This window comes from Cydia pomonella, chromosome 3 (assembly GCF_033807575.1).
Source record: "Cydia pomonella isolate Wapato2018A chromosome 3, ilCydPomo1, whole genome shotgun sequence".
In the NCBI taxonomy this organism is placed as follows: Eukaryota; Metazoa; Arthropoda; class Insecta; order Lepidoptera; family Tortricidae; genus Cydia; species Cydia pomonella.
In genome coordinates, this window is record NC_084705.1 from 29011723 (window position 1) to 29258466 (window position 246744).

The 246744-nt window shown below is 37.6% G+C and overlaps 3 protein-coding genes across 3 annotated transcripts; 2 read left to right on the forward strand and 1 right to left on the reverse strand.

The window, feature by feature from the left end:
- The first annotated feature begins 91940 nt into the window (after positions 1-91940).
- LOC133516497 (uncharacterized) lies at positions 91941-234108 on the forward strand. The gene is made up of 8 exons (XM_061849484.1): positions 91941-92556; positions 174002-174313; positions 177650-178098; positions 181719-181820; positions 201238-201346; positions 202254-202400; positions 219416-219550; positions 232797-234108. The coding sequence occupies exons 2-8, from the start codon at positions 174100-174102 to the stop codon at positions 232928-232930; spliced, it is 1290 nt and encodes a 429-aa protein (XP_061705468.1). The 5' UTR covers positions 91941-92556; positions 174002-174099; the 3' UTR covers positions 232931-234108.
- On the forward strand, positions 112477-121641 carry LOC133515984 (uncharacterized). The gene is made up of 2 exons (XM_061848636.1): positions 112477-117457; positions 121628-121641. Exons 1-2 carry the CDS (start codon positions 112477-112479, stop codon positions 121639-121641), a joined length of 4995 nt encoding a protein of 1664 aa, XP_061704620.1.
- LOC133516495 (uncharacterized) lies at positions 192799-197038 on the reverse strand. The gene has a single exon (XM_061849483.1). It carries the CDS (start codon positions 196890-196892, stop codon positions 192852-192854), a length of 4041 nt encoding a protein of 1346 aa, XP_061705467.1. The 5' UTR covers positions 196893-197038; the 3' UTR covers positions 192799-192851.
- Positions 234109-246744: the final 12636 nt, after the last annotated feature.

Below are 246744 nucleotides of genomic sequence, written 5' to 3' on the forward strand. Positions count from 1 at the left end.
CAGGTGTACATAGGCTACGGAGACTGCTTACCATCAGGCAGGCCGTATGCTTGTTTGCCACCGACGTAGTATAAAAAAAAAATCCTGAAAAACCAACATACATACAGATTGCACAAATTAGTTAACCAATTCGCCCATAGATGGCGCTGTACACAATTATACTAATAGTAAACGAACTCGCACTTGACCGGTTTTTTTTTATTTATAAGACCTTTACTTTATTTTCAAGATTATTTATAATTTACTGTTTAATTCTGTGAAATCTCGTAGAAATAAATGAACGTTTTCTCATTATTGGTTAGTACCTATTTCAAAGAATTGTTTGAAATGGTGCGGTTTAAGAGGAATTTCCTCCCGCGGACGCTCCGGCTGTGGAATGAGCTCCCTGCCGAGGTTTTCCCGAGGGTATACAGTATGGGGTTCTTCAAAAAAGGAGTGTACAGGTTTTTAAAGGGTCGGCAACGCGCTTGTAACATCTCTGGAGTTGCAGGAGTCCATAGGCTACGGTGATTGCCTACCATCAGGCGGGCCGTATTGCTTGTTTGCCACCGACGTGCTATTAAAAAAAGTAGGTTTGTAACAAACTAAACTTTGTACCAAGTTTCATCTTCATAACAATAAGTGGTTTATGATAACAATCGTAAAATGAGTCATTTACATCCCTTTACTACTTTAACACAACATTTACCAAGCAATTGTCAACGCAACAAATTGGTAATATTGCACCCTCGCACTGGTAACAATATTAAGCTACCCCACGCTTCAATAATGCAAGGAACACACCCTACGACACCCATAGCTAAAGAAAGCAGTAATATCTGTGTGTGGAGGTGTCATTTCTGGTGACGTATTCTTGTAAGCTTGGACTTTGAGATATTTGGGATATATTAAAAATATTTTTTTGGCAAAAACTTCATTTTTGGTACAAGCTTTTATTGCCGACTGTACTTTTCTTCACAGGCAACTATTACTTATCGAGGCAATTGTAACGATCCCAATCAACAATTAGTTTGCGTTGTTTCAATCACAGAACCCCCATGACCACCTCCTGTTTCCATCATCAGGTCAGCTCCATGTCATCACAACATTGCTTTGTCATCTGATTCACATATATGTGTATAAAATTTCAGCTCAATAGAAAATCGGAAAGTGGTTCAAATTTAGCTTCCAAGCTTTGACACACACTAACATACTAACAGTAGGGCTAAGATGGTCAACACTTTATCATTTGTCACCATACCTGTCACGTTCTAACAAGTACATACATACCAAGCGCGAAAGTAACGGGCATAGTGACAGGTGATAAAAATGGAACCATGCTGCCAGTGCAGAGCAAGTTAAATAAATGCTTGTAATGTTATAATTAATTGCCTACTATACCAAACATTACGTAACTAGCTTAATAGAACAGTGATTATTATTATAAATCATTATTTGGATGATGATCAGTCAATATTGAAGATATTAAAGGACAGGCCACTCATTAAAACTCGCAACCCAAGTTTTTACTCCAAAAAACTTGGGCTGTTAAGGAAGAACAAATAAGTCCAAATAGGGTTCTTAAGAGGGTAGTATACCACGTACTCGGCCATACAAAAAGAGAAAATGTTTTTCCACTTCTAAATATTTTCCATTCTCCAGGATTTTATTATGTTATCGACACAATGAAAAACTACGTTTATAGATTTTTTTAAAATTTGCACAACAAAGACAAATATATATAAATTTTTAAACGAATCCTATAAGCCTAGAATATATTATGCTGAAGCGATCGGCATCAAAATAAAAGTTATTTAGTAAGATTTAGTTAAAGGAAACCGTTTTCTCCCGAAATGGAATTTCATAGAAAAAGTACCGTTATTTCGTTAGGATCGCAAAGCTATTCTTCCTTCTTAACACTTTGAACTAATGCACGAAGTTTGTTATCGAGTTGTAACCGCGCACGTCAGTTGACTTCCTTAGCAGTCAAAGGGTTATTTTTTTAAATAAATATGTACAAATTGCTAAAGGAATTTGTCCTAGTTATTGTAACATTCACCTTTTTTGGATGGACCATATTTATCACACGAAGGTGCCTTGCCAAGATGACAATCGTTTGCTTGGTAGCAAAGGATACGCTAATGTCTCTCAGTCGCATTAATATGGAAGATGATAGATAAAGACACCGTTTCCTTCGCAACGGAGCGACCGATTAGCAACTTGACTATCACCCTGATGTTTACTTCCTTATTGTGAAAGTAGGCGCCTAAAATATTGTAAGCTAAGCTGTTAGTTAGCAGGAACCTTTTTCTAAAAATTTTTTTTATGTATGGGAAAAATCTTGCTAGTTAAATTTGACCCACTTCCCGGTTTCCGACGAAGCTGAAAATTTGCATACATATGTAAGTCGGGTGACAATGCAATATTATGGTACCATCAAGCTGATCTGATGATGGAGACAGGAGGAAGCCATATGAACTCTGTGATAAAACAATGCAATCTAATTGTGTTTGGGGTTTTTAGAATTGTCTCGATGAGTATTAGTTGCCTGTGGAAAAAAAGTGCAGTCAGCAATAAAAGATTGAACCAAAAGTGTTTTTTTTTTGCCGAAAACTTATCTCCTTGATGGTATTTTATTTATATTTATTTATTATTAACCTATATAATAAGAGTGTCCCACTGCTAGGCAAAGACCTCCCCTGATTCCCCCCATTTGGTCCTATCCAACACACAATCTCCCGCCAATTTATACAAAATGTACCAAGGCTGTCCCGCCATCTCAGTTTTGTTCTTCCATCAATCTGTCGCTAGTTTGGTCCAGCGCTTCGGGTGCATTCGGCAGGCGTGCCCTGCCCAGTCCCACACACACACAGTGTCAGTAGTAATGGTTTTTTTTTAATACTACGTCGGTGGCAAACAAGCATACGGCCTGCCTGATGGTAAGCAGTCTCTGTAGCCTATGTACGCCTGCAACTCCAGAGGATTAGTGAAAATGAGAATGTTACTTTCATTTATTTTGGTGTAATTTTAATATGCAACATAGAACCAACGTTTATTACATTCTTAGTTTCTTAAACCACTCTTAGAGATTACATTCTTTATCGCTTCTGAACTGCGCTTCATTTTATAAATGTAACCGCACCCCTCCATCACCCCAACTGTCAATATACGTTAACTCACCCTCTGTACGCACATTAGCCCCATAGTGATGCATCGAAAATATTCTGAGGTATATTTATGTAAGCGGGGGTGAAATCGGAATTAGGTTTGATGCGCCATATGGTAAGCACAATATTGCAAGATATATGGACTGTGTAATACAAAAAGGAGGGCTATTATCGAAATAAATTGGTTTAATATGAGATGAAATCTATAAAAAGTTCCTAGAACAAAAAAATAACAATCTGAAATTTTAGAGAACTTTGGAGTTCCAATCAGGAAAGGTTATTGCGTAGGAAGCAAATCCTACTTATATTTTATAATTATATATAAGTTCCGATATTTGGGTGTGTGGTATTTAATATATAAACAACTTATTGGAGTTGTATGAATGGGCATAAAGTTATCCTAGAATTATTTCTTTTATATGTAGGTTGATTTGAGGAAAGGAAGCATTAGGAGCAAAATGCGCGGCCAGCAAAATCTTATACTACCTTCCTTCCTGTGTTCATATATTTCGGGGATCTCGGAAACGGCTCAAACGATTTTGGTGAAATTTATTATATGGGGGTGTTTAGGGTCGAAACATGCTCTATCTAGTCTTTATCTCTGGGAAATTTTTGAGCTTTTATGTCTTCCGAGCAAACCTCGGGGTCGCAGTTATGTTTTATATATAGGTGATAAAGCAAATATCAAGGGAGTGATTATTGAATTTCCATCGCTCGATCTGTGGAAAACGGCGAAAAATGCAAAGTTTCGAAATACGAGCGATAGAAATTGGGATTGTAGTGGTATTGAATTTTTTTTCGTTTTTAATTTCATTAGTAGAATTTGAACGTTCAGTAATGGAGATAGTAATGGAGGTTACACGAAATTGAGCGCTAACGAAATTAAATAATGGGTCCAACTGGTCGCATTAAATTTACATTATAAAACATCTGTCTCCCACTTATTCCATCGCTATTCATATAAAAAAAATAACGCAATTCCATTTAAACAAAGTCAAAGTTAAACATTCCACATTGTATAAAACTCAAACGAGTCCAATTTGGGAACAATAATATCCAAAAGAAAACTAATGTTCACAGCGCGGACGCTCGGCTTTTGTTCGAGTTTTTGTCGCCAAAATATCTCATATCTCACAGATATGAAAATGATGAATGACTGAGCGACTACTGTTGTGAGTGTACGGACTTTGGACATGATTGTTGTTTTTTCCAGATTTTGTTTTAGATTTTAGAAAGGATAAAACTTTTCCACACATTTCAGGTGCCCACGCAACGGTTTCGAAGGAATTTCACGAATACTTTGAGTGTTGTATACTTGGAGGGGCTTATGACCCGATTCAGACTTTATGATACGTCAAATATTAGATCTAAGTACGATATGGATCTGGTATGTGTCGAAAGTGACGTTTTTGTTTGAAGAAACGTCATTTTTCACGCTGATATATCCAATCCATATCCAATCCATACCTCATATTTGATGTATCTTAAAGTTCGAATCAAGCCTGTAGGAATATACAGGTATTAATAGAACTGTAAGCTGACATACCTGAAAGAGCTTGTTATTTAAATACTTGAAACAGAATTTTGGACCGAAAATAAACAGGTAGAATGCGTTTGTGTTTCAATTCTTTTTAAGTACCGATCTTCTCTTCGATTGCAAACCGTTTTCTACAAAGATTTGCTGAGTGACGAGGAATATAATATGTAAGTAGGTAAGTTTTTTTCTAACGGGACACGCTCAAGGAAGGCAAAGGTACAACAATACATACTTACTACTGGTAAGCTTATTGGAATATGTTATGTGTATCAAAAACAAATAGATCCATCTCATATTGGTCTAGCTAGAGCACAGCATGCACACAATAATATACCTATATAAATATTGAAAACTTAAATTTTACCTCCTGAGTTTTTTTCATTCAGGTATTGGACGAGTGGAGCATGGGACGGGTGCTAGTTTGGGATGCAACGTGTGTAGAAACGCTGGCTCCGTCACATCTTCATCGAACCTCCGTGAGGGCAGCGGCAGCGGCAGTGAAGAAATACAGCGATCTCGACGCCAAGTACAATAAAATTGTATTCCATTCAGCGTCAAGCCCCTGGGTCCGTGGGGCCTCGGCGCTCTGAGTCTCTTCAAAGACCTGTCGAAGAGATTCAGAGACGCCACAGGAGACCGAAGAGCTGGCAGCTTCCTCGCTCAGCGTATTAGCCTAACAATCCAGCGAGGAAATGCTGCCAGCGTTTTCGGTACTATCCCGCAGGGGCCTTTTCTAGAATTATTATAGGTTTATTTTAGATTTATTTAGTTTTTTTTTTAGTTTAATTTGTAATTATGGTTTTAATCATAATGTTATTCTATATATATAATTTCTTATAATCGGTGCATTCAATAAAGTGATTCAGATATAAGGTACAAATATTACTAATAGCTATAAGAACTACCCACACTTCGCCCTTGTTTACCAAATGCGTACGGCCACCAGTTTCAGTTGTTTCGTCATAAATCCGTTTGCACATATGCGACAGTGCTACTCAGCTCTGATGGATCGGCATAATATGCCACAAAGGGAACACCTTAATGCTACGGCCACATATTTATAGCAGAGTGGCTATATTTGTAGCAGATTATTTTATTAATTCGTGTGGTGTCGAGTTAAGAATTTCACCACCCCCTTTCCACCCGTGAGTGTTGTAGAAGATGAGTGCGGGATATGGTTTCAAGTGTGTTGTGGGCGATAGGCTAGCAACCTGTTACATTTTGCAATATCACGATTTCGTTATTTTTGGAAACCCCTTAATTGCTAGAAGTGGCACTGAAACTGGTGGTTTTATGTGCTCTGCCTACCCCTTTTCGGAATACAGGCGTGAGTTTATGTGTAGGTGTGTATTTATCAATTTTGATATCATCCTATCAACTAAACAGCATTTGGTTATTGATAAAACAAACAGAGCAACGCAACTTGAGCTGTTCTGAATAACTGATTAGTTCTTAGGGTATCATTATTAATTAGACGATACGAATACGAATCAGTTGGACGACTAAATATGCATTTTCTTATTCGTTTGTCTAAGCTGAATGGAAAATAAAATGACCTTAACCTTTTGAAAGCCAAAAACACTAAAGGCGTCGTTATTAGTCGTGCCCACAGCGCCAAGGACAACTATAGGTGTTATGACAGACGCTGTCAAAGTAACCTTCACACTCACTCACTCGCTTTCGCGTAAGGTTTACATCCTAACTCCCTTGCGCCCGGGAGATTGGCATTTGAGTGATGTTTGTGTTTATGACATAAAGAATAGAATAGAATCTTGTTTTATTCATAAACACACACACAGTAAATATACTTACATAAAAGAGAACATAGTGTGAATAAAGTGTCACGAAATGGCCTTATCTTAGCATGTTGCGTGCGACTTCCAGCGCTAATGTTCCGATGCGACCATCGAGTGAGAAATAATCACGGAAGGTAACGGACAAAACGGAAGGAACGTAAATTAAACCAAAATAAATTACGCACAGTATATAATATCATACATACTTAACACTAAGTTAAAATAAAATTGCACGGACGAACCGAACGTACCTGTACCGTTCTGGTCGGATCATATCGTGGTGGTAAAGCGTTCAAAGGGTTAAGGATTACTCACTCCGGGTCCTGACCTCAGCAGATGGCAGTCGTTTCCGTAAAAACTAGTGCCTATGCCAATTCATGAAATTATTTTCCAAACGGACCCCAGGCTCTCATGAGCTGTGGCAAAAAGACAGGACAATAGAAAATTATGAGCTTGGGTAAAATCTTCACTACCATGCTTTACTATTACATTGAAATAATCTACTGGACTTAATAATAGGACTATTTTAAAAAAAGAGTGCAGGTTTACAAGGAATTTGAATCCCTAAATCTAAGGCGGAAAGTCTATAATTGTATGAATTTACATTCTCAATAAAATATTTATCTGTAAACAATGATGCTTTTATACCATTTGATGAAACAATTAAAACAAATCATCCATCGCACGAAACAAAACAGCTAACGATCATACGAAGTCGTCGCTCTTTTGTTCTTCACATAAACAATGACTACGGTTTATGGAATGTAATTCATCAGGAACTCGATTCAGATTTAACAACTTGTCATGGTTCTGAACTAGTTTTGATACGAGCTTAACGATCGTCTTGGTGGTTGACGTGCATCAATCCTCTACACTGTCGGCGATGATTGTTGATCGTCTATCCTTCTTCTTTCTTCTCAGCATATTCGCGTCCACTTTTGAACACTTTCATGGATTTCCATGTTGTTCTGTATTCGGCGGTTCAATGCCAGGTCGGTCCTGCCGTCTTTCTAATGGCGTACGAACATCTGGCTTGTGGTTTTCCTTCGGATTCTCAATTGAGGTATCCAGAACAGGTGATCGTCTCTAATTGGCAAGATCATGATGCCAGTATCCACGGTCGTCTGTAGTAGTTTGTCAAACGCCAAGCGTCATGATGGACGTGGAATATGTTGTTGCTGCAACTATTTATAATAGGAGTAGGTATACGGTTTTATACCTACAAATTGTCACCATTGTTGTTGCCATTGTCATAAATGGTTATTTATGACAATGTGGTTCAAAGAAAAAAAATCATCACCGATTTTTATTAGTTTTCGCACGCGCGTGCAACGCTTCACTGTCTGACGACGAATGAATGATCGGCCATCGCGTTGCCACCTCAACGCAACCATTCCGTGATTCCATGTGATGTGTGCCCAAAAAACAAATCATAGGTAGCAGACGATCATAGACGATGATCGGCGAGTTTAGCCGAGTACGACTTCTACATGATCGTACTTATTTACTGCTGTGGTGGAGCGACCCGAAGTGGATCTTGGCCTCCGACACCAAAGACTGCCATGCTTCTCTGTCCAAAACCGTTTCTGTCCAGTCGACGGCGCCGAGTTCGCTAAGGTCTTTTAGCACTTCGTCTCTCCAGCACAGACCACACTCCGACCAGCAGCAGCCAGACTCAGATGGGTCGTGCAGTCTGGAGGGCGTACTCTGGAGTTCCAAATGGCCGAAGACCATCTGGACGCCCTAAGTACATGATCGTGCTCACCCGTAATCGTCTGTAATCGCCAATAGCGAAGAGGACCCACGCACGTATTCCAATTAATTTGTCATGCACCAATTCTAGTGCGTGAGCAGTCTTCTAGTATCAAAATAAGATCAAACCCGTAACAAGTTTTTAAATCTGAATCGGGCTCTTGAATTTCTGTGCGGGTTGAACAATGCATCTCAATCTAAGACTGCTTTGTGTCATATTGTTGAGATTTGTTTAATAGCAAGCGACAAGTCTTTTACGGTTGAGTTATCAATGAAAGCTTAACAAATGTAGCGTGTTTAAAGAAAACAGGTCGAAATTGAGTGATTATTATGGCGTTAACAAATGACAAACGTTTTTTACAAAAGTATTTAAGTACAACAAAAGTCTTTTCATATTTATTTGCATTTTTCTGGTTATTCATATTAACGCGCACCGGAGCCCGTTCTTCTTTTTGTTTTGAATCTTAACTTCTAGCCCGATTCAAACTTTAAGGTACGTCAAAAAATTTCTAGAGATACGATATGGATTGGATATGTCAGTGTCAAAAGTGACGTTTTTGTTTGCAGAAACGTCAGTTTTGACATTGACATAGCTATGCCATATCGTATCTTTAGCAAATGTGTGGCGTATCCTAAAGATCCAATCGAACCATTCGTCTTATGTAAAAGCTCTTCAAGCGTCAAAATAAAACGTAAATGAAAGAAATCAAAATGATATAGAAATAGAAATAGTTTATTTGGTGTACATGAAACTTAACCTATAATACATCTTATTCTAGAACAATCTTACACCAAAATGGATGCCGCTCAGCATATGCCGATGACTAAGATCCTTAGCCATAGCGCGCTCAGGGCAACCAGAGAGAAAAAAAAGACAGAAAAACACAATAAAATAAAACATAACTAAACTAAGCTAGAGTGTGGGAGAAAGTGAGTTTGAACTAAATGACACGTACGTAATTTTTTAAAGTATTTGTTTTATGTTTACAATACTGCAGAATATAAAAGGACAACAAAAAGTCGGCACGAATTTAGCACGCTTCTAGTTACGTGTTCGTCAAGAACCGGATTTTTTTTTCCATATGGCCAGCGTAGGTAATTGTCAGTCAAATATAACTAAACTAAAGTTTAATATAAACGGTTGCTCTCCTGTGTGACTGGCATTCATATTCAAACATGATGTAATAAAAGTAAAAATAGCAGGTGAAGTAAAAATAGACTCCAAGCTGTATTCGCTGCCGTGTGTTTTGCTTAAAAACACAAGATAACAATTATTCCAACAACAAAGTTTTGTTAGTCCAATGATAAGAATAATAACCTTTTTCAAAAATAGGTATATACCTATATACTTACCTACGTATAAGTACAAGGGGCCGATTTTTGAATTTCGAGTTCTCGATTTCGTGTAATTCCCTTCAATTTATCTCCACTACTAGGCATTTAATTCATACTAATATAATTGAAAACGAGCGAGCAATACCACTAGATTCCCAACTTCTATTGCTCGTATTTTAAAAATATCAATTCGCCGTTTTCCACAGATTTCCGAGTGACGAATTAGAGCGCTCGAAATTCAAAACTCAGCCCCCAGTTCTTATATTCTCTTTCTCTTCTCTACCTCAGCGAGTATGCGTCCAATATTGGACACATGCCTCTCCAAATCTTCTCCAAGCAGTCCGATTTGTTGCTTCTCTCCTTCAGAGTTGGCCTGGTATATTCTTGATATCATCCTCCCATCTAGTTGGAGGTCTGTGATCTGGTTTTATTATTATAGAATTAGGGCACAGAAGTTAGCCACTAATTTATATAATAGAGTTTCCTTATTGGGAAAAGGTAAGCATTTGACCACAATCTCACGTGATGGCAAATGCCGATGCAGTCTAGGATGGAACATGCTTACCTTAAAGATGTCTATTTACCCTCGATTTAAAAAGATCTAGGTTATAGTGAATAGAATAAATCCTTTAAATTTTGCTGGAAGTGAATTGCACTGCTTAGCCGTTAAATTAATAGTAGAATAGAATAGGATATGAAAAGCGACCAACAATTTAGCACAGGTAGTCACGTGTCTGTCCTCGGGGAACAATACGACGGAGATTATCATGCACATTAGTCATGCGTAATCGCCATTCGAAATAATGGAGTCATATTAAACCAGCGGAATTCAGAATTTAAGGTGTAGTAGGTTCAGCCAGTAGAGTTTTAGAAAAATCAAAGCACTTTTTTTAATCATAATATGGTTGCCAAAATATATGAATAGCAATCTTAAGAAAGGCCTCAAGTAACTTCGTCAATTCGAAACCTGATCTCTTACCTTCCTTTTGATAGAAAAAAATCACGAAAATAGGTCTAAAACGCACCATAAAAAGTTGTATCAATTTTTGCACAAACACTAAGAATATAAAAATTGCTTCTAAAATCCGTAATTTTATATTACCTTACTAAAAATAACAATTCAAAAACATGATATATCCGCGATCCCAGCCACGTACATCGTCTCGCTCACGCTTTTACATTCAGTGGAAGTGAGAGTAGAAGCTAAACCCAAGAGGCCTTAATAATCAAGATTCAAGGCTCGGAACCGGTTTAAAAAATAGCGGTAAATAGAAATACCAGTTTATTTCGGTTTTACTCAGAAGTTTCATAAGAACGAGAACGTTTTGTTTTAAGAACTTTATTGTAACCTAAATAAACCGGTTTATTCGACGAGCGACCGGAAGGAAGAAACCGGTTTATATTGTTCAAAACCGGTTAATCTGACAAGAACTTTATGGAAATGTTCTCTTAAAAAGCGGTTTAAAAATAACGGCTTTACGAACGAAACCGAAACTAAAAGGTTTTACGCCAAGTACATGATAACGGTTTGGAAATTTAACCGGTTTCTGAGCCTTGGTGTTATTAGAATAATTCTCGTCTATGCATTGCACTTGCAGTCAATTATTAAGCAGGATAAACTAATAGCTCTATGAGCCGTAAGCCTTATAACTCCGTCATTAAGAAAAAAATCCAAAAACTGAATCGGCAAAAACTCTATTTAATTATCGACTAGTTCAAAACAATTCACAAGAATTTGTTAAGAAATGCGGCCCGTGGAGGAGAATATCCAAACTCACATAAGATAAATGTTTATGCAAGATGAAATCTTTGCTTTAATAAGAAAGAAATAATGAAATACATTTATTTATGACAAAACCATGTTGACAATACAATGAATAACACTTAGCGCAAAATGCCATAAACAGGTCACAACTCAGCATGAACTTATTTATAGATTATAATAAGAGATTATAAGAAACTTATTATAGAGATATAATAAGCGAGAACTTCTTTATAGAAATACACAGTATCATAATATATTTATTTATTATTTCACAAATAGATTTAAAGTACAATGTAGTTATTTAACATACTTCAAACTTAGACCAGGAGGCTAGAGGTTCATTAGTACGTAATGTTAACTTAATAACAGCAAATAGAAAATCAAATCCTGAGCCATACTTAAATTCTATTTACAAGTTTTCAGAGCAAAATAAAAAAAAAGATTTGTTTTGATTTGACACGTGATTTATTTTTACACATGTGAAACACAGGTGATAAAAAAACATTAGGACGAATAAGTAGGTACTTAAAGTTTTTTTTATGTATAGATAAAAATTGCAAGTTTACTTTAAAACTTCAATGTTTGTCAGTAGGTATATCTAAACTAAATGACATAGTGGCAGTGTCACAGCTAAAAACTAAGTTATAACAAAACAAAACTAAGTTAGAAAAAAACTAAGTGAAATAAATTTTCACAAAAATTTACATTATCTCTAAAACAAGACCGATTTAGGAAACTTTGTATGACATTTTAGTCCCTAAATGCGGTCAAGAATACCTTTGAAATCTTTCGGGTATAATTGGCCCACGTTGTATATATAATGAGTGTGTGAAATTATAAGGAGGATAAGTAGATGATTGATAAATAGGGTTAATATAAATTCAATAATGGAGTATTCAAATCTGAATATCTCCCCGGGCTTTTTACGGGCAGAATTACAGGAACATTTAATCCCAATTTTCGACCTATAGTTGAAATGCATTTTTTCATTACACTTGTTAGGCGTCGCGGTCTGTTAATCCTAAATTTCGAAATAGGGCTGTAATTTACGTCAGAAATTAGGCAAAAGTTTTTTTTTCCCCTTATGTTTTCCTCACAAGTGTGATGAAAAATATTGTGTGTGCTATGAGTGGTACAGGAATTATGAACTCATGTTAATTAGGCCCACGCCTTCGGCTTCGAGCTTCAATTCAAACTAGTTTGTGAATTCTTGTTTACCGCCTTGGATGCATAATGTACATTAGATTCAATAATCTGTCAATAATTACTTGATGGAATTTGCACAATTGAACTAATCGGCAAACTAATAAGCAGAATAATGTTTGATTTAGACAAGGACGTGCTTTATGTAATGGATAATTACGTAGTTCTGTGTAATGTAAGGGTCTTCCCAGCCGGGCTAGCACATGATTGGCGCGACAGTATTTCGTCTGCAAGATAGACTACATGTCCCTCTTTAATTAATACAGTTAGAAAAAGACAGGTAGCCTATCGCGCCATCATGTGTGGCCTACGAACGCGCAATCGGTAACAGCCGATAGACAGAAGGTGTATGTCTGCGCAATAAGAGCGGAAAAGACGTCGTTCGACTCGGATCGGCTCGACCGACGCCTGCCGATGCGTCGACGTGCTTTTCGCCCTTATTTCGTAGGTATAAAGCTTTTTTCTATCGGCTTTTGCAGATTCCACGACGATATATCTTCGAAAACCATAAGGTAAATAATCGATTGTTTCTTACAAGCCAATTTGCACCAATTGTATGTATAGGTTTTTGCCCTGTTACGAATCGTTAAAACATTCACTCGTTTCTTGAGTTACGTTAGTCAACTGGGAACCCTGATAGCTTCACCATGTCTGTCTGTCTGTCCGTCTGTACGTTGCTCCGTGATCGTTAGCGTGATAGGAAGCTGAAAGGCACGAACAATATGTTCACGGTATGTTATTTTATTCTATTCTAATATATAAATCAGTTAGGCTGAGTCGTAAAATAAAAACTAGAAAACTTTTTTAGGGTGCCATTTAACGGAATAGTTCTGGAAATATTCGCTCTGAAAATAAATGTCCCCCCCCCCCTCTAACTTTTGAACCATGGGTCCAAAAAGTATGAATAAAATCTTAAAAGTAAAGGTTAAGGTTAGTAAAGACTTTCAAGGAAAACTATAGAGAAACTGATCAGTTCAGCCGTTTTTGTGTTTTTGCTAAGTCTATTTTGACGGACGGGTAACTACGGAACCTTACACTTAGCATGGCCCGACATGCTCTTGGTTGCTTTTTTGATATTTCATTCGTTAGGTCAAATAATAAAATCTGTTATAAAAATATACTTCATAATTTTATATATCATGTAAATAATGTAACGATCACCCGGTAATTTTATGAGATACATTACAGTCCGTTTTCTCTCTCTTATCTTATCACACACACAGCCGGTGTGCTCTGGTCTTAGTAAGGTAAGTACGTATGGTGAGAACAATCAATATGTATGAAAAGAGTCTATCAAAAAACCTTACATAGTAGGTGGCGCCACAATACATCGCGAACAAAATTTTGAGTTTGATAAAAAAATCAAATCTCTAACAGCGCACTTCACTCCGTCAATAGCGTCTATGTTCATATCATGTCCTTGTGCTACCCTAGCGCCACCGGAATTTCGAACTATTATTTACAGCTGCCAGCTGGACACTTTAGCAACAGTTCTTCTCTAAGAGATTGTTCTCCTTACCTCTATTCTCTATATAAGTAACGATGCTGTTCATATTTGTTTTTTTATTTGACGAAAATAAGATGGCCGCTCAACTATCAACATTGTAAATACTAAAATACGTTTAATTTAATCCAATCCTGTTTACAACTGATACAAATTAGGTGTAAATATAGTCGTATATGTAAGAAATAAATCACGTCATCGAAATGACAAATGGCCGCCGAGTGCGGCTTGTTTTAGTTATTTAAAGGCTAATAATAAATTATGTTTTACCAACTGTCATAATCATATGTCCACGTTATTATAAATACAACTTTATGACCCGTTATTAAGATTCATTTTTGTAAAAAAATAAAAAGAGCGATAACAGTTTGTTGAACCAAGTTGTTCTTGAAATGTTTTGGTTTGTTTGAAGCTAGGCTGGTGAATTTTTAACCAATGCTGTCTCGTATTAATATTAAACACGTGGAGTATTCTGGTATTAGCAGGTTATAAATTTGATACGTTTTTGGTTGAATATCATACACTATACACTAGCAAATCATATTCGTAACAAATCCAGCTTAAATTCGTAACGTGTTATTACACGCTGATGTTATGTTTAAATTTGGGTAATTTTATGTAAGGTTGTACACTGCACTTTGTTTCAGATATGGGAAATTGTCTGTATGTTATTTTTCCTTAGAAACAGCTCTTTCGTTTCTGATAGGAAAACATTGTCCCAAGATTTTTATTACCTTTTTTAGGGTTCCGTGCCCAAAGGGTAAACCTTAACCTTAAGGGGACCTTATTACTAAGATACTAAGACTCCGTTGTCCGTCCGTCTATCTGTCTGTCTGTCACCGGGCTGTATCTAATGAACCGTGATAGTTAGATAGTTAAACTTTTCACAGATGATGTATTTCTGTTGCCGCTACAACAACAAATCTAAAAAACACAATAAAATAAATATTTAAGGGGGCTTCCATACAACAAATGTGATTTTTTGCCGTTTTTTGCGTAATGGTATGGAACTCTTTGTGCGCGAGTCCGACTCGAATGGAATGAAAGAAACAAAAAATGCCGCCCTACAGACCACAGAACACACACATACAAGGCTTAGAAGAAGAAAAAAGAGGAGGAAGAAACAAAAAATGTATGGAAATTTAAGAAAACTTTTTTCCGCGATTATATTCTAGAGAGCTCGTAATTCTAAGTAGAAATGACAATTAAAAAACCCAATGTAAAAAAATGTACAGTAAAATTTTATGTAAAACAACCCGTGTTTACTGTTGTAAGCTCTTAGATATATTTGAGAGGTTTTTTGGGATCCCACATTAAAACGTACTGTTAATATTTTTAATTAAGCATGTTTCAAAGCTTTTAACATGTTAAATTAGGCTTTTAGTGCGGCTTATATTTATTTTGTTACGGTTGAATCCTGTTGCTCTAATTTGTTTGAAACATTCGGCTTTAAACGCCTTTCTGAAATGGAATAATATTAGTATTTTACTAAACTTAAATTCGAACGTGCACCTAACATCAAACCGATATTTGAATCATGGGCGTAGGCAGGTACAGGCGCGGGTAGGGGGGAGGGGGGTCAGCTCGCCCTTTATTTGAATCATATCAGTTGTATACGCGCAGGCGTCTCGCTCGTACATGTACTTATGGCAAATCAGAGCAAATTAACGCGCGAAGGACATGAAAGTTAACTGACATGGTTATTTTTATAATTATAATAATTTTTAAGAAAAAAAAACCAACTTCATTGAGGGAGACCGGTGAAAGAACGATTATTGTTGATTTGAGATTTCATACAATGAAATTAAAAAGACAGCGTCCTACGCCTAATTATGTAGAAAAGGAGGTAACATGTTTTTTTTTTGCCACTGCACCCACCTTGACACATTTCAGATTTGCCCTATGGTTGACTGGTAAGATTATCTACCCGCAATAGGATATTCGACTGTATTTAAGATAAATTATTTCACACCATGCATGAAATAAAGCACCAGATAATTATTAAAAAAACTAAATAGGATAGAAATATAAAAAAGTGCCTTGAAAACCTAACTGCTTGGCAAAGAGAACAAATTGCCAAACGTGAACTATGCATCATTAAAGAGTTCCGTTCTGTTCATCATCAGCAATTCCACTTAATCAAATGTCACTTCTATAAATGTAAATACTTGATTTGTTAATGAAAATACTAATCACTATATATATGCCTTTAACATTTGAGGAGTTCCCTCGAGTCCTCATGGATCCCATCGTCAGAACTCGAATTTGACAAAAATTTGTCTTGAAAATCTAATTTGCTTAACAAACACAGCGAAGAGGACAAATCGCCAAACGTGTACTATGCGTCGTTGAAGAGTACCATTCTGATCATCATCAGCAGTTCCATTTCATCAAATGTCACTTTTTAAAATGTAAATGCTTGATTTGTTAAAGAAAATACAAAAATTACTATATGTATGCCTTTCAAATTTGAAGAGTTCCCTCGATTCCTCATGGATCCCATCGTCAGGACTCGAACTTGACAAAAATTCGTCTTGAAAATCTAATTTACTTAACAAACACAGCGAAGAAGAGAAATCTCCAAACATGTACTATGCGTCATTGAAGAGTTTCATTCTGATCATCATCAGCAGTTCCACTTCATCAAATGTCACTTTTTTGAATGTAAATGCTCGATTTGTTACAGAAAATACAAAAATCACTATATGTATGCCTTTCAAATTTGAAGAGTTCCCTCGATTCCTCATGGATCCCATCATCAGAACTGAGTTTTGACAAAAACGGGACCAATCTGTATATATATACATTCAAACAAAAAAATAATTTTTAAAATCGGTTCAGTAATAACGGAGTTATGGAGTAACAAACATAAAAAAAAAAAAACATACAACCGAATTGATAACCTCCTCTTTTGAAATCTTGAAGTCGGTTAAAAATATAATAAAATATGAAAAAAAATATATATTCCTATATATTTTGTTCATACACTTATACTTCGACGGGTTCGTGTGATTCTTAAATGCAAGGATTGCCTTTTCTTAAAACAGAGAAACTAATGAAAAGTATACAATTATTTCAATTAAGTATCTTGCCCACAGATCTACATTCTGTGATCTTGCCCATTACTTTCAACTAAAGCTTTACATACCCATCTCATTCAGAAAATATTAAACTTTTCTTTAATACGATCTTCCTCGCAGAGTGTGAGTGTGTGTGCGAGTGTGGTCCATCATTGGGACTTGTTGATTTTTGACGACTACTTGGTTTGTTTGGTCTTTGGTCTCGTGAAGCTCTGGTGAGTGGTGATAGTTCCACTCACGAGAAACCATGACGGTCTATAAAATTATATAATATAATAATAATTTTAGAAATTATCAACTCAATTTACTGTAGTATAAATAAACAACATTGCTGTATATAATACTTAAAATTCATCTGTGTTTAAATACAATAGTCTTTAAAAGCTACCATAATTCTAAATCGTATGGCAAAACAAATGAGATTAAGGCAACACAACTGTCACTTTTATTATTAATTCACGATGTAAAGGGTCATATCACAGATCACTATCGCTAGATATCAACATAGAGAAACAAATGTGACGTTATCTAAAATAGACGTTATTGTCGGTGGTGGTTCCGCAATTAAGAACGATACTCCGATACACACTTCACGACGCAGTGCGGCGTAAGCATCATCGACAATAAGGTTCCTTTTCATAGATAATGCCACAAACAAGCACTCCTAACATAGATAAAAACAGATTTATAATACGTTATAAGCGATCTTTCCGACTAGTTATGTAATTATGATACGATTTAAGCTTAGTATTAAGATCAAGGAAGTTTTAAACTTATTAATAATAAGTTTTACCGTATAAATAAATTATTATTAATAAGTAAAATCATTTATAGATTAAGCACTCTTAGCTTACTTATTACTCTATGATATTACATAGAATCCGTAGCGGGAAACTCTCTAGTAAGCTCTAATAGGATCATTTCATGAATGTATGAACAAACAAGAAAGGCTTGGAAATGTCGTTAATGAAATACAAGGATTTTTCAAATACTATTAAACTTTCGTTTGCTAATGTAAAATGTTGGCGTTTCATAACAAAAACTTAATATTGACATGCATAAGTTGAAAATAGGGATGCACTGATCATTGTTAAAGCCTATCAAAGTTTTATCAGTCTTTAGCTTTGTTTATATTTGTTTTCCCAAAACCCCACTTCGTCGCCCACTGGCAGAAAGCAAAATTATTAATGTCAATTTTTGGAATAGCCCAAAGTTATTAATTCTTCAATGTTAACTCAAGGCTACAATATTAAATACAAACTGATATCACCTACTGCGATCTGCGGTGGAAGCATGGTTGCATGTTTATCACCTGTCACTATGCTTGTCACTTTTGCACTTACTAAATTGTTAGAGCGTGACAGGCATGGTGAATAAAGCTATAAAAATGCGACTGTGCTTGACCCGCTGGGCAAAATTTTAACCTTTAGTTATTTTTTTATAGCCTGTTTTTTTTACATAGTTAGTTTTATTATGTTAGTTAATTTATCAGTTGTCAATGAACAAATAAATCTCACTAAGGTAAAAATACAGCAAAGTATTCACATTTTAGAATTTCGAATTGGTCTATTGAGATACATATACATAGTTTCATAACGAGGGCTCTAATGTGTAGAAGTTTGTGGGTTATAAGTAAATCGAACGGGGGATAAATTACTAGTTTCGTTCGTAGTTGATTACTAATATAAACACCCGTGTAAACTCAGGGGACAGCTAGGGGTTCCATGCAGTCGATACATAAAATATAATAATGTTTACAGTACATATGGTGCTACTATACCGCACTAGTGCGAAAATTAGCATATTACGTTACTGTGTCGAACATTTAAAGGGCCATATTGTAAGCATCACAATAGTTAATATCCTGTATGTGGCCTTATACTGATAATAACGTGTAGTATGCACCGGGCTTTATACTTTTTGGTTGTTGTGTTTATGGTCATTTTAGTTTTATATAGAGAACTGTCAGATTTTGGCGGAATGCCGTCGACCGATATTATGTACGATTAGATCTTAATTAATACGGTGTATCGATGTAATAAAAGAAATATTAACTGGATGCAGTGGTTTGTATGGTAAACCCCATTTACTGAGCTATAAATCAATGAACGTTTACATCTCAGAAAGCGGGATTATGAATTCAAATGCCCACATAGATATTGGATGTACTTAATTTATTTTCACTTGTATAGAGGTGCATAAAAATGTAAGTTGCTTGGTCTTTTAAATGTTTGTTTCATAGTCGAAACAGTTGAGTTGATAGTATATAAATGATACAAGATTTCATTAGCTTGTTTGTTTTGTTCGCTAAAGAGAACGATTGACAGTTCGTTTCGTTTGCATAAATCAAAAGTTTTGTTTTAAATTTTCAATGTACTGTACATAGTTACATACATTTGCTATGGTATTGACCTATTTATTAACCCGTGTTCTTGTCATTGTTTGTTTTCGGTTTTGTGAGATGAGACGGAATACAATGAGAGTAGATCTCGAAAATGCAAGCGCAAGCAATCAACCATCAACTTTCTGGTGAGACAAGAGCCATACTTAAGAGCCTGTGACATGGTTATGAGGAAGGCAACGCGGTAAGGATGGCATTGTGCAGTGCAAGTGCTCAGTGAATCTAGTTATTCACACTGAGTTGTATAATGACATTCTGTAAGTTGAATGTTGACTATTACTATTTTTGGATGGACTAATGACAATGAAAGGTTTTTTTTAATTATGCATGAGTATATAATACTTATATATGTTAAGAGATAACAAAAAAAAAGGTATTGGATTGGTATCCTAGAGGTTTTTGCTATGATGGAATGGTGGTATAACTAAGATGAGAGGAAGAACTTAAACTGACAGCGGGCTAGAATTGTAGGACAGTGGCCCATGATAGTTTTAAAGAAAAAGAGCCAAAGGAGGCCTTTAGCAAGCAGCACACTCATTAAAATATACTTCTATCTACTTTGGTCTCAATAGAATCTTAATAAAAATCATTTAAATCATTTTGGATAAAATATACAAATGAATTAGCTTATGATTTGATAACAAACAAATTATTTATTTATAAAAGTTATTTAGGTTTTAGGTACTCATATGGGAAAATTCAAAAGAAAAAAGTTTATTGAAGATATTGAATGATATAGGTACAAGCATTTACTTGCCTATCATTGCTAAGTATATTGAAAATTATCTATCTGGAAATTTAAAGAGAGGCAAATAGAAACAAAACCGAATGAATGGAATCACACACACTATATGATTTTTAAATATGAAATGATACTGATAGTTTCATGGCTTTTTCATAATATTGTTTTAAATGTAGCATCACAATAATCTAATTTTGTATATGAGAAATATTTACATAGGTACTTATACAATTTAAAGATGAAAATAAATGTGCTGAAGTTTTGGAAAGTTTAGATATCATTTGATGTATGGAAATTTTGCATATTGGACAGTAGGGATATTATTCCAGACTTGACATCTTCACTGCGGTAGGTGGTTGAAGGACCCCATACAAAGTATGGTTAATTACGAGTTACACTTAATGCTGCATCGAAGGTATTAACCCTCACACCTCACATACAAACCAAGGAAGTTAAATTAATATCATTAATGATATTAAGTACTATTTTATATTGTAAAACAGACTTGCACCAATTTACTGCTGTCATGTTCCTCTATGGTGCCAAAATATAAATTACAAATTCGAAGCATCATTATTATCATTCAGGGAACATGATGTTGATGTCTCGGGCCCGTTTTGGATTTTGACATTTCACATCATGCAAGTCTTTTTATTTAGAATTCTTGTACCTCTATTAATACTATATATAATACTCAATACCTTTACATAGTTGAGAAGCAGTATTTATCTATGTTTGTGTGTTTTTTATGCATTTTAGTAAGTGCAAACAGCATAGTGCAAATTCTGCCTATAAAAGCATTAGTTTAACAGGATTGAGTGAACAGATTACTTTTCTGTGCTGTCAGCACACATGGTCATATTGTTGAAAATATTAGTGTTGTCAAAGATTTCAAAAGTAAAGATATGCCCATTCATATAACCGAACATTCTCATTTGGTGTGCCTAGTTCGATTGCTACAATGCACATTGATGGTTGATGAGTTTGCATCAGTCGCATAGTTACTTTGGAGTGCACGCTTGGCTTGCATTCACTGACACCGCTGTGCTGGCACCATACTGGGTGCCCGTAAGTCCCATCTTTATGAAGAAATTTATAAGTCAATGAATGTTGTATTATTTTTCTTAAATTTACTAGGTATGAAAATTTAAATAATGCAGCTGTACAATCCAATAACAAATCACGAATGAAATCATGAATTGTTGCTATGAAATACAATTTATTAGTGACTTATAGTTTCATTTGCATTAAGGGTGAATCTGAAATAATTATTGTATGACAGGTTCAGGTTAATAAATTTAACAGTTAGTGGTATTCAATCATTAAATTCCAGGTTACTAAAAGGTAGGTAAAGGTATAAGTAATGGACACGACCAGAAAGTGTCTTACAAAGGTAAAAGCAGTTTACTTAGTTATATAAAAACATTGTAAAGATTGAGAAAATCAATTTATATAAAATTAATATGCTTACAAAATCAGTGCTCCTTTGAAAAGACAAGACTTACAGGATTGTCATTGAAAATTGACTTAAAATGTAAAATTGATGAATACAACAGGTAACACCAATTATTTACTAAGACATTTTAGTATGGTTTTGTGAAGAACTATGTGATTGACCTAAACAAAGGATATACACACCAGAGTGAGTTATATGAATGAAGTTAAAAGTAGATAACATTTTAATTTAATGAAGACTTATAAAGTAATTCATAAATTTTTGTATCATAAAAATTTTGCTTGATTAAGACACTCATGATTTTGTGACAGAAGGTACAGTGATGACAAGAAATAAGTGGGTGATATTAAAAATATTTAGGCAAAACAACCGTGTTTAATAAACACAAAATTAGTGATTGCATTTTCGCCATGAAGTGTGTTGTCATCACTAGTATAGGCAATAACCGGATGTAACAACGAACAAAAAAAAACAGGTTTTAAATGTAATTATTTTCAGTGTTGATGAATTGATTGAATATTTATGTCATTTTTAGGGTTCCGTAGCCAAATGGCAAAAAAACGGAACCCTTATAGATTCGTCATGTCCGTCTGTCTGTCCGATTCTGTCACAGCCACTTTTATTTAATTAATGTTGTGACATCTGATTACGATTTCAGCACCTATGAGTAAACCAGGTACCTAAGGAAAATCTTAGGCAACACAGTTCCGATAACGATGATGATGTATATGACTGAACATGTCGTCTACAGTGACGGTGTCAGCGACGGTGTTTGCCTCGATATCCATAACGGTCAATAACTGACCAAATCGATGATGATAACGGAGCTGGGTGATTTCGATGACAATGTCGGCGATAATGCTTGACTGAATGATGATGATCGACTTTGATGACGATATAGAATATAGATGATGATTAGGTATATTGTAGTAACGACTGATGTTGATAATGATGGACTGTGTCGATGATTATGGCTTATAAAATGTTCATTTTTAACGATGACTGTGACTAAAACGATCTTTGCTACTGCCAATAATTATAACATTTTTATTTGTTTTATGTTTCAACGCTGGTAACCTGGCTGGACGAATGAAGTTGATGATAAGCGAGGGTCTCGCAGCAAGAGCTGACTAAAGCATAGAAGGTTAAGCTATTACATGGTGCTGTCAGCAGTGGGGCAGGGTCCAAGCTGCCGATGGCCAGGGCCGCTGAGTGAGAAACCGGCGTACTATACACGCCGTGTCCAGGATATAGCAATCTGCATCTAACCAGCGAGAGTCTCTGAGTGTTGGGTTGGTTGGGTTGGTCAGTTTGGCAGACTGTCTAGTGCAGGCCGTAATGGCAGACTGTCTAGAGCAGGCCATGACTGTTTATTATGTTAGTTTATACTTTGGCTGACTATCTAGAGCAGGCCCTGATGGCAGACTGTCTAGAGGCCATAAGTAGGTATATATGCTGTTAAGGTACTTGTAATATGAGATACTTGTAATTTGTTTGAATTGATATTTGCGGTTAGTTGTATTTTATAATTGTTGATGTGTTTTTTTTTAAATTGTATGCAAATTCCATGTTGACGTGTAAAAGTGCCCTTGTGGCCTATTTGCTGAATAAATGTTGAAATTGAAGAAGTTGGCCTTGTTGCCTGATTCATTATATTCGTTTATACTTTGACAAACTGCCCAGAGTAGGCCTTGAAGGCAGACTGTCTAGAATAGGCTATGATAGCAGCCTGTCTTCTAGAGCAGGCCGTGATGGCAGACTGTCTAGACTAATCTAGTCTAGAGCAGGCCATAACAAATTAAATCAGTACAATGATTAGGTGTGAGGTTTGGCAGACTGTCTAGAACAGGCTATGATAGCAGCCTGTCTTCTAGAGCAGGCCGTGATGGCAGACTGTCTAGACGAATCTAGTCTAGAGCAGGCCATAACAAATTAAATCATTACAATGATTAGGTGTGAGGTTTGGCAGACTGTCTAGAACAGGCTATGATAGCAGCCTGTCTTCTAGAGCAGGCCGTTGTGGCAGACTGTCTAGACTAATCTAGTCTAGAGCAGGCCCTAACAAATTAAATCATTAAAATGATTAGGTGTGAGTTTTGGCAGACTGTCTAGAACAGGCTTTGATAGCAGCTTGTCTTTTAGAGCAGGCCGTGATGGCAGACTGTCTAGACCAGTCAAGTCTAGAGCAGGCTATAACAATTTATACTTTGGAATGATGTCTAGAGCAGGCCTTGAAGGCAGACTGTGATTGTTTGTGGTTATGTATTATATTTTGCCAAACTGTTTAGAGCAGGCCTTAAGTTAAGGGCAGACTGTGATTGCTTCTGATCATGTTATATACTTTTTCAAACTGTTTAGAGCAGGCCTTGAGGCAGACTGTGATTGTTTATGATCATGTATTTATACTTTGCCAGACTGTTTAGAGCAGGCCTTGAGTGCAGACTGTGATTGTTTATGATCATGTATTATACTTTGTCCAACTGTTTAGAGCAGGCCTTGAGTGCAGACTGTGATTGTTTATGATTATGTATTATACTTTGCCCAACTGTTTAGAGCAGGCCTTGAGTGCAGGCTGTGATTGTTTATGATCATATATTATACTTTACCAAACTGTTTAGAGCAGGCCTTGAGTGCAGACTGTGATTGTTTATGATCATGTAGTATACTTTGCCAAACTATTTAGAGCAGGCCTTGAGTGCAGACTGTGATTGTTTATGATCATATATTATACTTTGCCAAACTGTTTAGAGCAGGCCTTGAGTGCAGACTGTGATTGTTTATGATCATGTAGTATACTTTGCCAAATTGTTTAGATCAGGCCTTGAGGGCAGACTGTGATCGTTGAGGTTGGTTTATACTTTGGCAGACTGCCTAGAGCAGACCATGATTGTAAGTTAGTTCATATATTGAAAGACTATCTAAAGAAGGCTGTTAATGCTACCAGGTGTTGGTTATATTCAATGACTGTTTACATGATCTCAGATTCAAGCATGTTAAGCGTTAAGATTTATTTCTCAATAAGGCTAAAGGTTATTATTGGCTATGATTGATTCATGTAATTGTAAGCCCATACTGTGCATAAGAAGTGTACTGTGTAGAAGTTTACAAATACTGTTGTTGTGAATGTTTATCTTTGATATCGATAAAGGTGTTACGATATATTGCTGTTGTTATTAATGTTTATAATTACTTTTAGTGAGAGGGCTCACTTTTAAAAAAAAAGGATGGCCGAAGCTGTAAGCATCACAATAGTTAATATCCTGTATGTGGCCTTATACTGATAATAACGTGTAGTATGCACCGGGCTTTATACTTTTTGGTTGTTGTGTTTATGGTCATTTTAGTTTTATATAGAGAACTGTCAGATTTTGGCGGAATGCCGTCGACCGATATTATGTACGATTAGATCTTAATTAATACGGTGTATCGATGTAATAAAAGAAATATTAACTGGATGCAGTGGTTTGTATGGTAAACCCCATTTACTGAGCTATAAATCAATGAACGTTTACAATATGTACTGTAAAACCTTGTACGATACATGTGCGAATAGGTAATTCGCAACTCGTGTCGATTTAAAACACTCCCTTCGGTCGTGTTTTAATGTATCGCCACTCGTCTCGAATTTCCTATTTTTCGCACTTGTATCGTAATGTACTATTACAGTACATATGGTGCTACTTTACCGCACTAGTGCGATAATTTATGTCACTGTGAGATATTCATTAGTACTGTAAAACTTTGTACGATACATGTGCTAATAGGTTATTCGCAAATCAATTCGTGTTGATTTAAAACACTCCCATCGGTCATGTTTTAATGTATCGCTACTCGTTACGAAGCGGGCCCGCAAACGCCTCGTACACAACTGAAGGCGTAGTGTGGAGAACGAACTGCGAGCCTGCGAGCCGTAAGGGCCGGTACAGACGGACTGCAACTCGACTGCAACTTGTATGGGAACTACATGCCGACTGCACTCCAACTGCAACGTCGACGTGCAGTTCCCATACAAGTTGCAGTCCTTCTGTACCGGCCCTAAGACTGAGATAGAACGAGGCCAAGATTTTGAGCAACCCAAAATAGAAAGACGTGGAAGGATCTTGTGGAGGCCCTATGCACATCCGGGGTGTCCTAGGACCAATAACAACAACACTCGTTACGAATGTCCTTCGCACTGGTATCGTAATGTACTATTATTTAGTAGTTTATACAACAAACTTATGGAATAATTAGTAACACAAGTCACAGAATCAGAAGAAGAGTCTTACATCAATGACCTACCTACAGTAAAATGTTATTTGCACCAAAATTCGAAATTTGATTTCAATTTATTTTTATTTATTTCTTATATTAGTTAAAGCAAATCACTCGGTGGTGAGGGAAGTAGGCACATTTTATGGTCAGTATGCAATGCTGTGTTGTTTTTCTGGCAATCATAATAACGTAAATCAGAAAAAATCAATCCCCTCTTTCACACTCCGGAAAAAAAAATCTACAACTTCCTAACTGCTTTTAGCTTTAATGGCCGTTTTAAAAACCTAAGCCATATTTCAAACCATAGTTATACGACAATACTTTCAAATCCGAAAATACATTTTATTATTGTCAAAAATCTCATAACAATTTAATTAAGTACAAACTCTTATTTTTAGATTAGTAGAGATATCACCCACAGCGCAGGCTTAAAAAGATCAAAACTTTATGTTGACCTAAACTTAATGACATCAAATTTATTTTTTTAGTAGGTACTTGCTTTATATAAATAAAAAAGGTTTGATATTTTTTTCACTATAATAAATTTTAGGTATATACAATAACAGTATACATAATGGAATATACAGTGGTGTTACTCTAACTAGCTTAAATCTAAAATAGTTCTTTGAGGCGTTGTACAGTCAGCATCAAAAGTAGCGGATCAAACAAGGTTTCAAAAGTATGTACCATTGTTTAACAGTTTGACAAAAGTGGATGTTTCTATATGTAGGACAATTTAGACTGTAAAAGATATACTTTTGAAGGTGAATTTTAAAGATTTATATATATTTGGAAAAGTTATCCAGAATATCAGATACTTTTGGCGCGTTGTTTCATCCGCTACTATTGATGCTGACTATATGAAGGATGCTGGCGGCATTTCCTTGTTGTATCGCAATGCTGATACGTTGTGCGAGGAGACCGCCAGCTCTTCGTTCACCAGTTACGTCAACCAGACGCTTCGCGATTTCTGCAAACAAATAATCTTCCTTAAGTAAAATTTCAACTATTTAAAAAAAAAGTTAATATATCTATGTCATAACCCACCCTAACTATTCTCTAAGCAATTTATATCCACGCCTACCAAGCTAATTACAAGAAAAGGGTTATTACAGAAATTGCTTTTACGCTCCATAATTATAGGTTTGAACAAATCGACGTTGGAGTGTCGCCTCTGCCGGTTGTTGGTTATAATTAAAAAAGAAAATAGAATGCTAGAATGCTAAATACAATTAAGTACTTGTTGTTGTCATTATAAGTTATTTTTAAAACAATTTATGTCTTTAATTTAGAAAATAAAAACGTATTAAGCTAGTTTTCTGACGTCAATGAGAATTTAAAAATGTATTGTAGCTACAAAAATAGGTCTCGGTTAATGACGTTTAAATGACATAGCTCATGTCGAAAGTTTAGATTTTACTTTTCAGTTTTTTATCTGGATGAAGTTTTTTAATCTTTTAATTTAGCAAAATGCTTAATATACAAAATACCTACATACGAAAGAGCCTTGCCTAGCCTATTTTCCATCTTCTCTAGATAATATAAATAGGTACTATTTGTGATGTTCCATGCTTAAAGGGCCCTTATGCGCATGCAAGATAATGACCTTTTATTCATTTAGGCTTAAGTGCACATAAAAAATGAGTACAAATAGTAGACTTAAAGCCTAAAGGCATGCTCTACCAGTCAACTATTGGGCTAAAAAGAGGCATTTTAATTGAGAACCTTTAAGTTTTGTAAGCTTTTAGTCATTGAAAGCACCATTTTTTCTTAGAATTTTATCCCAAATTATAAAGCTAAAAAAGAATGCGTTTATTTTCAACAATTCACAGCGTCCTAGAACTATAAGTAGTTTTCTTGGCAAAATCAATAACATTACTAATTTACAGCCCATCCCGGATTTTAAACATAAATAACTGTGCACCCGTACTATTTTAATCAAATCACATCCCAAATACAGCCTTTAATCCTCTAGCATCTGGCATACCATGCATGTAATCATGTAACCATCATAACTTGACCCCTCCATTCCGCTAAACAAGGGCATAGAAGCGGCCATAAGTGATTCGTTAGCAAATTGGGAGTCGTAATTATAATGGCCGCGATCACCCTTGTCATTACTAAATTAGTTCTATGAATGGAGAGGTATTAAAATTTTAGCGGTGTTGGGTGATAGTGTGGGGATACCATGCGATGGGATTTTATGGGACAGTCCACGTGTGTATAATATCTGCCAAGCTACCGTCACATGGGCGTAAGGTGAAAAATTTAGTCACTGTTAATTACATTTCTGTTACACAATTGTTCTTGTAGTAATGAAACGCCTCATATTTTGACTAAGATGTACAGTTGGTAAAGTTAGGGCTTGTAGAGTTACGGCGTGTAGAGTTAGAAGCTTGGCTCCACATGAGATCTGATGACTCTCGTCTTGGCAATGTTTTACGTAAAAATATTCTTAGTGGGATTTATATATTTCACAGTTTACCCTAAACAATAAAATTTACATTCAAAGCTATTTAGTTAATATGACAAAGGTAAAATTTTGATACATATATTGAATCGCGTCAATGCCCCTGGGATTACACAAAAAACTAGGAATATTTTGGAATTAATATTTTTTATAGTCGTTTGTTATTGTCATTTGACGTCTTTGGCGATATAAAGTTTAATAAGGTACTTACTCAGTTTATTTGCGGTGATAGATTGCTCTACATTTTCTCGTGCAGCGGCTGATAGACTTACCATATAATTCGGTATTTTTTACAGGAAAATTTTAAAATCAAGTTTAATACGTCTGCTGCACCTAGCACCAATACGGTGACATTCGGATGTCAACTGCAGCTGCAAAATTACTGCAGTGGTATTGATGCCGCCGCTGTATCTGTAACTTTCTTCGGTACAACGATGAGTGACGGATTGAACGCCAATCGTGACAGTAATGCGTCATAAATTTTATCAAGGACCTCAGCGGCGGCGTTGATCTAGTTGCAGGTGTAGTTGACATCCAAATGACATCTATAGGGGCAACAGCGGTCGATACCTTACTTCCAATCTGCAAACCAGTTCAAACGACGACTCAACAAGCAAAGTTCTTGCAAACCGACATCATGGTCACCGCATTGTCGATATAAAGGCTGAGGGGATCTAGAATTATTCTCCACGAGATTTATCGCCTCTGTAATGTATTGGAACAAATGCTTTGTTCCGCAATTGAGTTTAATTAAATGTGGAATTTGATTTATCTGCATTGTTTTACCCGAATGGAAGTGGAACAAATTTTTGTTTGGTAGTATGCCATGAATTTTCAGAACGACAGTTTGTACTTGGATAATTTTAAAAAGATTTTCTTTGTAACTAGAATTAGCTACAACTTAGAGTGCTGGTGCGTTAAAAAAACATAAAAGGGGCATGTCATAAAAAATATAGTTGACGCTGCGACAAAACAACGCGACACTACGCATTGCGACGAAACAACGCGACGCGACGCAACACAACGCACCAGTGTGCCCTTTCTTTTAGGGAACAATTCAAAATATATTATTAAAATATTGTTATATGAAGTGCAAGCACGTACTGCTCGCCCTTATTATTGGTCAAATACGCATGCATAGTCTTTCAAAGATAGCATATACTCGAGAAACTGGTAACCACCGCCGTGGCCGAATAGCCTAGAGGTCCAGGGTGTTAGCCGGGTAAGCTGAAGCCGCCGGTTCGAATCCGGCCTCCGCCACTGAAGGAGAGAATTAGCTGTATATGTTATATGAGAATGGTGGTGGAAATAAAGCGTGACCTGTGACGTAACCTGGGGCCTAGCCTAGATGCCAATCGTTCGCAAAAAAACAAAACGGTACGCTATCTCTATCGCACTATTATGGAAGAGTGGGAAGTTTCGTTTCGTTTTCTGTGATCTTGGCTAGGCCCCAATTGTAACTTAAGATGATGATGACGTGTTATGGATATCCTAACGAGCGTAGCCAGCAAGCACAATAGAAAAGTGCATCTATCGGAATGACGTGATTATTTTCATGTATTTTTGAGATTTCGATTTGCAAGTACGATAAACGTTGGTCACCTTAGTTACGTCCACTGCAGAACTGTCTATTGTTAATAGGGTAACTAGAAAATTACACTAAAAATGTTTAATCTGCGCTATACTACCGACTGTGACTTGCCCTGTATTGATACCTAAAAGGAAAAATCCTTACACCAATTTACCATCCAGGCCCATGTTTCCAACGGTGACAATTATTACCTGACAGTGACAACAGTCACAATCCGCCATACATTGCTTCTACAACAAGTAAATATTGACACTAATAGGTACTAGAGTTAGGTGGGTACTTATCAGGGGTTGTCGTTGAGATTTAATATGGCAAAGACATCTCGAGAATATATTTTTTGTGTTTTATTGTTCATTAACTTTGTTTAAAGTGTAATATTGATAGTTTATTATGCAGTGAACTATCGTGGAAGTGTGCAGCTAATGAAAAACTAATCTTGAAACTCGTTTAACCATGTTTCAATCAACACCCGGCAATCCATCGTGGCTTTTAGTTAAGTCCAGTTATCTCTTTACTAAAAGCAACTAGAGAACAATTAACGTCATGCTCTACGAGCACACTTAAAATGTTACTACTGAACGATACTTGATATTGGCAAAATCATCATAAATTTGATAGAGGCCATATTTTAATAGAAGAAGAAGGTACTTATCAATCAGTCAATGGTCAGCTCGATGAAATAGTCCGATTTATATGTAACTTCATTGCAAAATAAATAGGTACCTAAAATTCCGGGAAACTTTACAACAAACATTACTCTGTTGTATATCTGTATACATTCATAACAAACCATAATTTATATTTCCTATTTGTAATAGTTTCAAATCTTTGGCATTTACTTTTGTAAGTGATGCACACGGCTGCAGACGTTGGCTTGATCATTGTATAGTGACGAAAGCCGCAGCGCCGTGTGTCACTGATGTCTATGTTATGTATGATGTCCTCTGGTCTGACCATTTTCCGCTCATAGTTAAGTGTAACTTGGATTTAATAACTAAGAAAAAAACTGTAAGTAATTTAGAGCTTAATAAAATAAAATGGGGCGAGAGAAACGATTACCAAGTAAGTGAGTACCTTAAAATTTGTACCTCTAAACTTAAAGAAATCGATTTCCCAGGCGAATGTCAAGTTTGTTGTGGGAGTTACTGTGGCAATGTGTCCCATAGGCAGTTAATCGACAAACTATATAAGGAAACCATCGGGGCCCTATGTCACGCTGCCGCAGTGACGCACATAGCGAACAAGAGTGCGGGGAGGCGCCGGTTGGCTGGCTGGAACAAGCACGTGAGCGAGGCTCACAGGTACGCGAAGCTTAAATTTGCAATCTGGGAGTGGCACGGGAAACCACAAACAGGCTCGGTTTTCTCCGAAATGATAGACGCTCGTAAAGTTTTTAAAGGAAGGCTAAAGTGGTGTCAGAACCACCAGGACCAAATTAAAATGGACCGGTTGGCGTCTCATCACGCTAGCGGTGACTTTGCGAGCTTCTGGAAAGCTACAAACAAACTAAACCCTAACAGCAGCGTACCTGTGAGTGTCGATGGTATTTCCAATCCCAGGGAAATAGCAGACTTGTTCAAGCGCAAATTTACAGTTAGTTCTCCCTTGGGGCCTGCGTGTAGGGCTGACGGTGCTGGGTCGCAGAAAGGTGAGTTGTCTGTTTTTATCTATGCTGAAGATATTTGTAAAGTGATTAAAAACATGACAAAAGGGAAGTCACCTGGACGCGACGGTTTATGCATCGAACACCTGAGGCACGCGGGCCCTCATCTACCGCGTGTGCTGTCTCTGCTGTTCAACCTGTGCCTGAGCCACTCTTATCTGCCGCCTGAGTTGTTGGAGACTCTGGTGGTGCCCATTATTAAAAACCGGACAGGTGATGCATCGGATGGGTCAAATTACAGGCCTATCTCCCTGGCTACAGTTGTGGCCAAGGTGTTTGACAGTGTGATTAACTCATATTTGAGAACCTATGTCAAACTTCACGACAATCAGTTCGGATTTCGACCTGGGCTGTCTACAGAAACTGCAATCCTTAGCTTAAAGCACACTGTCAAATACTACACAGATAGAAAGACGCCTATATACGCCTGTTTTTTGGACCTGTCTAAGGCATTCGATCTCGTCTCTTACGACATCTTATGGAAGAAATTACAGAAGTCGAGGCTACCATCAGAGTTCATTCACCTTCTTAGGTACTGGTATCTTAATCAAGAAAACCGTGTGAGATGGGCGGGTGAGGTTACGGAAACATATAGGCTCGAATGTGGCGTACGACAAGGTGGGTTAAGCTCACCAATATTATTCAACCTGTATGTGGACGCGCTGATTGAGCAGCTTAGCAGCACTCATGTCGGCTGCCATGTTGATGGCGTATGTCTAAACAACATCAGTTACGCAGACGACATGGTGCTGCTGGCGCCCTCGGTCGGCGCTCTCCGCAAGCTTGTAGCCATATGCGAGTCCTATGCCTCGTCACACGTTTTGATTTACAATGGTAAAAAGAGCGACGTAATGGTCTTTAAAGCCGGGAACAAATGCCCCTCGCATGTGCCCCCAGTTCGACTCAACGGGACCGGTCTCGTAAGAGTCAATAGGTTTAAATACTTAGGGCATATTGTTACCGACGACTTAAAGGACGATGAGGATATAGAGAGAGAACGGAGAGCGTTGTGTGTAAGGGCGAACATGCTGGCCCGAAGGTTTGCTAGATGTTCAAAAGGGGTAAAAGTAACTTTGTTTAAGGCGTTTTGTTCATCTTTTTACACAGGTAGCCTTTGGGTCAGCTATACCCAAAAATCGTATAATGCTCTGCGAGTGGTGTACAACAATGCCTTCAGGGTGCTGGTTGGGCTGCCTAGGTTCTGCAGCGCCTCCGCCATGTTTGCGGAGGCTCGAACCGACGGCTTCGCAGCAATTATACGCAAGAAAGCGGCCTCCTTACTACGTAGAACCAGGGATAGCACAAACAGCATTCTGAAGATGATTGCTGATCACGTTTGTTGTCCCATAATGATAAGTTTAATTAAAATAATTAAGTCTAATATAACTTTTAAGTATTAACATTAGTTTTTAAGTCATATCTTATGTAATACTAACAAAAAAAATGGGATCACTGTTATCTTGAAATAAAGAATTGATTGATTGATTGATTGATTTATCCAAACTCGAATGTTAATGGCGGTTCACGCAAAATGCTAAATACATCAAAATGTGACAAATGGGAGCGATCCGCTTGATATATTGTGTTAGCTGGGCGCTCTGCAGCAGTCATGCCTTACTTTGTATAACCATTTTTGTACACTTTAATTATTCATAATATCTTTATTTAATGATACGTAACGAGCAATGACAACAGTGATTTTTTTTAATGACTTGTCATCTAAATATATTACACCAGTTTCTAATACTTACATTCAAAACTTCTCTAAAAATCGATATCTAAAACTGTAATCTGGAAGAGCGATGTCTCCTGACACAGGTACTTCATACCTAATAGGAGGACTTGACCACTATGTTTTTACCAACTAAGATTGAAATGAAATAAATGATTATCTCATCTCGTCAGATCTCATCTCAACTCATTCCATCCCATCCCATCTCATCTCATATCATCTTATCTTATCTTAAAAGAGTGTTTTCACATTTTCCGATCCGATATCGGATGTAGGATCCTACATCCGCGTCGTCAGGCCGCAGGAGCGCCGTCTTTAGGGGTCACACAGACTACAACAAACATTATGCCTTACGCACCCAAACAGCTCCGACAGCTGTCGGGGGGCTCCGACATGGCTGAAATGATCGAATTTCGAAAGGCGCTTATGAGAAAAACAGCTACAGGAGAGTACCATATGGTGTCAAGTCTACCTTTCTTACATTATCTATAGCTGTAGTAATATGGATTTATTAAATGAATAAATACACAAAAGCACAATATGTCCCATTTAACTTCCATCCGACCTCTCCGATATCGGATCGGACAATGTGAAAACGCTCTATTAAGATAAGATAAGATGAGCTGAGATGAGATGAGATGAGATGGGATGGGATGGGATGAGTTGAGATGAGATGAGATGAGGTAATCATTTATTTCATTTCAAACGCATTGTTCAAATTTTAGCTGCCTACTTACCTCTTTGGAACACCAATTACCTAATCGGCTTAAAAGCCTCTCTACGTCTACCATTCAGCAGCAGCAGGATTAGTAATTATTGATCATTAGTAATTGTATTCGTGTCATCGACGATGACGCGCAGATTTGTCAAATCTAACCTTTAATAACGTGATAATACGAGTCAAGGCACGCGTCATCGTGAATGACACGATCTATGTGTAAACTAAGTTGTCAAGCGTTTAGAGTGTAAAACATCGTTTTCAAAATTCTAAATTATTTATAAACGGATAAAGTCGGGAGCGAAGGCTACTGTCCTCTAAACAGTGTTGCCAGGCGTACGATAATTATCGTACATGTACTATAATTTGGACTCCGGTACGATGTACGTTTCAAAGAGCATTATCGTACGCAAAAGCGCGATAATTTCAGCGCTTGGAAGATGCCACCCAAAAAGTGTAGTATTTGAAGCAAAATTTGACACTTCCTCACATAGGCTAAAATTAGCACCTTTTGGATATTCGGCTCCTTGGTGTAAGTCACAATTGTCCAAATTTTCTTTAAATCTTTCGGATCTGTGACAGACATACACAAGTATAAAACTTATTTTTGCGCAATTTAGACGAAAATTGTGTTTTCTTTGATTTTTGGAAATTTAAGCTTATTCTACAGACACTCAAATACAATAATTCTCTCACCTGGTAACACTGCCTCTAAATCTGGGCTATAACCGCGAAAATCGAAGTTCGTCAATTGCGGGCATTTTTCTCTGTCACTCTAATTACGTGTTAGTGAGAGTAAAAGAGAAAGATCCCCGCAATTTTTCGAATTTCAGCTTTCGCGGTAGGCCCCCTGAACACCAGACCATTTCGATCGATCCCCCTGGAAACAAACTCAATAGAACAGGTGTTAATGAATAATAGGACACATGAGCAGGACAGGAATAGGCGACAGTCAAGTACTTTATTAATATTAATTGCCGGAACTTACGTGTTCTTTTTTTTTTTTTTGCTTTCCTTGCTCGTGACAAGCTGTGTCATTATGACAATAAGAAACATAGAAACAGTGGGTTGACTTAAAACTACCTGAAACTACCTCAGCCTGCTTTTATACGTTTATTTATTTTAATATGTCATTATTAATTAAGCTTTATGCCATGCACGACTACGCTAAGGGTGAAACTGAAAATAAACCTTAATTTACTCAAATTTGAGTCCATTTTCGGAATTACTCGACAATTTTAAGTATTCTGACCCTACTACTTTATCCTCGTAAAGTCCAGCCATACAAATTAACAACACAAAATATTCTAGTTAAAATTTGAACCTACAGTGTAGGTAATAGAGTTGATTTGTTTTGTTTGAAAACTGAACGATACAAATGCAATTCTATTTACATTCAAAACGATTCAAATTTTATCGAACTGATTACTTAATATAATAGTACTTACTATTATAAAGATTAATGTAGAACCTTGAGCCTTAGGATATTTTTTTTTTTGAAAAATGATTTTACATTTTTCAAATTTGCATTTTCTTAAATAAAAATAGGTAAGTAGGTACATGGTTTTTTTATACTATGTCGGTGGCAAAGAAGCATATAGCCCGCCTGATTGCTGTAAGGAAATAACCCTTGTACAGATAATGCTCAATTATGGCTCACACACTCAAAAGAAAAACGGTTGTATTCTCATATTGCTAGCACATTTTATTTGCACTGTATTTTTACACCCTGCCGATAGAAAACAAGTACACAGCGTAACTGCTGCTTAGCATTAGCCACAAGTAAAACCCTAAGAGGTAAACCTTAGCTGGATTGTTCGAGTTCGGGCTAAGTATAAGTTTAAGATAAGTTAAGTTTTAGTGCCTTAGGACACGGAAGATATAAAAATCGGAATGACTTAACGTCGTCCAGAATTTTCAATATTATAGCGTCTATTTTGTATAGTTCCAAAATCACATAAATCAGGTCCTTGATTGCACTCACCGGCGCTCACCACAATCACGACTCGCAGGGTCGCCATGTGATGTGGAAGATGTGTAACGGAAACACAAGTTGTTGTCGGTGTGATGCTATTATTATAATACTGTCTAATTAAGTTGGGCACAAGCTTATAAATTATCGTAACGAACAGTGACAGGGGGACATACTCCATACTACAATAAAGATAAGCAGTGGATCGGCTGTTTCTTTTACTTGTGTTGTAGACGCCTATATAGCAAATTATATTTTCAGCACAAACTAAAACTAACAATGGTAATAAAGTTTTCCGATTATATCAGTATTATAAAAATCAGGATCATGTTTTGGTACAGATTCGTTTACCCAGGCAAATCAAATATTAATCTTCTAATGTACGCTATTTGATATTCTATTTGGGTTATAATTATAAGGGTTTTCTTTTATGCTTGCCCTGAGAAGTCCTATAATACTTTTAGACGTAAGTTGTAAAGATATTAAGTATCTTTGGAAGAAATAAAAAATAACAGTAAATATAAGCTTTAAATTTGTAAATTTTTAAAAAGCAGAAACGTCTGCGAACGATGCTATTAAGCTTAGAATAAATACCTATATAAAAGTAGAAAAAATATTTGAACTCACGGCCTCTGGATCGATACTCCAGCGCTCTGCCATCTGAGCCACCAAGACCTCAACCATGGCCAGCAAATTTTCCCACCATATGGGTCTAGGGGACCCTAGCGACATCTACCGTAAGAACATTACACTTCTTAGACGGCTACCGGAGTTCCAAGTCATATTAGAAATTCACCAATAACGATGTGCTATCCATACTAAATTAATTTTTAACAAGCAGAAACGTCTGCGAACGATGCTATTAAGCTTAAAATAATTATAAAAGTGAAAAAAAAAATACTGCCTTTGGTGAGACTTGAACTCACGGCCTCTGGATCGATACTCCAGCGCTCTGCCATCTGAGCCACCAAGACCTCATTCATAGCCAGCATTTGATAATTGCATAGCAAATTTATACATCAAAAGTTACCTAAATCCTCAAATTTTACCCAATTTTATAAAAAGGTCAACAAACATAACATAATGCAAAGTTTACATTTGTGTGTGTGGCTAGCTTAGGTATATTTTCGGAGTTTTGCTTTTTCTCCAAAAACTACAAAACTAAATTAACACGACCTTTTTAAAGACACTGGCTAATACAAGCAGCGTGTTTCATAATAAAATTAGTCTAGACATCTCTCGTTGACAATTCTCGTCTCAGATGGCGGGAACATGGTAAATGATTGCAAAATAAATGGAACTGCACCACTGCGGACACTGCTAGGGCTGAGTCAGATATTGAAAATTATAAAAATATAGTTGCATGAATTTCAACTAAATCGGGACTAAAATCCAGAAATAGACTATTTACGCTAGAAATATCCCACGTAGACATGAGCGAGGGTGAGTGAATACTGAGTATTTACTCAAAGTACCCGATAAATACCCGTATTTACTCATTTAGGTGGGTAAAAATAAAAACGATTGCCAATAAAATACTACAAAAACAAAGTATTAAGAACGAAATTGTTTTTTATTGAAGAGTGTTAACGTTTATTAACAATATTTGCATAATAGAAAGCATATGCCGCTTAGTTTTTGAAAAAAAAAGGTAATTATCAGTGAGAGGCACTTTCTGATAATGCAAAGTTAACAATTTTCTTTTAAATAAGAAGGTATTTACTTTAGAAAGGTGGGACTTAAGTCGTATTGATGTTCTAGATAACTGCATGTCGCGCAAAAGTGCCGAGTATTTACACAGTATTTACCCCTGAGTATTAACTTACTACTCGCCTCTAGTCCAGTCAAGTGTAAAAATATGGGTGTACACATCTTACTCAAAAATATGTCCCATAGCATCTTATTCCAGTGTAATAAGAGCGTAGTACCATATTTATGAGACGATTCTTTCGATACATATTTTTGCACTTGACTGTCCCACGACTCAATGCCTGTCACCTACGTGTAGTCTATCCCTCGTTTAATCCACAAAACAATAGGATGTCTTTAGTGTTGGTGAAGAGGCAACCTTAGCGTAAAAGTGAAACCCATGCAAATGTACTCGATTCTTTCCTCCGTGGTTAACTTGTTATAAACCCTAGAGCGATGATTTTTTAACACATTAATATTTTCAATATGAGTATCTAACTGCAACGTCATGCAATAACACTTAAATTAATAATAAAAAAATATAAATAAATCACATTAAATAAAAAGCTTTTATTTCAGGCAGTCAGTCAGTATAAATTGTACTTGTCTCAACGTGCCACTAATTGGTATGGCGATGAATTCCATGGAATTATTACACCAGGCACCGCTAAAAACGTTTTTTCTTATTTAAGTAATTTCTATAGGTACGCCGGCACGCACGTTATTCACTTCTGTTGACGAGCTAACCATGATGGTTGACAGCAGTGACCAAAGCGTTGGTCAATCTGAAAACTAGCCATACTGCCGTAACCTGGTTTTACCCCGTGTTCCAGTTTTGGACTAAAATCTCCCCTAATGTTAAAACGTAAGCTAATAAAACGATTATTCTCACATATTTTAGTCACTCGCGCGTCGCGTGACATGTTTCGGACCTTGATCTCCATTTTCAAGGCATTGGCATATATATAAGGACGGGCCTTACGGAAGTTACGGACAATAAGAATGGGGCCAGTACAGCGGTGTCACGCACACGAATTTGAGCCAATCGTGAAGTCTCGCCACAATGCGATCGGTTGACTAGTCCGCTTCACGCGCGCGATTGGTCGCAACTAGTTGCGTTAGACTGCACGATTTGCTCGAATTCGTGAGTGACACCACTGAACTAGTACTATTATTAGTGCCCGTAAGGCTCGTTCTTAGATATGTCAACGTATCAAGCACTAAGTAACAGTGCATGAGTAGCGTTCACGTAGCTACTAACTTATAGTATGACTCACGACAGTTCAAATTTGATGTCAAAATGTGTTTATTTCGCCGCCTTGCGTATTTTCTATCTATCACGGGCACACGCTCGTGTCAATTCTATAGTAGTCGCTTTTAGTCTCAATTAAACTTGATCGACTTCGAGCAACGCCGGGAAGGGAGACGGCATTCGTACTATTTCCTCTCGGCCGAAGCATAGGTACAACTGTACCTATGGCGGCGCATGTTGTGACTCGCCCATACACAAAAAGAGATCGAGGTGTGCAAGATAAGTCTTGGGTATTTTCTATGTATTTTTCGTTAGTCACCCGTTAACTTATAATTTCATTATACGCGATATAATCCGTTTCCATAGTTTTATTTCATGAGTACTATCGCGGTAACCGAAGACAATATACCATATTATAAAATCTAAACAAACAATCAATTACTGCTTTTAATGACTGAACTACGAACCATAATCCCAGCTTAGGCCGGCCGTACACGCTGACAATACGCCATTATTATTAAATCGCGCCATTGTCACCATTTTGTGTTTATACCGTCTCCCTCCACAGTAAGTACATTGTCTAGGGATTTGAAACTGAATGCATTTTCACATTAATAGGTTTAATGTTTTGCTGATTAAAGTTGGTAGTTGTGGTGCGTTATTATTGAGAATAAAGGACTTAGATGTGTACATTTATGCAACATATTGTAGCGGCAATTTTGACTCCAGTTATATCTAATCGCAGCCAAATAACATTAGACCCTCCTCATAGGGTTGTGTTCCTGCCGATGAGTAAGGTTGCCAGAGCTCAACGAAGAGAGGGAGGGTTGTTAGGGTCGGCAACGCGCATGTAACTCCTCTAGAGTTGAAGGCGTACATAGGCTGCGGAGACTGCTTATCATAAGGCGGGCCGTATGCTTGTTTGCTAGTGATGCAGTATAAAAAAAAATGTTTTTGTGGCCAATTTTATTTCAGAATAGATGTTTATAAGAAAAAAAAACTAATTTCAGTCTGATAAGAAAAAATACATGTACAGTGATAAGACTGTACACTCTCAGTTTAAATTTTAAAACGACTAATACTGTACACGCTCAGTTTAAATTTTATAACGACTAAGACTGCACACTCTTAGTTTAAATTTTAAAACCACTAAGACTGCACACTCTCAGTTTAAATTTTAAAACGACTAATACTGTACACTCTCAGTTTAAATTTTAAAACGACTAAGACTGTACACTCTCAGTTTAAATTTTCAAACGACTAAGACTGCACGCTCTTAGTTTAAATTTTAAAACGACTAAGACTGCACACTCTCAGTTTAAATTTTAAAACGACTAAGACTGTACACTCTCAGTTTAAAGTTTAAAACGACTAAGACTACACACTCTTAGTTTACATTTTAAAACGACTAAGACTGCACACTCTCAGTTTAAATGTTAAAACGACTGAGACTGTACACTCTCAGTTTAAATTTTAAAACGACTAAGACTGCACACTCTCAGTTTAAATTTTAAAACGACTAAGACTGCACACTCTTAGTTTAAAACGACTCTAGATTGCTCTGAAACTACGTACTTACAAAAGGATAAGTTATATCTAGTCCTGCGGTGGCAGCATGGTTCCATTTTTATCACCTGTCACTATGTCTGTCACTTTCGCACTTACATACTTGTTAGAACGTGACAGCCATGGTGACAAATGATAAAGAGCCGACCATCTTAGGCCTACTGTAATTAGTTTATGTAGTTTCACATATAGTTAAAAAAATACAGCGAATTTAAATTCTTCACGCAAAACTTGTTTTTGCACGATGTCTTTTGTTTTATAAACTGGAGCTATATAAATTACTTACAGGACTAGTCCTGCAAATGTAGGTACCTATATCTAGATATATACTTAATGTCATTGTATGTGCAAAGAGTCATTACAATCCAACACGTATTTTTAAAATGAGAACGGAACTCCGTTTGTGTGGGAGGGTGAAATCCAGCCCAGCTTGTCTCTACAAGCAGTATACACATTTATCGACGACTTTGCATTTCAAAGCTAAAAAAAAGTCTTCCTATATTTTCTTGTTAGTTTAAGTGATTTAAGAAACCAAATAAATCTTATATTTGGCAGAAGAATCCAAAGTTACTTTATAGACAACAATGAAGATTCTATAAATTCTAACAAAATCCGCAAAATAAAGGGAATATTTCTCGGCAGACATGTTCCTCAAAACATTGGGGCCGAAACTTTATCATTTGAGATGAATGCTTAGAAGTTTGTACATCTCGATTCTCTTATTACTGGTGTAATCTAAAAAATAAGTTCAGTGCTTTGTCTAACTTTGGGTGTTAATGAATACAAAAAATTATTGAAATAAAAGTCTCAAGGTTGGTTGCGAAATCGCCAATCGAAAAACAAAAATGTATTGAGGAGGCTTAACCAAGATGAATCGTTCATCAACAAACGCCAAACTAAAAAATTGTTATGCTTGGATATAAAATAACATTATTCAAAGCTTATTGTCAGTCCATGTACACTTGCGCCCTGTGGACCAGATATACGCAGAAATCGTACAGTGCTCTCCGGGTCCAGTATAACAATGCCTTCAGGGTGCTGATGGGGCTGAAAAAATATTGTAGTACATCGGGAATGTTTGCGGATGCACGAACGGATTGTTTTTATACAATAATCCGTAAACGTGTTGCCTCCCTGATGCACAGGATATGGATCAGCACCAACAGCATCCTGAAAGCCATTGCCGAGAGATGGGACAATCCTATCTTATTTTTCTGGGTGAGAAAACGCATGCTGTCGAGTTTTATCACCCGGAAAATATTGTTATAGGATTATTTATGTTTTATTAATTTAAATTTGAATTTAAAAATTTAAATTTATTAATTTATTCATAGTCATCATTGTTTACTAACCATTTTTCTACATGTGTAACTACTAACAAAAATATGGATTTGAAAAAGTCTGAAATAAATAAATTCATTCATTCATTCATATGCCCGCAGAATGACAGTTGCAAGCAAAATTTCACGTGACCCTTTCCAATTATTATATGTTTCGATCTTGGACTAATAAATCGCACTTGTTTTTCTGTCTTTGCCAACTAAGTACGTGAATTCAAATGGTCTACTTTTTTATCGAACCGCGAGTTCTCAGTTCTAGTAGTTCTAGTTAACATTCAAGCCCAAGCTGTTTGTCCAAACAGCTTCGCAAATTCCAAAATCTCATTAGCTTCTCCAATCCTATCCTATTAACGAAACTCCCCGAAGCAATACTCATACTCATAGGGAAATGAGTTCCAAAGTACGTTGTGCATTTAAGAGCGACGCAACGGCACTAACAATGGCGATTTGCTGCAGCTTGCGATGTAAGTGGGATTACCATAGTTGTGCACACTGCAGTCGATTCCTATTTACAGACAAATATCATCAGCACAGCGACCTAAAATGAGTCTTGGCCTCCGACAGGGTGTCGAATGAAACCCACACACACTAGTACACGTCAGTTCGGTCCTGCGCCAGTTATTGACTTGGAGATCGCGCAAGTCCGCTTCAACAGCATCGCCCTAGCGATACCTGGGACGTCCGATAGGCCTTCGCCGTACTGAGCCCTTTTAGAATCACCCCATACTAGCGTCTTTTGAGCGTATGGAAAATGGCATCGCTGTGCAGTTGCGCCGACGGTGCGTCGAGCAGCTCCCATAGAGTTGAGTAGACAAATGTGCAGTGGTCCTTAGCGTCGCGATCCTCTTCCATTCTTAAAACGTGGCCCAGCCAGCGGAGCCGGTGGGTTTTTGTCTAATATCGCGCAACCATAAGATCCTCAATCTCGGCGTTTTTGCGGACTCTAAAACTACCATGTACTCTTCTCACAGGGCCCAGGATCTTTCTGAGTAATCTCCTTTCTGCTATCAGGAGTTGATTTTCTTCTTTAAGTGTTTGTGTCTAAGCAGGTAATCTAAGGAAAAAGTAGAAAATATTTGACAACTACGAAAACAAACATTATAGTACCCCTACTAGGTTACTTACTCGTGAATAAATATTATACTTGAGTAAAAAGATATAGATTAAGATGAAGAAATATTTAGAGTGCCTTTAACTAACAATAACCGTTTTTTATCATTTTCATTATAAAAAACGATTATTGTTAGTTAAAGGCAGTCTAAATATTTCTTCATATAAAACTAGGTCAACTGTTAAAAAGCAGGTAATTTGACCTATCAAACCAATATAAAATGACAAGGAAGCATTGTACAGACAGCGCCGGAAATAGGCGACGGCTGTACACGGCGCTCGCAAAATACGAGCCGTTGCAATAATATGCGGCTTCGCAACCATTTTCATTAGCGCTGCATTTCAAACTCCCTGTGCAAATTATCGCAATTATGTTAAAAACTAACTCGTTGCAGGATGTCACTTAGTCAAAATCAAATTATATAGCAACTATCATTTATTTTCAGGCAACTAAGGCCCATATACATACCTTACAAACTAACATATACAGGATATTTATTTAGTCACCTGCAATAATTTACGGGGTGAACATGTAGGTCTAACTGAACAACTTTTACTATGGGACCAACCCCGAAATTGCGAAAAAAATGGTTGTTTCATACGTTTTGGCTATCTGACCTTGAAATTTTCTATGAGGAATATTTTTCTTTCCGCGATTTCGGGGTTAGTCCCATAGTACAAGTTGCTCAGTATGACCCACATATTCAGCCCGTAAATTATTGCAGGTGACAAAAAAATCCTGTATACAATAAGAATCTTATAAGTAAAAAAAAAAAAAAAAAAAAAAAATATGTCGGCGACACAGTTTCCTGTTGCGACGTAGGTTTCGGCAGATTCCCACTGAACCGCCAAAATACCACACCCTTCGGCCAGAAGTCCGCGCCCTCGATGGTTTCTAGCTGCAGCCGCGGCACGCGCACCACGAACCAAAAAATGGGTGGGTAGGTTAATGGGTCATATACTCCTGACATTATACGAAATTGCATATCAAAAAATGGAGTTTGCAAACAACTCTAAACTATAGTCACATAAAAAAAAATTATGTTAAATGGCCGTTTAAATCTATAACTACTCACACATATGATAAATATTAATCACTCTATAATTTAAAAATCTCGGATAACATGTAATTATAAATGCGCTGTGTTGGCTTAAAACCTAGGTTTACTGAAAACCGCAACCAAATCCGTCAAACACTTGCAGAGATAATTCATTCATTCATTCAAGGGATCATTTCTTCGTATGAAGAAACACACAACACGTTAGACCGGGATGGGTCCGGGCCGGAGCTCCCGGCGCTCACTTTTCTATGACCGTTTTTTATTTTTATTGGAGAAACAACATAATAGGTTACATTGTAATCATCTGTATATATCCATTGTTAAACACCTTTTAGTTACTTAATGATGATTTGAAAACATTGTACATATTATATTACTGAGTTTAAAAAAATATATTTCTAATAAAAAGCCCATAAGATCAATATATCATTAAGTACACTGACAGTACCGATACTAGCAATAATGACGACCAGGGGTCGGACAAAAAGTGCGGATGACGTAAAAATGACGTAATCTTGCACACAGGATGATGTTTGAGTTTGTATTTAAACTTCCGTGTGACATGTAGTAACAAAGTAGTATTAATGAAGTAACAAAATAATCGTAAATAAATCCATGGAATTAATAATACAGGTGGTAGGGTGATGTAGTGAATAAAATAAATTTCACGAAACTTGTTACCATAACGTAAAAAATTATTTGAAATTAGAACAAGTCTGTGGGATTGCCACAATATTCAAGTAAAGATGACATTTTAGAGCGTTTTCTTATACATTAGTAAATATAAATTTTAGCTAAATATAATCCTGAAGATACAATAGCTAAACAATAACGAAGTCAATTTATTGTTCATCTGATTGACAATGTGTCAGTCAAAAACGTACTTACTCATTTCAAGTGGCGATAACGTTTAATAAAGAGGTTGATAAATGATAAGTGATAATTGTTTATGAAAATACAAAAATACTATTTGAAATCATCCTATAAGTGGTTTGACGTCATCCGCACTTTTTGTCCGACCCCTGATGACGACACACTACTGATGAACATTATGTTGGCCATTAAGAATATTGAGTATTTCATTACGGAATTTGGGCCTAGAGACATTGAATCAATGGAAGTAAATTCTTAAGTGTTACAAATACGACGTGGGGCTCGCAACCCGGCGTTACTAGAGGCGGTGGGAACCGAGAACAAAGCAGGGCTTCAACCGGGAAAATCGAAGTTCGTCAATTGCGGGCATTTTCTCTGTCACTCTAATTACGTCTTAGTGAGAGTAAAAGAGAAAGATTCCCGCAATTTGTGAAATTCGATTTTCGCGGTATGGCCACTGTTGACCGGTAATCACGTGATGCTTTCCATAGAAAACGAAGCGCCGGAAGCCCCGGCCCGGTCTAACGTGAGTTATTTACTCTAACCTCACGCTTAAAGCATAACATGTCCCTTCGGGAGTGAAAAGGAAGAAAGCAAATATCATAAATACATATAGTTCAGCCTACAAACTCAACTTCATATTTGCCTTAGATAAACATACAAACAAATACACTTGAAAAACGTTCCCCTTTCGTTTGTAGTTATAATTACAACAAAATAACAAAAACTCTTACCTACCCCATAATTAAAATCACGAAACAAAGTCACGTATTATGTACCTTAACGTCCCCCATACAAGCGGCTGTCAAAGTAATACATTAATCCTGAATTATTGGCTCACCCTGCAACACCCCATGCAACAGGGGTACAAAATGTCACGCGCTAACCGAAGCGGGCCTAACTGTGGGCAATAAATCAAAATTAAATGTGCAGACAGACAAAAATGGCGGATTCAAGTTACAAGCGAAAGAGAAAGCATAGGATTTTTCTTATTTATTTTTTAACTTAATTGCATTGGGTTAAGTTCACATTTGTACTTAGCTTTTCCTAATTTTCAGTTAATTCATTTTATTATGTGTTTTTGTACAATAAAGGGGAACAAAACCTGACTTAAATGTGTTTTGGCAATTCAAATACTGAAAAAAAAAAGTCTTCAACAATAAAATGCGCTAATCAATATATTCACGGTTACTTGTGTCTTTCCTAGCGTGTCAATATGTAACTTTAGATCCTCAATAGAAATAGAATCAATTAGCTTAAGAAATTACCTATTTAATTGACAATTTCGTTACTACATTGTACATTGTTTCCCAAATTGTATAAAATTCTATAAAATGGACATTCATTGATGAATAAAGGGTGATCTCTTTAACTGTATACGCGTAGCAGTACCGTTTCCTGCAGCAACCCTCACTAACCCTCTACCCTACATCCTCTGTCTCTTTTGATAGTTATGCGAATGTAGACATATTCCGCCAAAGCTTGTAACTCAGGACACCGCCCCTTCCTATGCCGTCTGGCACAGTGGAATTCCCGCGACTAATCTAAACTGTTGAGACACGTGCCTCGCCTCTCATCGAACACAAACTGCACCGCATTGATAATGCTCTTTGACTTTAACTCTACGAAATCCGATATCGATTTCCATCAAAATGTGTGATAGCAGACAGCAAATTGATCATGAGTCACAAAAGTACAATAAAACCACATTTAACATTTTCCCTTCATTTTGATTTATGATACTCGCGACTGAGATAGAATGGAACCTGTTTACCCCATTGGATATTGGTTCTCTGAGTAACTGCTTCACGACCTTGAAGCTTGGATTTACCCCACACTAGCGTCTCCCGAGCGTCGGCGTCTAGTCAACTCTATAGCTGCTGCTCGACGCATCGTTGGCGCAACTGCGCAGCTACGCCATTTTCCATAGCGCTGATTAGACGCCCGTGCCTAAAAGTCTAGAGTAGCTAATGTGGCCCTTAATCTGATTGTTAAAACTGGTTATGAATTCGATTTGGCTTTGAGCTGTTAACAGAAAAAATCTTCAACCAGGGTCACTTTTTAATTTAGTCGTTATGTTGCTGTGTAACTTTTTCTTGATGGTCACTCACTACTCACTTGATGGTCTCATCGGAAGATCAGCGCTGGAAGCCACCAGCAACATGCTGAGATGAGGCCATTTCGTGGCGCTATGTTTTTGTTATATTACGTAATTTGTCTCTATTCTGTTTACGAATAAAAATAATTATATTCTATTCTTTTGACAGCTGACAGACCATATAAAAAACGTAATATACATTTAAATTCATGACCAGTTATTGCAATCAGAAAAAGCCTCTTCGGGTCTCTGTTATGGTTTTTCTTCCTTTATCATTAATATATATACGAGTATCTTTGCTTTTCTAATACCTACTTTCTGCGATACCACATCACATGACAACATATCGACTTAAATGCCATGGTAAAATAAGCTGAAAATGATATGAATAAAACATTCGATGATTCATATAAATGTTCTGGTACACCGTATAACTAATGAGCTACATTGGGCAGAAATCTCACATAAATAATTCTACGCCATGCATTATGTATTGACAATAACAATATACATAATGGATATATACAGATGATTACTATAACTAGCTTATATCTAAAATAGGCCCTTGAGGCATTGTACCAAATGAATTATTATATTATGTATGTATTAGGCTTAGATATTATGTTTTACCAGGCTTGCTACAAGACTTTAGCTAGATGACTAACCTAATGCTTACTATTGAAATAAATGATCATCTGATTTATAAAAAACCGGCCAAATGCTAGTCGGACGTTCGCACGAAGGGGAAAAAATTACGTTTGTTGTATGGGAGCCCCCTTATATATTTATTTTATTCAGTTTTTTAGTATTTTTTATTATAGCGGCAACAAAAATACATCATTTGTGAAAATTGCAACTGTCTTACTATCACGGATCATGAGATATAGTCTGTTGACAGACGGACAGACGGACGAACGGACAGTCTGAGTAATAGGGTCCTGTTTTACCCTTTGGGCATGGAACCCTAAAAATGGATTCAGTAAAATAGAGTTAGACGCAACTCTGCGTGACATTGCAGTGACGTGTGGCATTGTCATAATGTATGTCAATTTTTGAATGAAAATGTGACATTTATAATGACACTCCCTCACTTTGTTCTGTTCAAGTCAGTGCAAAGTTAGTTTAGATGGACTCAATAGAGTCTGGGTGTCAGATACAAAATATCTACAAAAACTATTGGCATCTTTTTAACATTTTTTTTCCCGCTATTAGGATTTTATGGGCACACTTTTTTGTTCCGATACAGAATAACATATCGAATTCACAAAACGAGAAATTCAATTTCTCCCTTGGAAATGACATACATAAAACAAAAACATTACCTAATTCTTTTCTCCAATAAAAAATTTGGTCGCGTTGTATCTATAAATAAGAAACTTTTCCATTTCCTTTAATAATTTTGCACAAAAGAAGAAGCATATTATATTAATAAACATATAATTTTAACTATAATAGGAAGTCGAATATCTTTCGCCCGTCGTAACTCTTTACCTCTATTGCTGAAGCCGGATGGACCATTGTCATATTATAGAGCGAAAGAAAAGGCAAACTTGTTAGCCTCTCTAAACCTACGCTGTAAATCGCTTGTGGATGCTGGCGTCACTAACCTTTGGTACTTTAAAGTCTGAAGTAAAAATACACCAAAAGAAGGTATGGAAAGCACTGTGCTGCCTTGACGTGACAAAAGCTAGTGGACCTGATGGAGGTCCAGCGATTGTGTAGAAAATTTGTGCGTCTGAGTTATCTCCAGTACTAATACACCTGTATCGTCTTTCTCTGAGGTCAGGTTAAGTCCCCGATTCGTGGAAGCTTGCAAACGTACAGCCTGTACCTAAGACAGGTAGTCGTGCTGACCCGTAAAATTATCCTGTCGCGATCACCTCCATAATCTGTAAGGTTACGGAGCGTATATTTAACACCAATCTCCTGGCATATCTCGAAGGTAACGGTCTCCTCAGTGATCGGCAATACGGCTTTGGAAGGAACCAGTCTACTGGGGACCTTCTGATTTATGCCACTCACCTATGGGGCGAGGCCATCGAGGGTTAGGATGAGGCTATCGCCGTGTCCCTCGACATTTCCAAGGCCTTTGACAGGGTCTGGCATAACAGCCTAAGGATAAATGAATGCTGGGGTACCTCAGGGCTCAGTCCTCTCCGCGACCCTTTTCCTGGTGCACATCAACGATCTGCTCAAGCCCGGTATCTTGAGGTACACGGATAACAGCACGGTTACGGAGAGATAACTCTTTGATGCGAAGGGCAGTGAAGGTGACACCAAGTAGTGGCACGTGACACCAGGCGTGTTAGTTCACTTTGGGTCTCACTTTCGGAAATGATTCCCTTCCCGTGACCAACACTTCAGAGCTTCTTGATTTAAGGTTAGATCCAGGGTGAAAACTGCTGCTAAAAAAAACTTGGTTTGTCGGTATTTCACGCCGAATCAGCTTCTCACCTTATACCAAGCACAGATCCGCTCGTGTCGTGAGTCAAAATTATTTTCCTCTGAAAATTGAGCCAATCTAATAAGAAACTTTCCTCATTACTAACTCAGTACAAGTAAACTGAATGCAATGGACTTCAGTGTCCAGGAAACGGGCGCGTGTCGGCATTTTAGATTAGCTCCGGGAATTTCCGGGCACGCACGCGTGAAGACATTAGTTACAGGGCGGGATTAATTCTATCTACTGAGGATCACATTTTTTTTTATAATTACCCAGCAGAAATGTAAGTTTGTATGGGCAGTGTTTTGAGTATTCGTTGCAGTTTTGATATCACGTCTTACTCCCGCTTAAAAAGAAATATTAGTGGACATTTTTCGATAAAATCGTTGTCGTCATTTTCTTGGATTTTGGTCCTAGATGATTTTTTTTTATATGATTGCAACAATATTTTGATATACTCGTTTCTATACAAAATAGGTTACTTCAAACAGCCCTAAAAACGGCCAAAAAAATACGCTGTAAACAGACGCCTAGCTTCAAAATCGGCAAAAATCAAAACGGTCCAAGACAGATAATTTTTTTCTCATTTCGTTTCCAAAATCCATTACGATTGGTAAGTTTTGGAGGAAAATTTCGAGAACAAAACCTCGATTTCTGAGATTTTTTCGCAGGATTTTTCGCCTCAGCTCCAGTTGCCCTTTTCGAGCGAATTTTATGAGCCATTCAGTGCGACGAAGATATTTGCCTAAAATTCTCAAATCTGAGAAGGGGCTCGCTGGTATTTCCTCTTAACCCGCTGAACTGATTTAGATGAATTTTTTACGGACACAGTTTGAGGCCCGAGGAAGGACAAATGATAGTTTTTATTAACCATTATCATCATCATCCCACATAAACGAAGTCACAGGCAGAAGTCAGTAGCGTAAATTGGGCCGCTTATAATATTGTTAGTGTCCGACCTAAAATTCGGATTCGGTTTCGTTTCGACCAGTTTTGGGCAAAAAAATGTTTCGGCCGTAGTTTCGGTTTTAGCCAACAATAAGCCGAACCTTTCGACCAGGCTGATGCTTAAGAAATGGTACTTTGCACTATAAAACTAAACTATGTGACAAAGACCAAAAGTTGGGGGACATTGTTAACTGAAAGCAAAATCAGAAAGTCTTGACGCAATTCTTTGACAATGATTGGCAATTTAGTTATAACTTTATTTTCAGATCTTATTGTATTGCGACAATATCAAGTAACTTTTCGTCTATAAATTGTGTTTAAACTTAGCACGAGTAAAATAGGCAAGTCAATGTCTTGTAATACGGGCACGTGTCGGCATTCTAGATTAGTTGCGGGACTCTGACATACACGCCGTACACGCGTGACGCCATTAGTAACAGTGTTGTCTATAAACTATAGGACCACAAAGTTTAACCACTACCGTAAACTATGCCTACTTTGCTCCCCGCTGGGTATATGCTCTTACAGTTTTTATAAGTATATGAAAACTTATCACAACGTCATTTTAAGTGTTACAAATTATAGTACTGATGGTCTACCTACCTAATTTTAGAAAAAACTGAAGGAGGAGTAAAATTTAATGGGGAAATAATACCTAGTATTTATTAGATTTGCGGACGACATAGCAGCACTGGCCCTAAGTTCAACAGAATTAAAAAGAGTACTGGAACAGATGGATCTAATTTTTACACAATTAGGACTCAAAATTAACACTAATAAAACTAAAACACTAATTGCTTCAAAATTTCGCCCGGTTAGGGAACAAATTGTCATCAGAGGGACACATATAGAACAAGTAAAGTAATTTAGATATTTAGGCAGATTAATTACACAAGACTCCAGATGTACAGATGAAATAATATCAAGGATAGCAATGGCAACAACAGCTTTCAACGCCAAACAACATTTGCTAAAGGCTAAGATATCTAAGAATATAAAAAACGCCTAATTAAAATATCCATCAGGAGCATTGCTTTGTATGGGTGTGAGACGCGGACAATGAGGCAAAAGGATAGGAAACGCTTAGAGGCTTTTGAGATGTGGTTGTGGAGAAGAATGGACAGAATAAGTTGGACTGAGAAAAAAACGAACGAGGAAGTGCTGCGGATTGTTGGAGAGAGGAGAAACCTACTGAGGACCATTGAGAATAGACGAAGAAAAATGATAGGTCACTTGATAAGACACGACACTTTCTTTAAAACTATTTTGGAAGGCAAGATCGAAGGCAGAAGAGGAAGAGGAAAACCACGAGCAAGTTACACGCAGCAACTAAAAGGAAAAGCAAATGTCGTGTCTTACAGGGACCTAAAGAACTTGAAATTCATCAAATAATTATGGTAGTCGATTATACAAAATGATGTATAAAAACAGTTTTAGTAAATTTTGTAGAATTTTTAAGTATTATTATGTACAAAATTACGTTGAATTTAAATCGATTTTAGAAATTTTCTCTTGTTTTGAAGTAATTTCTGGAGAAAATTGATTTCGTCTGACTTTCATTTACACTACTTCATATTTAAAATAACAAAAATGTATTTAGTTTATTAAAGTTGAAGTACAGGATATGTGTAATACAAAATTACCACTTTTAGCAGTCCAAACTTTACGAAATTTACAAATAAGAGGTTTAAAATTAAAATTAATAGGTTTACGCGATAAGAAATTAATTTACAAATTTCGAAAATTTAAATGCACAAAAAACAGCTTTGCAAACAACTACGTAAAGAAGCACTTTTAGAGCACATATATAAAAAAATCTTATCTCTTACGGATTTGTAATTTCTATTAACCACGGGTGAAAAATCACATTAATTCACAAACTATTGGAACAAGTCTGACTTGCGAACATAAAAGGTTAAGCACAATAAGATAGTTTTGTAATGTTGACGAATGGTTTTGTTATTTCCTGTATTTTGCTGCCATTTTTACCAACACACAGGCCAATTCGAACGTACCCTGACATCAGATTGATGTCATTTAGTTATCGTACGTCTCGCCCGCACTAATACATGTTCGGACAAGTACGAGCGAAATGCACGATATCAATGTAGGTATCGTTGCCACTGTTTCCAAGGTCATATTTTAAAGTTATTGTGCCATGTGTATCGATTTTGCGTAACTTTTGAGTTATTGCCTATAATAACTATATAATGACAGTATAAAACCCTAATAAATAATCGAAGATAAGGACCAAATTAAATGTGATAGGTAATTAAAGTCAAAAATACATTTTCCCTAATTTATAGCTCCGACGTGGCCAGTTAACACAGTGGATACCGAAATACAGTAGGGCAATAATAGTAGGGAAATAAAGAAAAAAATGTATTAACGAGGAAGTTACGGAAACCGTGGAGAGCATAAGGAAATAGTTCTATAGGCTATAGCTATAGCTGTTATCTCGTATTCGACGCTGAACAGATTAGAAGGCATAGGGCAAACATAAAAGGTAATCTACCTATTATCTACTCAAGAATAAAAATGTGTATTTTTAGAAGCAATTTTGAAATTTTTAGCTTTTGTGTTAATTATTTTTAAGTGCATTTTAGACGACATGTTCGTGATGTTTTTTTTCTATCGAGCAAAAGTCAAAGCCTCAGGTTTGCTAATTAAATTTCTGGCAATCGTATTGATTTAAAAAAGCGATACCATTTTTCAAAAGCTCCGCTCTCTGTACCTAACGCAGCTTAACAGTAACAAGGTTATAGATCGTGTCATTCACGACGATGCATGCCTTGACATCTATTGTCATGTTATTAAAGGTTAGATTTCAGAAAACTGCGCGTCATCGTGGATGACACGAACTACTGAAAAGGGATACGGTCTATCTGCGGTGGGGAATGTAAACGCTCGAGGTAGATTTCTGATAATATATACGTATATTTTTTCTTCAAACAATAATAAATTCGCTTTCAGAATCAATCGCCTGCAGAGATTTATTCCTTCAGCATGGCGATATTTCTGAATTCAAATAATCGTTACCAATCTACCAAGAGACTGTGAAGGTTTCCAACCTTTACACTACACACCGCTCACCTACTGTATCCCAGGCTCTTCAGCAATCGATTAGTATAATTACATACTAGGATTCGAAACCCATTTCCCTGCGGAACGATTTTGTAAACCCTCCCTTGAACACTAAATGAATGCTTTTCAGCAATTACTACAAACTTTGACCTTTTTGTCCTTTGGTCAAGTTTCGGAAGTGACTTCAGCATTTGGGTAACGGAATTGGGCTGTAATTTGATTTCCTTTTGGTAACACCTAATCATGGTAAATAAACCGATTCAGGCTGAAACTACGTAATGATGGTTTAAGGATTGACGGTCTCCAATTAGTCTAAGCGGTAGTTACCCTGCCCAGGGTTCGAATCCTGGTAAGACCATTTATTTCTGCATTTATTACAAATTTTTTGTTCCTGACTTTTTGATGTTATCTATGTATATAAAAATTTATGTATGTTGGGAATCATGGGCGTATCATACTATGGGAAGCATATCAGTACCCACGATCGTGGATGACGACGACTTTCAATGAAATACGATATAAGTATTCAACCTACAGTCTTCTTCACTGGATTTGATTACAAATCATAGCACACGTAACATTTCTTATGTTAAGCAAATTAGTGGGTTTGACCACAGACGGCATCTTCTCCCGTTTGTTCTCATCTGAAGATTGATTGACAGCATAACTTCAATTGTTCTGATTTCATTTGTTTTGACAGAGCACTCTATGAAGCCTTGGCGGCATTGCGTCGAACACCACCCTAGTTTACTCTGTTTATCAAAGATGGCGTGATAAAACGCCTCTTGAAGGTGATAGATGGCATAATTCGGCCGTTCTCCTACATATAAATAATAGTATACTATGTACTATGTAGTATACTATGGGCGGCAACCCAAAGGATCACGGTCACCGACACTAAAGACCGCCATGCTTGTCTATCCAAAGCCGTTTTTGTCCAATCTACAGCGCCGAGTTTGCTAAAGGTATTTTTGCACTTCGTCTCTCAAGTAGTACAGGACGTCCGGATCGTGCAGTCTAGAGGGCGTTCTCTAGCTGCTGTAATAAATATTATTAAATATAAATATTTTGTGGGACAAACTTACACAGATTGACCTAGGTATCCCCAAACTAAGCAAAATTATGCTATGGCGATAGGCGACGATATGCATATTTATATAGATGAATACATACTTATATACATAGATAACATCCATAACTCAGAAACAAACATTCGAGATGAACACACAAATAAATGCTCTTTACCACCTGCTTCGTAGACAGGTTCACTAGCGACTAGCGACTAGGCTAGGAGGCCGTCAAAAGGTGGTTGTGTAAGAAAATTTATTTGATGATATTTATAGAATTTTTAAAGTAAACTTTTATCGAGTTGTATCTACATATTATATTTATCATTAAAAAAATAGAAGTATATTAACCACACTTTCAATTTTAAAGTTAAAATATGAATAACTTATTTGGAAAATATTTTACCTAATGTTTTTCGTGGGAAGGTGAACCACTGCTGACTATAACCTATAGTGTTTAATTAATGAACAAAACACCTTTGACGTCAAAGCAACAACTCAACTTTCAACTTCTAAAATATAAATAGCTCAATTATAAAAGTCACCTATCATCTGCGGGCACGGTAGTGTCCCCGCCAAGACGAGTAAAGCGAAGCTCAAGGGCACTACCTACCTTTTCTCGAAGCGCTTCTTGGTTTTTCTTAATCCTCATAACTTGGGTTTGGATTATACCAGATAAATAAAATTCTCGGGATATAATGTCAATAGTAGACTTATTAAGCATAAAAAATTTCAATTGCATAGCTCTCTTACTTTAGATTTTATTCATATCTAAAAAACCCTGATTTCGTCACTGACTCACTCACTCACGGTTGATCATCAAAACCCTTACGGTACTTCCTGAAGTCCTAGGAAACTGAAATTTGGTATGTAGAATAGTATTAGTACACAAACAACAAAAAAAATCTAAGGGGGAGAAAATGGGGTGGAATTTTATAAGGGGAATCAATAACCAATGAACCGATTTAGTTGAAATTTGGTATGTAGATAGTTTTTGTTATGGAAAAGGATATATAATATTCAACCCCAAAATCACCCTGTAAGTGTGAAAAGGGCGTTAGGGGGAAAAGGGCTGAAGAGGGAAAAGGGCGTTATGGTGAAAAGGAGTTGAAGTTTGTATAGGGTGTCAGTAAAAAACAGATTGTATAAAAGACGCTCACAGATATGTATTTCAGGATTTTTAATAGTAAATCACCCCCTTGGCCCCTTTTAAGTAAAGGATGGAAGATTGTCATAAGCGACTTACAAAAAGAAGTGAAATCTCATCAAAAACATTTTCATGTAAAATGTTGCCAAGACGAAACCATAAGGCTCGCACTGTCAAAAAGTTATCGGATCCAGAGGCCGTGAGTTCAAGTCTTACTCAAGACAGTATTTTTTTTCCTGTTAGTTCCTGTTGACCGATGGAATTCCGTTTCTTTTTTTATATTGGACATTCTTACAAAAAAATTCTAAGCTCCACAGTAAGCTCAAGAAGGCTCCGTGTGGGTACTCAGACAACGATATATAATATGTACTTATTAATATTTATATGTTACATAGAAAACACGCATGATTCACAGCAAATATCTGTGTTCATCACACAAATAAATGCATTTACCGGGATTCGTACGCAGGACCATCGGCTTCATAGGCAAGTACCCACTGGGCCAGTCCGGTCGTCAAAGGGTCTAGCAAGCTAAGCTAAGAAGATTGGCCCCCGCAAGGGATTTGGTTGTAATTTGAGGTGCAGTAGTGGCAGGTCCTAAGAACACTGTATGCGTAATATCAGCCTTCGATCTTCTTTTGTTTCAGACTTATCCACGAAAATGTCAAAAAATCAAGGTAATTTTTAAACTGTTATTGCAGCTAAACCAAGCAAGCGAGAGCAACCAAATAAATTCAGAATTAAGGAGCATAAAATGGGGTTCATAATGCATATTTTTACAGACATTCATTTCCTTGAACTTGGATGAAAAAAATTATGTAATTTTTTTCTGCTCCATTTTTTTGCCACTTTTCGCGGAGACACAACTATCAAAAAAATTACGTGATAAGCCACATTTGTTAACTACGTATCCATTTAAAAATATTTTGAAAAATCATGGTGCGTCATATTAAAAAAAAAAACAATTACGAACATAAGTTTACTACATCATATTATATCAATAGAGTAGTACCTACTACCTACCTAGTGGCAAATGAGTCTGTAGTATAACATCCTCTTTCGTTCATTATGAAATAATTAATAGTCATTGATCAATGACGTACATATGTCATACATTTACAACTACACATTTTCTAGCTATTTCTTAATTGTATTGTTCTGTTTGCTGTTCCGAGTTATTTGTTAATATGGAATGGTAATAAAAAATGTTTTTGTCAATGACTTTACATCCAATACCTTTATGTACCCACTTCGTTTCTTATTTGCATAAATTTAAAAAAAATTAAATAATACATAAAGCAATCAATTTTTGCAGCGTTCTTTATCACTTTTTTAGTTCCATTTGTTTTGCGTAAACATATATTACAACATTTACACCTTCTTTCAGACATTATTAAAATTGCATAAGTAATAGCTAGAAAATGTGTCAATTAATTATTTCATAATGAACGAAAGAGGAAGTTATACCACAGACACATTTGCCACTAGGTAGTTGGTACTACTCTATTGATATAATATGATATAGTAAACATATCTTCGTAATTGTTTTTTTTTTGACATGACGCACCATGATTTTTCAAAATGTTTTTAAATGGACACGTAGTTAACAATTGTGGCTTATCAAGTAATTTTTTTTGATAGTTGTGTCTCCGCGAGAAGTGGCAAAAAAATGGAGCAGAAAAAAATAACATTATTTTTTTCACCAAGTTCAAGGAAATGAATGTTTGTAAAAATATGCATTATGAACCCCATTTTATGCTCCTTAATTCTGAATTTATTTGGTTGCTTTCGCTTGCTTGGTTTAGCTGCAATAACAGTTTAAAAATTACCTTGATTTTTTGACATTTTCGTGGATAAGTCTGAAACAAAAGAAGATCGAAGGCTGATATTACGCATACAGTGTTCTTAGGACCTGCCACTACTGCACCTCAAATTACAACCAAATCCCTTGCGGGGGCCAATCTTCTTAGCTTAGCTTGCTAAACCCTTTGGCAAGTAATATCGACTTTCGATATAAGTACAGGCAAAATTATGAAAACTAAAAATATTGGTAAAATTTGTACGGAACCCTCAGTGGGCGACCTCCGACTCGCACTTGTCCGGTTTTTTTTACATTTTTACAATTGTTTGTAGGTTATAGTTTACTGGTTAGAGGAAATACCCACTTTATGGCAGTAATAACCTTGTAAGGCCACAATTATTTACTTTTAGAACCTATTAAATGTCGACCCAGTGTCCTAATAATAGTACATTTATTTTAAATTATCGGCGTTCAATACGTATCAGAATGGGACCGTATGGTCTAATTTTGTGGCTCGTTATAACTGGAGCTCGTTATCTGTCGTCGACAGATATCTCTCCAACACTCGGGCCACAAAAGAGGAGGTCCAATCTTGTCGACAGGCTATGGTAGACCGTCTGAATTTGACACTTAAGGCAGTATCCGATTGGGGCGACGCAAACCTGGTCAAATTCAACGCTACCAAGACGCAGGCATGTCTGCGAAACGGAGTCCTTTCGACCTGACTCCGACTTTCCGAAATGTATCTGTACCGATATCCAACCAACTTCAGCTACTTGGCACAAGTATCTCGTCTAACTTGAGCTATGGGGCTTATATTGAATCTCTGGCTGAATCTGCAGCTAGACGATTAGGCGTCCTTATTAAGGTCAAGCAGTACTTCACACCGGGGCAGCTTCTTCAGCTTTACATAGCTCAAGTCCGGTCGCGTATGGAGTATTGCAGCCACCATTGGGATGGATCCGCCAAGTATCAGCTAGTTGCTTTAAATTCAATAGACAAACGCGCTAGGAAGCTTATTGGAGATGCGAAATTGGTAGAGGCTAGACTGCAGAGCCTAGAAAACCGTAGAAAGGTAGCCTGTTTATCGGTATTCTACAGGATATATACCGGGGAGTGTGCCATGGGATTACATAATCTTATCTCCATTCTCCCCATCTCCGTTCTGCCACCGTGGGACTAGACGCGGACTTGCGTTTCACCCTTACGTCGTTACTCTACCGCTGTTTCGCACTAAACGCTACGCATCCAGCTTTATCATGCGAATGGCAAAGCAAATCTTGCAAATTTATCCCCAGTCCACTATAATTTGGATCTTTTTAAATCGAGAGTGAATAGACATCTTTTAGGCAAGCATGTTCCATCCTAGACTGCATCCGCACTTACCATCAGGTGAGATTATGGTCAAATGCTTACCGTTTCCTACAACAACAAAAAAAGAGGCGACTGGTATTATCAGGGATGATGGCAAGAGGCCTGATGGGGTGTTCTTAGTTCCTTGGAGCTTGGGATGGATGTTACTGTGGGATGCTCCATCCCACCTCCACCAACTAACTAATGTAAAAGCGGGCTCAGCGGCGGAAAGCGCCGAAATTTTGAAACGTAATAAATATAGAGCCTCGATAGAGAGTAACATTTTGTCAAATGGTACAAACTCTAGGTCCATGGGGTCCCAGCCCGCACAAGTTTTTTGGAGAAGTCGTGGCTGACGTAGCTGCTGGTGACCGAAGAGCTTGCGGCTTCCTCGCACAACGTATTAGTATTGCGATAAAACGAGAAAATGCCGCCAGCATCCTTGATACAATGCCTCAAGATGCGTATTTTAGATATAAGCTAGTTATAGTAATCCATTATGTATATTGTTATTGTAAATAAAGAATTTCACTAATAACTAAATTGTGTTGTCCTATAAATAGGAGAATAGGCTTCAGCGAGGTTTCGGTGGCAAAACTATCGTTATAATAATCTTCCTCCTGCCCTTATCCCACGTTATGTGGGGTCGGCACAACATGTTCTTCTCTTCCATTCTCCTCTATCTATCGTCACCTCAGCACTCACTCCTTTCTTTCTCATATCCTCTTTCACACAATCCATCCATCGTTTTTTGGGTCTACCATCCGCTCTCCGTCCATCAACATTCATTCCTAACATTCTTTTTCCTATATGGCATTCATCCCTCCTCATTAAATGCCCATACCACGCTAACCTACCACTCCTTATCTTCTCCGCTACCGGTGCTACTTTCAAACTTCCCCTTATATACTCATTCTTAATTCGATCCTTTCTCGTCACTCCACACATCCATCTCAACATTCTCATTTCCGCTGCGTGCACTCTTCTTTCATCCGTCACTTTCGTCGCCCAGCATTCTGATCCATACATTACAATATAATATCAAAAAAACAAACAATTATTATTAAAACAAAAACAATACAATTTTATATTTTTAGTTTTATTCAGTATTAGTTAATCGTTTAAATTAAGTTAGTTTAGTTTATATCTCATATCCATACTGTTCCTGTTATTCTTATTCATTATCGTAAAATAATGATGCAGATTCCTTTTTTTATTAAGGGAAATCTGGATCATAGCTCATCGTAAATATTCTTATGTAAATAATATGTTTTGTCATAAAATGTACCCATATGTATGAAACTCCCTCGCGATAGCTTGTCTCGTATCACGTTCAGTTCATAAGTTATGGATTCGCGATATAATCTCGATGATAAAGCTATTCAGCGTTACCGAGGCATATTTAGATTTAAAAATGTATGATATCCGTTTGATATTAATCTCAGTGAGTCTTGCTCATATTTATATTTAAGTGCGAAGGAGACGCCATGGGGAAAACAATGTAAAGTTTATCGGATAAGCGATAAAAATTTTTTTTATTCATTTTGAGAATGACTTAAACAGTTGTAAGTATTGGCGCCTCTTTTTAAGTAACAAATACATGTGTTAAGAGGCACCGGTCTTCCTTAATTGGTAATTGAACAACAATGTTTTTATTAAATTAAAATATAAATAAAATTAATACATCAGAAAATAACAAAGTAATTTCTAATAATTTAATTTAACCTAATGAGAAGATGGACTTGCAAGTACATAATGAGTGTATGTGTATGTGGTGTGTGTGTTTATATTTATAAAATGTTTTGAATTAATTAATTGATATGAAATTGTATTTAGTTACCTGTATATTTTATACATTTTGCTTCCATCATTCAGCTTTCCAATATTGGATCAGAAAATGTGAAAACGTTCTAACGATAGTATCTGGATCGCATAGAAAGTTGAGTCGAGTCTTTAACATGAGCCACCCAAAGATTTGAATTAATGAATGAAAAACATTTATTTCGAGTAACTATGGACTCAATTCAATTTGTTAGTAGACTTAAGTTCCTAATGTTAGTACCTAATTAATTACCCATCAACATTGACGTATATCTAAGGACAGGCCTTACGGGCAATAAGAATGGAGCTAGTACAGCGGTGTCACGCACACGAATTCGAGCCAATCGTGCAGTCTAGTTACGGCTAGAACCGTAGCCGAGGCAGACCAGTCCGACCAGTCCAGCAGTTCCAGAGCGGCCGTCGCTGACGTCCCTCAACTCGTCCGTCTCCCAACCCGCAGTGGCTCCGGCAGCTTCAGCGGAGTACTTGCGTGGTGAAACTGACGTCGGAGCAAAATCAGTGCCGGCCTAAAACGTACCCTACCCTACGACTCTAAATCGTATGCTTGCGGCGGAATTGCGGTAGAATAAATTTAGTTCTTTATTTAATTTCTCGTTTCATTTATTCTCACCGCCAACCGCAGCACCTGACACAGCGATAGCGCGTGATTGGTCGCAACTAGTTGCGTTGGACTGTACAATTGGTTCGAATTCGTGGGTGACACCACTGAATTAGCACCATTCTTAGTGCCCGTAAGGCCCGTCCTTATATATCCTATGTGGCCTTATATACCTTATATATCCTATGTGGTCTGTATATAATCCTCTGTGGCCCTGGTACATCTCTCCTACGATCGAGCCGTGACGCCGTACGTGAGTACTACGAGCTAGTGACTTTTTTTTATAAGTGGTTCTGCGAGCTCAATAATATGGAAACAAATAGAGCCGATAGTGCTGAGATGATTTGCAGTGCGTGTCACGATGAGCTTGAGGTAGGCGAGGAATACCTGCAATGCATGGTGACTACGTGCAGTAAGTTATATCATCACAAGTGCAACAACAGAACACTTACTGCGGAAGAGAAGGATACGTGGGTATGCCCTGAATGCGGTATTACTCTTAAAAAAGGCGGGCGTAACTGTGAAACCCCGGTTGGGACGCCGCTTACAGTTAAAAATATTGCATGCAGGAATAAGAGTGAAATGCCTTACTCTACACCACCACCTGCGGCCACCGGTCCGATATCACTGGCCCTGGAATTACAGCAAGTTCGGGACCAAATGAACATGCTGTCTAAACACCTGACGGACGCTGTCTGTGTTATCACAAAATACCAAGCCGCGCTTGCAATCAGTAACGAGAAGTTTGAAGCTGTTAAAGATCGGCTAATGCGTTTGGAAGCAGCAACAACACAGCCCTGCAAGTTTTGCGAAGTTGGGCCGCCATCATCAGATCCTAATAGCGCCGTGACAAAGGTAAAGCCAAAGCGGAAGCGCAGGGCTAGCCCTAAGGAACAGACGTCGGGCACTACAACAGAGCCCGAAGTAAATGGAAGTGCACAGGTTGAGGTGGTGCGGATGGACCCTGAGCCTCTAGCGTCGCCTGCTACACCGTCCAGTAACCGCAGCGTGGCACGAAATGATACCGACCATACTGAGGGCGAGGATGAACATGCCGGTGGAGTATACAGGGAAGTCCGATACGGAAAAAGGCGTTACACTTCTCTTCGTGGTACTGCCGGTCCAGATGTAACATCACTCAAGGCTGTTGAATATCGAAAATATATTCACCTTTGGAATATGATTTCGGGTGCAGATGAAGTTCAAGCGTATTTGCAAACTTTAGCTCCTGACAGCACTTGCACGGTAGAAGAACTTAAACCAAAGGGAGAGTATAAATCCTTTAAAATTGGGGTCCCGCCTGCTATTTATGATAAGTGTCTTTCTGCCGAGGTCTGGCCTGATAATGCTAGAGTTAAGATGTGGTTATTTCGGAGACCAAACCACCCTTCTCGCTCCTAATACCAAACCCAGGGCAAATTTTAAATCAATGCTAAATGTCACTTACCAGAATGTCAGGGGCCTAAAGACGAAGCTTAAGCATTTTAGATTAAACTTGCTTTCGTTAGATTGTGACGTCGTCGCTGTGACTGAATCCTTTCTAACCGATTCGGTTGATGATGCCGAACTCTCCTGCGGTGGGTGGAGCGTAATGCGTCGTGACCGTGCCACTGGTTCGCGTGGAGGTGGCGTGATGTTTGCCGCACGCCCTGGACTCATTATGAAGAGGCGTCGAGACCTCGAGACCCCCACTGGGGAGGACCTCTGGATTTCTGTGACTTTTGCTGGTGTCGTTTGTTACCTGTGTGTGGTTTACATTCCTCCTGGTGCTACAGACGATAAGTACATGTGCTGGTTCCAAACTGTAGAACAAATGTTTGACAAGCTAAATGGTGTGGTGATCATATTCGGAGACCTAAACTTAAATCCACTTTATACGTCGCAAAGTATTAAATGTTATTACTCGTATTTTTTAGCAACGTGTGGTTTGTATGAGATGAACGAAGTGATGAATGCGTATGGCGGAAAATTAGACGTTGTGCTGGTGTCAGAGCGTATCCGTAATGTTAGTGTCTCTGAAATTGCGGGCGGTGGATTGGTACCTAATCGGGATGCATATCACCCGCCATTGGAGATATTAGTCCCTTTAAGTGTAGTTACGCTGCGACCGACTTCGGAGCGTATTAATGCTAGTAATTTGGACTCCCGGCAAGACTGGGATTTTAAAAAAGGAAACTATGAATCGTTGTATGAATTAGTGTCTGCAGAAAGTTGGCAAGAAGTTCTTCAGGCTAAAGATGTTGATACTGCAGTAGAGGTCTTTTATGGGATAATTTATAGTTTTTTTGACATATGTATACCTAGAAAGGTTCGCGCAAACAAGACTGGTAGACGCTACCCAGTATGGTACACAGCTGACCTGATTGCTGACATAGCGCGGAAAGCCAGTGTACACCGGTCCTGGAAGGCTACCAATAATTTAGATATATATAACGAGTTTGCCCAGCTTAGGAAAGATATTAAACATAGAATTGCCTCGGCGTATGATAGCTACGTGGACCAAGTTCAGAGTAAGGTGACCCTCGCTCGTTCTGGCGGCATGTTAATACTCTTAAGTCCAGGGGTGGATTTGCTAATGAAGTCATGTTCGAGGAGCAACGATTTACTGGTGTTGAAGCAGCTGAAGCTTTCTCTAAGTTTTTTTCTAGCGTATTTTTGTCTGATTACCCTCGACTTGATGTAAACTCGCCTCAAAACTGTAGCCAGACCGGCTCAGCGCAATGTATTAATATTAGAAACATATCTATTCAGGAGGTGATTGCTGGTATAAAGAGGCTGAAAGCTAGTAGTTCAATTGGACCTGACAATATTCCAGCGTATATAGTCAAAGGATGCTTAGACCAGCTAAAAGTTCCTATCCATTTTATGTATAATTTAGCACTCTCGACTGGAACATATCCGAAGCTGTGGAAGACAACAAGGGTTACGCCTATCCCGAAGACTAGTGACATTGCCAGTGTTGACAATTATAGACCTATAGCTGTACTGTCAACATTGGCGAAGTTGTTTGAGTCTATCGTCCATAAAATATTAGCAGTTCAGTTAAAACCCTTTTTGTCCAACTCCCAGCACGGTTTCAGAGCAAATCGCTCTGTTAACACCAACCTCTTAATATTGACAGAAACTATCTCTGAGTATCTCGACAGGGGTAATCAGGTGGATGTCGTGTATTTCGATTTTAAGAAGGCTTTCGATCGCGTAGACAATGACGTGTTGATGAGCAAGCTAAATGCTTTGGGCTTCTCGCCAAAGTTATTGGTTTTTTTCGCCAGTTATCTACGCGATCGACAGCAGTACGTTCAACATGGGTGTTTTATTTCAGCTCCGTACCATACCAGATCCGGCGTAAGTCAGGGCTCGATACTGGGTCCCTTCTTATTTGGGATAATGATTAACGACTTGGAATCGGTCGTCAAGTATGCAAAATGTTTACTATATGCCGACGACCTGAAACTTATTTATGATGTTAAGAGTAGCGTAGACTGTGCCTCCTTACAAGACGATATTGCTTCGGTGGTCAACTGGAGTATTGCAAACAAGCTTCTTTTTAACACAGCGAAGTGTTGTGTGTGTACATACAGTCGTTCCTCTACCCCTCTTCTTGCTCAGTACACACTGGGGACCGAAACTATTGATAGAGTTTTCTCTGTCAAAGATCTTGGAGTGGTTTTTGATGAGCGCCTCACTTTTCATGAGCATATGCAGACACTCGCCAAAGATTGTTTTCGAAAACTAGGGTTCGTGATCCGCAATGTCAAGGATTTTCGTGACACTGGGGCTATTGCGATGGTTTTCAACGCCTTAGTGAGGAGCAAGCTTGAGGCCTCATCTATTATATGGAATCCGTACGAGTCTTCATACGCCTTACTTCTAGAGAGAATCCAAAAGGCCTTTTTGAGATTTCTGTACAAAAAAAGGTATGGGTACTTCCCATTCTTGTACCCAACAAAATTTTTATTAGGCTGCCTTGGATATAATTCTCTAGAGGTGAGGCGCAACAACATCTTGCTGACTACAGCTTGTCGCATATTGCGCGGTGACTCGGACTGCCCGGAACTGGTAGATCGAGTCTTGAGGTTGTACGTCCCGGATATTCCTCGAGTCTTCTTGAGGCCGCGAACGCGTCCACTGTTGGCCGTACCGGCGGCGCGCACAGTATCACGCAGGAACTCGCCACTCCTCCGCGCGTTATCGCTGCTCAATGCACTCTTGACATCAGCACCAGAGTGTGACTTGTTTGCGGGGAGATGGGCGAATGTGTGCCAGGAGTGTCTGAGGTTCTGTGAGATGATGGATGATAGGCTTTCCAGCACTTGCATGTGATTATTAATGAATATCTGTTTTTTATTTTATATATGTTTTGTATTTGTATAGTCTAATTATTCGGTGTATTGGCATATGCTGTAATGCCGTGTAAATATTTGAAAAATAAATAAATAAATAAATATGTCAATGCCCACCACTACCTTACTTGACCTTATACTAACACTACCAATGACAATACTTTTATATGGAGAAGCGTCCACTTTCCTCTTAATATATTATCTTTTATGGACACGTAAATGCTCGTTCAGCTATTTCAACAAAAACATACTGGAGTTTGTTTTGTTATCGTTCTACGACTCAACGTTTTCATAAATTGGCTCGGCGGTATTTTACTCAATATTTACCTACGTTCTTATGTTTGCTTTTTAAATTTGTGCATAATTTTCAAATAATTTTGAACTTAATTGGAACCTTCATTAGCTTAGCGTGCAAATAGATGTATTTGCGCATTCGGTATTCAATTTATTGATGCTTGTGGTTTATTATGGAAAGGGGATAAGAACCGCAATACACTTTGCATAAAACTTTCTCCAAATTTATATAATTCAAGCGCAACATGCTAAGGGGTTGTCCATTTATCACGTCATACTTTGGTTGGTGATTTTGTGACCCCTCTCCCCCTATGGTGATATTTGGTCATATTTTCAGGACCCCCTCCCCCCCTATCCAATATGACGTGTAATTTTTTTGTTCACTACTTATAACACGGTACTTACATAAAGTGCGTGAAATTAAAATATCTCATGACTTTAAAATCGATTTTCACATTTTTGCCACAACATATTGATTGTCAACGTTATATACCGCTAAATGAGTGTTTATTTACACTTTTAGGCTTGGCCCAATTCAAGAAAAAAAATAACAAAAGAACGTAATATTTCCTCAGACCACAACCCTCCCCCCCCACCCCCGCTTGGTCATCATTGGTGATTTTTTGCAGACCCCCGCCCCCCTTTCTTAGTATGACGTGATTAATGGACAGCCCCTACTGAGAAAGTCAACGTAGTGAATTCAAAACAGCAGCAAAAAAATAACAAAATGGCGATTAAGTACTCCACCGAAAAAAAAAATTCGTAAAATTGTAATGATGGTAATTTCCGTATCATGATATCCGCCTGGAAGTGAAAACATATGCGATCATGTTATAATTTTTTCGAATAAAAAGATTTTTTCCAGAATGGACATATGATATGCTTCAAAGTTAACCGTTACGTTTTAAAAGATAAGACACGTTAAAAGTTAGTATTACATCTTTACTTTAGCCTAACTTTAAGTTTAAGGAATAAAGAAGGTGAAATCAGATAGCGGGGTACACAGATGTCTATTTCACATTGTAGCTGTCACTGATTCGCTCTAAGAAATATTAAACATAAATTAAATGTATGCGATGCTACCTGTACAATAGGGAAACTACATGGTTAATATAAAATTATATCTGAAAATTGAAGTGACGAAATATAACTATATATTACGGCAACGGCACTCAAATAATATCTCCCTATTTCATCAAGTGTACTTAAATTATAAACATAATTTTCCCTAATAATTATACCCATAACACTGTAAAGCATGTTTATTATTTGGTATTAATTATAAAAGCATCAAACAATCTTACATATTCCGTTTCGGTACATGCCAAACATTGTCTCCCACATATATGTATAAGTAACTCAATTTATAGGCGTTATCGTAAAGGGACTCGAGATCACTTATATCATTTTAAAATTACGTGTGATATTTTTCGTGTATACCTAGTGGTATTGTTACTATTGCCAAGCGAGTACGGGAGGATAGGCCTTGGACCTTACAATAGGCAATTACCTAGACAATCCTTTGAGTCAAAAAAGATGTAGGCTATTCTTACACAAATTGCTAAGCTCGTAATGCGGGTACTTATATAGACATGGTTATAATTACGTCAGATGTGATAGGTCTGTTTTGAGACTTACTTTTTGTTAAAAAAAGATGATAAAGGAATATTATTTCTCAATTGCTTTAATTTTCATCCCCTACGCTTGTCTCATTCCCATGTCATTTATTTTCATCTTCATTAAAATGTTTTACAGTCCCTTGGATGTATAAACTAGTGTAAAAAAAGCGGCCAAGTGCCAGTATGACTCGTCCATGTTCCGTACCATTTATGACGTATTAAAAAAACTACTTACTAGATCTCATTCAAACCAATTTTCGGTGGAAGTTTGCATGGTAATATACATCATATCTTTTTTTTTTACCATTCTCTCATTTTAGAAGTTACAGAGGGGGGACATATTTTACCACTTTGGAAGTGGCTCTCGCGCAAACTATTCAGTTGAGAAAAAAATTATATTAGAAACCTCAGTATCATTTTTAAGACCATTTCATTTATAAATCTTATATATTATGTTAAGATTTATCCCACACGTATGGGTTTGATGAAGAAAAAATTTAGAGTTTCATTTCTAAGTATGGGGAACCCCCAAAATTCATTGTTTTTTTTTCTATTTTTGTGTGAAAATCTTAATGCGGTTCACAGAATACATCTACTTACCAAGTTTCAACAGTATAGTTCTTATAGTTTTGGAAAAAAGTGGCTGTGACATACGAACGGACAGACAGACAGACATAACGAATCCATACGGGTTCCGTTTTTTGCCATTTGGCTACGAAACCCTAAAAACGCGCCAAAAGTATCACTTTTGGCGCTATTCGATTGTTGGGCTTAAAATTAAATTAAATTTTATGTCTTATTTTCATTGGGTAAAATATTTTGAATTTAGAAGATTTATCGACATGTAACGTGTTATGTGACTTAAAATCCGTGAGTGACCCGTTTATATTTTCAATTAAAAATCGTCAGAGTAATGAGATTATAGGCCGATATTAAAGAACAAAGCTTAAACATTTTCAACTTTTTACCTCCTCGTTATTAAAAATAGTTTATTAGAATATTATACAACATAGTAGTAACAATTTTCAAGATCATGATACACTGTTTTTCGGAAGACCTCATCTCGCCCGCTTTCGTGCTCAATTTGAATATCCACACATGAAAGTACACGGAATATTCAGATTTACATGCGTCAGAACGTAACGTTGGCATCGAATTACCATATTGGGCGATATCAGAAGTTTTAGGAGCACGTTAAAATAATGATATTCTAGGGAAAAGTTTGATATCATTGTTATAACTTATACCACAGATGTGTCAATTTCGTATATGATATCGGAAATATTTTGTTGGACAGTCAGCAGCGGAAGACAAAAAGCTAAGCAGGTCAGAGGTGGTAGCATGGTTGCATTTTTATTACCTGTCACTTTCGCACTTACATACTTGTTAGAACGTGACAACGATAAAATGCTTCCATAATAAAGTTGGTTTCACGTGATTTTGCGTAATGACGGGAAAATAAATTGGTACAATTAGTCCTTTTTTTTTCAGTTTGTAGCTATTCTGGTTCACCTATTTTCATTTAACCTAGATAGCAGGGACACCCATAGCATGCCCTTCTTCCAGGATTAGCATGGAAACCCTAGAAAGTTCAAAGTTGGCTAGATAAACAAAAGTCCAGTTAACCGATTTGCAAGACCGAAGTGATCCCAAAATTATGAAAACTATTTTTTTTCCATTGTATACATTTATTCTGCATACCATCTCACCTCACCGAGGCGAGGGATCGGACGAGCAAATTATTAATTAGAAATAAAGTTCATAGTAATTGAGATAAAAGTTAAAAACCCGGGCGATGGCTACACCTTCCATCGTACAACAAGTAGTACAATCTGGGTCTCTTCAAGGCTAGGGTACATAAGTATCTCATAGGTAAGCGTGCTCCACCGTTGGCCGCATCATCACTTACCATCAGGTGAGATCGTGGTCAAACGCCTGCCTCCATAAAAAAAGGGTCGCGTGGCGCACCATATCTTTTGTTTACTTCCAATTTCCTGGTTGTACATGTAAAAAATATTTTACGCAAAAAACTCGAATACATATACCTTAAGCCCCATGTTCACGGTACACGGTATTGCAAAATGACATACATTAATTACACCAAAGCAAAAACACAACCGACAGTTCAGTGAGAACTACCAATAATAAATCAACGAAGGATTCATGTCTCCGAAACATATGGGGAAGAAAGCCTTATCCGTCATCATTACCTTGTCATTCGTTAGCTACCGCCCCACAAATTTATCAAGAAATGCCTCTAGCCCTTACCACTATGATATAGAGTCCATATTTGCTTGATTCTTGTATAACATTGGTTGACGTGAATGTAATGCATTATCATTTGAAAGCACGCGGTTTGCGCATTCATTTCCATAAGTTTTTATAACAATAATATTTGTGTAAGTAATTTGATGGATATTGAAGTATTTGTTTATTTACTTCTCATAGGTTTTGACCCAGATGCATGGGGCTATTTGGTACTTATAGCTTCTTAATTATCATATTGTACAAAGTACATCTTTATAGTTATACTTAACATATGGTGTATGTCCTTAATCTACGTGCAAAAGAGAGGTACGGGCACTGTGAATGAATGTCATCTCGCTTTGTGTGGCAGGGCACTGCACAGCGGATGTCATTCCAGATCTAGAGCAGAGACCAACTGGGGAAGTACCTTCACCTTATAGAAAACCGCAGCCAAATAACACTAGACCCTACTCATAGTTTTGTGTTCGTGCCGGTGAGTAAGGTTGCCAGAGCTCAACGAGGGTGCGGAGGGTAGGGTTGGCAACACGCATGTAACTTCTCTGGAGTTGAAGGCGTACATAGGCTACAGAGACTGCTTACAATCAGGCGGGCCGTATGCTTGTTGGCCATTGACGTAGTATATAAAAAAACAATCATGTATTTTTAACGAAACAAAACAATTGTTTTAAATGTTGCAATAATAAAAAATATTGTTTTATGGTTCACATAGTTTCAAAAAGTCCCGGGGTTCTAAATATAACTATAAAATATTAAATGCAATACACCGCATTCGATCTGTAAAGGCGGTGCAGTCGTTGCGTCTAGTCTAGTTCTTCACATAATAAAATAATTGATAGTACTATCGTACAAAAATGACACTTCCTAATACAAAACCGAAGTTTGACAACGATTCAGGGACGAATCAGCCTGTTCCTTTGTAATGTGTGGCACTATTCCCTTTCGGCTTTTTAGGGTTGTCAAAATTCAAGTCATTATATTATCTGTGATCGTACACGCATAGGGACTTCAAGTTGTGACAACCCTAATAATTGCTCGGAGCGATGCTGAGCCGAACGGAGCAGAGAATGACCGAAAGGAGTGTGCCTAGACGCAGATAGTCGAAAATTAAAACATGTCGAACGTTTTGCAAAATAATTTTAATTTGAGTCTCACGGGAGTTTACTTGTTAGAACTAAAATAATGATTTTGAAAATGGCTATGATTGTAAATTGTTCTACAATTTAGCGCATCAAAGTCAAAAATTGAAACATATTTATTCAGTTACACTCACATGGGCGCGTTTATATACCAATTTAAGGAAATTGAAATGAAATATTTTATAAAATAATTACAATTGAACATCGTCTTTGCTCGTCTGTGGTGGCAAGTGACTAAATAGGTACATTATATTTTTATGTCATTAAAACTTGCACAACGTTTAGTGTTTAGGTTTTCCCGAGGGTATACAGTATGGGGTTCTTCAAAAAAGGAGTGTACAGGTTTTTAAAGGGTCGGCAACGCGCATGTAATAGCTCTGGAGTTGCAGGCGTCCATAGGCCATCAGTATGCCATCAGGCCGTATGCTTGTTTGCCACCGACGTGGTACAAAAAAAAGTGTGAAAAGTATACAGTACCTACGTAGGTACGAATATGAAAGCTACGTACCTATACATGCAAAGCTTTATTCAGGAAAGACAGTAATTTGTTTTTAAATCTTTATCTAAGTCGCCGTATTCGTCTCAGTCAACTTGACGTATAGTTTAAATGTGGAACGTCGGGAAATATGTCGGAAAATGTAATAAAGGCGAAAGTTAGTCCCCCTTACATGCGCCTTCACACTCAATATGTGCGGAATCAAATCTAGTTGGTCTTTTTGTCTCGTAACCACGTATTGTGTTCTACTAAGGGTTGTCGAAATAAGTGAAAAAAAAAACAGTGTTTATTTAGTCACCTGCAATCATTTACGGGGTGAATATATAGGTCATACTGAGCAACTTTTACTATGGGACCAACCCCGAAATCGCGAAAAAAGAAATGGCTGTTTCATACATTGACTGTCTGACCTTGACATTTTCTATGAGAGTTTTTTTTTTTTTGCGATTTTGGGGTTGATTCCATAGTAAAAGTTGCTCAGTATGACCAACATATTCACCCCGTAAATTATTGCAGTGACTAAATAAACACCGTGTATACAATTTTTTTGTTGTTTTTGTATTTATATCAACAACTCAATCAATATTTGTCTTGATTAATATTTTTTATTGTAGCTTACTTCATATTAAAATATTTATTCGGTTTAACTGACGTACTAAGAAATAAAGCAAAAGACAGGGTAGGTGGTCAGGAAGTTAGCCGTGTAAGCTGAAGACGCGGGTTCGATTCCAGCCTCGGCCATCGGTGGACTTGGTCACTTTTTCTTTAACTTGGTCACTTTCTCTTTATTGTATTATCTATTTCAGTTTATAATTTATATATAGAAGTGTGTTTGAGATGAGATGTTTTGTAAAATAATTTTATTTATTCCCTAGTTGGATATATGACAGCACCATCTCTCTCGCTACGCCGTAATCCAGTAAAGGATTCGTATAGGAGGTGCAAGCACCACTGCTCGCCTTAGAATTTGCCAAAAGCGCCTAGCCTTTCAAAGATAGCATACACCAGAGAATTTGGGACAGGTACCGCCGTAGCCGTGTGGTGTAGTGGTCAGGACGCTAAACGGGTCCAATTCCGCCTCGGCCACACCGGTGGCCACTAAAGAAAAAGTGACCAAGTCCACCGGGACTTGGTCACTTTTTCTTTAGTGTATTGAATTCTAAAAATTTCAGTTAATCATAATAAATAAAAAGCGGAAAAACTCACTGTCCCCCCCCCCCTCCCTTCCTCCCGCTCTAACAACTGAGCTACCAAGATTTACCCATTGATAGACTTTGACAGTGAATACTTCGATCATTATACTTCATACATGCCTTATAATGTTATCCTTCTAGATTTTAAAAATTAATGATTTAAAGAAATTTAAAAAAATGTTGTATGATTTCTTAATAACTAAAGCGTACTACTCAATACAAGATTTTTTGTCAGACTCAGGAAATTTTATTACCCTTTAATATGTAGTGTTATATTGTATGTCATGTCTTCATTATTCACCATAGATTTAGTTTGTAAATGCGTGCTACATGTCCTCTGTAGCTATTTGTATGCCATGTGGCGTAGCATAGTGATACTTTATTATAAATTTAAGACCTACTGTTGTACATACCTATGTTTAACAAATAAATAATTTGGAATTTGGATTAGGTACTACGTCAACTTAATTGGATCATCCAGCCAAATTATACTTCATTATTTAAGTCAAGATTATTATAAGTCAAGGTAGCAAATCAAATGCATACTCCTTCAAGCTATCAGTCAAGCAAAAATTAAAGGTAATAACATTAACACTAACAAGATTGAGTGGAAAATCCAGACATAATTCTGTAATCCATTTAACTTAACTTTGATCCTATAAAGTATATTTCGAATGGTAAATACAGTATTTGTATTTACCAACTTCAATTCCAAGAAGGACCGATTACCGATTATTCCGAGACCCGTGAACCAATTTGAGCATTTTTTTATTTGAAAGGAATTACTAACTAAGGCTCGGCACCGACTTCAAACATTTCAGTTTGTAACTAACTTAAATAGAATAATATTTAAATTTATTCTTTTGAAGTCGGTTTGTTTTTTTAGTCCTGTCACGGTCGCCATGAGGTGAGGAGTAGAGGAGTAGTCAAGGTAAACACAGGCGCACTTTAGAATGGTCCGTTTACTATTGCCCATATAAACTGTCTCCTTTCTCACAGCCACATACTACATCTATAACTATACCCTCCTAAGACCCAAGGTCCTACTTATAGTTCTCCTTCAGTTCGAGGAAATTTAAATCATATTCAATTGGAACAGAGTCGCTTCTGCATAATTTCATTCAATTTTCAAACAAAGCAAAATCAACTCTGTTTCCTACATATTATAAGAGGTCTATACTAAACTACAAAAGTGTATAATGTCTAAACATTTACGGTTCCATATTTTAAAAATAATATTGTAGTTCTATGCCAAAGATGAATTTAATAATAAAACAAGAACAAAATAGATTTAAGTAGATATTGAACGATGATAATTACTTATTATATTGAACAAGTTTAAAGTAAACATTTTTTTTTTTAGTCTTACTCTAAACTACTCATGTTTAAGAGAGAACGAAGCGGAGGCTCAAAATTAAAAATATGTTTGAAATAGGATGTGAGCTCGATAAAATATACGTCTCTCATCTCTCATCTAATCCTGCGAAGTCACTTTGACTTGAGACTTTATTCCTACATTGTCCATTTTTTTATCATTCATATTGTCATACGATTCTCCTAGGAACTAGAATCCTAAACCCGTACCCTGTAAGATAAATATACCCTTACGAAACAAATTTCCTTCTGAAATACCTAATATACCTACGTCAATAATAAATACCCAATACGTAACAAAACAGTACTTTGCTTCTCGTATTTCTAAGTAGCCTTTCTAGACCCTCTTTATGAAACAACAAACCTCTCATTAATTTTCCCAATACATATTTAGAAGCCGTGAGTATTACAATAAATAACAAGGCAACCTGAATGTAATTTTACCGATACTAATACCTGATATTATTTACCATTACTAAAGGTACCATTCGGATTCAGACTGCACCAACATTATGGCTGCAGTATTGCTGCCGTCAATGTCAAAAATCTGGGACGCAACATCGAATTTAGCAGTAATGTCGCACCGCATATTTCAAAGTTCTGGGCAGGTTACCGATTTACAGTCGTATTACTGCCACAAATATCAAAATCGATGAGCAGTCTGGATTTTTGACATTTGCGGTAGCAACACAGTCAATAGCAATATCACGCTGCAATTATGTTGCGGTACCCTATTCGTTATTCGTTATTCGTATTCGCGGGCTGGGTTTCCGCAACTCGACGTCGCAATTCGCGCCTATTTTGCGTGATGGTGGGTTGACGGCACTACTCCTGCCAACCCAACTCTACCAGGAAGCCTAGCAGACCCTTGATGTTGCCGACGACTTCTGGGAGAGACCCCGGGGAACCGAGGTATTGTGCCCGGTATTCTGCCACCCCTGGGCATTCAAGAATGACGTGGGCGGCTGTCTCCTCCTCCTCCATGCACGCTCTGCAGAGGGGGCTATCTGTAACACGTAGGGTTAATAGGTGTTTGTTTAGTGGGGCGTGGCCGGTTATGGCCCCAGTCAAAAGCCGGAGCTGTGGCCTCTTCAGCTGTCTCAGCCTCCTCGACAAACCGGGGTCGATTGTCGGGAGGGCCTCCTTCGCCTGCCTGCACGTGCCTAGGTTAGACCAGTACTGTTGGTGTTTTACCTTGGTGTTGCGTCTCAGCATGTTCCGGAGCCAGGCATAAGGCAGAGGTATGATTGGCTCCGGTCCTGCCACCCTCAGTTCCGAGCCACCTCTCGCCAATATGTCGGCTGCATCGTTCCCTCGCGAGTTGCTGTGTCCCTTAATCCACTGCAGAGTTACGCTGGTGGTGGTGCTTACCTCTGACAGAGCCTTGTGGCATTCGTAGATTAGCCCTGAGGTCAAAGTATAACTTTGCAGAGCTTGCAGTACTGACCGACTGTCGGAGAGTATGCGGATGGGGTAGTCCTCTACTTTCCTTGAGACGATTGCGTGTGCTGCCATTATGATGCCCATACATTCCGCCTGGAAGACTGTGTTGTGGGCGCCTAGTGGTGTTGAGATATGTATGTTTAGGTCCTCTGAGAATACTCCCGCGCCAGTGCCTGACCTTGTCTTTGATCCATCCGTGAAGATTCTCAGCTCTCTCGGGTTAAGTCCTTCACGAGGTTCTTCGTGTAACTGTATCTTGTATTTCTTGTCGAAGATGTATTGCCTGGGTATCCTGTCAGTCACCGCTTCTATTAGCGGTTCCTTACCTATCGCCTCGTAGAGGATCTCGGTGTGTGGTACCCTGGGTGGTCTCCAGAGATTCGATTTTTTGAGACGTACCGCCGAAGCTAGCGCTTCCTGTTGTATAAAGAGGTGCAGCGGCGGCAGGCCCAGTAAAGCTTCCAGGGCCGCGGTTGGTGTTGTCCTCATGCAGCCCGTAGTCGCCAAACAGGCCAACCTCTGGAGTCGTTGTAGTTTAGCTTCAACTGTGGATAGTTTGGTGCGTGGCCACCAAACTATTGCACCGTAGCTTATTATTGGTCGTATGACTGCCTGGTAAAGCCATAGAGTGATCTTGGGGGTTAGCCCCCAGGTTCTACCCACCATTCTACGACATTGCCAGAATATGACCGTGGCTTTGTCAATTTTGCCGTTTAAGTGATTACTCCAATTCAATTTGCTGTCAAGTATTACCCCTAAATACTTTACCTCTGCAGATAGTTGGAGTTCAGTGTTGAACAGTTTGGGAAGGCAGAAGTTTCCCAAGTTGCGTTTGTTGGTGAACATAACCAGCTCAGTTTTGTTGGGATTGACTGAGAGTTCGTTGTTAATACACCAGCGCTCCACGATGGCTAGTGCAGAGCGGGTAACATCGCATACCGTACCTGAATGATTGCCGCTCGTCAGTATCACTATATCGTCAGCATAGCCGATTGTGTAATAGTGATTGTTGTTTAGTGTGGTGATCAGGTCATTCACCACCAGGTTCCATAGTAGTGGTGATAGGACTCCTCCTTGGGGGCATCCTTTTGCCACTAATGCTTGTTGTGTTTCGCCCGTCCCGAGTTTGATGGTTCGCTGGCTCAACATGTTGTTTATCCATTCTGTCATAACTGCATTCGCGCCATGTCTTACCAGTGCTGCTGTAATGCTGCTGAACCTGGTCCTGTCGAAAGCCCCTTCTATGTCTATGAAGGTTCCTAAGCACATGGATCTGTTCTTGATCGCCACCTCAATCTTACTTACCACTGCATGAAGTGCCGATTCTGTAGATTTGCCAGGGCTATAGGCATGTTGGTTTGGATGCAAGGGCACATTAATTAGCACCCTCTCCCTAAGGTACCTGTCACACAACCTCTCTAATGTTTTCAGCATGAAAGAGGTCAGACTGATGGGCCTGAAGGATTTGGGGTCCGAGTAGTCGCTTTTACCTGGTTTCGGTATGAAGATAACCTTGACCTCCCTCCATTGCTTCGGCACGTATCTGTGTGCCAGACAGGCGCGCAGAACGATGGTCAGCTTCAGAGTGAGATGCTTCCCGCCCCATTTAAGAAGCGCAGGGAAGATCCCATCCATACCTGGAGATTTGAAGGAGTCAAAGCTGTTTAGGGCCCACTGCGTGCGCTGCGGGCTGATTACCTCATATGTCTGTAGCCACTCGCCTTCCGTCGGGGTGGTTGTCTCCATCTCGTTCCAACTTACTGGGTGCGATATCACGCAGTCCGGGAAGTGCGTTTGCACTAGGACCCGTTCCGCCTCCTCCGGTGAGTTTGTGAGAGAGTTGTCTGGCTTACGCAGGGATCCTAAGGTTATGGTCGAGTTGGTAGAGAGGACCTTCCTTACCCTGTTGGCCTGCGTGGTGGTCTCGATGTCTGTACAGAATTTGCGCCAAGAGTTTGTGCTTCTGTACCTGAGACGTTTTTTGTACTTGGCCTTGGTGGACTTATAGTTGTCCCAGTCCTCGTCAGCGCCTGTGTTCATAGCTCTGTTCAGTTGCCTCCTCATCTTGCCCCTGAGTCTCTCCAGCTCAGGTCCCCACCAGTTGTTTTTCCCTCTGCTTCTGGTCGGTGGGGTCGATAAGGGGCATGCTTGATGGTAGCAATCCAGAATGGTGCTCGTGAGAATGCTTACCTGTTCCTCTATGCCCGCTGTGCCTTCTATTCTAGGGGGACCCTCCAGCTGTTTCAATGTTGTAGACAATCGCACCGTGTAAAGGTCACGATTCATCTTGCGTGGGTTCCGCCTGGGCACTGCTGCTTGTGTTTCTACCTGAATGTCAAATCGAATCCACTTGTGGTCTGAGCACGATACCTCCTTCGATACATGCCAGCCCGAGATTAGTCTCGATGCTTTTTCGGTTGCTAGGGTCAGGTCAATGATTGTCCTGCTGCGTCTGTTTACAAATGTCGGTTCTGAACCTGTGTTAAGGAGGTTGAGGTTTGTAGTGAATAGGTACTCGACGAGCTTCTTACCTCTCTCGTTACCTGCTTCCATCCCCCATAGGGGGTGATGCGCGTTCGAGTCGGTGGCCACGATGAGCTCGAGCCCTGCCTCTTCGCAGTAGTTGACCAGCCTTGCCATGTCGTGCGGTGGTGGTTCTTCAGCCTCCGGCATATACACAGAGGCTACTACCACCTCCTGCAGGCTGGAGTCTTGCGCCCCGTGCAGTTTTATAGCGCACAGGTCTCTGGAACAGAAGCTCGTTAGAGGTTGCGCATGTATGTTATTGGTTGTGTAGATGCAAGCCCGGGGGTTGTCCGGGCCCGAGTAGACTGTTAGCTTACCTCCTAAGTTGCGGAGTCCGCAGACAGAGCCCCTTCTGACCCACGGCTCCTGGATCAGAATTACGGCTGTTGTGTTGTCCTCCAACCACTTCCGGATCTGCGCCGTCGCCGTTTCGCTGTGGTGGAGGTTGGCTTGGAGGAATTTACCAATGGGCGAAGGGAGTTCCTTCACAAGGATCACCCTCCTCCGCCGACATCGGCTCCTCCTCCTCCTTGTCGATGGCCAACTTCCCTAGCCCCTGCGCGCATTCCCCCTCACTCTCCGAGGAGTCACGAAGAAGTTCTTCTTCGTTCTCCTCGGAGACGGAGGGAGGTTGCGCTGGAGCTTGCGACTCAGGCACCTGGACTTCGTCCATGGGTTCCTGCGTCGCCCCGGAAGTGTCCATGGGCTCGGACGGTGCAGCGGCTTCGCCACCAGTGGCGACAGTGCTAACAGGGGGCGGCTGCTCCCTGAATTTTCCTCGTGCCCCCTCGAACTTCACGTACACCGACCCCAGCATAAAGCCAAGTCGGCGCCCGCGGTCCACCAAGGGTTGCACCACTGTCTCCGGCACGCTGACGACAGCGAACGTTTCCGTTCCCTGCACCTCGCGCCGGTTGAGTAGCCAGCGGTCTATTTCCGCCCACGGGTTCTGGTACCGAAGGGCTCGGCCTACTTCGCCAAAGTCCTTCCAGACGCCCGGGAACAGGATGCCGCATCGTACTCGCTTTGGCACCTCGCTGAGGCGCCTGACCACCACCTTCTCCCCCTTATCGAGGGTGATGGTGGCCACGCTGCGCTTGAGCCATGCTAGCGTAGCCTGATCCTCGCACCACAATCTCAAGGAGCCATTAGCCCAGGTAGGCTTGCCCCTGAAGATCGGTCCCGCGGGAAGGCTTTCGGTCGGCTGCTTTGCCTCCTGTGAGAGCAGGGCTAGCAGTTGCCTCTGGACCTCCTCCGACTGTTGCGGGCTCAGGTGTCCCGAGGTGGCAGTGGTCACTGCCATCAGTAGGTCCGCCTTTGCAGCCTCCGCATAGTCGGCATGGGGGGTTTCACCTCGCGGTCCAGTCTTCTGCCTCTTAGGCTCGCCCCTGGGGGATATGGTCTCGTCAAGACGAGCCCTCTTGGCAGACGACCGGGCCCCTTGGTTACTCCCACCCTCGGCCCTGGTTCCTTTCGCCCCTTTCCCCTGGAGGGGGGCGCGGTTTGCTGCTGGTGGGCCAGCTGCTGCCCGCTCCCCATCCTTTCCAGGGGCGCCTTGTTGGGGCTCCGGGGCGGTGTTGTTCAGGGCCGCTTGGGCCCTTCTGTATCTCTGCCGTTGCTTCCTGTTACGCTTGTGCGGCTTAGCCGCGGCTGTAACAGGTGGAGGCGGGGGCACAGGAAGTTCAGCCCGTTTACCGGGCTTTCGCTTCCGCGCCTTCCTGGACTCGTGTACGGTCCAGCCAGCCTCCAGCTGGGCAGAGATAGGGTCCAACACCACCTGCACCGGTTCAATCACCGGGTCCTGCTCCGTAACAGGGGGTTTTCCCCCTGTTGGAACAGCACCCCTGGATGTCCCCGGTGCTGGAGGTAGGGGCCGGGTACGCTTTTCCGATACGGGGGGTTTCCCTCCCGTTGGAATGGTACCCGTGGATGTCCCCGGTTTTGGTAGTAGGGGCTGGGTGCGCTTTACCTTGGCGGGGGGTTTCCCTCCCTTCGGTATGGCACCCTTGGATGTCCCCGGTGTCGGTAGTGGAGGCGCAGTACTCTGGAGCACCGGGCCTGCTGCTTTGGGCGTCAACGCATCAGGTTTACGTGCCTTCGGTTTCCCGGCGGCTCTCCCACCTGGTGCGGACTGTCCCTTGCATGGCGGTACTGTCGAGACTGCGCCGCCACGGTGTGTGTGTGTTTTGTGTGGTGTGGTGTGTGGCGGAACTGTCGGAACAGCTCCACCATCGTGTGTGTTGTTGCCTGCCAGGGTTGCTTGTGCCTCCCTGTAGGCACGTGTTAAGGAGGGAGGAACTGTCGAAACAGCTCCTTGACCCTGTGGTGTGGTGTGTTGGGTGGAGGTTCCCGGTACAGCCGAAGCTGCTCCGTCTCCCTCCGGTGTTGGGGTTTGGGATCTTGGTTTATCCATTGTTCCTTTTGCTTGTTTTCACCTCTCGAGCTTCCCACCCTCCATGGAGCCCGCACCTTTGGGGATGTCACTTTGGACACCAGGAATACCCAAGAGGTATAGGTGTGTTGAGTTGGTTCTCCTGCGCGACATCGGGAGCTGCAGACACGTGGCTGGAAGAGACGATCCCATCTCCTCCAGTGGTTCCACGCGCCCTTGCCCCGTCAGCATGGCCGAGCCCCAGGCATCCTCCCAGAGGACGCCCCTCCCCACACCTCGCCTGCGGACCGTACCACCTCGACCGTACGGGACGCGTGTCCATTACCCTGCAGTGGCTAGTTGCAGGGCCACCGTTTCGCCGGAAATTCGGACCAAAAAGGGCATATTGGCCCACAGGGGATAACTAACCCCGACCCCCTGCGGGCCTCGGCCCCTAGGACTCCTGCATCCCCGCTGACGGCGCTCTACTGCGCAGGACAAACGCAGGTAGGTGAGTGTAGTCCGCCTAGGTCACCTACTCCCTAAGCGGAACCGGGAGATCCATAAAACATAGCTGCCAATTAGATCGAAACCAAATTGCCAGCCATGTTCTACAGGAAACTCCAGAGTGTGTCATACCCCCTTCGGGTTTTTAGGTCCTCGTGGGTTATGACGTCGCCTTCATACTCGGCTACTGGTGGTCCGGGGCAGATGGAACGTGCGACGCCCGACCGACCACCAGCATTACCAGGGTGTGCGACCCACCCCACAAGTGGGATGGGTTCGTCCATGGCCTGCGGCGGCAGAGCCATAGACGACGGGGACGCGTATGATAGACTTGAGGGAGTGAGCCCGCTGGCTCAGCGCCGCACACCTGAACCCGCGTGACTACTCCCCCCTACACCCCGGGTTGCGGTACCCTAATGCTTATGTAGCCTAAATCCGAACGACACCTTTACCCTTGCCAATTGCTGGTATTATTACCTAATGTAATTATTTTTAAAATCTAAAGGCCAAGGAAATAACGGATAATATAATTCCATTTTCAATTCGTCGATTTGCTCAAATATAATTTAATATCTCCGTTTGATCTCCGATTTTCTAAAGACCCTCAACTGATGGATTTCCTTTCGATAAAAAAATATGGCTGACTTTTTAAAAACCAATTCTGAATTATATTCGCGACTCATGTTTTGAGATTTAGGGGCGTATGAAAATCATCTAAGGGAATGAATTCTATAAGCCTAATTAGTAATTAAATAAATGGTAAGCGAGCATTTATATTTACACAAGGCTTAGTGTAGGTTTAAAGTTGCAAAAAACACAGCTGTAGGGCTATTATAGTCCGCTCTTTATCATTGGTCACCGTGCCTGTCACGTTCTAACAATTATGTAAGTGCGAAAGTGACGCATGGCATGACAGGTGATAAAAGTGCAACCGTGATACCGCTGCAGCACTGGCAGCATGGTTCTATTTTTATCGCTTGTCACTATACTCGTCACTTTCGCACTTACATACTTGTTAGAAGGTGACAGGCATGGCAGCCCTACAGTAGGGCTAAGATGGTTGGCGTTTTATCATTTGTCACCATGGGTCATTATTTGAAGAATGAGATATGTACGATAACGATAAGTTCAGTAGGGCTAAGATGGTCGGATCTTTATCATTTGTCACCATGCCTGTCACGTTCTAACAGGTATGTAAGCGCGAAAGTGACGGACATAGTGACAAGTGATAAAAATGGAACCATGCTGCCACTGCTGGTTTAGATAAGTTCTCATTTAGATATCGTTTGTATGTCGTATAAACAGAAGCAATTCGATTCGGGCAACCAATGTCACTTTGACGTTAGAAATATCGTAGATAGATCTTACTGGGATCACAGCAGAATCAAAATAAACGTCAATTTTGACATGTCGATTAGTTATCGATCTTTTAAAGATCTTAAATGTGTCTTAATCATTCTTTGAATTGGGCCGATAGAAAGCAAAAGGGCAAACAAATCGCCTTATGGTAAGCAATTATTGGACAACTGCAACACCAGAGGGGTTCCAAGTGTTGCTGGCTTTCAAGATGGCAGTACGCTCCTTTTTTGAAGCTTTGAAGTTCGTGTCGGTCCGGAAAGACCGCGAGCGACAGTTTATTCTATTGTTGTATACTATATGTTTATTATATGACGACTGGTTTGGCCTAGTGGGTAGTGACCCTGCCTACGAAGCTGATGGGCCCGGGTTCAAATCCTGGTAAGGGCATTTATTCGTGTGATGAGCATGGATATTTGTTCCTGAGTCATGGGCGTTTTCTATGTATTTAAGTATTTATAAATATTTATATATTATATATATCGTTGTCTAAGTACCCTCAACACAAGCCTTATTGAGCTTACTGTGGGACTTAGTCAATTTGTGTAATAATGTCCTATAATATTTATTTATTTATTCCACAGTTTAGCTATGCGAGGCATTAAGTTTCTGGAGAAGCACACAGTTGAGGATTGCCAACCATCTAAGTGGTGAAGTTAGAAATGTTTTCGTGTAGAGCGATAGCGGAAAGAAGTGGCAGGTATTTCATGGTGATTCTTAAAAATTTTGTTCCAGGTTTGATATATTAATGTTTACCTTTCAAAATCCCAAAAAAATCCTACTAATATTATAAATACCTCTGTCTGTCTATTATCGCTGAACCGGTTTAGATGAAATTTTGTACGACGATGGTTTGAGGCCTCTATCCCCAGGCCTCAGGCCATAGCATATTTTTTATCAATCATCATCATCATTTTACGCAAACGAAATCGCGAGCAGAAGCTAGTAGTAACATATATTGTAGCCTAATAAATAAAAAAATACATCAGTTTTTAACCCGCAATAACATGCATTAATCTTACCAAAATGAACAACCAGGTTTTATGATTCTTGGCTTCAAGATAAAAAATCAAATGCATCATTTATCACTACTTTACGACGACTCATGTTAGGGGACACTACACAGGGTGATTCGATTATCCGGGCTCCCATGCGACTAGGGGAATTTATTTGCTCTTTACATTTTCCCGAATTTGGATAGTGTGGATGGGATATTATTTTACGAAAGTTGTAGCATGGTTGGAATCAGTTTTGTGTGAAAAATTATTGGGGCTGATATTCGATTTCGAAATGTCTGCAGGTTATAGGTATATTTAGATTTTCTTTATTCGCACTTTCACTTCAAAAACATTATTGACGAATACCTACATTTTACGTAAACGGTTAGTTGAGTTGCATCAACATTGATAAAACAATTTATGAGTCTATTTATTGACAATAACAATATACATAATGGATATATACAGATGATTACTATAACTAGCTTATATCTAAAATTGGCCCTTGAGGCATTGTACCAAGGATGCTGGCGGCATTTCCTCGTTGTATCGCAATACTGATACGTTGTGCGAGGAAGCCGCCAGCTCTTCGGTCACCAGTTACGTCAAACAGACGTTTCGCGATTTCTCCAAAAAACTTGTGCGCGCTGGGACCCCATGGACCTAGAGTTTCAACGCCAAAACAATTGACGTGGTAGAATATAAATTGGCTTTGTGTGAAAAAATATTGGCGCCGATAATATTTAATTTCAGAATGGTAGAGAATGTCTTTGTAGAAGCCATATCAAGATCTTTATAGTTCAAACTTTTAGCTCGAAAATATAAATTGTGAATTAAGAAAGTATAATAGACGAACGGTCTGTATTAGTGGGTAGTGACTCTGCCTTTGAAGCCTTGTGTTCGTATCCCGGTTAGGGTATTTATTCGTGTGATGAGCACGGATATTTGTTCCCGAGACATGGGTGTTTTCTATGTATTTAAGTATTTATATATTACATTTAGCGTTGTCTGAGTACCCACAACACAAGCCTTCTTGAGCTTACTGTGGGGCTTAGTCAATTTGAGTAAGAATGTCCAATATTTATTTATTTATAACGTATACGCTAAAGAATAATTGTTTTACAATGCGTGTTGCAACTCCATTGAAACCACTTGTAATAAATTCTATTCTCTAAGACGCGGGTCGCAGTGCCTTTACGATCTTTTCACGGTCAAAAGAATAAATATAGATGCGTAATACCGCACTAACTTTTTACGACCCTAGGGGGGCAAATCCGGCAAACAACATTCGTTCGCGTAAATATTCGGTAATCTCTACGGATATAGCTTTTGGGTTGTTCACAGTATGGACAACGTCTTGTCGTTATTGGGGCGATAAATACTTGGCTTCTTGGCCAATTATGTGGAATCGAGCTTTAGATTATTACGGAAATCGGAGAGGAATTTTATTACAGAGTGGATGTTTACTATTTTCAGATTTGTTCGATATTACCCCTTTACATTTAAAGGTATGTAAAGATAAATTATGCAATAATTGGTGGTGCGCTTAAAACATTTCTCATTAAATAGACTGAAGAAGCAGCAAGTGAAGCTGGCTCACGACAAGGTGGGTCTGGTCAAGGTGGATGAAGGTCTTATATACAGCTCTTTGTGCTATTAAAACATGTATTATTTTGAAACGATGGCTTTATGCTCCGCTTGTACGTCTTTTGAAAAATTGATTTTGAATTAAGAAGAAGCGTCTTCAAACGTTATCAAAATAATAAATAAATATTATAAGGACATTCTTACACAGATTGACTAAGTCCCACGGTAAGCTCAAGAAGGGTTGTATTGTGGGTATTCAGACAACGATATATGTAATGTACAAATATTTGAATACATAGAAAACCCATGACTCAGAAACAAATATCTGTGCTCATCACACAAATTAATGCCCATACCGGGATTCGAACCCAGCACCATAGGTTTCATAGGCAGGGTCACTACCCACTATGCCAGACCGTCAAACAATATTTAGAAATAATGATAAAGAATGGGGTAAGGGCATCGTTACAGATGAATTTCCAATATGACTTAGAACTCTGACAGCCGTTTAAGAAGTGTAAAATCTTACGGTGGATATCGCTAGACGTCCCCCTAATGCACATATGAAGGAAATATTCGTTGTCAACGGGTAAGTCTCAGTGGCTCAATTGGTAGAACGGCGGGCTGGTAGTCACGGACACGGACCAAGGGCACTTCTACTTTTTTAAAGCATGTTTGTTATATTATTATGTACACGATTGTGTCTCAAAACAATTTGAAACTAGCTGACATGAAAATCAATACATCACTACCTGTTCCTATTTTCCGAAATTGCTTTTGATAAAATTCATTCGTCGATTTATTTTATAAGGTATCGAATAGGTGCTCCGGTATCAGCTTACGTGCGATTCTCGGTTTTGTGTATATAAAAGAAATTCCTGACATTGATATGGGTCGGCACTTGTTTCGGAAAACATTTTATATTTATTTATATTATATGGTAAGAAATTTTAGCGTGGTTTTTGATGTAATCGTTTTCGTTTGGGTTTCATGTGATGTAAATTTTAATATTTTGTAATTATACCGACTCACATTATTTTAAAACCAAATTATTTACCGGAAGGACCAAAATGACGAAAATCAAATTTCGTCTTATATGTATTAAGTTATTATAAGTCTTTTGCATATTTGTATTAGGTAGGCTATAACTTGTTACATTATTTTTGGGAAATATTAGGCTAGTCAACTAATTAATGTCAACTCATTTTATCATTATCATCATCATCATAAACTTTTGACTGTTGGACTGTTGTAAACAATTTTCCTCTCATTGTACAAGTTTGAACTATACCCTCAAGCTGACCCCAGATGACCTTTAGATGACTCATAGAAAAAGTATTGTATACAATACTGATAGAATCAAGCTTTTCAATCTCGTACCTTACTTAGGCAACTCAGCAAGCTTCGTTGCCTAAACACGGTACTCGACTGAAAAGCTCTCTATTATATCACGATTGTATAAAATACTATTTGGAACATTGGCTTATAAAGTAATCAACATTTCTTCATGAAGGATAAATTCGCCTTTGTACTTCTATTTGTGTACCTAAATTGTATGTGAACCTGTGTCGTGTACAATAAAATGATTACTACTATTTTTATTTTTTTTTATATACTACGTCGGTGGCAAACAAGCATACGACCTGCCTGATGGTAAGCAGTATCCGTAGCCTATGTACACCTGCAACTCCAGAGGAGTTACATGCGCGTTGCCAACCCTAACCCCACCCCCCTCGTTGAGCTCTGGCAACCTTACTCACCGGCAGGAACACAACACTATGAGTAGGGTCAAGTGTTATTTGGCTGCGGTTTTCTGTAAGGTGGAGGTACTTCCCCAGTTGGGCTCTGCTCTAGATCTGGAATGACATCTGCTGTGCTGTGCCCTACCACACAAGGCGAGATGACATTCACATTGCCCATACCTCTCTTTTGGACGTAGTTTAAGGACATACCCGGGTCCATACTAGGTACTATTACTAAAATGTTTGTGAAATCGACGTACGAGCCAGGGTTTTAAAGTTAAGGACTTCACAATAAAACTATGACATTTATGACGAATGATAATCTGACAATCATTAAATTAAGACTTTCAATAATTATGACCAATAAATGAATCCTTTTTAACCCACAACCTGCGGTTAAAAAAATCATCTCTTCTTTCTCTATTTAGATAAATGATGAATTGGCAGTAAATTTTCCAAACATCTATTATATTCCTCACCAAATTCTACTTGTAAATAACAATACTGATAAAAGTGATAAACAAAAACAAAAATACTGTAATTATATAGACACCCGGTGTCGGCCATATCTTCCAAGACCTCCCCTCGCATAATCAGTAGGTACTGATAAGCACCCCGTCGTCGCTTGAGGGTTCAACCCTACACGTAACAAGCTGTTATAACTGATTTCTTATAAAGCCGAAGTGTTGGGTTCGTTTCGGCTGTCAGTGTGAAATGATTAAAATGCCTTTGTATTTTACGCATTCGATAAGGTATTTCCCCGTTTAGCATAATAGCCGTAACAGTCATTGTTTTTTTAATTGTTTTTCTACTCCTCCACTGTTATCTGTCGATTCCTCATAACAGCACTTGTACTTTAAAATCACTCAAACGTTACTGCAATTAATGGCTAACAACCTAACAAAATCTAAATGAATACAGTTTTAAAACTAATCGCATTGCTGCCAACGCATTGCTCCCGTCTAGTGAACGTCAATCAAAAACAAAGTTCACCAAGGACAATTTTTATTTTAACGTTTTCCGTGCTTGTAAGTTTTTTTATTAATTATGCATTTTATGTATAAATCAATAGTCGTAGAAAAAGTATTGTACGCATCGTAGATCACGTTGCTACGGCTCACGTTGTAACCCACGCCACTCACCTTTTTTGAACCATCTTATACAACGGTTGCATAAAATACTATTATTGTTTTGTCGCATAATCTTATTAATATTTATGCAATTTCTGTTACGCCCACTATTTAAGGTGGATCACAGGTTTGACATATAATATTTGGGAGCTATTTTCTTTAAAACTGGACTTGGTTGATAATAATTTCATAAAAGTAATCATTTACCTAACCATTTTTTAAAGTTACTACATAGATGAACATTAACTAGTAAATTACCTACCTGCCAACCAAATATTAATATAAAACTGGAAAACTCAATAAAAAAAGGAAAATTGTGTACAATAGGGTTGTTTCCATCTACAAATCTCAGCGCAGAATTGCATCCCAATAAATTCTTTTGGATTATAAGAACATGTTAAACTACTTTTAGGGGACCTGTAATGACCATATTTTTGTAAATATTGAATTTAAAATATCTTTTGGCACACGTCACGTGACCAAACTCGAAACGTCATTGAAGATTCTGATGACGTTACAACTCTCGGATTGACACTGTTGACAGTTAGGCGATAAACAATAAATGACAAATGTCAGTTGACAGTTCGTATCTTTTACGTGTGTATGTAGTTATGTGTCAAACCGTAAACTGTGACGTCACACAATTTTCAAAGAGCGTTTTGGGCGCGAAAGCATCTGTCAAAATATATTTTGTTAATTTAACATATTTAAAGCCGTTCTTAGTATAAAAGTTGAATTTTAGGGCAACTTTTAGATAATATAGAAAGTAATACAAGCGTTTCAAAAAATTGGAAACAACCCTATTATGTCAATTTAGTATCTTGCCTATTATTTTCTCTCGCCGATTTACATCTATACCGATGGGTATAGATGTAAATCTTCGAGTGAAAGTCCTCCAGAAATAAGACGGTCCTCCACCATTCGGACTTTGTTGTTGAATTTTGACCGACTACTTGAGATCTATCTTTAGAAATTATTTAGGCACTCAAACTAATCTAGTAGAGAGTACTAAACTTCTATTACATTGCATACTGTAAGTAGTTTATTTGCTTTCTTACTTGTCATCAGAGTCTAGTCACTAGACTCATCTAACATGGCAAAGAAATCTCTTCTTAAACACAAAGTTTTAAGACTCGAAATCTGGTACCAACTATCCCTTAGTCTTTATTTGGACTTCTGCGTATACAAGGATCATTCGGACATAATCTGCGGCTGTCATCTCTTCCAACGAATCTAAGAATACCCTACCTTTGTAGATCACAAATATCAGATGTCATTCTAACAAGTTCAGTCAACTCGTAATTTACTGCATGCGTACGTGGTGGTGAACTAAACACAGCAACAACGCGCTTGAAAATAATGTGAACAACACTACACATTTTCATAATTATTTTTGCATCTCTCAAAAATAATGTTTTTCTCGTTATATAGGTATAACATAAAGAAATTTTACGTTTTAAACCTTGAATATGTTTTTCTTTATACAAAGTCGGTGGCAAACAAGCACACGGACCGCCTGATGGTAAGCAGTCTCCATAGCATATCATCATCATCATCATCATCATCATCATCATCATCATCATCATCATCATCATCATCTTGCTTCCCTCTTGGACTTCCATATGTACCGGTTGGAACTTGGAACCGACCCACATCCAGCGTCTTCCGGCGACCTTAATAAGGTCGTCTGTCCATCTTGTGTGTGGACGTCCTACGCTGCGCTTGCTAGTCCGTGGTCTCCACTCGAGCACTTTTCGACCCCATCGGCCATCTTCTCTGCGTGCAATTTGGCCTGCCCTAGCTTGCAAATCCGGTGAGCAATGAATGTCGGTGACTTTAGTTCGTCTATGGATCTCCTCATTTCTGATTCGATCACATAGAGAAGCCGACAGTGAAAGACCACGTTGCGGAGCCGTAAATCATTACTGGCAACACACATTGATTAAAGACTTTTGTCTTGAGGTAGAGCGGTTTCGCACTACGTCCGATCCGAATCCGATCCGAACCCGTGAAAATATGGTCCGTAGTAGCCGTAGAACTATTTCTACGGTAAGTTACGCACTAGATCCGAAAGAAATCGGATGACGGAGATCGGATCTAGTGCGTATTAACTTACCATAGAACTAGTTCTACGGCTACTTCGGACCATATTTTTATGGGTTCGGATCGGATTTGGATCGGACGTAGTGCGAAACCGCTCGTACTGAGGTATGTCAGACCCCATATGGAGTATTGCTGTCACCTTTGGGCAGGAGCACACCTGCATGCCAGCTTGGACCCTTTGACTCAGTCCAAAGGCGCGCTGTGCGAATCGTTGACGATCCCAAACTCACAAGCGGTATTGAACCTTTAAGTCTAAGGAGAGACTTTGCCTCCTTGTGTGTGTTCTACCGCTTGTACAATGGGCTGTGCTCTGAGGAATTGTTTGACATGATGCCAACGGCCACTTTCTATCACCGCACCGCTCGCCTCGTTGAGCTCTGGCAACCTTCCTCACCGGCAGGAACACAACACTATGAGTAGGGTCTAGTGTAATTTGGCTGCGGTTTTCTGTAAGGTGGAGGTACTTCCCCAGTTGGGCTCTGCTCTAGATCTGAAATGACTTTCGCTGTGCTGTGCCCTACCCCACGAGATTACGTTCACAGTGCCCATACCTCTCTTTTGGACGTAGTTTAAAGACATACCCGCGTCCCAAAAATTACCATGATTATTCAAAATGTTACCATAAAATTGCGGATTTCACAATTTTGAATTAATTTAGAGTGTTATAGGTATTTACTGATTAAACTATAAAAAATACTGTACATGCTTGTAGCCCAATCTACTCGTAGAGGCACAGACATATTCGGTGCGTATTGCTAAATTTACTAACCTTATATACGTGGGTAACGTTTTGTTAAAATAATGTAATTAATATTGGTAGGTAGTAACCAGATATCGGTCTTTTGATCTCATTCAGTCTCATAACGACTGGCGGGTGTCCATTTCTTAAGGGTACTTAATATAATGAATTTGGCCGATACGCGCACATGTTTTATACCTTACACGTGTGTTATTTGTTCCACGTGTAGGTATAATATATCGCACAAAAAAGAATATATATCAAAAGCAAAAATATTTTACCTGTTGCGTCAAACGATGCTCCATTAAGACGGTTTCAAGTATCTTTTGGTTGGGCTTAATTTAAATAAATAATACATTAAATATGCATATTTTACCGTTTCACATAAATATTTTAAGATGTACCACATATGGTTTCGAACTCTTAGACCAATTCGAACGTACACTGGCGTCAGGTGCATGAGATTGAAGCTAAGCGCCAAACAGAACTCGACGCTAAGCGTGACACCACTAACGTACGAATTTACAAGTGCGACAGAGAGCTCGATCGAGAGAAATGCTCAATCACTGAATGACACCAGTTACAAGTCATTCTGATATCAGTGTATGTTCGAATTGGCCTGCGTTATATCATTTAATATTTATCATTCACTTTTTAGCTAACGCGAGGTAACCGGTCTAAGTCCAGTAATGCTTAGTTTCCTCTGGGTCGAAAGGTCAAATGGCAACCGCTTTCCTAAAATTTAGTGTGCTAATTCTTAGGCTTAGGGTTGTCTAAAAGGACCCCGGAATCCTTTCTGATGTAACCCGGAAAGTACTATTTATTACAGTTTATTCTAACACATTCACTAGCTAGCTAGCTAGCCGGGTTCTCTGTTGGTGAGTGCTTTTCACTACATACGGTTTTTCCCATGTTATCGGCTACGCTCGTAGCGCGTAGCTCGCGCTAGCAGTGAATGTGTTAAACGATAGTAAATTCTTAACAAAGAGATGAAATGGTACCTTTCACCTGAGTTACTCGTAAACACTCTACTTTTCGTTTCGAGTACGAGGAAAGTAAAATACATGTGCATTTAAAAACACACGGCTAAGTTTAAACTTCAGTTGTATTTTTGAGGGTACTTTCAATTAACAATTTAGGTAAAAATATCGTTATATATGGAATTGGGAACTAATTATCAGAATGGAAATAAACTAAAAAAAGTACTTAGAAAGAAAAGTACTACAGTACTCTAGAGCAGAAACGTAAAATTTTCTGCATGCTTTTTAGAACAACAACGACCCACTGTAATAGCATGAGAAATGAAAAAATAAATGTAATGTTACCGTGTTATTAAAGAAAATTCCGTACTTAGTGTGAAACAAATAATACTCGTATACTTGTAAACAATTGCAAATACAATTGCCTACACATTGTCAGTGCTCAGTTTCATCCGTCCGAGTTTGCAAACGAAAAACATTTAAAACCCCAACAAACAATCACCCAAACGTAGCACTCCACCTTTCAGTAAAGCTAACCGTTGCATCTGACATTTGTCAGCTAGAAACAACAGGGAAAGCACTTTGTCAAAAAACTCATCAAACTTCATTGTCATCGAAACGCAAACGCTGACTCATTGACAAACATGCTCCACGTCGAACCGAATCGGCTCCCGTATTTCACGTATCTCTATAGATTTCGCGATCCGCCCTCTCTTTCTACCGCCCCGAACAAACACTAGTGCGTTTCCATTTCTCGACGCGGTCGGTCGTTTCGTTCCTCGGCGATGGAAGATCGCGATTTTTGAATTCCGAATGCGTGCGTGATTTTTTAAAGACATCGCGGGAAAACTTTTAGTGGTGTGGTTTGTGTTTTTTTTTTTGTTTTGAATAGTGTTTGACTTTTAACTGTGGATGATAAGTTAGTGATTTGTGGGATGTGTCGTGATTTTACTGAATCCAAGGTAGGTTTGATTTGTTATTTTATTGACAGTAAATAAAAATAATTAATTTAATGGTAGGTTTAATTTCAATATCTATTCAAGGGAAGATATTACAGCATTCGTTTTTTTTCTATAAAGACGCATTAAATAACTTCAACCTGTATTATTAATAAATTATTATAAAAAATATATTTATCATATTAATCGTCACATAATTATTTTTATATAACAAAAAAAACAGGTCCTAAAATATTGTATATATTTTTATTAGATTAAAGGAGGGCTTTTAGGACTGATCTTTCTTTTATTTAATTTTAATAAAAAATGTTAGTCCTACTTTAATAAAACATAGGTAGCAGATTAGGTACCTACTCGTATATATGATAATCCCTATTGTCATAATAATCGTAAATATTGACAGTAGTTAAAATAAATTATTTCACACCATGAACGAAATAAAGGACCAGAAAATTATCAGTAAAACCTAGACAGCAGTAATTTTTGACACAGTTTATATTTAATAAATTGAATAAAACTATAAAGAGTAGATAATTGGACGGAGACATGTTCTATTTTTCATACAAATTCCTAGTGGCTAATTATTTTGACAGTCCAAAAACGAAACTGATTTCACTAGGCAGGATTTTATATAATGATCACCGTTTTTACCCGACTACAACAGGGAGATCATTTTAGCAGTGTGTGTATGTGCGTGGGTATATTTGTGGTATGTATTTCACCATAGTATTAATACTAATGAACCAAGTTTCGTAAATCAGTTCGATTTGTTTTTTAATGCAAGTGACATAGACAAGACAATTCCTATGTTTAAAAAAAGTATCGCTCGCAGACGTACAAACGTGTTAATAAAGTTAGACTAGAAAAATTGTAGTAGGATGTTGTTTTTCAATCATCTTATTGAATCACTGTGTCTTTTAATTAGATTTTGTGATGACCCTGCGATGAATTTGGATATTTTATTTTTGTATAAATTAAGCAAGTTGACTGTCATCCGCATGAATTTGTGAAATTATATAAGGTACATAAATCCTAATTACCCTTATATGCCGAAAATACAGCAATATAAATAAGACTCATTATATTTGCTTGATGTTATCGTTAAGGCGTAATTTAGAAGTTATTTTTTAATTTACGGTTGGCAATTTGCTAAATTAAAATCTCCGAGAATATATAACACCCGAGTGGCTTTGAACTATGTAGCTCGTATTTTTGATATTTAAATAGGTAGATTTATATTTTTAGATATTTTTTATGATATGCTTGTTATTCAAAAATAAACTAAACAACCCTGACACTATCAGTAGTAAAGACATTGTTTTAAGTAGTAAATTTTATTATTTAATTTAAAGGGGACATAAAATGACAATATACAGTAAAATTATTAGTACTTACACCTATTCTAAAACTTAAAATAAACTTATAAATAAAAAATGCTCCCCAGTACCCCTAGTGTAAATTTATTCGATAGCGAAACGTGACGCACGCGTATGCGTTAAGTCTCATTTTGTATGGGATTTTGAGTTTCCAAAACGTTCCGCTTGGCGCGCGGTTTCTAAACTTAACGCAAACGCGTACCTCACGTTACGGTATAGAATAAATCTACACTATTAGGGGTACAGGTCACTATCATCTGTTATGGTACCCAGAAGACTGGCGGTAAATTATATTTCTATGTAAATTATTGTGATTGAAATGACATGAATGAAAATTGGAATAGGTTGAAGGAATGAGAATATTAGTAATGTAATTCTTACTAATAGTGAACCTTGTTTCAATCAAATTAGAGCCATACACCAAATAACATATGATTTGTTGCTTTCTCAAACAAAGTAATTTCGTCTCAATTTGTTATACGTCAAGGTCCAAATTGAAAATAGGTTTATTTGGATGCCGTGGGCCTTACGAGGTTATTCATAATTGGAGCACTGATTACATTTACTGAAGTTACATGTACGTTTTTAATGATACAGGCATGTTAACTGTATTTAACCTATGTTATTTTTTGCCTTCTCCATATAAAGGTAGTCCTCATTTCCCTCTTTGGTTATTGATTTATTGGAAAATATTTTTACTTAATTTGATGTATATTAACCATAGCTATGGCTACGTATGACTTTTTTTAGATATTTTGATTATTGTAAAAATTTGGAGCGTGAAACCGTTTTCATACAATTTTTTAAAAGCTCCTAACTTTTATAATAATAAAAAAAACGAAAAAATCAAACGTCCCCTACGTTTGATTTTTTCGTTTTTTTTTGTCAGTTCATAGTTGTGGTAGATTTACATCAAATTGTGTCAAAATATTTTCAATAATGTTAAGAGACCATCAATGTGCTCACTAACGCCACTGCTAAATAATTGTTATTTTTAAATTTAACGATAAATATTAAAAAAAGGGGGCCGCTATTTACTGTATTTTGTATTAAGGTACCTTTTGAATACATCATAATAGTTTTTACGTTGCTGGATTCGTCAATCTAGGCGTCCAAAGTTAAAACGGCCGTTTTTGTTTTGAGTTCATAGATCGACGAATCCAACAACATAGAAAATAGTTTGATGTATTCAAAAAGTACTTAAATACAAAATACAGTACATAGTGGCCCCATTTTACAATATCTATCGTTAAATTTAAACAATCACAATTATTTTTCAGTGGCGCTAGTGAGCACGTCGATGGGCTCTTAATATCCACAAAGAAATGAGAAATACGTTTGTGTGAAAAGGCGATTTCGCGGAGGCCCTCCTTTTTCGTCTTAAGGTGTCTCTTGGGGTAACAGATATGTATCGATCCTGATTTAACAATGTATTACTATTATGATCTTTTTTTCATAGTACTTTGGAGATAGTTTACGCTGATTGGTACGTGTAAAATCCCCCACACCCATATTACGCAAAAATACCAAAAATTAAAGAAAATAAATATTATCATTTATCGGAACATTAAAACCAAACTAGAGAAAGCGCTTTGTCACCTCCACGCTCGTTATATCCGTGTAAATACGTAGTAGCCTTATCTTATCTCTGTTACTATGAGGCAGCCGGTTCGGATTTGTTATTTCACTTACCCACCAAAAATGTTTTTATTTTATTTTATTGTTTAGTTTAACTTTTAGATTTTTAGTTTAAGTCATACATGTACCTACGTTTTTTGTTATAATAAGCGTGCGCTCACCGCTAAAATGTATTTTGCATGAAAAAAAAAAAGAAAAATTCTCATGTAAGTGAATATTTTTGTATTCTTATGAGAAATAAAGATCTTTAAACCTAAAATGCAATAAAATTCGTGCGGTCAAAACAAGATCAAAACAAATTAATTCAGAATTGACTTCCGTAAGTTCTCCATTTTTATACATACATAAAATAAAACGTCTTCAAGCAATTTAGGAACTTCCGTCCAAAGTTCAAAATTAATGGAGCATCGAAAGGGGCATCTGAACAATTTGTCCAACATGTCGGGTTACGGACGGCACATGATTACTCAATGTCCTTTGTAAATGACATACTTACAGATTGTACTGAAATAGGGTACCGGTCAATATCATTTTTTTCGACTTCCAAAAGGTAGGAAGGTTTATACGAAAAAGGAAACAGGGGGAATGGCGTTCACATGCCGATAATTTTGCCAGTTTATTACGAGAAAAGTAAAGGAAGCGCTGCTGGCCTAGCGGTAAGAGCGTGCGACTTTCAATCCGGAGATCGCGGGTTCAAACCCCGGCTCGTAGCAATGAGTTTCGGAACGTATGTACGAAATATCATTTGATATTTACCAGTCGTTTTTTGGCGAAGGACAACATCGGACTAATCCCAATAGGGCCTAGTTTACCCTCTGGGTTGGAAGGTCAGATGGCAGTCGCTTTCGTAAAAACTAACGCCTACGCCAATTCTTGGGATTAGTTGTCAAGCGTCAACCCCAGGCTCCCGTGAGCCATGGCAAAAATGCCGGGACAACGCAAGGAAGAAAAAGATTAAGAGAAAAGTAAATATATTATAAGTTTAATTGTTTATCTAATCATTAATTAGAAATTTAAACACAAACCATTGTATTTTTTTTATACGCAGGAATAAATTAATCGGAATCGGTATCTTACTTTAATTAAGAATGTTTCAGTTTAGCGAAATTAACAAGTTTTTGAAACCCGATAAATACCTAATATAAGAAAAAAGACAGGCAAATATCCAAGACACCCGTAACTTTTGGTGTTTGTCAATTCCAGCACGCTAAATACAATTATAGCTTCGAGAATTTAATTCTTTGACGTTAATAGTATATAGCGAGTAGAAAGGAGCACCTGGACACTAATTACACATTAGAATAGCGTGCCGACTGCCGGTCAATATCACTTTCCGAATTCGAGAATATGCTACATTTATTTCGACTTACAAAAATAGGAACGTTTATACGAACAATAATCGTAATGTGAATTCTAACTTGAATTATGTTTCAGTTTAGCGATTTTAAGTAGATTTGGAAGCTCGATAAACATACAATGTAATGTAAACAAAAAAAAATCACCCAAACCACGGGGCCCGCCGTGTACAACAACCTGCCTGACAGCATCACCGGCACCTCGAACTGGGGCAGTTTTAATTAAATGTCGCCTAAAACGCTGGCTTGTTGAGCACCCGTTTTATGAATACGAAGAGCATCTAAATTTACACAAAACGGATGTCAAGTAATTCTTTTTTTATTAATATTAAGAATTTTATATTTATTTCAAATTGATTTTGTTTATTTGTTAAGTGCCCACCAACGTGCTTACTAGCGCCACTGGAATATAATTGTAATTGTTTAAATTTATCGACAGATATTTAAAAAAGGGGGCAGCTGCGTACTTTATTTTGTACTTAAGTACCTTTTGAATACATCAAACTAGTTTTTATGTTGCTAGATTCGTCGATCTATGAACTCAAAACTAACTTAACTTTGGCCTAGATTGACGAATCCGTATAAACTATTATTATTTATTCAAAAGGTACTTAAATACAAAATACAGTACATAGCGGCCCCCTTTTATAGATAACCCCCTTCCCCCTTCGTTAAACTTAAATAATCACAATTATTGTTGTTTTGCACTGCCCAATAGTCTATTTCTTGCCACCGGTTAGCTATCTGAAGGTTGTCTGGAAGAGATCGCTTTATAGCGATAAGTCCGCCTGTTGTTACCTACTAATTTAAGTCCTGTCTTTGTTTGTAATATGAGCTTTTCTTTAGTAGTGCACAATAAAGAATTTTATTATTATTATTATTTGTATGTCTCTTACAAATTCTCGGGACCATGGGGTCCCGGGCATTTTGAAGGCGTGCGTGGGGCCGAAGCCAACACGTAGAGGCCCCTTGTAATAAGACAATTTACTCTAAAAGTAATGTGACACCAACTATTATTATTATTTAGCAGTAGCGCTAGTGAGCACGTTGGCGGGCTCTTAACGGCATAGTTAAATAAATTTCATTTTTATAACTTGAAAATTAGCTTTATAAATAAATTACTTAAGACTTAAATAAGACGGACAGACACCCAAAAAAAGTTAAACCCATAAATTTTGAGCCAACTACAGCACGGAACGGTAAATACCAATTACTTTTAGTAATATCTTTGACACAAATAATATAGCATATAAAGGAGCATCTGGACAATATGTTCAAGATGTCAGACTGCGGATGACATATGATCACTCAATGTCTTCTCCACAATGACATACTTACACATTACACTGGATTAGGGTACTGGTCAATATCAATTACCGACTTCAAGAATTTGGTACACTTTTACCGACTTCCAAAAAGTAGAAAGGTTTACAAGAATAGATGCTTGTAATAGATGTACTTAGAGACAATAGCTAAATGTAACATCTACTGATATGAAGCGAAAAAAATAGTAACTATTTAATATTAACGTAACACTGCATGCACTGTTAACTGTTAAGTGTTAAAGATTATTAATTCTTCATGAATTTATCAATGTCAATGCCTCCCGGAGCCTTAAGCTCCAGTGTTGTAAAACTTAAAAAAAAATGCTCTGAATAATCTAACTAATCGTACCTAATTAATAAGTGGTGAACGGTGTTGGTCACACATACTGTATACAGTGTTTAAAATACTTTATATTTAAACCTTTCTTGTAGTGACTGTTTGTTTACCTAAATAAATTAAAAAAAAAAGAAAAAAAAATGCTTTAATGGAGTTTTACGTTAAATAATTTAAATCTTTGCTCAGTAATAAATAAATAAATATATTATAGGACAGATCGAACTAGTTTCACAAAAAGCTGAGTATGGTATAGTACCCACAACACAAGCCTTATTAAGCTTACTGTGGGACCCCGACCGTTTGTGTGATATGTCTTATAATGTTTATTTGTTATTATTCATTTATTTATTTAAATACTTATATACGTCGAAAATATCCATAACTCAGGAACACATAGGTAGATCTGTGTAAAATTGTCCTAATTAATACATTGTTTATAAGTATTCTTATAAAAAGCTTACGTATATTTTATTCCACTGCAGTGACGAAGGTACGAAACAAATTTTGATGAATGAGGTGTCACTCGATCCATTTTATGTCACCGTGGTATTAGCTATTTATGTCTTCAATCGCGTTCCAAGAAATAAGATGTTTTATATAAAAAACTAATCCGTAGTAACGTTATTAGGACATTCTTAGGGGTTTTCTTAATTTAGCCAACTTAGTTATTTATTTATTAAAGTATTATTATGTTGAATTATATGTATATCGGCACTGTCCGTTCAATGTTGTAAGTTCATAGTTTCCTGCTACCAAAAGTTTGTCTGGAAGAGATCGCTTCTTAGCGATAAGACTGCCTGACCCAGCTTTTAAATGTTTTTTTATTTTATTTCCTGCCTATTTTTAACTTTATGGTGCAAAATAAATAATATTTACTTACGTACTTAGCTTGCGTAGGTAAGAATAATAATAAGAATAAGAATAAGAAATATTTATTAGCACAAAAGTTACAAAATTTAGATTAATATTTAATTATACTCACAGAAAATTGCGCTAAAAGGTCTTCACTCAGCTTGATGTCCCGAAGTTAGTCTTACGACACACTACGGGACGCTGGTTTTCAGTGAAGCCTGGTAAAACTAAAACTAATTATAAGACTAGAACTAAACCTAGAACTAGAACTAAAAAAAAAAAACTAGATGCTACCAATATCCAAAAAAATATACTTAACACAATAAATATACACAGCATTTGTAACAAAAACATAGAATTCGAATACTTACTAATCTTTTAATGAACATAAAGAACAAACACAAGAAATAAATAAAAATAAAAAATCAGAAGATTATTCTTAAATTAAGGTTCTTAATTTATATATATAAACCCATATCTTAATTAATATATATACTTGTTGTGTCTTTGTGTGTGCGTATGTGTGTGAGTGTATGTGCACGGTTGCCTAAGTACTACACTTTTGTTTATCCAGCAGAAAATTTCTAAGCTTAAGTTTAAAAGAAGCGATCGACAAACAATTCCGTACTGGTGGCGGTAAGTCGTTCCAGCACTTCGTGGCAGCAAAGCGAAAGCTGCCACGAAAGGCAGCCGTGCGGTGTATTGTGCGGTGTGTAAGACGTGTCGCTTGTCTAATAGCACGCCGGGAAAAGTTAATTTTATCGTAAAGGTAAGAGGGTTCTCTATTTTTTATAATTCCGAAAAGTAAAGTCGCAAAATGGAGACATCTACGGGAGGCCATGTTCATAAGATCATATCGATTTAAATAAGGAGTGATGTGAGCACGTCGAGGAATGGGAAAGCAGAAACGGGCACAAGCGTTTTGAATGCGTTGTAGCATTCTCTTAGTTCGCGCCATTAAGCGTCCGCAGAGTACTACATCCGCATAATTAAGTTTTGAAAGTATGAGTGCCTCGCACAACTTAATGCGCATGTCGACAGAGAGACACTCACGGATTTTGTAAAGCACCTTGAGACGATAAAAACAGTTGCGCATTGTTTCCGAGATATGTTTCTCAAATCTCAAAGAATCATCCATTAGCAGACCTAAATTACGAGCCTCTACAACTCTCTCTAGAAAAGATCCTTTTAATGTAACTTGAGGATTTTGTCTTGCTATCATTTCGACCTGTTTCTTTGTCCCTAGCAACATGAATTTTGACTTAGACGGGTTTAATTGTAAATTATTCTGGTCACACCAGTTTACTATATTGGATAAATCTTCGTTAAGTTTTTTTATAGCTACGCTGGTGTCACTTGCCTTAAAAGATATGTATAATTGAATGTCATCTGCGTACATTTGATAATTACAATTTTGTATATTAGCAACTAGATCTGCACTATACAAACTAAACAGGATGGGTCCCAGAATCGAGCCCTGTGGAACACCTCTAGTGACAGGTAATGTGTTTGAGATTAACTCTGTGCCATCCTCACGACAAACTTTGACATACTGCGTGCGATCGCTAAGGTAACTATAGAACCATCTCAGAGCCAAGCTGTCAAAAACATAGAAGGCTAATTTGGATAAAAGTAGGGTATTGTCAATCGTGTCAAATGCGCGAGAGAAGTCAAGTAACACCAGTATTGTTCCCTCACCAGCGTCTTGTGCAGCTAGGACATCATCAACTACATCTATCAGCGCCGTAGTAGTGCTGCGGCACTTTCTGAAACCAGACTGCTTTTTCGGCAGGATGTTATTTTCTTCAAGATACTCTGTCATTTGAACGCAAACAACTTTTTCCAATACTTTTGATACCACAGGAAGTATGCTAATTGGACGGAGTTCTTTGATGTCATTAGGATTTGGGGTTTTTGGAATAGGTTTAATAACCGCCACTTTCCACTCGTCAGGGAATATGCAAGTCTCTAGAGATTTGTTGACTATAGTGGTTATAGGTAGGTAGCGTACACGACTTTCTACAATTTTATGTACGACATGAATAGTGGTACATAAAATTGTAGAAATTCATCGAGGGCGCCACTGAGCTTCTACAGGCAACACATGATGCAAACATCCATCACCTTCTGTCACATAAGGGCGTCGTTTACTTTTGTTTGACATTTGGCATTTACATACGTATCGGATATTTTAATGTGACATCGAAACTTTACGAGTACAATAGATAAATTAGACCAAAGTACTAGGTACGTCTGCATTGATGTTTTGATTTATTAATAAAGATATTTATTAAGAGGTACTTATCCATCACTTGGATACTCAACTCATCTATTAGAGGTCGTCGCTTGAGCAGATCATTCATAAACATCTTTAAATCCGATCACAATCCGCTAACTTTACCTATTTTATGGCCAAGCGCCTTTAAAACACGTTTTATGTTATCGTCCGAGCTTAACTACGTTATTTTTATTAATTTTATGCTTATAACTAGTTTAACACAGAAATTTTAAAATAAAAATATTATTTAAAAAAATGTGTCATTAAAGTCATTGTTGTGATATGGTTCAGACAAATCAACTGGTGTTGCCACTATATATTTCGCCTTTCGTTTTATTTTATTTAAATTCTACAATTTTGAGTTGCACTACAAGACTGACACCGACAACCAATTTCTCTTCTTTACACTTACAAAATGTTCGTTAAGTAACTTAGAGATTTCCCAGAACTTAGCATTAATATTCCCGGAAAAAGAAGAATCGGGGACAATTTGGTCCCTAATGTCGGGCATCGGACGACAAGTGATTACTCAATGTCGGGTGTTCTATTAGTATGTCACCCTTATACCTATGACAATATGGTTCCGATCAAACATATACCATGTTCCACTTGGATTCAGATTCAGATTTTTTTTGTTTCTATTATAACATTAAAATATAAAATATGTGTACCACAAAACAAAATATTCGCCAAACTGCGAGACAGTTTGTTGGCGATACATTTGTTATTGATTGATTTGTTATGGTTTTATACTGGTTTTTACGACCATGAAGAACACATATCTGCTTAATCGTTTATAGGTATTCAGAGTCTCTTGGTATTTAATCGAGAACAGTTCAAAGTCAACTCTGAATTGTCATTTTTTTGACATTTTTTAATAATTTGTTAAACGAAATAGTGAAAATGTTATAGTGTGTTATATATTTATAATCTACTTGCAAATCCCTTTCATTTGATATCCCACACCATTCCCACACGGTATGTTTAAAAGAAAAAAAAACAACAGGTTGCACTCCGGGAGTGCCGGCAGAAGTGAAAACTTGAATATTAACGTTGTGCATTTTTGATATTTTGGAATGGTTAGGGAATAAATTTGCAGCACGAATTGCTTCAATTATCAGTATAAAAGTACTATCATTTATGTGGTTAAATACAATATTTTATTGCGCTATCGTACACAAACATGACAATTTATATTACATTAATAATTTAACTACTGGCTTCAATGACATTGTAACAGTTTATCGATCAGGCCACGTGTCCGTCTTACAAATTTTAAATCTGACGAATCTGTCGATCACGTGACCTGTCGCGAGTTTAACATTTATCTCCATCACAAAAAGTGCACATCGCTGCTAAAGAAGTTTTCAGTTCAAAAATCTTTGCACCGCTGAATTTATGACGTCATAGTTACAATCACCACCATTTTTTATGCTTTAATACTGAATCCATTCATACTATATATATATACCCACATCCGAAATGACGCACGGAAAATAACCTGAAACCTTATCTGCCAACCTACTATATTGAAGAATAAGGGAAGAGTGTGGACTGAACGAAGATGATGTAGTGACAAAAATTGAGAAAGGTATGTTGAGATGGTTTGGACACGTGGAAATAATGAGTGAAAGAAGGTTAACAAAGAGAGTGTATAAGGGAGAAGTAGAAGAGGGAGCTGGAAGGGGTAGACCTCGGCGGACTTTCTCTGATCGAATCGGGGAAATCCTGAAGAAAGGCCAGGTCAAGAACACCCTAAACCGACGAGCGTGTATGAGGAATGTCATGAAAGTGAAGGAAGCGAAAGAGGTATGTCAGGATCGTAGCAAGTGGAAATCCGTGGTCTCTGCCTACCCCTTCGGGAAATAGGCGTGATTATATGTATGTATGTATCTACTATATTAAATTAATTGCTACAGTGTAATTGATCTACATAGAGACATGCCTCTTATTTAATTGCTTGTTACAGAATGAGAAAATGAGTAGATACTGTTGACGTGTAGTCTAATCTGCTATGTTTGATGCTGTGTCAACACACAGGTATCATTAAGTATTTAATCATACTTTAATCTTGTTAATTAACACTTTGAAAGCGCAACTTGTATTACACATGTGAAAAGATTTTGTCAATTCTTCGCGCGTACTATTGCGAGATCAAAGGCGGGCGAAATTGCAATTCCTTACACGTCAATCACGTTAGGCAGAGATACGAGTACACATCCTTTCGGTAGGAGAAAATGCAATACCCGGGTTTTTCGTATTAGAGAGCGAATAAAATAGGCTGTTTTTTCGATTGGAAATTGAAATCGTTTAATTCGGACACAAATCCCATATAGTGTTAGTACAGTCAGCGTCAAATACTTTGTAGCAACCAAAGTAGCCAAATAGTTCGGTACACCATATATTTAGTATGGTGTACCGAACTATTTGGCCACTTTGACTGCTACAAAGTATTTGACGCTGACTGTACATACAAAAAATATTATTTGGTTATCTATACGAGGACTGATCCGAAAGTTGTTAGTTGCTTCGGCTCTACTCATGCGATTAAAATTTTATGTATACTATTGTGAGGGATTTTGAAGTACTTACTAGAGTGGTGTAAAAACATTTTTAGAAAACGCTTATTTTTGTTTTATTTTATTTCTACTTCGACGCGTCGAAGCCTAACCATCAGTCATAAAAATCAGTAATTGAGACTCCATATGTGCTGTCATTTTATAGACAGTTTTTGTAATGTTTTCATGTACCCTCAACTGGCTTAATGAGCCATTTGAGGGTAGATTTTGTTTACTTTTATTTAAATAACTAAATATACATAATAAAGTTCGTATAAATTGTAATACTTGGGTATTTTGTACTAGAGAGTGAATTAAATATGCATGTTTCAATTAGCTGCAAAAAATGTAATACTTTAGTGTTTTCTGGTTTAGTTAGTGGATAAAATATAATTTTCCTCGGAAAGGTATCATAAGGCGGTCGGCGCTTTGGCTATCATTAATAACGCTTCAATACTAAAGCAGTACCAAAGGTCCAAAGGTACTATAGGTACCTTCATTCGTGGAATTAGTGAAAGGAACCGTTTACTTAGCTGACTCTTTTATTTAAAAAAGTGCTTTGGTACATAAATTCTAAAGACAACTTTGGTCCGCTTTTTTACCTAAGTGACTAATTTGTTAGGAGGAAAGGAGACTACTGCTTCTCCATACAGATGTATGGAAGAACGTAGTGAAGTTGTATGGAAAAGCGGTCGACAACTATCGTCTTAACTTATTACTTACTATACTATCTAAATCTAAGGAGAGACTTTGCCTCATGGGTGTTCTACCGCTTGTACAATGGGCTGTGCTCTGAAGAATTGTTTGACATGATGCCCACGGCTACTGTTTATCACCGCACCGCCCGCCGTCGGCAGGGTGTTCCTCCTCACACCCTAGAACCCAAATGGTCGCGCATTGTGCGGCTTAAGAGGAAATTCCTCCTGCGGACGCTCCGGCTGTGGAATGAGCTCCCTGCCGGAATTTAACCGAGGGTCTATAGTATGAGGTTCTTCAAAATAGGAGTGTACAGATTTTTAAAGGGTCAGTAACGCACATGTAACACCTCTGGAGTCCATAGGCTACGGTGACTGCTTACCATCAGGCGGGCCGTATGGTAGTTGGCCACCGTCGTGGTTTAAAAAAATCCTCAATTTGCAAACGACATTTTACGATCGCATTTTTGTCGATTTTATCAATGAAAGCGTAAAGCCGCTGACTATATCCGATGCGATATCAAAGAGAACGGAATTGCAATTATTTTGTGTTACCCAAAGGGGAATACATTTGTCCTTGATTTTACTTACGAAGGACTTAAAAGATGGAGATCTGGTTTATATTGAAGTAAAAAAATGTAATGCATATTTATACCACGTCAATCAAGCACAAGTCACGGCCTGCCTGATACGTACTGATGATGTAAGCACACACGTTCATAAGAAGGTAGTAGTATTTTTTCTTATCTTCGAAGAAAATATGTTAAAATCAGAGTGCAGAACTGTTGGACAGAATACTAATTGTAGGTAATTTTAAAATCCTTTTAGTTACGAGTAGTGTAACGTCGAGCCCTGACCCAAATCTTCCAGATTGTTTTTTGGCGACAAACTTACCTTTTTTCGAGCAGTGGAGTGAGCATTATTAACTAGCACAAATGGGACTTAATCGCGTATTAAGTATTAAATTTACCTCCGACGTTTAAATCAGTGCAGCAGTTTTGAATGATTCACGGTTAGTTTCTCGTTTTATATCCCGGTCGATTTAAGTCTAGTTGAGAGAGGCGTAAACACCTGACGTAAATTTCATCCAAATCTTGCAATAATAAATTAAAATAATATAAGTTGCGTGCCAGCACTAGCACTGTCAGATGACCTAACAAAAACCTATTAAAAAAAAACTCTTTTAACGAAAATCTAGAAAGCGACAACATTTATTTTTATAAATTATGTGTGTTGATCAAAACCAGTTATAATTATTTCTCGCCTGGCTCGCTCTGGCCTATACAACAAGCATACTAATAATGTCCCTTCTTTGGATGTGTTTCACGACAGTGAAGCCTCATTTAAAAACAAATTATTATCTGTTGCCAACCTCAGCTATCTCGGCTAACTTAGTTACTTTTGTGTGGAAATTTTATTGTTAGTATTAAGTAGGTGTTTTGTTAATTAGTATTCACATTTATATTAAGCTCTTATTCTGAATCTTAACTTAAATAATGCATGCTGTGATTGCCTTTAAGTGGGAGATCAATTATAAATGTGCTCTTTTAGTATGTAAATTATAGTGTGTGAATTGTATCTTCTGTTGGTGATCCTAATAAACAAATAATTATATGATACTCGTATGACGCATTTCTACAATTATTTGTTTTATTTTCGTTACGTTCATAACTTTGTCGTCTTCTCAAAACTTATGAACACATGAGGTAAATATAATAGGAGTACAATATTTATAAATTAAAACACGACCGAAGGGAGTGTTTTAAATCGACACGAGTTGCTAATTACCTATACCTACAGTACATACGATTATGGCTAAAGTTTCGACATATGCACGGAAAGCATATGTACTGTAAATTAAATTCACACACGTGTATTGATTTCGTCACATGTAACGTGCCGGGAAGGAAACGGAATAGCAATTCCTTCACGTCACTCACACTGAGGGAGAGACGGTTCCTGTATCTAATCGGAAGGGAAAAAATAATGCTTGCTTTTGCGGTATTTTCTATTCATCCCTCCTCCATCTTATTCCATACTACTCTATCATTAGCTTTGGACATCCAGTCTCTGCCAGCTACTCTATTTATTTCATCTGTCCATCTCTTTCTTGGTCTTGCTCTTTTTCGTTTATGTTGTGGTCCTGGCCAAGTAGTCACTATATATGTCCATTTCTGTTTGCTCATGCGTGCTACATGACCAGCCCATCCGATCTCCATTTCTGTTGTTTGCAGTGTTCCAAAGCGTCTATTATATTGGGTGTTTTTCTGATATCCGCGTTTCGTTTCCTGTCTCTTCTTTTAATATTTAGGATACTCCGTTCCATAGCTCTTTGGCATACTTGTAACTTATTATTTATGTTATTGCTGAAAATCCAGGTTTGGCTGCCAAATAAAATATAAGGTTTATTTCAGTCACTGGTGCCACTACACGCTATATGAACATTTCATGAGTTTTTTTTTTTTTTTTTGAAGTGTGAAGCAGAGAGGCAAAAATTCAAAAACAAAACCACATTTTGAAGCCAATGGTCCCGGGTTAGAATCCCTGTTAGGTCATTTATTTGTGTGATGAACACAGATATTTGTTCCTGAGTCATGGGTGTTTGCTATATGATTATATACAGGATGATTCATGTGACGTGAGCAGGACCAAGCCTACACAATCAGTAAATGTTAAAAAGAATCTTTCTGAATTAAATAAGAACAAATGTTATTTTTTTTACTTTGATTATTATTAATAATTAATAGTCATCATCTGACTTTAAGAAACATCGTCGTAGTTGATTTAAATGTTATATAATGGAATATCGTATGAACATTTGGACAGCCTTTATGTAGGTTTGTTTAAAAGTGGTTTTTGACTGATATTTTATGAATAATTTATATTGTTTTGGTATTTTAATTAATCTAAGTATTAAATTCGTAAGATTTAACAAAAGGATTTGAGAGCATTTATGGATTTACAGCGAATTAATAGTGATATTTACTATGTTTTCATTAAAATTCGTATAATATATGGCCCAGTTGTAATTGTTCCACCTCACCTAAATAACGCTGAGAGATATAAAATCCATAGTAATATCGTTTAATTAATAAAATAAATGATGCCTAGAAAACAAAGGAATGGGGATTGGGATCGTAATAAATAAAATCGTCTAAAATCCAATGCGCATATAAAATTTAATCTATTTTATCCTAATATTGAGATAGAAACGGGCTATGTTATACAAGTGTTCGTTAACAAACAGACATTTAAAATATATACATTATTGTGGCCATGGAAATTAGATAAAAATTGTCGCCCTACACTTTTTTTATAGTTCTGTCGTAAATTTCTAGAAACTTCAGTGACTTGTCAAAGTCCTACCTATATTACCTGTTAGAAGACATATGACAGAACAAGAAAAGGGAAGTGCAGTACCAGTCAAGACTTCACGACCGTGTGACGGTGATCGGCTTTGATTTTTTTCGATAAGAATTTACTCTTGATCTCTGACAAAAATTAAACATAGATCACTAGTTACGTATTTACCACAAACAAGTTAATGGTTTACATGCTCAGTGATAGTAAATATCATCTACTTAGTTTAGAAAGTTCAGATTCGTTCAGTAAATGACTCGTTTCGATTTTGCGTTTATTGTTGCGGATTTTGTATGCTAGGCGTAAGTATATGTTTACGTCACATTATTTGGCTGTTTTTAGTGCTGTTTATAGTGACATAGTTTTATAAAATGCCAGTATATCAAAAAAAGCAAAACCTACAGACCCAGGCAACGGTAATATTGAACATATATACAAAAAAATATCAACTAGGGCCAAAATCCACAGAGGAAAATGTCGAGAACGTTTGTATGGAAACATTACCACAAATTGTTCCTCTCATAATCCTGTGCTTGTCCTATTCTTGAATTCATCAATAAAATCATAATGAAAGTTACATTGAAGGGTATAATTACAGGTTATGTCACAGCGTGTCCTTCAAACGATTTAATGAGACACCTGACAGTGTCATTATTCATTAATAGTGTCATTAGTAGTTTATAATTAGTTTGCCGTTGTGTTATATATCGGTTAAGCTATCTCAAATATCATAAATCGCCATTGTGTGGAGTGATCAAACATTATAGGGTGGAAATACGCCGACAGATATTCACTGTGCATATTGTTGATAATTTTAATAATAAAATTGTATCAAAGCCAAAAGAGATTTTTAATATGATTAGTACATTTTATTCCGGTAAAATGATTGCAGTTTTAATTTTAAATAACATTTTTAAGAGATGTCAGTTGATGAGATGTAATTTTTTTAAATGTTATTTTGGGGCACCCTGTAGGCAAATAGAAAGTTTGTTTTTTGATATTACATAAGATAATTATCAACTATTTGTCTCCAGCGGATCCTTAGTTACTTTGTACACGTAGCCAGATGAGAGCCGGACAAATTCAAAAAGCGCATTATAGTTAACATGGTGGATAGAGGACGGGGTAGTGGACATCCACCAACCCGCTGAGTGGACACAATAGAGAAGGCCTGCCAGGGATCTACACAGGAGCTTATTATTAGCAAGGCGGAAAATTGTGCAGAATGGGGAGCATTGGTGCACAAAAATAATGATCTCGTGCATGTGGTCGCGACTCTGTCATAAAGAAACGAGGAAGAAGAAGAACATAAGATAAGCGTCATAAGCCCCGTGTTTTAAGATAAGAATTTTTCTAACCTCAAAAGTAGCGGTAATTAACTTAATCTTCCGAAATGTTAGGGTTTCTATCTATGATATATAATATTGCAGTACAATATTATGTAAACGATACGACTGTAATTCAGTGTGAAGTTACTCTGATTTAATGCTGCAGGAAAAAGCTACTACTACTTTTGAGGTTATTAAGTTTCTAATCTGAAAAAATGGACTATTGTGCTCGACACGCCAATGCCCAATAGATGACACCTACAGTTACATTACTGTTGCGATATGACTGCTGCGACCTTGAAACGAGCGCTGGTTCGGTTAATTTTCGTGACGTTCGCCGCCGCATTATTGCCGCGATTATGACGTTTAATCTATCATCTATATTTATTGCCAGATACAGCGCCGATATTAACGCTGCAGCAGTAATTCAGTCGCAGTAACAATCTGAACATCACCTTGATGTTTAAAGATGGTATGTACTTGGGACAGTGACGATGACTTGGATGTCCACCTTATTATGTGTAAAAAGTGGTGCAAATCCGCTTCAACATGCAAAGATTCATAATGAAACTTTTGTCAAAAGCTATAAAGTTAACGATTTCAATAAGGACTATAACAAACCCAACTTTGGAGAACTTCGGTACTTTCAGATAATGTTTTGCTGTCAGTTCAGGGGCCGTAGGCAAGATGACAATCGTTTATCGCCAAATGACAATCCAAACGAAGAGTCACGTGTTCGTATGCGTACAACATTTGAATTTCGATAAGCTATCTTTAAGATTATCACTAAGCTAGATTCACATAAACAGCAGTTTGGCTACCACCAGTTTAATACTGATGTATTCGCTAGCGTGTGTGCGTAACTTTTCGATACATCTCGCTTGTACTCGCATATTTGTGCAAGCGAGATGTATAGAGAGTAAGTTACGCAGACGGTATAGCGAATATGTCAGTTTGATACTGCTAATGCAAGACCGTGGTAAGGCTGAAGGTGATTAGCGAATATTTACAAGAGTCAGAAATGATCATAGATAGACAATAAAACCTTCTTGTCATAGCAGTCAGCTCTCTGCCGTTCTTAAAAGATTACAAGAAAGACTACGACAATTATATAATGAACCATATGATAGTGCCCCCACCAAGGTGATCCAAGCGAAGCGCAAGGTCACTACATTCCTCCATCTCCATCACCAGAATAACCAGCAAACCGGTGCCTTATTTATTATTTAACCTTGTAATAACATCGGGAAAGTTATAATATTGCACTAGCAAGTTTGATGAACTTTACAGCATAATATAAATTGGCTCCGTATGAGTTGGACCTTGTTGAGAAGCTTGAAGCAACTGTTGCAAATTGTAACTTATTTTCGTCGATAAAGGTTCATTAGTAAGTTTTAACTATAATTGGCTCGAACAATAAGTAGGTTAACTGAACTGTCCCTTTCCTACCGTTGGAGATCAATACTGCGCAAGCTTGAAATTTGGTTTATATATTTGAATGCTTGTTTATGGAGCCTTAATTTTTTTTTAATCTCACAATAATCATTATGCATAAAATAAAATTTTATCTCGTTTACGACGTTAAAATCCTCGTCTATCATTTTATTAACAATTCTGTATGTATTGACTCAATTTTTGTCAATTAATTAATGTATTTCAACAACATACATTATCACCTGTTAAATAACATAACGTTTCCGATATCTGGTGATAGGCTAGATGACATTTTTTAAATAATGGTATCAATCATTCAGGTTCGTTTTTAGAATCAAATGTCTATATCGGATGGGTCCATTAAAGCAATACAAAAGTCAGAAATGATAGTCAAAGGCCGACAGTCGTACTTCACTCGCGAAACGCTTCCAACGATATGCAAACGTGACGTCCCGGTCACCAAGAGCTCATCTTAAAGTATGAAAAACATTAAAATTGCGATTTTGTCGGTGAAATATTGCGTTTATGTATATATTTGCCTTACAATATTTTTTTGGATTGGAAATCGAATGGTACCTGTTCGCGCCCTTTTTCATTCATTATCATTCATATTCATCCATCTCGCTCGCTTTTCTTTCATACTATCTACTCTATTCAACCTCATTTTTATTCTCATATCACCCGCCTTTTTGCCGACCTACTTAAACGCAAAACAAAGAAGCTAAAAATTTAAATACATGTCAATGGTTGGACAACGTCAATGAAGTGAAAAATGAATATACTTTTTTCCTGATAATATGAATAAAATAATACGATGAAATAATTATTATAAACGAGAGTGATAAACGTGAGTGTGAAGGAGTAAGGAGAGAGAAGAACGAACCAAAAATTAAATACGGCGGCCGCCGTTAACAAATCGGAATCTATACCCAGGTACGGTCGGCCTCATAATTAACATCTTTTTAATTTTATTCTCATTTTTAGTTTTCTCATAGCCATAGTCCCTCTGTATTTCTTGGACTGCGCTTTTCCTCTGGTCCTTCGGCATTCCTCGCGTTAACATTTCTGGTCCTTCGAACCGGATTCTCTTTTCTTTTCCCTCTTCTCTCCTCATACATTCATTGCTAATCGTTCTCCTCCCGCACCGCACCGCCCTTATAAATATTACCTAAATTATTCTATATTAATCGCTCCCGCAGTTTAGGTATTTATTTATATGAGTATTACTATTCGCCGCGCCGCCCTTATAAATTAATTACCTAAATATAATTTCTTAATCGCACCCGCAATTTAGGTATACGTTTATAAGAGTTAATCCTTATTCATAGGAACATAAATTGTTTTACCGCATAAATAAAATTAAACTACTTAACCCGTCTCCTGCATTATGGCGAAAGATACAAGAAATATCGAAAGCGTCGACAGCGCGTATTATGAAGACGAGCTGTCGATGCTTGAAGCAAAACGCAATATCTTCTTTGAACTCGTCCAGGGTATTTACAAAAAATCGCTAGTTGTCGATACCGATTTAGCCAGTCGCGAGAGTTTCCTTGATGCTGCTGACACTATTGACGAACTCCGATCAGAGTTCAAAGAGGTGGTTAATGAGTATAATCGTACGTTGCTAAGAGCTAGGGCGGCTGCTGTCCCTAATTATCAGCCGATTATAGCCTTCGAAGATTTGTACTGCCGCATCAGGAGAGTGGTTAAGCGGCTGCAACCAGCCGCACCGCCGGCCTCTTCGCTGCCTTCTATAGTGGAGAGAGCCAGACCTTCTTTGCCAACGATGGAACTGGTAGCGTTCGATGGAGATATACGTAACTGGCCGCTTTTCTACGCTAGTTTTAAATCCAGAGTGCACGAAAATCTGTCGCTTACTGATGAAGAGAAGCTCTTCTATCTTATTGGGAAATTGTCACCAAAAGCTCAAGCCGTCATCGCGGGTATAACTCCGAGCGCTGAAAACTATCAGCTTATCATCGATAGTCTAATTGACAGATTTCAAGACAAGCGCACTCTTGCCTCGACCTACATGGATCAAATGCTCAATTTAAAGATTAATGGTCCCGCTTCCTCGTCTAATTTTCAAACATTCATCGATAAGTTTGTCACAGCTGCGAATGCGCTTAAGTCGCTTAAGCTCGATGATTTATGCGATTTCATGCTCCTTCATATGGCATTAAAGAAGCTAGACCAGGAAACTCTTCGAGCATTTGAAATGTTACACCGAGATACGAAATTGCCTACCTTCCGCAATTTGACAGATTTTATGAAGAGTCAGTTTAGGATTTATCAAAATGTGCAACCAAGCACCGTCGTCGTCTCCGCCGCAGCAAATCCATCGCGCGAAAAAGGTGTTAAGTCGTCTCAGCCGCGTAGTGCCGCACCAAAACTACAAAGTTATGTTGCTTGCGCGAGCACTACTAAATGTATTTGTGACAATATTGTTCATGAACATTTATTTAAATGTCCGTCCCTCAACAGTTTAACGCCTTCCGAACGCTTCAAACGCGCTAAAGAGCTTAAGGCATGTGTTAACTGCCTAAGTATCAAACACCGCACCCGCGAGTGCAATTCCGAGGTGAAATGTCGAGTTTGTCATCAAAAGCATCATACTCTGTTGCATTTTGACAAAGACAAGGATGAAAGAGCTACGACGTCTGATGTGTCAAGTGTATCTGCGAGCGCCGTAGCTAAGTCGTCTTCACCGCCGCCGGAAAGCACATCTTGTAACACGTCTATCGTGACTCAAGCACTAGCGGCCTCTAACAATAAGATGTCAAAACAAAACTCAACATCTTCGTGTGATACGGTATTGCTGTCCACCGCAAAGGTTATCGTCCGCGATAATAAGGGTGGCACGCAAGTCGTCAAATGTTTACTTGACACCGCGTCACAAAGTAACTTCATTACTGAGGAGTGTTGTAAGCGCTTAGGTTTGAATTTTGATAAAAAGCCAAGCGCTGTATTTGGCATTGGAAAAACTAAAAAAAATTTTAAGGGTAACGCAGATATTAAAATATTTTCGCGATTCGACGAAAACGTCAACTTTGACGTTTCGAGTTTTGTGGTCGATCGCATCACCGACGATTTGCCATCAGTGCCGGTTGACATGTCAACCCTCACACATGTTCATGGCCTCCCTTTGGCTGACGACACGTTGGATACGCCCGTCGCAATTGATGTACTGGTGGGTGCAACTATATTTCCACATTTGTTACTGCCGCACATTGTTAAAAGCGATGTGGACTATCTGCCACCGGCTATTCAGACAGTATTGGGGTATATTTTAATGGGTTCGGTCCCTGCTTTACAGTCACCGCGTAAATATACTTCAGCATGTTGTACTTCTATTCAAGACTCCACAGACAACCTTCTCAAAAGGTTTTGGGAACTTGAGGAAATATCCGCTCCGCCCGCTCAAAGTCAAGATGACCTTGAATGCGAGGATTATTTTCGCGCCACCACTACGCGCGACGCTAATGGTAGATATACTGTCGCATTGCCTTTCCGAGATGACGTGTTCAAGCTCGGAGAGTCGCATTCTGCTGCTAAGAGGCGCTTTCTTTGCCTTGAAAGAAAGCTAGAGTCATCGAGTGTGTTACGTGCCGCCTATGACGATATCATTCGTGAATACGTCAGTAAGGGTTACATATCGGAGGTAACTATCTCCATGAAGGCCTCTCCAGCTGTCGCATACATAATTCCTCACCATGCTGTCATACGCGAGGACAAATCAACGACCAAAGTGCGCATGGTCCTGGATTCGAGTAGCAAGACAAGCACAGGTCTGTCGCTGAATGACGTTTTGCACTCAGGGCCCAATCTTCAAGGGGATTTGTTTTCAATCCTTCTGAACTTTCGCTTATTCAAAATAGCGCTTTCGGCCGATTGTCGCCAAATGTTTTTACAGATTGGTGTTCGCGAAGCGGAACGCAAGTTTCAACGAATCTTATATAGATTCCGCCCGGCAGATCCCATTACCACATACGAATTTAATCGCGTGTGTTTTGGTATGAAGTCGAGTCCCTATCACGCGCTCCGCGTCGTCCGTCAGCTAATTGCAGACGACGGGCATAAGTACCCAACGGCAGCGGCGATCGCGTCCTCTTGTACATACATGGATGACGTATGCTTTAGCATTATGTCAGATGACTCGCAGCAGCAGGATGAGTCTGTTGCTATCGCCGCGGCTAAGGAGCTGATTGATTTATTCAAATGCGGTCAATTTGATCTTGTGAAATGGACCTGCAATTCAGACGCCGTGCTACGCGAAATACCTGCTTCGCATCGGGCTTCCGTAGACATTGAAATCGACCCAGGGGTCTCCCAAAAGGTCCTTGGCTTATGTTGGAATAAATCTGGTGATTACTTTCATTTCAAGGTGACAGAGCCAGACTCAACGTGCACTAAAAGGACGATCTTGTCCGCAGTGGCACGTCTATGGGATAACGTGGGCTTAGTAGCTCCAGTTGTCTTATACGCAAAACTCCTCATCCAGGAGCTTTGGTTGATCAAATGCGACTGGGATGAGACTCCCCCACCCCATATTGTGGATTTATGGGAACGATTCTGTTCGGAGTTGCCAAAGCTCAATGGAATCCAAATACCGCGCCATCTTGGAGTAGCACAGGGTTGTACTATAAACCTTTTAGGCTTCGGTGATGCATCCGAGCGTGCATATGGAGGCGTCGTATACCTTCAGGTTCTAAAGGGAGACGAAGTGGCAGTTCGGCTGGTGTGTTCCAAGTCGAAGGTCTGTCCCCTTAAAACAGTCTCCGTCGCGAGATTGGAACTGTGTGCTGCGGTCCTCCTGGCAAAGCTCATGCGGAAGGTGCAAGATAACTTCGAACCTCGTTATAACATTAACGAGGTCTACGCGTTTACAGACTCGAAAGTTGCTCTCTGCTGGATTCAGTCATCCCCCCACCGCTGGCAAACGTTTGTTGCCAACCGGGTAGTTAAGATTATCGAAGCTATTCCGGCCAACTGCTTCCATCATGTGGCGGGCTTAGAAAATCCCGCGGATTGCTTGTCCCGTGGCCTGACGCCTTCTAAGCTCGTGGACCATCCTTTGTGGTTCACGGGACCGGCTTGGGCTTCCAAGCATCCATCGGAATGGCCTTTAAGGGAGCTCGATCGAGAGTCCATCGGTGAAGTGCCGGAGCTTAAGCCTCTTGCACACGCTGCAACTACGGATGTGTCAGAGTCACCACTTTATTCACTCGCTCAGCGAATATCGTCGTGGTCTCGATTATTGCGCATCGTGGTATACGTGTACCGCATTCTTAAACCGAAACCGCGCTTCTCAGCACTTTCCCGAAATGACCTAGAGTTCGCTGAGGGTAAAATTATTTCATCGTTGCAAAGTGAACACTTTAGCGACGACATTGATAAAATAAAGAGCAAAAGGTATTGCTCACCTGCCTTGCAAAAGCTTAAACCATTCTTAGATAAAGACGGGCTGATTCGTGTTGGAGGCAGGCTGTCAAATGATGACATGAAATATTCGCAGAAACACCCAATTGTGCTTCCACGACGTGATCATGTAGTCAATATGATCGTCGACTATTTCCACAGAAAGCATTTGCACGCTGGTCCTGAGTCATTAATGACTATACTTAGGCTTCAGTATTGGATACTGTCGGCTCGTCGTGTCATTCGCGACCGCGTTGCCAAATGCAACACGTGTTTCAGAGCGAATCCACAATCGTCTCTCCCGCTCATGGCAGACCTACCGAGCTGTCGCGTGAATCAAGTGAATAAACCGTTTACACATACGGGGTGTGATTATGCAGGTCCCTTGCAGTACACTCCTACTCGAGGCAGAGGAGTCAAGAGTCGCAAGGCTTGGTTATGCATTTTCACTTGCCTCACGACGCGCTGCCTTCATATCGAGATAGCGACGGAATTGAGTACCGCCAATTTTTTGGCTGCTTTAAAGCGCTTCTTGGCGCGGCGTGGCCCCGTACAATGCATATATTCGGACAATGGGACTAATTTTACCGGTGCCAACTCTTACATGCGTGACCTCTACAAGTTTTTAGACGGTCATCGTCCACATTTGGAGATGGAGCTCGCGGAGAACCGCATTGATTGGAAGTTCATTCCTCCCGCTTCTCCACACTTCGGAGGCGCATGGGAAAGCATGGTGAAAATAGTAAAAAATCACCTTTTCAAGGTAATCGGTACGCAAATACTGTCATATGAGGAGCTTCTGACTACGCTTGCGCAGATAGAGGCCCTTGTAAATTCGCGACCACTGACAGCTCTGAGTAGTGATCCCGCTGAGCCTTCAGCTCTCACCCCGGCTCATTTCCTCAACACTGCTCCGCTGTTGTCCTTACCTGCTCCATTGGTCGAGTCAGGTAATTTGCGTGACCGACATGCACTTCTGGATAAGATAGTGCAGTCCTTCTGGCAACGTTGGCGTGCAGAATATCTGCATCAGTTGCAGTCTCGAGCTAAATGGACCACGCCATCAGTTCCTATCGTAACTGGTACAGTGGTTGTCATAAAAGTAGATAATGCGCCGCCATTTTCATGGCCTTTAGGCGTCGTAGAGGCAGTACATCCTTCGAAGGACGGCTCAACCCGCGTTGTCACTGTCAGGACAAATAAAGGAAGTTTCGTCCGTCCTGTCGTGCGATTATGCCCTCTGCCTAACCAATAATTAATAGGAGTATACTTCGTTAGAATAATACTTTTTCTTTAGTTCATTATTTCGCTATATTATTGTGAATGTTCGTTTAATTTGATGATAAGGGTTATTATTTATTATATTTAGTTTTTCTTTCCTTTAAAGGAACCCTTTAAGGTCGGGGGGAAATGTTCGCGCCCTTTTTCATTCATTATCATTCATATTCATCCATCTCGCTCGCTTTTCTTTCATACTATCTACTCTATTCAACCTCATTTTTATTCTCATATCACCCGCCTTTTTGCCGACCTACTTAAACGCAAAACAAAGAAGCTAAAAATTTAAATACATGTCAATGGTTGGACAACGTCAATGAAGTGAAAAATGAATATACTTTTTTCCTGATAATATGAATAAAATAATACGATGAAATAATTATTATAAACGAGAGTGATAAACGTGAGTGTGAAGGAGTAAGGAGAGAGAAGAACGAACCAAAAATTAAATACGGCGGCCGCCGTTAACAAATCGGAATCTATACCCAGGTACGGTCGGCCTCATAATTAACATCTTTTTAATTTTATACTCATTTTTAGTTTTCTCATAGCCATAGTCCCTCTGTATTTCTTGGACTGCGCTTTTCCTCTGGTCCTTCGGCATTCCTCGCGTTAACAGTACCCTTACTTTATTCCTTTTTGGAAATGAAAAAAACCTTTAATTTTGAAACTTACAGGTCATATATTTTTTATCATTTCTTTCTTCAACCACATTATTGCGATAAACTGCTCATTTGCTATCTATTTTACTAGATTTTGTTATAAAATTCAACTTGTGTCATCATCCCTATTGTGCATTTTTCCATAATAGGTTTTTTTTTTGATATGTCGGAATATGCAAGTATACTGAACAAATTTACTATTGAGTCAATCTCGAAATCTAAAAAGAAAAATCTGCCGTTAATGATTTCATATATTTTGGCGTATAATTTTGTAAATGTTTTCTATGGAACTGGTATTTTCGCGATTTCTGGGTTGGCTCCATAGTAAAAGTAGTTCAGTATGACCTACTGTATATAATATGTACTCCTTAGACACAGCCTTAGAGTATGGTCAGGCAACAAAAACACCCTCTATAATAACTAAGGTGACTGATTATCCCAACGACCTTGATCGTATTATTATTCATTATTTTATGATGCATTACAATTTTATTTATCATCATCATCAAAAAATCTTCAATTCTTTGCACCTCAATAAACAACTCAAGACCCAAGTAAGCATTTCAGCGAGTAATGAAAAACAACAACAAAGGCAAAACATCGTAAAAACGGTAATTCCTTTAAATCGAGACAAAACGTCAAGCGAAACGTGTACCAACGAGCAAGCATTATCATGTTATAATGGAGTTACCCTAACTTTGATAGGCCCTCCGGCATTATTACGGAATAATGTGAAGGTGTTTCAAGGGAATCTTATTGTACAAAGATTCACGCTTCCCTTGATTTTTAGAATTAAATCTTTGGCAAAAGAGGCTGTTTCTTCTGCTTTTGTGTATATAATTATTACAATTAAAATAACAACGTACACGGCACATTCTGTTGTATTCTGCTACGGTTCTGTGTTTTGTTCGTTTTACGTGTCGATACTAGTCGATAGATACACTAAAATTCATTGTCACACTACACCAGTGTTGCCCGGTGCGCGGAAGAGATTAATCGTATTTGAGTGTCAAAATTATAGCACTGTTGAAAAAAATATCGTACGCGTAGCAAAGAGGCCTCCAATAAATTCTTGCAAAATAAGCTTAAATTTCCAATATATAAACAAAGAAGACACAAATTTGGTCAATATTATGCAAAAATTAGATTTTTGTGTATTTGTGTATGTTTGGGACATATTATCCAAACGGTTCACAGGAAATTTCGACATTTTTGATTTAGACCAAAGAACGGAACATCCAAAAGATGCTAATTTTAGCTTTCTGAGGGAAAGTTTTGCTTCAAATACTAGACTTTTTGCGTGGCATCGTCCAAGAGCTGAAATTATCGATACTGCTCTTTGGAGCGTTCATCGTATCGGAGTCCAAATTATCGTACGCCTGGCAACACTGCACTACACTACTCAGTACACGACACAGTTATGCTGAGTTTGTTTACTGGAACGACGTGCAGCACTGTAACTTCAAATTCACTTAGATTTAAGTCGTGTGCAGTGTTCCGAATAAATTTGTAATTCATTTATAATTGTTACGAAGATCAAAATCTTAAAGCCGTTAGGTCTTCTTCCTTGTCGTATCCTCATGGCAGGGACATGACGACTGCGGACACTCTTCACCAGTGCTCTCCAAGCCGCTCTATCTAGCCTAAAGCCGTTAGGTATCTAATTTATTTGTCACTTTGTCTAATTTATTTAACACGTACCTTGTGTTAAATCGGGATTCTAGTGGGCAAAAATAAGTTACGGACTTGAACCGGCAGAACAAAATCTATTGACATTTTCAGACTAACAAAATATATTTCCTTTTTTTAACGACAGTACGAAGTAGCACATAAATCAAATTCTACGATAGTACGCTCCGGGCCTAGATTTGAAAGTTAATCGAATATTTAATGGAATTAATTAAAGTATACATCAGCTTGTATTATTAGGGATGAAGCTTTTATGAAATGGGCCCACTCTGAGTGTTATTGTCATGTAGCGTGTGTCCATGAATAAAATACGTATATAATGTCACTCCTTTTAACATGTGTAGCTTGACTGTAAGTGTTAATTTAAGGAATATACACCGTGTTTTTTTTGATTTACGTTAATTTCGAGGGTGCATTCCTGAGCTTAAATTAAGTAACTTTCTCAAAGATACCGATATTCTAACTAACTCCATTTCGGAGATAATCAATCATAAATTTTTATATTATAAGGCCCTTACGAGCGTGTACACTTGCTTTAGGACCTGTTTACTTATTAGTTAGTGTTTAGTGCGAGTTCATACATTTGCTACTAAACGTACGTACTATCTCGGAAGATCGATGTTAGAAATGACATTGATATGTCACAGTTTTCAATTGTTTGGTTGAGTTAAATGTAATGCCCGTGTTACAACAACGCTATATGCAACATTTAGTTACTTTTTATAAAAATAAAAATAGTAAAAAAAAAAACAAAAAAAAAATATTTTTTTTTAAATTAACTATGCCATTTAGTTTCCTTAAACGTACTTACCGAAACCCCGGAGTTAACGCAATTCAATAAAAACACGGTGTATAAATAATTACTTACTTGCATACGTTAGACGATATCACCATTTACATATTAGGTAGATCAATGAATAAGTACATATTTTACTCGAGAGAGCTAAAAAAAACTTGCTTTTGTAATTAGATTTTTAAATAGCCCTGATTTATAAACATCAAAAAGACCTCTCGGAAATTTAAGAAGCAGATAAATTAATGGTATTATACTATCACAAAGAAAAATGTTCTATTAAGGAAAACAAAGCCGCTAAAAAAGCATTGGAAATGTAAAAGCAGCATTGACTGAATGAAAAATTTTCCAGTTTCAAAAATAGAACGAATATTGGAAAACTTGCTTCTGGGTCGAACTGCTAATAGTGCCGGGAGTTCATCAAACTTCTTTGTACAATGAGGAACGGTTAACGATCTTCTTTGAACATTGATTGGAAAACAAATAAAATTGTGATTGAAAAATTCAACGGTAATAAGATTGAAGGCGTACTTGTTATGATTTCTATGGTAAAGCGACGGCAAAACTAGAGTGTGATCGCATTTTTAAATAAGTTGTTTGATAATATGTAGGTAAGTTACATATTATGTCAAAATTGGTAACTGTGTTAGCTACCATCCTACTCATATTGTGAATTTAGTGTGAAAGTTTGTTTGTAGGTTTCGATGATTAATTTAATTAACAGATGGAAGTTCGCTTGTGATTTTTTTTATCATAAATTTCATTTTTGATACAATCCCTTCTCTATTTTAGCTGTATTGTTTACAGTCATGTATTTACTGATCATTCAAAACATTCTAACGAAACCAAACTGAATGTGAATTGCATGAGAGTACGATTAGCATCAAATACTACACGGATGATGTCGCGGGCCGTTTGTAACTGTAATATTACTTCTTATTTTACGTATTTAAATGCTTTTTGAAATATTGTCTGAGATTCATATAAATCAATTCATTTACTCCAACTAAATGCCAAAAATAATATAAAACAAAAAACCTCCAAATAAAACAAAAATATTACTTTACTAATCCACGAAAAAATAATGTGCAGTGCTAGTCAATCATCACTTTTGGTGGTGGTATGTTATATTTAATTGCGTATTTATTTTTGCGGTGGGAGAGTGGGAACATTAATTGCATATAAAAATACGCAAGTTAGTATAACGGGTTGGCACTAATTAACTAGCAGTTATCTTTTCGCGGATTAGCATAGTAATTATCATCATCAGTTTTGTTTTTTATTGGTATGGATTTCCGCAAAGTAACGCCTGATTCTATTCATTATTTAAAAAACCTTAACGCATTCGAAAATTCATTGGCTCTTCAAAATTTGGCCAATCATGTTGGATTGCTTTACAATTAAGAAATAACCGCAGACAAGTGAACTTTTCAAGTATTCGTTTCATTTTATTCGATTTCGTCCATACAAAAGAGACGAATCTGATGCGATTGAACGCCATAACTCAATTCAACCAAGTTCCCGAGAACTTTGTAAAACAATGTGTTTTGCATAAGAAGTCTTGATTATGAAAAGCTTTTTAAAAGTTTGCTTCGCTTTTGAACCTATTTGAGGCTGGAAGTGTGATGAACGGTGACCTTTTCAAAATACTTTTCAGCGTTAGTGAACTTTCAAATATTACATTAAACCTGTTAAGCATGACTCAGCGTCAAGATAAACAACGTTACAAAAAAGCATTATCTCGTGATGTGCGAGACCAACCTCCACTTTGCCAAATGAAGTTTTATATTATAGTAGTAGGTGTAGAACTATGGGTAATGTGTGAGACCCACTCCCACTTTGCCAAATGATTCAGTTGTAACAGATGCAAAAAATCGGAAACTAAACTTATCTAATTTAAGGCTTACTTACCATAATGAAAATCTGATTATCAAGGTATAATTGGGTTTAAACGTTCAGAAGACGGGCGTTTTTCCGTTATTTTTATACCACGACGGTCGCAAACAAGCATACGGCCCGCCTGATGGTAAGCAGTCACCGCAGCCTATGGACGCCTGCAACTCCAGAGGTGTTACATGCGCGTTGCCGAACCTTTAAAAACCTGTACACTCCTTTTTTGAAAAACCCCATACTGTAGACCCTAGGAAAAACCTCGGAAGGGAGCTCATTCCACAGCCGGAGCGTCCGCGGGAGGAAATTCCTCTTGAACCGCACATTCCGTTGAACAGTAGGTATTATAGTTAAAGAATTGTATACATTTTATTTTATGATGTTTACAGGATAGACGCATAACCTTACTTTTACTAAACAGTTTTTAACCCTACTGGCTGTGTAATTATGATGATATCAGTTTTGTTTAAACACTAACATTAAATTTCGGGCCTGAAGTTATTCATAAAAATTGAATTTATCAAAATCTAAAGTTTAAAATCCGTTTACAAGAGATCCAATACGCTCTAACACAAAGCTGTAGATGTTTTTATTTTTTCAAAAACTAAACGTAAAAGCCATACGCTCTCCGGTCCATACATGAAATAAAAATTCAAACGCTACCCACACGGCTGTATTTAAGCGGTCGAACGCAAAAAAACGACATAAAGGCAAAATTTCCCAACGTATAAATTGAAAAAGTCAGTGATCCGCGGCAGAACCACACTACGGTTCAGTAAACGACCATATCTCATTGAATATACGTTTTACAGCCTATTGTTGCCAATTCGCAGTTTGGGATGCGACTATCCAAAATGGCGAGCGCAAAGGTATTTTAATTATGGGTTCAGGAGCCCGATTTCGATTTGACTACTTGTAACGGTTTTGATCTCATTTTCTATTATTTCTTATCTTATTTTATAGATTTTGAAGCTTACGCTGATTGCGATTAGGCGCCTTTCATATATTACGTAAGACGATTTGGGGGAGAGGGGGTCTAATTCAATTCAACTCAATGTTTTATTTCGGGCGTGAAGCCCTTATTACGTTAGTGTTACTTGTAAATGTTGATAAATTAAATTCAATTAAATAAATAGCTCTGCATGTACACACCAAGTGCTTAATGCGCATGCAGCGCTATCCAGCGGGCCAGCATAGGGCTGTCCCAGCTACGCACCAACGCGTTCAGCATCCCATCTAAGATAGACGTCTTGTAACAAAAAATAGTCCTATTTTTTCTTACAAGAGGGTGGGAAGGGTTATTGATAGTTCTTGCGTAAGATCACAAACATGCGAAAATTCCAAAAATGTTTTTTTTTTTTTTAACTAAAACAGACCAAACGTGTAATTATTTTTCCTTTAGATTCTTATGTAATACAAGGGGAGGGGTCGGCCTATTCATATTTTTTCTTACATAGGGATAGGAGGCGGTCAAAAACTGACAAAAATAGTCTTATATAATTAATGAATGTTGCCTAAGTGCATTTTTTTTGTATACTACGTCGGTGGCAAACAAGCATACGGCCTGCCTGATGGTAAGCAGTCTCCGTAGCCTATGTACACCTGCAACTCCAGAGGAGTTACATGCGCGTTGCCGACCCTAACCCCACCCCCCTCGTTGAGCTCTGGCAACCTTACTCACCGGCAGGAACACAACACTATGAGTAGGGTCAAGTGTTATTTGGCTGCGGTTTTCTGTAAGGTGGAGGTACTTCCCCAGTTGGGCTCTGCTCTAAATCTGCAATGACATCTGCTGTGCTGTGCCCTACCACATAAGGCGAGATGACATTCACATTGCCCATACCTCTCTTTTGAACGTAGTTTAAGGACATACCCGGGTCCAAAAAAAAAAATGAAATGAATGGGCATGCTAAAAGAAGTGAAAATCATGCGTGAGATGCGCGCGCGAAGGTCGTGTCAAAACCATAAAAAGTTGTTAATCAAAATCGGGCACTAGGTCGATTTGCGCATGCAGACATGAGTGAAATAACTTAACAAATTATTTCTATCACTGTGAGTGAGTGCCGTTTTGTTATAAAAGCCAGATATGGGTGTGGTTCTTATTGCTTTTTCAATTGCTTTCACTTTCCTGTCAAATTTTTTGTGGACTCTTTATTTATTTATATATAAATTTTGGTTGATGAGAGATCACTGTATGCAGTGTGATGCAATAAGACATTCATGGTGTTAAATATATCGATGCCTAAGTACCCTCAATACAAGCCTTATTGAGCTTACTGTGGGACTTAGTCAATTTGTGTAATAATGTCCTATAATATTTATTTAATTATTTAAATATAATTTCTTAGGAATAGTATATGCTACTTTGCGAGGGCATTACAATGTCTTATTTCAATACTTACACCTTTGTTATATTTTGTCCAACTTATATTGACAGTACTAATATTTAATGGATTATGTTATTATACAAATTAATTACATACATTAAATAAAAATATAAATTATTAAATTTACTTCCAAGGTTTCGAAGATAGCGTTGTCCCCGTGGTCTCGGAGAAGACTGCCTAAAGTTAACATCAACATCTCCCACGAATCGCGCAGTTAAAAGATGTTGATGTCAACTTTAGCCAGTTGAAATAAAAATAATGAGAGTTTACCCGTACCAATTATATAAAAATGCACACTATTAAAACCTGTATAGGTTAAAAATGTGAACAGGAAAGTAAAAGCGGACCAAATACTTCAATAACTCTGAGGTAACCCCACTGGCGTCCTTTAAATAATTTGTTAACCTTCGATGATAGTCACTCAAAAGGCTCATACATCATTCAGTGGCATATTTAATGTACATTCAGATTTTAGTCAAAAATGCGAGCGAGAGAGTGCATTCAATATTTCGTATCTGATCTGCAGCTATTAACGTGTTCGAGAGCAGACTCACTGATAGAGTAAAATATAGGTCAGCCGTATTCACATGCCAGAAGTAAATTGTATTAATGGTCAAATTAGAGGTGAGGTGCCTTACCAATACTGCCTTAGCATTGTCAAACTAACATATTCCTTAACGTAAATAATGCATTTTCTTTATAGTTACTCTCGTACAAGTACGTTAGAAGTATAAGTCTGAAATTTATGACTAAATTGAAAACTTGATCAAAAATGAATTCAATAACATTTTTTGAGCTGCTAGCAGATTAATTGATCTGTCTAACTACTATATGTATACTCGTATATGTGTATTTTTAAACTTATTAGGGCCTGTTTCACAATGTCCAAGTAGTCCTGAAGTTGCCAATTATCTAACAAATAAAGTCATCGTTGGCGTTTCACAATCTTCAAAACAGCTTAACTGGTAGATAAAGTGCTAAGTTTTGTAGGAAATTTTATTGTATCTGGCAGTGAATTTATTTGTCAATTAGCTATTCGATACTTTACTTGGAATATATAAAATAAGCTCCTATAATTATAACCCTTAAATGTTAAATTACGAATGCGGCCAAGAGCCGTCACAGCAACTGTGGAGACCCACGTTGTCTTCTAACAGTTCTTAACCTACTTCTAAAAAACACTGTAATGTTATAAACCTCATCATGACTTGACGTACAAATTAAAATTCAGCGTTCTAAACGAAAGAAAACAGTCCTACGAAAACAATTACTTAACGAGTCAAGCTGTGTAAAAAACGTAAGATTTAAAGAAAACAACATATGTTACGTCTTTTTAAACAAAGAATGAAGACCGCTCTATCTTCGTCAGGGCAAATTGCTTCAACCGCCCCATTAGGCCTTCACCGCACGATTAGCATGCTACTCGACTCTTGACTATCTAACATGCTGATGGTGCAAGCGATCTAAAGCTATGTCCACATAGTATCCTTTTCCTCTTTAAGTTTCAACTTCTGAATACATTTTATCAAGTGCGTTCAACAGTTACGTGCGTCAAATCTCATGCAAAAAAACTGTTACCAGCTTCGATCAATACGTACCATCGGATGTTAACCAAAGCTGCATACTGACAATTTTACAAGCTTTTATTTAACTTGCCCTGTCAGTATGTAGGTATGTATGTACGAGTATGTTAGTGTGGGTCGATTCTTGGAAGCTAAACTACCCACTTCCCGATTTTCTATTGAGATGAAAATTTGCATAGATATATAAGTCGGGTGACAATGCTACATTATGGTACCATCGAGCAGATCTGACGATGGAAACAGGAGTTGGCCATAGGAACTCTGTGATGAAACGCAACCTACTTGTGTTCGGGGTTTTTAGAATAGGGCTGTTTCCATGTACAAATCTTAGGGCAGAATTGTATCCCAATAAATTCTTTTGGATTGTAAGAACATGTTAAACTACTTTTAGGGGACCTGTAATGACCATATTTTTGTAAATATTGAATTTAAAATATCTTTTGGCACACGTCACGTGACCAAACTCGAAACGTCATTGAAGATTCTGATGACGTCATAACTCTCAAATTGACACTGTTGACAGTTAGGCGATAAACAACAAATGACAAATGTCAGTTGACAGTTCGTATCTTCTACGTGTGTATGAAGTTATGTCATATGTGTCAAACCGTAAACTGTGACGTCACACAATTTTCAAAAAGCGTTTAGAGCGCGAAAGCATCTGTCAAAATATATTTTGTTAATTTAACATATTTAAAGCCGTTTTTAGTATAAAAGTTGAATTTTAGAGCAACTTTTAGTTAATATAGAACGTAATACAAGCGTTTCAAAAAATTGGAAACAACCCTATTGTCTCGATGATTATTGATTGGCTGTGGTAAGAAAAGTACAGAAAGCAATGAAATCTTGTACTAGACATGAAATATTTGCCTAAAATCTTATTCTTGATGATTTAAAGGGAGTGAGGGAACAAACGTCATCGCAACTTGAATGTAACTACGTAAATGCACTTGACATCCAAACTTCACCTTTTCAAACTACACTAGTATTTTTTTCGAATTAGGTATAAAGATTTATATTATAAATCTTACTTTTACTATTTCCAAAAATATAATACATTTACAAAATAGAAGATTTAGTACTCATATTTCATATTCGAATTTTATGGATACTGCCTTATTCAAAGGTAAGTAAATTGAATGAAATTGAAACCTATCATAAATATTAAGTTACGTGTTCGTCGGCGAACAACCAATATATTCTAGTGACACAAATCGCTATAGATTTCATCGATCTAGTCTTACCTAGAAATTGGGTCGGGATTATTGTTGGTTAAGACTCGAGTCCTTTTTTATATTATAGGACATTATTATGTACACAATTGACTAGGTCCCACGGTAAGCTCAATAAGGCTTGTGTTGCGGGTACTAGGACAACGATATTTATATAATATATATTTACTTAAATAAATAGAAAACACCCATGATTCAAGAATAAATATCTATGCTCATTACACAAATAAATGCCCTAACCAGAATTTGAACCCGGGACCATCGGCTTCATAGGCTCACTCATTACCCATTAGACCAGACAGGTCGTCAAGTCCTTCGAGTCCCCTGCTATGGGGAAAGGGAAAATTAAGTTTATGAAAAAATGCCCAAGGTAAAATAAGATAAAACGAAAAAAATCTATTGTAAAATATGGGAACGGAAAATTTGCCACCAAGAAAAAATGATTTTCGGAAATTATGGGCCACACTCTTTAATTCTCACTCACAATAAACTCATAGTACCTACCTGGGCGACCGAGCTTAGCTCGGTTATAACTATTTATTGTAATATGGTGGTGTATAGGTGATAATCTTAACTACATTTTTTTCTAAATTAAACTTGTCTAAAACAATAAAAAATAAAAAATTATATATACACTTGAACATACAAAAAAAAAGTTAGTCACCGGGCGGGATTCGAACCCGTAATACTCGTTTAGCAGTCCGCGTCTTAACCCGCTGGACCAGACGGACAGTGGCCGGCAATACGAAATTAGCGACCATATTCTGCGTCGAAAGAAAAACGCATGAAAACTCGAAAACACGCGTTTTCCCAAACATAAGACTAATCTAGATCGATTGTATACCCCCAAAAACCCCCATATACCAAATTTCAGCGAAATCGTTAGAGCCGTTTCCGAGATCACAGAAATATATATATATACAAGAATTGCTCGTTTAAAGGTATAAGATATACTCGTAAACGGAAAGTCTAGTTTTTTTTTCAAATTGTTGGAGACTCGAGTCTTTTGTAGAGACTTGAGTCCTTTTCAGAGAACTCTTTTATTAAATTTAAAATGCATTGTCTTAATGTACAATTCTGCTACTCATATTTATATTTAACCTACAAAATTGATCAAGGAGTTTTTATTCGGACGCTCGAGCCCTTAAACCAATTCTGGGATCTACGAGTTTAAATCACGAACCTAAACTATTTATAGACAACACGAGATTTTCATAAAACATAATGCTTATAAGCATCTACTTCTAAGAAAGCCATTACCCTACCCTAGCCCTACTGGGTATAGACCCTTTTAGGCTTTACTTTATGAACAAACTTTCTTTATAAATCGCTCCTCTGACCCAAGGTCACAGCAAAGTCCCGATATTATTTTTATTTCCATTCAAATAATGTATTGCTTTGTCCAGCCGTGTACTTATTTTAGCAGAGATAAATGGACCGAATTTTTAGGCTTGCGTACCCAAAGGGTAAAACGGGACCCTATTACTAAGATTCCGCTGTTCGTACGTCCGTCTGTCCGTCCGTTTGTCACCAGGCTGTAACTCATGAACCGTGATTTCATTTCTATTGCCGCTATAACAACAAATACTAAAAAGTAAGGAACCCTCGGTGGGCGAGTCCGACTCGCACTTGTCCGGTTTTTATTTTGTGGTCGTGTTTTTGTTTCGGATAAAATTTGGCGTATTTGAAGACCTCATTTCAAAGAACTCCTCATTTTAGGCGGGATGATTATAAAATCACAACTTGTCCCAAAAAAGAAGTCATTTTCGTTGAAATACGGGAACACCATAATTTTTCGTAACTCAGTGAAACATTTTTTTGGAAATACGATATGGTGAAATGTACTGAATAGGAACTTTATCCAAACCAAATTTTATCAGAATCTCACGGAAAAAAATCGTCAACAATAAAATTCGCCTAAAGGTTTTAACGTAGGTAAAGTTACTTAGTAGGCCTTGTTGAAACCACTTTTGATTTATCCTTAGCTACAGTAAAAGCAAACCTATAATAAGATATGTAGAACATGAACATCAAAGGATTCAAGCATACCTACTGTTTTTACGTTTCCCCGTGTTATTATAGAAAATACGGTGACAAGCATTATTTACATAAAGCTTTTAGGAAAAGTGACTTCAATCTATTCGAATATCAAAGTAAATAGGGCATGTGTGCGCATGGCTAAACTACTGTTTAATCGTGTGTGTGTAAGTGGATGATATTATATTAAGGGGTCGTCAAGCTCACCATACTTATTAACCTATCGAATGAGCTAATGGTTTTACGGATACTGGAAAGCGATATGTAAATGTACTACATACCTATACGAGGCCTGGATGTTAGTGAGATGACGATATGAGTTGTGCTGGTGTCCGACTTTATTACCTACATATAACATGAGTATCACATGATTATCCACCTGGTTTCTTGAGCTTAATAGTCGCCTCCAAACCTCCCCTTATAGCGACCCCTTTCCTCACACAAAGTTTACCTTAAGTTCATATTAGCCTCACTGGATCACTGTTCACTCTGAGTACTGATAACGTTGGTCACAATATACTAGAGACACATCATTATTCTAATAACACCATAAGAACGTTCTTGACTTGATCTAAAAGCAAATATCACTGCCGCGTCGATCTGTTCGCACACAACCTCCTTTTTCCTACTGTCGTTCTCATCTACCCTCTCACCTTCCCTCAAAAAATCCCAATAACCTCGAAGCGGTTACTTAAGTTAAACGTGACTACTAGCGCCATCTACTCCATGACGTTGGCAAATATTAGCGGGTTCGCAATACGTTGGCGACACTCCCGCCCAGAAAGAAAATGCTACTCTTAATTGAAATTAGATGTCTATAGGCAAACATATAAATAAATCAACAACTAGATAATAAGAACACTTGTGAATAACAATGTGTTTTCTCGAACCGCATGGTTCACCCTTTGCGTCGTGAATCGGCACGGCCTGAGACTTTGTGCAATTTCTGATGACGTTACAGAAATGTGCTGTGACACTGCGTTTCTGAGATCGATCCAATCGTGCATCTGGTCTGAGTTGAGTTGTGATTGTGAGTGATCTGTCTTGAGCTGATAAAGAACAGGATTCTGAGTCTGGTCTGAGCATTCATCAATGTTTGTGCTGAGCCAAATAATAACAGGATCCTAAGACTGATCTGAATACTGATCAATTTCCGTGCTAAACTGATTGAAAGCAGGATTCTGAAACTGGTGTGAGCGTCCATCGATGTCTGAGCTAAGCTGAGTGGGATCACGGCTGCGACCTGTCATATTTGGTCCATTACTGGTCTCTCCGTCAACCCATGACCAATGTTATTTCTTACACTCCAGCGCGTACGGTTCTCGATTGCTCCGAGCAGTCTCTAGTTGCAATTTAGGTCACGAGAAGAGACCGCGTCATGCGGCCCATGTGTCAGTGAGTCGCAATGCGATCTGATATCAAATATCGGTATTATTAAACAGCGAGAGCTCCGTTCGCGATAGGTTTATCCCATCTGTAACTACCATCTGTGATTCGCTCTGTCACTTTGTCACTTTGCTCTTTTGACATCGTTATTAACATAATAACCTATTTCACCACTTCAAGTGTCACAACTATTACTACAGCAGACGTAAACAACTGTAACTGTTTTGAACACTGCGACGACCGCGAGAACGAAAAGAACATACGTTTTTTATATGCAATGATAGTTACCACACAGACAAATGCGGCCATCTTATCCGAACGGGTGTATGTAACCTAAATTCCCACTACTTCTCTTTACTGAATATTACTCGCAGTAATCTACTATGTTAAGTATTCGCTTTAAATCTATTCGCTTATCCATTAAGGCCACTGTTGACATGTCCATCTCTGGGTGCACCCACTTCATGTCCGGCAGCCCTCCCCAGCCAAGGGAGAATCACGCTATTTTTATATAATCACAAATCAGAATGTAAAATAGAATCTATTTAAAACTCGACCACACTCCTTTTTTTATGCTAATTGGACATTCAACAGACTTGTCAAATCAGGCTCCCACTTCGAACCGTCAAATCCAAAACAAGTGATGTGATATTCAAGGCACCTTTTCTTACCGTTCATTTCGATTTATCAAGCAGATATTGAGTCAAAATGAACTCTGTTTTTTTTTGTTTGCAAAGTGGTTTTTATTCTTCTTATCATTCTCTGGTGCGTTTATATCGCGCCTGGTGTGAAATAATCTAGTTTAAATATGTTGGGACAGTCAAGTTGTCAGCAACAGTTTTAAAAGTATTATATCGCGTCCGTGATTTTATTCACGTCGATTTACGCATAAACATTTTTGCCACACTTTATTCTGTCTAAATTGAGCTACACTGATACCGCCTTTGGGGGGTGGATGCTGGCGAGTACCTCGGTATTAATTCAACGCATTCAAAATGCTTTTCTTTTCTGTTTCTTGCCGTTCTCACATCACACCATTTTTAAACCGTTATAACCTATTAAATATGTCTGCCAGACCTACCTTACACTTTGCATCATTGCTTTTTGGAGTCATTCGCGATTAACAGCCGTCTTATCTATTTGAAAAACTTAAGATTTCGAAGGGTCATATACGTGGTGTCCTCAGGCTTAACGGCACGCAACACAGTAAGTCCGCTTTTCGTGGCAGCTTTCGATATGTTTACTCTTTGATTACATCCCCGTGCACATGCATCAGTCCTGCTAAGGATGGTAGAAACAGCAATACATATACTGTACATCCGAGGTACCGATCCATCTTCCTCAATCCGATCAGATCTTAAATTAAGCAAAATATCGCCAGCCTTCCGCACCACAGTGTTTTAACTGCTGTGTCCATCAAATTGACCCAATCTGTTTCTTTTATTCACGAATAATCACTTCACAACTTTAACAACCATGCGAGACATATAGATGGGTACTCAGTAGCAAATTCTCAACGTGTGCCAATTAATAAAGAATACAGTGGGTGCGGCGTATACTCTTTAAGGCTTTGCGCTTTATTGACTTCGCATTCGCAAAGGCTTTTGATTTCTTTAACTGGAGTTAAATGTTCAGAGTTATGAGAAATGGGGATACCGTAACACGTAATCCTTTTATAGTTGAACGAGGAGTGCAACTGTTCACTGAGATCTGTGAATAGACAATGAGTATAGGAAGGTTGTGAGGGTGATGTCCAAGTTGGTGGCCAACTAATCAATAAACTCAGTTTTGCAGATGACATGACTATATTAGGTTAAGTGTCCGTGGAAAATGAATTTCGGTTCTGCTACAAAAGATTGGGTATGCCAGTAATGAGTCCATTTTCAGGATGCAGATCCATACCTTATGATCAATAGAAATGAGACGAAGATGATGCATGTCGATCTTCCTTGTAAAATTAAGAGAATCAATGAATTGCACGATCTTGAGGCAAGTTGTTGGTTTACTTGGTATTTTAAATAAGTGATGATGGCATCTGCGACTAAAAGGTGATCAGAAGAGCTCATGTGGCCAAAGCTGCGGTGAAACGACTCGCCAGGATATGCATATGGAATAACATAAAACAAGGATCAGACTAATGCGGGCGCCTTGGTTTCTCGATCATATTCTTTACATGTCCGAAACCTAGACCATTGAAACTGAAACCCATCATAGGACAGATGCATTTGAGATATGATGCTGGCGAAGAAAGCTTGAACGTTACTACGGTGCAACTGCTTCAACTCTTGACAAACTCGACATCACCGAGGTTATCCACTGTTAGTACCCATAGCGTTCTTAGTTTCTTCGGCTATCGAGGCCGAACCAAGAAAGGAAGAGCCAAGGAAGCGTAGGGATGGACGTATGGTCACACGTCGTTGGGCGAACAGAATAACATTAAAGATAAATCCACATTACAGGCTAGCATACACCGCCCAAGAAAGAGCGGCTTCGAGTGCACTGGTGAAGAACCACACAGGACAGGTGTCCACAGTGACTTATGACGATACGGCAACGAATAAGACTTTGATAAATCTGTCTTGTGACTATTGCTACTGTAGGAGTCGTACATAAAACAATTAAGGCTCCTCTTCCCGCAAAATACCGTAAAACTAAGTTATTCAGAACCATATTTTATATTAAACATTGATACTTTCTGAGCAGCAAAAAACATATAACAATCTACAAGATATGACCAACGATATATTTTTCTGGAAATCTATTTTAATTTACACAACTATATTTCTTTCAGTTAGATCGGTATTACTTCTGCAAAAATATGGAACTTTACAATCATTCTCACAAGACACTATAAAATGATTTGGTTTTCTTGCTTTTTGCAATTTCATAAAACTATGCCTCAATTTCTAAAAACAATAAGCCTAAATTCCGCCTAGATTCCTACCATTACCCCCCTCTGCGGAGGCAGTGCGAGGCAAGTCGTATTGCTAGACGGACCTGTGCTGCATTGCACGCGCGAGCAAGCGATATTCTATTTCGAACGCATAGCTCTGCGCGCTCGATCTTTTGCAGTGGGTGGTGCGGTGAGGGGTATAAAGCTCCGCCCACACGCGCGAGGTCATTGGCGTCGAGTGCAGCCTTAACACTACGATATTTCACGGCAATATTAAAATGAATCAAGAAAGATATCGAACTTCCTTATATGACATCTGATTCTAATTGTGATTATGATTCTTGGGATCATAGTGTAGCTCCAGTCTGCATTTCAATCCGATTAAATCTGATAAACAAGCTAACAAGCTGAGGTGTCCCGATCAATTATTATCAATAATTATTTGGCTTATGATTAATCTCTTCCTTTTAAATGTTTAATGGTCTGAGCTTTTGCATACTAAAATAATTAATAATAAAGTCCTTTTTATTGTTTCTAAAGATGATATTATACAAAATAGATGATATTATATCTGAATTACTTCTGTCATTACATTTATTAAAATAACACAATACTTGAGAAATTCTGATCTTATTCAGAAATGTATCCACCATGGTCTTCTACCGCCTTTGTAATTATTACTATGAGTATGAAGGTTGAAGGTACTTAATATGTACATCTACGACGAGTAGACTCGATTGAGTTGGCGACATCAATTAACATCTACTGCTCGATTCCACTTTCATTTAACAAAATTAAAATAGTTTTGCATGGCTAGTGACTATTCTTTAAATTATCTACCACTCCCTTACCTGTTTTTGTTGGAATAAAATACATAATAAAGAAACCACTAGCCCAATCAATTAGTATGCAATTCATTTGAAGTCTTCTCAATAATAATATATTTTAATATTTTTAACCCTAGGTTTGGGTCATCGCATGTACATGACATAGATACATACACAATTCAGAAGTTAAGTTAATATTTATCTAATTAGTTTATATCAAATCGCTAATCTGTGACTGTCCACACTATGAATCAATGGTTGAATAATAATAGGAAGTCCTTATACCTATAGGGTATGGCTTAGGTGCAAACATATATATTATAATAGCCTGGTGGCTTATAGTAAACAGTTTTGCGTTTGCAATTTACTGTTATACAAGTTGATATTTATTGATTCTCTGATGACAATCTCTAGATTGGAATGTTAATTGGGATTGAATCAAGATACTGTGCTGAGTTACATGAACAGAAAAAGTAAGTGAATATTATTTAAACATAATATTTATATTCGGCAGTTCTTTATTCGTTTACAATCCTTTTAACCGTTTATTTTTTAGGACAGCAATATCATGCATGCCAACTGTTAAATCTAGCGAGAGCCCCATATTGGCAGTTTGCTGGTGCCATTGGAGTGGCTGCGCGATTCTGATTGGGTCTCAATGATGGTCCTGGTCCTTTGAGTTTGGGTAGCCATGTACATATTATGACATCAAATTGTAATCTGATTTCAAGTGCCTCCTGCATTTTCATTAAGGCACGTTACAGGTTACTACATCTAAATGATACCTATAACTTCTAAGAAACCAACCCGTACCAATACCTTACAACTGTAACAACAAACAACAATGAGGCAAGACATTCCTTAACATCTCTTATGTTATGAGTGGTTCTAGTCCTTCAAACGAAGTGAAAGGGTTGATTTCGAATTTTGAATTACACGCAATGCGAATGCTTCTGATTTTAGCTTAGTGGGTGCACCATAGTTTGAGTTATGTGCTTAATCTGTATGTTATTTTCGTTTTTATATTGGTGAGCAACAAAGAATATTTGTACTGTATTATTTTATTAATCTTGATAAAATAAATTTTGTTTCATTCTAAGAGAATATTTATGGATCATATAAGTATATCGAACGAATGTTAAATCTGGTTCCTACCTAATACGTTAAACATGATACATTCGTTTTCTAAAAAGACACGCAGTATAAATTGTTTCCATCCACCACGCACACTTGCGCACACGACGAGTCAAATCAGGGCTGAGCTGATAATTTGTGATAAAGCGGATATTCTGCAAGCAATGCGTGTTATACAAAAGCATCATTCATAAGAGATTATGGTCCTTTTCACAAAATGTTATAAACACCAATATAACTAGATCCCGAAGTTACAGAAAATATACCAAATCGGGGGTCAGACCTAAACTGGTTTGTAAGCAACAACAGTCGGCAAGGCATTATATCACTATCCGCATGATAAATAAACTTTAAATTTGATACTATTAACTATAACAACTATTCCGCCAAACAGAACAATGAATGAGAGATTTTGATTCTTATTATTTTAATATTAAAATGTTAATTATTTTGTTAATGAATTGTTGATCAACAGTATGATTTGAATCTGTGATAAAGTCGCTGTTTGAAAGGATGTATCCTGGGTCACAACACAAATTGACCAGCAAATTTTAATTCAAAATGTCGTAAATGTTTATTAGTGCATGATTTTATTTAATTTATATCAAAGATTGGTCAGGCAACTAAATCTAAACACGTAGGTAAAGTACCTTGTCCCCTACATAATCAAATATAAATATCAAAATTAACATAACGTATAGGTACCTAAATATAGATTATAGTTAAACCTCTTGTTTAACTTAAACTTAGGTTTGAGCAGTTTGACCTGTTAGGTATGAGCAGGTATGGTAATGGCACCATTCATTAGACATTTAAGAGAACAATTGGATAATTGCTGACACTTCACCGATAATTGAAAAATTTCTACCGCTTTGGGCGTTAAAATTTGAGTTGAATGTCCTTTCACCTTTTATTATTTTCGACATGTTTAATGAAATATGTAGTTAGGTACTTGGTTTCAATATAATGAAATGTGAGACTTAAGAGTTCTAAGGCTCTTGTTGAAGGTAAAATGTTACTAAGTCAGTGTTTAAAAACTGATGATAAATACTTGTTTTATAGGATTTATAGTAAACACGAATTACGAATGTTTACTGAGACTTACCTGATTCATAAATGATTACTGATTACCTTTTATTATTCAGTAGAGATAACTATATTTTCTGATGTGACAATCTTTGCCACTCTCTCATTCTTTTAACATAGAAATGTTGAATCTGTTTAGTAACGTCACATATAATCATGAGCGTAAAAGTAAAATCTTGAGCGTTGCGAGTGTTTCAAGGCACGTGAGTTGAAAACAAACTTTGCTGCTCTGGTAAAACATAAACATTTTTATCACATCAATTATTGTCAAATACTGGTTCTAAAACATAAAAATTTAAATATTTATATCATTCAAAACCATAACATGAAATTCCATTCCATTCCACTGCTTATAGCTGCTATAGGGCTAATAAACACACTGTTTTCAAAGATTAAAGAGAGCTTTTTAATTCAGACTACCCTTTGTCGCAAAATATTAATAATCGTGAAAGTATGTATTTATATATCTGCTTTTTATAAACTATATTATGATACCTACTGACACTTGCAATCTCTTGTATATCAAAGAGCAAGAATGTTCAGTTAAAATGTATGTAGGTACTCACTCAATTGCCTATGTGCTCAGGTGAACCACTAACATTCGCCTGCTGAATACCTTTTTGGTAGAAATAATATAAATATGGGCTTCATGGTTGAAATAAAACATTAAATTGAATTAAATAAACCAAATATTGTAGCTCTTTAGTTGTACGCGCGTAAATAAATTGACTTTTCATATGTTAGAGATAAATATATGTTACTTTTGATGATGATAACAGTGCATGTGAATAAAAATTCCCAGCATGCTCCACCATGTCGTCAAGCTCACCATACTTATTAACCTATCGAATGAGCTAATGGTTTTACGGATACTGGAAAGCGATATGTAAATGTACTACATACCTATACGAGGCCTGGATGTTAGTGAGATGACGATATGAGTTGTGCTGGTGTCCGACTTTATTACCTACATATAACATGAGTATCACATGATTATCCACCTGGTTTCTTGAGCTTAATAGTCGCCTCCAAACCTCCCCTTATAGCGACCCCTTTCCTCACACAAAGTTTACCTTAAGTTCATATTAGCCTCACTGGATCACTGTTCACTCTGAGTACTGATAACGTTGGTCACAATATACTAGAGACACATCATTATTCTAATAACACCATAAGAACGTTCTTGACTTGATCTAAAAGCAAATATCACTGCCGCGTCGATCTGTTCGCACACAACCTCCTTTTTCCTACTGTCGTTCTCATCTACCCTCTCACCTTCCCTCAAAAAATCCCAATAACCTCGAAGCGGTTACTTAAGTTAAACGTGACTACTAGCGCCATCTACTCCATGACGTTGGCAAATATTAGCGGGTTCGCAATACGTTGGCGACACTCCCGCCCAGAAAGAAAATGCTACTCTTAATTGAAATTAGATGTCTATAGGCAAACATATAAATAAATCAACAACTAGATAATAAGAACACTTGTGAATAACAATGTGTTTTCTCGAACCGCATGGTTCACCCTTTGCGTCGTGAATCGGCACGGCCTGAGACTTTGTGCAATTTCTGATGACGTTACAGAAATGTGCTGTGACACTGCGTTTCTGAGATCGATCCAATCGTGCATCTGGTCTGAGTTGAGTTGTGATTGTGAGTGATCTGTCTTGAGCTGATAAAGAACAGGATTCTGAGTCTGGTCTGAGCATTCATCAATGTTTGTGCTGAGCCAAATAATAACAGGATCCTAAGACTGATCTGAATACTGATCAATTTCCGTGCTAAACTGATTGAAAGCAGGATTCTGAAACTGGTGTGAGCGTCCATCGATGTCTGAGCTAAGCTGAGTGGGATCACGGCTGCGACCTGTCATATTTGGTCCATTACTGGTCTCTCCGTCAACCCATGACCAATGTTATTTCTTACACTCCAGCGCGTACGGTTCTCGATTGCTCCGAGCAGTCTCTAGTTGCAATTTAGGTCACGAGAAGAGACCGCGTCATGCGGCCCATGTGTCAGTGAGTCGCAATGCGATCTGATATCAAATATCGGTATTATTAAACAGCGAGAGCTCCGTTCGCGATAGGTTTATCCCATCTGTAACTACCATCTGTGATTCGCTCTGTCACTTTGTCACTTTGCTCTTTTGACATCGTTATTAACATAATAACCTATTTCACCACTTCAAGTGTCACAACTATTACTACAGCAGACGTAAACAACTGTAACTGTTTTGAACACTGCGACGACCGCGAGAACGAAAAGAACATACGTTTTTTATATGCAATGATAGTTACCACACAGACAAATGCGGCCATCTTATCCGAACGGGTGTATGTAACCTAAATTCCCACTACTTCTCTTTACTGAATATTACTCGCAGTCGCACTGCCGCGTCGATCTGTTCGCACACAACCTCCTTTTTCCTACTGTCGTTCTCATCTACCCTCTCACCTTCCCTCAAAAAATCCCAATAACCTCGAAGCGGTTACTTAAGTTAAACGTGACTACTAGCGCCATCTACTCCATGACGTTGGCAAATATTAGCGGGTTCGCAATACGTTGGCGACAGGAAGTTATTCAAATATACTTATCGAGAACGGGCACTTTGAAATCATAGGCGGGCCATTAACGGATGGCACGTAGAACGGTCCGTGCCCCTACACTTCAGTTTTCTTTAGAAAGTATCACGTGATCACCAGTCACCTGTCATAGAAAGAAAACTTTTGGACGATTTTAGCGTGATTCATCCTTAAAATAGAGAAGAAAAACCTTCTTGTTGTTGTTTCGGTTTCAGTTTTAAGGTAGAGTTTGGTGAGACTACTAGAGTAGCAATTTTAGCTAAAATATGTAACCCAGTCTCCACATGCATTAATAAATTATTTCATTTCTTTATTTCATTTCATATCAAATCGCAGGTTTCACGGATAATGCTCTTATCTTTCCTGTCCGATGCCATTATTGGTTATTTGAGTTTTTTTTTTACTATTACACTTAAATATCTAAAACTAACAGGAAAATGTGAACAGGACAAGCGGTTAAACATGAGAACTACTCTCCATTAAACCAACTTTTTAACAAGCAGATACGTCTGCAAGCGATACTTTCAATTTTATATGGAAAAATGAATAAAGTTACGCTTCCGACAGGATTTGAACCCGCAATCTCAGCAATCCGGAAGCGTAACTTTTTCCATTTTTTCCTTTCTTAGGACAAATAACATTATTTTTATAATTCATTTTGTCATGTCATCGTTATTTAAATATAGCCATATAATGATTAAAAAATTGAACAATGTCAACAGCGATGCGTTATAAAATTTAGCAATATTTGTTCAAGCAAAATCAAACTCCGTTAGCAATCAAGCATAGTTAACGACATGCAAATTAAAGTTAATTCGGTTACTGCTCAAATCCAATTACGCTGTTCATTACGCTCAACTTCAATAACAAGTAAACATGTTAGTTGTAAAATCTCCTAATGAGATTACGCATGTCTCACGATTTACTACTAGTTAGGGTATTCAAAGGCGGTCCTTGAGGTTGGGCTTTAGTATCAGCGGTTTATCTTCATTTTCATTATCTTATTTTCTTTTGTATATAATAACGTGGAAAAGTGGAAGGCGGAAGACCGCAAAGCTCCCCACCAATTAGTTGGTCCGACCAAGTTAAGATGGCCACGTCGAGCAAACTCCATCAAGCGGCGAGGGTCACGGGAGATCGAGGCCGATGGAGACAAATCATAGAAGCTGCAAAACCAAGTACCTCAGTAATGAGGGACCGAAAAAGAAGATAATAACGTTATATTGCCGGTAAGCTACAAGAGAGACGACTGAGATGGTTTGAACACGTACAACGATTACATCGGGAATGTTGCTATAAGTCTGAGCATCGCTTGGTCCCGAGGAAGACGAAGTCCTAAGATGAGACGGGCAGAGACCATAGCAAAAGACATGAGTGCCTGCGACGTTCCGGTGGACCGTGCGGTCCAATCGCGTGAAGTGGAAAGAAAACATAAGGAAAGCAGACCCCATAATCAGATGGAAATAACAATGAAATAAAAATGAAATGAAATGAAAAAAATTATTTCAGGAAACTATGAGCCCATGGATAAATATCTTAAAACTAGCAAACATATTATAAATTATACATATTATAAAACACACACTATAACTGCGATGCATTTCGCAACCCCGTTGTGACTTTCCAGTGAGATTCCAGCTTCGCGATCCTCAGGGCGAATCCAGACTTGACTTGTACATACTTTACGTTGTCCTCGACCTTCGTAAGGTAGTGTAATCGGGACACATACAGCAGCGTCGACTGTCTTGCAGGGCGCAGCAAATGGTTGTGTCCAGTCGGTGCTGTACCGCACTTATTCTGACGAGCTGGCTTCTTTCTCTTCTTCACCTTTTTGAATCCATCTCCGTCGCATCGCGACTCCCTTAGAGTCAGCTGTTGGTCCTTAACAATGCTTCAGAGAGAGATATATAATTACTCTCAGTACATTTTTCGCTACTTACGGAAACGATTTATTCTTTATTAAGATACCAGGTAATATCGACACCATATGTTACAAATCAGTCTTCTTCTTTCCCTTTTCACATTAGGTGGGGCCGGCTCTTCTTATTCTTCGACGTCAAGACTTTCATGAGTTGTTGGGCTGGTAGTTACGCTTTTCCCAAAAGTTTGATTATACTCGTTCACCACGTCAGAGGGGCCGTGCCCCACATTTTTCCCTTCTGGCAGAGCTAGCGCTCACACATATTTTACAACAAGAAAAGATTAAACAAGAGTTGTCCATTCACAAGAAGGTTATAAAATTGAAGACTATATAAAGCTATAAATAAAACAAACTTCTCTCTATCACTTGGCCCACACCTTCCACCATTTATTTTTGTACATAAATTATTATAATACTCACCATGGTTGCATTATTACTGACATTTAATTTTTGGATCCATTTAATTATATACGGGTAATTTTAAATCCTTTGTAGTTTTGGTCACCTACTATAAAATAATTACATACTGGACTGTGCTTAATTTATTTCAGGAATCATAAAACCGTGGCTTTCAAATTTTATAGCTGTATTTTTAGGAGCGCTGGTGGCCTAGCGGTAAAAGCGTGCGACTTGCAATCCGGAGGTCACGGGTTCAAACCCCGGCTCGTACCAATGAGTTTTTCGGAACTTATGTACGAAATATCATTAGATATTTACCAGTCGCTTTTTGGTGAAGGAAAACATCGTGAGGAAACCGGCCTAATCCCAACAAGGCCAACTTTACCCTCTGGGTTGGAAGGTCAGATGGCAGTCGCTTTTGTAAAAACTAGTGCCTACGCCAAATCTTGGGATTAGTTGTCAAGCTGACCCCAGGCTCCCATGAGCCGTAGCAATATTCCGGGACAATGCGAGGAAGAAGAGAAGAGTGAACATCTAATTGAAGATTAAAACTTGTAATTAAAATTGAAGATAGATTTTTGACAACCTTTTGATTGGTACAAGGTGCCCTTTTAACCGCTAGGATCGTAAAGTTTTTAGAATTAATTAATTAAAATGTCTATAGGTATCGAATAACGTAGGTATATTTTATTCAATCAAATAACATTCAGTCACTTAACAAGCTCGTATTTCAAGTTATACATCAAAAAGAATCCGTGAATTAACGAAAACTTTCTATTTCTATACGCTAAAGATTTTGTTATATTTTTTGTATAAAATCTGGCTGAAAAGGATAGTCAAGACGGGAGCAGCATTGAGATTAAATCTCAAAATGATTTGTTATACGGCCTAAACATGACACGCATTGTCGCACTTATTGTTGAATACGAGATGGGAGATAGCAACAGTTTTCATAGGCAAAAAAATAAAATGTAAAAATAATATTAAATGTCATGTACAACATTGACGATTCTAACAGTGTTGTAAGGGGATATTAGTCTTCTTTTACTAGACTCTGGTATTATCAATAAGGAATCAAATTTAATTTTTGAAGTTATAATAGTCGGGTAAAGTGATTTCGAAACGCCTCGCTTTGACATATATTATGGACGAAGCAATTATTTCAACGGAAAGGCAACTGGTCCCTGGAATTGTTTATATGCATTTTCGATTTTATACAGCATGTTTATTTACTCGCCTTTATAAATACACCTTTATAACACCTGTATAAAATAAAACCAATGGCCGCACGCCATCGCGTTGGTTACTGCATCTGTCAATTTCAATTTGATTTTTGGAGTGTTAGGTTCGGCAACGCGCATGTAACTCTTTTGGATTTGATCAAGGCTACGGAAACTGCTTACCATCAGGCGGGCCATATGCTTGTTTGCCAAAAATCCTTAGTAAAGTGACGTTTGCCGCCGCACGGCCGCGAAATCGTTTTATCAAGGAAATCGACAGATACCGCGCCCGTGTCAAGGCCTCATCTGCAGTTGGCATCCAAACGAGGCCTTAAGGTAGTTCACAAATTGTTGCAAACAAAACCTGGTGAGGAGATTATATTCTGTACCTTACTTAAAGGCGGGATTTCACCCGTGTGCGGCACTGTGAGGCACGAGCCTTTTTGTACTGAATATGCTGGTGGAATCCCGCCTTAACATGTTTACCTACTTAATATTATTTTCATAAATACTAGAGTACTCGTAAATAAACGAGACGTACGTATCCTTACAGATGAAGTCGGTTGGGTCCCTCGAGGCCAAAAGGTCTATGTAAATGTGGTTTTTAAGGACAATATTATGGTAAGTTTAGTGGAGAAAGCTATTTATGCGACAGATAATGTAAAGATATGGTCGCGTGTTATAATGTCGTCCAAGGGACTTGGATTTAGTCGTATAAAGGATCTTATGCCTTAAGCAAAAGTTTGCCTTTTAACATGATTATCATACATTGTATTTTATTTCTGTTGTATTCTCTTTACTTACTAAATTGTTCCCAATTTAGGCGGAACTGAAAAACACGTTGGGTTAGGTTATTGTTTTTCAGTTCGACCTAAATTGGGAACAATTTGGCATAAATAAATAAATAATCATTATATGACAATTTTACACAAATCGACCAAGTCCCATAGTAAGCTCAATAAGGCTTGTGTTATGGGTTAGTACCCATGTCATCTAGTGATGACATTACATAACTCAGCAGTAAATATTTGTGATAATACTCTTACCGCCATTCGAACCTGCGAACTCCTGCTTTGTAGCCAGGGTCTCGACCAATTAGACTAGGAGGCTGTTTGAATAAGTTGCTACGTTACCAATCGTTTATTTTGAAATGTGACAGTTTCTTATATAGATTCTATGATAAACTAGTATTACTTAGTTTGCGTCTGGAACAGCGCCATCTACCAGGAAATTGGGACAACAAACTAAACATACTCCCGCCTTAAATGACGTGACGTCATTAGAAAATAATAAAATGAATCAATGTTCCAACCTGAACATAATTAAACAAAATAACAACTTATTACGGACGCAAACTACTTTTCTACATCACATAATAAAGGACATAATTTGGTTATTGAACGTTGCAATACTCCTGACGAGGTTCGTAGGTCATAAGTTCTGGTAAGTTGGTCTTTTCCCGGGTATTTTTTCATAATTCTTCCCATAGGCCAACGTCCAGGAGGAAGCCTCTGGTCTTTTATTAGCACTAAATCTCCTTCTTGGAATTCTCGAGTAGGCTGTCTCCATTTAGGCCTCTGTTGCATCCTACTTAAATACTCGGATTGCCATCTTCGCCAAAAATCTTGTACCATTCTGGTTGTTAATTGCCATTGATCGAGTCTATTTATCTTCACATCTATTAGATCTTCAGATGGTATGACATTAGTCGGTTCCCCGATAAGAAAATGACCAGGTGTTAAGGGGTTCAAATCGTCCGGATGATCGCTGATGGGCGAAATGGGTCTAGAATTTAGACATGCTTCAATTTCTGCCAGGACCGTGCTTAGTTGTTCAAATGTTAGCGTAGTATCTCCAACTATTCGTTTCAGGTGGTATTTGGTCAACTTGACACCTGCCTCCCATAATCCGCCAAAATTGGGAGCGCCTGGAGGAATATATTTCCATTTCGTCCCTTCTCTATCTAGCATGGAAATAAACTCATCTGGAACACTGGATTTTCCTTGACTCCACATTTCCAATAACTCTTTCTCAGCGCCAATGAATGAAGTTCCGTGATCACTCCACATTTCTACCACATGGCCTCGTCTTGACACAAATCTTTTAAATGCCGCTAGAAAGGCTTGTGTTGTCATGTCACTTACAACTTCAATATGTAGTGCCTTTGTGCACATACAAACGAACAAACATATGTAGGCCTTGTAAGACTTGGCACCTCTGCCTTTGCTCATTTTGACATTTATTGGACCCGCAAAATCCGTTCCGGTGATTAGGAATGGTCTGCATCGTCTGACTCTGGAATCGGGTAAATCTCCCATTTTTTGCTCTTTGTTCTTCGCATTCTGTCTTATACATGTAACACACTCCCGTGCAAAACGTTTAACGCTATTTGCTGCGTTTATCAGCCAATATTTGCCTTGTAAGTATGTAATCATCATTTGCGGAGGACCGTGTAGTGTTTTGGCATGAGCTTCTCTCAATATTAACGGAAGTAATACATTGTTTTTTGAAATAATTATCGGGTGTTTTCGTATGAATTCCATATCGGCATGCTTCAATCTACCGCCGACTCTTAGGATGCTCTTATCGTCAAGAAAAGGTGATAAAGCTAGGAGGTTGCTTTTAGATTTTAAGTTTCTGTCTCTTTTCAGGTCTTCTATCTCTTCCGAAAATTCTACTTCTTGTGACATCCTAATACATATAGTAAGTGCATCGTTTCTTTCTTCGTATGTCAGGTAAGAAGGTAAGTTACTTTTCTCTTTGTCTATAATTCTTAGCCAGCGTCTACAGTATGCAATAACACGTGTAAGTTTCTCCAGTGACGAAAACTTCTTCAATAAGGTAAGTTGTTCTTCATTCTCATTGGTTACTACCATAGTTACTATATTCTTTCTCTTTTCTATTGCTGTATCTAGTGGAGTTCCTTTTTCTAATCTTATTTCTTTCTCTTTCAGCATTGCAGATCCGTTCCACCATATCTCTGTGGACATTAGTTTGGAAGGCATCACTCCTCTTGAAGCAGGATCAGCAGGATTTTGCTTAGTGTTTACATAGAACCAGTGATTAGCATCGAGTATCTGCGTGATTTCTATGACTCTATTCTTTACAAAAGGCTTCCATTTCATTGGATCTCCGTGTATCCAAGCCAAAGTCACTTGACTATCTGAATAAGCGTATACGTTGTCAAGATGCACATGTAGTGACTCAGCTACTTGTTTCAAAAGTTTACTCAATAATGTAGCAGCCAGTAATTCCAAACGGGGTAAGGAAACTTTTCTAATCGGCGAGATTTTTGTTTTTGCTGTCACGAGGGATACTTTAATTTCTCCTTCTTCGTCTATAACTCTCGAGTATATAACTGCCGCATAAGCTAATGCTGAAGCGTCTGCATATCCATGCAGTTCAAGAGTTGATTTACTCGTAGTGTGCATCCATCGATCTAAGCTGACACCTTTCAAAGCTGGCAGTTCTCTCTTATACTGTGACCACTCTTTTTGTAGTTCTGCCGGAAGTTCTTCATCCCACGAAATGCCTTTTTTCCACAAAACTTGCATAAATATCTTTGCTAGTATGACACTTGGAGCGATCCATCCCATTGGGTCGAATATTGATGCTATCTCAGATAAAACGCTTCTTTTAGTCATAGGTGTGTCATGGGAATCTTTGATATGATTAGGTATGAACAACTTATCTTCCTTAACTTCCCATATTATACCTAATGTTTTCACGCTCTCTTTGCGTTTTATTTCGACTGTCTGCGTTTCTTCTCTCTTTTCTTGCTTGTCTAATGCTGTCATAAACCCTTCGCTATTCGAACACCACTTCTTTAGTGTGAATCCTCCAGAAATTAAAATTTGTGTAACTTGTTTTTGAATTTCTATAGCCTCTTTTTCTTCGTCTGTACCTGAGAGCAAATCATCCATATAGAAATCTCGTAATATCATCTTTTGAGCTTCTGGATAGTCCGATCCTTCATCCTTTGCTGTTTGCCTTAAAGTTTTTATTGCCAGATAAGGTGCACAGGATGTTCCGAATGTAACAGTTAAGAGTTTGAAGTCTTCAATGGGTCCCTTTGGATCTGGTCTCCATACAATTCTCTGGTAATTTGTGTGTTCATCTTTTACTCGTATCTGTCTATACATCTTCTCCACGTCGGCAACAAATGCTATCTTGTATGTTCTCCATCTAATGAGAATGGCTCGTAGATCTTCTAACAATGGGGGTCCGATTAATAACTCGTCATTCAAGGATACCCCGTTGCTTCCCTTGCATGAAGCATCATAGACTACCCTTAATTTGCTCGTTTCTCGCTCTAATTTAATCACAGCGTGATGGGGAAGCCACACGCCATTTTCTTCTTCATCATTGGTTTCTATTTTCTTCATGTGGTTTAGCGTCATGTACTCTTCTAGAACTTTGTTGTATTCTTCTAATAGGTGAGGTTTACTCTTAAGTCTGTTCTCTGTAGACTTCCAGCGTTTCAGTGCAATCTCTCGGCTGTTAGATGGTAGAACTGGTGGCTCGTGTTTCATTGGCAGATCTACTATGTAACGTCCGTCTTCGTCTCTAGTGGTAGTTTTCTCATATATTTCTTCTACTTTGATCTCTTCTGCAGTTAGCTTGTGTTTCTCTTCATCCATTGTCTCTAGCTCCCAGAATCTCTTTAGCATATAATTTAACTCGACATTTAAATGCATACTAATGAATGGTTTCTCTTCTCGCTCTCGTTCTATTCCGACTGTGACTTTTCCGGATATTATCCATCCCAAATGGGTTTGTAAAGCTATGGGAGAGCCTGGAACGCCTTTGATCAGACCAGGCTGTATCATCTCGTTGTAAACTTCTACTCCCAATAGAATATCTATAGAACTTGGTTGGTGGTAAGTCGGATCGGCTAGTTGTAAATCTCTTAGATGAACCCAGTTATCGATAGTAAGTTTCTCTGAAGGCATGATGTTTGTAACTCTCTTTACTATGTAAGTTGTTATACTCATTTTCTTTTCAGGATTAAGACGTGATGAAATCTCGATATCAGCAGCAAATCGGATGGGTGTGCTCATCTCATCAAGACCCGATACGTTTCCGTTCACGCGCTTTCTCTTAAGGCCCATAGTTTGAGCTGCAGACTCGTTCAGGAAAGACTCTTGAGAACATGGGTCTAACAAGGCTCTTAATACGAATTCTCTTCCTTGGTGGTTCGTCACGTTAATTTGGGCTGTAGATAACAATCCTGTCATGCTTCCTGTTGTTAGATGGGCAACTATCTCTCTCTTATTTCTCGTGTCTTGCTTGGGTTCTTGTTTAAAGTCTTTCTCTCGATTGCATTCTTTGTTTTCTCTCTCTTGTTTTGTTTCTTCTTTGTGCTCTTTCTCTTTGGATTGGTACGTATTGTTGTGCAACAGTGTGTGATGTCTTCTTCCGCACTTTTGACATGAGAACTTGCTTTTACAGAATCGGACAGCATGACCAGGGATTAGGCAGTTAAAGCAAAGTTGCTGGTTTTGAATGAACTCTGTTTTCTTTTCAAGTGTAAGCTCTTGGAACTCTTTGCATTGATTCAAGTAATGGTTCTGCTTACAAAATCCACACTTGATGGCTGGTGACACGTGAAATGACTTAGACTCGACAGTGAAGTTATTATCTCTCTGGGTGCTTCGGTAGGTACTCTTCATGTTCATGTTCGTTGTTTGGCTAGGTTGCATCATCTCTAAAACTCGGAATCTCTTTTCTAAGAACTTTTGGAACATGACCATGGTAGGTAACTCTGTGAGGTTCAGATTACTTGCTTCTTCTTCCCACTCTTTATGTGTTTCAGCGTCTAACTTCTCAACAATGATGTATATAATAAGTGTATCCCATGAACTTGTATTAATGTTTTGTACTTTCAACTTGTTAAGACACTCCATAGTTGTATCTAATATCTCTCGAATCGCTTTAGCAGTGCCCGCGTGAATTTTCTTTTGATTCATCAACTTGCTTAAGATTGAATTAATAATGACTCTCTTGTTGTTATACCTGTTCTGTAGCGTGAGCCATGCCAATTCATAGTTTGTTTCAGTGACAGCTAGATGATCCAACAGTTGGGCAGGTTCTCCAGACAAGTAGCTTTTTAAATAATGCAACTTTTGAACACTGCTCAAGTTCTGTTTGTTGTGAATGAGTGACGTAAACATATCGTAAAACGAAGTCCAATCTTGGTAGTTACCGGTAAACTTCGCTATATCTATTTTCGGTAGCTTCACGTCATCACTGTTGGTGCTTGGTGTTGGATTAGTGCTGCTCGTGCACGGCGTAGTACCCTCTAGCATGTCCGTCATCTCTGCTTTCAAATCAATGAACATTTCCTCGCACGCTGAATACACATCTTCTTTGAAATATTCGTATTTCGCTTTGTCTGAAGGTGTTGATATTTTTATCAAGGCTCGATTATTTGCTACGAACTGACTAAAATAATTTTCTATGGATTCTTTTCGTGTCTTGATGTACCCTCTTGTTAATCTCGCTTTTGGTGTTTTCTTGAAGTTCGCTTGCGCTTTGAGAATTAATTCACAAATATTTTCTTGCTCAGCTATTAATCCCGGTAATTCTTGAGACATTTTGAGATATTATTCTTGAAAATTCGTAAAATTCACAGCGAAATCTTGATTGTTTTGTTTGACGTGAAAAAATTTTGACGTGATTCTATTTCCGAAATCTTATTTTTCCAAATCCATAAAACCCAATCTAGTAAATATAACTGATTTAAAGCGGCGAATTTTCTGCGTTGACTCGTAGGCTTGTAAATATAACTTATTTATTTAATCTTCTCGAAATCTTGAATTTTAATTTTGTAATTTTGTTGACAATTTTGACATTTGGTTTCTGAAATTACTTCTAGGTGCCGTTTATCACTGACTCTTTACTTTGATTTTAGACTCTACACTACTGTACTTTAAGATCACTTTCGAATGCACTGTCTTTGTCACTTAAGTCACTTCGCTTCTACAGTTCGAAGGACCACTTTGTTTGAATAAGTTGCTACGTTACCAATCGTTTATTTTGAAATGTGACAGTTTCTTATATAGATTCTATGATAAACTAGTATTACTTAGTTTGCGTCTGGAACAGCGCCATCTACCAGGAAATTGGGACAACAAACTAAACAGAGGCTGTTAACATTTAAGTAACATTATATGTATACCTATGTGCGGTGTTTTCGTTGCTAGAAAATGTAATAAGAAGAAATTCAAGCCAGTCGAAGTTTTACAAACAAAACATCTACTTGTTCTTATTTATGCGAAGGTTCATGTAAATTCATTTGTAGGGATTGATTTTACCCAATCAGAATTAGCTAAGTGCTCTCTACTTGAAATAACTTGAAATTTAACTCATTTCTCCTGAAAATCTCAGACAATAACCAACACAAGCCCACGTAAGTAGAAAAAGATTTAACACTTCACATAAATTCCCTCTTATAACTCCCAGCTTAAGGAGACCCTTACAAATCCTTACTGTTCTGATAAAAACGAAAAGTGCCATTGACAAAATTGGAAAAATCTACCTCAAGTGCTGTGAAAACTAGGACAGTACCGATAAACTGCACCTGCCTGAAGTGCACTCTTGACTTACTTTACGACCGGTCTGGCCTAGTGGGTAGTGACCCTGCCTATGAAGCCGATGGTCCTGGTGCCCATTTGTCGAACGGTATTAGCCTAATATTATTACCCCCTTATTCATAAACGTGTACTAAACTTACGATGCCGCTGATAATGGTTTGTCCCTTTCCATCATACCAATACGTCGGAAATGGACAAACGATGATCAGCGGCATCGTAACTTTAGTACACGTTTATGAATAAGGGAGTAAGTGTGTTGCCATGGTAACCCATAGAACTTGATAGTTCGTGGACTAATAATATTAGTCTAATACCGAGAAAAAGGGCCCCTGGGTTCGAATCCCGGTAAGGGCATACTATTTGTGCGATGAGCATTTCTATCATATTTGTTCCTGAGTCATGAACTATGTATTTAAGTATTTGTATATTATTTATATCGTTGTCTGAGTACCCACTACACTTGGCTTACCGTGGGACTTGGTCAATTTGTGTAAGAATGTCTCTATAATATTTATTCGGTAGCTACATGGATTTTGACATTCGGGGTAGTAATACAGTCGGCAGTAATGTCGCGCTGTAATACTGCAGCAGTAATGCTGATCTAATCTGAATCGGAACGTATCCTTTAAATTCCTTAGTCTACTAGGTGGGTGGTATAAGGCGAAGTGAATTATTTATGCGCATTTATGAGATGGGTGAATCAACTTTTTTTGTTTTGTTATCCTGTCCCGTTGTCCAAGGGACAACAGTGGCACAGTTTGTTTGAAGAGACGTTGTATGCCGTTCTATTAACATGCTTAGTAGGGGGCCCATTATGGACATTGGTTATAACGATCACAAAAACGTTAGTTTAATACATTTAAGTACCATAAAATCAGTATTTCAATGAACTTTTGTCCCCTGGACAACTAGTCGTAACCATGGCAACGAGTGACGCTAAAAAGTTGATTCTCCCAGATACGCAGGGCGGTTTTCGAGGCATCGTTAAACGCGGTCCGCCGGGCTCTGGTATCAGCCAATATACCTTGTGTTTTAGAGCCTCCAGAATTGTCGCATACTGATGGCAAAAGGCCGGACGGTCTTACATTGGTTCCATGGTAGAAAGGTCGATGCCTTTTATGGGCCGCCATGTGTGTCAATACGTTTGCACCGTCCTACCTTAGCCTTACGCTGCTGGTTCAGCCGCTAAATATTTGGCCAAACTCAAGCACGCTAAGTACAATGCCCTGGAACCAATGTACGAGTTTGTCCCGATTGCTATGGAGACTGCAGGACCCTGGGAATCGGAGACTAATGCGTTTATTAAGGAACTTGGTCACCGGTTTAGGGATGGGGGTGCAATCTACGCCCCGGGTCGTACCTGGTGCAGGGGATTTCGTTGGCTATACAGTGTGGAAACGCTGCTAGTGTGATGGGAACCTTTGGGCTGGATGTGATTCGGGGCGGTCCTTTAAAATTACTATATTATAATAATTAACATAAGGGAAAATGACCAAGCCTGTTGTGGATAGCTTTATTGTTTGTGTGTAACGACGACGCCTGTTGTTGACAAAACCTACATTGTAGATTTGATTTTGTCAATTAGTTTGTATACATTATTATGTAACTTAACTATATGTATGTGCAAATATAGAAATAAAATGTATTGAAGTCTCATTATTTATACCACGGTTAACATATCACGTTGATAACATGATAATGAACAATCGTACTGTTCGCCTAACGGAAAGCAGTTACCGTAGTTTATAAGCGCTTACAACTCCAGGCAAGTCACACGCGCGTTCCCGGCCCTTTAAAAATATAGATACACCTATACTATACACTATTTTAAGTCTATGCTGTCGCCTCTCGAGAATTTCTTGAGCATTTAAGAAGGCTAAGTGAAAAGTGATGTAAAAGAATGTTTTCAATTATGGAAAACGGTGCTCAGCCACGAATGTCACAGTAAGCGGAACGTGCGCTTTCACGCGAAATGTAGGGATAAAAGGTTCAGGAAAAATGCGTAGTGACAATGTTTTATTTACACGCTGCGGGGTCATTGATTGTTCTGGAGTGTTTTATTTTTATAGCGATGAAATAAGAGGTTTCAATTCGATATGGTATTTTGGAGTAACTACGCACGCGAAATAATAAATAAATATTGGACATTCTTACACAAATTGACTAAACCCCACAGTAAGTTAAAGAAGGCTTTTGTTGTGGGTACTCAAACAACGAGAAATATAATATATAAATACATACAAAACACCCACGACTCAGGAACAAATATCCATGCTCATCACACGAATAAATACCCTTACCGGGATTCGAACCCATGGATCCTGACCATCGTTTCATAAGCAAGGTCACCCACTAGGCCAGTCTTCCCAGGGAAAAATAAATAAAATAAAATTTATAAAAATAAAACCAGAAAGACTTCATAAATTAGCAACACTTACGCTACTCCAACGCTTACGATGGCATCTTGATAGATAATATTTGTCAATCTAAAAATTACCCCGCGTTCGAAGTTATCCCAATGCACTTCAATATTATTAGCTTTTGTACGCCATTTTTCCCGCGCAGAAGTCGTTTATGGCTCTAAGTTACAAAATATGTTTGCATATGCAAAATGCGTATGACCTAATTAATCTACGTTAATGATTAGTTTATTTTTAATATTAATGTATTTCCTAACATTGTTTTTTTTTTAATTACTTCTTTTATTATATTATGTGCGTACAACTCTTTCGTTTCCTCTTGAAAATTAAGACTTATAAACTTAAAGAAATACGAGTATCATGATACTCAATGTTATCAATGGTGGCAATAGTGTATCATGATACTCGTATTTCTTTAAGTTTATAAGTCTTAATTTTCAAGAGGAAACGAAAGAGTTGTACGCACATAATATAATAAAAGAAGTAATTAAAAAAAAACAATGTTAGGAAATACATTAATATTAAAAATAAACTAAGCAAAAGGCAATTAAGGGCATGCCCTATTAATGATTAAGCGAAATTACCTTAAGTGAAGTTACATCTTAGTGACCCGAGTTGCTTCGTCAAACTGAAATCATTTATTAAAAAATAATATATAAACTAACTTATTAAAACACATAAAATACAAAAAAGAATATAACTAAAGTAAAGAAAAATATCTATATACATATATTTACAAATAAAAAATGGGGGCTAGCTCGTCGCCCGATGGTAGGGTGCCCCTGCCCAGAAGGCTGGTGGCAATTGGGAGCGTGCACGACTGTCACGCAACCTAGTGTCCGCAATTCTAGGGGAAAACGTCAATTCACTACATCTTATAAAACTACTCCAAAACTAAAAACTACTGAACGGATTTTCATACGACTTTCATCTATCAATAGAGTGATTTTTGAGGAAGGCTTAAGTATATAACTTGTTAAGGTTTTGTGTAAATTGTTTGAAATATAACGATGTTGTCGGAAAAAATCACGCTGGCTAGGAGCTTTATTCGAAAACGCTGCCTAATCTGTTTGAGCTATAACAACACAATGTATGGTGGGGTTGTTTCTCATTCATAGGTCTACAAAAAAGTCCGCGATGTAAAATGTCTATCTTTTAAGGATAACTTACTATATCCATTCTTAACTTCTAGAAAAAGATCACGTAATATGTGGCATTTGCAAAGCTATTTACATGGATACATTATTAACAATTATCAAAATAAATACGTTAGTAATATTAAGCATTTCATACAGATTACAATGGTCCCTTACACCATACAATTTAAATGAATATTTCAGGAGTAATCGTAAATGAAAGTTTCATTTCGAGCCATATAATTGTACGAAATGTTAAAGACGCTGTCCGCAGTTAGTTCAAATTTTTACCACCTTATGCGCTGGGATCGCTTTACTTACCCCCACCACGCACTTCGCACGGTCCCAATACCGCGCTGTATGGCAAATAGATTAGTAATAAACACAAAGTAATTATACCACACGCAGGAGTTTTTTCACACACGTTATGCATGGCCTGAAACACTAAATTTGAGAGACTAGAAAAAGTGAAACTACATTGTGTTTATAGAAATATTCCGTGGAAATGACGACCGGTTTGGCCTAGTGGGTAGTGTACCCTGCCTACGAAGCTGATGGTCCCGGGTTCAAATCCTGGTAAGGGCATTTATTCGTGTGATGAGCATGGATATTTGTTCCTGAGTCATGGGTGTTTTCTATGTATTTAAGTATTTATAAATATTTATATATTATATGTATATATCGTTGTTTAAGTACCCTCAACACAAGCCTTATTGAGCTTACTGTGGGACTTAGTCAATTTGTGGAATAATGTCCTATAATATAAAAAAAAAAAATATAAAAAAATATAGAAAACAAAGCAAAGAGGATAATGCAACGATAACATATTGAGCTACACGTGAAATTCTTTATTTATTATGTTTGAACAAAATTAATTTGATTACCTATTGATATTTAAATATAGTATTATCTTCTTAACCCCACCCACACTCCATATTTAAGACACATTTAATAACTCCGGGCCTTTTCTATTGTCCTCGTCTTTACATTGTTCAACTTCAATATAAGACTTGGGTATATTAGAAGTGTATAAGTCATATAACAAGGGCACGTAAAGTTTGCCCGAGAAAAATATGTTAGCCATTCTAAAATATGTCTCTACTCTTATTCAAATTTCATTAAGTTCAAATAGCTACTCGATTGCTAACTGAATATTTTTATAAGTTTTAGGACCATAATTATCCATCCACTCATTTTTGCTACTTTTACCTATAGAATTTTCGGCGTTGTCTCTACAACGTCGAAAATTACTTTTGACTGCACATAACTTTTGACCCTTCAAAAAGAATTAATTTTCTTACCAAAATCATTGCAACTATTGAGCACAGAGGAGGAGTGTTTTAGGTACGGAAGTATTTTGTGTCGGAAGTGGTTAATTGATAGCAAATTCTCCATAACGCCAGTTCTTAAATTATTGTTTAACATTTTAATACATCCGGCATCCTTCATACAAAATGTAAAAGCAATCATCATGCTATCATTATAGCATCGCTGATCCATAACAATAAAGAAAAACAGAAATCCTGTCTCCACCGTACTCAATAGGTACTAAGAACTATGAATACCAGGTATTGTAGCGAATCAATGTCCGTTTATTTATTTAGATTTCCGTCAAACATCCTACTTTAGAGAATTATATCCTGCCATGAGTTTATTCCCGAGAGTACTTCAAAGTCTTCGTTATGAAACTTTATACCAAGTGAAGGTAAAAAAAAGTTTAATAAGAATTAGAAAACAAAAGTTGATCTACACAACAGGAAAATATAATAATTTGGTCAAATATGAGTTAATCCGGTCCATATTAAATATCCATATTTCGTATCCATATTTTATATCCGGTCCATATTTTAGTTTTAATGGCACAAATTATTATTAACAAGTAATTATAACATGATTAAAGTAAAAGACCGAGGCTCGAAATATTTAATAGAGTTACAAAAACGCCAATAGCAGAGCTTCCTGTATGTTTTGGAGTGAAACTTGTTTTGAAAGGAGTACGGTATAATTACCACAGAAACAACTTCCACTAACAATAAGGAACTTTAACTCAATTCCCTAACAAACATCCCGAAATATTATTGAATATTCCCATACAAAAGTTCCCTTGTTATATTGGCGGACAAGTTAATCAAAGCCTCCCTACGGTCCTGACCTATCTCGCTCACCCATCTATAAGGGCACATGAAGGTTTCATAATACGCAAAAATATTTCAGAATGCCCGGTCCCATGTTGGGCGCCACTTTTTGGAATATATTTGAATATTGTGCAAAAATATGTAAAAATTGTTTACACACTGCTCTAAAAATTGTTTATTGACTAATTCAAAAAATACACGAACTTTGCTATGGCTTGGCAACTAGCCACTGGAGAGCTTCGTCACTTTTTCTTAAATATGTGACATCTATTTCAGTTTATAGACTTTAATGTATTAAAATATACCAATGCTTTGCAATGGACAAAAAAATATCAGTAACTATGTTTTTCATTTGTACTGAGAAATTTATCTATAACAAAATACTCGATCAACATCATAAAACGATAAATATTTTTCAAGCCCACGTTTGGGTGCCAATTTTTGATACGGTCAGCAAAACTGTTCCTTTAGCACCTACAAATATGTATGCAGAGGTGCTAAAGTAATAGTTTTGCCGACTGTATATTACAGAAACATTTCAGAAGACGAAGTAGACGAAACATTCTTAAAACCTTCACGGGTTTAAATACTACACACGAACTTACAGAAGCACGTGTTTTATTTAAATGTGTTAATGAAAAGTATATAGTACAGTATGAGCCAACATATAGGGACATGGAAGAGATTTAAACATTTTGCTAGTTTTTGACGTTAATGATATTGAATTAATTGTAGTATTTTTAGCTAAGTCCCGTTTTATAATTAATAATATGTAAAAGTAAAGTTTAAATCAGTATGTCACGTCATATGTGTTCGCGAGATATGGTTAACCGATACAGCAGCGGTAACGACGTGATATTTGAAAATCATAAGACGATACTCTAAATTCAAGGGATGTTGTCTGTACTTAAAATAAATTATTTCACACCATGCACACAATACAGCACCAGATAATTACTAGAAAAAAGTAGACAGCAGTTGTTTTTTGACAGAATTTCTATTGATTAAATCGAATAGAACTAAAAAAGTAGGTGTTAGTTCTTATATAAACTACATAGTGGCTATTCGTTTTAACAGTTTGAAAAAAAGTAACTGATTTGACTAGTAGAAGAATACCCTATTTAGTAAAATTAATAATGCAAAGCTATCACAGATCATATAATAATACATATTATATTCGTAGACCGTATGGGGAAAATTTCATCGAACCACTTCCAATGCTTTAGGTAGACGTAAATGAATTAACACCCAAACATGCCATTAACGAGCTAAGGCAATCCCAAGATTTACATTCTATACAGCAGTTTCCAAAGAAAACCAAGAAATTGGGTCACATATTGAATCGCACTACCCGTTGTAATGAAATAAACATAAACACAATCCAATATGCTCGCAGCCTTTCCATTTCCTGCTCCGATACAAAATATAAGTGACGGAATTTCAGACAATATGCGTCCCGATATTCACTGCAATTTTATGTCGAGTAATTGCTACTTTATTTAAAATGTATCTGTCTTTATTTCATCCATTTATTAAACGAAATGTTCTACATTATTTAAGCTTCATAGCTGTCTGTGATTATCGCTTATTTCGTGAAAACAGTAAATAATGGCTATTATAAAAAAATGGCGAACAAACTGTTCAGTGAATTAAATGCTATAACTTTCCGTACTTTACAGTACTAATTACTCCGTCAGAACACGGTTCTATCCCATTTATATATAAAAAGGTTGCACAATTTTTTGGCGACATTAAAAAAGTCTACGCTAAAAAAGTGCCTAAAATTCGTTATCCGATTTTTGCTGAGCTCATTCTAACATTTTCCCCTCAAGCGAGTTTAAAGCAGCAATTCCTATTCTCAGCATCTTTTTCGTTTCCTTTTTGTACGCCTGTCAAATATTGGCCGGCTCGCCAGAGGATTTTAGAGTTAGACTGAACTAGTGATGGTGAAAAAACGAGTCTTATAAGTCTAAATCTGATTTAGCCTTGATTTATAGAAATTGCGAAAACGAGTCTTTGTAGTTGTTAGTCGTTACGAATCTATTTTAGAAGTAACCTAAACAGACTCGAAACGTATAATCGGTTATAATTAATTCATTATCATTATTATCAAATATGTGTGTTGTAATTAAATTTAAGTTTAAAGTGTACCTTATCCTAGTTATATATGAATGTTGAGATCAAGTAATGTCTGCTCGCCAGAGGCTTTTAGAGCTAGATTGAACTAATGTTGGCGAGAAATTGAGCCTTATACTCTGAGTATGAGCTACTCATTTATTTATATTATTATTACATATTACACGTCACAATTTGATACCTACCTACTTACCTACTTTGTGGAAAACTGATTTTAAGACAAATTTCCTAGTAATTTAAGAGAGGTCTTATTAAAACATAAATCTTTAACAAAAGTGCGGACAAGGAAGTAAAAGCGTTCGGATCGCTGTATGAACTACCCCGAGTCTAAATAAACTGAGTCGAGTCTTTAACAACACTACATTGAACCAGGCAGGTCCAGTTTTCCCACCTTGATAATAGTACGTTTCGGTAATAAGCCCAATCACGTTCGGTGTGGGCTTGTACGTGCTTTCTCGTTAATACTGTGGGTGTGGTTAACCCACAAATGCATACTGATATATGACCATGATATTCTGGTGTTTTAGCTGCAAAGGACCAAATGGATAGTGTAAATGTAATGTAATGCGTGTAATGTAGTGTGAAATGTTATTTAATGCGATTTCTGTGTTTAGTCTGGTAACAACGTAATGTAGACTGTGCAGTCAAATATGTATGCGACAGTGTGGTATAGCTTTATAGAGAAAAGTCCTGTTTTATTCATTTTAATTTACTTATAAAGTTATATAAGGACAACTCTGTATTTATAAAGCAATACGAATTACGTGAAGCATGCAACAGAACCATTTGTAACTTTTAACCTTTTTGTATTTTTGCCAGTAAGAGTAATCTAATTTTCTGCGTCATTTCGATTTCCAAAGCAAACAACTGTCCAATAAAAGAATCTGAATCACTATACATTTTCTACTTCAAACACAACCTTTTTTTTACAAATATATTTTATTTTGCACTAGATAAAAAGGTTAGGTATTTTTCGGCATCAATTCACTACAGAAAAAAGTTGTATCGGGAAAAACTCAAACAATTTCACCCAATTGGACAACGAATCCCTGTAGAATGGAAATGGCAAGAATCATTACGCAATTCCATATATAATGTGAAAATCCAAACGAGCGTCGAATTCATCTTAAAATATTACAATCCATAGCGAATTCAGTACGAATGGAGAAAAGGAAATTTTTGCATCAACGACTATAGAGATTGAATTGGCGATTCTTTGAGAGCTTTTATTTTTTTCTGTCAGCTATTTCCGAGCTACCTATTCGAAGGTTATCAAACGGCATCAACCGATTCTAGATCTTTTTACAGCTGATCGAATGACGTTCCTCAGACCGGAATGTTTGAAACGTTAGTGCTGTACGAAGCAGAGGCAATCAGAAAAGGAAATGGCTAGATATTTCGACTGAATGGGTCCATCTTATACTTAGGAGTGGATATTTAAAATTGCGATTTTACGTGAGGTGATAGATAGAAAAATGCATTTAACCATTTTGCAAGACTGATGTAATTCCGTGAACAAAGTTTTGCTCAGAGCACTGAAAAATAGGCAGACTGCATCAAAGACGCACAGTATATTCGTTCAATCTCGCACCACAGGGCGCTGTGCTAAAATGAACGCTTATGACCTGCTTGTCCTACGCGGAGCTGAACTTCTGCATCGCATGGAAGCATCTCGCTCTGCTTTTGGCCATGACCGGGCCCATTGTTTTTCCTAGGTTGGTTCGTGTCTGATCTCTGCCTTCTTGCAGTTTGACCTTCTGCCTCATAAAGAGGTTAAAATAGATTGTTGAGCATCCTCCCCTCCTTACTCCCTTATCCCTGGTGTGCGAAATTTATTTGTTACATACCTATCTCCCACCATCAAGTAGCGCCATAGTAATCTAAACGTAAAAAAATACAAAAATATGTTCATTTTATGGTCTACAATTGTGTTGAAAATAAATGTGAGTATTATATATCACACGTACATAATTTATCAGCCGAAATAAGTTATGCAAATCACGCTCACATTACGAATCAGTTGCCAACTGATTTAAATCAGTGAGCTATATTCTGCAAGCTATTGGGGCAGTAATTACAACGCCTCAAAAGGCACTTGTTCTCCAATAGAAAGGAACAAAAGAAACGAACAAAACATTTGCGGAAATCAAACCAACCCTAAACGACGGTTTGACCCACAAAGCACGGGTATTCTCAACATTGCTTATAGGACTCAAGCGAGCATTCATATCAGTAGGACCAGTGTAAGTGAAAATAAAAACCAGAACCAGTGTATGTGTCCACTGTTAGGCACAAGCTTTTCCTCATAAGATGATTAGTAAGCTCTACTCCTCACGTCGGTCCTTTTCGGATATAACTTTACTTTATTGAAACTCTCAAAATTTCTTCACATATGACGCAGGTTTATTCACGATAATTTACTTTATTGAAGATAAACTCGTAAAAATTCTAATGATGTTGCACTGCCGCGCATCGAAATTGTGGCTGAATTAAGGATAACTCATGCTGGATGCATGGAACTGGAGGCTTCCGAAACTTGTTTTTGTTATGACGGGATTGACGGGTGATCGGTGATTACGTGATGATGACTATTAGAAAACTGAAGAGTCGGTCGCCTCGGCCTAAACGTGAGTCCTTTATTAGCACCAGAGTCAAATGAATTCTGGGCTTCCTTTCCCGGCCTTTGGATGAGGTGAACGCTTGTCTGCGTTGGAAAGCAATCGCGATGGGAATAACAAAACTAAAAGCGGTTTGAAGCGGCCACGTCCTACTCCCGGGATTAGATCTTAGCTTGATTAACTTTGATATTTGAATGCTGCTGGCATTGTTTGTGGACCCTACAACTTTGTGTTTGTCCAAGTAAAAACAAGCTCAACTAGAACAGGAACATTTATTAAAATGGGAAGATTGGGTCGTGTATAAATTTTGGTATTAAATTGTCTTTTCTCTTTGTTAAGGATTTAGTGAGGGACCACAGCTTTAGTGCTTACGACCGCAACGTTCGGACACCTATAATAAACAGGATGATGTTGTTACCTCTAACTATACTTCGAGAATTATTTGACCCAACAAACGTGAAAAAATTGTAATTTCAAACATTTCGGCTAATCATATGTGTTTTGCATGGAACAGCTGATTGTTTTTTGCCATTTCCTGATTTGCCTATATGATACTAAAAGTTGTTTAGTGTGATCAAAATATGGTTAGACATAACAAAATAACTCTGTATATACAGAAAGCCTTTAGAGACAATAAAATAATGCTTCAGCTTTAGATGTAGTTGTACCTATAGATGAACTGTCACACCTGATTAATATTCGATGAAATCAGGTATGTTGATACACGAAAGGCTTTTGACTATAAGTATACTAAACTTAATTGTGAACAGCGCCATCTATCGGTGAATTAGCTAACAAATTTGCGTGGCCTGTTTTTTGGGATATATTTTTATTATGTGAACCGATGTCAATAACTTATATATTTTATTTGAACGAACGTATTTTTGTTGTAATCTCATAGAATTTTTTAAACTTCTAATAGAAATAACAACAGACTTCAAATTGCAAATAACATTAGAAAATGTTTTTTGATAAAAAAAAAGCTATCAAGATAGAGCTGTGATTATGTTATTCCTGTAATATTATAATGTTATGTAAAAAATTATATTTTTTCGTTGGTAAACATCAGAGATTAGGGGGGGGGGGGGTTATATTTTTTTCACATTTACCTTTAAAAGTTTTTTTTTCACCATAAAAATTGTGTTGTTACGATCAATTTGAGTTTTTTCAAATGATACCCCACTTGATATATTAACTAGACTTCGAAAAATTTTGTTCCCGATACGATACTGATCTGTCAGTGTCAAAAGTGACATTTCTTAAACCAAAAACATAACTTTTGATACTGACAGATCAGTATGATATCCTAAAAGAAATCGAATAACTAAAACTACTTCCATCTTGCTAAAATTAGCGAGGAGTAAAAGCCATTTATGAAAAAAAAAACTAAAACTTGAATTGACCTATAATTTATATTTATTTATTTATTTAAACTTTATTGCACCATATAACAAATAAAGAACAAATGGCGGACTTAATGCCTAAAGGCATTCTCTACCAGTTAACCAAAAAAAAACAGAATAAGTAACTTAAAACAAGCAATATAGCGATAAATAATATATACTAACGGTAATAAACTAACATAAATATACTATAATTAAATATACATATATATATAAATTTATGTACCCAGTGCAAAAAATACTATGACTACGATGGACAATTAACCAGTGAGCTTGTCGAAAAAGTGCTTGCGTAACATGCGCTTAAACGTGAGCTTATAATTCTCTAGAACAGAATTTTCATCTTACTAGTACTTACCTTTAATCTTTTTCCTCTAGAGATACGTAATCTCTAAATATGTCTGCCTCTTCCAGTCTACAATCCTATTATGTACCTACGCCCCTCTCCTTGCACCGTCGCACCGGTCCAAAGCCTAAGTCCATTGAATTGCTTCGTGTACAACATACAATATATTGTAAAGGCAATTGTGTGTCGTATTCTGAGCGACCCGAAATACGAGTAGTTTTCAATGCATGTTCCTACATTTCGGATTTCGAGCTCTTAGACATTAATATGTACCTTCACTATTGTAATTCTATAATATTGACGTAAATTTTAGGGTATTAATATTATATTATTATTATTATTATTATATAATTATAGGCGAGCAGCTATTTAGCTGATGAGCCTATGTCACACAGTGTCCTGTATTATACAGTTCAAAGTTTGTAAAGTCGTATCACATCACTAAGTAACATCAGTCTAACTTATTGTTTAAAAGCCACTTGTCCAATCTGTTTTTAAAAACATTGACCGAGGATTTATTGATTGATTATCAATATTTATTTTTTGTGACTTGTTTGAAATAGTTGGTATTTAAAATATTTATTTATTGGGGACATAAAATGACAATATATTGTAAAATTTAAAATAAATAAGTAAAATAACTAATAAATGAAACTAAACTACACGAATTATAAAACTTAAAACAAACTTATAAATAAAAAATGCTTCTCGAGTGGTCGCTATCATGTGTACCTAATGGTGCGCAGAAGACTGGCATCTTGCACTTGAATGGCGACTTAGTCTCTGGCTAAAGTAGCTGCCAGCTCTGGTCACCAGAGGTCTACAAGGCGCTCGGAAATATTTTTGAAATGATAAAATATGTTTTATATTTATATTTAATTTTTGACACAAGTTTTTATCGCTGACTGTACTTTTCTGTCACCAGGCAGCTTATACTCATCAAGACAATTCGAGCACACCCAAAAACAATTAGGTTGCGTTATTTTATCAGAGTTTTTATGGCCACCTCCTGTCTCCATCATCAGATCAGTTTGATGGTACTATACTTTGGATGGCCACCCAATTTACACATACATAATATTATGCATGCAAAACTTCAGCTTCATCGAAAACCGGGAAGTGGATCAAATTTTACTTGCATAATGTTGTACATTGCTTGTTAAATAAAAGGAATCCGGCTTTAAGTTTCTGTTGGCGTAAAGAGTATTTTGTACGGTACAGTCACCTTAACCCATTCAGTAGGTACTATTCGCGATGCATTGTCGTTAAAATGCCTCTACGAAGTATCTACCCTGCATTCCGGGATAGCTATCAGTGGCGGCGTGCCTAAAATATTCTCAGCCAAACCGATGCTAATTCGGCTTTCTTCTTTAGGAGCAAAGCTGCTAGGAATTGAGTTTCTATGGATGCTTCGCCCCTGATCTGAGTAAAACTTTTCATTACTCTATGAATGGAAAATATTAAAAACTAAGCTGAAATAGATACCTCTAAATTAATACTTTAGTATCATCATAATCTTCGTTTCTTTTTTTCCCCTCCTCTTAAAATATATAACGATGAAAACTGTTAAATAAATTAATAATAAATATTATAGGACATTCTTACACAGATTGACTAAGTCGCACAGTAAAGCCGACCATTGCGGCCGCCGGACGATATCGGCCTGTCAGAACAAAAATTTGACAGTTCCGAACAACTGACCGGCCGATATTGTCCGGCGAACTTTTGTCAGTGGTCGGCTTAGGCACTGGTCCCACCGCGAGCGAGTAAGCTATGAACTATCGGCTATTTTCTAGCTCAAGAAACGAACAAAAGATAATCGCTTTCGTGTAAATAAAAGAGAGAGATATATATTTATAGTTCATAGCTGGCTTGTTCACACCGCCGGCGAAGACACTCTCCCACCGCCCGGCGAGTAAGCGATAATTCCATACAATGTTTACTAGCCGCCAGCTGATTGTCAACTGTTTCTAGTATATAATTTTACTAGTTGATAGCCGAGCTCGCTGATAGTTGGCGGTGGGACCACTGTTTTCTAGTTGACCGCCGCGATAAAAGCTATCGACTATAAAACTAGCTCAGCGGTACTCGCCGGTGCCTGCTTGGCGATCAGACCGATCATTTTACCTTATGAGGTGGATGCGAGTGCACGTATTTACAATGAATTTAAAACAATCATATGAACTATCTTTGTTGTCCAGTTCGGATGACGATGATGATGTATTTTATAAAAGCGTGTGTGTAGTGAAATATACCTAAATATACCTTGAGGATATCAAGATTTCATTCCTTAGGAGGCCGAGCATAAGCAAGTGCTTATACGAAAATGAAAAAATTCTATACTTTTTTTAGATTGATAGATTTTGACGTGTGCCATGTGCCAATTGAAAGAGATCGATTTATTTAACAAACATTTTGATTAGGATTTTCTTTTTTTTAACACCTTGGCTGCGGCAATTAAATATACCTTGTACATAGTTAACCATACTTTGCAAGTGGTCGATCGAACTTATTATATAAAGGAAAAAATTGCGGGTTAATCGCATCTACCTGTCTCTACCGCACTAATAAGGTACCTATTTTTGTAACACTCAATTGTAAATTTTTCTTCATAGTAAATGTACGAAAACATTTTTTTTTATTTCTGACTTTTTTGTACATTACCGAAAGCTGACCCACGGAAACTATTGATACTGGATAGGAATAGAATCGATAGACATAATAAAAAAGTTTGTCAAAAATTTTCTCGCACCCCGTATGTTTTTTCTAAAATCTTTAAACGCCAATCTTTATTAATTTGAAATAGAAGGAAGGTCTTCTAAGACCATTTTCGCTTAGCAGTACGGAATCTGGTGGCTGCACTCACTGACCCAAAATCTATTTCCACCCTGTATAGGTCATTGGCGAATAGGGCCCTCTTAAGTTTTTTACCTTTATGCTGGGCCACCCGGCTGAGCTAGTGGAGCGAGTAATCGCCCGTCGCACGCAAACACTCGCTTATAGCTCAGCGTCTAAACTAGTAAAACTATACTCGCTTCTCGCCGCTCGCCCACTAGTTTGTAGTTTATAGTTTCACTCGCTTATAGTTTGTAGCCGGCGGTGGGACCAGTGCCTTAAGCTCAAGAAGACTTATGTTGTGGGTACTCAGCCACCATACATATAATACTTATTACTTATAAATACATAAATATTTATGATCATCACACAAATAACTGTTCTTGCCAGGATTCGGGTTACCACCCACTCAAACTGTTGCGAGTTACATAAACTCTCTCTAAAAGTAGGAACAAATTGCGTAAACAATCCGAAATGTAAGTAAAACCGTACAAGTACGAGTTTTATAACCTTGTACATAAAAAATATCTATTTGCGCGTGTACCATTCGCAAAATGGCACGAACGCCGTCATTTTAGCCCCGTATGAATAAAACATTGGCATATTTCAGCATCGACGGTTTTTCGACCTTGGTTTACTGATTTAAGTTTTTTGCGTTATCCGGAACTTATGGGAGCGGAAAATTAAATCCTGACCAACGGGATTTATGGAGGAATCTGTCGTGTTATCTAGGGAAAACATTTAGATTATTAACTGAATTTGCTACTGTTATTGGTATATTTTTAAACCCCTCTTTTTTATTCATTCCTTTTTTGTCAGTTTAAGACTCGTAAAAATTAAGATGACATTTAATTTCGGAAGTTCTAAAATTAGTAAAAAATATTTTCTTCAAGTATTTTTCAGGCAGGAAATCAAAAGGCTTATGGAAATCGAAATTAAAATAGTAATAAAATTAACTAAAATAGTATTTATGCAGGTATCAACCCATTATATCACAATACTAATTACATGGCGAATATACAATTAAATTAATCTAAACTAAAATTAAAGTTATAATTAGAAACAAATTAATTAGGTGCAGCGGAAACCTTGTTCATACACTGGAGGCCTACCGCGAACCACGTTCGACGTGTTGCCTCTTTATCGCACTTGTACATTCGTACGTTAGCGTGATAGGGAGGTTCGCCGATTCGCTCACTCTCCCGACAAACGACCAATGCCTTTTACGCATTATACTTAAAAGTCATCTAATCTATGCTCGGCGAACATGCCACCACGGTAGCCGTAACATTGCACGAAACGTGTTGTTGTATAATACTAGACCCTACTCATAGTGTTGTGTTCCTACCGGTGAGTAAGGTTGACAGGGCTCAACGAGGGTGCGGAGTGTTAGGGTCGGCAACACGCATGTAACTTCGGAGTTGCAGGCGTACATAGGTTACGGAGACTGCCTACCATCAGGCGGGAAGTATACTTGTTTTCCACCGACGTAGTATAAAAAAGTATGTCTTTTCGTAGCATCTCTCATCCGATGTACGATTGTCATTTTGGTCCCCTGTATTCGAATTAATTCGGACACATGACGGAATACATTGTTTTACTTAATTATTCAGTACCTGGGCGACCGAGCTTTGCTCGGTTATAACTATTTATTGTAATATAGTGGTGTACAGGTGATAATCTTAACTACATTTTTTTACTAAATTAAACTTGTCTAAAACAATAAAAATTAAAAAATTATATATACACCTGAACATATAAAAAAAAAAGTTATTCACCGGGCGAGATTCGAACCCGTAACACTCGTTTAGCAGTCCGCGTCTTAACCCGCTGGACCAGACGGACAGTGGCCGGCTACACGAAATTAGCGACCATATTCTGCGTCGAAAGAAAAACGCATGAAAACTAGAAAACACGCGTTTTCCCAAACATATAAGACTAATCTAGATAGATTGTATACCCCCAAAAACCCCCATATACCAAATTTCAGTATAATCGTTAAAGCCGTATCCGAGATCACAGAAATATATATATATATATATATATATATATATATATATATATAATTATAAGAATTGCTCGTTTAAAGGTATAAGATATTATGTTATGTGGGGCAAAGTACAGTAGTTACAGAGTGGGTGCTCGAAAACTCGAATCGGGGATCTGGCAGACCTCACCGGCGATGGCGGGATGAACTGGACTCCTTCTTGAAGGAGTGGCCAGACACAGCACTGGACAGAGATCAGTGGAGAGATTGGGGGGATTTGTCACCATTCGCTGAGAATTTCCTACTTTCCGCACTTGTATCGTAAATAACTATTAGACACTTGCTTCTGCCCGCGACTTTGTCTGCGTAAAATGATAATGATAATTATTCAAAACTACCCTACGTCCTTCCCCGGATCACAAACTATCTCCATACCTAATATTATCTGAATCGGTTCATCGGTTAAATCGTGTAGAGATAATAACAAGACAGATTTATATACTTTCGCATTAATAATATTAGTAGGCATTTTCACATATACTTTTACTTTACCTGTACAACCTTCTAGGCTACCGTTCACTTTATACTTAGCCTAATCGTTCAGCCGTCCTTCAAATGAATAGTGTATCACTAAAGACGAGTATCGATTAGGTTACTCTAAAATAGACTTGCTTTGGGCGTTAATGTTGCATAGAACCTTGCCTTAAAATTAAAAAAAAGATAGAGAAAGAAAACATGGACCACCAAAAATGAGATGGGAAGACGAAATCGTAAAATTCGCTGGGAGGCACTGGACCAGACTGGCGAGACATAGAAGAAAATGGAAAAGGATGGAACAGGCCTTTGCCAAATGGCATGCAGACCAAACCGATGTTGTCTGAAATAGTAAATGTTATGTCAAACTACATATACGATATGAAATGTACAATTTAAACTTGAAAATGTAAAATTTGTCTGAATAAAAGGCTTATATTATTATATTATTAGAACCTTGCCTTATGTTGTTCAATTTGTCCTAATATTCTTACCCCCGGAGTTACACACAATGTTTTTCATCACACTTGCGAAGCTAAAAACTGAATTTTAAGCGAAATAATTCTTAAATACGGTGACATATCACACATTCGTCCGCCATTTTGTAATTTCTTGACAGGTTAGGCATCGAAGTCATACAGACCTACGGCCACCATTGAAAATTATATAAGTAAAAATATATTAAACGGCTGTTAAATTAATCAAACTAAATCATTTTAAACATAAACAAAAATATTTAAAAAAGTCAGTATTTGAAAAGTAAAACTCATTTATGCTACTTGGTTTGTATGAATAGTGACATAATTTAAAAAAGTTATAACTCCCTAGAGATTTCGTTATATAGCTTCTTTCACAATCCATAGCTCCCTCGGGAACAATATAGGCCTTTGTCTTTCAGTACATAAAATCTTTTTCGAGCAAGTGTGAAGAAAACAGATTATTCGCTACTATTGTTGACTGTGCAAGTAAAACAATCTATTCTCTAAGGATGAACAACAGATGGTTGTGTTCTCAGAGCATAAAATAGTAGTTGTGCTATTGCAAAATCATACATTGTCTCTTCAACGTGATTTGCACGCGTAGGCAGAATGAAGCATAGGCATGAAGTGTCACTTGAATTTCTTCTTTGACGCACAAACGAGATTCAGCATGTTCACTGGTAGAAAAAAGGGTTTAAAGGTTTTTATATATATTTGTATGCCTGTTACTGTTTCTCGTCTTGCTGCAGTTTTAATTGCCTAATCGATAGCGACAAACGTTCAATAATTTCACTTTTTTTAACAATTTGATAAAAAATCAAATGGTCGGAAAGATTTTCAAAACTATACGAAAATGTTTCTCGAAACATCAAATCATTCGCCTATGGAACTCTATTTTCAACTCCTTCTACTTATAATATTAATATTAGTTGTAGATTGTTGGGCACTTTGTCAGTCGCGGCACTCGTGAAATCTTGTGTCAGGTAGCGGTGCTGATAAATCCGCTACTTGACCTTAGATGTTAACTACGAAAACAATAAACGTTTTGGTAAGAAAACAATGTAATGAGTGAGCACTCTTCTTCTTAGTCGTATACTCTTCGCGTATACTCTTGTCAGAGTAGTCGTGGTCATTGCGGTCGTTTTTTTCGCTGTTTCCCGCCATGCTTCTATATTTATTGCCTACCGCGCGCATAGATTCAGAAGTCCATCGCATTGAGGGCCGCAATCTGGGTCTTGTGCCATCCACTCTGCCCTGAACAACCAGCCTCTCCATCACGTCGTCTTCCCGACGATGATCCAGGCATGACCGTAGTAGTTAAGGATGCGAGAGTGAACGATTGCCGAAAGACTTTGTGTAACTTTGAGCTCCTGGAGAATTGATATATTAGTGAGCACTCTATGTGTATTTATTTCTCTGTCCACGTATACGTATTGTGCCGCGAGCGACTTATTATTATTGGGCACAAACCCCAATAATAATAAGTCGCTCGCGGCCTTTGAGTGCCACATCGACCAGGTAGCCCTTTAAAGTTCATTACTGATGCCTGATGAATCCGGGAAATTCCAGATTCTCTGGGCCGTAATATTCTGTACCTCATAGGGTTGCAATACGTGCCGCCCTAAGCGGGTACTTCTTTTTGACATTAGTGGTCCACAGGAACAGAGAATGTGCATTGCAGTCTCCTCTGACTCCTTGCAGAACCTGCATGTCGCATCTTGTTTCTTCCCAATTTGAAACATGTGTTTGTTCAACTTACAGTGTCTAGTCAATATTCTGGTCACCACGTAGGTTTTGTTTCTTTTGAGCTCTAAAAGGTCCTTAGCAAATTTGTTGTTGAACCCTTTGATTAGAGCTTTCGAGTGTTCTTGTCCTTTGACGAACTTCCACCAATCGATTGCGAGCGACTTAACTGTACAGCGCACAGCTTGACAGTGTCAAATATTGTCCGCGCAAGAGGTTTAATGGAATTTTACTTTAGCCAATCATTACTTTTAGTGACCAGGCACAACTTTTGTTTTAATAGCGGGAAGTTGTGTATTGGGGATATTCAAAGCTGCGGGCGAAAATATTATGGAGAACGGATTAACTGACATGTGTCACATAAGTGTCATGCATATGAACCGTTTTTCCAAATTATAAATATATTGAGAGCTTCTCTTATATAAATTTCGTCGCTGCTTTGACCAATTATAGAGTTTTGTGAAAAGCTCAGTCGTTTATATAAGTCTAAATACTTACGACAATGTGCTGAAATTGCGTTCATAACTTTGCCGCAATTTTGGTACTTTTATATTCAACGTCTTTGTGTAGACTCTTATTATGAGTACTTTTATTTGTAGAAATAATTCAAAATAAAAATCCATTGACAAAATACGGTGCGGTGATATCTGCGGAAAAGGAACTGGGGGCCTAGCCAACATGACTGTCTTACATCGACACACGCAAATCGAAAATGTTTCCGAAAACGCTTTAATGATACTAGAAATATAAGAGCTTTAAAAGAGACACAAACAACACTAGACCCTACTCATAGTGTTGTGTTCCTGCCGGTAAGGTTGCCAGAGCTCAACGAGGGGCGGGAGGGGGTTAGGGTCGGCAACGCGCATGTAAATCCTCTGGAGTTGCAGGCGTACATAGGCTACGGATACTGCTTACCATCAGGCGGGCCGTATGCTTGTTTGCCACCGACGTAGTATAAAAAAAAGAGAGTTTACATCTATGGCGAAATTATTTAAAAAAATCATCTTATTATGGGACTGGGTCGGCCTGGTCTGCCGCATGCATTCCCAGAGGTGGGCCAAAATAGCCACAGAATGGGTGCTTTCCAGGAAAGCAGGGAGTCAATGGTCCGTTTCCGGGATCCCATATCTCCATAAACTTCTAAATATCCTGCAACAAAACTTTCATGAAAAATACAGATTCTAAAGCTTAAATATTACACTGTATTTGAGGAGCAAACGTAAAAAGAATATAAAAAGATGCAGTTTTGCGCAGACTGTCGGTCTTGGATCCATGCCGTCCTCATTCAGAACTTCCATTCCCACCACTATATGTACACGGGTGGGTACAATTTTCTGAATAACCAGTGTAAGTGAGAGCTTTGATAACGCTAAGTTATTACGGATAGCAAGGCCAAATTACCTTGGTTTAATAATAAACTCAACTAGCCGGCTCGTGCAATGAGAAGATATGGTGAAACTTGTGGCATACGTCCCACTTTCCAGAGTGTTTGTACGTTCATTAAAAATTTATGTATCACTTGATGTTTTAGCGCTGGCAACTTCACACTGTTTTTGACAGTTGCTGTCATGGCAATGGTTGTGAAAGCCGTTATATAACTTTTAATATGAAATAGAACTTGCACTGTATGTGTTTTCAGCTATAGATGTTACTTTTTCGAAAATGTAGTATCTTCCTTTGAATTCTTTGTGTTCAGTATTTTATCTTGATTTAGCCTTCTGCTCCTGCATATCTCAAAAGTAAATTCGCATTTCCGTCTCACCGCACTGGATTTATGACTAATTCTTTCGCCATCCAGGCTAGTCGTCTTTGGAATTCATTCCCTCTAAACATCAGACAAGCTCCAAGTAAGTTTTCTTTCAAGCGGATGTTACGTAAGCATTTGCTAAAACAAGAGTTCAAGTAATATTCATCAATATTATATTTATACCTAATGTATGTATGTGTGTCTTATATGTATTTATAGTGTGTATGTATGTTTGTATTTATGTAATATATATATATAGTTTATTAAGTATATTAGTTTCCTTTTCTTTTTAATTCATTGACTTTGTTTTTCTCTCTCTCACCAATTGTAAGTGTCTCTGTTTGGCGCTATGGTTGACTGGTAGAGAATGCCATTTGGCATTAAGTCCGCCATTTGTACATGGTTGTATATATTATATTTTGTGCAATAAAGTTTAAATAAAATAAAAATAAAAAATATTTTATATGTTTTTCAGAATACTTCTTACCGTCGGTCTTGTACCTATGAATTACTTTTTTTTCACTTGGAGCGATGTATAACACATATTTGCTGTTAAGAATATAATTATTGAGATGTGTAGGTTATTTGTAAGTATTACGATCAACATTCATACACTTTAGGTACATATCCCTAAAAGGACGTAAATTTATCTTATCAGACCTGTGGTGGACTATGTCAGTCTCGCATTGGTCTATTTAGCCACCAAAAACGATGTCTCTCCGGCGTTACCCCATAAATCGTCTGCCATAGACGCAAAGGCCCATGAATGATGAATGAAAAGGACGTAAATGTGCGTTTTGGTGGATAGTTATTACCCACATGGCATAAAAGAAACAGGAAACCGGCCTTAAATATGGTATGCGGGCTAAAAGCGAGTGAGCTAACAAGTGAGACGAAATTAATTGGTTTCCTGCACATAGTTATCAATAATCAACACGTTTACTACTTAATTATGAGTTACACTAATTACCGCAGCGAAGATATTAAACACCTCATGCATGTAATATATGTGGCGGGCCGTGTGCTTGTTTGCCACCGATGTGGTATACAAATGCCTGTATTTTCTGCTGTTGCAGAACAATTTCCTTCGAAATAAACCATAAATCCAATCCCTATTTTTTAAACTAAATATATAAATCTATTTATTTAAAAAAGCATAATTATGTAAATGGAACATCTTTAAAAACGATCCTTGATGAAAAATGCCAGATGTTCTGCAGAATAATGATAATTATAATATATAATTAAGATTTAAGACTTTAGAATTAAGATTTGAATAAAATATATATTATCCCAATGCTGTGATATTTCCTTATAGATTGTACGTATTTTATTTTTATTTTATGATAATTTTCGCCTAAGCATTTTCTCTTTCTTTCCAGAATGTTCGCACACGTTCGCACCAACAGATAACAGTAAAAATGACCATTAACCTGAGTGGGAAAAAACTGTGACATTTAAAATCAATCGTGCCAAAACAATGTTTTGCTGCAAAGAACTGAAACTACTCTACGCCACTATTGTTCTGTTACTCGAAGCTGAGTTGCTGGTGAACACGGATGCAATGGAGTCGAAGCGGTCTTCCTTGTTGGCGCAAAACGCTGATGAATTGAAATCTTTGGAGCTATGTATTAGTAGGAATCAACAGAGGCTGGGTAGTGTTTTTGGGAATTATACGAGGCATCACAAAAAGGGTAAGTAACGTTTATAAATAGTAAATATTTCATCTTAAAAAACTTAATCAAACTCAAAGGCAATCCACCACATGCTTCGTTATTACACAAATTTAATCGACACAAGCATCGTCGTCAATAAATACTTTTGTCACCGGAAATAATTGATAGGTACTCGTAGCTGACCAAATATATCCATTACAAATTATCAACAAATATTTACTATCTGAATAATATATTTATATAATTTAAACTATGAGCAAACAGAGTTATTATTACATTCTAATGGTCCTAGGTAATAGACATAAATTCAAATCATCATATAATTCGTTCTCGCACACACACACACACACACACACACACACACACACACACACACACAGAGAGACGAACAAACACCAAACACTCACACACAAAATTGACATAATATAACATAACACAGCCTATTATATTCTTAATGTTAAAAACGTCATACTAAAATAATTATTTCCCCTATACTCTGCGATTATTACATTGCAATGAACTGTTAACTTAATTGTAACTTTAGACAAATTATAATTTAATTCATTACTTGCTGTACCTTCATAATTAACGGGTTTATATATCCTTATATAACTTGCTGCTGGAGAGGGGGATCTCCTGCCACAAGTATTGATATACTTACTAGGAGGTCCCAACCCTTTCTCAATTTGTAACACAATGATTGTGGCCAATAAAGCATTTATATTTTTTTATTTTTTTTTTTATATAAAAAGCGTACTCAATTACACTGATTTAAACTTTCACAGTTTTAACACATTCGTGTATAAAGTTTTAAATTTACCTCCGACGTCAGAGGTAAATTTAAAAGTTAATACGCGATCAAGTCCCATTTCTATAATTTAATAACGTACTTAATTTAATTTAAATTTTTATTTAATAACGGGGTATAATGTGGGTACAGCCTTTACCCAAATTAATGTTCGCCCAATCGTATAAGCAATCACATTATGTAATTTATTATTAACGCACCGTATTCAGTCATCAAAACGAGCATTAAAATCAAGAATAAACATCAAACGAGCATTAATGCTGCAGTACAGCTAAACGTTTGATTACCTCCGTCTCTCGTAATACGCATTGCAGTACTTTTGTCGTTATGGCGTTTACAAGCTGCGGCGGAAATTGGTGTCTTTGTAGAATTTTATTGTAGGAAAAGATTTAATACCGGGAAGTTGTTCATTTTTAGCTTGGAGGGTAGGTATGTTTGTCCGGTGATAAATTCACGTAATGGGTCATAAAGGCAGTTCTAGCTTGTCATTTGTAGTTTTGATTACTAAAAGTCTAAGCTAACGTTGCATCGACTTGGATATAACAAAATGAGAGAGTGCTATTATAAACGTCATCATTTGAATGTAATAGAATAGTTTTTTTTTAACTATCAAGATAACACATTATAAAATTGTAAAACGGGATTTAATCGCGTATTCTTTTTAAGTTTCAAGATTTACCTCCGACGTTTCGAGGCGGTGGTTGGTGGTCTCGTGGTGGTAGTCAGTGGTGGTCTCGGAGACAATTTAATAATGTAGATTTTTTTTATTATTAAGCATACAGACAATCATTCAACATACAAGAATTAGAAAGTACAAAGTGCCGCGAAATCTCAGCATGTTGCTGGTGACTTCCATCGCTGATTTTCCGATAAGATATGAGAATAATCACGGAAGGTCTTTCTTTCTTCCTAGCGTTGTCAAGGGAGCCTGGGGTCCGCTTTGACAACTAATCCCAAGATTTGGCGTAGGCACTAGTTTTTACGAAAGCGACTGCCATCTGACCTTCCAACCCAGAGGGTAAAATTAGGCCTTGTTGGGATTAGTCCGGTTTCCTCACGATGTTTTCCTTCACCGAAAAGCGACTGGTAAATATCAAATAACATTTCGTACATAAGTTCCGAAAAACTCATTGGTACGAGCCGGGGTTTGAACCCGCGACCTCCGGATTGCAAGTCGCACGCTCTTACCGCTAGGCCACCAGCGCTTCTTAGAATAATCACGGAAGGTAACGGACAAAAAGAAAACAAGCATAAAATAAGCTAAAATAATTTACATACAGATAAAGAAGCTTATACAGAAAGGAGAACTTTTCGTAAAAATTGGACATTAAGGATATGGCCACACTTTGTTATTGCAAGGATTCTGGCCTCGAAGAGTTAGATGGATCCGACTCAATTTACATATTTACTATTCATACTGTGAAATTTTGCTTTTATTAAATATTTGATGATATAGTGGGTGTCATTGGCCCACAATGGTTCTCAAGAGAAGAGTTATAAAGTTACAATAATAACTAGTTCAATTTTTAATAAAGTTCTAACAGGAAATGATACACAATATGGAAAGATTTTTTTATTTATTTAAGTAGGTATTCTCCAATTTCGTGAAGTTCCTGGAGGGATCTAAGAACACTTCTTTTGATTGAAAGGATTCACAGAATTGAGACCTTTCTACTTCAAAATTTAGAAGTCGATCTAAACATGCTGTTCACTATATAAGTATTGTATTTTTAATGATAATGACGGAATTAACCGTATAAAAATGGAATCGATATGTTTTGATCATAAATTATTTATGCAATATAAATTTAATCCCGCAGATTATGAATTGAAATCAAATGTGACCACATCAAAGGAGTTAAATAGGCATAATTCCATTGTTTATTTTCGTCAAAGCGATTGTTATAGACCTACAAAAGCTATGAAAGCCGTATTACATTTCAAGTTCTGAAATAAAGCTCTGTTTATTCATTCATTTGCTGTAGGTATTATTTATCTGTCATACTCGGTCAAGTTTGAATATATTTATTGACCGAAAAGGAATTCTAAGAGGTATTCACTATTAGTTTTGTTTCTTCCTATTCTTTATTTAAAATAACTATATTCGTAAACAGAAAAAATGGTAAATTGACGGCAGTAGGTGTTTATTTTACCACATTGCTGCGTTGTCTCATATATCCACCTACTGATAGTGTTGTGTTCCTGCCGGTGAGTAAGGTTTCAAGAGCTCAACGAGGTTAGGGTAACGCGCATGTAACTACCTTGGAGTTGCAAGCGTACATAGGCTACGGAGACTGCTTACCATCAGGCGGGCCGTATGCTTGTTTGCCACCGACGTAGTATACAAAAAAAATGTATCTAATATTTTTATGGATTAAATTTACTTTCATTCATGTGGCTTCCTACTTTTTCAATCATATTTTGCCATACTAATTCGAAAATTATATATTACTTATATCATGATGGTTGAAAAAAGAAAATTCAGAGTTATCAAGACCCTGACACAAAATGAAAATAATTTTAACCTATTAAACCTTTTTCAACAGGTCACAGAAGAAGAACAACCACCACAACACAAACAACAGTCATCTACACGACGGCAGTCGACAATGAAGACGACCTAACCAACCCCTTCGCCACCAGCGAAACCCTCACAACCCCCCACCCAAAACTACCCAAACCCCAAAGGCTATCTTCATACAAAGACTACGATGTACATATAGATAAAAATGCAATTGAAGATGAAATAAGTGAGATTATAGAAGGTTATAAGCATCATGAGAAATATACAGAGCTAGATGAAGCATCATTAGCTAAATCGTTAAGTAAAGTTAAGAAAATGTACAGAGACTCAGCGGGATCGGCCGCTAATAAGTTAAGTGGGAAGGGCGGGAAGACGGGTATATTTTTGACTGACAATTGTACAACTGTTATAGCACAGATAGGAACTACAGCTGTTTTGCATTGTGAAGTTAGCGATATCACAGAGAACACGGTAAGCAATATTAATATGTATATTTTTAACTTACCTTACTTTTTGATACTTGTTATTTTATAACTACCATTAAGTGATCATTATGAGATATTGCATCTCCATTTTGGGTTTCACGGCCCTATAAACCCCGGTATTTTGATAGGCTTGCATGAGGTTATAGATCCAACACTTAAGAAGTCCACTTTTTTTTTTAATGGCTATCGCCACTAAGGCATTTGCCAGCATCACGCCAATATAGTTTTTTGCGAATTTAACACGAAAGTGTTGGTCAGATTAAGGAGCAGGGAATAGTTACAATTTTAAATTGTTAATTTTGATAAAATTTGAAAGGGTTCGAAATACAGAGGGATTAGGAGTTAAAAGAGAGGGCATATGCGTCGGAAGAGGGATTTTTTGAAAAATGAGACCAGAGTACAAATGGCAATTCAGACGGGGGCAATTCAGGAAAATATGGTTCAGGGTTCCATCATCCAGGCCACACTCACATAAGGATGTGTCCCGATAATGCATCTTAGATGGGTGAACTAGGGAGAGGCAGTGATTTAATCTCATTCGGATAATAGTTGAAGTTGCCTTTTCGCCCTATCAGTGAGAACAAAAAGTTGACAATTCTGAACAACTGACATTTCGATACCGTCCGGTGGACTGTTAATCAGTGGCACTCAGTGGGCCCCTTTAGAGGCACTTTTGAGAGCTTTAGTGTCATTTAGAACGCCGGCTGGGACCAGTTCTCAGGTACAACAATATAATGAATGAATGTATGACTATGAGACTGGGTTATTGCAAAAACGTCCGGACACCTGGCATAATAATGTTCTCACTAGTTATGAAATATTGTTACAATTAGAAACCAGAAGGGGTATATTCTGATTGATTTAGGGTGTATGCGTTCAACGGAAATAACACAGTAACTCGATTTGAATAACCGTCTTTTGTAGCCGTAGTTTTCAATAGTACCTAGTAATTAAACCATCTTAATTTGGAACTATCAAACTACATTTACTTACTATTTAATTACACCATTGGGATAGGGAACGATTTCGAGAATGATTATAGTTAAATATATTCCATTTCTCGTATAAAAATATTGTTTAGATAGTATAAATCATTATTAATAACAATAATTTAAAATGTAAATAACAATTAAATAGTAGACTTCAGGAAGTGCTGTTAATATATTAATTTATTGACAATAACAATATACATGATGGATATATACAGATGATTACTATAACTAGCTTATATCTAAAATAGGCCCTTGAGGCATTGTACCAAGGATGCTGGCGGCATTTCCTCGTTGTATCGCAATAGTGATACGTTGTGCGAGGAAGCCGTCAGCTCTTCGGTCACCAGTTACGTCAACCAGACGTTTCGCGATTTCTCCAAAAAACTTGTGCGCGCTGGGACCCCATGGACCTAGAGTTTCAACGCCAAAAGGTACAAAATGGTACTCTCTACCGAGGCTCTTATATTTATTACGTTTCAAAATTTCGGCGCTTTCCGCCGCTGCGCCCGCTTTTACATTAGTCCGTTGGAGGTGGGACGGTGCCAGTGTGTCTACGCAGGTAGCATCCCACACTAACATCCGTCCCAAGCTCCAAGGAACCAAGGACACCCCATCAGGCCTCTTGCCATCTTCCCTGATAATGCCAGTTGGCTCAAGAAGAGCAGGCACATTAATGGTGGCAAGAGATCGACGAATTATGTCATTAAGCGACGCATGTCTTGAAAAACGACCTGCACTTTTTTGACAAGATAATCCGTGGTGTCCCAGTCGGTCCACGTCCGTGCCACAAGAGCATATATGTGGCGTACATACCGAAACCCCGAGTCGCAAACCAGTCGCCAGTCTTAGGGAGGTCGGATCCAAGAAAGTACCAATATTAGGTGAAGGATGGGCATGTAGCCAGTAGCCGGCTTCCCGGGCTCCGACCGCCAAAAGTCTCGCGTGATCTGGACCTGTACAGTTGTTTAGAAGAGTATTGTAAGTTAAATCACAGTAAATATTATCCCAGCTCCTTTGTGATTTTGGGTTGTCTGGAAATTGTTTGCCCGGGCAAGCAATTTTATAAGAATTTTTTGCATCCTCAAAGCCCGTAATCTCATAGTTTGTGGGCAAAGCCCTTAAGATATTTCCTATGAGACCAGACGTGCTATTAATGGATGCCAAAAAGGCTGGGGAAGCCACACTGGAAATTTTGGAAGTGCTTATAAACATTGAGGTATAGTACTAGAGTCAACATCTCCAACAAAATGATTCCACACCTCATTGAAGTGCCGGCACTTCATTGCGTTTAGTACGTCCTCGACTATTGGCAAGACGTGTAACGAAAATTTAAAAAAATAATAAAAATTGAAAATGCATTTACGCGTTATGAAAATGTATTCTAATAATATCTAGAAATATAATAATATTAATATAATAACAATCCAGAGCGAAAAATGTTTTCTTTTAAGCTTATTTAGATTATTTTGAAACGTCACTTTAAACACTCGCGGTGTGTAATCTATGCGCCAAAGAAAATGGCGTATTCTTTGGCGCATAGATTACATTTCGCAGATGTAACACGGAGGTACTAATGATAATCTACCTTATTGTTTGTAGAATATATGCTCAAAAATGATATATTAATTGTTATCTTGTAATTTTTTGAAGTGTTTTTATTATATTTAAAGAATATATTATGTTATAAGCGAGATTTGATCAAAATTGCTACGAGTACGAGAGTCAAACACAATAGGTTTTAAGACTACTTTTATAAATTTTAATTTAGGCAGTGTCACAAAAGAAACAAAAATTATTACACTGGAAATAAATACATTTTATCTAGATTCTTTACAGTACGTATTTAGGCAGAAAATGAACAGTTGTCATAACAGTTTCGCCTCTGGCTAGCTATTATTCTTAAGCTTAGTGACAGACGTCAAACGCCGAAAATGGCGGACACAAGTTGTTCTCGATAGCGTGTCTAGTACGTAGTACATTTATGTCAATGGTTATAAATGAAGTAGACATAAATAATAGTGTGTTATTGATGTAGGTCTAGAGGGAATATACCGAGTGATCGTCCATCAAAAAGAGAAAACGTTTTTCCACTTTTAAATATTTTTAATTCCATGATTTTTTTTAAGTATTTTATTGGCACAATAAAAAACTAGGTATACAGGTTTTCCTTTTTTCAAAATTTGCAAAAAAAAAACGAAACCTATAAACCTAAAATATATTATGCTGAATCGATCGACATCAAAATCAAAGTGATTTGTTCAGATTTAGGTAGTGGAAAACGTTTTCTCCCGAAATGGAATTTCATAGAAAAAATACCGTTATTTCGCTAGGATCTTAAAGCTATTCCTCCCTCTTAAATACTTCTATATTTTATTCAACCTATTTTACCTTTGCGGTTCTAGAATTACATATTAATTGAAATTCAGTGCTAAAATCTCTCGCAATGCTCACGGGAATCGTGTATAACTGGGCCGTGCAAAAACTTCTGCCAGCTATTTTGGAATATTAATTGCATCTCCTTTTGAAAATGTATTTCCAAAATTGTTGCTGATCTCCTAAAATGTTCTTATAGATATTTTGTAACGTTAAGAATTTACTGAAATCCCTTTTACAGGTAACGTGGATAAGAAAAAAAGACTATTCCTTGTTATCAGTGGGGCTGGTTACATACAGCGCAGACAACCGATTCTTTTCTGCCCACGGCCGACATGTGAAGGTAAGCCCTGTTCACAGATCACTTAATACATACAGCAGAATACGCATAATGACACGTCATACTAAGCAGATTTCATATAAAGCAAAGATAATCATTTCCTATTTGTGTTAAGTTTTCCAAATTAATCTCAAATTCCATGAGTTTTAGTATCGTGCATCTATTATCAACTTATCACTGAGAATCAAAACTAAAACAACTTATACGTGCCATGCATGCACCCAACGTCCTCGCAGGGAAAGACGTGGGGAGGGCAAATCAGAAGGTCATCATTTCATGAAAATAGGATTAATGGGACATAGTAAGCGATATTTCACTATAAGCGAAGCCATGTTATCCGACTTTGTTACAAAGAATTTTATATGAGAACCAAATTTCACTCAGTAATTACGTCACAGTAAGCTGTTGGTCAATATAAGCAGTCATAAAAAATAATTCCACTATTTATTGTATAGTGGGTAGTTAGGTATACTTATGTATACCTACAACTTTGGGAAGATATCAAATTACATTATTAAATCTATTTCAGTTTTTAATTTTTATATAGTAGTGTGACTAAGAAAGCACATATTAAAATATGTAATGAAATAATTTGATCTGTTGCCAAAGTTGTATAGATGGCGGCACCATATCTCTCTGTATCGTAATCCTGTAAGAGATTTGTATAAGAGGTGCAAGCATGTACTGCTTGCCCTTAGAGTTAGTCAAGACCCCAAAGTCTTTCTAATATCGGGTACATAGGTATATTATACTCGAGAAATTGGAACCGGTACCGCCGTAACGGAGTAGCTTAGAGGTCCGGTGGAGTTAGTCGTGTAAGCTGATGACGTGACGCCGGCGTCGAATTCGGCCTCAGCTATTGGAGGGCTCAATCACTTTTTCTTCAGTATATAAATAAATAATAATAGGCATCTATTTCAGTTTATCACTTATATACGAGTATATTGTGGGGCCAAAACCAACCCGAAAGTAAAACAAAAAAATAAAGTGAGAAAGCTGCAACACGCATCGTTAGATACCGCGAGTGTGAGTGATACGACCAGCTTTATGATTTACGACTTTGCAAACACGTTGTTTTTGGCCCCAGAATACTAAATTAAACACATTAAAATCGATATTTTTTTAGTTTTTATCTTAATTTTATTTAATTATCTTAATTTAGAACGTTTGTTTCATTCTCTCCATATTTTTTAGACTTTCAAAGTGATTAATTACAGTATTCAGTTAATAAAAAAACTTAAAAAAATCTTAATGTTGACACATTGATATTTGCCGACTTTTTTTTCACTTTTAGGTCGAAAAACACGTATTTAAATGAAAAACTTTTTACATACGGACAGATAGACAGATGGGCATGACTAATGGGTTCCGTTTTTGATATTCTGTCTACGAAACTTTAAAAGAAGGCATGTATGGTAACCCCGAGTCTTCGAGTCTTCCTTCAGAATACGGAGTCTGTGTGCGAAGTAACCTACGTCCCTAACTTATTATTCCGACCACAAGCGAGCCTTGGGCATCAAACCAGTGTATCTATATTCCTTAAACCACTAACAATCATATGTATCCAGAGATCACAAAAAAGTGTTCCTCTTCGTAAACAAGAGAAATAACAGTCATGTAATGTGGGAAACAAAGATAAGTGAGGGATTCGGAAAATAAATGGTCCTAAGATACCCTGAGCACGCTGGTAATGACATTTGTTGTTTAAGGTATCGTTCGGTACTCAAATGTATTGCTAATGTATGCTGATAGAACGTGGACTGTGGAATTCAGATTGTATTTTCTTTTTTGTTGACGACTTATAAGATAGATAATCCGTTTATTTGTTTGCCGCAATACACACAGGAAATACAATTAATAAAATGACAAAAAAATAAACAAAAAACAGATAATACAAAATCATACGAGAGAAATACATATTTATAGAAAATAGAAGTAGACAGAAAAAAAAAATACTTACTTACTCCGTTGGCTCAGCGACCCAAAATGAGACTTGGCCTCCGACACAAGACAGCGCCACTTTTCTCGGTCCTGTGCGACCTCTCGCCAATTGTCGACTCGAAGCTCGCGCAGATCCGCCTCCACCATGTCGCTCCAGCGATACCTAGGGCGTCCGATAGGACGTCCTCCTGCTAGGCGACCCAGGTACGCTCTTTTTACGTTCCGATCTTCGTCCATTCTCTCAAGGTGGCCCAACCAACGGAGTCTGTGGGCTTTACTTTCTCCCATGATGTTAGATTCAGCCACTAGGTCTTCAATCTCACGGTTCTTAAGGACTGTCCAACTTCCATCCGGTCTTCGTTTGGGGCCCAGTATTTTACGGAGGATTTTCCTCTCGGCAACTAGCAGCATGTTTTCTTCCTTGAGTGTTAGTGTCCATGCTTCGCATCCGTAGGTTAGGATTGGGCGAATCACGGTCTTATAGAATAGATTCGGATCTTGGTGCGTCTGCTTAGAAGCTTGGACACTAACACCTTGTGAAGGGCTGCACTGCATCGCAATGTATTCTGGATCCTAATCTTTATGTCCTCGTCACGATTGTTGGTATCAGTAACGGTGCAGCCTTCGAGCAATGCCGGGAAGGGACGGCATTCCTACTATTTCCCCTCTGCCGAAGCATAGGTACAACTGTACTTATGCCGGTGCATGTTGTGACTCGTCCATACACCTGGCCCCTGGTTAGAGCCGGTGTAGCTTTATTTGACGTTCATAAGCGCATTGTAATATGCCTACATCAATAATAAAATATCTGTATCTTTATCTTTAAATTTCCTATACTACAAACTGTTAAAAGCTTACAGGTAAATTCGAATTTTAATTATTCAATTTCATTCAAATATGATACTGGTCTGATACTGATTTGTCAGTATCAAAAATGACGTTGTTGGTTGAAGAAATGTCATTTTTGACACCGACAGATAAGAATCAGATCAGTATCATATTGAACACTCGAATTGGCCTGATAAATTCCAATTCTTCTTACTTACCTATTTATTTTTTGTTTCGTTTACTATTACCTCAATTACAAGTATTGTACGAATATAAAAGATATCGTACAATGGAAATAAGATGAAAAGCGAAAACCTGACATGAAATATCTCGTCAACAGCCAAAATGAATATTGAATTTACCGCCTGTTGATTTCGTTTGTTATTCGTCTATTACCTTTGATTATTTGTTGCTCAATATTTCCAGATCAAATTAAGACGTTAGTCTGTTATTCGAGCCGCAATACCGCAGGCAAACTTCTAAGCTTTCTGGTTTGATTGAAATTAGGTTAGGTTACTCTTTGAATTCTGCCTTAACACGTGTAGCCATTTATTGACCGAGCGTTTACGTAACTTACTTTCTATGCATCACCCTGATACTCGCATATAAGTGCGAGCGAGATGTATAGAAAGTAAATTACGTTCTCGATAGCGTATACGTCAGTTTTGACACTGGGTAAAGGTGTCCCTTTCAGCTTGGGGAAAATACTTCGTATTGTCCGGATGTTCTCCTCTACAGGTCGCAATTCCCAACCGATGCTCGTGAAATTTTGTGAGCAGGTTTTATGAACAAATATTTTTTGGACGATTGGTGTTTGAATTTTGTTTCAAAATCACGGAGCCATACGTTTATTGACTTTTATAAGCTATGCTTGCGAGGTCTACAGCTCAGCTCACCATTAACAGCAGTTTATGTGACTGCTACATAATGAAAGGCATTAAAATAAGAGTGTGGGTTTATGAAATGAGCTAAAATCGAGTTTCATAAAAAAAACACACGGTGTTAAATGTCTAATTAAGAAGGTATATTTACATACACTGATTTATCAACCTTGTTACACGTATAGTAAAAAATCTCTATGATGTGTTAACGAACTACAAGTTATGACCGCCATTGCGGCATTAGATCACAAAGTTGGCATTTCATTTCGAATAAAATGCCATCCCACCTGATACTGATTTCAAATTGAACTCCTTTGTTTTTCACAGATGTTCGAAATTTGAACGTCATTATTGAATCGATTGACATTTATTATTACAAAATGATAACATTTTCACATATAAGAAATTTGTTCTAACGAAATAGTGTCTTTATACTGGCCATTTGCAGATTTTGAACGCATCATTTATGATATGTGTGTAGATAAACCTGTAAAATCTATTTGTATTTGGAATTTATTGTTCGAGAATAGGTAAACAATTGAAATGTTAACTTAAATCGACCGGGATATGAACCGTGATTACCTTTTGTATTGTTTTCGAGCTCCCGACATTTCGACGCAGTTACACGCATCTTGTTCACGGATAACGGATTAATATCGGAAGCTATAAAACAATACAAAAGGTAATCACGGTTCATATCCTGGTTGATTTAAGTCTAGTGAAACTAACCGTGAATCATTCAGAACTGTTTATTGAATTGTGGTTATCTAATGGCTGTTAGGGCTGTTATATGTGGCAGAATTGTAATTAGCAAAGCTCGTTATCAATGTTTCAATTAATTGAAAATCAGGGCTGGCAAAAGTATCTACGGGAACCCTAACTTTACCGTTGTTTCCCAACTTCGCCCAAGTAAAATAATAATTATATCTATTATAATTATGTTATTTATAGGTATAATGGTAATTGAATGGTAAGAATGATGGATGGACATTTTGGGAAAGTTTTTTCTTCTGTTATTTTTTGTTGTAAAGGTGTAACATAACACCACTTCCAATACGGGAAGTTTACCCAATTGTTCGCTAGATGGCGCTAGCGCCGAGTTAGATCGCGCAATCGTTAGTATTTCCCAGTTTCATCGCATGTATTAGCCATTATTATGCAAACCGTTCGCTAGATGGCTTTGGCGTCGAGATAGAACGCGCAAGCGTTTGTCTTCCATAGAATAATTAAGTTCTAAGTTTGATTCTTTTAATTTGATAGATTCAATAGGTGACACGATTATACTATTCAAAGTTTTCTGCTACTCTGTGTACTTTCTAACTAAGGTATGCTCGGATACTGATGTTAATGAGTGTGGTAGCTGGTGGATTAGTTCGAACGGTGATTGCTCCTGCACGCTCTTGTGAGTCTGCTCGTTTACGCGAATGGTGATACTTTTTTTAGCACTGTTTTAAAAAATAAACTACTTGTCGTCAACACTGTCTTTCGATGATTACTAAGAACGCCTCATAAATCCCGCCACTTACATAGGGACATTCGTACACAAATTGACAAAGTCCCACGGTAAGCCAAGAAAGCTTGTGTTGTATATACAAATACTTAAATACATCCATGACTCAGGAACAAATATCTGTGCTCATCACACAAATAAATGCCCTTACCCCCTCATGCCCCTGTTATGGTCGAAAGATCTCGTTATTCTGATTAGAAATAACATTCAAATACCTAAACCTAAGAAAAGTATAGTGTACAACTTTATATACAATTGCCAGTGTTGTGGGCAGAAATGTTGTTAGCAACAAAGGTAGTGTTCAGGACTAGAAACTTCGTACAATTTATAAACTAAGTTGTAAACAGTACGCCGATCAACGAGCTTTTGACCCCAATAGTTTACTAGTTACCAGTATAAGTATTTAGATACCAGTACCAGGATTTGTGATTTAGTTAAATGTTCATTAAAAATATAACTAGAAGGGAGACTCAAATTTAAAAATCTTTTATTTTTTGTTATTCTATTTACAATAACAATATACATAATGGATATATACAGAGATATTAGCTTAAATCTAAAATAGGCCCTTGAGGCATTGTACCAAGGATGCTGGCGGAATTTCCTCGTCGTACCGCAATGCTGATACGTAGTGCGAGGAAGCCGCACGCTCTTTGGTCACCATTTACGTCAACCAGATACTTTGCGATTTCTGCAAAAAACGTGTGCGCGCTGGAACCCCAAGGACCAGTGACCTTTGAGGCTTTGAATAGATGAGAGAGTGAGAAGAGGGTGACAAATGCAGCAGCATGTACAACAAGGTACCAGAAAGTAAAGCAAACATACATATAAAGGGTGTCCCGGAAGTAAAGAGACAACTTTCAAAGTCTTACTGGTTGAAAATTTTATTAAAACAAAATTAAAGTTTTGGTGTCATTGCTTCTATGGTTTCATTGTCTGTCATTTCAAGTGGGAATTTTGTTATTGCTTATTCGTTTTTTCAAATTTAAGCATCGGAATATGAAGCACTTGCTAATAGAGTTTTTCACAATTGCCTTTATTTTACGAGTCTCACATTAAAAAAGATATATTCAAACACTTTCTTCAAGGAACAGCTAGACAAACTAGTATATATTGAATAAAAAGACATTATGAAGAAACGGTTGAGATTAGTTTTAAGAAGGTTCTGGGAAGAAATAGGACAATCACGCTACCTCGAATCATTAACCGAGTTAAATCGATTTTTAATAAGACTCCGTTAACGTCCGTCAGAGTGGCAGCGGATAAATTAAAAGTATCAAAGCTGTCTGTCGCCAGAATGAAAAAGGAACGATCTAGGTTTAAAAACATATATGAACCAAATTACTTCCAGACATATAAAGGACCAAGAGAAACGTGCAAAAAGAGAGACGAAAAGTGAATAAAAGTTAACTTGAAAAAGTACTTAGCGTTTATTGACGTTTGTTGAACCAATGTTCCGGCGAACCCCAATGATGTTCATGAAGGCAATATTTCCATACAACTATTCATTAATTTCCATTCAGTCATATAGATGTGACATAGAACCAAAAAATTGTATCAAAAGCCAATTTTTTGACAAAACATTTTGTATGACCAAAGGCGTGGCTGCAAAATCGTGAAAAGCCGTAAGGTGCCGGGGCCGCGAACAATTTAAGAAAAACATATTTTTAAGAGATTGTGGGCGCAAAAGCGATATCAATCTAATAATTTAATTAATTTTCTTGCAACTTACAACCAAAATTATAACTTTTATCGTTTTCCTGATATTACATTTTATGGAAATAAATTTGTCTCTTTACTTCAGGGACATCCCATTATTACACAAAAAGTAATAAGGAAATTAAGCTAAACAGTAATGATAAAAGTGGAAAATAATTGGTAATTATACACTAGGAACACTAGAAAAGGAAAATTATTCAGCGGTCAGATAACCTAAGCTTCTTCAACCTAACCTTGAGCGACGCAACCGATTGTACTTGTCTGAGCGGAATAGGCAGCTCATTCCACACTTTGAATGCATGCACTGCGAAAAATTTGTCGTATCCACGATTTTTATGGTGAGGTATTGCAAGTGATCAATTCAAAAATTAAATTTTTCAGATAGATAAAGAGGAGAAGAAGTGAAAGAGTGTGAAAGATCTCTGCGGCGGCGGAGAGAAAGCCAATTAAGTTTCAATCAAGTTCATATATATACCTGCAAATGCGAGTAGCAAGTAGCAAATGTCTGAACTCGCATAGAAAACCCTACTCAATGTCTAAACAGGCCTCAATATGAAGGCCACACTTATCCCTATGCCACACTTATCTGTATTGACCTTATTCCGTAACCTCGTGTAAAATATTAACCTGCCAAAAAAGGAACAGCCTCGACTGGAAACTGTTAATTAAGTAGATAGTGTAAAGTGTATTAATTAAATGAATGTAAATTGGACATGAATACTTAATGAAAAAGTGGAAAACTGCGAATAAAAGATACAAAAGATACTTATTGTATTGTCGCCGCCACTGTTGACTGACGTGTCGTGAACCTAATGGCAATGATTATAAGGTCTACCGATGATCAGTTAAGATAAATACTGTTGTTAACTTCGTACATTGTTTTTTGTTATAAGGAGTCGTAAAGTCGGGAGTTTAGAAAGAAACAGAAGATATATGGTACCCCGTGCGAAACTTATGACAAAAGATACGACTTTCGTGCGAGTTTTTACAATCTTTTCTTTAACTTGCCCTGTTAGTTTGTGTGGGTCAAATCTAGGAAGTTTAAATTGATTCGCCTCCCTATTTCTGATTGGGTTAAAGTTTTGCTTACATGTGTATGTCGGGTGACAATGCAATATTGTGGAACCATTGAGCTGATCTTATGATGGAGCCAGGAGATGGCCATTGGAACTCTGTAGTGTAACAACGCAACCTAATTGTGTTTCGGGTTTAAAGAATTGTGTCGATATATGTACTTCATATAGGTCACTTGAATGACATCTGGAAAAATCATTTTTCTTTATTCATTGGATAAAGAGAATAATGGGTGATAGAGAGACCTATTTCAATCACATGTATCATTTTTATACTTTACATACGTAAATATAATTATCAAACACATTTTAGAATAAGGTCATTCTGTGTATAAAACAATAAAAGTTGAGTGCTGAAAAAATCGCCACGTGCAGTGGGTAAAATTAGCATTAAGTAGATTCTCTTAACTTTGTGATGTCTACAAAAAAGGCGGGGGACGAGTTAAGTATAATGTGTGTATTACCCATGTTTTTTAAATAATAATATGAAATATTCATGGCATTTGTACGATTAAAATGGTTTGAGACAGTCAAATAAATCACTCCTCCACAAAGACAAACGTAACAAAGGTCGCGAAGTCAAGTCAATATTTCAGGTAATTACATAAACTTTGGTTAAGTTTCTATTCTCGTCTCGTCAGGGAAGTTGTCATCCCTCTTGTCAATATTTTGAAGCAACTGGGAATAATGGTAGTAATTGGGAACCGGAAATTTCGCCATCTGGCCCGGTAATAATGGATTTTTTAAGTTGGTTGACAACTGCTAATTACCTTCAAATAAACAATTTATTGGACATTTATCATGTCAAATACATCTATAACTCCATTTAAAGAATAAAGTTGAAAAAAAAATGTGGCTTGAAACACCAAGAAAAAATGTGCTCAAGTAGATGGCGATATAACTTTGGCCTATGTAATTCTAAGAGTCCTGTAAGGCCTGTTTCAAAAGATGGCATTAAATTTAGTTGACTACAAAATTTACTTTGACAATACGCTTCTATACTAATTTCTCTTTGATAACATGAATAATCCCATAAATTATTACATAATATATACTATTAGTGATAACCGCTCCTTAGCGCATCCGGTGCAATAATTCGGATGGTAACTGCAGCTGTATTATGCTTGTTCCTTGATAAAATGACTGGTTGGTTATAATCGTGGCATTAATGTGGCGACCAACGTCGCCGGGGGCTAGTCCTGCCAGCCCAACTCTTAACGGCAGGTAGCGATAAAGCTAGCCCACACCAGAATAGATCGCACAGTCGTCCCCAAAACGACGGCAAATGACCGCCCCACACGGTGAGGCGCGAATGGACAGTCTCCAAAGCAGAGATGCGGAAGAGACCTCACACACCCTCACCCAAGGAAGGCTGTCGAATGAAACTCCTCAGCGAGGAATCCTATCAAACCTTTGATATTGAGTAGGACCTCTGGGAGGTCTCTCGGGGATCTGATATTTTGCCCTGTATGGGGCCACTCCGCTGCATTCCAGCACCACGTGGGAGGCTGTTTCTTCTGTCTCCAATTCTCCATGCATCCTCGGCATAGGGGACTGTCTATGACACCTGTTATAAAAAGATGTCATGACACTGGTTACCATAATTCAGTCAAAACTTTCTAGTTAAAGTTAGGCCCTTGTGAGTTTTATGTTGATGTAGGCATGGCTTGTTTTATGTATAGAGAGATGGTTAGAAAAGAAAACTTAAAAATAACACCAAGAGAAATTTTATATATTAATGTATCAAAAATCAAGGACAAAGATTTAGTAAAAGTTCGAATATATTTATGTCAAAATTTAGCTAATTATACTTTTCTTTAGACAGTCATCAACTTAAGACAATTGTAATATCCTTAAATTAATGAAGTTGCTTTTTTTATTACGCAGTTTCCTTGGCGACCTTCGATCTTTATCATCAGAATCCATTATCACAGAATTTGTGTAAAAAAACTCTTCTTGAATTACACTCAAGGTTGCCAGAGCTCGACGAGGGGAGGCGGGTTTAGGGTCGGCAACGCGCATGTAACTCCTCTGGAGTTGCAGGCGTACATAGGCTACGGAGACTGCTTACCATCAGGCGGGCCGTATGCTTGTTTGCCACCGACGTAGTATTAAAAAAAAACACTCAAATCAAGTTAAATTTTACTTTCATAGCCAGTAAAATCAAAATAAAACCAGAGGCCACAATTTTATTACTCCCCTCAACTCAAGCACTCACAACTTCATTTTTATATACTCCCATAACCGCGTACATAACAAGAGCTCCATTTCATGTAATACGCTTGCAAAAATCCATGGCAGAAACTGCCAACATTATTGGGAACATCACGTTCAAATCAAATGTGACTCTGTTAGGATGTTAATAAGGTGCGGAAACCTTTGCACGTTTAATATCTTTCCTTTATTGGACGAGCACGTATGCAAAGATCATTTCATATTTTAATAGTGGAGGCGATCGCATGAATACTGAATTTTCGGGTACGCTTGGGAATGGAGTGAACATAATAAATGGATCTGTCCCCTATGAGTATTATAAAACACAAAAAGTTAAATAATGCAAGTAATATGCAAATATGTAGCTGTAATCATTATAATTAAACGTCACGTGTCACTATTATTAATGTTGAAATTTGATCGTCGCATAAATTAACGCGTTTGTACGTACATATTCTGCGATATAAGTTAACAAACTTTATTTCATTTTTACAATAACAGTATAACATAATGGATGTATACAAATACATTGGTGTCACAAAATAGGCCTCAAGCGGTATTGTAGCAAGGATGCTGGCAAAATTTCCTCGTTTTATCCCAATACTGATTGTTGACGAAGGTTCGTAAATGATGAAGACGACACCAAACTGTACTTTAAAACCGTATATTGGTCTGAGCGATTAAATTACATAAAAAAATAGGTACGTGTATCGCGAGCACTGATTAGCGGTGTGCGCGCGCGCTCTGGTCGAGAGCGCTGGAGGAATGAATGCCGGCGAGCGATGAGGCGACGGGCCGGCGGTGGCGGCCCGCGGGGAGCGAGCGCGGGAGGCGGGGACCCGTTCAGCGAGTCCGCGAGTGGGGCGCGTTAACAAGCTGGCCCCCTTGGACCATCCTGGTCCAATGTCAGTGGGAGCGGGCAGAGCCTGTTGTAGGCCCTTCTCAGCGTCCCTGTGGTGGTGGTGACGTCAGCGACGCGGCTGACTCCGTCGTTGCCCGGGTAGACTGCGGTGACTCGCCCAAGCAGCCATCTGCTGGGGGGCAAGCGGTCGTCTTTGACGAGAACCATCTCGCCAAGCTTCAGCTGGCCTCCATCCCTGCGCCATTTGTTTCGGACCTGCAGCTCTGAAATGAATTCCTTATAATACCGATTCCAAAAATGCGCTTTTAGTGCTTCTGTTCTCTGATATCTCGTTAGGGTATGTATCGGCGAGTCTTGCACCAAGGGAGCAGGTATCATAGTGAGCGTTCGGCCTATCAAAAAATGCGCAGGGGTGAGAGAAGTAAGATCGGAGGGATCAGATGAAATAGGGGTTAAAGGCCTAGAATTAAGCAAAGCTTCAACTTGAACCAAAAATGTAACCATCTCTTCATAATCTAAGTGAGCCATTGAGGTAACTCGTTTTAAATGATGTTTTACCTGCTTAACTGCGCCCTCCGCCAAACCATTAAAATGTGGGCTATAAGCAGGACAAAATTTGAATTCTATTTCCTTTGTAGCTGAATATGACGTTATTTCTTCAGAATTATTTTTAAGGAACTTTGCTAATTCGTTACAAGCCCCTATGAAACAAGTACCATTATCTGACAAAATGGTGGCTGGTTTGCCTCTGCGGGCTATGAATCTATTTAAAGCGGCAATAAAGCCCATGGCTGTCAAATCAGTGACGAGCTCCAAGTGTACCGCCCTCACTGCCAAACAAACAAAAACAACTATATATGCTTTCTTCGTTTGACAACCACGACCCTTTCTGCTCGCTATCAGGATTGGCCCAGCGTAGTCACAGGATGTGTTAGCAAACACATATTCGGACTGTACCCTTTGCAGTGGCAAGTTGCCCATAATTGGCTGATGAGTTTTACCCGAGTATCTTAAACATGTAATGCAGCTTTGTGAAGTCTGTCTGCAAAGGTTACGGCCGTTAATTATCCAGTACCTGTGACGTAATGTTGCTAGCATCAGCTGTGGTCCAGTGTGCATCAACATTCGATGGTAATGGTGTACTAATATTTTAGTGATGTGATGCGATGCATGTAATAAAATAGGGTGTTTTGTGTTATAATCGTAATATGAACTTGCAAGTCTACCGCCTACTCGCATAATTCCGAAAGTATCTACAAATGGATTAAATTTCAACAGAGTATCTTTGTGAGAAAGTGGGCGCTTATTTAGCAAACGCGAGAGTTGCTCGCTAAATTTGTCAGTCTGCACTTGTTTGCACAACATTTGTAAAGACAGATTAAGCTCTGACACCTTTAATGGACCTGTATTCTTGTTTGTTATATTTTTACAGTTATGAACAAATCTATTCATGTATGCTATAATACGTTGCAATTTACAAAAGTTTGAGTATTTAGAGGTAAAATTATCCTCGCATTGTTTAGTTGAAACGAGACATTGTATTTTGACTTCAGGCAAATTTTCTAAAGGTAAGTTTTGTGGTTGAGTAGGCCATTGTATTTCCGTTTCATGAAGGAAGGGCGGTCCTTCCCACCACAAAAGTGAATTTTTGAGGTTTGATGCGCTCTGACCCCTACCACCTATGTCGGCAGGGTTCAAGGTTGTGGGTTTGGGTTTTAGATTTTCAGCTACAGAGAACAGCAGCTCATCAGATTGACATGACCAAAGTAAACCTAAGGTTTTCGAGTGATTTTCTGTGTCCAATTTAAATAGTTCATCGCTACTGTTTTCTGCAACTAAATTATCAAGTAATGATGGTGTATTTGAACGCCACTTTCTTAAGTGAAAATGAGCACTTTCTAGTGTTTTAATGACGCCTCTGCATGTTTCTAACAGAGTGGCTTTGTCATCATTTCCTGAGATGTAGTCATCTACATAGAAATCGTGTAAGATTGTTTCACTTACATTTTTTTCTGCGCATTCTTGACCCAACTGTACAAGACATCTGGTGCGCTTGAATTTATGCTCTAATGCTTGAAATCGAAGTAATGCTTGTGCTTTAGAATCGCCCAAACATTCAGGAGATTCTTTTAATGGTATTGTGACAACAAACTTACCATCTGGGTGGCGGGTTGTTGATTGTGTAAATATGCGTTCGCATTCACTCTCACCTTTAGTGTGGATTTGTTGAGTGGATGGAACTGATTCTAGTTCAAAAAACTTGTCTAGTTTTGCATCGAGCTCAATGTTGTTGATTAGATTGCAATGGACTGTATAGGGTTGCTTTTGTTTAGAATTTTGTGTATGTATAGAACCTGCAACAAGCCATCCGAGTGTTGTTTCAACTAGGACGGGTTTTTTCTTGCCCAGGGATATGTGATTATATGTTAGGCACTCCCAAAAGAGTTCTGCACCCAGCAGCATCTGCACCTCGGATGGCTCGTGAAAGTTCGGGTCCGCTAGGTGGATGTGAGGGGGAATAGTGAACGAATCACAATTTAGTTTGGTGAATGGAATCATATCAGTGATCTCTTGGACAACGAAGCAATTGACTTCTGCTGTGTAATCTTGCGTACGTGAAGTTATGGTTACATCACAATGTTCGGTGATGTTTGATCTTTTCTTTTCTAACCCTGTGACGGATATGCTAGTGGAATAAGTAGGTAATTTTAATTTTGCTTGAAGATCTTTGGTAATGAAACTAGATATACTTCCGTTGTCCAAGAGAACTCTAACTTGGTGTGTGTGGCCATCATAGTCGCTGACGTTGATGACAGCTGTAGATAACGGTACACGATGGCCACCGAACGTGGAGCATAAAGCAGCACTGTTTGTAATTTGTTGTGGAGCTTGTGTATGCTCTTTTAGAGTTGGTGATGCTACACAATCATTAGGTTTGGATGTGGAAGACTTAGGGTCTGCCTTTGCTTGATTGTTTATATGTAGCATGGTATTGTGTCTTTGTGTGCAAAGCCGGCATGAGCTCAGCCTGCAACGTTGTTCGTCATGTCCTGATCGCAAACAATTTGTGCAAAGATTCAATTGATTCACTTTATTAATGCGGGATTCAACTGGCATTGTTTTAAACTTAGTACATTGATAAATTGAGTGATTATTTTTGCAAACAGGACACTTATATTTATACTGAGTCTGATTTTGAGCATGGTTTACAAGAAATGATTTAGGACGATTGTGAGTAATGTCGCTGTGTCGACGTGGTTTATTTAGTGTTTGTGCCTCCTCCATGGTTTCTAGCAAATCTGCGCGGTTTCTTAAGAAAGTGGTAAATTCCGTTAATGTTGGTAGTTTTTTAATATTATTGCGCTCGGTTTCCCAATCGCGCAAAGTGGCTGAATCGAGTTTGCTAGTTACCATGTGGATTATGAGGATGTCCCAGTGCTCTGTGGGTAAATTAAGAGTCTTCAAAGCCCTGAGATTTTTATTGACTAAATCTATGGTATTTCGTAAGGCCCTTGAAGATTCTTGAAGCACGGGGTTTATGTTAAATAATGCATTTAAGTGATTATTTACCAATATTCTATCGTTTGTGTAACGTTCACAAAGCAAATCCCATGCGACCTTATAGTTATCAGACGAGAACTCTAGTGATTTAATTACGAGTGAAGCACCGTCTTTCAATGAACTTCGCAAATAATGAAATTTGTGGATAATTGGAATTGATTGATTATCGTGTATGAGAGATTTGTAGGTATCATGGTATTCTAACCAGTCCTGATAGCGCCCAGAAAAGGTAGGTAAATGAATTGTAGGTAATTTAATATTTGGCCCACCTGTGAGTGCAGTAACGACATTGGAACCCGTTACCAGATTGTCCTCAGGCGCCGCAGAAGCAGCACCAGCCGCGGTGTGCCTGCTGAGCAGTTCCTGCGCAGCAGCCAAGGCACCGAAGTAGCTTGTCTCGAAATTTTCCCGTTCTGTGTGTTCGTCACCTGGAATTTCCGTCAAATTTTCTATATCAGTTTGAACGGAATCAAAATCATTGTACATATCTTGGATTTTAATGAATCTGGTATTCAGCTCATGATTTTGCAAATTATTTAGCGTATGGCATGACAAAAGAGGCTCTAAATATGATTTAAATATGGTAAGCTTTGATTTGAAAGAGGCACGTGTTTTTTGAGATTTTTTAAATCCATTTTGGCAATGCGTGAAGTATTGAGAAATTCAAATTTTTAGAGAAAACAAAAGATTTGTGATAGAATGTGAAATTTAGTTAAAAGTTATAGAAATGGCGATAGAATTCAAATTTCCAGCTGCAATAGGAAAATGTGATTAGCAAGTGCTTAAATTAAAAAAAATGTGAAATAATATAGTGCGTGAAGCGATACGTAAATTTTGAAATTTTGCAAATAGCACGTGTGCGAGAGGCAATGGCGTGGCGTGGCGTGGCGGAGGCAGGCAGGCAAGCAAGCGCGAACACTGACGGAAGCAGGTGTACACGTGCACGTGCACGCTGTAGCTCCGGCCCCGGCACGGCTTGGTTACGTGTAGGTACAAATACGAACACGTGTAGATTTCTGAAATATTCCAAGTAAATATTAAAATATAGCAATGATGGCACACGGTTGGCACAAATGGTTGCAATACAATTAATTAGGCCTTGAAATGTGGTTACTAATTTTAAGCTAATTTTACGGAAACTGTAATAAAAATATCCAAAATATGAACGGGAATGTTAACCTTGATAAGAAAGCTTGTAAATTAAAAAGGAATATTAAAAAAATATTACGATTTAACTAAGATGTAGACTGATTAAGAGTTGGGTGACGTGAAACAGGAATGTGATTTTAGTAGCTAGAAGAGAATTAAATTGAAAATTAAAGAAATAAGTACCAAATAAAGGTGGTCAAATTATACCTGCGCAATAAGAAATAAAATAGGAACGACTCACAAATAAACACTGCAAACCCTTTTCCTGGTATGTGGAGCCGTTCTTGGTTTGTGGAACCCTTTTCTGGTTTTGAATGTCTCGTTTCTTTATTCTCGGGCAGGACGATGACTTCACAAATTTCGCTTTATTGTAGTAGTTGTAGCTTAGGTTGGCTCGCGGTGATTCACTCCGATGTTATAAAAATGGCGATTGTAGTCTCGGCCAGGCGCGCTATCTTCTTTGTGTTTGATGGACCTCGTCGAAACGGCGTCTTTAAAGTTGCTTTACGTCGGATCCGGCTCGAAACTTGTTGACGAAGGTTCGTAAATGATGAAGACGACACCAAACTGTACTTTAAAACCGTATATTGGTCTGAGCGATTAAATTACATAAAAAAATAGGTACGTGTATCGCGAGCACTGATTAGCGGTGTGCGCGCGCGCTCTGGTCGAGAGCGCTGGAGGAATGAATGCCGGCGAGCGATGAGGCGACGGGCCGGCGGTGGCGGCCCGCGGGGAGCGAGCGCGGGAGGCGGGGACCCGTTCAGCGAGTCCGCGAGTGGGGCGCGTTAACACTGATGAAAATGAAAAATGAAAATGAAAATGAAAAATATTTATTTTCCTTATAAAGTAAAGGTTTACAATTTGACATAAGTGGTTGGAGCTTCCTTTTAGGTGAATGAACCTGTATCAGGATGCCCCGCTCCTCCATAACATACAGTCTTTTTACTTAGTAGTAGGGAAATATTCCATAAGTACATGAAAGATTTATAGCTATATTTATTATATATATATATATGCTTTTTGATTTATGTTCTAGCCTAATTAATATATGAATATACGAATGTATATATATACCTATATATATATATATATACATTCGTATATTTGTGTGTGTGTGTGTGTGTGTGTGTGTGTGTGTGTGTGTGTGTGTGTGTGTGTGTGTGTGTGTGTGTGTGTGTGTGTGTGTGTGTGTGTGTGTGTGGATTAATGTACGTGTTCAGCCTATATATTACGTATAGTTAATAATTCACGTGGTACAATAATGACTCCGTATCATCATAACTTAGTTGTTTCAGCCATTTTGTGAGTTCTATCTTACACTTATACAACAGTAATGGATGGATATGAATTAGCTTATTTATATTATTGTAGATGTATGCCGATTGCGCTTTATATTGCCTTTTGGCAAACATAGATTTATAGCTTGATAAGGGGGCAACACTGTTTTGACGTCGACGAGTTTCAATAGTAGAGTTAAAATCTAGGGTTTTATGTAGCCTGAGCGTTGTATTCAAAACATACAGTTTCCTGATTGTTAATTGGTCACTAATTTCGTATAGTTCTTTTGTAGGAAACCTGTATGGTTTTGAGTACATCACCTTAAGCAGGCAGCGTTGCCCTCTCTCAACCTCCAAAAATTTTGTTTTGGCAGCGCCACCCCAGACAGTAATACAGTAGCTCATGACAGGTTGTGCTAATGTTATATAAAGTTGATTCAGTAGTTCCTTAGTAGTAATATATCTAAAAATCTTGAAAATCCAATTAAGTTTTCTTATTCTATTGTTTACATTTTCGAGTTGCATGTGCCATGACAGGCGTTGATCAAGTAGTACACCTAGATATTTAGTAAATTTAACTTTTTCCAGTTCAATGCATACACAGGGGGAAGGATCATCTTGGTTGCACATGTGTATTTTTAGTTTTAAGTTAACATTAGGTTGCGAACTGTCATATTTACTAAAACATATATAACTGATACATTGTGCGATATTAGAGGAAATATTAGTGGTCATTTTTTAGGGTTCCGTAGCCAAATGGCATAAAACGGAACCCTTATAGTTTCGCCATGTCCGTCTGTCTGTCTGTCTGTCTGTCTGTCTGTCTGTCCGAGGCTTTGCTCCGTGGTCGTTAGTGCTAGAAAGCTGAAATTTGGCATGGATATATAAATCAATAAAGCCGACAAAGTCGTACAATAAAATCTAAAAATTTTTTTTTTTAGGGTACCTCCCCTACACATAAAGTGGGGGTGATTTTTTTTTTTCGCTTTAACCCTAGAGTGTGGGGTATCGTTGGAAAGGTCTTTCAAAACTAATACGGGTTTTCAAGAAACATTTTTTGATAAAGTGAATATATTCGGAGATAATCGCTCCGAAAAAAAAAAATGTGTCCCCCCCCTCTAACTTTTGAACCATAGGTCCAAAAAATATGAAAAAAATCGTGGAAGTAGAGCTTAAGAAAGACATTAAATGAAAACTATAGCGGACATGATCAGTTAAGCTGTTTTTGAGTTATCGCAAAAAGTTTTCCCTTCATAGTAAAAAGACTTCTTTAATTAGGTACTGATTATGCAAATTTGTCTATTTGTTTAACTCGGGTGAAAGGTACCGTTTCATCCCTTGGTTAACAATTTACTATACTTTAAGCTCCAGTTTAGCTTATTGTGACGGAAGAGTAACTACGGAACCCTACACTGAGCGTGGCCCGACATGCTCTTGGCCGGTTTTTATTCATTCAAACGTTTGGCTCGATTTCATGAGTGACACCGCATGCACTAGCACATTTCTTAGTGCCCGTAAGGCCCGACCTTAGATATTATGTCAATAATTGCAGCGCGAAATTACAGCCGTCAGCATTGCTGCCGCAAATGCAAATATCCAAAATCGCAGCAGCAACATCGATTTTCACATTAATGCTGAAGTAAAATGCTGATGTACTCTGAATCTGAACAGTACAGTTCAGATGAATACAAGTTAAATTATAAATAGCTTGCTGCATTTATAATTTTAATCGGCCAAAAGCATGTCGGCCATACTCAGTGCAGGGGTTTGTAGTTACCATTCTGTCAGTATAGGCCAAATGGGGGCTATGTATAAGTAAGTATCATGTCGGTACATGCATATGGGAGTACCTTCGTACCTTCGCAGCGCTTTGTACGTCTTTTTACTAAGAAGAAAATACTTTTAGCAATAACTCAAAAACGGCTGGACCGATCATGTTCGCTATAGTTTTTATTGAAATTATTTATTAAGCTTTTGTTTTACGATTTTTTTCATATTTTTTGGATCATTTTTTGATTCATAAGTTAGCAAGTTTTGAAGCAATTATTACCGAAAATATTCACTTTATCAAAAAATTCTTATTGAAGACCCATATTCGCTTTAAAAAACCTATCCAATGATACCCTTCTATCAGGTTAAAGCGATTTTTTTAAACAAATACATTGTATATGGGAGGTACCGTAAAAAAAATCTTAATTTTTGTTTGAAAAATTTTAACGTTCTGTCGCCATTCATATTCATGTCTCTCTGCCAAATTGCAGCTTTCTAGCACTAATGATCACGGAACAAATCCGCGGATGGACGGACAGACGGACTTGGCGAAACTATAAGGGTTTCTAGGTGACTACGAAACGACTACTAAAACTTAGCCATGATGTTTTCAATGTCTTTTTTCTTCCCAGGACTGGGCCCTCCACATACGGTTCTCCACGTCCGCAGACGGTGGTTACTACGAGTGCCAAGTCCCAACGCACCCGCCTACGAGTATCTTCTTTAAGCTGGTTCTCGTTGGTAAGTTTTCCATTTATTTTTAAAAAGCCAACAGTCTTAAGCATATTTACATTTATTATGTAAGGGCCTGAGTTTGGGCAAAGGTCGTTACTCTTAATTTTCCAATTCACCCTACTGGGACATGCTAGAAATATAAAATAAATATTGTATAACGTTTCCTTTGAATTAATCACTTTTTTTAATTAATTATTTGCAAAGTTGTGAAGATTAGGTCCCTTGGGATTGTTTAGCCTTGCTTTAATACGGATTGATTAAGTTTTCCTTTTAAACGTCTAAAGCACATTCCAAGTATGATATAAGGGAATGTAAATCATTTAGGATGTTTAAATGTAAATTGAAAACGTACCTATTAAACAAAATTAAATTACCACCACAATAAGCTATAAGATGTACCGTACTTACTTATTAATTAACTAGGCAATAAGCTAACCCATCTGTATTTAAGGGAGTTCCCTCTGCCAACAAACTGTCTTACAGTTTGGCAGAAGAAAAAAAAATTGTAAAATCAAAAAAAAAAAAAAAAAAAATTGTAAAATCAAAAAAAAAAAAGTACACCATTCAGTGTTTCTGTTGATAACTTTGCATGTATTATATAAGTATATTTGTTTGTCTAGAGTAAGCGCCAATACCAACTATTACTGTGTAAAAATTGTTATATCAATATCTCTTCTTTTCCAGTAATTCTTAAAACAAAATTGCTCTTTTCATTTAACACAGAAATATAATATTTTGTATTATTGTCTGACCTGCTTTCCAAAATACTATCAACGATAAAAACCGTCCCTTGTTCATTACATGTACAGTTTTGAATTAGTATTTAATTTTCTGTATGCTTACAGATGATTTATGGTGCAATAAATAGTATTAACTTATTTTATCTAGTATTAACAAAATGTTAATTTAACAGCTGCCTACGCGGAAATAATGGGGGAATCAGAGAAAATCATCCACGAGGGTTCGATGCTGAGGCTAGTGTGTGTAGTGCGGCGCTCCACCGAGCCGCCGTCCTACGTCTTCTGGTACTTCGAGAACAGGATGATCAATTATGACCTGAGTAAGTTTTTATTATCTTATCTAACTTATATTTAAAAAAAACCGGCCAAGAGCATGTCGGGCCACGCTCAGTGTAGGGTTCCGTAGTTACTCTTCCGTCACAATAAGCTAAACTGGAGCTTAAAGTATAGTAAATTGTTAACCAAGGGATGAAACGATACCTTTCACCTGAGTTAAACAAATAGGCAAATTTGCATAATTAGTACCTAATTAAAATAAGTCTTTTTACTATGAAGGGAAAACTTTTTGCGATAACTCAAAAACATCTAAACTGATCATGTCCGCTATAGTTTTCATTTAATGTCTTTCTTAAGCTCTACTTCCACGATTTTTTTCATATTTTTTGGACCTATGGTTCAAAAGTTAGAGGGGGGGGGACACATTTTTTTTTTCTTTCGGAGCGATTATCTCCGAATATATTTACTTTATCAAAAAATGTTTCTAGAATTAGTTTTGAAAGACCTTTCCAACGATACCCCACACTCTAGGGTTGAAGCGAAAATAAAAATTCACCCCCACTTTACGTGTAGGGAAGGTACCCTAAGAAAAATTAAATTTTTAGATTTTATTGTACGACTTTGTCGGCTTTATTGATTTATATATCCATGCCAAATTTCATTTTTCTAGCACTAACGACCACGGAGCAAAGCCTCGGACAGACAGACAGACGGACATGGCGAAACTATAAGGGTTCCGTTTTATGCCATTTGGCTACGGAACCCTAAAAAGGCTAACGTGCGCAGTGCGGTCCACCAAGACTCCGTCCTAATTTTGTAAATTTCTTTGTTTATACATATTATTAACTTCAAGATCTGAAGGATGGACCCCATATTTATAAAATTCATTTCAGCTGAGACTACGCTAGGCCCGTAACTTTGTCTTGTAATAAAAAAATTCAGAAGCATTTTTACCCACTTAGGCGTGAAAAAAATAGTAGAGCTCTAAAACATTTGCAGAACATTTAATACTAAAGTTGTAATCTTTATGACTGGGAATGAAATACTAAAGGTGGTCGATCAAAACTTGTACCTTGGATATTCTATCATTTGAAAAAACACACCAGCAGAATGAGATACCCAGGAGAATCTAGCTTGGTCGGGCGACATTTAATAAACTAGCGGACAAGTTCACATTCCACAGTGCCTGAAACCAATGTGTCCTGCCCACCATGTCGTTCGGTGCCTAAACATGAATGCTCACTATTCCTTGGTCTGTGTATAAATTCCGTGTAGCACAGAGAGCCATGGAACGCGCCATGCTCGGCATCAAGCTTCAAGATCGAGTGAAGAACGTCGAGATCCGACGCTGCACTAACATGCAAGACGTAGGTTACATCATTAATAAACATGGAATCGGGAGGGACATGTTGCTAGGCAGTGAGGGAAAGTGTACCAAAATGGTAACGGAATGTTGGGAGCCGCTTTCGGATGAAAGAAGCGCCTAGCGTCCCTTGGCTCGTTGGGTGGGCGACATTCGGAAGGTTGTGGGTCACTTCTGGATGAGAAAGTTCAGGACCGGGACAAGTGGCGTACTAGAAGAGAGACCTATGTTCAGCAGTGGGCGATAAAGGGCTGATATGATGATGATGAATTTAGATAACGATTTTAGCTGTGTGTACAGTATATGTACCTACTTATATTGTGATTTTTTCAATGGAAAGTAAAAATAAATTACGAAAGATCCAATGCCCATAAATCATCTAAAAGTTACGAAGGATCTATAAATTCCATTAAGTAAGTAGTTGGGAAGATAAGAGGGAATGAAAATACTCGCTCAACTCAATCAATCATACTTAAGAACATAATTCAAAATCTAGATCTAGGCAAATACAGTTCTTTTATAAGTAATCATTTAAAACTAGGTTCGTATTTTTTAGCTCGGCTTCATAATTTCGAGGCCAGTATTGGAGACTGTCTTTTCTCTGGCTAATTTGCTATAAAAAAGTAGTTAAGTAAGTAAGTAAATATTATTGAGTACACCAACAATTATACATTTTACATACATGTAAAACTACAAATAACTTTTAAAGAAAAATAGAACCAGGTAACAACAGGCGGTCTTATCGCTAAAAAGCGATCTCTTCCAGGCATCATTTAGGTAGCAGGAAATGTAGAACTCATACAGGTAGTGTAAGGAGCTAAATATGGAGACTAACACAAACACACATACTACATACCTACTACTTATATACTTAAGTATTAAAACGATACCTGATACACTAATAAATATACAATAGAATATAATATATATTTATTCTTACATATATAATATAATATAATATATTGTACAATATATTAAATGGCAACTTAAGGCAGAGATAGAAAGTATAGTTTCAGCTAATTTTTTAAAATGGGAAGTGATTTAGCTAATCGAACAGCCCGAAAGGTAAAACAGATATTATAACATTTTGAAGTAGTTGAGGGGGGAGCGAGAGATACTTGAAGCGCTCTTTGAGATAAGGTGATGTAGCGGGGTTAAAGAGAATGCCATAAAGGATGGCGAGAACATGAGAGTCACGGCGAAGAAGAATAGGAAGCCACTTGAGCTGAGAACTAATAATTAGTAGCGGATTGTTAATTATTAACAATCAGTTCTAAAAAAAAAGACCGTCATTTCATTAAAGTTGTCGTCCTTCTTTTTTTAAGTACTTAATAATATATTATCCTATCGAAATAATATACATCAAAGACATCAAAGTCCTTTATCATAAACTATTATTATAATTATAGGTATAATATTCGAAAGCGTAATTCCAAATTAATTACAACTGAATGAAACACACGAGGTCGCAAATCTTATGTATAAGATGCACAGTTAATTAAATTATTTAGTACAGGTAAATCAATTCAATCTCAGTTTCCCGGTATTAATTAATGCCGAAACTGAGGGCCGGCCGCGAATACCGAAGTTTGCAAATTTCCAGCATCTTTCTCTTTTACTCTAATTAAGGCATAATGAGACTGACAGAGATAGAAGCCCCGAATTCACAAACTTCGATTTTCGCGGTAATAGTGTGTCAACCCAGATAATTACCATAATTATCGAAGTTGTACTAAATGAAGTATCATATTAAATGGTAAATTATAGTTGATATTTTCATTTGTGAGGATCTTGATTACTTTAGTAATGAAAAGTGTGAACCTATGGACATAAATCTAAATTAACACGTAAGGGTCACTCCACATGAGCGTGTTTTGTGCATCGGCGTCTAAATTATGTATCTTTATATATTTCAATAAAAGTAAACAAACAATTTTCGGGTTGTTATAACATTTATTGGTTAATCGACCAAATACAAAACCACCGGATCAGCCACTGAACGAAGTGACTTTAACCTACATCATCTGATCCTGTAATGTTTTCATCTACCCTCAACTGGCTTAAGGAACCATTTGACGGTAGATTTTGTTTACATTTATATCAATACTTAAAGATACAGAGTATAAGTAGGCGCTATGGAAAATGGCGTCGCTGCACAGTTACGCCAACGTTGCGTCGAGCCGAGCAGCTGCGATAGAGTTGACTAGACGCTGACGCTCGGAAGACGCCGCCATACAGTCTCAAGTAACGTTGTCATTTTAAAACGATATTCTGAAATAACATTAATGAACATTCAACGTACTCTTTGCTAGAAATTGTAATAGTTACAAATAAATTTGAGCGAGTAAATTACTAGAAGTTTTACATACTACCTGTTGGCACGTGTGGAGTCGGAGACAAACTGCGTGTGCAAATATATTGGGAAAGTGAGATGAGCACATCACAAATTAGCTAGCCTAAATTAATTATATTTGAGTACAGTGCCACCTATGGAGTGCCTAAGTACCCTTATTGGATGGCTATAATATCGATTATCGATAAGCCATCTAGGGTTCGATAAAGTATGAAAGGGGTCAGATAGATGGCGCTGTTAACCTCACAAGTTAACACTACCGTTGATCAGAATTACGCCAAATCATTTACTTTAGAAAATGGTTTGGCGTTTTTGGATTTTATAACGATAATTGTATAAGCAAAATTATGAAATGAATTATTATCATGAAGCAGAAAACAATCACGATACGAGAAATTGTTAGAGATACATCAAGACTTATGTTGAAATGCTAACTTTTCTCATTTTATTTCTACTCTCGTAAATTTAATTTCATTCCTATGTAATAATGAAAGACAAATCTTATCAAAACGAAGATATTTGGGTATATATGGTTACCTTGTCATCAATCATTTTGTGGGTTCCAAATATTATTTACAATATTGCCAAATATTATGCCGCAAAAATTATCACTCGACAATGACATTTGACAACCAATTGATAAATGGAATATTTATTTTAATGAACGTTAACATTTAAATACAACATTTACCCTAGTTTTAAATTCACCAGCCAATTTGCAAGACTGTACAATAAGTTATGCAAACATTCTAGCCTGGTTTTCACTGTATAATCTGCAACTGTCTAACCTATTTTAGATCTTATCGCTATTGCCATGGAGTCCAATGTTGAATAAATCTCAAAAATTTGCAATACTGTTTTTATTAAAAACTGGCCTGAATATCACTGGCTTTTTGCGACGCTAAGAGTATATTTTAATATTTAGTGACAGTGATAAGTTTTAAAACAACTCAGTTCTTTAAAAATGCCAACATCATTGCAGTTTTAACTTGCTATCTAGCTTAAAAATTGAAATTACCATTATTTAGTTTTTCATTGACTTACAAGTCTACCACTTTTTACAAATTATTATGTAAGGTCAATGTGGCTAAGACAGTCTATAAGGGAAGACCGTTTATATGTTCTTCATCGATTTTAACTCTTGCGTTTGTATATAATTATCATGATTGTATTCTTATCAGAAATAAAACATTTTTTTATACTTCGCTTAAGAGCGAACGTGTCCATACAAGAAATTAAAACGTTTTTCCACTTCTAAATATTTTCCATTCTCCGTGTTTTTTTTTTTATGTTATTGACACAATGAAAAAACAAGGTTTATATTATAGGTTTTCATTTTTTTTAATTAGTAAAACAATTTTTTTTTTTCAAAAAAGCTAAACCTATAAACAAATCTAGAATATATTATGATGAAGCAATCGACATCAAAATCAAAGTGATTTGTTAGCATTTAGTTAATGAAAACCGTTTTCTCCCGAAATGGAATTTCATAGAAAAAATCCGTTATTTCGATAGATTCGAAAAGCTATTCGTCCCTTTTAAAGAAGATCAGTTGAGCAGAAAGAGTGAAACTGTATCTGAGCGGTGTACGAGTACGTATACAAATATGAAAGAAGCCCTATGACGGTCTTCCCAGCAAGACATTATACATCTCTTTATACGTCTTTCCACATTGCAATTATGTACTTACTGTCTAATAAGATGACTATCTAACTAACTAATGTGGCTCAGCGACCCAAAAAGGTTCTTGGCCTCCAAAACAAGAGCACGCCACTTTTCCCGATCCTCCGCCGCTTCCTGCCAATTATCGGCTTGGAGCTGCCGCAGATCCGATTCAACGCTGTCTCTCCAGCGGTATTTAGGTCCACCCACCGGGCGGCCACCAGTCGGTCTTCCCAAGTACGCCCTCTTGGCAGCCCGATCCTCTTCCATTCTAAGTATGTGGCCGAACCAGCGAAGACTGTGGAACTTGGTTTCGCCAATGATATTAGGTTTGCCCACCAACTCCTCGATTTGGGCATTCTTTTTCCTCAACGTGCCATCATTTCTCTTGATAGGTCCCAGGATCTTTCGGAAGACTTTCCTTTTCGCTACCAGGAGCTGACTTTCCTCTTTTTGTTTTAGTGTCTAGGCCTCACAACCATACGATAAGATGACATTATATACATATCACCGAAAAACAATTTGAAGATGAACAACATGAAATAATTTTATTTTAGAACAATCACAAAGCCCACTCCCTGGTGCCAATCTGGGTGACGTAATTCGAATAATTTCTACTGTAAATAGTATTGTGAAGCTGACGACCAATGTTTAGGTATTAACTCTCAAAATAAACACGGGTTACAAATTGTATTCAGATTTTCGCGTTATTGTTGTGAGGGAGATTTCAGTCACTTCAACGTATTCATGCTTAGGTTTTATAGAGACCTTATTTAACTATGATATTATCACCTACTTGATTTTAAATTTCAAACAATCTTCTTAGTTGATATCTACTAAGATCATTAGCATTATCGCGTCAAAAAAAGGTTTGAAAGCCTTTTTATGCCATACATACACCCATTTAAAACTGGGCTATTTAAGTACTGCAATATAATGGTACGAGTATCAAATTAATCACATTTTAAGTATAGCTGGTCACTCTGAGTACAGAGGGTCTATTTCACAATGTCCAATTAAATTATTGGATAGCAAAATAAAAAATAAATGAACTGCCAGATAAAACTTTCTGCAAAACTTAGCACTTTATCTACCCTATTAAGTTTATTTGATGATTGTGAAACGCCAACGATGACTTTATTCGTCAGATAAGTGGCAAGTAGCTTATTCAGAATGTTCCTTCGGTTAAAGCTCATTTTTGAATGTAGGGGGAGGTTACACAGTAAAAGACATGTTTCTTCGATGCAGGTGTAATTGCAACTGAGTTAATGATCTACTATGGCTACATATATATGCATAGATACGTTTAAACATACCGGCCGCCAAAACTAACAGTTTTCAATAAATTTAAACAGAGGGCATGCACCGTCATTTACAAAAAAGATGAAAATTTTAAGATATGAACAATAATATATACGCTTTGGTAAAAAATATTCACTTCAGCACATGCAAAATCGTTTCACTCACTTCATCATATACTTGACTGTACTAGATTCGGTCTATAACTACTCATTCAATGTTTTAGGAAGTAATATTAATTTTGATAAAGGTCTTTTAAGCTCGTGGTCTCCCTTGCACTGTACAGTTACCACTCTCACCAGGTTATCTGCTCCAGGATGAAGATACTTGACCCTCCCTAGTAACCATTTAGTAGGTGGCGTAATTTCATCCTTTATGATTACTAAATCTCCAATGCAGGGCACTGGTACAGTAACTTGCCACTTATATCTTTGTTGCAGTGTGTTAAGGTAATCGTTCTGCCATTGACGCCAAAAGTTCTGTGTCATCTTCTGTACTAACTGCCATCTGGTAAGTATATTGACCTTTTTGTGCTCATAATTGTAGTCTGGAACACTGACCAAGGGCTCACCCACTAAGAAATGTCCTGGCGTCAGCGGGACTCCTGTGGTACTGTCTATTTCACAAAGAGGACGACTATTTAGACAGGCCTCGACCTGAGTCAACAGAGTGGCTAATTCTTCATAAGTCAGCTTAGTATCCTTATTTACTCTGGCTAAATGTCGTTTGGCAGACTGAACTCCCGCTTCCCATAGGCCGCCGTATGAAGGCATTCTTGGGGGTATGAAGTGCCACGTTGTCCCTTCAGTAGCCAGCAGTTCTGCCACTTCGCTGGCTAAATTGTTTTTCCCAGGTTCGAACATACATTTCAACTCTTTAGCAGAACCAGTAAAATTGGTACCATTGTCGCTCCAAATATCTTGACAATGGCCTCTGCGCGCAACAAATCTTCTAAAAGCAGCTATGAAAGCTTGTGAAGTCAGATCTGATACAGCCTCAAGATGAATGGCTTTCGTAGCCATGCATACGAACAAACAAATGTATCCCTTAGTTGCATGATGTCCTCGGCCTTTAGAGGTTCTCATTAAAACAGGTCCAGCATAGTCAACGCCACTATTTAAAAAAGGTCGATTTTGGTTAACTCTGACTGTTGGCAACTGGCCCATGAATTGATTCTTGACTTTAGCTTTGTCTATGACACAGGTCTTGCAATTGTAAATGCATTTTCGAATGGATGACTTTAAGCCGATAACCCAATATTTGGTTTTCACGTAAGTCATCATTAACTGATTCCAACCATGAAGTGTTCTAGTGTGGGCCTCATTGATAATTAATTTTGTAATATGTTGGTTTCGTGGAATAATAATTGGATGCTTTGTCTGTTCAGACAATGAGGCATTTTGAAGACGTCCTCCCACTCTTAACAAACCTTTCTCGTCTAAGAATGGTGCAAGTGTGATTAGAGTACTTCTTTTCTTAACTCTTCCATCTTTTTTCAAATCGTCTATATCTTTTCTGTATACTAGATTTTGATAAAACCTTATACATTCTTCTTCTACTTCTTCCATTTCTTTAACTGTTAAATGTTTACTCTCTTCTAGTTCTCTTTTTCGTTCAGTTAACATTCTTCTACAATAAGCTAGCACTCTCTTCATTCGTGACATTGTTGAAAATCTCTCCCATATAGGCCTCTCATCTACAAGTACAAGACATGTCGTTTTAGATTCTAATTCTGTTTGTGCAATTTCTGTTTTTTCATATTCTACTTGGTCTCTCTTAAGCCAGTCAGGCCCATTCCACCACAGATCTTGTGTAGCTAATTCTTGCGCTTTGACTCCTCTTGTCGCGATGTCCGCAGGATTGTCAGCAGATTGCACATGTCTCCAACGATCATTATCTATCAATCTGGTAATATCTGCTGTTCTATTCGCTACAAATGTTTTCCAGCGACTAGGTTGAGATTGCAGCCAAGCCAGTACGACCATTGAGTCTGTCCAAACAAATATTTTATTTTTAGGAATCTTCAGAAGTTCTGCGACATCACTGATCAATTCTGCTAATAAGGCTGCAGCACAAAGCTCTAATTTTGGAACAGAAAGCTGCTTCAAGGGTGCGACTTTAGTTCTTGATGCGATCATTGAGACGTATACTACACCACCTCTAACAACTTTCAGGTACGTCACAGCTGCATAAGCTTGAGTGGATGCATCTGAAAATCCGTGCAGCTCCATGAGATCATCTTCTCGTGTCAAGTGTAACCAGCGCTGAACCTTGATGTTTTGTAAATTTACCAGTTCTTCTCTATAGCGTATCCACTCGTCTGTCAAGTCCGATGTCAATTCATCATCCCACCCCAGATGACTCAACCATAACTTCTGAATTAAAACTTTAGCAGTTATAATTACAGGTGCTAGCCACCCAAAGGGGTCGAAAAGGCGAGCTACATCAGAAAGTATCGACCTCTTAGTTATAGGACTTCTCATCTCAGGTAAGTTTACTGTAATTTCAAACGTATCGTCTTGTCTATTCCAGGTCAAACCAAGAATCTTTATTATTTTATCCATTTTGATTTCCAGCGTGTCTCTTGTACTGTTATCTTCTTTTAGATATTCTAAAACTTCATCTGAATTGCTAGACCATTTTTGCATTCGAAATCCTCCTCTTCTCAATATTTCTTTAATTTCTTGACACATTTTCTTTGTTTCTTCTATGTTTTCATTTCCTACCATTAGATCATCCATGTAAAACGACTTCTTTATTACAGGTGCAGTTTCTGGAAATTCGTGAGCTTCATCGTCGGCTAATTGGTTTAATGTACGGACTGCTAAGAATGGCGCTGCAGCGGTCCCAAAAGTCACAGTTGTTAACTCATAGCTCTCGAACTCATCTTCCGGCCTATCTCTCCAGACAATGCGTTGCAGGTTTATGTGTTCCTTTGTCATATTTATCATCCTATACATTTTCACGATATCTCCCACGACGCAAATCTTGTGTTTTCGCCAAGCTATTACTAGGCTCCGAAGATCTGGTTGTAAAACTGGCCCTACCATCATGGTGTCATTGAGAGAGTGACCGTGTGAGCCCTTAGCAGAAGCATCATAGACTACGCGCACTTTACTAGTGTCTTTGTCCTCTCGAATAACAGCCAAATGAGCAAGATACAGTGCATTTTCATCGTTTTGTGTTTCTGATCTTCGCAAGTGTCCCATGTCCTTGTACTCATTTATAACATTTGTGTATTCCTGCTTTAACTTATCGTCTTTTCTAAATTTTCTTTCCAAACTCTGAAATCGATTGATAGCCTGATGTTTCGTATCACCACATAGATTAACAGTTTCTTCAACATTTTGTTTCAATGGCAAGTGTACTGTATATCTTCCGCTTTCATCTCTTTTAGTTGTTCTTTTGTATATCTCTTCGCATTTTTCTTCTTCTTTTGTAAGTATTTTCTTTTTCTTGTACACATCAGTTTCTATCTCCCAGAACTTTCGCAGTAAATCATTGTCTTCAGCCACCATTCTTGTTATGTGTAATGTTGTAACGTTGTGTTGGTCGCTCTGTGCTTCTATTTGTTTTCGACCCGTTAGTATCCATCCTAAAGTAGTTTTTTGAGCGACTATCCCATCATTCATTTTTAATAAACCTTCTTGAATAATTTGACAGTAGATTTCTGCGCCGAGCAACATATCCACCTTGCTGGGTATGTCATAGGTAGGATCAGCCAATTTCAATGTTTCAATGGCCTGAGAATCTATCGAAATATGTTTCGAAGGCAAATATGTGGATACAGACTTTAAAACGTAAGCTGAAACTAGAACAGTCTTCTTGTTTTCATATCTTGATGAAATTGTAATGTCGACCATATGCTTGATATTTATTTGTGTACTTTCTTCAAGTCCAGAAACTACTCCATTGATGCTAGTTCTTGGCAAACCCAGTAATTGTACAACTCGTTCTGATACAAATGAAGCCTCTGAGCACGGGTCGATTAGAGCTCGAAGTATGTGTGTATCACCATCGCTCGATCTTACCGCTACTTGGGCTGTGGCCAGTAACATTTTACGACTCGGTTCTTGTTTGGTAACGTGCAAAGTTGTAAGTTTCGTGTCAGGTTCTGGTTGTGATTGTGGTTGTGTAGCAGCTACTTCTTCATTAGCTTCTCGCGTTTGATGCAGAAGAGAATGATGTCTTTTTCTGCAGATCCTGCACGACGTCTTTTGTTTGCATCGAAATACATTATGGTATGGAACAAGACAGTTGTAACACAATCGGTTCTTTCTCACAAAATCATGTCTGTCTTCCACTGAGTTTTTAGTAAATTCCTTGCAGTTGAATATGTAGTGTTCGCCTTTACAATAGGTACAAGTAGGCTGTGATGCTACGCTAGCATGAGCACATTGGAACAAGCTCTCTTCATCTTCTTCTTGTTCAGCTACATGAAATGTTTTGGGAGTTTGTGACTTATCACGTGTAGGCACTGAAACTGCTGCGGCCATTTCCAATGTGCGAAACTTAGCCACCAGAAACTTCTGTAACTCTTCCCACTTAGGCATGTCTTCTGAGCTGTCCTTATGTACAGTTTGTTCCCAGTCTTTAACTGACTCAGCGTCCAGCTTCTGTCCGACGAGAAAGATAATTATCGGATCCCAAGAATCCGTGTTTACGTTTAAATTGTTTAAACTGTTGATACATTCCATAGTGGTATCAAGTAAATGTTTTATTTGATTTGAAGACTGGGTTTGAATCTTCTTCTGACCAACTAATTTCTTTAATACAGAATTAACAATCATTCTTTTGTTGCCGAAACGGTTTTTAAGTAACTCCCATGCCTGTGTGTAATTATTTTCTGTTATTTGTACATGCCGCAATAATGTCTCTGCTTCACCAGAGACACTTGTTTTTAAATAGTGTAACTTTTGTACACTTGTTAATTTTGTGTTGTGCACGAGGGCTGTGAATAAATCTTGGTATGTGGGCCAATCTTCATATTTCCCTGAAAAGGTCGGCAATTGGATTTTTGGCAGATTTACAAACGGTAATTGCCCTTCATGGAACGACGTTGACATAATAGATAATTCCATTGCCTTTTTTTCAGACTCCCACTTGGTCAATAAATCTGTTAAGTCGGCTTGCAAACAGAGGTAAAGGTCTTCCACAATATAATAATCTTCATCAACAAAATACTTGATATCTCCTCGTTGTTCACGCGGTGTGCAATGCATGAGACTATTGTGTGCTTGTTTAAACATAATCCAATAATCATCAAGCATTTTAATTCTTTGTTTAACATAACCCTCGGTTAGCCGTTGTTTTGGACACTTCTTTATGTTAGATTGCGTTTTTTGTATCATACCGGCCACATCTTCTAACTTGGTAATGAATTGAGTTTGTTCGGGCGTTATTGGAGGCATTTTAGTAATTTATTCACTTATTTATTCACTTTATAATTAATCAGATAATTGTCACTAGGTATCAAAGTCAATAGTTCCAACACACGAAGTTATCTTTACGCCAAATAGTTTGTAAATCACACTTGCAATCACTTTCCTGTTTGTTATAAATCAATAATTATTTAACATTACTTAAATCTTCACTAAACAACGTAAACAACTCCGCTTATCTCTTAAGGAATGCGCTCCCTATTGTATTCGCCGGCCGGCCGCCTGCATCACTCCCGTACTTGATCCGGTTCGATTTTGGACCATATGTTCCTTCGGTTAAAGCTCATTTTTGAATGTAGGGGGAGGTTACACAGTAAAAGACATGTTTCTTCGATGCAGGTGTAATTGCAACTGAGTTAATGATCTACTATGGCTACATATATATGCATAGATACGTTTAAACACAGAACTTTAATTGGACATTGTGAAACAAACTCTAAATTACGTTAAATCCATACATTAAGAAAAATACAGTTAGATCCAGTCAGTTCTTCTATTTAACTCTGTTTTGTATTATACTAAAAATAAATCGAACTTAATTTCATTAAAAGCGCTAATGCCCTTTTTCAAGTCCCTGCATCTAAAAGCCTTCTTTTAAAAGACATTATAAAAAGTTTCATACTAAAAGCTTGCCGGCAAAAGCTTCGTAACTACTGAGGTGCAACACTTAATAAAAAGCGCTATCTAGCTTCATCAAGCTTTTTATATTTATTTTGTCAACAGAAAAGTTCGTCTGTTTATATATAGTAAATGATATGATTGATATGTTTACAATTTTGTCCTCATGGTAAGCCTACATACATATTATACATATTTATTCTTTACATATTTTTGAAGTAAATTGTTAATTTTACTTAAAGTTAAAAAAGCTGTCCGTTTTGCTTATCGCCCTTCCACTTATTGAGTAGAATGTAATGTAAAACGTTTCACCAGATTCTTTATAAAAAATAAATTCCCTTTTTAGGGTTCCGTAGTTAGAGTCTGTGCTGAAAGAGAAGAGTCGTAGAGTGTGTGGGTTTCCTTACATTCCATGACTCTTCTCTTTCCGCCATTTGTTGCTAGGTCTGTAGAAGCCTTAAGTGTAAGGCCTGAGTGGACATTCGAGTTGGACGTGTTGCGGGGCAGGCGTGCGGCGTGCATGTTAAACAAATGCAAACGTATAGGAGCGGCCTTAGTGCACGCTGCTCACATCACTTGTGAGCCCGACGCCACGCTGCACGCCCCGCCGAACGCTCCGTTTCGAGCTTCAACTGAGGCCTTACACTTACACGCCTGTAATCTTTTTATTAATGATTTACATTAATTTTGATAATGAGCCATATTAATAATATTTCTGCACGAAAATAGGTACCGAGGATCCCACGCAAAGGTTACATGTGACTCAGCAATAAATGTGGGTACTTGCCTAAAACGTGTTTTCGTTAATTGCTGGAACACTCGCTTGTTATTAATTGATCCACTTACTTGGTTTTCGGCTACGAACATTGATTTTCGTCACGCTATGAAACGGAGGTTTAATTTCATTATTATACTTACCTTTCCTTCTTTCCTTGGTGAGTACGTACAGTGTAAATCATTAATTATATTCATAATTTGTTACTGTAGTAACTATTGGTAACTAACTATTCTAAAATAACTGACGTGATAAAATTTACAAAATGTAAATATTAGTGGCTCTTTGAGCTGGTAGACCTCGCGAATACCCAAAGTTTCCAAAAAAATAATCGTCAAAAATTATATTTAATCATCGAACCTGCTCACAAAATTTTACGAGAACATCACCAAGCTGATGGACATATCCGCTGACGCTTCGGTCAATAAAGGTACGATAATAATATTAAGCGAAAATATAAGCCCACAGGCTTCGGTCACTTGATCTATGAAGTAATATGTGTTTATGTGACAGGCATAGCCTAGTGTGGGACCGCAGGATATATATTTTTTAATATGTTTTTTCTTTTAAATAAACAATATCTTATTCTTCTTATGTAAGTACTCGTATATTCACTACCCGTGTCATGTTTTTAAATTTTAATTGTTTGTGAGTTTTAACAAAAATATAAGTAATTGATGGCTAAATTAAATTAAATTGCTCATATTTAGAAGCAATTGAGCTAGAACTATTTTTGTGATTTTTTGTTACATTCTATAATATGAATAGAACTATTTTATACAAATATTTAGATATTGCAATTAAAATTGTATGCAGGACCATTAATATAGCTAGTTAGTAAATAAACTAGTTATGTAAATTTTGATTATTATACCGCTACAATGGAAATAGCAAAATAGTAGATTACTAATTAGACTAATTAACCAAAATGGGAAATTAGCCGCACATATCCAATGATCAATTTAACTTCATTATTTATTATTAGCGTTACGTCCACGGATTAATTTGAGGTATTTTCCAAGCCATTTATTTTAACATATTCATTATTATTGTGTATAATTTTAAACAAATAATTAACTGATTGAAAAATGATCGAAAATGGCTGCAACTTTAAGGTACCCTTCGGATTCTGATTGCAGCAGATAATTTTTAAGGAGAATTTCATATTAAATTTGATATTTCCTGCGATACTGCCGTCAATAGCATGTTTGCAGCAATATTGCAGTACGACATTAGTGCTGCCGGTCGCATTACTGTCGCAAATGTCAAAAACGGTGTTGTTGCGCGGAATTTTGACTCCGAAAAGTACCTTTCTTTGTTACCAGCTGTGCCTGCGGCTTCACCCCTGCGCGTTTCATTATCTGCTTTTATTTTCTTTCTTCCAGTCTAACTATTCCTATGAATTCTACGTTTAAAATTTAATAAAAATCGGTTTAGTAGTTTATCTGTGCTCATATTTACAGACTACAGCAAAATCGTTGTGGCTCGTAAATGCTCTGAGCTTAGGAAATAAAATAAATATTATAGGATAAGTTTACATACATTGACCGAGTCCCACAGTAAGCTCAAACCCATTGGGCCAAATGGTCAGCTATGATACTAATGATATGCTAATGCCCATTAGATAACATTCTGCTGTTATCTAATGACGTAATTAAAATTTAAAGATGACATGTACTAAGACAGTGACGAGCACTCGGACGTCTTAGATAACTACTCCAATCTTTATGAAATATGACAAGAGCCTTGTTTATTTACACATGACTTTTAACATGATTTGTCCAGGGCTTTCCCAAGTTAGGAAGCTCAAAGTTGTAATGCATGCAACTTGTCTCCTGGGACAACTCGAGATCTCTCTTTGAAACGTACTAGTTGTAGCTGAGCTGTGAGAGTTATGTACTGAAGAGCCATGAAAATAATTTAGGAGTTTTCGGATGTATAGAAAAGTATGCAACCCATAAATATTTTAATCATCCCAGTAGTTCACTAAACAAAAGCTCTTAGATAAATTTGCTGTTTAGGTTTGTTATCTATGAAAAATCGCGTGCAATTTCGTAGCTCGCTGTACTGGCAAGCTTTGCAAAGATTAGACGACCCTGAAGCTCAAAACCCATCGATTCTCAACAAACATTTTGCATAATTTCTTTCTTGTCTGAAGACGGATCGCTCAACGCCGTTAAAATATAAGCAAGTTCCCGGTGGACTCCAGGTTTGTTGATAAGGGAATATTTTTTATTTACATAATATCCAGCTAACCTAGGACGAGCCACCTGATGCGTTGGACATATTATGATACGTTGGTGACCCTTGAGAAATCTGAAATACTCGTATCATGTAAAGTCAGCATCAAAAGTAGCGGATGAAACAACTCCTCGAATACTTTCCATATTTTCAGTCTCTACAATTTGTGTTTAAATGTACTTATTTGCTATAGTCTAATTGTTTTACATAATCAAATCACAACCATGTGTCCTGATATGCTAGCGAACTTATGTTTCTCAGTCTCCCAGGGCTGCCAGTACATAAATCTTGATTATACAGTCCAACGTCAAAAATTATACGAAATTCGATTGCATTATACGAAAACGATTATACAAAAAAAAATTACTTCTTCAAAAACTGACTTGTATTTAGTACTAACTAAAATCTCTCAATAAGTAGCGCCGAAACACAGCACAAAAAAGTAAAACACGTCTCACATATTAACAAACACCCATCATATAGAACACCAAACCGATCAAATGGTGAGTCTAAAGAGAAAACTCAAACCGTCACCGTATCGTATTATCAAGCTGGCAATGCGTCTCTGTTAATCCCGTGCTGAAATAAGAATGTGAAATAACCATTCGTGTTTTTTCGTATACAATTATATCGAACGACTACCTATACATAATAGATACGATAATCAGTTTGATTATACGAAATTTGTATCGAATTATACGATCTGGCAGCCCTGCTGAGTCCCCTCACGCCTATCCTCTTGTGAGAGGATAATTTTTTTGTATAAACGAACGTTCTATATTCCCTTTGTTCATACTAATCATAGGAAAAACTCATTTCTTCTAAGAGCTGTTAAGTCTTTTAACCAGCTTTGTAAACATCATGATCTCATTGATCTGTTATGTAGCTTCAGTTCAGTACGTAAACTAAGGAGCCAAGATTTTTCACACTGTTAACACTTATGCAATTCTATCTTGTTTCTTTCTCTTTTGTACATCTTGTTCAATGTATCTTAGTCTCACTGTCAAGCAACATAATTATAAACATAATAGGTATTATTAATTTTGTAATTTCTTACCTCGTTCAATGTTTAAACTCAGACTCACTATCAGATAACATAATTATAAGCATAACAGGTATTATTAATTTTGTAATTTCACGTCAAGTCCTTTACGAAGTTTCTACCTGTGAGAACTTGTAATTGGTGTAATGTAATGATTTTTTTTACTTGTCACATAAGTCTGATACTATTGATGCGGACGGCATGGGGTTTTCTCTTCAGACGTCTTGAAAGTAGCTTATTGAAGTTACCTCTTTTATTGTTGCAGACGGAGTTAGCGTTCACAACGGGCGTCAGACCAGTGAGCTGGTGATAGGAAAAGCGGAGCCGCGGCACGCGGGAAACTACACCTGCGTGCCGGCCAACGCTAAAGCTGCCTCTGTCACCGTGCATGTCGTGCAAAGTAAGTAAACTTCTATTTTATAGCTAACGAGGCAAAAAAAGGGTTGAAAATTAGCTTAGAGACCTGTAGATCAGCAAAGCGGAGCGGTATACTGGCAATAGCACTTGAAGGTGATCCATAGGTAATGCATTTGAATTACTTCTTGACAGTTCTAAGTAGGCGATCTTCCGCTTCCTATCGAGCCGATGCATTCATAATGGCTAGATACATGTGGGAATACTTCACCGCTGCTGGCCAATGCTAAAGCTTCCTCTATCACCTTCGTTTATGTTGATGGAAAGCTTCGTGTATGTTGTACGGAAAAAGTGATTATGCATTTTATTGCTTCATCTTTCTCCAAATCATACTAAACAATCCATGATACTAGCAGCACCTAAGGAGGTACCTAGGGGACGACCAAAAGTTCGCGGAATGGAAGACTAATCAGTTAAAGATTTTTCCTGCGGCTATCGCGAATTATCACCCTCGTGTCCAATATTTCCCTTCCCCACTCGTTGCACAATGTAGTATTTTTCACTACTCCAGCTGGTAAAGGCTCTCTTGATTGTTCAAAAATGGATGAGAAAGTTGTAGTTTATCTCAATGATTGTGTGGCAAAGTAATCTGATGCAAATATTGAGTTGTTTCCTTATATTAGCTGGTAGAAGTCTATTTTGAGCTGATCTGATTATGCAGTCGGAAGGTAGCCAAAGGAACTCTTCGATGGAAAAACATAGACACGTCGAATTTAGACTCATTAGAAAGATCTTGAGAAGTACTTGATAGACATGCAAAGAAGATATAGTACAGTCGACAATAAAAGTGTGTATCAAAAAAAATTTGGACGGTAACTTGTATAAGGGAGTTTAGGAATTACTTATGTGACGTAGGAAATTTTCCAAAATTGCGAAAATTTCCGCATAGGAAAGCTTTAGAAACTTCTCACATTTTTGGCTGGGAATTGAAAGTTTCCGAAACATAAAATGGATATTTTTATATTTCTGAGTAATTTTCAAGAAATTTTCGATAACTTCCAACTTTATGAAAAGTTCCCGCAACTTGCACATCTGTAGGCTGAATGGTCATAACGTTAATTAGACAAGCGACATGTGTGTGTGAGTGTGTCCTTGGTTACCATAGAGACGACGTGATTGTTCAGAGCACAATTATCAGAAATATCAGGGGGCTAGCCAAGATGCCAATTCTGCACGCTGTAGCGAACGAAACGCTAATGTATCCCTATCACTCTTCCATATTAGTGCGACAGAGAGGTATTATTAGCGATTCGTTCATTACGGCTTAAACGATGGGCATCTTGGATAGGCCCCCAGATCACGACACACGGACGAAGCTGTCTGTCTGCAGACATCTGCGGCACGGCCGTTTAAAATGCATATTAAAATGTAAAATTCATTCAATAGGTTTTTTGTTTTTAATTGTCACTAAAACAACAGAAGTAGAGTAATTCACAAGTAAATAACCCTTTTTTATGTATCTAACACACATATATATTCTTTTTGCTCAGGATTTTCCTTTCCCCATTTTTATATTATTACTTGCACCAACAAGAGCTCAAGCTATTTTTAATTACTTAAAACCTTCCGTTAAAAAGCTTCTCAAGTTAAACTAATTTTCTGTTTAAATGCAAATGATTGTTGTCTTGAAGGGAAAAAAGCGGAGTCTAAAAGCGGGGTGAAATTAATTTATTTTCAAAGACAACAACTAAATTCCTTATTCAAGGAACCATTGCATGAACGCTGAAAATATTGGAATTTTGATCAGATTGAAATTAGATTGTGCTTTCTTCTCAAATTGAAAATAACACTGATTCTCGTTATGAGTTTAATTTTTGAAAGGGTTTATTAGTTATTTCTTTAAATACAGTGGATAAAAAGGGTCCATATTGTGTCGCATACTAGTTTAAGTCATATCTTTGATACGAAATATGAAAAGTCATATTATATTGTGTCATACATTTTTAGCCATAATATTTGATGACATACATAGCAGTTGTCATATATTGTTTGTGCATACCTAACGAGCCTAACCTAAAATTTTATGTGAATTAAATTGATGACTATAAAAATGATAATATAACTCATTTATGACAAAAACCCAGTTATGCTCAAGAATAATTCTGACTAAATATTTGTATGAATTATAATTTTATGCATATATTGTTATGACAATTAATAATATGGCAAAAGTTGTTATGCGACCAGAGGGAGTCCCGGATAAAAATGGATGTTATAGAAAGAGCGCGTAGTACGAAGAATTTCGTACATTGATCCGTTTGTAAATATCTCTATCGTACGCTCATATATTGCTATCTCGCCCAGGATGCCGGCTGTCAATGACATAGTGCGAGCGGGACAGCGCGTGCGTAATTATACAGTGGGATAGAGACAATAACAGGCGGGTCAATATACGAATTTCCGCGTGCTACGGCGTCTTTTCGTTCGTCAGTGGCGGTGAGTCAACTTTATTCATAGATTAAAATTGTTATTAAACCTCTGGTGTTGCAGGTGTCCATGGGCGACGGTAATCACTTACCATCAGGTGATCCGTCTGCTCGTTTGCCTCCTGTATCATTAAAAAAAAACTGGAGCTAATTTAACATTCTTTTTTTTTCGCGATTAGAAAAGTGATCAGCTTTCTAAATATTTAGGCATTTGTATGTATTGAGTTCTATGGACCTTCAGCATGCGCTTACACCCAATAAATATCGTCTGTGAAATAATATTAAACATGAAATGTCTACTTAATTCCCAAAATTACCTTCTCTCCATATTTACAGGTGTTGATTTCAGCGTTTGATCAATTTGTTAGCTGAAATTCAGCTCATTTATTTCAAATTTATTATTAAAATATCTTTGAAGTACCTTTTTGCACTAATTAAAGTTCTTAACTAATGTCTTGAGCGCCTTTGGAAGTTAACGAGAAATTCATCAAAAGCGATGAGGGAGGCGAAAAAATTAGCAGCTTCGCATACTTCAGTAAATATTTTATTAATTTTGTTAAGTTTGAACTTTACGTAAAATAGTTATGTTTTAGTTACAATGAGATTTTCATTGGAATATACTTATTTTTTTATTTTTTTTATCATAGGACATTATTACACTAATTGACTAAGTCCCACAGTAAGCTCAATAAGGCTTGTGTTGAGGGTACTTAGACAACGATATATATAATATATAAATATTTAATAAATACTTAAATACATAGAAAACACCCATGACTCAGGAACAAATATCCATGCTCATCACACGAATAAATGCCCTTACCAGGATTTGAACCCGGGACCATCAGCTTCGTAGGCAGGGTCACTACCCACTAGGCCAAACCAGTCGTCAATTGCATCAAATGTCGGGTTCAATCGCTTTCATATGAAGATTTAGTTTTACCTTTACAAGCTCCTGCTTGTAATGTCTAAAATCTCAAACTTTGTGGCTCTTTGATTAGAAAACAAATCATTTATCCAGACAACACACCATTACAAGAAACATGACAAATTCCAAGAAGTGAATCTAACAGAAATAGTGACGCCGAAAATGTTCTCCACTCACAATGGTTTTCTGGGGAGCCAGCGCCAGCGGGGTGTGTGGAATAACATTGCAGTGTATTGTATCACGGGAACTATTTTGCATGACGGGTGGGGGGTAAGCTAGTCCAGACAACCCAACTCCTCAAGGAATCCTATCAGATCTTTGATGTTGAGTAGGACCTCGGAGAGCAGAGCAGAGAATGCAGAGATTACAGAGATTTGCCCTGTATGGGGCCACTCCTCTATTTGCCCTGTATGGGGCTACTTCGCTGCATTCCAATGGAATGCAGAGATTTGCCCTGTATGGGGCCACTCCGCTGCATTCCCGCGCCACATGAGAGTCTTTCTCGGAACTATAAACCAAAGAGTAAAGTAAATGCTACAAACTGCTTGTGACGTATTCTGCTCCGCATTACAAAAAGGTTTTATTTATGGTTTACTTTTCATGTATTATTTTCTATTTGGTTTTAGAACCATGTCACAGTAAAATAGAATAATTTGAAATGTATGTAACCATGGCAGTCTGAAAATATCGTCGTAACAGCGATGACCTATTAATTGTAATTCTTTAAATATATTTTTGTGTTCAGTTTATCCAAGTGTTTCAATAAATAACGCGAGTTCAATACATCTGGCGACCGTGCATAAATAAAAAATAAAGATGGAATCGTGGAAACGCAAACGAACACAGTTCAGAAGAGAATTTACAACTCTCGCGGACAAGACGGCGAAGGCGGTGGAGAATAAAGATTCGGCAGCACCGCAGATTTTCGACCTCCTGTCCGAAGCGGCTTCGAGTTTGTTTGAAGCTGAAGCCACATTGCGAGACTTATGGGTCGAAAGTGAAGAATTTGACGAGGAACAATTTCATTCAGACCAAGAAAAGGCGATGCAATATAAAATACGTTGGCATCAAGTAAAAGCCGCATTTTCAAAACCACTTCCTTGCATCAGTAGTGCGTCGTCGCTACATTCAGCACAATCCAGCATCCAGCGAAGCCTTAAGCTGCCCAAGTTGGAGTTGGTTAAGTTCGACGGGAATATCAAATCCTGGCTCTCATTTTGGGGTCAATTTAAGAAAATTCACGAAGATAAAGTAATGGACGCAACTGATAAGTACCAATATCTTTTACAATCAATGACCCCAAATAGCAGCGCACGACAGCTTGTCGAGAGTTACCCACCTTGCGCAGAGAACTACAGTAAGGCAGTGGAAGCTCTAAAGGCTAGATTTGCTGGCGACGACTTACTCATTGAAACTTACGTAAGAGGTTTGTTAACATTGATGCAACAAAGAGGAGAGCCTAAAAACTTGTCGAATTTGTACGATAACCTGCAAACACACCTGCAAGCATTGGAAACACTCGGCGTGACAAAAGACAAGTACGCTTCAATGCTGTTTCCTATGATAGAGTCGGCACTGCCAGAAAGCATACTTCGTGCTTGGCACCGCAGTCAATCTGAAACCAGGGACCTAGCCAACCTGATGCAGTTCCTGAGACAAGAGGTGGAATCTGAAGAACGGATTAAGCTAGCCAGAAGTAAAATGGAAGATATTACCCTAGCAGAGCAAAAGCCACCCACCGCTTGTTTTGTACAGTTGACAGAAGCCAAGAGTAATAAAGAAGCTTCCCGCAGACAAGGTGAGACATTTACATCAGCATGCATATGGTGTAGCAAGGACAACCACTCAGCCGTCGAGTGCTACAAAGCGGCCAAAATGACAGTGAGTGATCGTATCGAATTTATCAAAGGCAAAAAAGCCTGTTTAATTTGCTTGAAAGGCAACCACATTGCAAAGAAATGCAAATCTTTCCCAAAATGTCTATATTGCAAAAAGCGTCATTTTACAATCATGTGCGTCGACATTCCAGCGGATCAAGGCAGCAGCAATAAACAGTCGGAGACATTCAATAACGTGTCGTGTGTACAAAAGTCTGCAAGTACAACTTTATTGCAAACCGTGATGGTGAAACTTGTACACGACAAGAAAGAGGTCAGTATTAGAGCATTTATTGACAATGGTGCACAACGGTCCCACATAAAGAAAGACCTAGTGCAGAAGCTCGGCCTAAAATCTATCAGAAAAGAGGTAATAAGTCATTGTTTGTTCGGCGGGTTCGAGACGAAAAAGGAAGACTACGGAGTGTTTGACATATGCGTCAAGAACGTCGAAAACGACTTTTCTATGAATTTATCTGTTGTAGAACAAACAAATATTTGTAATTTTTTACCTAAAATAAGATCTTCTGTAATACTAGAGCAGCTGCGTCGAAAAAATATTATTTTGAACGACTCCATGACCGACTCTCCTGACGAAGTAAGTTTATTGATAGGTGCTGACTATTCTGGGTTACTACTTACAGGCGACGTAATACAATTAGATAATAACTTGACTGCTATAAAGACGAAATTTGGGTGGACCGTTCAAGGTCCTATAACGGGGCTTTACAGTTCCATGACAAACTCGACGACGACTTTCCATTGCTTAACAAAGATTGATCTTACAGATTTGTGGTCTTTGGAGGCGATAGGTATCAACGATCCCGCGGTACAAGCAACTAAGACAGCGCGCGATGAAGAAGTCCTCAGATCCTTCGAAGAAAACATCAAGGTCAATGAAGAAGGTCGTTATGAGGTAAGTTTACCCTGGCGTGACGTTCCGCGACCAAAAACTAATTACGATCTTGCCAAAAAGAGGTTAGATAGCACCATGGCTCGCCTTAAGCAGCTCGGTAAGCTCGAAGATTACGACAAGGTATTTCGCGAGTGGTTACAGCTAAACATCATTGAGGAAGCACCTGACCATTCTGTCCAAGGCCATTACACGGGACATCATGGTGTGATCAAGACCTCCAGTTTGACAACCAAGCTGCGTCCAGTTTTTGATTGCTCAGCCAAGGACAGGCATGGGATTTCATTAGTTGCTGATCTCGAACGTAAGAAAACTGGTACTGTTGCCATGCACGTTGAAGAAGAGTCTTTCCTAGACAGATTAACCTACTTCTCAAGCTACATCAAGTTGGTTAGAATGTTGTGCTGGATGTTACGATTCAAGAAAAAATCGACATCGAAGGAACTAACTTACGAAGAGTTCGAATACGCTGAGAATACACTAATAAGGTTAATACAAAATAAGTGCGTAAACTCTTTAATAAAAAATCAAAACATACAAACCTTTGCGGATAGAAATGGCATTTTACGTCTAAACACGAAACTGTCACTTGGTAATGAAAATTACAATTTCAAGTTCCCCGTGATCCTTCCTGATTCTGATCCGATAGTTCGGCGTCTAGTTGAGTATAGGCACATCGAGCTTAAGCACACTGGAGCACAAACGTTACTCAATAATCTACGTCAAAACTTTTGGATTATCGGTGTCAGGAAATTAGTCCGTAACGTTATACATCGCTGTATAAGATGCAAAAGATTTAAAGCAAAACGATGCCAAGCACCCACTGGAGTTTTACCAAAGGAACGAATGGAAGCGAGCACGGCATTTCAACATTCGGGCGCCGATCTAGCTGGACCTTTGACTTTACGCTCTGGTGCAAAGGCGTGGATCGTTCTATTTACCTGTGCTACCTACCGTGCTGTGCACCTAGAAGTGGTGGAGTCGCTGTCAACAGGTGAGTTTTTAATGGCACTAAGAAGATTTGTAGCACGACGTGGACGGGTAGAAACGTTATTTAGCGATAACGCTACAAATTTTCGCGGCCTGGACAATGCGTTTGGTTCCCTAGATTGGGACGAAATTCAACGATTTTCCTCAATAACGCGGATCAAGTGGAATTTTTTGCCTCCGGCTGCTCCTTGGTGGGGAGGGTTCTACGAAAGATTGATAGGATTTCTAAAACAAATCCTTCGTAGAGTCTTAGGAAAGGCATCTATCTCGCTTATGGAGCTGCAAACGGTGCTCTGTGACTGTGAAGCGGTAATAAACAGCAGGCCACTCACATACGTAGGTGGTCAGAGGGATCTGCAACCGTTGACCCCCTCAATGTTTATTCAGCCGTTGCTGTCAAATCGTTCAACCGACTTTGATGAAGTTGATAGAGTAGCCCTTAACGTCAGGCAACGATATTGCCAAGATTTGCGTGAACATTTGCGTAAACGTTTCAGGGACGAGTACATAAGTTCACTTGTACAAAAGCGTGAGCGGAATGGACCTGTACAACTTCAGCCTGGAGACGTCGTCTTGGTGGAGACTGAAGATAAGCGTGTGACATGGCCACTGGCCATAGTTGAAGAGGTTTACCCTGGTGCTGATGGCATGAGTAGAGTGGTTCGAGTTAGAACTGCAGCCGGAACAAAGGTGAGACCTGTACAACGCATTTTTCCTCTTGAGTTGAACTCACATGACCGACTTGACTCGTCTTTTAGGCTAGTTGATACTGACTGTACTAGACAAACACAAACAGAGACAAATGATAGTAGTGAGGTACGATCGACACGAGCCAGAAGGTTGCCACAACATCTGTTTGACTATATTCTGGACTAGAGTAGCTTAACCTTCCGGTTCTTCCCGTTTGGGAGTGTGACGTATTCTGCTCCGCATTACAAAAAGGTTTTATTTATGGTTTACTTTTCATGTATTATTTTCTATTTGGTTTTAGAACCATGTCACAGTAAAATAGAATAATTTGAAATGTATGTAACCATGGCAGTCTGAAAATATCGTCGTAACAGCGATGACCTAAAATTGTAATTCTTTAAATATATTTTTGTGTTCAGTTTATCCAAGTGTTTCAATAAATAACGCGAGTTCATTACACTGCTCTCGTTGAGTATAATATCTCACTTTATTGACTTATCCGTTTTTATTTTCATTTTGAACTGAAATTGGATTCGTATAAAAAATATCTTTGCTTCTCCGTACTAGGCTGTAGGCTAGGCAATGGATGGTAAACAGTCTCCGTTGCCTATGTACGCCTGCAACTCCAGAGGAGTTACATGCGCGTTGCCGACCCTAAACCCCCCCCCCCCCCCTCGTTGAGCTCTGGCAACCTTACTTACCGGCAGGAACACAACACTATGAGTAGGGTCTAGTGTTATTTGGCTACGATTTTCTGTAAGGTGGAGATACTTGCCCAGTTGGGCTTACACTAAGTTATTTTATTTATTTAGCTACCGTCAAGTATTTTTTATGTATTTCTTTGTAAGTTTTTTTTTAAAAGGCAATCGAGGCTGAGGTTAAGCAATTACCGTCACTAATGGACACTTACAACTTTTTCTAGTTTTTTCAGTCGGTTAACCCCTTCGTATCTTCTCACGAAAGTGCTTACCTATTTGAGTTATCAAAATTGTTCCATTTTAACAGCAGTCGTCTAGACCGAAGTGTGTTACCGGCTATATTATTATTATTATGAATGCACAGGCAGCTTATAGCTGAAACGTGCACATCAATGTCCTGCACTTGTGTTTTGTCCATTTATAAAATGTTTGTCTAGTCTGTTTTTAAAATAATTCACTGAGAGAATAGCAGTGAATAAAATAATATTCATTGGTAGCGTCCCTCTACATCGTTGGGTTCTCTGTTCGTAGCGTAGATAAATAAGTAAGCTTTAGTTGTTCGCTCCATACTTTGATAAAAATTGATTTATAATAAAGTTTTCAGTGAAAACTTATTTATAATAAGGTTATGTTTTAAGCAATTTCGAAACATATTAATCATAAGTTTAACCATACCCCATTTCCCATACTATTTATTATTATTAAGTAACGAAATGGATTCATATGGAGAGTGAGCAACTCTAAATTATTTACATAGGCATTTTTCTATAGTTTGTAGGTGCTTTTCACTACAAAGCGGGATACTTAACGTGTTTACGTTATCGTCTCGTGCGAACAGTGAATGAGTTAAGTTTGAATGAACCGAGATACCTCGTAGGATAAAGACTGCAGTTTATGGGCCGTAACGTTTGAGACGTTCTCCTAATAGCCGCTTTAGTACTCGGAAATCGCGTGGAAATGGACACTAAACAGCTTGATAAAAATGCTTGTTTTAAGTGAATTATTTTTATCCTTTTGTGCATCTAGTTGCGCACGGTTACGTCCCTTGGGTTACCTATTGAAACCATACAATTGCAATTAATTATTGCACTAGATTGGCATTTTAAGTGGTTTTAACCGTTTATTTATGAGTATGAGCACCTAGATATTAAAATTAAAAAATAAATTGTATACGTACTACGTTTATGTCATATTATTGGAAACAAGTAACTGTCAAAAAAATTTTTTATAACGCACGCTTTTATCGATGACTTTATTTCTAGAGACCTTTCTAAAAAGCCTCAACTCTATGCGTTTGTGGTTTCCATCGAGGAGTTCTTTTGGCTACCTTCCAATTGCATCATCAGAATCAGATCAGATCCATATTAGCATAATTAATGCATTGTCGTCGGAGTTACGGAAGTACTCCAAATTTTCACTTAATCAGATATCAGAAAAAGGTTCAAATTTAATTTAGGTATATTCTCTTTATAGTTACGATGATTAGAATTAATAATAAAAACTATTAGTAAACTAAAACTAAAGTATTACTCAATTAGATCTGAAATAAAACTAAAAATGAAACTAAAATAAATCTAAAAATGGCCCCTGCGGCATAGTACCAAAGACAGCAGCATTTCCTCGCTGGATCGTTAGACTGATGCGTTGAGCGAGGAAGTTGCCAGCTCTTCGATCTCCAGTGGCGTATTTAGGTACTAGATTTGAGTCAAACATATACCTATACAAACAAAGAAACAAAGAAATATATAGCCGTAAGGCTAAATAAAAATAATTAATATTAACGTGAAAGTTCTTTCATAAGTTAGCTTCGTATTGTGCGTGGGTTTGCGACACCATAATATATGTCAAGCGCGACTTTAATTATGGAGTCGCACAACACAACGCAAGTAATGCTAAGCGGCCTGTTATTTTTAATTTGTAACGTGGTTCTTTTCTTGATATTTTGATGATATCCCGAATATTTATCCTGATTATTATCTCGAACATTACTAAGGTAGAAACATAGTAATCCCTTAGAAAACGTTTTGTTTTTGACATAAGCTTGATGGTAAGCTATTTTAATAGAGGGGAAAAACTTTAATGAAAGCATTTACAAAGTTTGCAAGATGAAGCTAGGTACTTTAAGTTCTTGACAATATTAAGCCCGCTTAAGAGTTCTCCGTAGGATCCTGGAATCACGCATTGATCCAGTCGAGTGACAGAAAATAAGGGTTCTTAGTTCTTGCCCTGTTTAGTGAGACATATATTTAGGCTATGAAAAATTACTTCGAACAATATACTCGTATATTGTTATTGTACGATATATATCCGTTTCATGGAGAGATTTAACTGTCAAAATTGAAAATCGGAAATGGACATTGTGAAATCTGTGGGCCTATTTCGTAACTGACAGTGACAGGTTTGGTTCAAGTTTTGTATAAATTGTTGGCAAACACGTTTTATTAGAAAACTGTCTGTTTAATAGAAATTATATGTGATTTACTTTTTACCCCACAATGCGACACATTACATGTTTGTTCCTTTGTGGAACTCTAGAGATCACTGAAGCTATGCCAATAAAATTTAACAATATGGCGACAATTAGGCGTTATATTGTGAAAAAAAGGATAATTGCCGAACTTACTTCTCAATAAGATGTGGGTTATTGGTATTAGACGATGATATATATGACATAGAGAAATACTTAAATACATAGAAAACATCAATTACTTACAAACATGATGAGATATTCTATGATGAACGCACAAATAAATGCCCTTACAATGATTTGAACCTGGGAACTCCTGCTCCGTTAGCGTGCAGGCTGTTAATTAGTATAAATATAGAATAGTGAAAGACTTGGTATTTTACTACAAGTTTCTTAAGAAAAAATTCTGAAATACTTAGTAACAGCAACAGTACTTAAATCAAAAGAAATGTTCACCGCCTGCTAAATGACTGGATGATAAATCCCCAACATTAGTGCGATGGCGGCCATCAGTAATACTCGCGCTGTACTAATGACGTGCTTTATATAGCTTATATAACTGCTATACTTTACTAATATAGGTTTATAGCTGAACATTGGCTGTGTTAGGTAAACTAGGACAGTTGCGTGATGACTTTTGGAAGTGTTTTTTTATGTATTTGAGATGTAACACATTTTCAAAATGGCGGAGCTAGGGGGATTCCCTTGGTCTACAGCACACAGAACCACTAGTTTACTTTCCGTTGTTACTCTTAGCAGCCTCCTACCCAAATAAAGCTTATTACCTTAAACTTGAGTTGATAATTTATAACAATTTGCCCCGATTGATCCTTCTCGTCCAAGTTGCGGAAGATAATATTATGTTGACATTGCTGATCGTGTTGCATATACCCAAAGACCGTCTTCGCTAAATTTGCACTATTTTCACAGTTACAATCGAAAGCGCTGTGCAGTTACAATATTAAATATTACGCAAAACTCTGCGTAGAGGCGCCTCTAGCGCATACTGTGAGCCTACCGCGAAACACGAAAATCGAAATATCGTTATCTTTATGAAAACTCATTTTTTTAAAGACATAGTATGTATAAATAACTCTATGGTTTTGGTTGGTATGGTTTGGATTGTGTGAGAGAGGATATGAGAAAGAAAGGAGTGAGTGCTGAGGTGACGAAAGATAGAGGAGAATGGAAGAGAATAACATGTTGTGCCGACCCCACATAACGTGGGATAAGGACAGGAGGAAGAAGAGGGTTTTGGTGTGATAGTGCTGCTATCTGGCGCCAGAATATTGCAGTAATACTCCCTAGTGAAAGCACTTGACCATCATTTTTTTGGCATTGTAAATCGCGCAGATGACTGAGCGTGCTTGACAAGCACGTGGGTCTGACTAAATATTGACCATCAAGCTTGAAGCAATTGTCAAGCGCAGTGACGTGATTGAAAACACTTGACCAACAATTTTTCGGCTTGATGTGCACCAATCGCATTTAAAGCAGGCTTGTTAATCACGTAAATCACGTAGGTATGTCTTCTAAGGGTCCAGACAGGCATAACGAGTAATTTAATCCATCGTGTAATGTACCTAATAGGAATTCTGCGTGTCCTGCGTGTACCTAATAGGACGGCACTACGAGCATTACATGTAAAGTCGTGCCGGATCCATCGGCTGTCAGTTTTTAGCGCGAACACATAATCTTACATTACACGTTACACCCATCTGGACCCGGCTCTACGTCGTCAGGTTACATATGCTTGTCAATAGCCACTCCGTAGGTAAATTAAGGAAGAATTCTGCTTGTTCCTGATCATAGAACAAGCGCATAATTATATTGCTGTCTCGCTCGCACAGTGTCATTGATTGGCGGCATCATGGGTGGGACAGCAATATTTATACGTGCGTGCGATAGATATACGAACATGCGGGTAAACGTGCGAAAATCTTCATGCTTAGCGTCCTTACTTGTCAATCTTGTCATGTCATAAAACTTCTTGTCATACTTGACGAGACCTGGGAGCCAACCGTGAAAACCGAAATTCGGACATAATTAGAGTGCCAAAGAAAAATGCCCGCAATTGACGAACTTCGATATTCGCGGTTATAGCCGCGGCGTACATTATTGTCGAGGCTCGGAAGTGTAGCTACTTGCTGGTTGAAGATTCTATGCTATGTTTAACCGGTAAAGTCCACGTTGCCGTCCATTTTTGAGAAAAAACTTTTTTCAAATAACCTTTCTTTTGGCAGGTGAAACCCCGGCAGCCATGCAGCACGGCAACAACTCCTCAACCCACACCAGCTTGCACTTGCTGGCCAGTGGCTTCGTCTATCTATTGGCACTAAAACTATTGCTAACACAAATATGCTTAGAGTACGGATAGTGATAAAAGCATAAAATAGCATTTTGGTTATCCCTTTCCCATAGTTGAGAAGAAAAGTAGTTAATTCTGAAACAAAAAGACGCCTGGATGTTGGTATAAAATTTGAGGTTTGAATATTTCTACTGGTCTGAACGTTAGTACCTATTTAGTTTTTTGTACAGTATGTGATACATTTCATTTTAAAAACGATTGTAAAAATATTATTTAACGATGGTATGTGTTTTAGTTTAGTACAACGGTAGGTATTTACCTACGTACTTACTCATATATGGTAAGGTTATACAAGGTGGCCAAAAATTTGTACATTCCTGTTGCCAGGGAGGTTTTGGGCTTATACCGGCTTAGACCAACCTCGAAATTGCGAAAAAAAAATCTGGCTGTTTCATACATTTTAGCTGGTCCATTTTCTATGGGAGGGTAAAAATTTTTTTCGCGATTTCGGGGTTGGTCCCATAGTCAAAGTTGCTCACTATAATCCCAAATCCTCCCTGGCAACGGGAATGCACATATTTTTTGGCCACCTTGTATATGGTTGAGCTGCAATTTATGTTTGTAATTTAGATATTTTTGTGTAACTAAGTTTAGACCCCGTAAGTTCGCGTTTTTCTCTGATGAAAGTGCGCGCCCGGGAGTGCGGATATCATGCTATTTAACTTAATTTTATTTGTACGTTTAAATTAAGTAAAAAGTTCCGATCCGATACGTCCCTACTTATTTCCTCATTAGCTCAGTTTGGATTATTAATAAAGCGTCTAATGCATTGAGCTACTTTTCTTTTTCACTACACCTTCACTGTTTATAATAAATAATTATGATCTGGTGTTAAATATGGTGTTTTTTCAGCAAATGTATAATGTCTGTTTATCATTTATAGAATTGTTTATTAGGAAACCATATAAATTATCTATATTTTAGACTGTTATATTTAAATGATATAATATTGTTGTGATCGTCATTTTTATTTGTTTTTAGAAAGCCCTTGTAAATTTAGCATTGCGTTAATAATCATAAAGTGTTTTGTCAAATGTAAAATACAAAGGATTTTGAGTATTTCATCATAATTATGGTGTATTTAAGAATTTAAATGCTGTGTATTTAAAACTGTATTACCTATAACTTAAAAACAACCAAAACTGTTTTCGAACTGCCTTCATTTAATACTGAATTTTCAAAAAATAATTTTCAAATGTTACGTCTACATTATTTAATTAAAATGAAAAAAGCTGGCTGAAAAACACCAAAATATTTTTCAAAGTTTTGACATGTATCACAGTTAATAAATAAAAGTATACCAGTTGAGTACAATAATGTTAATGTAAATAAATTGTGAAATAATACTAACAATAAGTATGTACTAAGAGAAATGTAATTATCGACACTTGGATTTAAGAATAAATAATAATTTTGAATTCAACGTGCCAAGCTTGTTTGTTTTATTTAGAAATTCTGCTATTTTACAAGCTTTTATTTAACTTGCAATGTACCTATGTATGTACTGGTCAAATCTTGCAAGTTTTTGACCCACTTCCCAATTTCCGATGCAGCTTAAAAATTGCACACATGTAAGTCAGGCGACAATGCAATATTATGGTACCATCGAGCTGATCTGATGATGGAGACAGGAGGTGGCCATAGGAACTATGTGATAACTGATAAAACAACGCAACGTAATTGTATTTGGGGTTTTTAGGAATTGTCTCGATGAGTTTTTTACAGAGGCAACTAATATCTGTGGAAAGAAAAGTACATTTATGGATTTACTTGTAAACTTGTAACAAAATGATTTTTTTGCCAAAAACTTTTTTGTATGATTTTAAGAGCCAGCTACATTTTTTAATGATAATCATTAAAGTCATAATTATTCAAAATAAGCTAGCTGATCAGAAAATCAAACGAATACTGTTAAGGCGAAGGGTAGGGCAAGCTCTTACCTACAAACTTTGTGCGCGTTTTTCTTCGTTTGTGTTTGTGCTACAGTTATTATTTTTAGCAAATATGCTTATTTTTCTGTTAGCTAAAACTAGATGTATTTTTTATTTTTGTATTTTTTTTATTAAGAAAAATTTCTACATCAAGTTCTGCGTATATACAAGCAAAAAATGAAATTAAATGCTATAGTGCCAAAACTAACGAATAAAACTTGCACCAGGTTTGTATGGAGAATGCCTTGCCCTACCCTGCGCCTTAACGCAGAGCGGTATTCTGAGTACTATCGCTCTCGGTCGTCGATTGTCTTTGTATGCAATTTTCAGTCACGTCAGAAAATATCGGTACAAAAAATTATGTAGACTACCTTAATTATATGGGCAATAAAGTCGTGTATACATATTTCTGGCACTTTTTTGTACCTATATTTTCAAACGTGACTTTACGGCCCGATTCGAAGTTTAAGATACGTCACAAAATTCCTAAAGATACGAAACGGATTGGATATGTCCGTTTCAAAGGTTACATTTTTGTTCGAAGAAACGTCACTTATGTAATCCATATCGTAACTTTAGCAACTGTTTAACGTATCTTAATAGGGAAGAATAGCTTTGCGATCCTAATGAAATAACGGTACTTTTTCTATTAAATTTCCATTTCGGGAGAAAACGGTTTTGACTAACTAAATCTTAATAAATCACTTTGATTTGAATGTCGATTGCTACCGCATAATATATTAGAATATATTATATTAACCTAGAGGTTAATAGTTGTTTTTTTTTTTGCAAAATTCGTATAAAAAGGAGAAGCTATAAACCTAGTTTTTCATTGTGTCAATAACATACTAAAAATCATGGAGAATGGAAAATGTTTAAAAGTGACTCTTTTTCTATGGACAAGTACGTGGAAATATAAGTATATATTTCCCACTTAAAGTTAGTGTATGGTATCTTGCAAACAGTAACTGCAAGAGACAGGCTCGACCTTTGTTCTGTGACACAATTCTCGGGACAATTCAGACAATATCGCTTCACGACACGTGTTATAAGTACAAAGCACTTTATCTATGTTTACATTTCTTACAGGCCAATTCGAACACGCACCTGGCCTCAAACTGATATTTGAATCATATTGGAATAATATCAGGTGCATATCGTAGGCCAGACGATTATGTCGTGAAGAAGTGCCTTTCCATCGCAACATGCAAAAGGGGAAGTGGTAGACCGCTAGCCACATGGCTAACGACTGTCCAAAGGGACATGAAAATTCTCTCATTAGAATGCAATGACGTATATGACCGCAACAAAGGCCTGGTACATGGTTAAGAAAGCCGACCCCGTGTAGCGGGACAAAGGCGAGGACAAAGAAGAAGATTGAAATAATATCAGTTACTTTAATGCCAAAGAGAATTTAGTATAGAGGCGTATTGTGAAATAAATTTTGTAGTCAACTAAATTTACTGCCATCATTCGACACAGGACTAAAACTCTTAGAATGAGATGTGGCTATTTGACCCATGTTCTTTCACTGATAATAATATGTGTTTAATATCAAATGGTGTCCCCATCTATTCCAGTATAGACCAAAGATCGCCATCTATTCGGACATATTTTTTTCTTGATCTGTCGTAGTACAGTCAGCATCAAAAGTAGCGGATCAAATAACGTTTTATAAGTATCTGTTTCATTTTGTAATAGCTTGATAAACAGTGATGTCTTTAATATAGAACAACTAAGCCTGTAAAAGATATACTTGTGAGCGCGAATTTTAGAATTTTTTCTATATTTGGAAAAGTTATCCGGAATATCAGATACTTTTGGCGCGTTGTTTCATCCGCTACTTTTGATGCTGACTGTACGTTTTTTACTTAATGGGCCCACTGATTACCAGTTCGCCGGACGATATCGGCCTGTCAGCTTTTACGAATTCATCAGTAACCTAAAATTAATTTATATTTTATCGTTTTTAATCGTGTATCTTATTTTACTAAACGGTTTCGTGTTATATAAATTCTAATTTTTTTTTATTACAATAATGATACCATTCCAATCATCGATTTCGTTGAAAACAAAATTGCTAAATATGTGCCGCCACACCAGAGGGGAGGGGTTTGCCAAATGGGACCAAGTGTGACAAGTAGGGGGAGCGGTAAAAAAACCTAGAAATCTGTGTAACGTGATTTAGGGAAGAAGGCAAAATCTGCAACACGTACATATATCAATCGTACGAAGATGATACCTACGGTTGTCATCTAACCCCATTATCTATGATTCAATGAATTGAAAATAAGTGTTGGCAAAAGTATACAACACAGGGAACTCTGACTCCGGGGGACTGTTAATCAGTGAGGGGCCCACTCCGGCGACTCCGGCGGACTGTTAATCAGTGGGCCCCTCACTGATTAACAGTCCGCCGGACGTTATCGGCCAGTCAGTTGTTCTTAACTGTCAACTTTTTATTCTAACTGACAGACCGATACCGTCCGGCGGACTGTTAATCAGTGGGCCCCGTCGTTACTTAACCGTTATTGCCCAACCCTCAATATTTTGTAATATAAGACGTTTTCAGAAAATAGTCCGGAACAAAAGAAACAACATTAGTTTTTCTTTCTGTGTAAACCCCGTACTTATCAAAACATTTGTCACAGAAAAGTTACGATTTTACCCAAGCAACTTAACAATAAAACTTGTATCTTATACTATTGGAATAGAGTTTAAAATCGTAAACTGGGTCTATACTGTGTTCATAATCGTATACCTACAATCTCTAGAACGTCCGCCTGTCCCGGACAGACGTGTTCTTTGTCACGGACACCATTCATCGGTGGGACAATCCGAGGTGTTAGAGATTACGTGAGGGATGGTTATAGAGGATCAAGTGTGGGTGTGTCTTCAGATTTGTACTAAGATATACCGAGGCAAGAATACCGACTAAATAAATCGTTGTTACGTATTCGTATAGTAACATTGTTTTTTTCGGGTAATTATGTTTTTTTGACCTAACGGCTCTCGGCTAAAATGAGCGAGACAGCTTAAAGCCGCCACTCCGTTGCAACTCACGGAAGTAAGCGAGACACCAAAGTTTACATTATTATGCTCAGTTTGTCTCGGTTTACTACTGTATTAAAAGACTGAACTAGTACATTTGTGAGCTTGTACTAGTTTTTTTTTCTTTATTGAAAGAGCTTTGTCACTGAGTGACGATGTCGCTCTGTATGTAACTACTGCCTAAATCTTATCGTCTACTTAAGCCTACATTTATCAAAATAGTAGCCTCTGACAGCGGCTAGGAGCAATCTTTTCAGTGAAAAAGCACGCACAACTCTAGTACCAATGATATAACCTATATGTACATCATAGCTATCATTGAATTGAACCCCATATCAGCCATCAGTTTTACGAGTGATGCCCAACCCTATAGCACTTAAGCTTAGCGATTCTTCGAACTACGTCATATCTCTGTCTATCACCCCTTAGAGCGCCTCGTCATTTGACCTTTAGTGGAAAATGCTAATCGGTAACTATGAAATACGTTACATTAGGAATTTATAGCTACTTAATTAGTAACATCTCCAAATAAATTGTTATTACTTACATATTGAATCTTTTCTAATTATGAAATCCTTTTTACTTATGCTGCTAATTCCACCCCACCCCATACCAGTGTCGCGTAAAAATAAACGGAATTTGTCGAAAATGCAATAGCAATAGTAGATTGTTAACCAAGGTATGAAATGGTGCCTTACACCCGAGGTAAACACTACTATTATTTTCGATTACGAGGGAAGTAAAATAAATATATAAATATCAGATTGGAAATTGTACAACAAATCCATTGAAAATTAAAATTTTAATTGCTTATCGTAAAAAAAACAACGGGTTGCACTCTGGGAGTGCCGGCAAAAGTGAAAACTTGAATATTAACGTTGTGCACAGCGCCGCTAAAGAAGTTTTCACTTCAAAAACGTACGTAGAAACTAGAAAGTATATTGCTTTAGAACAGAAACGTATCATTTTCTGCACATTTTTTGAACAACATCGATCCACTTTCAGAGCATGAAAATGAAAAGTTATATCGAAACTGCCAGAGATATCAATATCATTAGAAACCTTGCTATAGCTTAAATTAACAGGCTTCTAAATACGCTAAAAATAGTCACATTACAGGACTCGAAATTCAAAATAAATAAATACTGGGTACATAATATCTATATCTGTTTTTTTATGTAGTGTGCAATAAAGAATTTTATTATTATTATTATTATAATAATACCACCACCACCCACGAACTATGCAGCGCGTCGACTATGTTTGCTGAGATGTGGGCAGTTAGCTTCGACGCTATCTGGCGCAAGAAAATGGCCTCGCTTTACAGCAGGGTAGGTGGGAGCAGTAATAGCATCTTCACTATGATAGCTAATAAGATTGACTGTCCTTTGTTGTGGAAACTCTGTCAAAGGACAAAATATATGCTTGTTATTTATTAAGTACTAGCGTAGGATAGGATCAACTAACACTAATTGAACCATTTGTTGTCTTTGTAGAATAATAACAGGTGGTTGGATCAAGGGTAAGATGCAGAAGGCGGTGACGGCCCTGACCATCGGCAGCTTGGGCCCTGCCCCGCTGCTGGCGGCACCCTAGGTTAGGTTTTTTTATAATGTGTTTATATCTTTTGTATTGTTTTGTAAGTGTTTTTATGTTTTACTTTTATATCCCTTTTGTAAAAAATCCTAATCTAAGATATTACATGAATAAAGAGAAAAATAAATAACATAACATAAGTATAACATCGAATTCTTGAATCTGTTCAGACCGAATCCATCTTGGCCTGACCTACAGCTGACGAACATACTATAAATATAAATGAACATTTTAATGATATATGCTTCAGAGCATGCATGTCCACTGGGGCAGTAATATCGTAATTGACCCCATAATTGACATTAAAAATGAAATGATGATACCATTAAATTCTCCGTGACGCATATCCGTTTAAAGTTTACAAGGTTCAGCACAAAATGGATTCAGTTTAACGAGATTTTGATTTCAGAGCCATAATTAGTTGAATTTCGGAGTTAAAGGGCTTTATTCAGAAAATCATCAATACAATATTAATTTCTCGCGCTTACTGTTTACATTAAGCTACGAGCTGAGATTTGGAAAATTAAAGAAGATTACAGAATAATTACAGTATTTATTACTTACACAATTGAAAGCTCGAGGTGAAATGTTTAAAGACAGTCTTTTAATAGACTTAAGAGGGAAGAATAGCTTTGCAATCCTAGCGAAATAATGGTATTTTTTCTATGAAATTCCATTTCAGGAGAAAACGTTTTCCACTAACTAAATCTTAACATAGGTATTACTTTGATTTTCATGTCGATCGCTTCTGCATAATATATTCTAGGTTGTATATTTTTGTTTTGCAACATACCTAGTTTTTAATTATGTTAATAACATACTACAAAAACATGGAGAATGGAAAATATTTAGAAGTGGAAAAACGTTTTTCTTACGATGGACGATCACCTGATGGTTGACAGTCCTCAAATATGTTTATCCAGGAACTTCCTGCCTCACACGACTAAATTGAGGAAAGTACCCTGTGGTATTTCCAGATAGATGCAACCTTCAACCCTTCAGAAAAAAGCGTAATCCCATATTAAAGACCAGCAATGCAACACCACAGGATTTGCAAATAGGGTCGTGTTCTTCTGTCACGTTCACTGAGACGCATGTGAGTGAGATGGATGGGCGTGCTCGCGACCGCCGGCGATCATGGTTTTGAATTCCAATTTGTTATAAGTTTTTAAAAAGATAAAAGTAATCGCTGCGGTCCCTCAATTTTTAGAAGCAATTTTCATATTTTATCTTTTGTGCGTAAATTGTTACAATTTCTAAAGTGTATGCCCATGATTATTTTCTATCAAGCGAAAGTCAAATATCAGGATTAAGATTATCTGAAGTCCCTAGAGATAATCCTCAATATAGCTAATAAAATGTATACCAACCGTATCTAAAAAAAGCGGTACGGTCTTTCAAAAACTCGGCTTACTGAATCTCCTGCACCTTAAGGTAAGTAAGTAAGGTATGAAGCCATATAAATAAAAATAACATGAAGTCTTACATAACACACACGTAACAATGACATTTACACTCTAAGAGCATAAGTTCAACCCATTCCGATTCCAATATAATTTTATAGCATCAAATCTACATTCAAAATAAGGTTTGGGATATCCTCGTGACGAAATGGGTATATCCCGTGACCGAAATTAATTTGTCACGGTACGAGTGCCAACTGTCATTAAAAGGGGACGTATGAGTGGATTTCGTTAATTTCGAGGTTTACTCTTAATTCGGTGTTTTAAACCAATTAAAGATCAAATAATTTCATTCCCTCATTGCATATTTGCAGCTAAACTGTGGAATGAACTGTCGCCTACCCCTTCTGGTATTGCAGGTGTCCATGGGCGGCGGTATTCGCTTGCCATCAGTGAATCCGTCTGCTCGTTTGCCTCCTCTATCATAAAAAAATACTCAACTTCTATAGAAGAAGTGCTAGTGGCCTAGCGGTAAGAGCGTGCGACTTGCAATCTGGAAGTCGCGTTTTGAAACTTCAGCTCTTACCAATGACTTTTTCGGAACGAATGTACGAAATATAATTTGATATTTACCAGTCGTTTTTCGGTGAAGGAAAAAAATGTGAGGAAACCGGACTAATCCCAATAAGGCGTAGGTTTACCCTCTGGGTTGGAAGGTCTGATGGCAGCCGCTTTCGTAAAAACTATTGCCTACACCAATTCTTAGGAATTGTTGCCAAATGGACCCCAGGCTCCCATGAGCCGTGGCAAAAATGCCGGGACAGTGCGAGAAAGAAGAAGACTCGACTACTCTGTTGCAGTGAGATACTGCCGATTGCAGCCGCGATTGTTAAAATTGATGTTGCTACGCGGACATTTGATATTCGCGGCAGCAATGCGATCTGCAGTACTATGACGCAGCAATACTGCAGCAGTGATGCTGGTGTAGTCTGAATCTGAACGGTACCTTAACTCTCTACGTGTATGTTCGTAATATATTTGCAGCCCAAGGATAAGCGGATTTCAATAGGTATAGGTGAAGTAAAATTTCTCTTACTACACGAACTTATATACATATATGAACAAAGACTTGAGGTTTTGCAATACAGATCGAAATAGTACGGAATATTAGTAATATCTGGATTGAGATTGGAGCTGCACATAGCTTGCCAACTTTACAAAAAGATCTATCGTTCAATCTTAGAATCTTTCGCTTGCTCGGGTATCAATATTAGCACGAGCGGTTAAACAACAACTTTGCCCCCTTGTAAAACGAATAATTATTACAGGCTGATCCAAAACTACGTTGACAACCAATTTTGGTTACAATTTTTCTTGCTAACACATTTTTTTTCTACAAAATGTTTTTTGAAATTATAAGTATAATCACTTAACTGAAACGAAACGTATTATCTTAAAAATAATTTTGTTTCTGATACACAAATGCAAACTTTTATAAAAAAATTATCCAAAATATGCATAAGTTTTGTCAGCATAGTTTTGGCAAACTTGTATAAGATTAACATTAATGTCCTGGCTATTATAAGTGAGCTCAGCTTAGCTAATATCTAAAAACCGCACGCTAAAGAAGTAGTACTGAGTGAAAACTCAAAGCGAAACCTTTTGGTGTCACAAACAGGCTGTAATGAGGGCGTCAAAGTACCGTAGAACGAAGAGAAGTGTCACTTCCCGACAGACGTACAAAGGTGGCCTATAATTATACCGGGCCACTGTTTTGAGGTTGTTCTCTCATAGGTATTGTAAGTTATGTTGTCTAATACTAACACTTTTATGGGTTTTGCCTGAAATAAAGGATTTAATAATAAAAAAAAAATAGGCATAGAGTGATAAGTAAGAATGGAGTGTTCACTCCATATATCAACTTTCTTACCAAATCGCTTATAATTTTGGTAGTCGACATCTAGCGTCTAGCGCAAGTAGCGAATTTATCAGTACTCCTACTTGACAATAGATGTCGCGACGAACGAAAAGTTTAATGCTCAACAATTTACAGCTTATATTATAACCTGATTAACCGGAACTTCTGCTTGTAATATTTGTTGTAAATTGTTGAGCAATACACTTTTCGTCAGTCGCGGACTCGTGACATCTGGTGTTAGGTAGGGGCACTGGTAAATCCGCTACTTGACGCTAGATGTCGACTACAAAAATATGGAGTGAGCGCTCTGCTCCTTCTTCCTCGCGTTGTCCCGGCATTTTGCCGTGGTTCATGGGAGCCTGGGGTCGGCTTGGCAACTAAACCCAAGTTTGGCACTCTATGCTTACTTATTTCTCTATGGTATAGGTAGGTGTTTTGAGGTTGAGGTTGTGTTATAGATATCGGTACCAGACTTGAGGTTACGCACACAACAATTAGTGTTCTGTTGATATTTCTTTAGGGTAGGTATTTAGCCTAAATACACTCATTATAATTATTCATTTAGTACCTTTTTTGTGTATTATCATTTAATTCTCCTGCCAAAAATAGGGATCATGACACAGGTTAAATTGTATTACAAAATCTACTTAAATAGAAATACAATGAGCAATTCATCATACTTTATATTGGACACAACTAAAATATTATTTCACCGTCAAATTCGCAATAGGGTTGTTTCCATCTACAAATCTTAGGGTAGAATTGTATCCCAATAAATTCTTTTGGATTAAAAGAACATGTTAAACTACTTTTGGGGGACCTGTAATGACCATATTTTTGTAAATATTGAATTTAAAATATCTTTTGGCACACGTCACGTGACCAAACTCGAAACATCTTTGAAGATTCTGATGACGTCACAACTCTCGGATTGACACTGTTGACGTTAGGCGATAAACAACAAATGACAAATGTCAGTTGACAGCTCGTATCTTCTACGTGTGTATGTAGTTATGTGTCAAACCGTAAACTGTGACGTCACACAATTTTCAAAGAGCGTTTTGGGCGCGAAAGCATCCGTCAAAATATATTTTGTTAATTTAACATATTTAAAGCCGTTTTTAGTATAAAAGTTGAATGTTAGGGCAACTTTTAGTTAATATAGAACGTAATACAAGCGTTTCAAAAAATTGGAAACAACCCTATTACCTTGTTTTCCATATTTCAAGACGACTCGACTATAATTTGATCGTTACGTCACAATCGAGTTCCGTCGACTATCAGAAATCAGAAATTTCGTGATAAACTATAATATACATAAGTATAAAACAACAAAGAAAATTAAACACAAAATAAAAAAAATGTTTACCACGAGATTGTTGTTTGTTTGTCAGAACTTGATTTGTCATTTCTGACTTTTCTTTTGTACCTATTCCTTTAATGTAATGGGTCCCATATAAATTGATTGTTTCAAATGTCGATAACAAACACCAGCGAAATCACAAAATAATCGAATGAATTTCGTAACAGGAACGCCGTTTCAAGTGGTTAAGTTCGGAACTCCTCCCGCCCGTATTTTCGAACTCACAAAGAAAAGTCCAGAGGTCCTTTTGCCAAGTGGAGTTGGGAATGTTCTTGTTGTTCGAGTGTGTACTTTGCCAGTGTTTTCGTCCGAACACGGAAGATATGCTGTTTTCTTCCAACAGATACAGTTTCATTTTGCAGTTTGATAGTTTGGAATAAGAACGTTATAATTAGTATAAGGGGTCTAACCATAATATTAAAAGAACGGCAAGTGTGATCAAAATACATTTATTTGGCACAATGAATATAACCTCTTCCAATCTAACTAACCACACGACAGTAGTACGCTTAGACAAGCAATTATATTGTCTCGAGTTCTAACAAAACAAAACGTACTGACCTGCTAATAATACAATCAACGTAACCACTTGTAATTTGCATCGACTGTCATCGTCCGAATGCTCGTTCAATATTTAAGATGGAGGGAGCGATCACGTGACTCTTCACGCGATCGATCGTTACAAATACTTTTAATAGTAATAGTTAGCTTATTTAATCTAGAAAAATGTATTATAATGACAAAATATCTATATAAACTAAACAGTATCCTTACATTAGGGTTAAATTTCTGTATGTACATACAGACAATGCACAGCCTAACCTGTTGAAAATAGGACCGTCTGATTTGAAACTTACCTACTTAAATTATACAAAAGTCGCCGCGCTAAATAATAATAATATATTATTAAATTCAACTCTAAGGTGGACGAGATTGGGGTTAAAACTATTTAACAACTTCTACACGGACGATATTCTAAAATACTAAGTGGTTTATCAGGCGGGAAATTATTATGATTTTAAACTGGTTTTGATACCTTGACGATCGTCTTCATTTGACGTGAGGGATTTTCAAGGTCGTGTCAAAATTAGATCAAACAAGTTATTGTTGTTGTTGCTGTTGTTATTGAATCTGAATCGGGCTCCAGTAGTATATAAATAAGCACGATACATTGCGAGTGTTGATGAAAAAAGGGATAATTTCGTAAAGTTCAAATAGCCCTCCTGGGTCGCATTTTAGAAAAGTCTCCGAAACCTCTAATCACTGTTTGTCTCTCTCTGACATACAATTGACAACATTTCATTTTTCTAAAACCTTAAATGTTACATATGATTTGGAAGTATGTTGCTTCCTGAACACTGCAACATATTAATATAAATCTAATATCGCTTATTTAAAAAAATACAAACGAGTAAAAAAAAAAATTGTGATTTAACCATTCTACGGCACAATAGGTGAAATACTATTGCCATTCATCATGAAGAAAAATTTGCTGTCATAATATTGGATTTGACATTGTCAATTAAATATGACGTATTGATTAAAATTCAAAACAAAGAGAAATTTATCTACATAATTAAGTTACTATCAACTAATCGTTTTTAAAATGGACAACGCCGTATGCATCGATTAGGTATACCAAATACTCCTCTAAAGTATACCAAATACCGTTTAGTCCCTTACCTACTGCAAAAATGATTCGTCGAAGACATCGGTCAAACATTTAATTACATTACACTCTTTAGTGTTTATCCGTCGGTCCGTCGTATCCGTATGGAAGCCTGGTGTCGTATTCATGTATCAGTATCCGTTATAATATCCAGATCTACGTAGAAATCTGTTAATTTATCAAAATTGTTTTAAAACAATAACGGACCAACTGGGCTAAGATGGTTGGCTCTTTATCATTTGTCACCATGCCTGTCACGTTCTAACAAGTATGTAAGCGCGAAAGTGACGGACATAGTGACAAGTGATAAAAGTGGAACCATGATGCCGCCGGAGTTGACAATGATAGACAAGGTCAGATTAACTAAGTCATGTTTTTTCTTTCGATCGAGATAAGACCTATCTTTCTAGCATAGAACTGGAGTTACGCCAATTTAGAATAAACACGTGAAAAAAATTAATAATAAATTAAATAAACTATTCACGTTTCAATTAAAATGTAGAGAACCAGTAAAATAAGGTCAGAAATATGAAATGTTGTCAATTGATAGAGATGTCGGTGTTGTAGCGTACTGATAATACTCTGCGTGATTCATATTGGCTGGCAGTTCATGTAAAATCCATTATTTGGCGTCAATAGCTACTTCAGGTTATGGAGTACGAACACTGATTGTACAATGACCGATCAGTTATTGGATTATCATTTAATACCGTCAGCAGATCAGTAAACAGGGCAGTTAATTTTGTAGTTTGGCATATCTGTTCATCGGTTAAGCAACTGCTAATTATAGTTGGTAATTATCACTGTCAGATGTAGAGCAAGCCTAGCGATGAGACGAGCGACATTTAAACTAGAGGTTCGACCCCTAGCTTGTACCTTAGTCTTTTCTCAA

Excerpts from the sequence above, each read along its gene's own strand:
- LOC133516495 (XM_061849483.1), bottom strand. The coding sequence starts at position 196,892 with ATGTACAATGATTTTGATTCCGTTCAAACTGATATAGAAAATTTGACG.
- LOC133515984 (XM_061848636.1), top strand. The coding sequence starts at position 112,477 with ATGGCGAAAGATACAAGAAATATCGAAAGCGTCGACAGCGCGTATTAT.
- LOC133516497 (XM_061849484.1), top strand. The coding sequence starts at position 174,100 with ATGTTTTGCTGCAAAGAACTGAAACTACTCTACGCCACTATTGTTCTG. Across the intron at positions 181,821-201,237 it reads CCCACGGCCGACATGTGAAG|GACTGGGCCCTCCACATACG; the intron begins GTAAGCCCTGTT and ends TTTTCTTCCCAG. Across the intron at positions 219,551-232,796 it reads CACCGTGCATGTCGTGCAAA|GTGAAACCCCGGCAGCCATG; the intron begins GTAAGTAAACTT and ends TTCTTTTGGCAG.